The following is a 288358-nucleotide window of genomic DNA, read 5'->3' on the forward strand; positions in this document are numbered from 1 at the left end:
CTGACCACTCTAACAGTACTGTACACCATAGACCACTGTCCTGACCACTCTAACAGTACTATACACCATGGACCACTGTTCTGACCACTCTAACAGTACTGTATACCATGGACCACTGTTCTGACCACTCTAACAGTACTGTACACCATGGACCACTGTTCTGACCACTCTAACAGTACTGTATACCATGGACCACTGTTCTGACCACTCTAACAGTACTGTATACCATGGACCACTGTCCTGACCACTCTAACAGTACTGTATACCATGGACCACTGTTCTGACCACTCTAACAGTACTGTATACCATGGACCACTGTTCTGACCACTCTAACAGTACTGTATACCATGGACCACTGTTCTGACCACTCTAACAGTACTATACACCATGGACCACTGTTCTGACCACTCTAACAGTACTATACACCATGGACCACTGTTCTGACCACTCTAACAGTACTGTACACCATGGACCACTGTCCTGACCACACTAACAGTACTGTACACTATAGACCACTGTCCTGACCACTCTAACAGTACTGTACACTATAGACCACTGTCCTGACCACTCTAACAGTACTATACACTATAGACCACTGTCCTGACCACTCTAACAGTACTGTAAACCATGGACCACTGTCCTGACCACTCTAACAGTACTGTACACCATGGACCACTGTCCTGACCACTCTAACAGTACTGTACACTATAGACCACTGTTCTGACCACTCTAACAGTACTGTAAACCATGGACCACTGTCCTGACCACACTAACTGTACTGTACACCATGGACCACTGTCCTGACCACTCTAACAGTACTGTACACCATGGACCACTGTCCTGACCACACTAACAGTACTGTACACTATAGACCACTGTCCTGACCACTCTAACAGTACTGTACACTATAGACCACTGTTCTGACCACTCTAACAGTACTGTACACTATAGACCACTGTTCTGACCACTCTAACAGTACTGTAAACCATGGACCACTGTCCTGACCACACTAACTGTACTGTACACCATGGACCACTGTCCTGACCACTCTAACAGTACTGTACACCATGGACCACTGTTCTGACCACTCTAACAGTACTGTATACCATGGACCACTGTCCTGACCACTCTAACAGTACTGTACACCATAGACCACTGTCCTGACCACTCTAACAGTACTATACACCATGGACCACTGTTCTGACCACTCTAACAGTACTGTACACCATGGACCACTGTTCTGACCACTCTAACAGTACTGTATACCATGGACCACTGTCCTGACCACTCTAACAGTACTGTACACTATAGACCACTGTCCTGACCACTCTAACAGTACTGTAAACCATGGACCACTGTCCTGACCACTCTAACAGTACTGTACACCATGGACCACTGTTCTGACCACTCTAACAGTACTGTACACCATGGACCACTGTCCTGACCACACTAACAGTACTGTACACTATAGACCACTGTCCTGACCACTCTAACAGTACTGTACACTATAGACCACTGTCCTGACCACTCTAACAGTACTATACACTATAGACCACTGTCCTGACCACTCTAACAGTACTGTACACCATGGACCACTGTCCTGACCACTCTAACAGTACTGTACACCATGGACCACTGTCCTGACCACTCTAACAGTACTGTACACCATGGACCACTGTCCTGACCACTCTAACAGTACTGTACACTATAGACCACTGTCCTGACCACTCTAACAGTACTATACACTATAGACCACTGTCCTGACCACTCTAACAGTACTGTACACCATGGACCACTGTCCTGACCACACTAACAGTACTGTACACCATGGACCACTGTCCTGACCACTCTAACAGTACTGTACACCATGGACCACTGTCCTGACCACACTAACAGTACTGTACACTATAGACCACTGTCCTGACCACTCTAACAGTACTGTACACTATAGACCACTGTCCTGACCACTCTAACAGTACTATACACTATAGACCACTGTCCTGACCACTCTAACAGTACTGTACACCATGTACCACTGTCCTGACCACTCTAACAGTACTGTACACCATGGACCACTGTCCTGACCACTCTAACAGTACTGTACACCATGGACCACTGTTCTGACCACTCTAACAGTACTGTACACCATGGACCACTGTCCTGACCAGGTCTTGTAATGTCTGAGGAAACGATGGATTAATTATGGACAGAAAGTATCCACTTCATTCCCATGTTTTATGACCTGAAATAAAAGATCCCAGAAATGTTCCATACTCACAAAATGCTTATTTCTCTCAAATGTTGTGCACAAATTTGCTTACATTGCTGTTAGTGAGCATTTCACCTTTGCCAAGATAATCCATCCACATGACAGCTGTGGCATATCAAGAAGCTGATTAAACAGCATGATCATTACACAGGTGCACCTTGTGCTGGAGACAACAAAAAGCCATTCTAAAATGTGCAGTTCTTTCACACAACACAATGCCACAGATGTCTCAAGTTTTGAGGTAGCGTGCAATTGGCATGCTGCCTGCAGGAATGTCCACCAGAGCTGTTGTCAGAGAATTGAATGGCCATTTCTCTACCATAAGCTGCCTCCAACGTTGTTTTAGACAATTTGGCAATACAGTTAACCGGCCTAAAAACAACACAGACCACGTGTAACCACGCCAGTCCAAGACCTCCACTTCCGGCTTCTTTACCTGCTGGATCGTCTGAGACTAACCACCCGAACAGCTGATTAAACTCTGGGTTCACACAACTGAATAATTTCTGCACGAACTGTCAGAAACGTCTCAGGGAAGCTCATCTGTGTGCTCGTTGTCCTCACCAGGGTCTTAACCTGACTGCAGTTTGGCGTTGTAACCAACTTCAGTGGTCAAATGCTCACCTTTGATGACACTGGCACGCTGGAGAAGTGTGCTCTTCACAAATGAATTAACTTAATCAACTTTTTCAACTGTACCGGGCAGATGGCAGACGGTATGGCGTCGTGTGGGCAAGTGGTTTGCAGATATCAACGTTGTGAATGGAGTGACGTGTATGACAGCGTGTTCCAGTTCCTGCCAATATCCAGCAACTTCACACAACCATTGAAGAGGAGTGGCACAACATTCCACAGGCCACAATCAACAGCCGGATGAACTCTATGCAAGGGGATGTGTCTTTCTGCATGAGGCAAATGGTGGTCACACCAGATACTGACTGGTTTTCTGATCCACACCTCTACTTTTATTAAAAAGCTAAAAAGCTGTGACCAACAGATACATATCTGTACTCCCAGTCATGTTAAATCCATTTCCTTATTTGAACTGTAACTCATATAACGCGAACTCCTAGCAACCCAAAGGTTGCGAGTTCGAATCTCATCATGGACAACTTTAGCATTTTAGCTAATTAGAAAAAAAAATTGTAGCTATTTTTGAACTACTTTTAACCTAACTCCTAAATGTAACCTTAACCCCTAAACCCAGCTAACGTTAGCCAGTTAGTGAATATTAGCCACCTAGATGGAATTCAAATCATACAGGATGTTACGAATCATAATTCGTACAATATGTTACGAATTTGGTAAATGTACACTTGCTGACAGGTGTATAAAATTGAGCACACAGGCATGCAATCTCCATAGACACTCATTGGTAGTAGAATGGCCCGTACTGAAGTGTTCAGTGACTTTTAGCAACAGGTGTGGCTGAAATAGCTGAATCCACTAATTTGAAGGCGTGTCCACATACTTTTGGTCAGATAGTGTAAATGTAGCAAATTTGTAACATAAAATACAAAGAAACGTGCGCTCTCTTAACAACAGTCTATTCCTAGGATGCGTGAATTTCAAGTTTGGGGAAGCTACAATTTATCCTACCATTTCTACCGATCTGTTTGCCAGTTATGATTTTCATATGCACATATTCGTGAAACAATTTAATTTCAATTATAACGTATTAATTTCTCATGTGGTTAATAATACAAATCAGGATTAAAATGATAAAAATCTAAAAATGGAAATTCCACCCATGCGAGACCAACAGCCTCTGTCATAATAAATATTATGGACACATTGATTCACCGTGAGCCATTGGCGGCTAAAGAAATGAGAGGTGGCCAATGTACTAGTAAGCCTATAACTTCCATTGTCAACTAAGTAAAAATACATAAATCCAACAAAATATCCTGATGAAAATGCAGGTTCTTTCAATTGCATTCATCTCTCTACACCGCCTGTCTGCCTCCCTCCCTTTCTATCTGTCTTGACTTGAGCTATCACTAGTGAAGTGTAACATGGTAGCCTATCAAATCAATCAACTGGGTCTTGCCCAACGACTGTATATATGAAGCTCTGGCCAAAGATGTTGCTTGCAAACTTGCAACAATGTATCAACTAGCCTTTTCAGAGCCCTCAGAGTTTCCCACCAGTGAGCTCTGGACAGACAGCTGTTTTTGTGCAAAAGGAAATGTTGAGGTATTTTATGACGTTCCACTCAATATATTGGATACTGTGGATTGTTTCAAATCACAAGCCTGTAGGTCTATATACCAAGCCTGTAGGTCTATATACCAAGCCTGTAGGTCTATATACCAAGCCTGTAGGTCTATATACCAAGCCTGTAGGTCTATATACCAAGCCTGTAGGTCTATATACCAAGCCTATAGGGTCTATATACCAAGCCTGTAGGTCTATATACCAAGCCTGTAGGTCTATATACCAAGCCTGTAGGGTCTATATACCAAGCCTATAGGGTCTATATACCAAGCGTGTAGGTCTATATACCAAGCCTGTAGGGTCTATATACCAAGCCTGTAGGTCTATATACCAAGCCTGTAGGTCTATATACCAAGCCTGTAGGTCTATATACCAAGCCTGTAGGTCTATATACCAAGCCTGTAGGTCTATATACCAAGCCTGTACGTCTATATACCAAGCCTGTAGGTCTATATACCAAGCCTGTAGGGTCTATATACCAAGCCTGTAGGTCCATATACCAAGCCTGTAGGTCTATATACCAAGCCTGTAGGTCTATATACCTAGCCTGTAGGGTCTATATACCAAGCCTGTAGGTCTATATACCAAGCCTGTAGGTCTATATACCAAGCCTGTAGGGTCTATATACCAAGCCTGTAGGTCTATATACCAAGCCTGTAGGTCTATATACCAAGCCTGTAGGTCTATATACCAAGCCTGTAGGTCTATATACCAAGCCTGTTGGTCTATATACCAAGCCTGTAGGGTCTATATACCAAGCCTGTAGGTCTATATACCAAGCCTGTAGGGTCTATATACCAAGCCTGTAGGTCCATATACCAAGCCTGTAGGTCTATATACCAAGCCTGTAGGTCTATATACCAAGCCTGTAGGTCTATATACCAAGCCTGTAGGTCTATATACCAAGCCTGTAGGTCTATATACCAAGCCTGTAGGTCTATATACCAAGCCTGTAGGTCTATATACCAAGCCTGTAGGTCTATATACCAAGCCTGTAGGTCTATATACCAAGCCTGTAGGGTCTATATACCAAGCCTCTAGGTCTATATACCAAGCCTGTAGGTCTATATACCAAGCCTGTAGGGTCTATATACCAAGCCTGTAGGTCCATATACCAAGCCTGTAGGTCTATATACCAAGCCTGTAGGTCTATATACCAAGCCTGTAGGGTCTATATACCAAGCCTGTAGGTCTATATACCAAGCCTGTAGGTCTATATACCAAGCCTGTAGGGTCTATATACCAAGCCTGTGACATGGGCAGTGTGCATGGCAATAGGCCTCGCTGATTATTGAGATGCAGCTGTCTGTGAAAAGCAATGCATCTAAAATATGAATGAAGATGATATGCCTTCAGTATCATTTGAAATGTTGAGATGAGAAGAAGAGGAGGGTTGTAAGCGAAGATATTGGTGCTTCTCTCTCCAGAATGTGTTCATATCTCCAGAATGTGTTCATATCTCCAGAATGTGTTCATATCTCCAGAATGTGTTCATATCTCCAGAATGTGTTCATATCTCCAGAATGCGTTGAGCTGTCTCCCCCTAATTCTTGCGCATTCATTGTTTTATTGTGTTAATTGTTTGCCCTTTGATTGTTTATTTTGATCAATTCCCCATTACATATGTCACCAGTAGTAAATTTACCCTTAATCCCCGTAATTTGGTTACATACATTTCTGTTAATGCATGAATTAATTAGGCCTACAGTCATTTACTGTGATGTTGACTGTGAAGTCGGAGTGGAAATGATGTTTGCAGAGTTCATAACCTGCTACACTTGTGAGAAACAAGTTTTGGTTTATTTCATACCATAGTTTAAGAGTGTGGTCAATTTTTTCCTTGTTTTTTTGCTAGGAGCACTCCATGTGAACAATGAGCATGTGTCTGGTTTCTCTGCTCTGTTGAGAGAGCACGCGCATTAGCATGCATAGGCTAACTGGATGTCTGCTTTTTGATTGTCTTTACTCACCACCACGAACATGCTGAGGTTCTCAGCCATTTTTTATTTACCTCACAAAGTCAATGAAGTCTGTTTATTTTTATCCATTATGAATGATAATAGTTCCTCGCAGTATTTGAAAAATTGTTCCACCACTCTCCCCTCAAATAATCACCAGGCCTCGGTGTGAAAGAGACAAATGTCATGCTCTGAGCATGTCATGTCATGTCATGTCATGTCATGCTCTGTCATGTCATGTCATGTCATGCTCTGAGCTTTAAAAGAAGCTGATGATCCTCTGTGGCTACATCATGCTCTCTGGTGAAGTACACTATATATACAAAAGTATGTGGACACCTCTTCAAATTAGTGGAATCGGCTATTTCAGCCACATCTGTTGCTGACAGGTTTATAAAATCGAGTACACAGTCATGCAATCTCCATAGACAAACATTGGCTGTAGAATGGCCTTACTGAAGAGCTCAGTGACTTTCAACATAGTACCATCATAGGATGCAACCTTTCCAACAAGTCAGTTTGTCAAATTTCTGCCCTGTTAGAGCTGCCCCGGTCAACTGTAAGGGCTGTTATTGTGAAGTGGAAACATCTGGGAGCAACAACACCTCAGCCGTTAAGTGGTAGGCCACGCAAGCTCACAGAATGGGATCGCCGAGTGCTGAAGCGCATAAAAATTGTCTGTCCTCTGGTGCAACACTCACTACCGAGTTCCAAACTGCCTCTGGAAGCAACGTCAAGCACATTAACTGTTAATCGGGAGCTTCATGAGCAGCTGCACACAAGCCTAAGATCACCATGCGCAATGCCAAGCGTCGGCTGGAGTGGTGTAAAGCGCGCTGCCATTGGATTCTTTAGCAGTGGAAATGCTTTTTCTGGAGTGATGAATCACGCTTCACCATCTGGTAGTCCGACGGACGAATCTGGATTTGGCGGATGTCAGGAGAACGCTGCCTGCCCGAATGCAACGTGTCAACTGTAAAGTTTGGTGGAGGAGGAATAATGGTCTGGGGCTGTTTTTCATGGTTCGGGCTATGCCACTTAGTTCCAGGGAAGATACATTTTTATTTTTACCCCCCTTTTCAATCTTGTGTCAGAGGTGAAGGTGGAGTCATGCGTTCCATTCAACTGGTGACTGAGGTGAGCCTGCAGGCTCCTAGCCCGCCACAAGGAGTCATTATAGCGTGATTAGCCAAGTAAAGCCCCCTGTCCAAACCCTCCCCTAACCTGTATGATGCTAGGCTAATTGTGTGCCGTCCTATGGGACTCCCATCCACGGCCGGTTGTGGCACAGCCCGGGAATGAACCCAGGTCTGAACCCAGGCCTCAGATCTGTAGCTGCGCCACTCGGGAGGCCCCTTGACTGGCCTGCACAGAGCCCTGACCTCAACCCAATCGAAAACCTTTAGGATGAATTGGAACGCCAACTGCGAGCCAGAACTAACTGCCCGACATCAGTGCCCGACCTCACTAATGCTCTTGTGGCTGAATGGAAGCAAGTCCTTGCAGCATTGTTCCAACATCTAGTGGAAAGCCTTCCCAGAAGAGTGGAGGCTGTTATAGCTGCAAAGGGGGGACCAACTCCATATTAAAGCCTTCCCATAAGAGTGGAGGCTGTTATAGCTGCAAAGGGGGGACCAACTCCATATTACTTTTGGTCATGTAGTGTTATTTTTAGTGATTTTATTTATTTCTGTATAGACCGGAGTAATTATATAATTTTGGCAACTATATTTCAATTTACTTTGCAGGCACCCCAACCAAACACATATACCCACTCCTCTCCTCTCCTCCATCCTCATTAAATGTGTTATATTGTTCCAGCTGGTCTTGTCAAACGTGGACGTGGAGCTGAAGTATTATGACCTTGGTCTGCCGTGCCGCGACCAGACAGACGACCAGGTCACCATTGACTCAGCCATCGCCACCATGAAGTACAACGTGGCTGTCAAGTGTGCCACCATCACCCCGGATGAAGCCAGAGTCGATGGTATCTACTTTAATCACAGACATACATTCTCTGGTTAGAAATACATCATACATCCACAAGATGGATATTTGAATCCCAGGGGATAACACTTATTAAAGTGTTTCTATAAATATTTGTTTGACCATGGTTTCAGTGTCAGGAGGTAGATCAGCACTGCAGTTTGACAGTTAACAGCATAACTCCTGTCAGGCCTTCATCCATGACCCTTACTCCTCAGAGTTGAAGATGTGGAAGAGTCAGGGTTAGATAGATAGTTAGTTAGTTACCTGGGCTAGATGTAGTAAGGTCAGGGTTAGGTAGATAGTTAGCTGGGCTAGATGTAGTAAGGTCAGGGTTAGATAGATAGTTAGTTACCTGGGCTAGATGTAGTAAGGTCAGGGTTAGATAGATAGTTAGTTACCTGGGCTAGATGTAGTAAGGTCAGGGTTAGATAGATAGTTAGTTAGTTAGTTAGTAACCTGGGCTAGGTGTAGTTGGGTTAGATAGATAGTTAGTTACCTGGGCTAGGTGTAGTTGGGTTAGATATATAGTTACCTGGGCTAGATGTAGTAAGGTCAGGGTTAGAGTTATGGTTAGGTCTAATAGGTTAACTCAGGCCTCCATCTCTAACCCTAACAGAGTTCAAGCTGAAGAAGATGTGGAAGAGTCCCAACGGAAGCATCAGGAACATTCTGGGCGGAACCGTCTTCCGAGAGCCGATCATCTGCAAGAACATTCCCCGTCTGGTCCCTGGTTGGACGCAGCCAATAACGATCGGCAGACACGCCTTTGGTGACCAGGTAGATAAGTAACATACAATACGTGTTTTAGATTAGATTTGTATTCAATCACAGAGCATGTGAGGAATGTTCTGTTGTTGATGTTTGTTGTTGTGTTGTTCCACAGTACAGAGCCACTGACTTTGTGATCACCAAGCCAGGGAAGTTTAAGATGGTGTTCACCCCAGCTGATGGCAGCAAGGGGAGTGAGTGGGAGGTCTTTGACTTCGTCTCAGGAGGCTGTGGGTTGGGCATGTACAATACTGATGAGGTGAGCAGGCTGGGGCAGGTTCTTTTTTTTTTTTTAAGTTACACACTTTATTTTCCATCCAAGGAGTGAAATTTGCCTTTGACATTAAAGAACATAAACTGAGCAAAAATATAAACGCAACATGTAAAGTGTTGGTCCCATGTTTTATGAGCTGAAATAAAAGATCTCAGAAATGTTCTCTATGCACAAAAAGCTTATTTCTCTCAAATTTGGTGGACAAATGTGTTTACATCCCTGTTAGTGAGCACTTCTCCTTTGCCAAGATAATCCATCTACCTGACAGGTGTGGAAAGTAAAGAAGCTGATTAAACGGCATAATCATTACACAGGTGCACCTTGTGCTGGAGACAATAAAAGGCCACTTTAAAATGTGCACTTTTGTCACACAACACAATGCCACAGAGTGTGCAATTGGCATGCTGACTTCAGGAATGTTGCCAGGGAATGTAATGTTAATTTCTCTACCATAAGCCTCCTCCAACATCGGTTTAGAGAATTTGGTAGTACATCCAAATGGCCTCATAACCGCAGACCACGTGTAATCACGGCAGCCCAGGACCTTCACATCCGGCTTCATCACCAGCTGGATCATCTGAGACCAGCCAGACGGACAGCTGATGAAACTGTGGGTTTGCACCACTGAAGAATTTCTGCACAAACTGTAAGAAACGTCTCAGGGAAGCTTATCTTGTGCTCGTCGTCCTCACCAGGGTTTTGACCTAACTGCAGTTCGGCATCGTAACCGACTTCAGTGGGCAAATGCTCATCTTCGATGGCCACTGGCACGCTGGAGAAGTTTGCTCTTCAGGGATGATTCCCGGTTTGAACTGTACCAGGCAACTGGTAGTGTTTTGTGGGCCAGCGGTTTGCTGATGTCAATGTTGTGAACAGAATGCCCCATGGTGGCGGTGGGGTTATGGTATTGGCATGCATAAGCTATGGACAATGAACACAATTGCATTTTATCGATGGAAATTTGAATGCACAGAGATACCGATACGAGATCCTGAGGTCCATTGTCTTGTTATTCATCCGCCACGATCACCTTATGTTTCAGTATGATAATGTACAGCCTGTTTGTCCTGTCCAGTCCATCACCTCATGTTTCAGTATGATAATGTAGAGCCTGTTTGTCCTGTCCTGTCCATCACCTCATGTTTCAGTATGACAATGTACAGCCTGTTTGTCCTGTCCTGTCCATCACCTCATGTTTCAGCATGATAATGTACAGCCTGTTTGTCATGTCCAGTCCATCACCTCATGTTTCAGCATGATAATGTACAGCCTGTTTGTCCTGTCCTGTCCATCACCTCATGTTTCAGCATGGTAATGTACAGCCTGTTTGTCCTGTCCTGTCCATCACCTCATGTTTCAGCATGGTAATGTACAGCCTGTTTGTCCTGTCCTGTCCATCACCTCATGTTTCAGCATGATAATGTACAGCCTGTTTGTCCTGTCCTGTCCATCACCTCATGTTTCAGCATGGTAATGTACAGCCTGTTTGTCCTGTCCTGTCCATCACCTCATGTTTCAGCATGATAATGTACAGCCTGTTTGTCCTGTCCTGTCCATCACCTCATGTTTCAGTATGATAATGTACAGCCTGTTTGTCCTATCCAGTCCATCACAGGGTTCTAATAGTGTTCTGTCTGTCCTGTCCAGTCCATCACATGGTTCTAATAGTGTTCTATCTGTCCTGTCCAGTCCATCACATGGTTCTAATAGTGTTCTGTCTGTCCTGTCCAGTCTATCACAGGGTTCTAATAGTGTTCTGTCTGTCATGTCCAGTCCATCACATTGATCTAATACTGTTTTCTGTCATGTCCAGTCCATCACAGGGTTTGCCCACAGCTGTTTCCAGTATGCCATCAATAAGAGGTGGCCTCTATACATGAGCACTAAGAACACCATCCTTAAGTACTACGACGGACGCTTCAAGGATATCTTCCAGGAGATCTTTGAGGAGTAAGACATGCAACTGGCAGCCTACTGTATAGAGTTGCACTGCATTCCACATTTATACTATTCTAGATATAGACTATACCTAACTACTGTAGATATAGTCTATTCACCATATCTATAACTAACTAGATATAGTCTATTCACCATATTTATACTAGATATAGTCTATTCACCATATTTATACTAGATATAGTCTATTCACCATATCTATAACTAACTAGATATAGTCTATTCACCATATTTATACTAGATCTAGTCTATTCACCATATTTATACTAGATATAGTCTATTCACCATATTTATAACTAGATATAGTCTATTCACCATATTTATACTAGATATAGTCTATTCACCATATTTATAAACATATATATAGTCTATTCACCATATTTATAACTAGATATAGTCTATTCACCATATTTATAACTATATATATAGTCTATTCACCATATTTATAATTAACTAGATAGTCTATTCACCATATTTATACTAGATATAGTCTATTCACCATATTTATAAACATATATATAGTCTATTCACCATATTTATAACTAGATATAGTCTATTCACCATATTTATAACTATATATATAGTCTATTCACCATATTTATACTAGATCTAGTCTATTCACCATATTTATACTAGATATAGTCTATTCACCATATTTATACTAGATCTAGTCTATTCACCATATTTATACTAGATATAGTCTATTCACCATATTTATAACTAGATATAGTCTATTCACCATATTTATACTAGATATAGTCTATTCACCATATTTATAACTAGATATAGTCTATTCACCATATTTATAACTAGATATAGTCTATTCACCATATTTATACTAGATATAGTCTATTCACCATATTTATAACTATATATATAGTCTATTCACCATATTTATAACTAGATATATAGTCTATTCACCATATTTATAACTATATATAGTCTATTCACCATATTTATAACTAGATATAGTCTATTCACCATATTTATAACTATATATATAGTCTATTCACCATATTTATAACTAGATCTAGTCTATTCACCATATTTATAACTAGATATAGTCTATTCACCATATTTATAACTAGATATAGTCTATTCACCATATTTATAACTAGATATAGTCTATTCACCATATTTATAACTAGATATAGTCTATTCACCATATTTATAACTATATATAGTCTATTCACCATATTTATAACTAGATATAGTCTATTCACCATATTTATAACTAGATATAGTCTATTCACCATATTTATAACTAGATATAGTCTATTCACCATATTTATAACTAGATATAGTCTATTCACCATATTTATAACTATATATATAGTCTATTCACCATATTTATAACTAGATCTAGTCTATTCACCATATTTATACTAGATATAGTCTATTCACCATATTTATAACTAGATATAGTCTATTCACCATATTTATACTAGATATATAGTCTATTCACCATATTTATAACTAGATATATAGTCTATTCACCATATTTATACTAGATATAGTCTATTCACCATATTTATAACTAGATATAGTCTATTCACCATATGTATAACTAGATATAGTCTATTCACCATATTTATAACTATATATATAGTCTATTCACCATATTTATAAACATATATATATAGTCTATTCACCATATTTATAACTAGATATAGTCTATTCACCATATTTATAAACATATATATATAGTCTATTCACCATATTTATAACTAGATATAGTCTATTCACCATATTTATAACTATATATATAGTCTATTCACCATATTTATAACTAACTAGATATAGTCTATTCACCATATTTATACTAGATATAGTCTATTCACCATATTTATAACTATATATATAGTCTATTCACCATATTTATAAACATATATATATAGTCTATTCACCATATTTATACTAGATATAGTCTATTCACCATATTTATACTATATATAGTCTATTCACCATATTTATAACTAGATATAGTCTATTCACCATATTTATAACTAGATATAGTCTATTCACCATATTTATAAACATATATATATAGTCTATTCACCATATTTATAACTAGATATAGTCTATTCACCATATTTATAACTATATATATAGTCTATTCACCATATTTATAACTAACTAGATATAGTCTATTCACCATATTTATACTAGATATAGTCTATTCACCATATTTATAACTATATATATAGTCTATTCACCATATTTATAAACATATATATATAGTCTATTCACCATATTTATAACTAGATATAGTCTATTCACCATATTTATAAACATATATATATAGTCTATTCACCATATTTATAACTAGATCTAGTCTATTCACCATATTTATACTAGATATAGTCTATTCACCATATTTATAAACATATATATATAGTCTATTCACCATATTTATAACTAGATATAGTCTATTCACCATATTTATAAACATATATATATAGTCTATTCACCATATTTATAACTAGATATAGTCTATTCACCATATTTATAACTAGATCTAGTCTATTCACCATATTTATACTAGATATAGTCTATTCACCATATTTATAACTATATATATAGTCTATTCACCATATTTATAACTAGATATAGTCTATTCACCATATTTATACTAGATCTAGTCTATTCACCATATTTATACTAGATATAGTCTATTCACCATATTTATAACTAGATCTAGTCTATTCACCATATTTATACTAGATATAGTCTATTCACCATATTTATAAACATATATATATAGTCTATTCACCATATTTATAACTAGATATAGTCTATTCACCATATTTATAACTATATATATAGTCTATTCACCATATTTATAAACATATATATAGTCTATTCACCATATTTATAACTAGATATAGTCTATTCACCATATTTATACTAGATATAGTCTATTCACCATATTTATAACTAGATATAGTCTATTCACCATATTTATAACTAGATATAGTCTATTCACCATATTTATAAACATATATATAGTCTATTCACCATATTTATAACTAGATATAGTCTATTCACCATATTTATACTAGATATAGTCTATTCACCATATTTATAATTAACTAGATATAGTCTATTCACCATATTTATAATTAACTAGATATAGTCTATTCACCATATTTATACTAGATATAGTCTATTCACCATATTTATACTAGATATAGTCTATTCACCATATTTATAATTAATTAGATATAGTCTATTCACCATATTTATAAACATATATATAGTCTATTCACCATATTTATAATTAACTAGATATAGTCTATTCACCATATTTATAATTAACTAGATATAGTCTATTCACCATATTTATAACTAGATATAGTCTATTCACCATATTTATACTAGATATAGTCTATTCACCATATTTATAACTAGATATAGTCTATTCACCATATCTATAATTAACTAGATATAGTCTATTCACCATATTTATAATTAACTAGATATAGTCTATTCACCATATCTATAATTAACTAGATATAGTCTATTCACCATATTTATAATTAACTAGATATAGTCTATTCACCATATTTATAATTAACTAGATCTAGTCTATTCACCATATCTATAATTAACTAGATATAGTCTATTCACCATATTTATAACCATATATAAAGTCTATTCACCATATTATACCTAACTAGAAGAACAACTATTCAATCTTTATCGCCTGATAGAGCACTGGAAATGTAAAGGTCATTTCCTATTGAGACGACATCTGCAGTGTTTACCGTGAATGCAGTCTCTGCTAACGCGGGAACATTGCCTTTAAATTTCAAACAAAATCATCAAAGAAATTGTAGTTGTCACATGCGTTGAATCCGACAGGTGTAGTTGAAAGAGATGTCTAATCATGAGATCAGCGGTCTTCTTCGCTTGTCTAAGGCAATGAAATGGGCTGCCTTGGAGAACCGATCAACGACCACCAGGGTAGTGGTAAGCCCTTGGGATGGAGGTAACCCTCTGATAAAGTCTACAGACAGGTGGGACCAGGGCTCGCTGGGAATGGGCAGAGGTTGTAGCAACCCAGCCGGTTGCTGGCGTAAGGACTTGCTTTGGGCACAGGTGGAACAGGGCACAACAAAGGATCTCACCTCAATCATGTTGAGCCACCAGAATTTCTGCCTCAGGAACTCCAGAGTCCGATTAACCCCTGGATGCCCAGGTAATTTAGAGGAGTGTCCCCATTGTATAGTACTCGAGAACGGGCTGATTGCAGAACGTAGAGTCTGTTAATGGGTTCCCCACCAGGGTCAGGTTCTCGGGTCTGGGCTTGTCGGATCGTGGTCTCAATACTCCATATCACAGCGGCCACAATGTGCGAGCTGGGGATGATGGGCTCGGAGTCCCTCTCCTCGTTAGGGACATCTTGTTGGCGGGACAGGGTGTCTGCTTTCTGATTCTTGGATCCCGGGCGATAGGCTGAAATCGAAATCGAGACCTCCGCAGTAGAGGCAGAAGCCTTCGCACATGCACCTGTGGGCTCAGACATGTGCGTCCCAGCTGAATTGGCTGCTCAATAATGGGTTCGGGGAGCTTGGGGTACTCAGGAAACCAGGATAATGGGGTGGTGTCAAAAAGGCGCTGTTGAGGCAGTTGTCGATTCTGATTGCCAGAATTATCAGGGACTCAAGGTCCTCTTCCAGTTCCCGAGAGGCCAGTTCATCCTTGATGGAGTTAGACAAACCCTGGTGGAAAGCGATGACCAGGGCCTCCGTATTCCACCCACTCTCGGCAGCGAGGGTGTGGAACTCAATGGCGAATTCAGCCACTAGTCTGGCCCTTTTGCAGATGTTGAACAGTAAGCTGGCTGCTTCTTGTCCGCTGAATGGGTGGTTGAAGACTCGTCGCAGCTCGGCAATGAAGGCTAATATTTATTTTTTAAGGTACAAGGTACAAAACTGTCGTTCTGCCTCTAAACAGGAACAGTCAACCCACTGTTCCTAGGCCGTCATTGAAAATAAGAATTTGTTCTTAACTGACTTGCCTAGGTAAAATAAAGGTAAAATAAAAAATAAATATTAGCCCTCATTGTCAGCTTGGGGATTTGAACTTGCAACCTTCCGGTTACCGCTCTAACCACTAGGCTACAAATATGGAGCTGCAGGATGGTGGCTGTGTAACGTGTATGCTAATAATCAGGAAGCAAGTACAGAGAGTGAATTTAATAGAACATGGAACAAAACAAGAAACACGAGTAGCGTACAGACATACAGTGCCTTGCGAAAGTATTCGGCCCCCTTGAACTTTGCGACCTTTTGCCACATTTCAGGCTTCAAACATAAAGATATAAAACTGTATTTTTTTGTGAAGAATCAACAACAAGTGGGACACAATCATGAAGTGGAACGACATTTATTGGATATTTCAAACTTTTTTTAAAAATCAAAAACTGAAAAATTGGGCGTGCAAAATTATTCAGCCCCCTTAAGTTAATACTTTGTAGCGCCACCTTTTGCTGCGATTACAGCTGTAACAAGGTTGGAGACAGGTGCAGAGAAGAGTCCAGACGAGGAATCAGTGGTTCAGGATAAACATAATACTTTACTGAGAAACGGTGGCCACAGTATCACAGTATACTTGAAAAAACAACAAACACTAAGTCTCAAAAACTCACCCAGGAAACGAACGCACATGGTAAATAATTCAAGCTTTTGCAAAGGACAATAGAAATCACTTCGTTTAACAGGGAAATCATAATGGGTAAATTGGACACACCTGAGTGTCGTCAATGTCTCTAGGATGGTCTCTAACGCCCTCTGGTGACAGGTGGACCATGACAGTGCGGTAGCAGAGAGAACAGTCTATGACTGGGTTACTGTAGTCTTTGACACATTTTTGGGCCTTCGCCTGACAAGGCCTAATATGGAGGTCCTGGATAGCACGAAGCTTGGCCCCAGTGATGTACTGGGCCGGACGCACTACCCTCGTAGCACCTTATGGTCGGATGTCGAGCAGTTGCCATACCAGGTAGTGATGCCATACCAGGTAATGATGCCATACCAGGTAGTGATGCAACTGGTCAGGATGCTCTCGATGGTGCAGCTGAACTTTTTGAAGATCTGGAGACCCATGCCAAATCTTTTCAAGCCCCTGAGGGGGAAAAGGCATTGTCGTGCCCTCTTCACGACTGTCTTTGAGTGTTTGGACCATGATAGTTTGTTGGTGATGTGGACGCCAAGGAACTTGAAGCTCTCAACCTGTTCCACTACAGCCCCGTCGATGTGAATGGGGGTGTGCTGGGTCCTCCTTTTCCTGTAGTCCACGATCATCTCCTTTGTCTTGATCACGTTGAGGGAGAGGTTTTTGTCTTGGCACCACACAGCCAGGTCTCTGACGGCCTCTGACCGACTGTCTCATTGTTGTCGGTGATCAGGCCTACCACCTTGGTGTCATCAGCAAACTTAATGATGGTGATGGAGTCGTGCTTGCCACACAGTCGTTTGTGAACGGGACTAAGGAGGGGACTAAGCAGGCACCCCTGAGGGGCCACTGTGTTGAGGATCGACGTGGCAGATGTGTTGTTGCCTACCCTTACCACCTGGGGGTGGCCCATCGGGAAGTCCAGGATCCAGTTGCAGAGGGAGGTGTTTAGTCCCAGGGTCCTTAGCTTATTGGTGAGCTTTGTGGGCACTATGGTGTTGATCGTTGAGCTTTAGTCAATGAACAGCATTCTCACATAGGTGTTCCTTGTGTCCAGGTGGTAAAGGGCAGTGTTGAGTGCGATTGAGATTGCATCATCTGTTGGGGCGATATGCGAATTGGAGTGGGTCTAGCGTTTCCGGGATGATGGAGGTGATGTTAGCCATGACCAGCCTTTCAAAGTACTTCATGGCTACCGACATGAATGCTACAGAGCAGCAGTAGTCATTTAAGCAGGTTACCTTTGCTTTCTTGGTCACAGGGACTATGGTGGTCTGATTGAAACATGTAGGTACTACAGACTTGGTCAGGGAGAGGTTGGAAATGTCAGTGAAGACACTTGCCAGTTAGTCCACACATACTCTGAGTACACGTCCTGGTAATCCCTCTGACCCCGCTACCTTGTGAATGTTGACCTGTTTTAAAGGTTTTGCTCACGTCGGCTAATCACACAGTCATCTGAAACAGCTTATGCTCTCATGCATGCTTCAGTGTTGCTTGCCTCGAAGCGAGCATGAAAAGCATTTAGCCCATCTGGAAGGCGTCACTTGGCAGCTCGCGGCTGGGTTTCTCTTTGTAGTCTGTAATAGCTTGCAAGCCCTGCCACAACCGACGAGCATCAGAGCTGGTGGAGTAGGATTCAATCTTAGTCCTGTATTGACACTTTGCCTGTTTGATGGTTCGTCTGAGGGCATAGTGGGATTTCTTATAAGCATTCAGATTAGTGTCCCGCTCCTTGAATGCGGCAGCTCTAGCCTTTAGCTCGGTGCGGATGTTGCCTCTAATCCATGGCTTCTGGTTGGGATATGGACGTATGACGTCGTCGATGCACTTGTTGATGAAGCTGGTGACTGATTTGGTATACTGCTAAATGCCATTGGATGAATCATGGAACATATTCCAGTCTGTGCTTGCAAAACAGTCCTGTAACGTAGCATCCCCTTCATCTGAGCACTTCCGTATTGAGCAAGTCACTGGTACTTCCTGCTTTAGCTTTTGCTTGTAAGCAGGAATTAGGGGGATAGAATTATGGTCAGATTTGCCAAATGGAGCGTTAGGGAGAGCTTTGTACATGTCTCTGTGTGTGGAGTAAAGGTGGTGTAGAGTTTTTTTCCCTCTGGTTAAACATGTGACATGCTGGTAGAAATTAGGTAAACGGATTTAAGTTTGCCTGCATTAAAGTCACCGGCCACTAGGAGCGCGGCTTCTGGATGAGCATTTTCTTGTTTGCTTATGGCCTTACAGCTCGTTGAGTGCAGTCTTAGTGCCATCATCGGTTTGTGGTGGTAAATAGACAACTGCGAAAAATATAGATGAAAACTCTCTTGGTAGATAGTGTGGTCTACAGCTTATCATTAGGTACTCTACCTTAGGTGAGAAATACCTCGAGGCTACCTTAATGTTAGACATCGCGCACCAGCTGTTATTGACAAATAGACACACAACCACCCCTTGTCTTACCTGACATAGCTGTTCTGTCCTGCCGATGTACGGAAAACCCAGCCAACTTTATATTATCGTTGTCGTCGTTCAGCCATGATTCAGTGAAACATAAGATATAACAATGTTAGTGTCCCATTAGTCTCGAACAGAGCTCATCCAATTTATTCTCCAGTGATTGCACGATGGCCAATAGAACGGATGGTAGAGGCGGGTTACCCAGTAGCCGACGAATTCTCACAAGGCACCCTGATCTGCACCCATGTTATTTCCTTCCTTTCTTCGTGTGAATAAAAGGGATTTTGGCCTTGTCTGGGAGCAACATTATGTCATTCACGTCATACTCATTAAATAAAAAAAATCTTCATCCAGTTTGAGGTGAGTAAAGCTCTTTTCGGCCATAAGAGACGGTAGCATCAGCATTATGTACAAAATAAGTTACAAACAATGCGAAAAAACACACAAAATAGCACAATTGGTTAGGAGCCTGTAAAACGGTAGCCATCCCCTCTGGCGCCATTTTCTTATCATTCTTTACCATGCTGAAATTCCATGATACGGATTGAATAGAGGCCACAGTCTATTCACCATAAAAAAAGATCACATAAAAACCATATAAAGTTATTGACATGCCAAAGTGGCTTGCCAAGGTAGACAGTATCATTCCTTGCTGATTCTTCCCCAGTGTTAACAGTTAATCTAGGCCTGCTTTAAAAGCTCCCCTGTGTTCTCTACAGGAACTACAAGCCAGAGTTTGACAGGCTGAAGATCTGGTACGAGCACCGCCTCATTGATGACATGGTGGCACAAGTCCTCAAGTCCTCCGGAGCCTTCGTCTGGGCCTGCAAGAACTACGATGGAGACGTTCAGTCTGACATATTGGCTCAAGGTGAGACCAACACTAATATATAATATACTGTATATACAGTACCAGTCAAAAGTTTGGACGCCTACTCATTCAATGGTTTTTCTTGATTTTTACGATTTTCTACATTGTAAAATAATAGTGAAGACATAAAAACTATAAAATAACACATATGAAATCATGTAGTAACCAAAAAAGTGTTAAATAAATCTAAATATATTTTATATTTAAAATTCTTTAAAGTAGCCAACTTTTGACTTGACGACAGCTTTGCAAACTCTTGGCATTCTCAAAACCATCAAGCGCTATGATGAAACTGGCTCTCATGAGGACCGCCACAGGTATGGAAGACCCAAAGTTACCTCTGCTGCAGAGGACAGGTTCATAAATGCTTCACAGAGTTCAAGTAACAGACACATCTCAACATCAACTGTTCAGAGGAGACTGCTTGAATCAGGCCTTCATGGTCATTGCTGCAATTGCTGCAATTAAATCACTACTAAAGGACACCAATAAGAGACTTGCTTGGGCCAAGAAACATGAGCAATGGACATTGGACAGATTTGGACATTAGACCGGTGGAAATCTGTCCTTTGGTCTCATGAGTCTAAATTTGAGATTTTTGGTTCCAACCGCCGTGTGTTTGTGAGACGCAGAGTAGGTGAACGTAGGATCTCCACATGTGTGGTTCACACGTGAAGCATGGAGAAGGAGGTGTGATGGTGCTTTGCTTGTGACACTGTCAGTGATTTATTTAAAATTCAAGGCACACTTAACCAGCATGACTACCACAGCATTCTGCAGCAATACGCCATCCCATCTTGTTTGTGCTTAGTGGGACTATCATTTGTTTTTTAACAGGACAGTGACCCAACACAGCTCCACACTGTGTAAGGGTTATTTGACCAAGGAGAGTATTGGAGTGCTGCATCAGATGATCTGGCCTCCACAATCATCTGACCTCAACCCAGTTGAGATGGTTTGGGATAAGTTGGACCGCAGAGTGATGGAAAAGCAGCCAACAAGTGCTCAGCATATGTGGGAACTCCTTGGAAAAGCATTCCTCATGATGCCGTTTCAGACAATGCCAAGAGTGCAAGAGCTGTCATCGAGGCAAAGGGTGGATACTTTGAAGAATCTAAAATCTATTTTGATTTGTTTAACACTTTTTTGGTTACTACATGATTCCATATGTTTTATTTCACAGTTTTAATGTCTTCACTAATATTTTACAAATAAAGAAAAACCCTTGAATGAGTAGGTGTGTGCAAACTTTTGACAGGTACTGTACATACAGTAATAATATATAATGATAATAAAACCATAATGGAATTGTTCAGTCTGACATACTGTCCCAATGTGAGACCAACACTAATATATAATATACTGTTTATACATACAGTAATATAGTTATTATTATTATGAAAACGTTCAGTCTGACATACTGGCTCAAGGTGAAACCACAGTCTAACTGTACATACATATGTTCCAATCATCGTCCAATATAATCTCATATTTTCTCTTAACTTCTAAGGGTTTCATGTTTTTATTGCTGAGAAAGGTCCACCTTGTAGCTAGCAGGAGTCCTCTTAAAGTATAATCACATCAGAAAGTCTGGATGTACAGTTCCTTCAGAAAGTGTTCACACCCCTTGACTTTTTACACATTTTGTAGAGTTACAGCCTGAATTTAAAATTAATACAATTTCGATTTTGTATCACTGGCCTACACACAATACCCCATATTGTCAAAGTGGAATTATGTTTTTTTGAGATATAAAAAAAGAAATTAAAAATTAAAAGTTTAAATGTGACTGACCAGCTCAAATCGGTCTTATGTAGCAAAATTTGATTTTTAATTTATTTTTTATTTTTACATTGGATAAAAGTAGATACTCAGAGCTACAAAATGGTATTTCATACACTTCATCTGCTTTGAATGTTGATTAACTTGTAAACTCACTTTTGAGAAAAGGGCCTTTGAATGTTTTGGTACCTACTGGAGAGCTCTCCTTTGTCTTCACCCATTCAACATTCTTCACAGTAGTGTAGTAAAGATGAAGACTAAAAGTGGTAGTAGCCTACATCAAGGAACAATTCCAGTTAAACAGAAAGTGTCCAGATAAAAACATGTTATAAATATTAATGACACTTAAAAGTATAAATCATTTCAAATTCCTTATATTAAACCAGACGACACAATTGTAGTTTATTTTTTTATTGACGGATAGCCAGGGGAACAATGTACTTAAGTGTCAAAAGTAAAAGTAAAAATATAAACTATTTCAAATTCCTTATATTAAGCAAACCAGACGGCACAATTGTATTTTTTGTACTTTTATTGACGGATAGCCAGGGGCACACTCCATCACTCAGACATGATTTACAAACAAGGCATTTGTGTTTAGTGAGTCTGCCACACCAGTGGCAGTAGGGATGACCAGGGGATGTTCTTTTGGGTGTCAAGGAAAATGTATGGAGTAAAAAGTACATTATTTTCTTTACGAATGTAGTGAAGTAAAAGTTGCCAAAATATAAATAGTAAAGTAATGTACAGATACCACAAAAAACTACATAAGTCGTACTTTAACGTATTTTTACACCGATGCCCAAAGGGCCTTTTAAAGAATTTCATGGCTACAGACGTGAGTGCTACGGGTCAGTAGTCATTTAGGCAGGTTACCTTGGTGTTCTTGGGCACAGGGACTATGGTAGTCTGCTTGAAACTTGTTGGTATTACAGACTCAGACAGGGAGAGGTTGAAAATGTCAGTGAAGACACTTGCCAGTTGGTCAGTGCATGCTCGGAGTATGTACAGTCACTGTGGGGACGACGTCCTCGATGCACTTATTGATAAAGCCAGTGACTGATGTGGTGTATTCCTCAATGTCACCGGAAGAATCCCGTAACATATTCCTGTCTGTACTAGCAAAACAGTCCTGTAGCTTAGCATCTGCTTCATCTGACCACTTTTTTATACACCAAGTTACTGGTGCTTCCTGCTTTAATTTTTGCTTGTAAGCAGGATTCAGGAGGATAGAGTTATGGTCATATTTTCCAAATGGAGGGCGAGGGAGAGCTTTGTACGTGGCTCTGTGTGTGGAGTAAAGGTGGTCTAGAATTTTTTTCCCTCTGGTTGCACATTTAACATGCTGATAGAAATTAGGGAAACGGAATTAATTTTCCCTGCATTAAAGTCCCCGGCCACTAGGAGCGCCGCCTCTGGATGAGCGCTTTTCTGTTTGCTTTTGGTGGAATACAGCTCATTTAGTGTGGTTTTAGTGCCAGCCTCGGGCTGTGGTGGTATGTAAACAGCTACGAAAAATACAGATGAAAACTCTAGAGGTAGATAGTGCGGTCTACAGTTTATCATGCATGAGATACTCTACCTCAGGCGAGCAAAACCTTGAGACTTCCTTAGATATTGTGCACCAGCTATTGTTTACAAATTACAAATGTCTTACCAGAGGCTGCTGTTCTGTCCTGACGATAGTGTATAACCCGCCAGTTGTATGTTCTTAATATCGTCGTTCAGCCACGACTCGATGAAACATAAGATATTACAGTTATAAATGTCCTGTAGGTAAGATGTACGTGTTTTCAGTTTGTTAGTGTATATCCCAGCGATTGAACGTTAGCTAGCAGGATGGAAGGCAAGGGCAGATTAGATACTCGTCGCCTGATCCTCACAAGGCACCCTGATCTCTTTCCGCAAAACCTCCATTTCCTTTTCCAGCTAATCACCGGGATCTGGGCCTGGTCGGGTGCCTGTAATAGTATATCAAATCAAATCAAATGTATTTATAAAGCCCTTCTTACATCAGCTGATGTTACAAACCCAGCCTAAAACCCCAAGCAATGCAGGTGGCAAGGAAAAACTTCCTAGAAAGGCCAGAACCTAGAGAGGAACCAGGCTATGAAGGGTGGCCAGTCCTCATAGACACCCTCTTGTTGTTGTTGCATAGGTTTTGGCTCCCTGGGTCTAATGACGTCAGTGTTGGTGTGTCCTGATGGGAAGACCATTGAGGCAGAGGCAGCCCACGGCACTGTGACACGGCACTACCGCCAACACCAGAGGGTAAGGAACCTCTAACCCTAATTCTATCCCTGACTCACGCCATGGTAACCAGCAACTGAGCATTAGGACCTTTCCACGCTGGTGGGAAATTCAGTCTAATTGCTAATGCTGCTGCTGTTGCATAGACAGTAACTGTTACAAATATCCTCTCCTCTTGTAGGGTAGACCACCATGTCACTGTTAAAACTATCCTCCTGTAGGGTAGACCACCATGTCACTGTTAAAACTATCCTCCTGTATGGTAGACCACCATGTCACTGTTAAAACTATCCTCCTGTATGGTAGACCACCATGTCACTGTTAAAACTATCCTCCTGTATGGTAGACTACCATGTCACTGTTAAAACTATCCTCCTGTATGGTAGACCACCATGTCACTGTTAAAACTATCCTCCTGTATGGTAGACCACCATGTCACTGTTAAAACTATCCTCCTGTAGGGTAGACCACCATGTCACTGTTAAAACTATCCTCCTGTAGGGTAGACCACCATGTCACTGTTAAAACTATCCTCCTGTATGGTAGACCACCATGTCACTGTTAAAACTATCCTCCTGTATGGTAGACCACCATGTCACTGTTAAAACTATCCTCCTGTATGGTAGACCACCATGTCACTGTTAAAACTATCCTCCTGTATGGTAGACCACCATGTCACTGTTAAAACTATCCTCCTGTAGGGTAGACCACCATGTCACTGTTAAAACTATCCTCCTGTATGGTAGACCACCATGTCACTGTTAAAACTATCCTCCTGTATGGTAGACCACCATGTCACTGTTAAAACTATCCTCCTGTAGGGTAGACCACCATGTCACTGTTAAAACTATCCTCCTGTATGGTAGACCACCATGTCACTGTTAAAACTATCCTCCTGTAAGGTAGACCACCATGTCACTGTTAAAACTATCCTCCTGTATGGTAGACCACCATGTCACTGTTAAAAGTATCCTCCTGTAGGGTAGACCACCATGTCACTGTTAAAACTATCCTCCTGTATGGTAGACCACCATGTCACTGTTAAAGCTATCCTCCTGTATGGTAGACCACCATGTCACTGTTAAAACTATCCTCCTGTATGGTAGACCACCATGTCACTGTTAAAAGTATCCTCCTGTAGGGTAGACCACCATGTCACTGTTAACACTATCATCCTGTATGGTAGACCACCATGTCACTGTTAAAACTATCCTCCTGTAGGGTAGACCACCATGTCACTGTTAAAACTATCCTCCTGTATGGTAGACCACCATGTCACTGTTAAAACTATCCTCCTGTAGGGTAGACCACCATGTCACTGTTAAAACTATCCTCCTGTATGGTAGACCACCATGTCACTGTTAAAACTATCCTCCTGTATGGTAGACCACCATGTCACTGTTAAAACTATCCTCCTGTATGGTAGACCACCATGTCACTGTTAAAACTATCCTTCTGTAGGGTAGACCACCATGTCACTGTTAAAACTATCCTCCTGTATGGTAGACCACCATGTCACTGTTAAAACTATCCTCCTGTATGGTAGACCACCATGTCACTGTTAAAACTATCCTTCTGTAGGGTAGACCACCATGTCACTGTTAAAACTATCCTCCTGTATGGTAGACCACCATGTCACTGTTAAAACTATCCTCCTGTAAGGTAGACCACCATGTCACTGTTAAAACTATCCTCCTGTATGGTAGACCACCATGTCACTGTTAAAAGTATCCTCCTGTAGGGTAGACCACCATGTCACTGTTAAAACTATCCTCCTGTAGGGTAGACCACCATGTCACTGTTAAAACTATCCTCCTGTATGGTAGACCACCATGTCACTGTTAAAAGTATCCTCCTGTAGGGTAGACCACCATGTCACTGTTAAAACTATCCTCCTGTATGGTAGACCACCATGTCACTGTTAAAGCTATCCTCCTGTATGGTAGACCACCATGTCACTGTTAAAACTATCCTCCTGTATGGTAGACCACCATGTCACTGTTAAAAGTATCCTCCTGTAGGGTAGACCACCATGTCACTGTTAACACTATCATCCTGTATGGTAGACCACCATGTCACTGTTAAAACTATCCTCCTGTAGGGTAGACCACCATGTCACTGTTAAAACTATCCTCCTGTATGGTAGACCACCATGTCACTGTTAAAACTATCCTCCTGTAGGGTAGACCACCATGTCACTGTTAAAACTATCCTCCTGTATGGTAGACCACCATGTCACTGTTAAAACTATCCTCCTGTATGGTAGACCACCATGTCACTGTTAAAACTATCCTCCTGTATGGTAGACCACCATGTCACTGTTAAAACTATCCTTCTGTAGGGTAGACCACCATGTCACTGTTAAAACTATCCTCCTGTATGGTAGACCACCATGTCACTGTTAAAACTATCCTCCTGTATGGTAGACCACCATGTCACTGTTAAAACTATCCTCCTGTATGGTAGACCACCATGTCACTGTTAAAACTATCCTCCTGTAGGGTAGACCACCATGTCACTGTTAAAACTATTCTCCTGTATGGTAGACCACCATGTCACTGTTAAAACTATCCTCCTGTATGGTAGAGCCACCAGAACCATTTCACTAGGCATGTTAATACCTGGTTCTAACATGAATTGTTTGTCCTGATCTTGTCCTCATTCTGATTGTACCCACATTTTTAGATGATAAAAGAATATATACAATACCAGTCAAAAGTTTGGACACACCTCCTCATTCCAGGGTTCTAGAACACCTCCTCATTCCAGGGTTCTAGAACACCTACTCATTCCAGGGTTCTAGAACACCTACTCATTCAAGGGTTTTTCTTTATTTGTACTATTTTCTACATTGTAGAATAATAGTGAAGACATCAACACTATGAAATAACACATAAGGCACAGGTTGACTACTTTGAAGAATCTGAAATACAAAATATATTTTGATTTCTTTATCACTTTTCTGGTCACTACATGATTCCATGTGTTATTTCATAGTTTTGATGTCTTCACTATTATTCTACAATGTAGAACAGTCAGCATAAAGAAAAGGCCTTGAATGGGTCGATGTCCAAACTTTTGACTGGTACAAACTTGACTTGACTGGTGCTGTATATATTCTGATATATATTATTATATTATATTATTCTATTGTAAAATGGGCAGGATCAGGATTGTCGTGACTTTACTTTCATTATTCTATTGACAGTTATTTATCTAATCAACTATGTTTAATTGTTACCTGAATAAATTAAACATGTAACAATGAACTCATTAGGAATTTGAGGCACCATGAAAGCGGTTGTTTAAAGAGTTCATTTAAAGACCATCTCCCGAATTAAAATCTAAAGGGTTTACCTATCATAAACCAACGTATTAATCATAACCTCGTGTCATATCATCATTCTGAACAGTCGTAACCTGCATCTGCAAAAAACCCAGCCTTACTTATGATTCAGTACTACACAAATGGGTTTAATAATTGATTTACTAGCTAACTAAATGATAACACAGGATAAACACACACACTTAATACATTAGGAACAGGTCCCTAGCGTACTGACACAACTTGTTACAAAGGAGATGGAGAGAGAGAGAGAGAGAGAGACACTTATCGTTGATACATTGGAGGAACTACTCTCACAGTAATCATATACTTTGGGTTGAGGTTAGGGTAACCCTAACCCTAAGATACACTGGAGGAACTACTCTCACAGTAATCATATACTTTGGGTTGAGGTTAGGGTAACCCTAACCCTAAGATACACTGGAGGAACTACTCTCACAGTAATCATATACTTTAGGTTGAGGTTAGGGTAACCCTAACCCTAAGATACACTGGAGGAACTACTCTCACAGTAATCATATACTTTGGGTTGAGGTTAGGGTAACCCTAACCCTTTGATACACTGGAGGAACTACTCTCACAGTAATCATATACTTTGGGTTGAGGTTAGGGTAACCCTAACCCTAAGATACACTGGAGGAACTACTCTCACAGTAATCATATACTTTGGGTTGAGGTTAGGGTAACCCTAACCCTAACCCTTTGATACACTGGAGGAACTACTCTCACAGTAATCATATACTTTGGGTTGAGGTTAGGGTAACCCTAACCCTAACCCGTTGATACATTGGAGGAACTACTCTCACAGTAATCATATACTTTGGGTTGAGGTTAGGGTAACCCTAACCCTAACCCGTTGATACACTGGAGGAACTACTCTCACAGTAATCATATACTTTGGGTTGAGGTTAGGGTAACCCTAACCCTAACCCTTTGATACACTGGAGGAACTACTCTCACAGTAATCATATACTTTGGGTTGAGGTTAGTGTAACCCTAACCCTAACCCGTTGATACATTGGAGGAACTACTCTCACAGTAATCATATACTTTGGGTTGAGGTTAGGGTAACCCTAACCCTAACCCTTTGATACACTGGAGGAACTACTCTCACAGTAATCATATACTTTGGGTTGAGGTTAGGGTAACCCTAACCCTAAGATACACTGGAGGAACTACTCTCACAGTAATCATATACTTTGGGTTAGGGTAACCCTAACCCTTTGATACATTGGAGGAACTACTCTCACAGTAATCATATACTTTGGGTTGAGGTTAGGGTAACCCTAACCCTAACCCGTTGATACATTGGAGGAACTACTCTCACAGTAATCATATATTTTGGGTTGAGGTTAGGGTAACCCTAACCCTAACCCGTTGATACATTGGAGGAACTACTCTCACAGTAATCATATACTTTGGGTTGAGGTTAGGGTAACCCTAACCCTAACCCGTTGATACATTGGAGGAACTACTCTCACAGTAATCATATACTTTGGGTTGAGGTTAGGGTAACCCTAACCCTTTGATACACTGGAGGAACTACTCTCACAGTAATCATATACTTTGGGTTGAGGTTAGGGTAACCCTAACCCTAAGATACACTGGAGGAACTACTCTCACAGTAATCATATACTTTGGGTTGAGGTTAGGGTAACCCTAACCCTAACCCTTTGATACACTGGAGGAACTACTCTCACAGTAATCATATACTTTGGGTTGAGGTTAGGGTAACCCTAACCCTAACCCTTTGATACACTGGAGGAACTACTCTCACAGTAATCATATACTTTGGGTTAGGGTAACCCTAACCCTTTGATACACTGGAGGAACTACTCTCACAGTAATCATATACTTTGGGTTAGGGTAACCCTAACCCTTTGATACACTGGAGGAACTACTCTCACAGTAATCACATACTTTGGGTTGAGGTTAGTGTAACCCTAACCCTAACCCGTTGATACATTGGAGGAACTACTCTCACAGTAATCATATACTTTGGGTTGAGGTTAGGGTAACCCTAACCCTAACCCGTTGATACATTGGAGGAACTACTCTCACAGTAATCATATACTTTGGGTTGAGGTTAGGGTAACCCTAACCCGTTGATACATTGGAGGAACTACTCTCACAGTAATCATATACTTTGGGTTGAGGTTAGGGTAACCCTAACCCTAACCCGTTGATACATTGGAGGAACTACTCTCACAGTAATCATATACTTTGGGTTGGGGTTAGGGTAACCCTAACCCTAACCCGTTGATACATTGGAGGAACTACTCTCACAGTAATCATATACTTTGGGTTGAGGTTAGGGTAACCCTAACCCTAACCCGTTGATACATTGGAGGAACTACTCTCACAGTAATCATATACTTTGGGTTGAGGTTAGGGTAACCCTAACCCGTTGATACATTGGAGGAACTACTCTCACAGTAATCATATACTTTGGGTTGGGGTTAGGGTAACCCTAACCCTAACCCGTTGATACATTGGAGGAACTACTCTCACAGTAATCATATACTTTGCACATGACCCGCCACCCATTTGGAGTAAGAAAGCATTCATGTTTTTATGTGTAAATTCCTTAGTTTGCCATGGATCTCTGTCGGAACCAGGTCCTTCATAGGAAGGTTGTTGAGCCTTTCCGCGGCACGCTTGTAAGGCTCTGATTGTCCAAGAGGGTTCACCCGTCTCTTCCACTGTTGCTCTTCTCTGCCCAGTGACTTGTCGTGTCGTCCTGAACAAATACAGAGTTTATTCTCCTTCCATTCGCTCTGGAAGCTGCTTCTTTGAAGATAGGCTAGCCAGCCTTGTTGATGGTTCACAAGGGTGATGAGAGTAGTAGAATACGACAGTTTGAAGAGTAGTAGAATGGTCCCACTTAAATGTGCTTCTCTAGATACTTTACTTAGGACAGCTAATCAGCTGTACCAGTCATTATCCGTGAGCTTCTCGCCTCCACCTCGTTGATATTCAGAGTTCGAACCACTTTGGACGTGAGCTGCAAATACACGCCTCTCTGGTCTAAATGTTCATTTTATTACCAATAATTTGATGTACTTTCTGGTCAAAAGGGACAGTTCCGTCAGACTGACACACTCGCTGACCTCACTCGGCGTGGCTACTTACTGTGCAAAGTTTATAGGAGACAAATGATCTCTTATGGCTCCTAAAATCACATTAATATCTTAACATAAATACTTTCATCATTGTTCACAATGTAAAGGATGGAGATTTCGTAAATGAAGTGTATATACTTTTGAAGTTACAGTATTTTTTATGACTTCACAAAATAACAACCCATATCACATTAGTTTTCTATAGCTCGCCTCTGACCATTCTCCACATTCTTTGTTAAAGTTTCAGTGGGAAAAGTCTCTGTGTTGAACATTCCTGTGTGAATTTGGAGAGGGATGTTCTCTCCTTTAATTTACAATTGGGCGTGAGGTGTCAACCCCCCAGCAGCCCCCCCCATTGCCGATCTGATCCAGTCGGATCCTCACAGGACAGTCATGACAGGACGAAGGATGCATGTTAGCGGCAGATAAAAACAGGGCACTGTCCTCTCTCGTCCTGTAGGGCCGACCCACCAGCACCAACCCCATCGCCAGTATCTTTGCCTGGACCAGAGGGCTGGAACACCGAGGGAAACTGGATGGAAACCCAGACCTCATCAGGTAATAACTACTGAAACACTTGCCTGTAATATCTCAAAAACTACTAAAACCCTGTAATATCACAATAACTACTAAAACCCTGTAATATCTCAATAACTACTAAAACCCTGTAATATCTCAATAACTACTAAAACCCTTACCTGTAATATCTCAATAACTACTAAAACCCTGTAATATCTCAATAACTACTAAAACCCTGTAATATCTCAATAACTACTAAACCCTGTAATATCTCAATAACTACTAAAACCCTGTAATATCTCAATAACTACTAAACCCTGTAATATCTCAATAACTACTAAAACCCTGTAATATCTCAATAACTACTAAAACCCTGTAATATCTCAATAACTACTAAAACCCTGTAATATCTCAATAACTACTAAAACCCTGTAATATCTCAATAACTACTAAAACCCTGTAATATCTCAATAACTACTAAACCCCGTAATATCTCAATAACTACTAAAACCCGTTACCAAGAGAGTTTATCTATATTTTTCTTAGCTGTCTATTTACCACCACAAACCGATGCTGGCACTAAGTCCGCACTCAATGAGCTGTATACGGCCATAAGCAAACAGGAAAACGCTCATCCAGAAAGTGGCGCTAGCTAGTGGCCGGGGACTTGAATGCAAAAACTAAAGCAGGAAGCACCAGTGACTCGGTCAATAAGGATGTGGTAAGATGATGTAGGACTGTTTTGCTAGCACAGACAAGTATATGTTCCGAGATTCTTCCAATGGCATTGAGGAGTACACCACATCAGTCACTGGCTTCATCAATAAGTGCATTGATGATGTTGTGACCGTACGTACATACATGCCCCAACCAGAAGCCATGGATTACAGGCAACATCCGGACTAAGCTAAAGAGTAGAGCTGCCGCTTTGAAGGAGCGGGAGTCTAACCCGGGCACTTATAAGAAATCCCGTTATGCCCTCCGACGAACCATTAAACAGGCAAAGCATCAATACAGGACTAAGATCGAATTGTACTACACTGGCCCCGACTTTCATAGAATGTGGCAGGGCTTGCAAACTATTACAGACTACAAAGGGAAGCACAGCCACGAGCTGCCCAGTGACACGAGCCTACCTGACAAGCTAAATTACTTCTATGCTTGCTTCGAGAATAGCAACACTGAAGCATGCATGAAAGCATCAGCTGTTCCGGATGACTGTACATCACATCAGCTACGCTCTCATCATTCACAAGGCCAGGACGTGTACATTCACATTACCAGGACATGTATTCCGAGCATGCACTGACCAACTGGCAAGTGCCTTCACTGACATTTTCCACCTGTCCCTGACTGAGTCTGTAATACCAACATGTTTCAAGCAGACAACCATAGTCCCTTTGCCAAAGAACACTCAGGTAACCTGCCTAAATGACTACCGACCCGTAGCACTCACGTCTGTAGCTTGGAAAGGCTGGTCATGGTCACATCAACACCATTATCCCAGAAACCCTAGACCCACTCCAATTTTCATACCGCCACAACAGATCCACAGATGACGCGATCTCTATTTAATCTCCACACTGCCCTTTCCCACCTGGACAAAAGGAACACCTACGTGAGAATGCTATTAATTGACTACAACTCAGCGTTCAATACCATAGTGCCCTCACAGATCATCATCATCACTAAGCTAAGGACCCTGGGACTCAACACATCCCTCTGCAACTGGATCCTGGACTTCCTGACAGGTTGTCCCCAGGTGGTAAGGGTAGGTAACAACACATCTGCCACGCTGATCCTCAACACGGGGGCCCCTCAGGGGTGTATTCTTAGTCCCCTCCTGTACTCCCTGTTCACTCATGACCGCACGGCTAGGCATGACTCCAACACCATCATTACATTTGCTGATGACACAGCAATGGTAGGCCTGATCACCGACAATGATGACACAGCCTATTGGGAGGTCAGAGACCTGACCTTGTGGTGCCAGGATAACAACCTCTCCCTCAACGTGATCAAGGCAAAGGAGATGATTGTGGACTACAGAAAAAGGAGGACCGAGCACGCCCCCATTCTCATCGACGGGGCTGTAGTGGAGCAGGTTGAGAGCTTCAAGTTCCTTGGTGTCCACATCACCAACGAACTATCATGGTCCAAACACACCAAGACAGTTGTGAAGAGGGCATGACAAAAAACCTAATTCTCCCTCAGGAGACTAAAAATATTTGGCATGGGTCCCCAGATCCTCAAAAAGTTCTACAGCTGCACCATCGAGATTATCCTGACTGGTTGCATCACTGCCTGGTATGGCAACTGCTCGGCCTCCGGCCGCAAAGCACTACAGTGGTTAGTGTGTACATCACTGGGGCCAAGCTTCCTGCCATCCAGGACCTCTATACCAGGCGGTGTCAGAGGAAGGCCCTAACAACTGCCAAAGACTCCAGCCACCCTAGTCATGGACTGTTCTCTCTGCTACTGCACGACAAGTGGTACCGGAGCACCAAGTCTAGGTCCAAAATACTTCTTAGCAGCTTCTACCCCCAAGCCATAACACTCCAGAACATCTAATCAAATGGCTACCCAGACTATTTGCATTGTCTCCCCCACCCCCTCTTTCACGCTGCTCGACTAATCGGTGCCACTGCACATCTGTACCGGTACCCCCAGTATATAACCTCGCTACTGTTATTTTACTGCTGCTCTTTAAGAATTTGTTCTTTTTTTAATTAATTTTTTACTTAACACTTATTTTTCTTAAAACTGCATTGTTGGTTAAGGGCTTGTAAAGTAAGCATTTCACCTGTTGTATTTGGCGCATGTGACAAATAACATTTGATTTTATCAATAACTACTAAAACCTGTAATATACTTAACATGCTGTTGTCTCATTGACCCCTGTAGGTAACTAACCCTAACCCCTGTTGACCTGTAGGTTCTCCCAGACTCTGGAGAGGGTGTGTGTGGAGATCGTGGAGAGTGGTGTGATGACCAAGGACCTGGCCGGCTGCATCCACGGCCTGGCCAAGTGACTACATGCAAATATACCACACTATACAGTACAGTCATGTCCTTAGTATAACCCTGGCCAAGTGACTACACTAGACAGTACAGTACATTCATGTCCACAGTATAACCCCGGCCAACTGAAACCTATGATTCAATCAGATTGCGGGTTATAAGCCAGTTTCAAAGCTGGAATCCGTAATGGTGAAACTTGTTTTCTGTTTGCGATATTACAACAGCAAAGAAGTTACTTCAAACAACCAATACTGTTTAGTCTCGGAGCTCCGTTAGGGTTAGGTCTCTCCTCCGTTAAGGGTTAGGTCACTCCTCCGTTAAGGGTTAGGTCACTCCTCCGTTAAGGGTTAGGTCTCTCCTCCGTTAAGGGTTAGGTCACTCCTCCGTTAAGGGTTAGGTATCTCCTCCGTTAAGGGTTAGGTATCTCCTCCGTTAAGGGTTAGGTATCTCCTCCGTTAAGGGTTAGGTATCTCCTCCGTTAAGGGTTAGGTCTCTCCTCCGTTAAGGGTTAGGTCACTCCTCCGTTAAGGGTTAGGTCACTCCTCCGTTAAGGGTTAGGTCTCTCCTCCTTTAAGGGTTAGGTCTCTCCTCCGTTAAGGGTTAGGTATCTCCTCCGTTAAGGGTTAGGTATCTCCTCCGTTAAGGGTTAGGTCTCTCCTCCGTTAAGGGTTAGGTCACTCCTCCGTTAAGGGTTAGGTCACTCCTCCGTTAAGGGTTAGGTCACTCCTCCGTTAAGGGTTAGGTATCTCCTCCGTTAAGGGTTAGGTATCTCCTCCGTTAAGGGTTAGGTCACTCCTCCGATAAGGGTTAGGTCACTCCTCCGTTAAGGGTTAGGTTAGGTCGCTTCTCCGTTAGGGTTAGGTTGCTCCTCTCCTCCGTTAGGGTTAGGTCGCTCCTCTCCTCCGTTAGGGTTAGGTCTCTCCTCTCCTCCGTTAGGGTTAGGTCGCTCCTCTCCTCCGTTAGGGTTAGGTCGCTCCTCCGTTAGGGTTAGGTCGCTCCTCCGTTAGGGTTAGGTCGCTCCTCTCCTCTGTTAGGGTTAGGTCGCTCCTCCGTCAGGGTTAGGTCTCTCCTCTCCTCCGTTAGGGTTCTCCTCCATTAGGGTTGTCTCTCCTCTCCTCTGTTCGGGTTATGCTGGTCTCTCCTCTCCTCTCCTTAGTTTCATCATCATTACCACAATGCAATCGGATTGAATAGAGCCGTTAGTGTTGTCGTACACACCTGTCTAGTTCATTAAAGTGTTTAATCTAATCCAACCTGTCATGTGATTTTGCAGCTGCAAGCTGAATGAACATTACGTCAACACATCCGACTTTCTGGACGCCATCAGGACCAACCTGGACAAGGCTCTGGGCAAGTGAAGAGGAGGAGGACAACACCAACACCACAAAACAAACTAACACTACCTTAGATTAGATCTGTGTTGCTGCCATGTTGTGGTGTCTCTCTGTAGTGTTGTGGTGTTTCTCTGTAGTGTTGTGGTGTCTCTCTTTATGTAGTGTTGTGGTGTCTCTCTTTATGTAGTGTTGTGGTGTCTCTCTCTATGTAGTGTTGTGGTGTCTCTCTCTATGTAGTGTTGTGGTGTCTCTCTCTATGTACAGTGCCTTGCGAAAGTATTCGGCCCCCTTGAACTTTGCGACCTTTTGCCACATTTCAGGCTTCAAACATAAAGATATAAAACTGTATTTTTTTGTGAAGAATCAACAACAAGTGGGACACAATCATGAAGTGGAACGACATTTATTGGATATTTCAAAAAATTTTAACAAATCAAAAACTGAAAAATTGGGCGTGCAAAATTATTCAGCCCCCTTAAGTTAATACTTTGTAGCGCCACCTTTTGCTGAGATTACAGCTGTAAGTCGCTTGGGGTATGTCTCTATCAGTTTTGCACATCGAGAGACTGACATTTTTTCCCATTCCTCCTTGCAAAACAGCTCGAGCTCAGTGAGGTTGGATGGAGAGCATTTGTGAACAGCAGTTTTCAGTTCTTTCCACAGATTCTCGATTGGATTCAGGTCTGGACTTTGACTTGGCCATTCTAACACCTGGATATGTTTATTTTTGAACCATTCCATTGTAGATTTTGCTTTATGTTTTGGATCATTGTCTTGTTGGAAGACAAATCTCCGTCCCAGTCTCAGGTCTTTTGCAGACTCCATCAGGTTTTCTTCCAGAATGGTCCTGTATTTGGCTCCATCCATCTTCCCATCAATTTTAACCATCTTCCCTGTCCCTGCTGAAGAAAAGCAGGCCCAAACCATGATGCTGCCACCACCATGTTTGACAGTGGGGATGGTGTGTTCAGCTGTGTTGCTTTTACGCCAAACATAACGTTTTGCATTGTTGCCAAAAAGTTCCATTTTGGTTTCATCTGACCAGAGCACCTTCTTCCACATGTTTGGTGTGTCTCCCAGGTGGCTTGTGGCAAACTTTAAACAACACTTTTTATGGATATCTTTAAGAAATGGCTTTCTTCTTGCCACTCTTCCATAAAGGCCAGATTTGTGCAATATACAACTGATTGTTGTCCTATGGACAGAGTCTCCCACCTCAGCTGTAGATCTCTGCAGTTCATCCAGAGTGATCATGGGCCTCTTGGCTGCATCTCTGATCAGTCTTCTCCTTGTATGAGCTGAAAGTTTAGAGGGACGGTCAGGTCTTGGTAGATTTGCAGTGGTCTGATACTCCTTCCATTTCAATATTATCGCTTGCACAGTGCTCCTTGGGATGTTTAAAGCTTGGGAATTTTTTTTGTATCCAAATCCGGCTTTAAACTTCTTCACAACAGTATCTCGGACCTGCCTGGTGTGTTCCTTGTTCTTCATGATGCTCTCTGCGCTTTTAACGGACCTCTGAGACTATCACAGTGCAGGTGCATTTATACGGAGACTTGATTACACACAGGTGGATTGTATTTATCATCTTTAGTCATTTAGGTCAGCATTGGATCATTCAGAGATCCTCACTGAACTTCTGGAGAGAGTTTGCTGCACTGAAAGTAAAGGGGCTGAATAATTTTGCACGCCCAATTTTTCAGTTTTTGATCTGTTAAAAAAGTTTGAAATATCCAATAAATGTTGTTCCCCTTCATGATTGTGTCCCACTTGTTGTTGATTCTTCACAAAAAATATAGTTTTATATCTTTATGTTTGAAGCCTGAAATGTGGCAAAAGGTCGCAAAGTTCAAGGGGGCCGAATACTTTCGCAAGGCACTGTAGTGTTGTGGTGTCTCTCTGTAGTGTTGTGGTGTCTCTCTCTATGTAGTGTTGTGGTGTCTCTCTCTATGTAGTGTTGTGGTGTCTCTCTATGTAGTGTTGTGGTGTCTCTATGTAGTGTTGTCGCTGTCTCTATGTAGTGTTGTGGTGTCTCTATGTAGTGTTGTGGTGTCTCTATGTAGTGTTGTCGCTGTCTCTATGTAGTGTTGTGGTGTCTCTATGTAGTGTTGTGGTGTCTCTCTATGTAGTGTTGTGGTGTCTCTATGTAGTGTTGTGGTGTCTCTCTCTATGTAGTGTTGTGGTGTCTCTCTCTATGTAGTGTTGTGGTGTCTCTCTATGTAGTGTTGTGGTGTCTCTATGTAGTGTTGTCTCTGTCTCTCTCTATGTTTGTTCTTAATTGACTTGCCTTGAAAATATATATTTTTTTAATTACCCTAACCCTAGTTCAAACAGACAACTTTGAAATAATCAAAAAATTGCGTCCGTACAAGTTTTTGACCTTGTTTATGTAGCGTTAACCTAACTCGTTTTGACCCCAATATTTCAATTAGCTGTGTATCCTGTTTGAAGGGAACACGTTTGATATTTTCCTGACAGTTTGTGCTATGGACTATTTGTGCCAATCAGATGTGTTACTAGTAGTGTGTTTCTCTGCTTTCCCATTGACAGGGGAGACTTCATTTTATTTTCTTGTCTGTGGTCCAATACATTCTGGATTCATATGATTAATAACCTATTATTCATATAATGAGATCAATACCAGGGATCAATTTAAAAGAACCATTTCAATTAAGCGTAGATTACTCTTGAATGTTGTATAATTGAAAAAAAAAAAAATCTCAATAAATGCAGTATGTACAGTCATCAGTTTCCATGTAAAGACTTCTACACTGTAGACTACCGACGTCTCCACGCTGTGCCCACGTCTCCACGCTGTGCCCACGTCTCCACGCTGTGCCCACGTCTCCACGCTCTGTGCCCACGTCTCCACGCTCTGTGCCCACGTCTCCACGCTCTGTGCCCACGTCTCCACGCTGTGCCCACGTCTCCACGCTGTGCCCACGTCTCCACGCTGTGCCGACTACTCAAATCAAAGACTTCTACACTGTAGGCTGCTGACGTCGCTACACTGTACTAACGTCTCAAATCAAATTGTATGCGCCGTGAAATGCTTACTTACAAGCCCCTAACCAACAATGCAGTTTAAAAAATATGAATAACAATAAGAAATAACAGGAACCAGTAATTAAAGAGCATCAGTAAAATAACAATAGCGAGACTATATACAGGTGGTACTGGTAAAGAGTCAATGTGCGGGGGCACCGGTAATATGTTCATGTAGGTAGAGTTATTAAAGTGACTATGGATAGATAATATCAGAGTACCAGCAACGTGAAAGGGGGGTGGGGGTGGGGGGTGGGGGGGGGGGGGGGGGGCAGTGCAAATAGTTTCGGTAGCCATTTGATTAGCTGTTCAGGAGTCTTATGGCTTGGGGGTAGAAGCTTTTAAGAAGCCTCTTGAACCTAGACTTGGCGCTCCGGTACGGCTTGCCGTGCGGTTGCAGAGAGAACAGTCTATGACTGGGGTGGCTGGAGTCTTTGACAATTGTTAGGGCCTTCCTCTGACACTGCCTGATATAGAGGTCCTGGATGGCAGGAAGCTTGGCCCCAGTGATGTACTGGGCCGTACGCACAACCCTCTGAAGTGCCTTGCGGTCGGAGGCCGAGCAGTTGCCCTACCAGGCAGTGATGCAACCAGTCAGGATGAACTCGATTTTGCAGCTGTAGAACCTTTTGAGGATCTGAGGACCCATGACAAATCTTTTCAGTCTACTGAGGGGGAATAGATTTTGTCGTGCCCTCTTCACAACTGTCTTGGTGTGCTGTCATGTTAGTTTGTTGGTGATGTGGACACCAAGGAATTTGTAGCTCTCAACCTGCTCCACTACAGCCCCGTCGATGAGAATGGGGGCGTGCTCGGTCCTCCTTCTGCCTTGTCTTGATCACGTTGAGGGAGAGGTTGTTGTCCTACCACCACACGGCCAGGTCTCGGACCTCCTCCCTATTGGCTGTCTCGTTGTTGTCGGTGATCAGGCCTACCACTGTTGTGTCATCGTCAAACTTAATGATGGTGTTGGAGTCATGCCTGGCCGTGCAGTCATGAGTGAACAGGGAGTACAGGAGGGGACTGAGTACGCACCCATGAGGGGCCCCTGTGTTGAGGATTAGCATGGCAGATGTGTTGTTACCTACCCTTACCACCTGGGGGCTGGCCCGTCAGGAAGTCCAGGATCCAGTTGCAGAGGGAGGTGTTTAGTCCCAGGGTCCTTAGTTTAGTGATGAGCTTTGAGGGCACTATGGTGTTGATCGCTGAGCTGTAGTCAATGAATAGCATTCTCACATAGGTGTTCCTTTTGTCCAGGTGGGAAAGGGCAGTGTGGAGTGCAATAGAGATTGCATCATCTGTGGATCTGTTGGCGGTATTCAAATTGGAGTGGCTCGAGGGTTTCTGGGATAATGGTGTTGAAGTGATAATGGTGTTGACCAGCCTTTAAAAGCACTTCATGGCTACAGACGTGAGTGCTACGGGCCGGTAGTCATTTAAGCAGATTACCTTAGTGTTCTTGGGCACAGGGACTATGGTGGTCTGCTTAAAACATGTTGGTATTACAGACTTGGACAGGGAGAGGTTGAAAATGTCAGTGAAGACACTTGCCGGTCAGCGCATGCTCGCAGTACACGTCCTGACAATCCATCTGGCCCTGCGGCCTTGTGAAAGTTGACCTGTTTAAAGGTTTTACTCACATCAGCTACGGAGAGCGTGATCGCACAGTCGTCTGGAACACCTGGTGCTCTCATGCATGTTATTTTTTTTCCACCTTTGTTTAACCAGGTAGGCCAGTTGAGAACATGTTCTCATTTACAACTGCGACCTGGCCAAGATAAAGCAAAGCCGTGCGACAAAAACAACAACACAGAGTTGCACATAAACAAACGTACAGTCAATAACACAATATAAAAATCTATGTACAGTGTGTGCAAATGTAGAAGAGTAGGGAGGTAAGGCAATAAATAGGCCATAGAGGCTAAATAAAAACAATTTAGCATTAATACTGGAATGATAGATGTGCAGATGATGATGTGCAAGTAGATACTGGGGTGCAAAAGAGCAAGAGGATAAATAACAATATGGGGGTAGTTGGGTGTGCTATTTACAGATTGGCTGTGTACAGGTACAGTGATCGGCAAGCTGCTCTGACAGCTGATGCTTAAAGTTAGAGAGGGAGATGTAAGACTCCAGCTTCAGTGATTTTTGAAATTTGCTCCAGTCATTGGCAGCAAAGAACTGGAAGGAAAGGCGGCAAAAGGAGGAATAGGCTTTGGGGATGACCAGTGCAATATACCTGCTGGAGCGCGTGCTACGGGTGGGTGTTGCTATGGTGACCAGTGAGCTGAGATAAGGTGGAGCTTTACCTAGCATAGACTTATAGATGACCTGGAGCCAGTGGGTTTGGCGACGAATATGTAGTGAGGGCCAGCCAACGAGAGCATACAGGTCGCAGTGGTGGGTGGTGAATGGGGCTTTGGTGACCAAACAGATGGCACTGTGATAGACTGCATCCAGTTTGCTGAGTAGAGTGTTGGAGGCTATTTTATAAAGGACATCACCGGAGTCAAAGATCGGCAGGATAGTCAGTTTTACGAGGGTATGTTCAGCAGCATGAGTTAAGGAGGCTTTGTTGCGAAATAGGAAGCCGATTCTAGATTTAATTTTGGATTGGAGATTCTTAATGTGAGTCTGGAAGGAGAGTTTACAGTCTAACCTGACACCTAGGTATGTGTAGTTGTCCACATATTCTAAGTCAGAACCGTCCGGAGTAGTGATGCTAGTCGGGCGGGAGGGTGCGAGCAGCAATCGGTTGAAGAGCATGCACTTAGTTTTACTTGCATTTAAAAGCAGTTGTAGGCCTTGGAAAGAGTGTTGTATGGCATTGAAGCTCGTTTGGAGGTTTGTTAGCACAGTGTCCAAAGAAGGGCCAGATGTATACAGAATGGTGTCGTCTCACCAGCAGCAAGAGGGACATCATTGATATATACAGAGAAAAGAGTCGGCCCAAGAACTGAACCCTGTGGCACCCCCATAGGGACTGCCAGAGGTCCGGACAACAGGCCCTCCGATTTGACACACTGAACTCTATCTGAGAAGTAGTTGGTGAACCAGGCGACGCAGTCATTTGAGAAACCAAGGCTATTGAGTCTGCCAATAAGAATCCGGTGATTGACAGAATCGAAAGCCTTGGCAGGTCGATGAAGACGGCTGCACTGTACTGTCTTTTATTGTTGGTGATAATGATAGCGTTTAAGACCTTGAGCGTGGCTGAGGTGCACCCTTGACCAGCTCGGAAACCAGATTGCATAGTGGAGAAGGTACGGTGATCTGTTTGTTAACCTGGCTTTCAAATATTTTAGAATGATTTTATTTGTCTCGAAGCGAGCGTAGAAGTAGTTTAGCTCATCTGGTAGGCTCGTGTCACTGGGCAGCTCTTGGCTGTGCTTCCCTTTGTAGTCTGTAATGGTTTCCAAGCCCTGCCACATCCGACAAGCGTCAGAGCCGGTGTAGTACGTTTCGATCTTAGTCCTGTATTTACACTTTGCCTGTTTGATGGTTCGTCAGGGATTTTGGAATTTCTTATAAGCTTCAGGATTAGAGTCCTGCTACTTGAAAGCGGCAGCCTTTAGCTTAGTGTGGATGTTGCCTGTAATCCATGGCTTCTGGTTGGGGTATGTATGTATGGTCACTGTCTCTACGCTGTGCTCACGTCTTTACGCTGTAGGATGCTGACGTCTCCACGCTGTAGGACACTGACAGCAATGAGCATCTCAGGGAGGGATGGCAGCGCTCCTTAACACCTTTGGACTCCACACTGTGGTGTTCACACTACACCAAGTTTCATTTGAATATTTCTTGGTGGCTATTCAAGTTTTTTATTGAACTATTTATCAAATGGACAGAGGCGGCTGATCTTCCAGCCCAGGGAAGGAAAAATTCCTCTGACGTCCGGGAGTCACTGTACCACTAATGGAGGGCCACAGATTATTTCACAGGCAAGATTCAGAAAGCTGTTCCTACTGTGTTGTCTGTACAGCAGGTGGCGACATGGAGGCACAAGTAGATTCCAACTGAAACATGACATCACAGGCTGGGCTAAACAATTCCAGGGTTAAAAAGACATGATTAGACTACAGAAGCAGTTGGACTCTTTGACTGTATGATACGGGAGCACAATAGGGTTATATACTGTACTAACTTACAAGGTTGAAACATACTGTCTAGTCATTACAACAAAAGTTCAGTTTGAGGAATTACAGAATGCAGACAGATTAAAACAAGACTGAAAAACAGAAACCAAAGAACCTTTATTAAATAGTAATGTGAGGTTTCAGTTGGATTTTCTTCATTCCAAAAAACAACTATACCACGGTTTTAGTTTTAGTGTGAATCAAGGCTCCCTGCATAGTAGGATGGGGGGGCAGGTGTTCCCCAAAACAGAACCAGAGAGAGGGTGAATTAGTTTTAACTCGCCCATTGCTCCGGGACACTTTAGGACCAATGGAATGGTCTAAAAAATGTGCCCGGGCCAGTTATTGACCACTGTGTGATGTTACAGAGTCCTGCTTGTATTGACCACTGTGTGTAGTTAAAAGTCTTGCTTGTACCATCTTAGGTAGCCTGGTCCAGATCTGGTCGTACCATCTCAGGTAGCCCGGTCCAGATCTGGTCGTACCGTCTCAGGTAGCCCGGTCCAGATCTGGTCGTACCGTCTCAGGTAGCCCGGTCCAGATCTGGTCGTACCGTCTCAGGTAGCCCGGTCCAGATCTGGTCGTACCGTCTCAGGTAGCCCGGTCCAGATCTGGTCGTACCATCTCAGGTAGCCCGGTCCAGATCTGGTCGTACCGTCTCAGGTAGCCCGATCCAGATCTGGTCGTACCGTCTCAGGTAGCCCGGTCCAGATCTGGTCTGAATGTCAAGCTAAACCAAGTGAAACAAGGTGGGGGAAAAAGGTTTGTTTGTAGAGTAAGGAGACAGTACTGTAAGTGGTTACACATCAGCAACATGTTGTAGTATTAGCCAGCAGAAACAGCAGACAGCAGTCAATTTGGGAAGTATAGACCTGACTCCAGATCAGCTCATAGAAGACTGTTCCTGTGCTCCTCCATGCTGCAGAACAGACATGTTGTGAAGATCATTCAAACCTGTTATATGTATCAATGTCTAATAGAAAGTACCTCTCGACTCTTTCCAGATTTGGTTGTTTTACAAAGTGGGATTAAAATGGATTTAATTGTCATTTTTTTGTCAACGATCTACACAAAATACTCCGTCACAGTGGAAGAAAGATTCTAACATCTGTAAAAAAGAAAGAAAAATAAAACACTAATATATTGTGATTAGATAAGTATTCAACCCCCTCAGTCAATACATGTCAATACACGATTACACCTGTGTCTTTCTGGGTAAGTCTCTAAGAGCTCTTTAATTCTTCAAGCTCTGTCAAGTTGGTTGTTGATCATTGCTAGACTGCCATTTTGCCATAGATTTTCAAGTAGTTTTAAGTAAAAACTGTAACTAGGCCACACAGAAACATTCAATGTCATCTTGGTAAGCAACTCAAATGTATACTGAACAAAAATAGATAAGTGTTGATCCCATGTTTAATGAGCTGAAATAAAAGATCCCAGAAATGTTTCATACACACAAAAAGCTTATTTCACTCAAATGTTGTGCACTAATTTGTTGACATCCATTAGTGAGCATTTATCCTTTGCCAAGATAATCCATCCACCTCACAGGTGTGTTTTATCAAAAAGCTGATTAAACAGCATGACCATGACACAGGTGCACCTTGTGCTGGGGACAATAAAAGGCCACAAAAATGTGCAGTTTTGTCACACAGCACAATGCCAAGAAGTCTCAACTGTGGGTTTGCACAACCGAAGAATTTCTGCACAAACTGTCAAAAACTGTCTCAGGGAAGCTCATCTGCGTGTTCGGCGTCGTAACCATCTTCAGTGGGAAAATGCTCACCTTCAATTGTCACTGGCACGCTGGAGAAGGGTGCTCTTCACGGATTAATCCCAGTTTCAACTGTCCCGGGCAGATGGCAGACAGTGTGTATGGCGTTGAGTGTACGAGAGGTTTGCTGATGTCAACGTTTTGAACAGAGTACCCCATGGTGGTGGTGGGGTTATGGTATGGGCAGGCATAAACTATGGATAATGAACACAACTGCATTTTGTCGATGGCAATTTGAATGCACAGAGATACCGTGATGAGATCCTGAGGCCCATTGTCGTGCCATTCATCCACCGCCATCACCTCATGTTTCAGTATGATAATGCACAGACCCATGTCACAAGGATCTGAACACAATTCATGGAAGCTGAAAATGTCCCAGTTCTTCCATGGCCTGCATACTCACCAGACATGTCACTAATTGAGCATGTTTGGGATGCTCTGTATCAACGTGTATGACAGTGTGTTCCAGTTCCTGCCAATATCCAGCAACTGCACACAGCCATTGAAGAGGAGTGGCATAACATTCCACAGGTCACAATTAACAGCCTTATCAACTCTATGCGATGGAGATGTGTTGCGGTTCTTGAGGCAAATGCGGGTCACACCAAATGGGCAGCAGGGTAGCCTAGTGGTTAGAGTGTTAGACTAGTAACCGAAAGGTTGCAAGTTCAAATCGCCGAGCTGACAAGGTACAAATCTGTCGTTCTGACCCTGAACAGGCAGTTAACCCACTGTTCCTAGGCCGTCATTGAAAATAAGAATTTGTTCTTAACTGACTTGCCTAGTTAAATAAAGGTAAAACATTTTTTTTAAAGATACCTGACTGGTTTTCTGATCCATGCACATACCTTTTTGTTAAGGTATCTGTATTTCACATAGATTATGGGCTAATGAATTTATTTCAATTGACTCATTTCCTTATGACCTGTAACTCAGTAGAATCTTTGAAATTGTAGCATGTTGCGTTTATATTTTTGTTCAGTGTATATTTGGCCTTGTATTTTAAGTTTTTGTCCTGCTGAAAGGTGAATTCATCTCCCAGTGTCTGTTGGAAAGCAGACTGAACCAGGTCTTCCTCTAGGATTTTGTCTGTGCTTAGCTCCATTCGGTTCTTTTTTATCCTGAAAACCTCCCCAGTCCTTAATGATGAAAAGCAAACCCATAACATGATGCAGTCACCACCATGCTTGAAAATATGGAGAGTGGTACTCAGTGATGTGTTGTATTGGATGTGCCCCAAACATAACTTTATGTCCTGAATACAAAGTGTTAATTTCTTTGACATTTTTTGTAGTATTACTTTAGTGCCTTACAAAAGGATGCATGTTTTAGAATATTTGTATTCTGTAGAGGCGTCCTTCTTTTCACTCTGTCATTCAAGTTAGTATTGTGGAGTAACTACAATGTTGTTGATCCATCCTCAGTTTTCTATCACAGCCATTAAACTCTAACTGTTTTAAAGTCACTGGCCTTATGGTGAAATCCCTGAGCGATTTCCTTCCTCTCCTGCAACTGAGTTAGGAAGGACACCTGCATCTTTGTAGTGACTTGGTATATTGATATGCTATCCAAAGTGTAATTAAAAACTTCACCCTGCTCAAAGAGATAATCAATGTCTGCTTTTTTATTTTACCCATCTACCAATAGGTGCCCTTCTTTGCAAAGCATTGGAAAACCTCTCTGGTCTTTGTGGTTGTATCTGTGTTTGAAATTCACTGCTCGACTGAGGGACCTTACAATTATCTGTATGTGTGGGGTACAGAGATAAGGTGGTCATTCAAGAAACATGCTAAACAGCATTATTGCACACAGACTGAGTCCATGCAACTTGGTAAGCACATTTTTATTCCTGAACTTATTTAGGCTGGCCATAATAAAGGGGTTGAATACTTACGGACTAAAAAAGTATACAAACATAAATTCACCTTGACATTATGGGGTATTATTGTGTGTAGGCCAGTGACATTGAATCCATTTTAAATTCAGGCTGTAACACAACATGTGTAAAAAGTCCAGGGGTGTGAAGACTTTCTGAAGGCGCTGTATACAGTGTGTCTAGTTGGATCTAAGATCAGAGTTATACTGCATCTGGCACGGCCTTCTGTCAAAACATACTGATTGGTGAATGATTCCATGGTAGGTAAGATGTTTCTGTGTAAAACTGATTTCTGAGTGCTGATACAGTTCCATACCACAACTTATCAGAGTTTAGATCTGTCACTATAGTCTTTAGTCATGTCTGATAGAATATCCCAAGGACTTCTAGAACAATCATGTCTGGTAGAATATCCAAAGACTTCTAGACCAATCATGTCTGGTAGATTATCCCAAAGGACTTTAGACCAATCATGTCTGGTAGAATATCCCAAAGGACTTCTAGACCCAATCGTCAGTCTCAGAGTCACTTCTATCAGATACGGGTGGAGCGGATTGGCTGTTGAAGTGCATGTCCTGCCCCTCCATCAGGACAGGTCAGTTCTGGTTCTTAAAGAGTCCATGAACCCCCTCCCTGTGTCTCACTGCCATAGCACGCCCTAACCTAGACTCACTGCCACAGCACGCCCTAACCTAGTCTCACTGCCACAGCACGCCCTAACCTAGTCTCACTGCCACAGCACGCCCTAACCTAGTCTCACTGCCACAGCACGCCCTAACCCAGTCTCTCTCACTGCCACAGCACGCCCTAACCCAGTCTCTCTCACTGCCACAGCACGCCCTAACCCAGTCTCTCTCACTGCCACAGCACGCCCTAACCCAGTCTCTCTCACTGCCACAGTACGGCAGCCATGTTGTCTGTTCCCCACCCATGGTGTCCTCTCCATTAACAAAAGCTGAAGAACATACACACATCCAGGTACTTTCCACAGGTGCCGGAGTTCTAGGTAAACTCATGGAAAACAGAAAGGAAAACGCCACACTGCTGCTCATGCTCCCAGATATTTATTTATAACAATGTTTCCACCATTAGGTCCTGGATACCTGATGAAGACCTAAGGGTGGAAACGTTATAAATAAATATCTGGGAGCATGAGCAGCAGTGTGGCATTTTCCTTTCTGTTTTCCCATGGTCTGTAGTTAGTCCACCAATAACCCATGGTCTCCTCTACATTAACACATGGTCGGTAGTTAGTCCACCAATAACCCATGGACTCTTCCTCATTAACCCATGGTCTGTAGTTAGTCCACCAATAACCCATGGACTGTAGTTAGTCCACCAATAACCCATGGTCTGTAGTTAGTCCACCAATAACCCATGGTCTGTAGAATGTCCACCAATAACCCATGGTCTGTAGTTAGTCCATCAATAACCCATGGTCTGTAGTTAGTCCACCAATAACCCATGGTCTGTAGTTAGTCCACCAATAACCCATGGACTCTTCCTCATTAACCCATGGTCTGCAGTTAGTCCACCATTAACCCATGGTCTCTTCTCCATTAATCCATGGTGTCTAATGGTCTGTAGTCCATTAACACTATTCTCCTACTGCTCAAGACGTGTTGTAGTTAGCTGTATCCTTCCCAAAGTTGTAATAGTTGTCCATGTCGTCCATGTTGGCCGTGGTGAGCTTGGTGAGGTTCTGGGAGCCTCCATTATCCATGTTGTTGTTTGCCCCTGAGGTCCCAAAGTCAAAGTTGTCCTCCTCATAGTGGCCCTGGCCCTCCATCTCAGGAAGAGCATCTGGGAACATATAGAGAAACAGGGCTGTTAGGGAGAGTACAGTGGTTGAACCAACCCAGAACACAGTGGTTGTACCAACCCAAACCCAGAACACAGTGGTTGTACCAACCCCAACCCAGAACACAGTGGTTGAACCAACCCCAACCCAGAACACAGTGGTAGAACCAACCCCAACCCAGTGGTAGAACCAACCGCAACCCAGTGGTAGAACCAACCCCAACCCAGAACAGTTGTAGAACAAACCCTAACCCCAACCCAGAACACAGTGGTCAAACCAACCCCAACCCCAACCCAGAACAGTGGTAGAACAAACCCCAACCCATAACAGTGGTAGAACAAACCCTAACCCCAACCCAGAACACAGTGGTCAAACCAACCCCAACCCAGAACAGTGGTAGAACAAACCCCAACCCAGAACACAGTGGTAGAACCAACCCTAACCCCAACCCAGAACAGTGGTAGAACAAACCCCAACCCAGAACAGTGGTAGAACCAACCCTAACCCCAACCCAGAACAGTGGTACAACCAACCCTAACCCCAACCCAGAACACAGTGGTTGAACCAACTCCAACCCAGAACACAGTGGTAGGACCAACCCTAACCCCAACCCAGAGGTTGAACAAACCCAGAACCCAGTGGTTGAACCAACCCAGAACCCAGTGGTTGAACCAACCCTAACCCCAACCCAGAACACAGTGGTAAAGCAAACCCTAACCCCAACCCAGAACACAGTGTAAGAACAAACCCTAACCCAGAACACAGTGGTAGAACCAACAGGATCACAAACAAAGTTTTAACAAACAGGATATACAACCACCAAGTCAGGCTGCTCATTGACTGTTACGAACACTAAGCCTACAATAAGAAGGCTACAGGAATGGTAGTTAGGTGGCTGAATAAATAAGTGATGGATCGTGAGATGAGAGGAAGGAGAGTAAAGCCCTACCTTGTCCATCAGGGGAGATGTTCATGCTGGGTTAGGGTTATGGTAAACGGGTAAAGCCCCACCTTGTCCGTCAGGGGAGATGTTCATGCTGGGTTAGGGTTATGGTAAACGGGTAAAGCCCCACCTTGTCCGTCAGGGGAGATGTCCATGCTGGGTTAGGGTTAGGGTAAAGGGTTAGGGATAAAGCCCCACCTTGTCCGTCAGGGGGGATGTTCATGCTGGGTTAGGGTAAAGGGTTAGGGATAAAGCCCCACCTTGTCCGTCAGGGGGGATGTTCATGCTGGGTTAGGGTAAAGGGTTAGGGATAAAGCCCCACCTTGTCCGTCAGGGTAGATGTTCATGCTGGGTTAGGGTAAAGCATTAGGGTAAAGGGTTTGTTCTTAGGGTAAAGGGTAAAAGCATTAGGGTAAAGGGTTTGGTCTTAGGGTAAAGGGTTAGGGTAAAGGGTTTGGTCTTTGGGTAAAGGGTTTGGTCTTAGGGTAAAGGGTTAGGGTAAAGGGTTTGGTCTTAGGGTAAAGCGTTAGGGTAAAGCGTTAGGGTAAAGCGTTAGGGGTTTGGTCTCAGAGTAAAGGGTTTGGATTAAGGTAAATGGTTAGGGTAAAGGGTTAGGGGTCAAGCCCTACCTTGTCCGTCAGGTGAGATGTCCATGCCGTGTTTGACCTTCATGTGTCGGCTGAGGTTCCCCTTCAGGTTAAACTTGGAGGAGCAGTAAGGACACTTGAAGGGTTTGGAGCCGGCGTGGAGGTGCATGTGACCCAGCAGGTTGTACATTCTGTTGAACGACTTCCCGCACACCTGGAAAAGTCAAAGCACGAGTAACAGTATATGTTCATAATCGTGATCGTTTGGCTTGACAACATCAGGACATGGCTATTAACTGTAGTCCCTGCTACAAGTCCCTATTTGAGGGAGTAACCAACCCCCAAGACCTAACTGTAGTCCCTGCTACCAGTCCCTATTAACCAACCCCCAAGACCTAACTGTAGTCCCTGCTACCAGTCCCTATTAACCAACCCCCAAGACCTAACTGTAGTCCCTGCTACCAGTCCCTATTAACCAACCCCCAAGACCTAACTGTAGTCACTGCTACCAGTCCCTATTAACCAACTCCCAAGACCTAACCGTAGTCCCTGGCTGCTACCAGTCCCTATTAACCAACCCCCAAGACCTAACTGTAGTCCCTGCTACCAGTCCCTATTAACCAACCCCCAATACCTAACTGTAGTCCCTGCTACCAGTCCCTATTAACCAACCCCCAAGACCTAACTGTAGTCCCTGCTTTGTTCTTAACTGACTTGCCTGGTTAAATAAAGGTAAAATAAAAAATAAATAAATAAAAATAATACAGTATATAAACTCACCAGGTCATATATAATATATAAACTCACCAGGTCATATACCAGGCGCAACAACGACTCAGCCGCGAAGTGGTAGGCCACACAAGCCCACAGTACGGGAACGCCGAGTGCTGAAGCGCGTAACAATTGTCTGTCCTCGGATGCAACACTCACTACCAAGTTCCAAACTGCCTCTGGAAGCAACGTCAGCACAAGAACTGTTTGTCGGGAGCTTCATAAAATGGGTTTCCATGGCCGAGCAGCTTAAGATCACACACAAGCCTAAGATCACCATGTGCAATGCCAAGCGTCGGCTGGAGTCGTGTAAAGCTCGCTGCCATTGGACTCTGGAGCAGTGGAAATGGCAGTCAGACGGACAAATTTGTGTTTGGCAGATGCCAGTAGAATGCTACGTGACTGAATAAATAGTGCCAACTGTTAAGTTTAGTGGAGGAGGAATGTTTGGGGCTGTTCATGGTTCGGGCTAGGCCCCTTAGTTCCAGTGAAGGGAGATCTTAACGCTACAGCATTCAACAACATTCTAGACGATACTGTTCTTCCAACTGTGTTACAACAGTTTGGGGAAGGCCCTTTCCTGCTTCAGCATGACAATGCCCCTGTGCACAAAGTGAGGTCTATACAGAAATGGTTTGTTGAGGTCGGTATGCCTGGCCTGCACACAGCCCTGACCTCAACCCCACCGAACACCCATGGAATGAATTGGAACGCCAACTGCGAGCCAGACCTAATTGCCCAACATGAGTGCCCGACCTCACTAATGCTCTTGTGGCTGAATGGGAGCAAGTACCTGCAGCAAGGTTCCATCTAGTGGAAAGCCTTCCCAGAAGAGTGGAGGCTGTTATAGCAGCAATGTTCCATCTAGTGGAAAGCCTTCCTAGAAGAGTGGAGGCTGTTATAGCAGCAATGTTCCATCTAGTGGAAAGCCTTCCCAGAAGAGTGGAGGCTGTTATAGCAGCAAAGGGGGGACCAACTCCATATTAATGTCCATAATTTTGGAATGAGATATTTGACGAGAAGATGTCCACATACTGTTGGTGATGTAGTGTAAAGCCAACATGAAATGTGATACCAGGCCTATAGTGTCTGAAAAAGTGAATCCATTCTTCTCTAGCTAATAAAAACCTGTCTCCCTATCTTCTGAATCAAGCTTGTACTCAGTACAGTAGCCTATGCTTCGGAGGGGGGAGGGGCAGGTAGCCTAAACACAGACAGGTAAAGATTTTCACCTGGCAGGCAGACAGAATACGTTTGAGTGACAGCGTGGGGGCTTTGTATAGGCGTTTTGTTGTAGGACTAGAAACAAATGCCTGGAACATAACATAACGTTATTAACCGGTTCCCATGCTTTTAAAATAACAGTTATGTTCCGGAACAGTATGGATCACGTTCCTTCCAGGTTCCCTTGCTGTTATTTTCCGGTTGTGTTCCCTGAACTTGTTCCAACCCTGGATATAAACTCACCTTGCATTTGAAGGGTTTGACGGGCAGGTGGACGATCATGTGCGTTTTGAGCGTCTGTTTCTGGATGAAGCTCTTGAAGCAGATGTGACACTGGAAGGGTCTGATGCTGTTGTGGATCAACATGTGTCTCTTCAGGTTGGCTGACAAGGTGAACTCACGGGAACACACCTCACACTTATGACCCTTCATTCCCTGACCAATAAGAACACAGGAGGACAGTTAGATGAGGACAATTGCAGAAGAATGAATGAACATGAAGTTAGTTCAAATTCTGTAAAGAAGCTGAAGGAAAAGCATGACTATACTGGGATCAGACCTAGCTTGGTCAAATACTTCTAAAGGCTTGATGGTACTTAACTTGGTTGGCCTGTTTGGGATTATTGCATTCCATTGCACACTAAATCAAGCACAGCTCTAGTACTGATATGATTCATATGCATCTGAGCCAGGTCTGATTGGGATACATGAAAGATCAAGTATTCTTTGTTCTAGATAGCAGACAGACAGACACAAGTAGCCCAGCGGTTAAGAGCTTTGGCCCAGTAACCGAAAGGTCGCTAGTTCGAATCCCCGTGTCGGCCAAGTTGAAAAGTCTGCCGTTCTGCCCTTGGGCAAGGCAGTTACCCCCAACAACTTCTCCTCTGGCGCCAATGACGTAGATGTCAATTAAGGCAGCCCCCCGCACCTCTCTGATTCAGAGAGATGGGTTAAATGTGGAAGACACATTTCAGTTGAATGCATTCAGTTGTGGAACTGACAGACTGACTACACTGACTGACTACACTTCTCAGGTTGGTCATCTAATCTATACCAACACCACTGACTACATCTCTCAGGTTGGTCATCTAATCTACATCTCTCAGGTTGGTCATCTAATCTATACCAACACCACTGACTACATCTCTCAGGTTGGTCATCTAATCTATACCAACACCACTGACTACATCTCTCAGGTTGGTCATCTAATCTATACCAACACCACTGACTACATCTCTCAGGTTGGTCATCTAATCTATACCAACACCACTGACTGACTACACCTCTCAGGTTGGTCATCTAATCTATACCAACACCACTGACTACATCTCTCAGGTTGGTCATCTAATCTACATCTCTCAGGTTGGTCATCTAATCTATACCAACACCACTGACTACATCTCTCAGGTTGGTCATCTAATCTATACCAACACCACTGACTACATCTCTCAGGTTGGTCATCTAATCTATACCAATACCACTGACTACATCTCTCAGGTTGGTCATCTAATCTATACCAACACCACTGACTACTCCTCTCAGGTTGGTCATCTAATCTATACCAACACCACTGACTACACCTCTCAGGTTGGTCATCTAATCTATACCAACACCACTGACTACATCTCTCAGGTTGGTCATCTAATCTATACCAACACCACTGACTACATCTCTCAGGTTGGTCATCTAATCTATACCAACACCACTGACTACTCCTCTCAGGTTGGTCATCTAATCTATACCAACACCACTGACTACATCTCTCAGGTTGGTCATCTAATCTATACCAACACCACTGACTACATCTCTCAGGTTGGTCATCTAATCTACACCTCTCAGGTTGGTCATCTAATCTATACCAACACCACTGACTACATCTCTCAGGTTGGTCATCTAATCTATACCAACACCACTGACTACATCTCTCAGGTTGGTCATCTAATCTATACCAACACCACTGACTACATCTCTCAGGTTGGTCATCTAATCTATACCAACACCACTGACTACATCTCTCAGGTTGGTCATCTAATCTATACCAACACCACTGACTACATCTCTCAGGTTGGTCATCTAATCTATACCAACACCACTGACTACATCTCTCAGGTTGGTCATCTAATCTATACCAACACCACTGACTACATCTCTCAGGTTGGTCATCTAATCTACATCTCTCAGGTTGGTCATCTAATCTATACCAACACCACTGACTACATCTCTCAGGTTGGTCATCTAATCTATACCAACACCACTGACTACATCTCTCAGGTTGGTCATCTAATCTATACCAACACCACTGACTACATCTCTCAGGTTGGTCATCTAATCTACATCTCTCAGGTTGGTCATCTAATCTACATCTCTCAGGTTGGTCATCTAATCTATACCAACACCACTGACTACATCTCTCAGGTTGGTCATCTAATCTACATCTCTCAGGTTGGTCATCTAATCTATACCAACACCACTGACTACATCTCTCAGGTTGGTCATCTAATCTATACGAACACCACTGACTACACTTCTCAGGTTGGTCATCTAATCTACATCTCTCAGGTTGGTCATCTAATCTATACCAACACCACTGACTACATCTCTCAGGTTGGTCATCTAATCTATACCAACACCACTGACTACATCTCTCAGGTTGGTCATCTAATCTATACCAACACCACTGACTACATCTCTCAGGTTGGTCATCTAATCTATACCAACACCACTGACTACACCTCTCAGGTTGGTCATCTAATCTATACCAACACCACTGACTACATCTCTCAGGTTGGTCATCTAATCTATACCAACACCACTGACTGACTACACCTCTCAGGTTGGTCATCTAATCTATACCAACACCACTGACTACACCTCTCAGGTTGGTCATCTAATCTATACCAACACCACTGACTGACTACACCTCTCAGGTTGGTCATCTAACCTATACCAACACCACTGACTACATCTCTCAGGTTGGTCATCTAATCTATACCAACACCACTGACTGACTACACCTCTCAGGTTGGTCATCTAATCTATACCAACACCACTGACTACATCTCTCAGGTTGGTCATCTAATCTACATCTCTCAGGTTGGTCATCTAATCTATACCAACACCACTGACTACATCTCTCAGGTTGGTCATCTAATCTATACGAACACCACTGACTACATCTCTCAGGTTGGTCATCTAATCTATACGAACACCACTGACTACACTTCTCAGGTTGGTCATCTAATCTACATCTCTCAGGTTGGTCATCTAATCTATACCAACACCACTGACTACATCTCTCAGGTTGGTCATCTAATCTATACCAACACCACTGACTACATCTCTCAGGTTGGTCATCTAATCTATACCAACACCACTGACTACATCTCTCAGGTTGGTCATCTAATCTATACCAACACCACTGACTACACCTCTCAGGTTGGTCATCTAATCTATACCAACACCACTGACTACATCTCTCAGGTTGGTCATCTAATCTATACCAACACCACTGACTGACTACACCTCTCAGGTTGGTCATCTAATCTATACCAACACCACTGACTACACCTCTCAGGTTGGTCATCTAATCTATACCAACACCACTGACTGACTACACCTCTCAGGTTGGTCATCTAATCTATACCAACACCACTGACTACATCTCTCAGGTTGGTCATCTAATCTATACCAACACCACTGACTGACTACACCTCTCAGGTTGGTCATCTAATCTACATCTCTCAGGTTGGTCATCTAATCTATACCAACACCACTGACTACATCTCTCAGGTTGGTCATCTAATCTACATCTCTCAGGTTGGTCATCTAATCTATACCAACACCACTGACTACATCTCTCAGGTTGGTCATCTAATCTATACGAACACCACTGACTACATCTCTCAGGTTGGTCATCTAATCTATACGAACACCACTGACTAAACTTCTCAGTTTGGTCATCTAATCTACATCTCTCAGGTTGGTCATCTAATCTATACCAACACCACTGACTACATCTCTCAGGTTGGTCATCTAATCTATACCAACACCACTGACTACATCTCTCAGGTTGGTCATCTAATCTATACCAACACCACTGACTACATCTCTCAGGTTGGTCATCTAATCTATACCAACACCACTGACTACACCTCTCAGGTTGGTCATCTAATCTATACCAACACCACTGACTACATCTCTCAGGTTGGTCATCTAATCTATACCAACACCACTGACTGACTACACCTCTCAGGTTGGTCATCTAATCTATACCAACACCACTGACTACACCTCTCAGGTTGGTCATCTAATCTATACCAACACCACTGACTGACTACACCTCTCAGGTTGGTCATCTAATCTATACCAACACCACTGACTACATCTCTCAGGTTGGTCATCTAATCTATACCAACACCACTGACTGACTACACCTCTCAGGTTGGTCATCTAATCTATACCAACACCACTGACTACATCTCTCAGGTTGGTCATCTAATCTACATCTCTCAGGTTGGTCATCTAATCTATACCAACACCACTGACTACATCTCTCAGGTTGGTCATCTAATCTACATCTCTCAGGTTGGTCATCTAATCTATACCAACACCACTGACTACACCTCTCAGGTTGGTCATCTAATCTATACCAACACCACTGACTACATCTCTCAGGTTGGTCATCTAATCTATACCAACACCACTGACTGACTACACCTCTCAGGTTGGTCATCTAATCTATACCAACACCACTGACTACACCTCTCAGGTTGGTCATCTAATCTATACCAACACCACTGACTGACTACACCTCTCAGGTTGGTCATCTAATCTATACCAACACCACTGACTACATCTCTCAGGTTGGTCATCTAATCTATACCAACACCACTGACTGACTACACCTCTCAGGTTGGTCATCTAATCTATACCAACACCACTGACTACATCTCTCAGGTTGGTCATCTAATCTACATCTCTCAGGTTGGTCATCTAATCTATACCAACACCACTGACTACATCTCTCAGGTTGGTCATCTAATCTATACCAACACCACTGACTACATCTCTCAGGTTGGTCATCTAATCTACATCTCTCAGGTTGGTCATCTAATCTATACCAACATCACTGACTACATCTCTCAGGTTGGTCATCTAATCTATACCAACACCACTGACTACATCTCTCAGGTTGGTCATCTAATCTATACCAACACCACTGACTACATCTCTCAGGTTGGTCATCTAATCTATACCAACACCACTGACTACATCTCTCAGGTTAGTCATCTAATCTATACCAACACCACTGACTACATCTCTCAGGTTGGTCATCTAATCTATACCAACACCACTGACTACACCTCTCAGGTTGGTCATCTAATCTATACCAACACCACTGACTACATCTCTCAGGTTGGTCATCTAATCTATACCAACACCACTGACTACATCTCTCAGGTTGGTCATCTAATCTATACCAACACCACTGACTACATCTCTCAGGTTGGTCATCTAATCTACACCAACACCACTGACTACACCTCTCAGGTTGGTCATCTAATCAGAACCAAGGACTATATACAGTTCCTGGAAATAACTACTTTTAATAAAGACTAACTAAACTGAACCACTGAGAGCAGTCAGTCTACCATGGCCTTTGAAACCTTCTGGGTTATGGTTAGAACTAGGGGTTCCAGTGGTCTCAGACGGTCAGTACCTTGTGGGTGAGGGATGCTGGCGGAGGGCTAGGGTTGAAGGTCAGCGGTTAGAGTTATGGTTTAGGTATATTGTGGGTGAGGGATGCTGGCAGAAGGCTAGGGTTGAAGGTCAGCAGTTAGAGTTATGGTTTAGGTATATTGTGGGTGAGGGATGCTGGCAGAAGGCTAGGGTTAAAGGTCAGGGGTTAGAGTTAGGGTTTAGGTATGTTGTGGTTGAGGGATGCTGGTGGAGGGCTAGGGTTGAAGGTCAGCGGTTAGAGTTATGGTTTAGGTATATTGTGGGTGAGGGATGCTGGCAGAAGGCTAGGGTTAAAGGTCAGGGGTTAGGATTAGCTACATGGCCAAAGGTATGTGGACACCTGCTCGTCCAACATCTCATTCCAAAATCATGGGCATTAATATGGACTTGGCCCCCCCTTTGCTGCTTTAACAGCCTCCACTCTTCTGGGAAGGCTTTCCACTAGATGTTGGAACATTGCTGCAGGGACTTTCTTCCATTCAGGCACAAGAGCATTAGTGAGGTCGGCACACAGTCGGCGTTCTAATTCATCCCAAATGTGTTCGATGGGATTGAGGTCAGGGCTGTGTGCAGGCCAGTCAAGTTCTTCCATACCGATCTCGACAAACCATTTCTGTATGGACCTCACTTTGTGCATGGGGACATTATCATGCTGAAACAGGAAAGGGCCTTCCCCCAAACTGTTGCTGCAAAGTTGGAAGCACAGAATCACCTAGAATGCATGCTGTAGCGTTAAGATCTCCCTTCACTGGAACAAAGGGGCTTAGCCCAGACCATGAAAAACAGCCCCAGACCATTATTCCTCCTCCACCAAACATTACAGTTGGCACTATTCATTTGGGCAGGTAGAGTTACCTGGCACCCACCAAACCCAGATTTGTCCATCAGACTGCCAGATCGTGAAGGGTGATTCATCACTCCAGAGAACGCGTTTCTACTGTTCCAGGATGCAATGGTGGCGAGCTTTACACCACTCCAGCCGGCACTTGGCATTGCGCATGGTGATCTTAGGCTTGTGTGTGGCTGCTCGGCCATGGAAACCCATTTCATGAGGCTTCCGACGAACAGTTGTTGTGCCAACATGTTTTGGTTGGTGAATATATTTATAAAAGGCACCTTAGAGAGATTATTACAGCCATCAAAACGCCACGCATGGGTAAGCCCACACAAATCACAGCTCATATTTGAAATGTCTCTAAAAATCCACCATGGGGAAAAATGAAAGGCAGTTTGGAACTCTGTATCGAGTGTTGCAACCGAGAACAGACCATTTTTACGCGCTTCAGCACTCGGCGGTCCCGTTCTGTGAGATTGTGTGCCCTACCACTTTGCGGCTGAGCCGTTGTTGCTCCTAGACATTTCCACTTCACAATAACAGCACTTACAGTTGACCGGGGCAGCTCTACAAGGGCAGAAATTTCATGAACTGACATGTTGGAAAGGTGGGATCCTATGACAGTGCCACGTTGAAAGTCACTGAGCTCTTAGGTAAGGAAATTCCATTTCAAATGTGTGTCTATGGAGATTGCATGGCTGTGCGCTCAATTTTATACACCTGTCAGCAACTGGTGTGGCTGAAATAGCTGATTCCAATCATTTGAAAGGGTGTCCACATACGTTTGGCCATGTAGTGTACCTTTCGGCCTTGTAGTGTGTGAGGGTATGCTGGCGGAGGGTTATGGGTAGGGGTCAGAGTTAGGTACCTTGTGTGTGAGGGCGTGCTGGCGGAGGGTTATGGTCAGGGGTCAGAGTTAGGTACCTTGTGTGTGAGGGCGTGCTGGCGGAGGGTTATGGGTAGGGGTCAGGGGTCAGAGTTAGGTACCTTGTGTGTGAGGGCGTGCTGGCGGAGGGTTATGGGTAGGGGTCAGGGTTCAGAGTTAGGTACCTTGTGTGTGAGGGCTGCTAGCGGAGGGTTAAGGGTAGGGGTCAGGGGTCAGAGTTAGGTACCTTGTGTGCGAGGCTGTGCTGGCGGAGGGTTATGGGTAGGGGTCAGAGTTTGGTACCTTGTGTGTGAGGGCGTGTTGGCGAAGGGTTATGGGTAGGGGTCAGAGTTAGGTACCTTGTGTGTGAGGCCTTGCTGACGGAGGGTTATGGGTAGGGGTCAGAGTTAGGTACCTTGTGTGTGAGGCCTTGCTGGCGGAGGGTTATGGGTAGGGGTCAGGGGTCAGAGTTAGGTACCTTGTGTGTGAGGGCGTGCTGGCGGAGGGTTATGGGTAGGGGTCAGAGTTAGGTACCTTGTGTGAGGGCGTGCTGGCTGAGGGTTATGGGTAGGGGTCAGGGGTCAGAGTTAGGTACCTTGTGTGTGAGGGCGTGCTGGCGGAGGGTTATGGTTAGGGGTCAGGGGTCAGAGTTAGGTACCTTGTGTGTGAGGGCGTGCTGGCGGAGGGTTATGGGTAGGGGTCAGAGTTAGGTACCTTGTGCGTGAGGGCGTACTGGCGGAGGGTTATGGGTAGGGGTCTGAGTTAGGTACCTTGTGTGTGAGGGCTGCTAGCGGAGGGTTAAGGTTAGGGGTCAGAGTGAGGTACCTTGTGTGTGAGGGCGTGTTGGCGGAGGGTTATGGGTAGGGGTCAGAGTTTGGTACCTTGTGTGTGAGGGCGTGTTGGCGGAGGGTTATGGGTAGGGGTCAGAGTTAGGTACCTTGTGTGTGAGGGCGTGCTAGCGGAGGGTTAAGGTTAGGGGTCAGGGGTCAGAGTGAGGTACCTTGTGTGTGAGGGCGTGCTGGCGGAGGGTTATGGGTAGGGGTCAGAGTTAGGTACCTTGTGTGTGAGGCTGTGCTGGCGGAGGGTTATGGGTAAGGGTCAGGTGTCAGAGTTAGGTACCTTGTGTGTGAGGGCGTGCTGGCGGAGGGTTATGGGTAGGGGTCAGAGTTAGGTACCTTGTGTGTGAGGGCGTGCTGGCGGAGATGGTGCAGCTGGACAAACTCCAGCCCACAGTGGGAACAGGAGTATGGCCGAGGACTCTGGTGTTTCAGTAGATGGTTCTGCAGCTGGCTGCGATAGGTGAAGGACTTGTTGCACTCTGTACACTGGTAACTAGTTGGTCCCTGGTGGCTGGTCTGGTGGCGCTTCAGATGGGCGTAGGTGGGGAACTCCATGCCACACTGGGAACACACGTGGCAGCGCCCGCGCTCGTGTTTGGTCTCGTGGGCGCGGAGCTCGCTGGGGTAGGCGAAGCCACGGCGACAGAAGCGGCAGCTGTAAGGTTTGACGTCGGTGTGCTGCAGCATGTGTCTCTTCAGGTGGGAGGTCTGGGTGAAACCCTTCTTACACACGGTGCATTTATGAGGCCTAGTTCCCTGGTGGGTGAGCAGGTGGGTCTGCAGGTGGCTGGGCTGTTTAAACAGCTTCCCACAGTGGGGGCAGGCGTGGGGCTTGATGCCCTGGTGACCCAGGATGTGAGTTACCAGGTTGTACTTGGAGGTGTAAGACTTTTCACACATACGACACTTCCATCTCTTCAGCCCCTCCCCCATGTCCACGCAGTACGACTCATCTATCTGGATGTTGATGTCTAGACGGTCAACCCTCCGGCCGTGGTGACGATGGGTCCCTCCTCTTCCTGCTCCTGCTACTCCTCTTCCCCCTACTCCCTGCTCCAGCTGGTTGCCCCACATCATACCCTGGCTGTTCTCATGGTAGATCTCCCCCCCCTCATACCCCCCCACCTCACTGGACTGGAAGTAGCTGCTGATAGTCTCCTCCTGTCCTCCTTTCATCAGGCTGTTTCCCTGCTCTCCCTCCTCCTCCTCCTCCCTTGCTCTCTCCTGATGCCCCCTCTGCCCCTGCAGGCCTCGATGCCCCGGCTCCCCTTTATGGCTGTGCCCTGCCTGGGAGTGTGTGTGAGGGTGTGTGTTAGCCTGCTGGCTGGACATGTCTCTGTCACACTCGGCACAGCCTTTTTGGGCGGCGGCACGGAGAGAGGCGGGGTCAACCTGGACCAATCCCCCTCTAGTAGTAGCCAGGTTGTTCAGCATGTGAACACAGGACGTCAGGCCAGTGATAACCCCTTCTCCTTTCACTTGGGATGACCCGTCCACAGGCACTCCAGCATGGCGCTCGGGCCCTACCATCTTCCCCTCGGGGGGTGGTCCGTGCCACCTCCTCTGGCTACAGCTGGGCTGCATGTGTCCGTCTTCAGGCAGGTTGTCTCCCAGGTAATCTCCGTTAGCTCCTATCAGCTGATCAGCGTATTCGTAATCCACCCCCTCTACAGGCAGGGCAGGGGACTCTTTAGGTTCTCCTGTGTAGAAACCATTAGGAGCGATGGTAGCACCAAACACCTCATTCTGAGAGATGAGCCCCAGAACAGCAGCCTGGGCTAGAGACAGAACCACCACAGGATCAGTCTGAGTGCCAGAATCAACCTGTCTGGCCATCTCCCTGGGCTCACATCTAACCAGGCGCCTGCTGGCTTCCTCCTGAGACACAAAGAGGGAGACAAGGTTATTAATGCAGTCAACACATCTTTACTATCTATGATGTTGATCAGAGATAGCAGCAGAGTCAGTGAGGAGAGAATTCATCACTAACATCACCTCTCAACACTGGTCAATCATCATCAATAATATCACCCATCAGCCCCTGGTCAACCATCATCAATAATATCACCCATCAGCCCCTGGTCAACCATCATCAATAATATCACCCATCAGCCCCTGGTCAACCATCATCAATAATATCACCCATCAGCCCCTGGTCAACCATCATCAATAATATCACCCATCATCAATAATATCACCCATCAGCCCCTGGTCAACCATCATCAATAATATCACCCATCATCAATAATATCACCCATCAACCCCTGGTCAACCATAATCAATAATATCACCCATCATCAATAATATCACCCATCAGCCCCTGGTCAACCATCATCAATAATATCACCCATCAGCCCCTGGTCAACCATCATCAATAATATCACCCATCATCAATAATATCACCCATCAGCCCCTGGTCAACCATCATCAATAATATCACCCATCATCAATAATATCACCCATCAACCCCTGGTCAACCATAATCAATAATATCACCCATCATCAATAATATCACCCATCAACCCCTGGTCAACAATCATCAATAATATCACCCATCAGCCCCTGGTCAACCATCATCAATAATATCACCCATCAGCCCCTGGTCAACCATCATCAATAATATCACCCATCAGCCCCTGGTCAACCATCATCAATAATATCACCCATCAGCCCCTGGTCAACCATCATCAATAATATCACCCATCAGCCCCTGGTCAACCATCATCAATAATATCACCCATCAGACCCTGGTCAACCATCATCAATAATATCACCCATCATCAATAATATCACCCATCAACCCCTGGTCAACCATCATCAATAATATCACCCATCAGCCCCTGGTCAACCATCATCAATAATATCACCCATCATCAATAATATCACCCATCAGCCCCTGGTCAACCATCATCAATAATATCACCCATCAGCCCCTGGTCAACCATCATCAATAATATCACCCATCAACCCCTGGTCAACCATCATCAATAATATCACCCATCAGCCCCTGGTCAACCATCATCAATAATATCACCCACCAGCCCCTGGTCAACCATCATCAATAATATCACCCATCAACCCCTGGTCAACCATCATCAATAATATCACCCATCAGACCCTGGTCAACCATAATCAATAATATCACCCATCAGCCCCTGGTCAACCATCATCAATAATATCACCCATCAGCCCCTGGTCAACCATAATCAATAATATCACCCATCATCAATAATATCACCCATCAACCCCTGGTCAACCATCATCAATAATATCACCCATCAGCCCCTGGTCAACCATCATCAATAATATCACCCATCAGCCCCTGGTCAACCATAATCAATAATATCACCCATCATCAATAATATCACCCATCAACCCCTGGTCAACCATCATCAATAATATCACCCATCAGCCCCTGGTCAACCATCATCAATAATATCACCCATCAGCCCCTGGTCAACCATAATCAATAATATCACCCATCATCAATAATATCACCCATTAGCCCCTGGTCAACCATCATCAATAATATCACCCATCAACCATCATCAATAATATCACCCATCAGCCCCTGGTCAACCATCATCAATAATATCACCCATCAGCCCCTGGTCAACCATCATCAATAATATCACCCATCATCAATAATATCACCCATCAACCCCTGGTCAACCATCATCAATAATATCACCCATCATCAATAATATCACCCATTCAATAATATCACCCATCAGCCCCTGGTCAACCATCATCAATTAATCACCCATCATCAATAATATCACCCATTATCAATAATATCACCCATCATCAATAATATCAACCATCATCAATAATATCAATAATATCACCCATCATCAATAATATCACCCCTCAGCCCCTGGTCAACCATAATCAATAATATCAACCGTCATCAATAATATCACCCATCAGCCGCTGGTCAACCATCATCAATAATATCACCCATCAGCCCCTGGTCAACCAGAATCAATAATATCAACCGTCATCAATAATATCACCCATCAGCCGCTGGTCAACCATCATCAATAACATCACCCATCAGCCCCTGGTCAACCATCATCAATAATATCACCCATCAGCCCCTGGTCAACCATCATCAATAATATCACCCATCAGCCCCTGGTCAACCATCATCAATAATATCACCCATCAGCCCCTGGTCAACCATCATCAATAATATCACCTCTCAACCCGGGTCCACCATCATCAATAATATCACCCATCAGCCCCTGGTCAACCATCATCAATAATATCACCTCTCAACCCGGGTCAACCATCATCAATAATATCACCCATCATCAATAATATCACCCATCAGCCCCTGGTCAACCATCATCAATAATATCAACCATCATCAATAATATCACCCATCAGCCCCTGGTCACCCATCATCACCCATCAACCATCATCAATAATATCACCCATCAGCCCCTGGTCAACCATCATCAATAATATCACCCATCAGCCCCTGGTCAACCATCATCAATAATATCACCCATCATCAATAATATCACCCATCAACCCCTGGTCAACCATCATCAATAATATCACCCATCATCAATAATATCACCCATTCAATAATATCACCCATCAGCCCCTGGTCAACCATCATCAATTAATCACCCATCATCAATAATAATCACCCATTATCAATAATATCACCCATCATCAATAATATCAACCATCATCAATAATATCAATAATATCACCCATCATCAATAATATCACCCCTCAGCCCCTGGTCAACCATAATCAATAATATCAACCGTCATCAATAATATCACCCATCAGCCGCTGGTCAACCATCATCAATAATATCACCCATCAGCCCCTGGTCAACCAGAATCAATAATATCAACCGTCATCAATAATATCACCCATCAGCCGCTGGTCAACCATCATCAATAACATCACCCATCAGCCCCTGGTCAACCATCATCAATAATATCACCCATCAGCCCCTGGTCAACCATCATCAATAATATCACCCATCAGCCCCTGGTCAACCATCATCAATAATATCACCCATCAGCCCCTGGTCAACCATCATCAATAATATCACCTCTCAACCCGGGTCCACCATCATCAATAATATCACCCATCAGCCCCTGGTCAACCATCATCAATAATATCACCTCTCAACCCGGGTCAACCATCATCAATAATATCACCCATCATCAATAATATCACCCATCAGCCCCTGGTCAACCATCATCAATAATATCAACCATCATCAATAATATCACCCATCAGCCCCTGGTCACCCATCATCAATAATATCCCCCATCATCAATAATATCACCCATCAGCCCCTGGTCAACCATCATCAATAATATCACCCATCAGCCCCTGGTCAACCATAATCAATAATATCACCCATCATCAATAATATCACCCATCAGCCCCTGGTCAACCATCATCAATAATATCACCCATCATCAATAATATCAACAGTAATCAATAATATCACCCATCATCAATAATATCACCCATCAGCCCCTGGTCAACCATCATCAATAATATCAACCATCATCAATAATATCACCCATCAGCCCCTGGTCACCCATCATCAATAATATCACCCATCATCAATAATATCACCCATCGGCCCCTGGTCAACCATCATCAATAATATCACCCATCAGCCCCTGGTCACCCATCATCAATAATATCACCCATCAGCCCCTGGTCACCCATCATCAATAATATCACCCATCAGCCCCTGGTCACCCATCATCAATAATATCACCCATCAGCCCCTGGTCAACCATCATCAATAATATCACCCATCAGCCCCTGGTCAACCATCATCAATAATATCACCCATCAGCCCCTGGTCAACCATCATCAATAATATCACCCATCAGCCCCTGGTCAACCATCATCAATAATATCACCCATCAGCCCCTGGTCAACCATAATCAATACCAATAACAGCAACTCAACTGAGGTAGCCTATCGGTTAAGAGCCAGCAACTGAAAGGTCGGTTCGAATCCCAGAGGCAACTAGGTGAAGAATCTGTCGACGTGCCCTTGAGCAATGCACTTCACTCTAATTGCTCCTGTAATTCATTGTGGATAAGAGCGTCTGCTAAATGACTAAACTGTAAAATGACAGAGGCGGATTAGGAATCTTGATAGAGGAGTTAACTATCTAACGTTGGTCAACTGAGTTGAACTCGGGATAACAGGTGACATGAGAGGCTCACCTTTTAGTCAGCCAATTTCTATGGCAAAGAAACCTTCAGAACTACCCTGCTCCGGGGCACACTGTCTCAGGGCTGTCATTTATGCTGAATGAAGTGTTGGAGCTGTGTGTTGAGGACCAACCAAATCAAATCCCCATTCACAATCCTTTACTTTAGATTCATCTAGATTCTATACCGATCCATAATATAATCTGAACATGTAGCTAACTGAATGTATCCACACAGCTGCAAAACACACACAGTAAGAAGACTACAGCTACACTTTCATGGTAACAAACTGTTGTTCTTACATGATAATATGATATGGTGACAGATCTGGTCTGAGAACAGTTAGAGAGAGAGAGAGAGAGAGAGCGAGAGGACAGAGAGAACAGACACAGAGAGAGAGAGAGCGAGAGAGAGGACAGAGAGAACAGACACAAAGAGAGAGCGAGAGAGAGAGGACAGAGAGAACAGACACAGAGAGAGAGAGAGGACAGAGAGAACAGACACAGAGAGAGAGAGCGAGAGAGAGAGAGGACAGAGAGAACAGACACAAAGAGAGAGCGAGAGAGAGAGGACAGAGAGAACAGACACAGAGAGAGAGAGAGAGAGAGAGAGAGAGGAAAATGAAAGCAGGTGATGGAGGAGAGGGGGAGGGGAGAAAGAGGATGAACGAAAAGGGGGGAGAAAGAGAGGGGGAGGGAGAAAAAGAGAGAGTGGGAAAAAGAGGGAGAAAGAGAGAGAGGGAGAAAGAGAGAGAGAAAGAGAGAGAGAAAGAGAAAGAGAGAGAAAGAGAGAGAGAGAGAGAGAAAAAGAGGGAGAAAGAGAGAGAGAGAAAGAGAGAGAGAGAGAAAGAGAGAGAGAAGGAGAAAGAGAGAGAGAAGGAGAAAGAGAAAGAGAGAAAGAGAGAGAGAAGGAGAAAGAGAAAGAGAGAAAGAGAGAGAGAAGGAGAAAGAGAGAGAGAAGGAGAAAGAGAGAGAGAAGGAGAAAGAGAGAGAAGGAGAAAGAGAGAAGGAGAAAGAGAGGGAGGGATAAAGAGAGAGAAGGAAAGAGGGAGAGAAAAAGAAGGAAAGAGGGAGGGGGAAAGGAGGAAAGAGGGAGGGGGAAAGAAGGAAAGAGGGAGGGAGAAAGAAGGAAAGAGGGAGGGAGAAAGAAGGGGAGGGAGAAAGAGAAGGAAAGAAAGGAGAAAGAATGAAAGGGAGGGGAGGGAGGGAGAAAGAGAGAAGGAAAGGGGGGACGGAGAAAGAGAGAGAAGGAAAGGGAGGGGGAGGGAGAGAGAGAATGAAAAGAGAGACACTGGAGAGAAAAGAGGAAGGGAGGGCAGAGAATGAGAGTGAGAGGGTGAAAGAGGCGGGAGGGGGAGAGGGAGGCAGTGAGCAAACAAAAAAGAGAGGAAAGGGAGGGGAGAGAAAAGGGAGGGGGAGAGGGAGTGAGCAAGCAAGAGGGAGAGAAAGAAATGACTAAATGAAAGGCAGACAAAATGAAAGATTAAATCGTGTAGAGAGGGAGAGAGAGACAGAGAGAGCACGAGAGATGACAAAATGAAAGATTAGATCATGAAGAGAGAGAGAGAGAGATGACAAAATGAAAGATTAGATCATGAAGAAAGAGACAGAGAGAGAGAGAGCGAGAGACAGAGCGACAGAGAGAGCGACAGAGAGAGAGAGAGACAGAGACAGAGAGAGAGAGCGACAGAGAGAGAGAGAGCGACAGAGCGACAGAGAGACAGAGAGAGAGAGAGAGACAGAGAGACAGAGAGAGAGAGAGAGACAGAGAGAGAGAGAGAGAGACAGAGAGACAGAGAGAGAGAGAGACAGAGAGAGAGACAGAGAGAGACAGAGAGAGAGAGCGAGAGACAGAGAGAGAGAGCGAGACAGAGAGAGAAAGCGAGAGACAGAGAGAGAGAGCGAGAGACAGAGAGAGAGAGCGAGAGACAGAGAGAGAGAGAGAGAGAGAGAGAGATGACAAAATGAAAGATTAGATCATGAAGAAAGAGAGCGAGTTGAAAGAGCTTTAAACAGACATTTGAGGCTGTTGGGACGAAATATGGAGAAAGGTTTCACCTAAAAGGAGGGAGAACATTTTAAACAACAAATATCACATTTTCTCAAACTGTGAATGTTCCAACTAATCACCACTAAACCAAACTACTGAACACACCAAAGGTAAATGTTAACCTTAATCCTGTGGTTACCAGCCCAGAACTCACCACATTCTTCCTGTTGTGATGTTTCAGGTGCTTCAAGGACCTCATTCTCCAGACAGAGAGACAGAGTGTCTCAGAGACAGAAGAGAGGAAGTGTTCTGCTCCTATTTATACTCAGGAAGGAGGCGGGCCTTCTGGCTCCTCCCCCTACCAGAGTGTGTGTGTGTCTCTCTCTCTCTCTCTCTCTCTCTCTCTCCACACAAGTACAAAACATTATGAGCGCCAGCTCTTTCCATGACAGACTGACCAGGTGAAAACTATGATCCCTTATCGATGTCACTTGTTAAATCAAACTTTGTCACATGCGCCGAATACAACAACTGTAGACCTTACAGTGAAATGCTTACTTACAAGCCCTTAACCAACAGTGTAGACCTTACAGTGAAATGCTTACTTACAAGCCCTTAACCAACAGGTGTAGACCTCACAGTGAAATGCTGACTTCCAAGCCCTCAACCAACAGTGCAGTTCAAGAAAGAGTTAAGAAAATATTTACCAAATAAACTAAAGTAAAAAATGTGAAAAAATAACACAAAATAACAATAACGAGGCCAAGTCAGTGTGCGGGGGTCATTTGTACATGTACCCACTGTAGCGCCTTACGGTCAGATGCCGAGCAGTTGCCATACCAGGCGGGGATGCAACAGGTCAGGATGCTCTCGATCCATCCACTTCAATCAGTTTAGATGAAGGGGAAGAGACAGGCTAAAGAAGGATGTTTAAGCCTTAAGACAATTGAAACATGGATCGTGTATGTGTGCCAAACAGAGGATGAACGGGCAAGACAAAGTGCCTTTGAACGGTTATGGTAGTAGGTTTGAGTCAAGAACTGCAACGCTGCTGGGTCTTTCACACTCAACAGTTTCCCCATGTGGATCAAGAATGGTCCCCCACCGGCCTCACAACCGTGTAACCACGGCAGCCCAGGACGTCCACATTGGGCTTCTTCACCTGTGGGATGGTCTGAGACCAGCCACCGAGGCAGCTGATGAAACTGAGTTTACACAACCAAAGAATTTATTCACAAACTGTTAGAAACCATCTCAGGGAAGCTCATCTGCTCGTCGTCCTCACCAGGGTCTTGACATGACTGCAGTTTGGCGTCGTAACCGATTACAGTGGGAAAATGCTCACCTTCGATGACCACTGGCACGCTGGAGAAGTGTGCCCTTCACAGATCTCAGAATCTCGGTTTCAACTGTACCGGGCAGATGGTATGGGCAGGCATAAGCTACGGACAACGAACACAATTCCATTTTATCGATGGCAAGTTGAATGCACAGAGATACCGTGATGAGATCCTAACGCCCATTGTCGTGCCATAATGCACGGTCCCATGTCGCAAGGGTCTGTACACAATTCCTGGAAGCTGAAAATGTCCCAGTTCTTCCATGGCCTGCATACTCTCCAGACATGTCACCCATTGAGCATGTTTGGGAATGAAGAGGAGTGGCACAACATTCCACAGGCCCCAATCAACAGCCTGATCAACTCTATGTGAAGGAGATGTGTCGCGCTGCACGAGGCAAACGGTGGTCACACCAGATACTGACATGTTTTCTGATCCACACCCCTATCTGTTTTAAACAGTTATCTTTGACCAACAGATGCATATCTGTATTCCCAGTCCTGTGAAATCCATAGATTAGGACCTAATGAATTTATTACACTGATTTCCTTATGAACTGTAACTCAGTAGAATATTTGCAATTCTGGCATGTTGTGTTTATATTTTTGTTCAGTATAGTTTCCTCAGATGCTCTTCTGTTATGAAACCAACCAGGTTGATAGTTACACTAGAAGAATACTGACTGAATCAAATAATCATGAATTTTGGGCTCCCGAGTGGTGCAGCTGTCTAAGACACTACAGTCCCTGGTTTGAATCCAGGTGGGATCACATCCGGCTGTGATTGGGAGTCCCATATGGCGGTGCACAATTGGCCAAGCATCTCCGGGGTAGGCCGTCATTGTAAATAATAATTTATTCTTAACTGACTTGCCTGGTTAACACTACACCACTACTGGGGGAAACTGGGCTCAACACTGTCCCCTGGTCAACACTACACTAGTACTGGGGGAAACTGGGCTCAACACTGTCCCCTGGTCAACACTACACTAGTACTGGGGGAACTGGGATCAACACTGTCCCCTGGTCCCCTGGTCAACACTAGACTAGTACTGGGGGAAAATGGGATCAACACTGTCCCCTGGTCAACACTACACTAGTACTGGGGGAAACTGGGATCAACACTGTCCCCTGGTCTGTCCCCTGGTCAACACTACACTAGTACTGGGGGAAACTGGGCTCAACACTGTCCCCTGGTCAACACTACACTAGTACTGGGGGAAACTGGGTTCAACACTGTCCCCTGGTCAACACTACACTAGTACTGGGGGAACTGGGATCAACACTGTCCCCTGGTCTGTCCCCTGGTCAACACTACACTAGTACTGGGGGAAACTGGGCTCAACACTGTCCCCTGGTCAACACTACACTAGTACTGGGGGAAACTGGGTTCAACACTGTCCCCTGGTCAACACTACACTAGTACTGGGGGAAACTGGGCTCAACACTGTCCCCTGGTCAACACTACACTTGTACTGGGGGAAACTGGGCTCAACACTGTCCCCTGGTCAACACTACACTAGTACTGGGGGAAACTGGGCTCAACACTGTCCCCTGGTCAACACTACACTAGTACTGGGGGAAACTGGGTTCAACACTGTCCCCTGGTCAACACTACACTAGTACTGGGGGAAACTGGGCTCAACACTGTCCCCTGGTCAACACTACACTAGTACTGGGAGAAACTGGGTTCAACACTGTCCCCTGGTCAACACTACACTAGTACTGGGGGAAACTGGGCTCAACACTGTCCCCTGGTCAACACTACACTAGTACTGGGGGAAACTGGGCTCAACACTGTCCCCTGGTCAACACTACACTTGTACTGGGGGAACTGGGATCAACACTGTCCCCTGGTCAACACTACACTAGTACTGGGGGAAACTGGGTTCAACACTGTCCCCTGGTCAACACTACACTAGTACTGGGGGAAACTGGGCTCAACACTGTCCCCTGGTCTGGTGTTGTAATAGACAGTATGTGAGACACCATGATTCTAATGAGTAATGGTTAGACAACAACACACTGGGACACTTCTAGAGATAACTAACACTAGCTTTAAGTAGATCAGATTCACAGAGGTTTGTTTAAAGCATATTTCTGAATCAAATATCAGTCAGTAAAGTTGGTATAATACATGGTCTGGAAGAGGGGGAACAACATGATGGAGAGAATATGAAGGAGAGAGGGAGAAAACAGATGGAGAGAACATGGTGGAAAGAGGGAAGAGGGAGGATACGCTTTCAGAGGAGAGGACAAAATGGGGGCGTAATGGAGGAAGCACAGGGAGAGAGGGAGAGAGAGTGAGCAGAGAGAAAGAGAGCAGAGAGAGAGCTAGAACAGATGATTGCATGGAATGAAAGAGGGATTGAGGGGGGAGGGAAGGGAGGAGATAAAGAGAACAGGGGAGGGAGGGAGTGAAATGGTGGAGTGAGGGAGAAGGAAAATAAGAGGCAGCAGCAGTGGGGGAAGGGAGAATAGTAGAGAGAGAAAGAGAGAAAGAGAGAGGAGATGGGGGCAGGGAGCAATGTGAGAGAGAAAGAGAACGGGAGGGGCAGGGTGCAACGTGAGAGGGAGGGAGAGAGAGAGAGAGAGAGAGAGAGAGAGAGAGAGAGAGAGAGAGAGAGAGAGAGAGAGAGAGAGAGAGAAAGAGAACGGGAGGGGCAGGGTGCAACGTGAGAGGGAGGGAGGGAATGCAGAGAGAGGGAGGGAGGGAGGGAGGGGGAGAGAGAGAGAGAGAGAGAAAGAGAGAGAGGGAGAGCGCAATGGAGCGAAGGAGGGAGGGAGTAGGAAGGGAGTGAGTGAGTGAGATGGAAACCGAGAGCAAAAGAGAGAGAAACCAAGAGCGAGAGAGGCAGAGACAGAGAGAGTGGGGGAGAATGAGAGACGGACAGAGCAAAGAGGAACAGAAAGAGAGAGAGGGGGAAGGGAAAGAGAGAAACAAGACCGAGAGAGAGAGGCAGAGACAGAGAGTGGGGGAGAATGAGAGAAGGACAGAGGAACAGAAAGAGAGAGAGGGGGAAGGGAAAGAGAGAGAGAAACATATAGAGAGAGGAGAGATAAAGTCTTGCTCCATGATGTGTTGTTACACAAACATGGCGACCACAAAACCGTTTAATACACAGACAGCTTGAGAATATTAGTTCGATCAGTGAATTCAAGAACACAGGTTCATGGAGCTATACTCCCTGTATCTTCATACCCATGGGAGCCGAAACGTCCGAACCACGTTAGCCTATGGTCATCTAGCAAGGCAAAGACCCTGTAGCCTAGCCAGGCATAGACCCTGTACCCTAGCCAGGCACAGACCCTGTACCCTAGCCAGGCACAGACCCTGTACCCTAGCCAGGCACAGACCCTAGCCAGGCACAGACCCTAGCCAGGCACAGACCCTGTACCCTAGCCAGGCATAGACCCTGTACCCTAGCCAGGCATAGACCTGTACCCTAGCCAGGCATAGACCCTGTACCCTAGCCAGGCACAGACCCTGTACCCTAGCCAGGCACAGACCCTAGCCAGGCACAGACCCTGTACCCTAGCCAGGCATAGACCCTGTACCCTAGCCAGGCACAGACCCTAGCCAGGCACAGACCCTAGCCAGGCACAGACCCTGTACCCTAGCCAGGCATAGACCCTGTACCCTAGCCAGGCACAGACCCTAGCCAGGCACAGACCGTAGCCAGGCAAAGACCCTGTACCCTAGCCAGGCACAGACCCTAGCCAGGCACAGACCCTAGCCAGGCACAGACCCTAGCCAGGCACAGACCCTGTACCCTAGCCAGGCACAGACCCTAGCCAGGCACAGACCCTAGCCAGGCACAGACCCTAGCCAGGCACAGACCCTGTACCCTAGCCAGGCACAGACCCTGTACCCTAGCCAGGCACAGACCCTGTACCCTAGCCAGGAATAAATAAATAAATAATAATAAAATAATAAACATTCACCTGCTGTAAGGTAGGAGGTAGTCTACCAGGTTAAACATTCACCTGATGTAAGGTAGGAGGTAGTCTACCAGGTTAAACATTCACCTGCTGTAAGGTAGGAGGTAGTCTACCAGGTTAAACATTCACCTGCTGTAAGGTAGGAGGTAGTCTCCCAGGTTAAACATTCAACACACCTGCTGTAAGGTAGGAGGTAGTCTACCAGGTTAAACATTCACCTGCTGTAAGGTAGGAGGTAGTCTACCAGGTTAAACATTCACCTGCTGTAAGGTAGGAGGTAGTCTACCAGGTTAAACATTCACCTGCTGTAAGGTAGGAGGTAGACTACCAGGTTAAACATTCACCTGCTGTAAGGTAGGAGGTAGTCTACCAGGTTAAACATTCACCTGCTGTAAGGTAGGAGGTAGTCTACCAGGTTAAACATTCACCTGCTGTAAGGTAGGAGGTAGTCTACCAGGTTAAACATTCACCTGCTGTAAGGTAGGAGGTAGTCTACCAGGTTAAACATTCACCTGCTGTAAGGTAGGAGGTAGTCTACCAGGTTAAACATTCACCTGCTGTAAGGTAGGAGGTAGACTACCAGGTTAAACATTCACCTGCTGTAAGGTAGGAGGTAGTCTACCAGGTTAAACATTCACCTGCTGTAAGGTAGGAGGTAGTCTACCAGGTTAAACATTCACCTGCTGTAAGGTAGGAGGTAGTCTACCAGGTTAAACATTCACCTGCTGTAAGGTAGGAGGTAGACTACCAGGTTAAACATTCACCTGCTGTAAGGTAGGAGGTAGTCTACCAGGTTAAACATTCACCTGCTGTAAGGTAGGAGGTAGTCTACCAGGTTAAACATTCACCTGCTGTAAGGTAGGAGGTAGTCTACCAGGTTAAACATTCACCTGCTGTAAGGTAGGAGGTAGTCTACCAGGTTAAACATTCACCTGCTGTAAGGTAGGAGGTAGTCTACCAGGTTAAACATTCACCTGCTGTAAGGTAGGAGGTAGACTACCAGGTTAAACATTCACCTGCTGTAAGGTAGGAGGTAGTCTACCAGGTTAAACATTCAACACACCTGCTGTAAGGTAGGAGGTAGTCTACCAGGTTAAACATTCACCTGCTGTAAGGTAGGAGGTAGTCTACCAGGTTAAACATTCACCTGCTGTAAGGTAGGAGGTAGTCTAAAAGGTTAAACATTCACCTGCTGTAAGGTAGGAGGTAGACTACCAGGTTAAACATTCAACACACCTGCTGTAAGGTAGGAGGTAGTCTACCAGGTTAAACATTCACCTGCTGTAAGGTAGGAGATAGTCTACCAGGTTAAACATTCACCTGCTGTAAGGTAGGAGGTAGACTACCAGGTTAAACATTCAACACACCTGCTGTAAGGTAGGAGGTAGTCTACCAGGTTAAACATTCACCTGCTGTAAGGTAGGAGGTAGACTACCAGGTTAAACATTCAACACACCTGCTGTAAGGTAGGAGGTAGTCTACCAGGTTAAACATTCACCTGCTGTAAGGTAGGAGGTAGTCTACCAGGTTAAACATTCACCTGCTGTAAGGCAGGAGGTAGTCTACCAGGTTAAACATTCACCTGCTGTAAGGTAGGAGGTAGTCTACCAGGTTAAACATTCACCTGCTGTAAGGTAGGAGATAGTCTACCAGGTTAAACATTCACCTGCTGTAAGGTAGGAGGTAGACTACCAGGTTAAACATTCAACACACCTGCTGTAAGGTAGGAGGGAGTCTACCAGGTTAAACATTCACCTGCTGTAAGGTAGGAGGTAGTCTCCCAGGTTAAACATTCAACACACTTGCTGTAAGGTAGGAGGTAGTCTACCAGGTTAAACATTCACCTGCTGTAAGGTAGGAGGTAGTCTACCAGGTTAAACATTCAACACACCTGCTGTAAGGTAGGAGGTAGTCTACCAGGTTAAACATTCACCTGCTGTAAGGTAGGAGGTAGTCTACCAGGTTAAACATTCACCTGCTGTAAAGTAGAAGGTAGTCTACCAGGTTAAACATTCACCTGCTGTAAGGTAGGAGGTAGTCTACCAGGTTAAACATTCACCTGCTGTAAGGTAGGAGGTAGTCTACCAGGTTAAACATTCACCTGCTGTAAGGTAGGAGGTAGACTACCAGGTTAAACATTCAACACACCTGCTGTAAGGTAGGAGGTAGTCTACCAGGTTAAACATTCACCTGCTGTAAGGTAGGAGGTAGTCTACCAGGTTAAACATTCACCTGCTGTAAGGTAGGAGATAGTCTACCAGGTTAAACATTCACCTGCTGTAAGGTAGGAGGTAGTCTACCAGGTTAAACATTCACCTGCTGTAAGGTAGGATGTAGTCTACCAGGTTAAACATTCACCTGCTGTAAGGTAGGAGGCAGTCTACCAGGTTAAACATTCAACACACTTGCTGTAAGGTAGGAGGTAGTCTACCAGGTTAAACATTCACCTGCTGTAAGGTAGGAGGTAGTCTCCCATGTTAAACATTCAACACACCTGCTGTAAGGTAGGAGGTAGTCTACCAGGTTAAACATTCACCTGCTGTAAGGTAGGAGGTAGACTACCAGGTTAAACATTCACCTGCTGTAAGGTAGGATGTAGTCTACCAGGTTAAACATTCACCTGCTGTAAGGTAGGAGGTAGTCTCCCAGGTTAAACATTCAACACACCTGCTGTAAGGTAGGAGGTAGTCTACCAGGTTAAACATTCACCTGCTGTAAGGTAGGAGGTAGTCTACCAGGTTAAACATTCACCTGCTGTAAGGTAGGATGTAGTCTACCAGGTTAAACATTCACCTGCTGTAAGGTAGGAGGTAGTCTACCAGGTTAAACATTCACCTGCTGTAAGGTAGGATGTAGTCTACCAGGTTAAACATTCACCTGCTGTAAGGTAGGAGGTAGTCTACCAGGTTAAACATTCACCTGCTGTAAGGTAGGATGTAGTCTACCAGGTTAAACATTCACCTGCTGTAAGGTAGGAGGTAGTCTACCAGGTTAAACATTCAACACACCTGCTGTAAGGTAGGAGGTAGACTACCAGGTTAAACATTCACCTGCTGTAAGGTAGGATGTAGTCTACCAGGTTAAACATTCACCTGCTGTAAGGTAGGAGGTAGTCTCCCAGGTTAAACATTCAACACACCTGCTGTAAGGTAGGAGGTAGTCTACCAGGTTAAACATTCACCTGCTGTAAGGTAGGAGGTAGTCTACCAGGTTAAACATTCACCTGCTGTAAGGTAGGATGTAGTCTACCAGGTTAAACATTCACCTGCTGTAAGGTAGGAGGTAGTCTACCAGGTTAAACATTCACCTGCTGTAAGGTAGGATGTAGTCTACCAGGTTAAACATTCACCTGCTGTAAGGTAGGAGGTAGTCTACCAGGTTAAACATTCACCTGCTGTAAGGTAGGATGTAGTCTACCAGGTTAAACATTCACCTGCTGTAAGGTAGGAGGTAGACTACCAGGTTAAACATTCACCTGCTGTAAGGTAGCAGGTAGTCTACCAGGTTAAACATTCAACACACCTGCTGTAAGGTAGGAGGTAGTCTACCAGGTTAAACAATCAACACACCTGCTGTAAAGTAGGAGGTAGTCTCCCAGGTTAAACATTCACCTGCTTGCTGTAAGGTAGGAGGTAGTCTACCAGGTTAAACATTCAACATAGTTTTACTGGACCATTAAAATGTGTCCTATGGTTCCATAGACTACAGTTCTACTGCACCTTCCTCCTCTCACCAATGGGCCCAGCAAGTTCTAATGATGACAGTGAAACATAATAGGTTATAGACAGTAGAGATCGAATAGGTTATAGACAGTAGAGATCTAATAGATTATAGACAGTGGAGATCTAATAAGTTATTGACAGAAATATAATACAGTAGATTACATACAGTAGAGATCTAATAGATTGTAGACAGTAGAAATCTAATAGGTTATAGACAGTAGAGATCTAATAGGTTTTAGACAGAGATCTAATAGGTTATAGACAGAGATCTAATAGGTTATAGACAGAGATCTAATAGGTTATAGACAGAGATCTAATAGGTTATAGACAGTAGATATCTAATAGGTTAGACAGTAGAGATCTAATAGGTTATAGATAGTGGAGATCAAATAGGTTATAGACAGTAGAGATCTAATAAATTATGGACAGTAGAGATCTAATAGAGTTTAGAGAGTAGAGATCTAATATATTGTAGACAGTAGAGATCTAATAGGTTATGGACAGTAGAGATCTAATATATTGTAGACAGTAGAGATCTAATAGGTTATAGACAGTAGAGATCTATAGACAGTAGAGATCTAATAGATTATGGACAGTAGAGATCTAATAGGTTATAGACAGTAGAGATCTAATAGGTTATAGAGAGTAGAGATCTAATAGGTTATAGACAGTAGAGATCTAATAGGTTATAGACAGTAGAGATCTAATAGGTTATAGACAGTAGAGATCTAATAGGTTATAGACAGTAGAGATCTAATAGGTTATAGAGAGTAGAGATCTAATAGGTTATAGACAGTAGAGATCTAATAGGTTATAGACAGTATAGATCTAATAGATTATGGACAGTAGAGATCTAATCCCTTATACTACCCACCACTGCGACCTGTATGCTCTAGTCGGCTGGCCCTCGCTACATATTCGGCGCCAGACCCACTGGCTCCAGGTCATCTATAAATCTATGCTAGGTAAAGCTCCGCCTTATCTCAGCTCACTGGTCACGATAACAACACCCACCCGTAGCATGTGCTCCAGCAGGTATATCTCACTGGTCATCCCCAAAGCCAACACCTCAATTTTCATTTTTATGATTAGAGTGATGATAACAACTGTTGAGTTCATTAATTAAGAGAGAGGCAGTGGGCTGAACACAAGACTACAACAAGACGACAGTACACTAGGCCCTCGCAAGAATCCCAAAATAATTTTGTTCTTGCACTTTCCACTTTACTATCAAAACTGGTTGATGGTGGACTACAGGAAACGGAGTACCAAGCACGCCCCCATTCACATCGACAGGGCTGTAGTGGAGCGGGTTGAGAGCTTTAGGCTCCTCGGTGTCCACATCACTAAGGACCTATAGTGCCTTCAGAAAGTATTCACACCTCTTGACTTTTTCCACATTTTGACCAGGGACGTTTTCCAATGCCTCGTAAAGAAGGGCACCTATTGGTAGATGGATATTGAACATTGAATATCCCTTTGCACATGGTGAAGTTATTAATTACAATTTGGATGGCGTATCATTATACCCAGTCACTACAAAGATACAGATGTCCTTCCTAACTCAGTTGTCAGAGAGAAAGGAAACTGTTCAGGGATTTCACAAAGCCAACTGTAACTTTAGAACAGTTACAGAGTTGAGTGAAAATGGTGTAACAGCATCTCTTCAATATCAGGAGGTTGGCCCCCTAAGACCGCCTACAGATGCACCATTGAGAGCATCCTGTCAGTCTATCACAGCCTGGTAGGTTTGGGTGATAATCTTTATATCACACCTTCATACCGACCGTGTGCCATCCAGGGACATTCGGTAATACCAGCACTGAACACCAGGGCTGCTATTTTGGAACCCCACTGAGCCTCTGTAATCCGTAGGTTAGCAATACTAACAAGTACATGTGAAATCCCATTCAGAATGCTACAGTAACTCCATTCTAACCAGCGCATTGCCAACATTTTATAGAGTCTCTGACCTAAACCATGCTGACCCTAACCCTAACCCTAACCCTAAACCATGCTGACCCTAACCCTGACCCTAACCCTAAACCATGCTGACCCTAACCCTAACCCTAAACCATGCTGACCCTAACCCTAAACCATGCTGACCCTAACCCTAACCCTAAACCATACTGACCCTAACCCTAACCCTAACCCTAAACCATACTGACCCTAACCCTAACCCTAAACCATACTGACCCTAACCCTAACCCTAACCCTAAACCATACTGACCCTAACCCTAACCCTAAACCATACTGACCCTAACCCTAACCCTAACCCTAAACCACACTGACCCTAACCCTAACCCTAACCCTAAACCATACTGACCCTAACCCTAACCCTAAACCATACTGACCCTAACCCTAACCCTAACCCTAAACCATACTGACCCTAACCCTAACCCTAAACCATACTGACCCTAACCCTAACCCTAAACCATACTGACCCTAACCCTAACCCTAAACCATACTGACCCTAACCCTAACCCTAAACCATACTGACCCTAACCCTAACCCTAACCCTAAACCATACTGACCCTAACCCTAACCCTAACCCTAAACCATACTGACCCTAACCCTAACCCTAACCCTAAACCACACTGACCCTAACCCTAACCCTAAACCATACTGACCCTAACCCTAAACCATACTGACCCTAACCCTAACCCTAAACCATACTGACCCTAACCCTAACCCTAAACCATACTGACCCTAACCCTAACCCTAAACCATACTGACCCTAACCCTAACCCTAAACCATACTGACCCTAACCCTAACCCTAAACCATACTGACCCTAACCCTAACCCTAAACCATACTGACCCTAACCCTAACCCTAAACCATACTGACCCTAACCCTAACCCTAAACCATACTGACCCTAACCCTAACCCTAAACCATACTGACCCTAACCCTAACCCTAAACCATACTGACCCTAACCCTAACCCTAAACCATACTGACCCTAACCCTAACCCTAAACCATACTGACCCTAACCCTAACCCTAAACCATACTGACCCTAACCCTAACCCTAAACCATACTGACCCTAACCCTAACCCTAAACCATACTGACCCTAACCCTAACCCTAAACCATACTGACCCTAACCCTAACCCTAACCCTAAACCATACTGACCCTAACCCTAACCCTAACCCTAAACCATACTGACCCTAACCCTAACCCTAACCCTAAACCACACTGACCCTAACCCTAACCCTAAACCATACTGACCCTAACCCTAAACCATACTGACCCTAACCCTAACCCTAAACCATACTGACCCTAACCCTAACCCTAAACCATACTGACCCTAACCCTAACCCTAACCCTAAACCACACTGACCCTAACCCTAACCCTAAACCATACTGACCCTAACCCTAACCCTAACCCTAAACCACACTGACCCTAACCCTAACCCTAACCCTAAACCATACTGACCCTAACCCTAACCCTAAACCATACTGACCCTAACCCTAACCCTAACCCTAAACCACACTGACCCTAACCCTAACCCTAAACCATACTGACCCTAACCCTAACCCTAAACCATACTGACCCTAACCCTAACCCTAAACCATACTGACCCTAACCCTAACCCTAACCCTAAACCATACTGACCCTAACCCTAACCCTAACCCTAAACCATACTGACCCTAACCCTAACCCTAACCCTAAACCACACTGACCCTAACCCTAACCCTAAACCATACTGACCCTAACCCTAACCCTAAACCATGCTGAACAACAATATAAATGCAACATGATGCAACATGGTCCCATGTTTCATGAGCTGAAAAAAAATATCACAGAAATGTTCCATACGCACAAAAAGCTGATTTCTCAAAAATATTGTGGACGAATTTGTTTACATCTCTGTTAGTGAGCATTTCTCCTTTGCCAAGATATTCTATCCACCTCACAGGTGTGTTTAATCAAAAAGCTGATTAAACAGCATGACCATTACACAGGTGCACCTTGTGCTGGGGACAATAAAAATGCCACTGTAAAATGTGCAGTTTTGTCACACAACACAATGCCACAGATGTCTCAAGTTTTGAGGAAGCATGCAATTGGCATGCTGACTGCAGAAATTTCCACCAGAGCTGTTGCCAGAGAATTTCATGTTCATTTCTTTACATTGTTTTAGATCACTCATTTTGCAGTACATCCAACTGGCCTCACAACCGCAGACCACGTGTATAGCTTTTGTGGGCAAGCGCCCCATGGTGGGGTTATGGTATGGGCAGGCATAAACTACGGACAACGAACACAATTGCATTTTATCGATGGCAATTTGAATGCACAGAGATACCGTGACGAGATCCTGAGGCCCATTGTCTTGTTATTCATCCGCCACGATCACCTTATGTTTCAGCATGATAATGTACATACTGTTTGTCCTGTCCAGTCCATCACCTCATGTTTCAGTATGATAATGCACAGCTTGTTTGTCCTGTCCAGTCTAGAGGTCGACTGATTATGATTTTTCAACGCCAATACCGATACCGATTATTGGAGGACCAAAAAATCCAATACCGATTAATCGGCCGATTTAAAAAAAAATCTATTTGTAATAATGACAATTACAACATTACTGAATTAACACTTATTTTAACTTAATATAATGCATCAATAAAATCAATTTAGCCTCAAGTAAATAATGAAACATGTTAAATTTGGTTTAAATAATGCAAAAACAAAAGTGTTGGAGAAGAAAGTAAAAGTGCAATATGTGCCATGTAAGAAAGCTAACGTTTCAGTTCCTTGCTCAGAACATGAGAACATATGAAAGCTGGTGGTTCCTTTTAACATGAGTCTTCAATATTCCCAGGTAAGAAGTTTTAGTTTGTAGTTACTATAGGAATTATAGGACTATTTCTCTCTTTACCATTTGTATTTCATTAACCTTTGACTATTGGATGTTCTTATAGTCACTTTAGTATTGCCAGTGTAACAGTATAGCTTCCGTCCCTCTCCTCGCTCCTCCCTGGGCTCGGATCAGCAACACAACGAAGCAGTGTTACCCATACAGAGCAAATGAAACAACCACTCCATGCAGAGCAAAGGAAACAACCACTCCAAGGCTCAGAGCGAGTGAAGTTTGAAAGGCTATTAGCGCGCGCTAACTAGCTAGCCATTTCACTTCGGTCACACCAGCCTCATCTCGGGAGTTGATAGGCTTGAAGTCATAAACAGCGCAATGCTTGACGCACAATGAAGAGCTGCTGGCAAAATGCACGAAAGTGCTGTTTGAATGAATGTTTACGCACCTGCTTCTGCCTGCCACCACTCAGTCAGATACTTGTATGCTCAGTCAGATTATATGCAACGAAGGACACGCTAGATAATATCTAATAATATCATCAACCATGTGTAGTTAACTAGTGATTATGATGGATTGTTTTTTATAAGATAAGTTTAATGCTAGCTAGCAACTTACCTTGGCTTACTGCATTCGTGTAACAGTCAGTCTCCTTGTGGAGTGCAATGAGAGAGAGGCAGGTCGTTATTGCGTTGGACTAGTTAACTGTAAGGTTGCAAGATTGGATCCCCCGAGCTGACAATGTGAAAATCTGTTGTTCTGCCCCTGAACGAGGCAGTTAACCCACCGTTTCTAGGCCGTCATTGAAAATAAGAATGTGTTCTTAACTGACTTGCCAAGTTAAATAAAGATTAAATAAAAGGTCTAAAAAAATTACATTAAAAAAAAAAAATCGGCACCCAAAAATACCGATTTCCGATTGTTATGAAAACTTGAAATCGGCCCTAATTAATGGGCCATTCCGATTAATCAGTCGACCTCTAGTCCAGTCCATCACCTCATGTTTCAGCATGATAATGCACAGCTTATTTGTCCTGTCCAGTCCATCACCTCATGTTTCTGTATGATAATGCACAGCTTATTTGTCCTGTCCAGTCCATCACCTCATGTTTCTGTATGATAATGTACAGCTTGTTTGTCCTGTCCAGTCCATCACCTCATGTTTCTGTATGATAATGTACAGCTTGTTTGTCCTGTCCAGTCCATCACCTCATGTTTCTGTATGATAATGTACAGCTTGTTTGTCCTGTCCAGTCCATCACCTCATGTTTCTGTATGATAATGCACAGCTTGTTTGTCCTGTCCAGTCCATCACCTCATGTTTCTGTATGATAATGCACAGCTTGTTTGTCCTGTCCAGTCCATCACCTCATGTTTCTGTATGATAATGCACAGCTTGTTTGTCCTGTCCAGTCCATCACAGGGTTCTAATAGTGTTCTGTCTGTCCTGTCCAGTCCATCACAGGGTTCTAATAGTGTTCTGTCTGTTTGTCCTGTCCAGTCCATCACAGGGTTCTAATAGTGTTCTGTCTGTTTGTCCTGTCCAGTCCATCACAGGGTTCTAATAGTGTTCTGTCTGTCCTGTCCAGTCCATCACAGGGTTCTAATAGTGTTCTGTCTGTTTGTCCTGTCCAGTCCATCACAGGGTTCTAATAGTGTTCTGTCTGTCCTGTCCAGTCCATCACAGGGTTCTAATAGTGTTCTGTCTGTTTGTCCTGTCCAGTCCATCACAGGGTTCTAATAGTGTTCTGTCTGTCCTGTCCAGTCCATCACAGGGTTCTAATAGTGTTCTGTCTGTTTGTCCTGTCCAGTCCATCACAGGGTTCTAATAGTGTTCTGTCTGTTTGTCCTGTCCAGTCCATCACAGGGTTCTAATAGTGTTCTGTCTGTCCTGTCCAGTCCATCACAGGGTTCTAATAGTGTTCTGTCTGTCCTGTCCAGTCATTCACAGGGTTCTAATAGTGTTCTGTCTGTCCTGTCCAGTCCATCACAGGGTTCTAATAGTGTTCTGTCTGTCCTGTCCAGTCCATGACAGCGTTCTAATAGTGTTCTGTCTGTCCTGTCCAGTCCATCACAGGGTTCTAATAGTGTTCTGTCTGTCAACTTCACACAGCCATTGAAGAGGAGTGGCATAACATTCCACAGGTCACAATTAACAGCCTTATCAACTCTATGTGAAAGAGATGTGTTGCGCTGCATGAGGCAAATGGTGGTCACACTAGATACTGACTGGTTTTCTGATCCATGACCCTACCTTTAAAAAATAAAAAGGTATCTATGCCCAACAGATGCATATCTGTATTCCCAGTCATGTGAAATCCATAGATTCAGGCCTAATACAGTTCATGTAACATTTAACAAAATGTAACTCAGTAAAATCTTTGAAATTATAGCATGTTGTGTTTATATTTTTGTTCAGTATATATAGTTAGAGGAATTTGATGTGAGCTAGCAACAGACAGACTGGTTTCGTGCGGACAAACCAAATACAGTCACTCAGCAACCGGACACGAACACAATCTGTGGAGAAAAACACATGTTCAAATATTTGCATAACCTTTGATTGGAGGATAGCTGTGGGGGTTATCCAATCAAGATCAAATCTTCTGTTCTCCTCAAGTTCATTAATGGTAATTTTGAAGAAAGACCAGTCTCTTTGACACGTAACATTAATTTTAGCTAAACAGACTGGCAACGAGGCTAGATTGGTACCAGTTTAGAGTTGTGGTTTGTTGGTTAGTACTAGTACACCGTATACCAAGGTATTTGGAAAAAGCCATGGGATGGTTTTTAAATACCGTTGAAACTATTTCTTTGAAGTTTTTTTAAACAAATGGTAATATTTGTAGCCATTTTAAGTAAATAGCTGAAGTCAACTTGTGCAATACGACAGGAGATAAAGAAGACCAGGTTCTTAATTTCTTTTTGCTCGTCCTCAGTCACGTGATATTTGTTTACAAGCACACAACAATGAGAGACCGGAGCCTTGTGAGTCACTCACTGTTGTGCAGCTCATGCCAGGTGATCTGGAATTCACAACTAAATGTTTGCCAGCTAGATATCTTATAACCAACTAACTGTCTAAAATGTGATAAATGCAATGCATTTAATGCTTTGCTCTAATTTAGTAGCTAGTTCGCTATCTAGCTAAGTGGTTAACCTCTTCATCCTACCCCCTCTTTTTTCGAACATTCTGTTAAAAATCGCGCAACATTTCAGCGTCCTGCTACTCATGCCAGGAATATAGTATATGCATATGATTAGTATGTGTGGATAGAAAACACTCTGAAGTTTCTAAAACTGGTTAAATCACGGCTGTGACTATAACAGAGCGTGTGTTTCATCGAAAAGCGCAAGAAAAACTTGTCACTGAAAGCTGAAAAAAGTATCCATGCGCCCCTTTCACCAAATTTAATATGGACACGGATGCATTTCCTACAGCTTCCACACGATGTCGCCAAAAACGTCATTTTCATTGACAAAAATCCTTTGAGACATTACCAATAGATCCGTCATTCCATCCAGCCTACCTCAATCGATTTTGGAAGATTGAAAAATGGACATTGTTTTCTTGAGTAGCTGCTATTGAATACAGATCGCCCAGTGATCAATTTGATCGCTTATTAACGTTTACAAATACCTAAAGTTGGGTTACAAAAGTAGGTTGAAGTGTTTTGTCAAAGAATATAGGCAACTTATATCATTTTTAAAAATGACGTTGCGTGTTGGAAGAGAGCTTTTTTCGTGAAGCAGACAGGCTATACAAATGGATATTTTGGGCATTCATGGACGGATTTAATCGGGAAAAAGACCAATTTGTGATGTTTATGGGACATATAGGAGTGCCAACAAAGAATATCATCAAAGGTAATGAATGTTTTATATTTTATTTCTGCGTTTTTGTGTAGCGCCGGCTACGCTAATTATTTTGTTTACGTTGCCTTCAGGCATTTTGGGGTGTTGCATGCTATCAGATAATAGCTTCTCATGCTTTCGCCGAAAAGCATTTTAAAAATCTGACTTGTTGGCTAGATTCACAACGAGTGTAACTTTAATTCAATACCCTGCATGTGTATTTTAATGAACGTTTGAGTTTTAACGAGTACATTTAGCATTTAGCGTAGCGCATTTGCATTTCCAGGTGCCTACTTGAGACGTCTGCGTCTCAAGTAGGATCAAGAAGTTAAGAGTTGTGGTTTGATGGTTGGCACTAAACTGAGTCAAAAAAAAGAATCGTCCCTTTTTCAGGACTCTGTCTTTCAATGATAATTCGTAAAAATCCAAATAACTTCACAGATCTTCATTGTAAAAGGTTTAAACACTGTTAACCATGCTTGTTCAATGAACCATAAGCAATGAATGAACATGCACCTGTGGAACGGTCGTTAAGACACTAACAGCTTACAGGCAATTAAGGTCACAGTTATGAAAACTTAGGACACTAAAGAGTGACTGACTCTGAAAAACACCAAAAGAAAGATGCCCAGGGTCCCTGCTCATCTGCGTGAACGAGCCTTGGGCATGCTGCAAGAAGGCATGAGGACTGCAGATGTGGCCAGGGCAATACATTTCAATGTCCGTAATATGAGACACCTAAGACAGCGCAACAGGGAGACAGGACGGACAGCTGATCATCCTCGCAGTGGCAGACCACGTGCAACAACACCTGCACAGGATCAGTACATTCGAACAGCACACCTGCGGGACAGGTACAGGATGGCAACAACTGCCCGATTTACACCAGGAACACACAATCCCTCCATCAATGCTCAGACTGTCCGCAATAGGCTGAGAGAGGCTGGACTGAGGGTTTGTTAGGCCTGTTGTAAGGCAGGTCCTCACCAGACATCACCGGCATCACAAAGCAGTGTCGCACTGCTTTGCTTTATCTTGGCCAGGTCGCATTTGTAAATGAGAACATGTTCTCAACTGGCCTACCTGGTTAAATGAAGGTGGGGAAAAAACACCAATCGGGACAAGTTCTTCCAGTTGAAAAATATGATGTAAAGGTGTTACAAGCCGATGACAGAGAACATAAAAGCCCTTTTCTGAACAATAAAAATGGCCAAATAAAAAGGTAGTAAACCCAAAATGGCTTTATAAAAAAAGTATACCAGTGACTGAGCCTACGAGTGACTAGAGAAGGCCAGTCAACCCTGGTATATAAAGTGCAGTGGTGCGTAAGGGTTTTGCAGTTTAAAATAAATCTCAATGTGCCATGGTAAAGGGTGTCAATTGATTCCAAACACTGAGCAGAAGCATTCATATATAAAATATCCCCATAGTCTAGTATAGGCATAAATGTAGCTGATACTAGCCTCCTTCTGGCTTCAAAAGAAAAACAGGCCTTGTTCCTAAAATAAAATCCCAACTTCAGTTTACATTTTTTTGTAAGTTCTTGAATGTGCAATTTAAAAAAGAGGCCATCATCAATTCAAATTCCAAGATATTTATATGAGGTTAGTCTCAATCTCCTTGCCCTGACAGGTAGTAATAGGTGAAAGGTTCAGAGGTCTATTTCTTGCTTTAGAAAACACCTGTAGTTTAGTTTTGTCAGTATTGAGGATAAGCTTTAATTGAAAGGTATGTTGAACAGTATAAAAAGCAGTTTGCAAGTTCTGGAAAGCTTTTGTGAGAGACGAGGCACAACAATAAATAACAGTATCATCAGCATAAGTGAAGTTGTGCATTTTGCACATTTTTGTCTAAATGATTAATATAAATAGTGAATAAGATGGGACCAAGTACACAGCCCTGGGGCACACCACTACAGACAGAAATGAGCCCATCAAACAGAGTGCACTGAGTTCTATCAGACAGATAGTTAGCAAACCATGCAACTGCATGCTCCGAAAGACCTACTCTCGACAATCTCTGTCTCAGTATAGCATGATCAACTGTATCAAAAGCCACAGTGCTGTTTTTTGTCAAGGGCTTCAGTGATATCATTTAAAACATTCATGCCTGCTGTAATTGTGCTATGTTTTTTACTGAAGCCCGAATGGTAATCTCCTGTACCACCTCAATGACATTACTATTACTATAATCTACTGAACCACCTTCATGACATTACTATAATTTACAGTACCACCTCCATGACATTACTATAATCTACTGTACCACCTCCATGACATTACTATAATCAACATGACCACCTCCATGACATTACTATTGCTATAATCTACTGCACCACCTCCGATATTACTATAATTTACAGTACCACCTCCATGACATTACTATAATCTACTGTACCACTATTACATTACTATTAATATAATCTACTGTACCACCTCCGTGACATTACTATAATCTACTGTACCACCTCCATGACATTACTATAATATACTGTACCACCTCCATGACATTACTATAATCAACCTGACCACCTCCATGACATTACTATAATCTACTGTACCACTATTACATTACTATTAATATAATCGACAGTACCACCTCCATGACATTACTATAATCTACTGTACCACCTCCATGACATTACTATAATCTACTGTACCACCTCAATGACATTACTATAATCTACTGTACCACCTCCATGACATTACTATAATCAACATGACCACCTCCATGACATTACTATAATCAACCTGACCACCTCCATGACATTACTATAATCTACTGTACCACCTCAATGACATTACTATAATCTACTGTACCACCTCCATGACATTACTATAATCGACAGTACCACCTCCATGACATTACTATAATCTACTGTACCACCTCCATGACATTACTATAATCTGCTGTACCACCTCAATGACATTACTATAATCTACTATACCACCTCCATGACATTACTGTAATCTCCAGTACCAGACTATCAACTCATAAACCAGATGTTCAGTAGCACCTGGTATGCAGTGTTTATTCACCAAGATCTGACTACTATTAATTATCTATTACATTGGGCGTACCTGTAATGCAGTACAATAATCCATATCATTGTGTTGCCTAAACATCTGTCCCTGACTGTATTGTGGGTGCAATTCATTATCAGGTAGAACAGAAAAGCAGCAGTACACCAGACCTGGTAGGGCCAGAACTGTGTTCCCCTGGACTAGATTTTAATTGTTGTTGAGGCTAATGCTGATGCTTCACAAAAGACTAGAGATTGGGTCAGAAATCCATTCATTTGGAACAAGAAGCATCAGCCTCGAGTCTATTGCATGTTGATGCAATGGAGTGTCTGCAACAACGTATCTTCACCAACTCAGACCTGGCAGACCTACATTATCAGTTTCAAAGTAGCCTAACCATTCCTCCATGGTCGTACCAATTGTATCCAACAGCACACAAAAACATCGGGACTTGTTTCAATTGGTTGGTCATTATTAGCCTCTGAACACGCGCTGTATCTTTAAATGGGCCGATAACTTGACAGGAAAACTAAGTTGAAGAAAGACAGGTTCTGGACGGGCCTACTAAAGATAGGTTCGGCCAGACCCGCTAGTGGCATGGAGGGCTCAGCTCTGAGATGGGGATACCTAGTGTGGCCTCGCTACTCGTTTATGGGTCTCTTTCACACTCCCTCCATCCCACCCTCACGACGCCATCGGTTTGTGGCATGGGACATAGAGTGTGGAAGTCAAATAAAAGACGACATTTTGGCTACATAGTGGCTGACGTAGACGGGCTTTTTGTTTACAAGCCGATGTTAACCGCCATAAAGATAACGAAACAACCGCGTAAACAAGCACATTACACACTCGCGATACACAGAGAGCCATTTCCAAACCGAGTGAAAAGGAATGAGATAAATGACGCTAGACTAGAAACACTGTCGCCTCTCCGGCCGGTCTACTCTATTCGCTCTGTTGTTTCCTTCCTTTATTTCACCAATTAACAGATATTCAACTCACCTGGTTCCAAAAGAGGTTTATGGTGGCGAAGTGATTGTGGTGGGTGTTAATATGAGAAACCAGTTTGAACGTGGTGTCCCCCGTTGACGTTGTATGTAGAGCAGGACGGAAGGAGGAAGGGATTGAAAGAGGGGTGACGTAAATGAAGAACCACCAGAGACCTCCTCCTCCTCGCTGGCAGACAGGAGAGAAGTGCTGATAAACTGACATGGAGAATAGACACCTCGTTCGTATTGCCATTTTTACTAAGATATAATACATTTACCACCTTTACTTTCTTTTTAGTCATAGACCACATTTCGGTAGGCCAATAGGCTCCAACTCAAGGTCTGCCCCTAGCGGACTAAACCTCATTCCATGGTGAAGGAAGTTTATAGTGAACTTCACCAACAGAGAGAGTGGAGCAGAGACCAGGCTTTGCGGAATCTCGCTCCGACTTCATCGATTCGCTCAAGGTCAAAAATCATGAAACGCCTACCTTGTACCTATGTTTGTCCTCTGTAGTTGCGTGCCTTTCTTTGTTTGCTGAAATCTATACTTTTTTAATAAACATTCATCAAATACAACCACCGACGTTTATTCTCGTTTCTGAAGTAAAGGGATGACATGACGTATGCCTTTGTGTCCAATCAAATCACACGATCTACAGCTAGTGACAACCATTCAAATTTAGATCATTACAGGCCCCAGTAAACAATACATTTGTTCCATAACTTTATTGACTTGGCACATTTCTGTCCAGACTCTAGAGATACTGAGAAATAGTTGCCACCTTCGAGAAACGGAAACAAGCAAAAAGTCGGTGGTTGTATTCACGTTTATTGAAAATGTATGGATTTCAGCAAGCAAAGAAAGGAAAGCAACTATTGTTACAAAGGTCTCTAACCATGGAGTGGACTTTGGTCCGCAAGGTCTGCCACATGCAACCAATAGAGGCAATAATTATAAAAATGTTCTTCTCATTACTCTCTATTTATAACTGATAATAATAATAATCGATATAGTCGGGGCTAGATTCCGCAAAGCCTGGTCTCTTCTCCACTCTGTTGGTGAAGTTCGGAAACTTCCTTCACCATGGAGTGGAGTTTGGTCCGCAAGGTCTGCAACCAATATTGGCATTAATTATTAAAATGTTCTTCTCATTACTCTCTATTTAGAACTGATACTAATAATGAATAATATCTCATTAAGTCCTTATTGGGCGTTAAGCCACCAGAGGGCGCTCTAGCACAATATACCCTGCAGACAGGCTTGGTGCAGACCATAGAGAATAATAGAGGCCCCTAGTCGCCAAAAGATTCTCTTAATATAGGTTGTATTTAATATAGTTAACTGGGTGGGACTTCCAACTTTATTGGCTGATCCATCCCGATAACCCTGTTGGAGTCATGTCCTATCTGGATCAGCCAATCACGCTCTCGTTGGCTGGCCCTCGCTTCATACTCGTCGCCAAACCCACTGGCTCCATGTCATCTACAAGACCCTGCTAGGTAAAGTCCCCCCTTATCTCAGCTCGCTGGTCACCATAGCATCTCCCACCTGTAGCACACGCTCCAGCAGGTATATCTCTCTAGTCACCCCCAAAACCAATTCTTTCTTTGGCCGCCTCTCTTTCCAGTTCTCTGCTGCCAATGACTGGAACGAACTACAAAAATCTCTGAAACTGGAAACACTTATCTCCCTCACTAGCTTTAAGCACCAACTGTCAGAGCAGCTCACAGATTACTGCACCTGTACATAGCCCACCTATAATTTAGCCCAAACAACTACCTCTTTCCCAACTGTATTTAATTAATTTATTTATTTTGCTCCTTTGCACCCTATTATTTTTATTTCTACTTTGCACATTCTTCCATTGCAAAACTACCATTCCAGTGTTTTACTTGCTATATTGTATTTACCTTGCCACCATGGCCTTTTTTGCCTTTACCTCCCTTCTCACCTCATTTGCTCACATTGTATATAGACTTGTTTATACTGTATTATTGACTGTATGTTTGTTTTACTCCATGTGTAACTCTGTGTCGTTGTATCTGTCGAACTGCTTTGCTTTATCTTGGCCAGGTCGCAATTATAAATGAGAACTTGTTCTCAACTTGCCTACCTGGTTAAATAAAGGTAAAATAAAATAAATAAATAAATGAAGAAAAATTACTACTTCAATATGGAGATTGCCTCAATGGCGCTGCCCATGCTGTTATGCTATAATGGGAGAGATTTGATTTGATTTTGATTTGATTTTATGCTATAATGGCAACAGATATAAAGATGAGTCCTCTATCTATCTCTATGGCGCAGGCCCAGACCTGCCTTGTATTTTTGAAAGAGAGTAATTCCTTTAATTCCTCAGTTTGGAACTCGGTAGTGAGTGTTGCAACCGAGGACAGATGATTTTTATGCTGTACACACTTCAGCACTTGGCGGTCCCGTTCTGTGAGCTTGTATGGCCTTCCACTTCTCGGCTGAGCCGTTGTTGCTCATAGACGTTTCCACTTCACAATAACAGCACATACACAGAACCCAAACCGGCTGCGCGCGTGCGCCATCATGCAATATCATGCATACATTCATTTTGTCCCCCTACACCAAATGCGATCATGACACCCCGGTTAAAATATCAAAACAAACTCTGAACCAATTACATTAATTATGTTATTATGTTATTCTATAGACCATGCTGTATTAATAATACCAGGGTAGGTTACTTTATGTTATTCTATAGACCATACTGTATTAATAATACCAGGGTAGGTTACTTTATGTTATTCTATAGACCATGCTGTATTAATAATACCAGGGTAGGTTACTTTATGTTATTCTATAGACCATGCTGTATTAATAATACCAGGGTAGGTTACTTTATGTTATTCTATAGACCATACTGTATTAATGATACCAGGGTAGGTTACTTTATGTTATTCTATAGACCATACTGTATTAATGATACCAGGGTAGGTTACTTTATGTTATTCTATAGACCATACTGTATTAATGATACCAGGGTAGGTTACTTTATGTTATTCTATAGACCATACTGTATTAATGATACCAGGGTAGGTTACTTTATGTTATTCTATAGACCATACTGTATTAATGATACCAGAGTAGGTTACTTTCTGTTATTCTATAGACCATACTGTATTAATGATACCAGAGTAGGTTACTTTATGTTATTCTATAGACCATGCTGTATTAATAATACAAGGGTAGGTTACTTTATGTTATTCTATAGACCATACTGTATTAATAATACCAGAGTAGGTTACTTTATGTTATTCTATAGACCATACTGTATTAATGATACCAGGGTAGGTTACTTTCTGTTATTCTATAGACCATACTGTATTAATGATACCAGGGTAGGTTACTTTATGTTATTCTATAGACCATACTGTATTAATGATACCAGGGTAGGTTACTTTATGTTATTCTATAGACCATACTGTATTAATGATACCAGGGTAGGTTACTTTATGTTATTCTATAGACCATACTGTATTAATGATACCAGGGTAGGTTACTTTATGTTATTCTATAGACCATACTGTATTAATGATACCAGGGTAGGTTACTTTATGTTATTCTATAGACCATACTGTATTAATGATACCAGGGTAGGTTACTTTATGTTATTCTATAGACCATACTGTATTAATGATATCAGGGTAGGTTACTTTATGTTATACATATACAGTTAATGGCCAACCCAGGAATGGCAGACAGCTGTGACCATTTGCTGGACTGTAAATTACGTGTATGTGTAGAATATAAACTGTGTGGCTAAGAAGAGTTGATCATCGAGTTTCGAGACCAGATTGCAACTCTTGCCGCGTTCAAATCAACTCGGAACTCGAAAAAAATCTAATTGAACATTGGTCATCCAACTCCTACTTTTTCCAAGAGTTCCCAGTTGTTTTGAACAAGGCATCTATATATGGGCAATTCTAGTTTCCTCTGGATCTCTGTTGTATCTTCTTGTCTAAGAAATATTAAAGAAAACTGTTCTTTAAAACACAAGTCCTTCTTTATCCAAGGTAACCGGAGCCGTACAAGTATAGTGCTTTGAGCTGGAATCTCCCTCTGTCCAACTGCTGTACGCGGGCTGCGTGTCCCCTAGGCCGATTCAAGGCGGTCGGTCACATTTAGGACACAATATAATGTATTATTTTACAGAAACATGGTTGTCAGAGAAAGATGATGTTCCATAGCTAAGTGAATGTGAGAAGAGTAGAGGGATAAACTGAAAATCTGTTTTTTCCTTGGACACAAAATGTCATGCTCAGCAGAGCGGACTGTGACATTACCTTCGATAAGGGGCGAAGACAGGGTTAGGTTTTCTCATAAATAAATAGTCATATTGGAGACTTCTGAGGCATGATACCTCAGAAGGATGTAGATGTTGGGCTAAGACAGAACACCCTGTCAATATAAGGAACGTTTGTTTGGTGTGAGACACTTGGTTGTGACACTGTATTTACATTTTAGTCTTAATCTCCCAATTTATTCAAAGCCCTATCAAAGCATGGTCCATTCTTCAGTGGATCTAAGAAAGCAGATGTAAGAACCCATACATTATTGCCTGTAACATATGCTAACATCAAACCTAATAATGTAAAACCCTCCATTACCGCTTTTCCTAAAAGTCAAGATGCCAACCTGGAAGAACAAAGGTTACGCTGAGGTAGTATTCAATCAATATATCCTGTAGGTTTTCATGTGTCAGTCTATGTAGTGACGGAAGACATGTGGCCGTGGTAATGTCCTGCTTCTGGTGGTTCTGTAAGAGGGGAACAGGGTGTTGGTTCTGTAAGAGGGGAACAGGCTGTTGGTTCTGTAAGAGGGGAACAGGGTGTTGGTTCTGTAAGAGGGGAACAGGCTGTTGGTTCTGTAAAATAGTAACAGGGTGTTGGTTCAGTAAGAGGGTAACAGGGTGTTGGTTCTGTAAAATGGTAACAGGGTGTTGGTTCAGTAAGAGGGTAACAGGGTGTTGGTTCTGTAAGAGGGGAACAGGGTGTTGGTTCTGTAAAATGGTAACAGGGTGTTGGTTCAGTAAGAGGGTAACAGGGTGTTGGTTCTGTAAGAGGGGAACAGGGTGTTGGTTCTGTAAGAGGGGAACAGGGTGTTGGTTCTGTAAAATGGTAACAGGGTGTTGGTTCAGTAAGAGGGTAACAGGGTGTTGGTTCTGTAAGAGGGGAACAGGGTGTTGGTTCTGTAAAATGGTAACAGGGTGTTGGTTCAGTAAGAGGGTAACAGGGTGTTGGTTCTGTAAGAGGGGAACAGGGTGTTGGTTCTGTAAGATGGTAACAGGGTGTTGGTTCTGTAAAATGGTAACAGGGTGTTGGTTCAGTAAGAGGGGAACAGGGTGTTGGTTCTGTAAGAGGGGAACAGGGTGTTGGTTCAGTAAGAGGGTAACAGGGTGTTGGTTCTGTAAGAGGGGAACAGGGTGTTGGTTCTGTAAGAGGGTAACATGGTGTTGGTTCTGTAAGAGGGTAACAAGTTGTTGTTGTCAGTTCTGTTAGATGGTAACAGGGTGTTGTCAGTTCTGTTAGATGGTAACAGCTTGTTGTCAGTTCTGTTAGATGGTAACAGGGTGTTGTCAGTTCTGTTAGATGGTAACAGCTTGTTGTCAGTTCTGTTAGATGGTAACAGCTTGTTGTCAGTTCTGTTAGATGGTAACAGCTTGTTGTCAGTTCTGTTAGATGGTAACCGCTTGTTGTCAGTTCTGTTAGATGGTAACAGCTTGTTGTCAGTTCTGTTAGATGGTAACCGCTTGTTGTCAGTTCTGTTAGATGGTAACAGCTTGTTGTCAGTTCTGTTAGATGGTAACCGCTTGTTGTCAGTTCTGTTAGATGGTAACCGCTTGTTGTCAGTTCTGTTAGATGGTAACAGCTTGTTGTCAGTTCTGTTAGATGGTAACAGCTTGTTGTCAGTTCTGTTAGATGGTAACAAGGTGTTGTCAGTTCTGTTAGATGGTAACAGCTTGTTGTCAGTTCTGTTAGATGGTAACAGCTTGTTGTCAGTTCTGTTAGATGGTAACAGCTTGTTGTCAGTTCTGTTAGATGGTAACAGCTTGTTGTCAGTTCTGTTAGATGGTAACAGCTTGTTGTCAGTTCTGTTAGATGGTAACAAGGTGTTGTCAGTTCTGTTAGATGGTAACAGCTTGTTGTCAGTTCTGTTAGATGGTAACAGCTTGTTGTCAGTTCTGTTAGATGGTAACAGGGTGTTGTCAGTTCTGTTAGATGGTAACAGCTTGTTGTCAGTTCTGTTAGATGGTAACAGCTTGTTGTCAGTTCTGTTAGATGGTAACTGCTTGTTGTCAGTTCTGTTAGATGGTAACCGCTTGTTGTCAGTTCTGTTAGATGGTAACCGCTTGTTGTCAGTTCTGTTAGATGGTAACAACTTGTTGTCAGTTCTGTTAGATGGTAACCGCTTGTTGTCAGTTCTGTTAGATGGTAACCGCTTGTTGTCAGTTCTGTTAGATGGTAACCGCTTGTTGTCAGTTCTGTTAGATGGTAACCGCTTGTTGTCAGTTCTGTTAGATGGTAACAACTTGTTGTCAGTTCTGTTAGATGGTAACCGCTTGTTGTCAGTTCTGTTAGATGGTAACAACTTGTTGTCAGTTCTGTTAGATGGTAACCGCTTGTTGTCAGTTCTGTTAGATGGTAACAACTTGTTGTCAGTTCTGTTAGATGGTAACCGCTTGTTGTCAGTTCTGTTAGATGGTAACCGCTTGTTGTCAGTTCTGTTAGATGGTAACCGCTTGTTGTCAGTTCTGTTAGATGGTAACCGCTTGTTGTCAGTTCTGTTAGATGGTAACAACTTGTTGTCAGTTCTGTTAGATGGTAACCGCTTGTTGTCAGTTCTGTTAGATGGTAACAACTTGTTGTCAGTTCTGTTAGATGGTAACCGCTTGTTGTCAGTTCTGTTAGATGGTAACAACTTGTTGTCAGTTCTGTTAGATGGTAACCGCTTGTTGTCAGTTCTGTTAGATGGTAACCGCTTGTTGTCAGTTCTGTTAGATGGTAACCGCTTGTTGTCAGTTCTGTTAGATGGTAACCGCTTGTTGTCAGTTCTGTTAGATGGTAACTGCTTGTTGTCAGTTCTGTTAGATGGTAACAACTTGTTGTCAGTTCTGTTAGATGGTAACAACTTGCTGTCAGTTCTGTAAGAGCACCATGGCGGCATGCTCTTGGAGCTGGTTCCATGTCTCAGTCATGACTTTGTTTCTCTCCTCCACAGATTGAACCCTGAAACACAATACAGACAAACACACAAAGCCAGAACAATTACAGTATATACAATAGAGTACTGTGGAAATCACCAATTACACAATACACAGACACACAACCAGGGCAGTTGTACGCAACAGACTACTGTAGAAAACCCCCAGGACTATTACACACAATACAATAGACTACTGTAGAAAACCCCCAGGACTATTACACACAATACAACAGACTACTGTAGAAAACCCCCAGGACTATTACACACAATACAACAGACTACTGTAGAAAACCCCCAGGACTATTACACACAATACAACAGACTACTGTAGAAAACCCCGTGTTAAAACCACGTATTAAACCTCTCCTTGGGACCCAATACAACAGGCCAACACGTTTTAAACCTCTCCTTGGGACCCAATACAACAGGCCAACACGTTTTAAACCTCTCCTTGGGACCCAATACAACAGGCCAACACGTTTTAAACCTCTCCTTGGGACCCAATACAACAGGCCAACACGTTTTAAACCTCGCCTTGGGACCCAATACAACAGGCCAAGGCCAACACGTTTTAAACCTCTCCTTGGGACCCAATACAACAGGCCAAGGCCAACACGTATTAAACCTCTCCTTGGGACCCAATACAACAGGCCAAGGCCAACACGTTTTAAACCTCTCCTTGGGACCCAATACAACAGTCCAACACGTTTTAAACCTCGCCTTGGGACCCAATACAACAGGCCAAGGCCAACACGTTTTAAACCTCTCCTTGGGACCCAATACAACAGGCCAAGGCCAACACGTTTTAAACCTCTCCTTGGGACCCAATACAACAGGCCAACACGTTTTAAACCTCTCCTTGGGACCCAATACAACAGGCCAAGGCCAACACGTTTTAAACCTCTCCTTGGGACCCAATACAACAGGCCAACACGTTTTAAACCTCTCCTTGGGACCCAATACAACAGGCCAAGGCCAACACGTTTTAAACCTCTCCTTGGGACCCAATACAACAGGCCAAGGCCAACACGTTTTAAACCTCTCCTTGGGACCCAATACAACAGGCCAACTCGTTTTAAACCTCTCCTTGGGACCCAATACAACAGGCCAAGGCCAACACGTTTTAAACCTCTCCTTGGGACCCAATACAACAGGCCAACTCGTTTTAAACCTCTCCTTGGGACCCAATACAACAGGCCAAGGCCAACACGTTTTAAACCTCTCCTTGGGACCCAATACAACAGGCCAACTCGTTTTAAACCTCTCCTTGGGACCCAATACAACAGGCCAAGGCCAACACGTATTAAACCTCTCCTTGGGACCCAATACAACAGGCCAAGGCCAACACGTATTAAACCTCTCCTTGGGACCCAATACAACAGGCCAAGGCCAACACGTATTAAACCTCTCCTTGGGACCCAATACAACAGGCCAAGGTCAACACGTATTAAACCTCTCCTTGGGACCCAATACAACAGGCCAAGGCCAACACGTTTTAAACCTCTCCTTGGGACCCAATACAACAGGCCAAGGCCAACACGTATTAAACCTCTCCTTGGGACCCAATACAACAGGCCAAGGCCAACACGTTTTAAACCTCTCCTTGGGACCCAATACAACAGGCCAACACGTTTTAAACCTCTCCTTGGGACCCAATACAACAGGCCAACACGTATTAAACCTCTCCTTGGGACCCAATACAACAGGCCAAGGCCAACACGTTTTAAACCTCTCCTTCGGACCCAATACAACAGGCCAAGGCCAACACGTATTAAACCTCTCCTTGGGACCCAATACAACAGGCCAAGGCCAACACTTTTTAAACCTCTCCTTCGGACCCAATACAACAGGCCAAGGCCAACACGTATTAAACCTCTCCTTGGGACCCAATACAACAGGCCAAGGCCAACACGTTTTAAACCTCTCCTTGGGACCCAATACAACAGGCCAAGGCCAACACGTATTAAACCTCTCCTTGGGACCCAATACAACAGGCCAACACGTATTAAACCTCTCCTTGGGACCCTATACAACAGGCCAAGGCCAACACGTATTAAACCTCTCCTTGGGACCCAATACAACAGGCCAAGGCCAACACGTTTTAAACCTCTCCTTGGGACCCAATACAACAGGCCAAGGCCAACACGTATTAAACCTCTCCTTGGGACCCAATACAACAGGCCAACACGTATTAAACCTCTCCTTGGGACCCAATACAACAGGCCAAGGCCAACACGTATTAAACCTCTCCTTGGGACCCAATACAACAGGCCAAGGCCAACACGTATTAAACCTCTCCTTGGGACCCTATACAACAGGCCAAGGCCAACACGTATTAAACCTCTCCTTCGGACCCTATACAACAGGCCAAGGCCAACACGTATTAAACCTCTCCTTGGGACCCAATACAACAGGCCAAGGCCAACACATTTTAAACCTCTCCTTGGGACCCAATACAACAGGCCAACACGTATTAAACCTCTCAGCCATTCAAGGTATTTGAACTATTCCAGAGCTAATACAGCTGATTTAACTTGTCAACTAATCATGAAGCCCTTGACTAGGTCAATCATTGAGTTAACTTGTCAACTAATCATCAAGCCCTTGACTAGGTCAATCATTGAGTTAACTTGTCAACTAATCATCAAGCCCTTGACTAGGTCAATCATTGAGTTAACTTGTCAATTAATCATCAAGCCCTTGACTAGGTCAATCATTGAGTTAACTTGTCAACTAATCATCAATCCCTTGACTAGGTCAATCATTGAGCTAGTTCAGGGCTACAACAACATTGGGGAAATGTCTGGGGGTCCCCGAGGAGCTTTGAAAAACACTGACCCAAGTCATACTGGTAAAAGCAGTGTGTGTGGCTCTCTTTTCATTAGAGTTTCTGATTATTCCCCCAGGCACCTGCAACAAGACCATTCAGATGTGCCACAGCTTTTCCTAGTTTCATGTTATATCAGACCAATTCCATGCCATATGACGTCACCACCTGATGTTATAACTAGACCACTGACATACTGTTGATGGGTTCTGACTTCAAAACTTGAAATATGCTTACACATGTTACTGGGGGAGAGAGAGGGGGAATGCAGAACATTTACATTCTGTCATAACATGTTATTGTTAGACACCAGGTATCCTATGGAAAGGAGAAGGGCCTCAGTCTGGGACGAGTCAACAGGACGGCCGTGAGTTGGGGAGGAGTGAGGGATTTGGGCCGAGGTCAGATGAAGTGAGAAAGAACAGGCATCACTAAAGTCCTGTCCAGCAACAGAGATGTTTTGGCTGTCCAGATGTGCAAGGAGGAGACTCAGCATAGGAGGAAGGGTAAATTCCAGTGCTTGTTTAAATAAGTTTTTGTCTGTTCAGCTGTCTGACCCATTGGGTGAATACATTTGGTTTGAGCTTTTCCTACCGTTAGTTTGTACTCTGTTTATTTAGAACCTAACACAGTATTAAATGCCGGTTGTTTCACACTCTGATGTCATCAACTCTGTTTCAGCAACTAGTGTTTAACAGGAACAAACAATCAGAGATTAATTTTGAAGCGTGTCTGGATGAGACCAAACTGATCTGGAAAGACAACATATTATTGTGATAATGGCGTTTAGCTGTAGGTACAGTAATAGCAGTTGGACTGACAGTTGTTCCTGCACCTAGAAAGGCTGAATAAATCCGTTCTTAAACAGAGCTGAGCCTGTAAACAAACCTTTGTTGGAAATACAGGTTGCATGTTTCCTCCAAGTTAGAGGTGCCTGTCCCTGATTGGCCCTGGGGTGATGATGCTCTGCCGACATATTCGTGTCTGTACGGCTTGACGACAGCAGCATCTCGGAGACGGAACACAAAGAGTCGACTCCCTCTGTCCTCCCCCTCCTCCCCACTGTCAGGACGCTGATCACCTGGGGGAGAAGGAATTGCTTAATATCCCACCATTAAAACTGAATTGAGTTATTTTATATAACAGTTAAAGGCTATGTTGATATCCTGTAGGTCAGTAAATGTAAACTAACAATATTTTCCATTTAAAATATATTAGACCATAAAGAGGGGATCAGTTGCTGGTCACCGGAGGTAGAAAAGCCTGGAACCGCGTTCAGAGGGCCAGTCCTCTCCTGGCTGTACCTGGTAGAGAGGAACCGGGCTCAGAGGGCCAGTCCTCTCCTGGCTGTACCTGGTCGAGAGGAACCAGGTTCAGAGGGCCAGTCCTCTCATGGCTGTACCTGGTAGAGAGGAACCGGGCTCAGAGGGCCAGTCCTCTCCTGACTGTACCTGGTAGAGAGGAACCAGGCTCAGAGGGCCAGTCCTCTCCTGGCTGTACCTGGTAGAGAGGAACCGGGCTCAGAGTGGTGGCCAGTCCTCTCCTGGCTGTACCTGGTAGAGAGGAACCGGGCTCAGAGTGGTGACCAGTCCTCTCCTGGCTGTACCTGGTAGAGAGGAACCGGGCTCAGAGGGCCAGTCCTCTCCTGGCTGTACCTGGTAGAGAGGAACCGGGCTCAGAGTGGTGGCCAGTCCTCTCCTGGCTGTACCTGGTAGAGAGGAACCTGGCTCAGAGTGGTGGCCAGTCCTCTCCTGGCTGTACCTGGTAGAGAGGAACCGGGCTCAGAGTGGTGGCCAGTCCTCTCTTGGCTGTACCTCGTAGAGAGGAACCGGGCTCAGAGGGCCAGTCCTCTCCTGGCTGTACCTGGTAGAGAGGAACCGGGCTCAGAGGGCCAGTCCTCTCCTGGCTGTACCTGGTAGAGAGGAACCGGGCTCAGAGGGCCAGTCCTCTCCTGGCTGTACCTGGTAGAGAGGAACCGGGCTCAGAGTGGTGGCCAGTCCTCTCCTGGCTGTACCTGGTAAAGGGGCGGCCAGTTCTCTCCTGGCTGTACCTGGTAAAGGGGTGGCCAGTCCTCTCCTGGCTGTACCTGGTAAAGGGGTGGCCAGTCCTCTCCTGGCTGTACCTGGTAAAGGGGTGGCCAGTCCTCTCCTGGCTGTACCTGGTAAAGGGGTGGCCAGTCCTCTCCTGGCTGTACCTGGTAAAGGGGCGGCCAGTCCTCTCCTGGCTGTACCTGGTAAAGAGGTGGCCAGTCCTCTCCTGGCTTTACCTGGTAAAGGGGTGGCCAGTCCTCTCCTGGCTTTACCTGGTAAAGGGGCGGCCAGTCCTCTCCTGGCTGTACCTGGTAAAGGGGCGGCCAGTCCTCTCCTGGCTGTACCTGGTAAAGGGGTGGCCAGTCCTCTCCTGGCTGTACCTGGTAAAGGGGTGGCCAGTCCTCTCCTGGCTGTACCTGGTAAAGGGGTGGCCAGTCCTCTCCTGGCTTTACCTGGTAAAGGGGCGGCCAGTCCTCTTCTGTACCGGTGGAGATTTAAGAGCATATATCACCATTAAGGCCAGATGGTTTTTCATGACATGACATCAGGTGTGTTGCTTTAGAACCATGAGGTAAAGAAGACGTGAGGTAAAGTAAGAACAAAACCCAAGCACTCCTAGTAGCTGGGCCAGCGCCGTTACTATCTACCAGAGCCGTTACTATCTACCAGCCCCGTTACTATCTACCAGAGCCGTTACTATCTACCAGCCCCGTTACTATCTACCAGAGCCGTTACTATCTACCAGCCCCGTTACTATCTACCAGAGCCGTTACTATCTACCAGCCCCGTTACTATCTACCAGAGCCGTTACTATCTACCAGCCCCGTTACTATCTACCAGAGCCGTTACTATCTACCAGCCCCGTTACTATCTACCAGCCCCGTTACTATCTACCAGAGCCGTTACTATCTACCAGCCCCGTTACTATCTACCAGAGCCGTTACTATCTACCAGCCCCGTTACTATCTACCAGAGCCGTTACTATCTACCAGCCCCGTTACTATCTACCAGAGCCGTTACTATCTACCAGCCCCGTTACTATCTACCAGCCCCGTTACTATCTACCAGAGCCGTTACTATCTACCAGAGCCGTTACTATCTACCAGCCCCGTTACTATCTACCAGAGCCGTTACTATCTACCAGCAACATTACTATGTACCAGCCCCGTTACTATCTATCAGACCCGTTACTATCTACCAGAGCCGTTACTATCTACCAGAGCCGTTACTATCTACCAGCCCCGTTACTATCTACCAGAGCCGTTACTATCTACCAGCCCCGTTACTATCTACCAGAGCCGTTACTATCTACCAGCAACATTACTATGTACTAGCCCCGTTACTATCTACCAGAGCCGTTACTATCTACCAGAGCCGTTACTATCTACCAGCCCCGTTACTATCTACCAGAGCCGTTACTATCTACCAGAGCCGTTACTATCTACCAGAGCCGTTACTATCTACCAGAGCCGTTACTATCTACCAGAGCCGTTACTATCTACCAGCCCCGTTACTATCTACCAGCCCCGTTACTATCTACCAGCCCCGTTACTATCTACCAGAGCCGTTACTAACTACCAGCAACATTACTAACTACCAGCAACATTAGTAACTACCAGCAACATTACTAACTACCAGCAACATTACTAACTACCAGCAACATTACTAACTACCAGCCACATTACTATCTACCAGCCCCGTTACTATCTACCAAAGCCGTTACTATCTACCAGCAACATTACTATGTACCAGCAACTTTACTAACTACCAGCAACATTACTAACTACCAGCAACATTACTAACTACCAGCAACATTACTAACTACCAGCAACATTACTATCTACCAGCCCCGTTACTATCTACCAAAGCCGTTACTATCTACCAGAGCCGTTACTATCTACCAGCCCCGTTACTATCTACAAGAGCCGTTACTATCTACCAGAGCCGTTACTATCTACCAGAGCCGTTACTATCTACCAGCCCCGTTACTATCTACCAGCCCCGTTACTATCTACCAGCCCCGTTACTATCTACCAGAGCCGTTACTAACTACCAGCAACATTACTAACAACCAGCAACATTAGTAACTACCAGCAACATTACTAACTACCAGCAACATTACTAACTACCAGCCACATTACTATCTACCAGCCCCGTTACTATCTACCAAAGCCGTTACTATCTACCAGCAACATTACTATGTACCAGCAACTTTACTAACTACCAGCAACATTACTAACTACCAGCAACATTACTAACTACCAGCAACATTACTATCTACCAGCCCCGTTACTATCTACCAGCCCCGTTACTATCTACCAGAGCCGTTACTATCTACCAGAGCCGTTACTATCTACCAAAGCCGTTACTATCTACCAGCAACTTTACTAACTACCAGCAACTTTACTAACTACCAGCAACATTACTAACTACCAGCAACATTACTAACTACCAGCAACATTACTAACTACCTGCAACATTACTAACTACTAGCAACATTACTATCTACCAGAGCCGTTACTATCTACCAGAGCCGTAACTATCTACCAGAAGTGTTACCTATGTACCAGCAACATTACTATCTACCAGCAACATTACTATCTACCAGCAACATTACTAACTACCAGAGCAGTTACTATCTACCAGAGCCGTTACTATCTACCAGCAACAATACTAACTACCAGCAACATTACTCTCTACCAGCAACATTACTAACTACCAGAGTAGTTACTATCTACCAGAGCCGTTACTATCTACCAGCAACATTACTAACTACCAGCAACATTACTATCTACCAGCAACAATACTAACTACCACCAACATTGCTAACTACCAGCAACATTACTATCTACAGAGCCACTACTAACTACCAGCAACATTACTAACTAGCAGCAACATTACTAACTACAGAGCCACTACTAACTACCAGCAACATTACTAACTACAGAGCCACTACTAACTACCAGCAACATTACTATCTACCAGCAACATTACTATCTACCAGCAACATTACTATCTACCAGCAACATTACTAACAACCAGCAACATTACTAACAACCAGCCACATTACTATCTACCAGCAACATTACTAACTACCAGCAACATTACTAACTACCAGCAACATTACTAACTGCCAGCAACATTACTATCTACTAGCAACATTACTATCTACTAGCAACATTACTATCTACCAGCAACATTACTAACATAACTGATCATATTGTTGCAAAGAGTTCTGGGATATTAGAATCCTGTTGTCTTAAACGTTGTCATCCTCAACTCAGCACTAAACTAAATCCAGAAATAATCTAGATTAAAATATGTATAAAATATGCCTTTCAAGATACACTATTGCCCAATGTTCCAGTACCTCTTATGAACAGAGGCTTCAGAACCAAGCAAACACAAACGTTGGTTTAGTATAATTGGTCCATGTCATATAAATCTAAGCAGAGTATGAAATAAAATGTTTATCTTTTTTGTCTTGCAAGACGTTCCAGTACCTGGTATGAGCAGAGACTGCTGCGTGGGGTCCAGTAGAAACACAGGATTCCAGGGATTGGCCAGGAGATGAGTGTCTGGGAGGGAGAAGCAGCACACTACTCTCCTGTCTACCATGTCTTGGAGGAGGATCTTCCCATTCCTCTGCATGATCAGAGCCTGTTAACCAGGGACCATCAGGAAACATGATCAGAGCCTGTTAACCAGGGACCATCAGGAAACATGATCAGAGCCTGTTAACCAGGGACCATCAGGAAACATGATCAGAGCCTGTTAACCAGGGACCATCAGAAACATGATCAGAGCCTGTTAACCAGGGACCATCAGGAAACATGATCAGAGCCTGTTAACCCGGGACCATCAGGAAACATGATCAGAGCCTGTTAACCAGGGACCATCAGAAACATGATCAGAGCCTGTTAACCAGGGACCATCAGAAACATGATCAGAGCCTGTTAACCAGGGACCATCAGAAACATGATCAGAGCCTGTTAACCAGGGACCATCAGGAAACATGATCAGAGCCTGTTAACCAGGGACCATCAGAAACATGATCAGAGCCTGTTAACCAGGGACCATCAGAAACATGATCAGAGCCTGTTAACCCGGGACCATCAGGAAACATGATCAGAGCCTGTTAACCAGGGACCATCAGGAAACATGATCAGAGCCTGTTAACCAGGGACCATCAGGAAACATGATCAGAGCCTGTTAACCAGGGACCATCAGAAACATGATCAGAGCCTGTTAACCAGGGACCATCAGAAACATGATCAGAGCCTGTTTCCCAGGGACCATCAGAAACAACAGCAGAGTCAGATCATGTCAGATAAAATAGGAGAGTTAGAGAATGTATTTAAGTGTCACTCCACAATGATCCAAACCCCAGATGTTTTGTATCCACATTGTGGACCACTAACAGGGAGTTCCAGTTCCATATCAGGAGATGCAGAATAAGTTGACCTATTAGGACACGTACCCATTAAGCCCACTTCAAACTCTGGATAACAAAATTATCATAAATCATTCTGCTGTTGAAATGCAAATGAATTACTTAAAAATCATACAATGTGATTTTCTGGATTTTTGTTTTAGATTACGTCTCTGACAGATGAAATGTACCTATGATAAAAATTACAGACCTCTACATGCTTTGTAAGTAGGAAAACCTGCAAAATCGGCAGTGTATCAAATACTTGTTCTCCCCACTGTAGTCTCCACATTGACTCTGTACTGGTACCCCCTGTATATAGCCTCCACATTGACTCCGTACCGGTACGCCCAGTATATAGCCTCCACATTGACTCTGTACCGTAACACCCTGTATATAGCCTCCACATTGACTCTGTACCGGTACCCCCTGTATATAGCATCCACATTGACTCTGTACCAGTACCCCCTGTATATAGCCTCCACATTGACTCTGTACCAGTACCCCCTGTATATAGCCTCCACATTGACTCTGTACCGGTACACCCTGTAGATAGCCTCCACATTGACTCTGTACCAGTACCCCCTGTATATAGCCTCCACATTGACTCTGTACCGGTACCCCCTGTATATAGCCTCCACATTGACTCTGTACCGGTACCCCCTGTATATAGCCTCCACATTGACTCTGTACCGGTACCCACCTGTATATAGCCTCCACATTGACTCTGTACTGCCCCCCCCCCCCCACCCTGTATATAGCCTCCACATTGACTCTGTACTGCCCCCCTCACCCTGTATATAGCCTCCACATTGACTCTGTACTGGTACCCCCAGTATATAGCCTCCACATTGACTCTGTACTGGTACCCCCTGTATATAGCCTCCACATTGACTCTGTACTGGTACCCCCAGTATATAGCCTCCACATTGACTCTGTACCGGTACCCCCTGTATATAGCCTCCACATTGACTCTGTACCGGTACCCCCTGTATATAGCCTCCACATTGACTCTGTACTGGTACCCCCAGTATATAGCCTCCACATTGACTCTGTACCGGTACCCCCTGTATATAGCCTCCACATTGACTCTGTACTGGTACCTCCTGTATATAGCCTCCACATTGACTCTGTACCGGTACCCCTGTATATAGCCTCCACATTGACTCTGTACCGGTACCCCCTGTATATAGCCTCCACATTGACTCTGTACTGGTACCTCCTGTATATAGCCTCCACATTGACTCTGTACCGGTACCCCCTGTATATAGCCTCCACATTGACTCTGTACCGGTACCCCCTGTATATAGCCTCCACATTGACTCTGTACTGGTACCCCCAGTATATAGCCTCCACATTGACTCTGTACCGGTACCCCCTGTATATAGCCTCCACATTGACTCTGTACTGGTACCCCCAGTATATAGCCTCCACATTGACTCTGTACCGGTACCCCCTGTATATAGCCTCCACATTGACTCTGTACTGGTACCTCCTGTATATAGCCTCCACATTGACTCTGTACTGGTACCCCCAGTATATAGCCTCCACATTGACTCTGTACCGGTACCCCCTGTATATAGCCTCCACATTGACTCTGTACTGGTACCCCCAGTATATAGCCTCCACATTGACTCTGTACCGGTACCCCCTGTATATAGCCTCCACATTGACTCTGTACTGGTACCTCCTGTATATAGCCTCCACATTGACTCTGTACTGGTACCTCCTGTATATAACCTCCACATTGACTCTGTACTGGTACCCCCTGTATATAGCCTCCACATTGACTCTGTACTGGTACCCCCTGTATATAGCCTCCACATTGACTCTGTACCGGTACCCCCTGTATATAGCCTCCACATTGACTCTGTACTGCCCCCCTCACCCTGTATATAGCCTCCACATTGACTCTGTACTGGTACCCCCAGTATATAGCCTCCACATTGACTCTGTACTGGTACCCCCTGTATATAGCCTCCACATTGACTCTGTACTGGTACCCCCAGTATATAGCCTCCACATTGACTCTGTACCGGTACCCCCTGTATATAGCCTCCACATTGACTCTGTACCGGTACCCCCTGTATATAGCCTCCACATTGACTCTGTACCGGTACCCCCTGTATATAGCCTCCACATTGACTCTGTACTGGTACCTCCTGTATATAGCCTCCACATTGACTCTGTACCGGTACCCCCTGTATATAGCCTCCACATTGACTCTGTACCGGTACCCCCTGTATATAGCCTCCACATTGACTCTGTACTGGTACCTCCTGTATATAGCCTCCACATTGACTCTGTACCGGTACCCCCTGTATATAGCCTCCACATTGACTCTGTACCGGTACCCCCTGTATATAGCCTCCACATTGACTCTGTACTGGTACCCCCAGTATATAGCCTCCACATTGACTCTGTACCGGTACCCCCTGTATATAGCCTCCACATTGACTCTGTACTGGTACCCCCAGTATATAGCCTCCACATTGACTCTGTACCGGTACCCCCTGTATATAGCCTCCACATTGACTCTGTACTGGTACCTCCTGTATATAGCCTCCACATTGACTCTGTACTGGTACCTCCTGTATATAACCTCCACATTGACTCTGTACTGGTACCTCCTGTATATAGCCTCCACATTGACTCTGTACTGGTACCCCCTGTATATAGCCTCCACATTGACTCTGTACTGGTACCCCCTGTATATAATTATTAGTTAGATAGTTATTTTGCTGCTCTTTAATTATTTCTTACTTTTATTTCATACTTTTTTCTTGTATTTTTCTTAAAACTGCATTGTTGGTTAAGGGCTTGTAAGTAAGCATGTCACTGTAAGGTTGAATTCTCCTAAGATAGGAGTCGTACGATAAGATAAGAGAAGATAGGAGTAGTGATGGTCTGTCATGGACAGACGACAGTGAAACAGAGACACACACTAGTCCAGCATCACAACATCTAATGAGACTGAGAGATGGACCTGGTGGCCAGAGAGAGTCAACATAATAAAGATGGTTTACCAGGCGCTGGAGGAACGGAACAGCAGTAGTCACCATGGGGAAACAGCCTGGATCTGATGGTCTGAAACATATTAGACAGGAAGTTATAGAGGGAGGGGAAACAACCTGGATCTGATGGTCTGACAGATAGGAGACAGGAAGTTATAGAGGGAGGGGAAACAGCCTGGATCTGATGGTCTGACAGATAGGAGACAGGAAGTTATAGAGGGAGGGGAAACAGCCTGGATCTGATGGTCTGACAGATAGGAGACAGGAAGTTATAGAGGGAGGGGAAACAGCCTGGATCTGATGGTCTGACAGATAGGAGACAGGAAGTTATAGAGGGAGGGGAAACAGCCTGGATCTGATGGTCTGACAGATAGGAGACAGGAAGTTATAGAGGGAGGGGAAACAGCCTGGATCTGATGGTCTGACAGATAGGAGACAGGAAGTTATAGAGGGAGGGGAAACAGCCTGGATCTGATGGTCTGACAGGAGAGACAGGACGTTATAGAGGGAGGGGAAACAGCCTGGATCTGATGGTCTGACAGGAGACACAGGAAGTTATAGAGGGAGGGGAAACAGCCTGGATCTGATGGTCTGAAAGATAGTAGACAGGAAGTTATAGAGCAGTGCATCATGTTTCTATCAATGCTTATGTAATGTAACTTGGTATGGGTTATTCAAGTTAACCTTGTGTAGAACAGAATACTGTAAACCTTTCTGATAGTTGTGTGACATTATGAGAGTCCAGTCCTCTTCCTGCGTCGACTAGATGACATGCTCCACTCTTACAGGTAACCAGTAGATGGACCAGTGTGCTGCTGTGGTTCGGACCCTGGCTGAGTAGGGCATCCTCAGTAGCCGTACTAGGCCAGTAATCCACAAATATTATGCTGCTGAACACACTGTCTGCTTCCACTGAGACAACAGACAGAGGAAGACCTACATAATGGAGGAGAGAGATGAGAGACTTACTGCACATAGTCATTTTCACTAAATCCAATTAGGAAATAAATCCATACAGCGCAGCTAGGTCCTTACACAGATAAGAAACAGGCTCCAGGGTCTGTACATATGAAATGGAAACTTATAACTGAGGTAAACAAAACAAAGAAATAAGAAAACATTTACTTTGAAATATTATGGTTGTGTGCTTTTTACCAGGGGCCTCATTTATAAACGTTGCGTATGCATCAAAATATATCCCAAAACATGCACTGGTTCAGGCAGAAGTTGGCATTCATAAAAACTGAACTTGATATTAAATAACGGTTAAATAAAAAATAAAATATGAGAATGTGCTTATCCTCACGCAAACTTTAGACCAATGGTCACCAACCGGTCAATCGACTGGCCGATCTTCAAGGCATTCCTAGTCGACCACCAAACATTTCGGTACAAAAGCCAACGATAAAGACTTGCACTCCTTTTTGTTTTTATTCGTATAGGTGCACTTGATTCAGAAGCCATGTTGGCGGTAGGTGCACTTGATTCAGAAGCCCTGTTGACGGTAGGTGCACTTGATTCAGAAGCCATGTTGGCGGTAGGTGCACTTGATTCAGAAGCCCTGTTGACGGTAGGTGCACTTGATTCAGAAGCCCTGTTGACGGTAGGTGCACTTGATTCAGAAGCCATGTTGGCGGTAGGTACACCTGATTCAGAAGCCCTGTTGACGGTAGGTGCACTTGATTCAGAAGCCCTGTTGCCGGTAGGTGCACTTGATTCAGAAGCCCTGTTGCCGGTAGGTGCACTTGATTCAGAAGCCCTGTTGACGGTAGGTGCACTTGATTCAAAAGCCCTGTTGACGGTAGGTGCACTTGATTCAGAAGCCATGTTGGCGGTAGGTGCACTTGATTCAGAAGCCCTGTTGACGGTAGGTGCACTTGATTCAGAAGCCATGTTGGCGGTAGGTCCTGCGCTCTGGGTAGACAGTGTTCCCATTTTAACCCTTTAATTTGTCTGAAAAGACAAACTCCGCCTACCCGGAAGGTCTGTAGATAAATTGAGTGCCGCTGGCCAATCGGATAGCTCAAATCACCGTGCCTACAGCTTCCACAATTCCGGCCACAGCAAGGTTTGATACTAGCCTACAGCTTCCACGATCCCGGCCACAGCAAGGTTTGATACCAACCTACAGCTTCCACGATTCCGGCCACAGCAAAGTCTGATACCAGCCTACAGCCTCCACGATCCCGGCCACAGCCAGGTTTGATACTAGCCTAAAGCTTTCACGATTCCGGCCACAGCAAAGTCTGATACCAGCCTACAGCTTCCACGATTCCGGCCACAGCAAGGTTTGATACTATCCTAAAGCTTCCACGATCCCGGCCACAGCAAAGTCTGATACCAGCCTACAGCTTCCACGATCCCTGCCACAGCAAGGTTTGATACTAGCCTACATAAGATCTCATAACTTTTAAACCATGATCAGAGAAAGACTACAGCAAAGAGCTGCTGTTTTTATGAGTGAATTCATGTTTAAGTTTTTATTCACCACTGTCAACACTGTTTTTATTCACCACTGTCAACACTGTTTTTATTCAACTTTATTACAAAACATAAAATGTGCTTCTCTACTTCCACTCTTGCTGCAGCTGCAACGAATGAATAGCAAAGTGTATCGATAACTCTGCATTTGTACTATTATTAACAACCAGTGGTGTGTATTCATGGAAGCCAAGGGAAGCCAAGCTTCCCCAAAAATTTACCAAGAAAAAAAAACAATTATCTTTTTTCTCTCTCTGTTTCATAATTCTCCTTCAATTCGCATGAGGCTGAATGTATCTCACCGGAGAAAGCATCCAAGCGAGCGAAACAGCGCCCTTCTGTCTCTTTATGTGTAGGCCAACTATCTGTTGCGGTCTGGTCAAAAAGTATGACATTGTTGCCGCCGATAGCATTGCAAAGGAAGCCAGCAAGCACTTGGCCTCCATTGATTAAAAAAAAAGTATATAATTGTCACGTCTACTCCCACTCTGGCGCTCAACGTCGCCGGTCTACTAACCATCGTCCCAGGCAACCCATCATTACACACAACGGCCTCCGGTAGCTCTAACGCCACGACCCCACCATCTCCTGGTCAAGAAAGGAGATCACTGCCTGGGCACCCAGATGACAGAAGACCTTGTGGTTCCACGTCAGTTGAGATGTGAGGTTTACCAGTTGAGGTTTACCAGGATCTCATGGAGGTTTTGTCCAAGACCCGCACCACCTGTCTCCCTCCTCATCGCATCTGGGACTGTTCCATCAACCTGCTTACAGACTCTGCGCAGCCGCATCTACCCCCTGTCAGGGGCTCAAACCAAGGCTATGGAGGCCCTCCAACAGGGTTTCATCAGCCCATCCACCTGCCCTGTGTCGGCAGGTTTCTTCTTCGTGGCCAAGAAGGAGGGGGGTCTTTCTCTGTGTACTGTCTACAGAGGTCTCAATGCCATCACCACCAAGTACCGTTAGCCCCTCCTTTTTTTGCCGGCCGACCAAACTGCTCCGTGGGGCACATTTTTTTATTAAGTTGGACCTACAATTTCATCCTCATCCGGGAGGGGGATGAATGGAAGACGGCCTTCAGCATGATGTCTGGGCACTCCGTCGGTGTTCCAGGCATTTGTTAACGAGGTGTTCTGGAACATGCCTGGGCATCAGGTGGTCGTGTATATCGATGACATCCTGATCTACTCAGCCAACTTGGATGATCACGTCGCCCACATCCAGGACGTCCTGGAACACCTCCTGGAGAACCATCTGTATATCAAAGCGGAGAAGTGCCAGTTCCTTCTTGGGATATCGGATCAGCCCGCAGGGAGTGGTTCTGGAGGAGAGGAAGGTCGATGCAGTCAGGTCATGGCCAGTCCCAACCACCATAAAGGGACTACATCAATGTTGGGGGTTTGCCAACTTCCACCACCGCTTCATCAGAAAGCTCCATCACCTCTGCTCTCAACTCTCTCCTTAAAGGTGGTCCCCCAGAAGTTGGTGTGGAGTTCTGCAGCTGATGAGGCCTTACGCCTACTGAAGGGGCGTTTCACCTCTGCCCCGTTGCTGAAACACCCAGATCCTACGTTGCCCTTCGTGGTGGAGGTGGACACCTCAGAAGTGGGCGTGGGGGCTGTCCTGTCACACCATCAAGGTAATCCACAAAAATTGTATCCATGTGCATACTACTCTAAAAAACTGTCTCCTGCAGAAAGGAACTGTGACGTCGGTGACAGGGAGCTCCTGGTGGGGAAGTTGCATTAGAGGAGTGGAGACACTTGCTGGAGGGAACCACGGACCCGTTTCTCATCCTCATTGACCATTGCAACCTGGAGTACATAAGGAGTACGTATGGAGAGCCTTCATGGAGAAGTTGGGGGTCACAGTCAACGTACCAGTCTCAGTCCAAAGAGCAGGTGGAGAGGACCAATCAGGAGCTGGTGAGGTTCCTGAGGAGTCACTGACAGGACCGACAGGGGTAGTGGCCCGGTTCCCTGGGCGGAGTACAGTTGGTCGGAAGTTTACATACTTCCGCTCGGTGCTCGGCGTTGCCTGTCTCCTAACCCCCGGCCCTGGCAACAATCATTACGCACAACTGCGACCCATCATGAGGCATACCTGGACTTCATCACACAATGATTACTTCCTCTTTATCTAGTACTCTGCTGTATCACCCATTAGGGAGTATTGTTTCCTTTTTTCATGTTTAGACGCGTTCCTTTTAAACACACCAACTGCACCTGCTTCCTGACTCCCTGCGTCTCCATTACAATAATAATAGCCAATCAGCATTGAGCTGAACTGTGAATGGTCCTGGCACACCAAAAACATATATATAGAAAAGTGTCAAGGGAAGCCAGTTTGGTTTTGGCTTCACTCCAATTACATCACATCGAGAGCAATACGTCATTGACAGAAACAACTTGAATTGTTGTATCTCGTTGCCTTGTTGTCCTCGGGTGGCTAGTGTTTGGTTCTTATTTTTCAGAGTAAATAACTCACGGATACTAGAGAAGCTTAACCAAGTTTAATTCTTCCCAGAGTGTCTTTACAGCTGTAATTCAGACAACCCAACATTTCTCCCATCACAAGTATATATACATTCCCCTTAAGACACTCCTCCTTCTCTCCAATCCTTACATCTTATGGTTCCACAGGAAGAGGGTAACAGGATACTAAACCCTTATTACTCCCTTCAGGGGATCTGACCCCACCTCCTGACCTCAACCCCTCCTTCTGTCTCCTCTATAGCAATCCTTTGATCTCCTCCCGTCCACCCAGTACATTCCACAGCCACTCTGTTTTTCTACAGATCTCCCTTCTTAATATACTATGCGTCTGATCTATCATGTCTTTAATAGCTCAATGTTCAAAATTTCGAATTCAACACTAGCTAGCAAAAATTGTCCCTTTCCTAAATTAGCTATGGATGGCGATAGGGATTTGGACTTGTGGTTTTACTTAATTTTCCGTACTGGCCAATGATTATAAGGACGATTCAGATCCAACTATTAATTCATACATTGTTTTTGCCCCTGGACTGAGAGGATGGAAGTTGAATATGCAGAAGGCTAATGTTAACTAGCTAACGTTGGCTATCAAAACAAAGAGTTGCACACTCTATTTAACCTCCCAGTAATTTATTGGGGAAAAAAACACCAATGTTGTTTCAGCATCACTGTGACTTCTTCTGACCCTGAAGAAAGCAGTGATGCCGAAACATTTTTATTTTTAAATAAACCTTCGGAGAGACGAAGGTCGAAAGCCATGCGTCCTCCGAAACACAACCCAACCAATCCGCACTGCTTCTTAACACAGCGCGCATCCAACCCAGAAGCCAGCCACACCAATGTGTCGGAGGAAACACAGTGCACCTGGCGACCTTAGTTAGCATGCACTGCGCCTGGCCCGACACAGGAGTCGCTGGTGCACCATGAGACAAGGATATCCCTACCGGCCAAGCCCTCCCTAACCCGGACGACACTAGGCCAATTGTGCGTCGCCCCACGGACCTCCCGGTCGCGGCCGGCTGCGACAGAGCCTGGGCGCGAACCCAGAGTCTATGGTGACACAGCTAGCGCTGTGATGCAGTCCCCTAGACCTCCCGGTCGCGGCCGGCTGCGACAGAGCCTGGGCGCGAACCCAGAGTCTCTGGTGGAACAGCTAGCGCTGCAATGCAGTCCCCACGGACCTCCCGGTCGCGGCCAGCTGCGACAGAGCCTGGGCTGAACCCAGAGTCTCTGGTGGCACAGCTAGCGCTGCGATGCAGTCCCATAGACCTCCCGGTCTCGGCCGGCTGCGACAGAGCCTGGGCTGAACCCAGAGTCTCTGGTGGCACAGCTAGCGCTGCGATGCAGTCCCCACGGACTTCCCGGTCGCGGCCGGCTGCGACAGAGCCTGGGCTGAACCCAGAGTCTCTGGTGGCACAGCGATGCAGTCCCCACGGACCTCCCGGTCGCGGCCGGCTGCGACAGAGCCTGGGCGCGAACCCAGAGTCTCTGGTGGCACAGCTAGCGCTGCGATGCAGTCCCCACGGACCTCCCGGTCGCGGCCGGCTGCGACAGAGCCTGGGCGAACCCAGAGTCTCTGGTGGCACAGCTAGCGCTGCGATGCAGTCCCCTAGACCTCCCAGTCACAGCTGGCTGTGACAGAGCCTGGGCGCGAACCCAGAGTCTCTGGTGGCACAGCTAGTGCTGCGATGCAGTCCCCACGGACCTCCCGGTCGCGGCCGGATGCGACAGAGCCTGGGCGAACCAAGAGTCTCTGGTGGCACAGCTAGCGCTGCGATGCAGTCCCCACGGACCTCCCGGTCGCGGCCGGCTGCGACAGAGCCTGGGCTGAACCCAGAGTCTCTGGTGGCACAGCTAGCGCTGTGATGCAGTCCCCTAGACCACCCGGGAGGCCCCATCTATTTTATTTTAACCCCTTTTTCATGGTACCACAGGTCTGATTTAGAACTGGACACTTCATCAATCTCAACATTATCGTGCATGCGCAGTCTTTTCAGAAAGGGACACACAGATATTTAGTGTAACATTTAGGTAACTGTGTGCACAGTGAACTCACCTAAGTGTCTGTCCCAGACAGTGACCAGTCCAGTAACCAGTCCCAGAGTTATGTGTCTAGTACAGCTGCTAACAGCAGAACACAGGATCTCCTGGGCATTAGGCCATAACGCATCAGGCTTGGGCTCCGGGTCTGGAACAAAGAGACAACATGATGAGAAGCTACTTTTGGGGCGGCAGGTAGCTTAGCGGTTAGATCGTTGGGCCAGTAACCAGCAGGTAGCTTAGTGGTTAGAGTGGAGGGGCGGCAGGTAGCTTAGTGGTTAGAGTGGAGGGGCGGCAGGTAGCTTAGCGGTTAGAGTGGAGGGGCGGCAGGTAGCTTAGCGGTTAGAGTGGAGGGGCGGCAGGTAGCTTAGTGGTTAGAGTGGAGGGGCGGCAGGTAGCTTAGCGGTTAGAGTGGAGGGACGGCAGGTAGCTTAGTGGTTAGATCGTAGGGCCAGTAACCAGCAGGTAGCTTAGTGGTTAGATCGTTGGGCCAGTAACCAGCAGGTAGCTTAGTGGTTAGAGTGGAGGGGCGGCAGGTAGCTTAGTGGTTAGAGTGGAGGGGCGGCAGGTAGCTTAGCGGTTAGAGTGGAGGGGCGGCAGGTAGCTTAGCGGTTAGAGTGGAGGGGCGGCAGGTAGCTTAGCGGTTAGAGTGGAGGGACGGCAGGTAGCTTAGTGGTTAGAGTGGAGGGGCGGCAGGTAGCTTAGCGGTTAGAGTGGAGGGACGGCAGGTAGCTTAGTGGTTAGATCGTTGGGCCAGTAACTGAAAGGTTGCTGGATTGAATCCCCGAGCTGACAAGGTAAAAATCTGTCGTTCTGCCCCTGAACAAGGCAATAAACCCACTGTTCCCTGGTAGGCCGTCATTGTAAATAAGAATGTGTTCTTATTAACTGACTTGTCTAGTTAAATAAAGGTAAAAACATTTTTTTTTAATAAACATTTTTAAAGCTGCAACACTGCTGGCCTCCTGCTGGTCATGAACATATACTACACCCAGAACATTCTGGTAATATACTGACATACAGTAGAAGGGCCTGTATTCATAAAGCCTTTCAGAGTCTAGGATCAGTTCCCCCTGTCCATGTAATTATATTTGTAATAATCTCAATGATAAAACTGATCCTAGATCAGACACTTGAATACAAACTCAGGATCTTTTTTAACATCACAGATCCTACTGTTATCGCATAGTACATGTGACTAAATGACCCCCAACCTACCTGGTTTGTCTTTGGGAGCTTTACACAGTAAGTACTGCAGCAGATTGTGTCTGCCGCTCCACCACAGACACACAGCTACAGCCACTCCTCCTGGAGAGAGAGACAGACAGGCGACATGGAATCAGTTGTCCTGAGTCTGCTCTGAACTTCCAGGACCTAGGACCAATAGTATAATAGTATCACTGAACTGGGGTGGCAGGTAGTCTAGTGGTTAGAGCATTGGGCCAGTAACCGAAAGGTTGCTAGATTGAATCCCCAAGCTTACAATGTAAAACTCTGTCGTTCTGTCCCTGAACAAGGCAGTTAACCCACTGTTCCTAGGCTGTCATTGTAAATAAGAATTTGTTCTTAACTGACTTGCCTAGTGAAATAAAAATAAACTGCCAGGACCTAGGAACAATAGTATCTCTTGACCAATTCATGAAAATAGTCATGGCCTTTAAACCTTCTAGCTTCTAGCTGCATTGTGTGAAAAAGTCAAACCTTTACCTGGAGAATGTTAAAAAAACTATCGGCAGTCAAAAGTTGACACACCTACTCATTCAAGGTTCACCTTTATTTGTACTACTTTCTACATTGAAAAATAATAGTGAAGACACATTTTACATGTTCCTATCCAATTGTGTTTTTTTGTTTGTTTCTTTGCGTTGTTTGTAATGTATTTTTTAAACTTATTTTGTACATAATGTTGCTGCTACCATCTCTTATGACCAAAAATAACTTCTGGACATCAGAACTGCGATTACTGACCACGAACTGGCAGAATACTTTTCCTTTAACGAGCCTGACATGAATGACATACTGTTTTCCCGGGAACAGGCCCAGATCCATCATTTGCATGACGAGAAGGTAAGAGAAAAATAAAATCGATGACCTACGCATAATAATATAAGAATTAAAGCAGGAAGCACCAGTGACTCGGCCTATAAAAAAGTGGTCAGATGAAGCAGATGCAAAGCTAGAGGACTGTTTTGCTATCACAGACTGGAACATGTTCCGGGATTCCTCCGATGGCATTGAGGAGTACACCATATCAGTCATTGGCTTCATCAATAAGTGCATTGATGACGTCGTCCTCACAGTGACAGTACGTACATACCCCAACCAGAAGCCATAGATTACAGGCAACATCCGCACTGAGCTAAAGGCTAGAGCTGCCGCTTTCAAGGAGTGGGACTAACCCTGAAGCTGATAACAATCCCAATATGCCCTCCGACAACCATCAAACAGGCAAAGCATCAATACAGGACTAAGATCGAATCGTACGACACCGGCTCTGACGCTCGTCGGATGTGGCAGGGCTTGCAAACCATTACAGACTACAAAGGGAAAACTACTTCTATGCTCGCTTCGAGGTAAATAACACTGAAACATGCATGAAAGCACCAGCTGTTCCCGAATACTTTTTTCTCCGCAGCCGATGTGAGAAAGACCTTTAAACAGGGCAAAAGTCACAAGGACGCAGGGCCAGACTAATTACCAGGATGTGTTCTGCAAGCATGCGCTGACCAACTGGCAAGTGTTTTCACTGACATTTTCAACCTCTCCCTGTCCGAGTCTGTTTTAAGCAGACCACCATAGTCCCTGTGCCCAAGAACACTAAGGTAATCTGCCAAAATGACTACTGACCCGTAGCACTCACGTCTGTAGCCATGAAGTGCTTTGAAAGGCTGGTTATGGCTCATATCAACAACATTATCCCAGAAACCCACTCCAATTTGCATACCGCCCTAACGGATCCACACACGATGCAATCTCTATTGCACTCCACTGCCCTTTCCCACCTGGACAAAAGGAACACCTACAGTTGAAGTCGGAAGTTTACATACACTTAGGTTGGAATCATTAAAACTTGTTTTTCATCCACCACAAATATCTTGTTAACAAACTATAGTTTTGGCAAGTCGGTTAGGACATCTACTTGTGCATGACACAAGTAATTTTTCCAACATGTCACGTTCTGACCTTAGTTATTTTATTATGTCTTTGTTTTAGTATGGTCAGGGCGTGAGTTGGGTGGGTTGTCTATGTTCGTTTTTCTATGTTGTGTTTTGCGTTTGGCCTGGTATGGTTCTAAATCAGAGGCACGTGTCGTTAGTTGTCTCTGATTGAGAATCATACTTAGGTAGCCTTTTTCCACCTGTGTTTCGTGGGTGATTATTTTCTGCTCTGTGTTTTGTATTTCACCGTTCAGGACTGTTTTGTTTCGTTGTCGTTGTTTTTGTTTTGTGTTCATATAATAAATACAATATGGACACTTACCACGCTGCGCATTGGTCCTCCGATCCTTCTTACTACTCCTCCTCAGAAGAGGAGGACGAGAATCGTTACACAACAATTGTTTATAGACAGATTATTTCACTGTATCACAATTCCAGTGGGTCAGAAGTTACATACACTAAGTTGACTATGCCTTTAAAAAGCTTGGAAAATTCCATGGCTGTAGAAGCTTCTGATAGGCTAATTGACATAATTTGAGTCAATTGGAGGTGTACCTGTGGATATATTTCAAGGCCTACCTTCAAACTCAGTGCCTCTTTGCTTGACATCATGGGAAAATCAAAAGAAATCATAAATCAGCCAAGACCTCAAAAAAACTATTGTAGACCTCCACAAGTCTGGTTCATCCTTGGGAGCAATTTCCAAACGCCTGAAGGTACCACGTTCATAAGTACAAACAATAGTACGCAAATATAAACACCATGGGACCACGCAGCCGTCATACCACTCAGGAAGGAGAGGCGTTCTGTCTCCTAGAGATGAACATACTTTTGTGCAAAAAGTGCAAATCAATCCCAGAACAACAGCAAAGGCCCTTGTGAAGATGCTGGAGGAAACAGGTACAAAAGTACCTATATCCACAGTAAAACAAGTCCTATATCGACATAACCTGAAAGGCTGCTCAGCAAGGAAGAAGCCACTGCTCCAAAACCGCCATTAAAAAAAGCCAGACTACGGTTTGCAACTGCACATGAGGACAAAGATTGTATTTTTTTTACCCCCTTTTTCTCCCCAATTTCATGGTGTCCAATTGTTTTTAGTAGCTACTATCTTGTCTCATCGCTACAACTGGCTTCCGGGTTGGATGCGTGCTGTGTTAAGAAGCAGTGCGGCTTGGTTGGGTTGTGTATCGGAGGACGCATGACTTTCAACCTTCGTCTCTCCCGAGCCCGTACGGGAGTTGTAGCGATGAGACAAGATAGTAGCTACTACAACAATTGGATACCACGAAATTGGGGAGAAAAAGGGGTAAAATTCAAAAAAAAAAAACTCTTAGCGCACACCTCCCCTGCATTTTTTCAACATTTTGTTAAAAATCGCGCAAATCCTGCTACTCATGCCAGGAATATAGTATATAGTATCATAGTATATGATTAGTATGTGTGGATAGAAAACACTCTGAAGTTTCTAAAACTGGTTAAATCATGTCTGTGACTATAACAGAACGCGAACAGCAAGCGAAATCCCAAGAAAAACCTGGTCACAAAAAAAAAAAAAGTATTCATCCGCCAGTCTCTGAATTGTCTATGGCAAGAGAAAATAGATGGCGATCAGTTCCTACAGCTTCCACACGATGTCGCCAGTACTGTCAATTTCATGGGATTTAATCCTTGGTGGAATAAGAAATAGACCCTTCCTGTCATCCAGTATACAGGAAGAGGCTTATGGGAGAGAGACAATGGACGATGATTTCAAGAGTAGCTGCTATTGAATACAGATCGCCCCGTGATCAATTTGATCGATTATTAACGTTTACAAATACCTAAAGTTGGGTTAAAAAAGTAGTTTGAAGTGTTTTGTCAAAGTTTATAGGCAACTTTTTTCATTTTAAAAAATGACGTTGCGTTTTGGAACGGTGCTTTTCCATGGATCAGACGGGCTATATAAATGGACATTTTGGGTATACATGGACGGATTTAATCGGAAAAAATACCCAATTGTGATGTTTATGGGACATATAGGAGTGCCAACAAAGAGGCTCGTCAAAGGTAATGAATGTTTTATATTTTATTTCTGCGTTTTGTGTAGCGCCGGCTACGCTAATTCTTTTGTTTACGTCCCCTTCAGGTATTTCGGGGGGTTGCATGCTATCAGATAATAGCTTCTCATGCTTTCGCCGAAAAGCATTTTAAAAATCTGACACGTTGGCTAGATTCACAACGAGTGTAGCTTTAATTCAGTACCCTGCATGTGTGTTTTAATGAAAGTTTGAGTTTTATCGAATACTATTAGCATTTGGCATTGCGCACTTCCATTTCCTGTTGACTAGGTGGGACGCTAGCGTCTCACATGGCTCTAAGAGGTTTTAAATAGCCTTTGTTAAACATAGAGAGTCTGGGAACATCAAACAAGTGGAAGGAAAGGAACCATATTTTGGTAATAGAACCAGTTGAAAATATGTGTTGGTACTTAATGAATATGATGTCAGTTCGGTTGTCATCTGAGACATTATGACTGATGACAGGACCACATAAACTGTATCTGGGAAAGTCTACACATTATAGTTATCAGATTCACATGGAATTGTTGTGCAATTTAAATGCAATTTAAATGAAACTATTTGTGAAAAGATTCAAATGTAATTTTAGCTTCAAATGAGAGAATTGGGTTTTCATAAGATTAGAGCTCTGCTCCGCCCCTGTGAAGAGACAAACTATGAAACACACCTTTCTCTCCCTCCACTATATAAGCCCTTGATGAAAATGTCCTGTTCCGAGGACTAACATGAGGACTAACATGAAAAGGACATGTCAACTACAGAACTAAACCAACCTTAGCGTGAGCTTTGGTTGCGAATGGTATGAAATTTGAACTCACTACAGAAGTGATACCTCCTAGCCGTTGTGTTAGCAGCGGCCGCTGTAAACGTGGGTTAGGAGAGGACAGACAGAGTATCCCGTCTACCACCCAATGACGACAATACAACGTAGTGGACTCTGTTGGCCAACACTGCCTTCCTTCTACCACCAACCTATTGAAGCTCAGAGTAAATATTTATTGCATTTTCCTTTTCCAAATGGGCGGTAATTTAGAATGCATAGATAGGATACTGTATTTACAATAGCACAGCTTCTCCCTTTGTTCCTCAGTCTTCTCGCTCTTTCACTCAAACCCAACCCCCTTTCCTTTGTGTAACCAGCTGTCATGTCTGCTCCGTCCGCTAGGGACATTTTCCTTTATGACGTAATTTGTAATCAATGTATGGTTGATTCTGTATGATTAGTTATTTAGTAAATAGGTATTTTATTTATTGTACCTCATTTTACCTTTATTTTATTTAACTAGGCAAGTCAGTTAAGAACAAATTCTTATTTTCAATGATGGCCTAGGAACAGTCGGTTCAGGGGCAGAACGACAGATTTGTACCTTGTCAGCTTGGGGATTTGAACTTGCAACCTTTCGGTTACTAGTCCAACGCTCTAACCACTAGGCTACCCTGCCACCCCTATTTAGTAAATAGCAATTTTGTATTGCTGATTCAACTTGTTAGCCAGGGTTCATGAAGATAACCAAGAATTTACAACTTTCAGATGAGACTGAAATAAGGTGACGATTAATATTGACTGCTATTGATGTAAATTATTACTAGGTCTTTAAGAGTTTATTCGGAAGATAACAGCTCTATAAATATTATTTCGTGGTGCCCCGACGTTCTAGTTAATTACATTTACATGATTACCTCAATCAGGTAATATTACAGAGAAAATATTTTATAGAATAGCATTTCCTATCACTTAATCCGGCATAGCCAAAGACACGACAGTAGTATATGGGGCTTTGGTGACAAAACGGGTGGCACTGTGATAGACTGCATCCAATTTGCTGAGTAGAGTGTTGGAGGCTATTTTGTAAATGACATCGCCGAAGTCTAGGATCGGTAGGATAGTCCGTTTTACGAGGGTGTGTGGCAGCATGAGTGAAGGATGCTTTGTTGCGAAATAGGATGCCGATCCTAGATTTAATTTTGGATTGGAGATGCTTAATGTGAGTCTGGAAGGAGAGTTTACAGTCTAACCAGACACCTAGGTATTTGTAGATGTCCACATATTCTAAGTCAGAACCGATCGGTTGAAGAGCATGCATTTTGTTTTACTTGCATTTAAAAGCAGTTGGAGGCCACGGAAGGAGAGTTGTGTGGCATTGAAGCTCATTTGGAGGTTAGTTAACATAGTGTCCAAAGAAGGGACAGAAGTATACAGAATGGTATCGTCTGCGCAGAGGTGGATCAAAGAATCACCAGCAGCAAGAGCGACATCATTGATGTATACAGAGAAAAGAGTGGGCCCGAGAATTGAACCCTGTGGCACCCCCATAGAGACTGCCAGAGGTCCGGACAACAGGCCCTCCGATTTGACACACTGAACTCTATACTGAGTAAATTGACTTTTAAATGCCGTCAAACCAAGGCTCTGCATCTGTCCTCATGCTCCTAGACCTCAGTGCTGCTTTTGACACCATCGATCACCACATTCTTTTGGAAAGCCTAATTGATCTGCAGGGACAAGTTCTTGCCTGGTTTAGATGTTATCAGTTCGTCACTGTGGATGGTTTGTCCTCTAACAAATCATTGGTCAATTTCGGTGTTCCTCAAGGTTACGTTTTAGGACTACTATTGGTAGACTACTATTGGTAGCTACCTCTTGGTGATGTCATTCAGAAACACAATGTCAACTTTTACTGCTATACGGATGACACACAGCTGGACATTTCGATGAAACATGGTTAAGCACCAAAATTGCCTACCCTGGAAGCCTGTGTTTCAGACATAAGGAAGTGGATGGCAGCAAATGTTTTACTTTTAAACTTGGACAAAATAGTTGGCGACCTGGTCAGCGTGCACTGCGCCCGGCCCGCCACAGGAGTCGCTAGTGTGCGATGAGACAAGGATATCCCTGCCGGGCAAACCCTCCCTAACCCGGACAACGCTGGGCCAATTGTGCACCGCCCAATGGGTTTGAACCCAGAATCTCTGGTGGCACAGCTAGTACTGCGCCACCCAGGAGGCCAAAATTCAGAATCTTTTTTTCCAAAAATGATGCAGCTAATTCATGCTTTTGTTATTTCTAGATTAGACTACTGCAATGCTCTACTCTCCTGCTACCCAGATAAATCACTAAATAAACTTCAGTTATTGCTAAACACGGCTGCTAGAATCTTCACTAGAAGAAGAAAATGTGATCATATTACTCTAGTGCTAGCCTCTCTACACTGGCTCCCTGTTAAGGCTAGGGCTGATTTCAAGGTTGGACTACCTGGCCTGATGACTCCTGGCTGTCCCCTGTCCATCTGGCCATGCTGCTGCTCCAGTTTCAACTGTTCTGCCTGCGGCTATGGAACCCTGACCTGTTCACCAGACGTGTTACCTTGTTCCAGACCTGCTGTCTCAACCTCTGAATGTTCGGCTATGAAAAGCCAACTCACATTTACTCCTGAGGTACTCACATGTTGAATACTCTACAACCACTGTGATTATTATTTGACCCTGCTGGTCATCTATGAATGTTTGAAAATCTTGAAGAACAATCTGGCCTTAATGGCCATGTACTCTTAAAATCTCCACCCGGCAGAGCCAGAAGAGGACTGGCCACACCTCAGAGCCTGGTTCCTCTTTAGGTTTCTTCCTAGGTTCCTGCCTTTCTAGGACATCTGTGACATCTGCTGATGTAAAAAGTGCTTTATAAATACATTTGAATTTAATTTGATAAAGGGGATGTATTTTACTACAAATAGAAGGGATGCTTCTAAGAAGAGAGTAAGATAAAAACATTTGATTTAAGAGCGGATAAAATTGATATTTTATGTGTTGTCGATCTCAATCTGCAACAGGACCCATGGCATCAATTAAATATTTAAATACAGAACCCATGGCATCAATTAAAGATTTAAATACAGAACTGATGGCATCAATAAAATATTTTAAAACAAATTCATGATATTCACATGTAATGAAAAAACATTTGTTAAATTGTCTTAACCCACCTGTCTGAGGCTTAACTCCTCCCAGGACAGGAAACAGACCTCCAGGAAGCAGGAAGTGACTGGTCACACAGCTTCAAACACAGCATCTCCATGGTTACAACACTAACACGTCATCTCCACGGTTAAAACACTAGTGCACCTTTCATTTCCAAGTCTAAAGTCGATGTCAACATGAGCTCATGATGGAGTGATTGAAGTCCAAAGGCAAGCAATGGGCGGATTCCATTATGCTGAGCCGAGGCGCACCGGTCGGTGGCCCTTCTCAAATGGAACAGTAATCTGCATCACTCGGTCATGTTGTCAACAAGGCAGCATGGTGCATCATCCAGAAACATACATCTCTTTTGCATAAAATACATGTTTTCAGTGGGAAGGCAGATAAAGTGTTTTTATCAAAATAAATAACTTTTGTAATGTGAAAACACAGAATCATACTAATAACTGCAGTGGTTAATTACATCACTTGTGTTTTGATCTGAGTCCGCTGTGGGACAGAGCTGGGCACCTGGCTCACACCCGGGAGGCAGCCTGGTTCCAAAACTAATCAACTTCACCAGGTGCAAAACACGCTTACACGGCCGCCCAGGCCAGATTAATCCTCTCATTATCAATCAACAACTTCCTTACACGGCCGCCCAGGCCAGATTAATCCTCTCATTATCAATCAACAACTTCCTTACACGGCCGCCCAGGCCAGATTAATCCTCTCATTATCAATCAACAACTGCCTGACACGGCCGCCCAGGCCAGATTAATCCTCTCATTATCAATAAACAACTTCCTTACACGGCCGCCCAGGCCAGATTAATCCTCTCATTAGCAATCAACAACTTCCTTACACGGCCGCCCAGGCCAGATTAATCCTCTCATTATCAATCAACAACTTCCTTACACGGTCGCCCAGGCCAGATTAATCTTCTCATTAGCAATCAACAATTTCCTGACATGGCCGCCCAGGCCAGATTAATCCTCTCATTATCAATCAACAACTTCCTTACACGGCCGCCCAGGCCAGATTAATCCTCTCATTATCAATCAACAACTTCCTGACACGGTCGCCCAGGCCAGAGTAATCCTCTCATTAGCAATCAACAACTTCCTGACATGGCCGCCCTGGCCAGATTAATCCTCTCATTAGCAATCAACAACTTCCTTTCACGGCCGCCAAGGACCGATTAATCCTCTCATTAGCAATCAACAACTGCCTGACACGGCCGCCCAGGCCAGATTAATCCTCTCATTAGCAATCAACAACTTCCTTACACGGCCGCCAAGGCCAGATTAATCCTCTCATTAGCAATCAACAACTGCCTGACACGGCCGCCCAGGCCAAATTAATCCTCTCATTAGCAATCAACAACTTCCTTACACGGCCGCCAAGGCCCGATTAATCCTCTCATTAGCAATCAACAACTTCCTTACACGGTCGCCCAGGCCAGATTAATCCTCTCATTAGCAATCAACAACTGCCTGACACGGCCGCCCAGGCCAGATTAATCCTCTCATTAGCAATCAACAACTTCCTGACACGGCCGCCCAGGCCAGATTAATCCTCTCATTAGCAATCAACAACTTCCTTACACGGCCGCCCAGGCCAGATAAATCCTCTCATTAGCAATCAACAACTGCCTGACACGGCCGCCCAGGCCAGATTAATCCTCTCATTAGCAATCAACAACTTCCTTACACGGCCGCCCAGGCCAGATTAATCCTCTCATTAGCAATCAACAACTTCCTGACACGGCCGCTCAGGCCAGATTAAACCTCTCATTAGCAATTAACAACTTCCTTACCCGGCCGCCCAGGCCAGATTAATCGAATCCTCTCATTAGCAATCAACAACTTCCTTACACGGCCGCCCAGGCCAGATTAATCCTCTCATTAGCAATCAACAACTTCCTTACCCGGCCGCCCAGGCCAGATTAATCGAATCCTCTCATTAGCAATCAACAACTTCCTTACACGGCCGCCCAGGCCAGATTAATCCTCTCATTAGCAATCAACAACTTCCTTACCCGGCCGCCCAGGCCAGATTAATCCTCTCATTAGCAATCAACAACTTCCTTACCCGGCCGCCCAGGCCAGATTAATCGAATCCTCTCATTAGCAATCAACAACTTCCTTACACGGCCGCCCAGGCCAGATTAATCATCTCATTAGCAATCAACAACTTCCTTACCCGGCCGCCCAGGCCAGATTAATCCTCTCATTAGCAATCAACAACTTCCTTACCCGGCCGCCCAGGCCAGATTAATCGAATCCTCTCATTAGCAATCAACAACTTCCTTACACGGCCGCCCAGGCCAGATTAATCATCTCATTAGCAATCAACAACTTCCTTACCCGGCCGCCCAGGCCAGATTAATCATCTCATTAGCAATCAACAACTTCCTTACCCGGCCGCCCAGGCCAGATTAATCATCTCATTAGCAATCAACAACTTCCTTACCTGGCCGCCCAGGCCAGATTAATACTCTCATTAGCAATCAACAACTTCCTTACACGGCCGCCCAGGCCAGATTAATCATCTCATTAGCAATCAACAACTTCCTTACCCGGCCGCCCAGGCCAGATTAATCATCTCATTAGCAATCAACAACTTCCTTACCCGGCCGCCCAGGCTTACCTGGCCGCCCAGGCCGCCCATTCAAACTGAGGACCCAGGGCCCTAACAGATCATCAGTAGCTGTCTGGGTATAGTCTGATTCAGACTGAGGACACAGGGCCCTAACAAATCATCAGTAGCTGTCTGGGTATAGTCTGATTCAGACTGAGGACCCAGGGCCCTAACAGATCATCAGTAGCTGTCTGGGTATAGTCTGATTCAGACTGAGGACCCAGGGCCCTAACAGATCATCAGTAGCTGTCTGGGTATAGTCTGATTCAGACTGAGGACCCAGGGCCCTAACAGATCATCAGTAGCTGTCTGGATATAGTCTGATTCAGACTGAGGACCCAGGGCCCTAACAGATCATCAGTAGCTGTCTGGGTATAGTCTGATTCAGACTGAGGACACAGGGCCCTAACAGATCATCAGTAGCTGTCTGGGTATAGTCTGATTCAGACTGGGGACCCAGGGCCCTAACAGATCATCAGTAGCTGTCTGGGTATAGTCTGATTCAGACTGAGGACCCAGGGCCCTAACAGATCATCAGTAGCTGTCTGGGTATAGTCTGATTCAGACTGAGGACCCAGGGCCCTAACAGATCATCAGTAGCTGTCTGGGTATAGTCTGATTCAGACTGAGGACCCAGGGCCCTAACAGATCATCAGTAGCTGTCTGGGTATAGTCTGATTCAGACTGAGGACCCAGGGCCCTAACAGATCATCAGTAGCTGTCTGGGTATAGTCTGATTCAGACTGAGGACCCAGGGCCCTAACAGATCATCAGTAGCTGTCTGGGTATAGTCTGATTCAGACTGAGGACACAGGGCCCTAACAGATCATCAGTAGCTGTCTGGGTATAGTCTGATTCAGACTGAGGACACAGGGCCCTGTCAGGTCTTATTTTCTGTTATCATTACAATTTGAGGATTTTAAGACTAACCACTCTCATTCAACTGTAGTGTTTACCTGGGTCTGTCCTCTGGGTCTGTAGTGTTGCTGGGGTTAGTAACCATGTACTTCCTGTATACAGACTTAAACACAGCGTCCTGGTCCTCCCATTGGCGACTGCTGATCAGGTGGTTCTGTCCTGAGCCAATCACATTGCCGTCCTCGGTCTTCTGCAACACCTCAAATGGACTCTTCATGGTAGAGCCTATCAAATATGACAGACATATTGCCTTCCTGTTATTCTCATGTTGATACAATGTATATCTGTTATTCTCACGTTGAAACAATGTATATCTGTATATATGTATATCGGGGTGGCAGGGTAGCCTAGTGGTTAGAGCGTTGGACTAGTAACCGGAAGGTTGCAAGTTCAAATCCCTGAGCTGACAAGGTACAAATATGTCATTCTGCCCCTGAACAGGCACTTAACCCACTGTTCCTAGGCTAGGCTAACTGACTTGCCTAATTAAATAAATAAATCTGTTATTCTCATGTTGATACACTGTCTTTACAATATATTCTTTAAACTACTGTTTGGTTACCGGGTCGACACCCACAGTCTCAGATCGTTCTGAAATCATTTCTGTTGTTAGAAACAGAGAAGATTAGCATTCCTGCAAATTATTTTGTTGAAATATAATTTGACATCTGATAAATTAAGCTAATTGATTGCAGCCAAATTGGCCTTTTTAATTTATAGGATTCATATAATATTCAATAAATATAGTACCTAACATCCAATTTGGACCAAACTGTTTCTACTAATGAGTCTGACATGAGGAATCCAAAGGAATGGTCAATAGCCACTCAGACCCCACACCCACAACACCCCAACAACGACAATACAGGTTCTGACCCCTAGATGGTGCTGTTCATGCTATTAGGTGGGAAAAGTTTGAAGACCCCTCCAATGTTAAAGGGATTGTTCACCCAAATTGCAAAATGACATTGGTTGTCTAGTGACAAGGTGTGACAGCAACCCATGCTTGGGTTTTTCAGCCACTGTTTTAAGTGCTAACTTCTTAGCATTTGTCGCACAAATTCAATGCAAGTCAATGGTACTTATAATAGCATTTTCATGCTTCATGTTCATTAGAACACTATATAGGTAATAGGGTGCCATTTGGAAGGCTGCCATGTTATACAAACCGTGAGACACAATCCAAAAGAGGTCTCTTCACAGTCCCCAAGTCCAGATCAGACTATGGGAGATGCACAGTCTGCTCTCCCTGGACCTCCTCCTCCCCCTACTCTCCCTGGACCTCCTCCTCCTCCTTCTCTCCCTGGACCTCCTCCTCTCCCTGGACCTCCTCCTCCTCCTCCCCCTGGACCTCCTCCTCCTCCTCCTCCTCGTCCTCCTCTCCCTGGACCTCCTCCTCTCCCTGGACCTCCTCCTCTCCCTGGACCACCTCCTCCTCCTCCTCTCCCTGGACCACCTCCTCCTCCTCTCCCTGGACCACCTCCTCCTCCTCTCCCTGGACCTCCTCCTCTCCCTGGACCTCCTCCTCTCCCTGGACCTCCTCCTCTCCCTGGACCACCTCCTCCTCCTCCTCTCCCTGGACCACCTCCTCCTCCTCTCCCTGGACCACCTCCTCCCCCTGGACCACCTCCTCCTCTCTCTGGACCACCTCCTCCTCCTCTTCCTGGACCACCTCCTCCTCTCCCTGGACCTCCTCCTCTCCCTGGACCACCTCCTCCTCCTCTTCCTGGACCACCTCCTCCTCTCCCTGGACCTCCTCCTCTCCCTGGACCACTTCCTCCTCCTCCTTTCCCTGGACCTCCTCCTCCTCTCCCTGGACCACCTCCTCCTCCTCCTGGACCACCTCTTCCTCCTCTCCCTGGACCACCTCCTCCTCCTCTCCCTGGACCACCACATCCTCCTCTCCCTGGACCACCACCTCCCTGGACCACCAACAACTGATACTATATACTCGTTGTTGGGGTGGGATTGGTGTGGGGGGCGGTCATGGGGGGCGGTCCGTGGATGGATTTTGACCATTTATTTCGATTTCTCATGTCGGACTCATTGTCAGAAATAAAGCAATCAACAACTTCCTTTCACGGCCGCCCAGGCCAGATTAATCCTCTCATTATCAATCAACAACTTCCTGACACGGTCGCCCAGGCCAGAGTAATCCTCTCATTAGCAATCAACAACTTCCTGACATGGCCGCCCTGGCCAGATTAATCCTCTCATTAGCAATCAACAACTTCCTTTCACGGCCGCCAAGGACCGATTAATCCTCTCATTAGCAATCAACAACTGCCTGACACGGCCGCCCAGGCCAGATTAATCCTCTCATTAGCAATCAACAACTTCCTTACACGGCCGCCAAGGCCAGATTAATCCTCTCATTAGCAATCAACAACTGCCTGACACGGCCGCCCAGGCCAAATTAATCCTCTCATTAGCAATCAACAACTTCCTTACACGGCCGCCAAGGCCCGATTAATCCTCTCATTAGCAATCAACAACTTCCTTACACGGTCGCCCAGGCCAGATTAATCCTCTCATTAGCAATCAACAACTGCCTGACACGGCCGCCCAGGCCAGATTAATCCTCTCATTAGCAATCAACAACTTCCTGACACGGCCGCCCAGGCCAGATTAATCCTCTCATTAGCAATCAACAACTTCCTTACACGGCCGCCCAGGCCAGATAAATCCTCTCATTAGCAATCAACAACTGCCTGACACGGCCGCCCAGGCCAGATTAATCCTCTCATTAGCAATCAACAACTTCCTTACACGGCCGCCCAGGCCAGATTAATCCTCTCATTAGCAATCAACAACTTCCTGACACGGCCGCTCAGGCCAGATTAAACCTCTCATTAGCAATTAACAACTTCCTTACCCGGCCGCCCAGGCCAGATTAATCGAATCCTCTCATTAGCAATCAACAACTTCCTTACACGGCCGCCCAGGCCAGATTAATCCTCTCATTAGCAATCAACAACTTCCTTACCCGGCCGCCCAGGCCAGATTAATCGAATCCTCTCATTAGCAATCAACAACTTCCTTACACGGCCGCCCAGGCCAGATTAATCCTCTCATTAGCAATCAACAACTTCCTTACCCGGCCGCCCAGGCCAGATTAATCCTCTCATTAGCAATCAACAACTTCCTTACCCGGCCGCCCAGGCCAGATTAATCGAATCCTCTCATTAGCAATCAACAACTTCCTTACACGGCCGCCCAGGCCAGATTAATCATCTCATTAGCAATCAACAACTTCCTTACCCGGCCGCCCAGGCCAGATTAATCCTCTCATTAGCAATCAACAACTTCCTTACCCGGCCGCCCAGGCCAGATTAATCGAATCCTCTCATTAGCAATCAACAACTTCCTTACACGGCCGCCCAGGCCAGATTAATCATCTCATTAGCAATCAACAACTTCCTTACCCGGCCGCCCAGGCCAGATTAATCATCTCATTAGCAATCAACAACTTCCTTACCCGGCCGCCCAGGCCAGATTAATCATCTCATTAGCAATCAACAACTTCCTTACCTGGCCGCCCAGGCCAGATTAATACTCTCATTAGCAATCAACAACTTCCTTACACGGCCGCCCAGGCCAGATTAATCATCTCATTAGCAATCAACAACTTCCTTACCCGGCCGCCCAGGCCAGATTAATCATCTCATTAGCAATCAACAACTTCCTTACCCGGCCGCCCAGGCTTACCTGGCCGCCCAGGCCGCCCATTCAAACTGAGGACCCAGGGCCCTAACAGATCATCAGTAGCTGTCTGGGTATAGTCTGATTCAGACTGAGGACACAGGGCCCTAACAAATCATCAGTAGCTGTCTGGGTATAGTCTGATTCAGACTGAGGACCCAGGGCCCTAACAGATCATCAGTAGCTGTCTGGGTATAGTCTGATTCAGACTGAGGACCCAGGGCCCTAACAGATCATCAGTAGCTGTCTGGGTATAGTCTGATTCAGACTGAGGACCCAGGGCCCTAACAGATCATCAGTAGCTGTCTGGATATAGTCTGATTCAGACTGAGGACCCAGGGCCCTAACAGATCATCAGTAGCTGTCTGGGTATAGTCTGATTCAGACTGAGGACACAGGGCCCTAACAGATCATCAGTAGCTGTCTGGGTATAGTCTGATTCAGACTGGGGACCCAGGGCCCTAACAGATCATCAGTAGCTGTCTGGGTATAGTCTGATTCAGACTGAGGACCCAGGGCCCTAACAGATCATCAGTAGCTGTCTGGGTATAGTCTGATTCAGACTGAGGACCCAGGGCCCTAACAGATCATCAGTAGCTGTCTGGGTATAGTCTGATTCAGACTGAGGACCCAGGGCCCTAACAGATCATCAGTAGCTGTCTGGGTATAGTCTGATTCAGACTGAGGACCCAGGGCCCTAACAGATCATCAGTAGCTGTCTGGGTATAGTCTGATTCAGACTGAGGACCCAGGGCCCTAACAGATCATCAGTAGCTGTCTGGGTATAGTCTGATTCAGACTGAGGACACAGGGCCCTAACAGATCATCAGTAGCTGTCTGGGTATAGTCTGATTCAGACTGAGGACACAGGGCCCTGTCAGGTCTTATTTTCTGTTATCATTACAATTTGAGGATTTTAAGACTAACCACTCTCATTCAACTGTAGTGTTTACCTGGGTCTGTCCTCTGGGTCTGTAGTGTTGCTGGGGTTAGTAACCATGTACTTCCTGTATACAGACTTAAACACAGCGTCCTGGTCCTCCCATTGGCGACTGCTGATCAGGTGGTTCTGTCCTGAGCCAATCACATTGCCGTCCTCGGTCTTCTGCAACACCTCAAATGGACTCTTCATGGTAGAGCCTATCAAATATGACAGACATATTGCCTTCCTGTTATTCTCATGTTGATACAATGTATATCTGTTATTCTCACGTTGAAACAATGTATATCTGTATATATGTATATCGGGGTGGCAGGGTAGCCTAGTGGTTAGAGCGTTGGACTAGTAACCGGAAGGTTGCAAGTTCAAATCCCTGAGCTGACAAGGTACAAATATGTCATTCTGCCCCTGAACAGGCACTTAACCCACTGTTCCTAGGCTAGGCTAACTGACTTGCCTAATTAAATAAATAAATCTGTTATTCTCATGTTGATACACTGTCTTTACAATATATTCTTTAAACTACTGTTTGGTTACCGGGTCGACACCCACAGTCTCAGATCGTTCTGAAATCATTTCTGTTGTTAGAAACAGAGAAGATTAGCATTCCTGCAAATTATTTTGTTGAAATATAATTTGACATCTGATAAATTAAGCTAATTGATTGCAGCCAAATTGGCCTTTTTAATTTATAGGATTCATATAATATTCAATAAATATAGTACCTAACATCCAATTTGGACCAAACTGTTTCTACTAATGAGTCTGACATGAGGAATCCAAAGGAATGGTCAATAGCCACTCAGACCCCACACCCACAACACCCCAACAACGACAATACAGGTTCTGACCCCTAGATGGTGCTGTTCATGCTATTAGGTGGGAAAAGTTTGAAGACCCCTCCAATGTTAAAGGGATTGTTCACCCAAATTGCAAAATGACATTGGTTGTCTAGTGACAAGGTGTGACAGCAACCCATGCTTGGGTTTTTCAGCCACTGTTTTAAGTGCTAACTTCTTAGCATTTGTCGCACAAATTCAATGCAAGTCAATGGTACTTATAATAGCATTTTCATGCTTCATGTTCATTAGAACACTATATAGGTAATAGGGTGCCATTTGGAAGGCTGCCATGTTATACAAACCGTGAGACACAATCCAAAAGAGGTCTCTTCACAGTCCCCAAGTCCAGATCAGACTATGGGAGATGCACAGTACTATATAGAGCCATGACTACATGGAACTCTATTCCACAATACTATATAGAGCCATGACTACATGGAACTCTATTCCACATCAGGTAACTGATGCAGCAGTATAATCAGATTTTAAAAGCAGGTAAAAATACATGTTATGGAACAGCGAGGACTGTGAAGTAACACAAACATAGGCACAGACACATGCATACAAACACGATAACATACGCACTATACACACACACACAAACACGTGGATTTTGCATTGTAGATATGTGGTAGTGGAGTATGGGCCTGAGGGCACACACAGTATGTTGTGAATTCTGTAGTGAATGTATTGAAATGTTTGTATAACTACCTTCATTTTGCCAGACCCCAGGAAGAGTAATGGGGATCCATAATAAATACAAATCATCCTAAAGAATCAAAGAAATTGATTGTGTAACTGTATAATCTGACTTAGATATGAAGCACAAAAATGCTAATATATGTACTGTTGACTTGCATGGGATTTGTGCCGCAAATGCTAAAAAGTTAGCATTTGAAACAGTGGCCAGGTTAACAAAACCAAAGCAAGGGCTGCCATCATACCGCTCCTCCTCTCGCTGGACTACCTCCTCCTGCTCTCCCTGGACTACATCCTCCTCCTCTCACTGGACCTCCTCCTCCTCTCCCTGGACTACCTCCTCCTCCTCTCCCTGGACTGCCTCCTCCTCCTCCTCTCCTTGGACCTCCTCCTCCTCTCCCTGGACCACCTCCTCCTCTCCCTCTCCCTGGACCTCCTCCTCCTCTCCCTGGACCACCACCTCCTCCTCTTCCTGGACCTCCTCCTCCTCTCCCTGGACCTCCTCCTCCTCCCCCTGGACCTCCTCCTCTCCCTGGACCTCCTCCTCCTCCCCCTGGACCTCCTCCTCCTCCTCTCCCTGATCACCTCCTCATCCTCTTCTCCCTGGATCACCTCCTCCTCTCCCTGGACCACCACCCCCTCCTCTCCCTGGACCTCCTCCTCCTCTCCTTGGACCACCTCCTCCTCTCCCTGGACCACCTCCTCCTCTCCCTGGACCTCTTCCTCTCCCTGGACCACCTCCGCCTGCTCTCCCTGGACCTCCTCCTCCCCCTACTCTCCCTGGACCTCCTCCTCCTCCTTCTCTCCCTGGACCTCCTCCTCTCCCTGGACCTCCTCCTCCTCCTCCCCCTGGACCTCCTCCTCCTCCTCCTCCTCGTCCTCCTCTCCCTGGACCTCCTCCTCTCCCTGGACCTCCTCCTCTCCCTGGACCACCTCCTCCTCCTCCTCTCCCTGGACCACCTCCTCCTCCTCTCCCTGGACCACCTCCTCCTCCTCTCCCTGGACCTCCTCCTCTCCCTGGACCTCCTCCTCTCCCTGGACCTCCTCCTCTCCCTGGACCACCTCCTCCTCCTCCTCTCCCTGGACCACCTCCTCCTCCTCTCCCTGGACCACCTCCTCCCCCTGGACCACCTCCTCCTCTCTCTGGACCACCTCCTCCTCCTCTTCCTGGACCACCTCCTCCTCTCCCTGGACCTCCTCCTCTCCCTGGACCACCTCCTCCTCCTCTTCCTGGACCACCTCCTCCTCTCCCTGGACCTCCTCCTCTCCCTGGACCACTTCCTCCTCCTCCTTTCCCTGGACCTCCTCCTCCTCTCCCTGGACCACCTCCTCCTCCTCCTGGACCACCTCTTCCTCCTCTCCCTGGACCACCTCCTCCTCCTCTCCCTGGACCACCACATCCTCCTCTCCCTGGACCACCACCTCCCTGGACCACCAACAACTGATACTATATACTCGTTGTTGGGGTGGGATTGGTGTGGGGGGCGGTCATGGGGGGCGGTCCGTGGATGGATTTTGACCATTTATTTCGATTTCTCATGTCGGACTCATTGTCAGAAATAAAGATGGGTCCAAATTGGATGTTAGGTACTATTTTTATTGAATATTATATGAATCCTATAAATTAAAATAAAATCAATAAGCTTAATTTCTTAGAGATCAAATTATATTTTTATCAAAATAATAATTCAGGAATGCTGAACTTATCTGTTTCTACAACAGAAACTATTTCAGATCGATCTGAGATGGTGGGGGTCATGTCTTGCTGAAATGACATGGAACAACCCTACCGTGATCTGTTAAAGTTTGGTACGACAGTATGTCATGGGAAGTACCTGTGTGAGGTTTAGGTGGTTTGATCTTCATCAGCATGGCGACAGGAGACAGTTTGCCTGTATCTCCTACTCCAGGTGCATGCTGGGACAGCTCTTTCAGCCAGGAGTCTTTAGGGAACCTGTACACCTCTAAACACTGACAACCATTACCTGTTGGGAGACATGAAAATAATATGAGGATTGAATGAAATATTCTAGATGCATACTTAGGACTGGACTAAACAGATGGAAAGGTCTGCATACTTAGGACTGGACTAAACAGATGGAAAGGTCTGCATACTTAGGACTGGACTAAACAGATGGAAAGGCCTGCATACTTAGGACTAAACAGATGAAAAGGCCTGCATACTTAGGACTGGACTAAACAGATGGAAAGGTCTGCATACTGTACTTAGGACTGGACTAAACAGATGAAAAGGCCTGCATACTTAGGACTGGACTAAACAGATGGAAAGGCCTGCATACTTAGGACTGGACTAAACAGATGGAAAGGCCTGCATACTGTACTTAGGACTGGACTAAACAGATGAAAAGGCCTGCATACTTAGGACTAAACAGATGAAAAGGCCTGCATACTGTACTTAGGACTGGACTAAACAGATGAAAAGGCCTGCATACTTAGGACTAAACAGATGAAAAGGTCTGCATACTTAGGACTGGACTAAACAGATGAAAAGGCCTGCATACTTAGGACTAAACAGATGAAAAGGCCTGCATACTTAGGACTGGACTAAACAGATGGAAAGGCCTGCATACTGTACTTAGGACTGGACTAAACAGATGAAAAGGCCTGCATACTGTACTTAGGACTGGACTAAACAGATGAAAAGGCCTGCATACTTAGGACTGGACTAAACAGATCAAAAGGCCTGCATACTGTACTTAGGACTGGACTAAACAGATGGAAAGGCCTGCATACTGTACTTAGGACTGGACTAAACAGATGGAAAGGTCTGCATACTGTACTTAGGACTGGACTAAACAGATGAAAAGGCCTGCATACTGTACTTAGGACTGGACTAAACAGATGAAAAGGCCTGCATACTTAGGACTGGACTAAACAGATCAAAAGGCCTGCATACTTAGGACTGGACTAAACAGATGAAAAGGCCTGCATACTGTACTTAGGACTGGACTAAACAGATGGAAAGGCCTGCATACTGTACTTTGGACTGGACTAAATAGATGGAAAGGCCTGCATACAGACTTAGGACTGGACTAAACCGATGAAAAGGCCTGCATACTTAGGACTGGACTAAACAGATCAAAAGGCCTGCATACTTAGGACTGGACTAAACAGATGAAAAGGCCTGCATACTGTACTTAGGACTGGACTAAACAGATGGAAAGGCCTGCATACTGTACTTTGGACTGGACTAAACAGATGAAAAGGCCTGCATACAGACTTAGGACTGGACTAAACCGATGAAAAGGCCTGCATACTTAGGACTGGACTAAACAGATCAAAAGGCCTGCATACTTAGGACTGGACTAAACAGATGGAAAGGCCTGCATACTGTACTTAGGACTGGACTAAACAGATGGAAAGGCCTGCATACTGTACTTAAGACTGGACTAAACAGATGGAAAGGCCTGCATACTGTACTTAGGACTGGACTAAACAGATGGAAAGGCCTGCATACTGTACTTAAGACTGGACTAAACAGATGGAAAGGCCTGCATACTGTACTTAGGACTGGACTAAACAGATGGAAAGGCCTGCAAACTGTACTTAGGACTGGACTAAACACATGAAAAGGCCTGCATACTGTACTTAGGACTGGACTAAATAGATGGAAAGGCCTGCATACTGTACTTAGGACTGGACTAAATAGATGGAAAGGCCTGCATACTGTACTTAGGACTGGACTAAACAGATGAAAAGGCCTGCATACTGTACTTAGGACTGGACTAAACAGATGGAAAGGCCTGCATACTGTACTTAGGACTGGACTAAACAGATGAAAAGGCCTGCATACTGTACTTAGGACTGGACTAAACAGATGAAAAGGCCTGCATACTTAGGACTGGACTAAACAGATCAAAAGGCCTGCATACTGTACTTAGGACTGGACTAAACAGATGAAAAGGCCTGCATACTTAGGACTGGACTAAACAGATGAAAAGGCCTGCATACTGTACTTAGGACTGGACTAAACAGATGGAAAGGCCTGCATACTGTACTTAAGACTGGACTAAACAGATGGAAAGGCCTGCATACTGTACTTAGGACTGGACTAAACAGATGGAAAGGCCTGCATACTGTACTTAAGACTGGACTAAACAGATGGAAAGGCCTGCATACTGTACTTAAGACTGGACTAAACAGATGGAAAGGCCTGCATACTGTACTTAGGACTGGACTAAACAGATGAAAAGGCCTGCATACTTAGGACTAAACAGATGAAAAGGCCTGCATACTTAGGACTGGACTAAACAGATGGAAAGGCCTGCATACTGTACTTAGGACTGGACTAAACAGATGAAAAGGCCTGCATACTTAGGACTGGACTAAACAGATCAAAAGGCCTGCATACTTAGGACTGGACTAAACAGATGAAAAGGCCTGCATACTGTACTTAGGACTGGACTAAACAGATGAAAAGGCCTGCATACTTAGGACTGGACTAAACAGATCAAAAGGCCTGCATACTTAGGACTGGACTAAACAGATGAAAAGGCCTGCATACTGTACTTAGGACTGGACTAAACAGATGGAAAGGCCTGCATACTGTACTTAAGACTGGACTAAACAGATGGAAAGGCCTGCATACTGTACTTAGGACTGGACTAAACAGATGGAAAGGCCTGCATACTGTACTTAAGACTGGACTAAACAGATGGAAAGGCCTGCATACTGTACTTAGGACTGGACTAAACAGATGGAAAGGCCTGCAAACTGTACTTAGGACTGGACTAAACACATGAAAAGGCCTGCATACTGTACTTAGGACTGGACTAAACAGATGGAAAGGCCTGCATACTGTACTTAAGACTGGACTAAACAGATGGAAAGGCCTGCATACTGTACTTAGGACTGGACTAAACAGATGGAAAGGCCTGCATACTGTACTTAAGACTGGACTAAACAGATGGAAAGGCCTGCATACTGTACTTAGGACTGGACTAAACAGATGGAAAGGCCTGCAAACTGTACTTAGGACTGGACTAAACACATGAAAAGGCCTGCATACTGTACTTAGGACCGGACTAAACAGATGGAAAGGCCTGCATACTGTACTTAGGACTGGACTAAACAGATGGAAAGGCCTGCATACTTAGGACTAAACAGATGAAAAGGCCTGCATACTTAGGACTGGACTAAACAGATGGAAAGGCCTGCATACTGTACTTAGGACTGGACTAAACAGATGAAAAGGCCTGCATACTTAGGACTGGACTAAACAGATCAAAAGGCCTGCATACTGTACTTAGGACTGGACTAAACAGATGAAAAGGCCTGCATACTGTACTTAGGACTGGACTAAACAGATGAAAAGGCCTGCATACTTAGGACTGGACTAAACAGATCAAAAGGCCTGCATACTGTACTTAGGACTGGACTAAACAGATGAAAAGGCCTGCATACTTAGGACTGGACTAAACAGATGAAAAGGCCTGCATACTGTACTTAGGACTGGACTAAACAGATGGAAAGGCCTGCATACTGTACTTAAGACTGGACTAAACAGATGGAAAGGCCTGCATACTGTACTTAGGACTGGACTAAACAGATGGAAAGGCCTGCATACTGTACTTAAGACTGGACTAAACAGATGGAAAGGCCTGCATACTGTACTTAGGACTGGACTAAACAGATGGAAAGGCCTGCAAACTGTACTTAGGACTGGACTAAACACATGAAAAGGCCTGCATACTGTACTTAGGACTGGACTAAACAGATGGAAAGGCCTGCATACTTAGGACTGGACTAAACAGATGGAAAGGCCTGCATACTGTACTTAGGACTGGACTAAACATATGGAAAGGCCTGCATACTGTACTTAGGACTGGACTAAACAGATGGAAAGGACTGCATACCTAGGACTAACTATCACTTCCGTCACTCGTCAATCTTTTGAACTGTTGGGAAGCCAGGTGCCAGGACACTTGACTTGTAACTCCACTAGAAACAATATTGTTTATACTCATACCACAGATAATCAATAAATTACTGTGTTGTGTAATTTAATATTCAGGATGGTGTATTCATCATTATGCAGATGAGATGTGACCATGATCTGTGTAATTTAATATTCAGGATGGTGTATTCATCATTATGCAGATGAGGTGTGACCATGATCTGTGTTGTGTAATAAACCTTACAGCTGATGGTAGCAGCTCCGTAGTCTCCTCCTCTGGACAGTTCAAACTTCACACAGACACTTCTCTGGTTGAGGTCATCCTGGTCACATTAAAAGGTTCATGATAAGATATAATCTAATGATAACTGGGATGAAACCAACTAGACAAACTATGTCCATTGCCTTCCACCTCAGACTCTGCAATCACCCGCCAATCACTGACAGGGACCTTGCTATCTGGGATTCTTGGGACGTCCCCATTGAAGTTTACATTTACCCCATTTAGCAGACGCTCTTATCCTGAGCTGCTTCCAAGAGTAGTTTGGGTCAATTACATATTTTCTTTCTTCAACTAGTCACCTTGACCGCTGAGTCATCGTAATCTCCTCCTACTCTGTACATGAATGGCGCTGATGCATTGGTAGTACCCACCTTGCTAATGACAGGGCCTATTGTCTATTGTCCCTCCATCAGGACCTAATGGCCTGGTACTCAGGGCTATATTGTCCCTCCATCAGGTCCCTAATGGTCTGGTATTCAGGGGTCTATTGTCCCTCCATCAGGTCCTAATGGCCTGGTACTCAGGGCTATATTGTCCCTCCATCAGGTCCCTAATGGTCTGGTACTCAGGGCTCTATTGTCCCAGTAATCACTCTGACATCAATGCAAATGAAATCGAAAAATCGCATCAAACCCTTGTCATCAAAACAGTATCATACTTTTAAAATTAAATTAGGCTACATTGTTTGAACTCACTGTGATTGATCAATTTGAAGAAATAACTTCAACAGGTTGAAACTGAGTGGAAAACATGGTCATTGGATGTTGTTTCAAAGGCAAACAACTACATGGACAGCCTTTCTAAGGTGATGATTCATTCAAAGCATTTAAGATGCTGCATGTAGAACACCAATCTGCATATTAGACCTGATGCATACTCCTCAGGCCTTTACATGAGCCCAAGCTGATGAGTACTCCTCAGGTCTATACATGAGCCCAAGCTGATGAGTACTCCTCGGCCTATACATGAGCCCAAGCTGATGAGTACTCCTTGGCCTATACATGAGCCCAAGCTGATGAGTACTCCTCAGGCCTATACATGAGCCCAAGCTGATGAGTACTCCTCGGCCTATACATGAGCCCAAGCTGATGAGTACTCCTCGGCCTATACATGAGCCCAAGCTGATGAGTACTCCTCGGCCTATACATGAGCCCAAGCTGATGAGTACTCCTCAGGCCTATACATGAGCCCAAGCTGATGAGTACTCCTCAGGCCTATACATGAGCCCAAGCTGATGAGTACTCCTCAGGCCTATACATGAGACCAAGCTGATGAGTACTCCTCGGCCTATACATGAGCCCAAGCTGATGAGTACTCCTCAGGCCTATACATGAGCGCAAGCTGATGAGTACTCCTCGGCCTATACATGAGCCCAACCTGATGAGTACTCCTCGGCCTATACATGAGCCCAAGCTGATGAGTACTCCTCGGCCTATACATGAGCCCAAGCTGATGAGTACTCCTCGGCCTATACATGAGCCCAAGCTGATGAGTACTCCTCGGCCTATACATGAGTCCAAGCTCAAATCAAATCTATTTGTCACATACACATGGTTAGCGGATGTTAATGCGAGTGTAGCGAAATGCTTGTTCTTCTAGTTCCGACAATGCAGTAATAACCAACGAGTAATCTAACTAACAATTCCAAAACTACTACCTTACCAGAGGTATGTGGCAGGGTCTACTGGACATTGGCGACATGAGCCCAAGCTGTACTCCTCGGCCTATACATGAGCGCAAGCTGATGTGTACTCCTCGGGCCTATACATGAGCCCAAGCTGATGAGTACTCCTCAGGTCTATACATGAGCCCAAGCTGATGAGTACTCCTCAGGCCTATACATGAGCTCAAGCTGATGAGTACTCCTCAGGCCTATACATGAGCCCAAGCTGATGAGTACTCCTCGGCCTATACATGAGCCCAAGCTGATGAGTACTCCTCTGGCCTATACATGAGCCCAAGCTGATGAGTACTCCTCTGGCCTATACATGAGCCCAAGCTGATGAGTACTCCTCGGCCTATACATGAGCCCAAGCTGATGAGTACTCCTCGACCTATACATGAGCCCAAGCCCCCCAAAAATTACAGGATTTAATAAAATGATTGTGCTGTTATATAATAGCCTACCGCATATTACACTTTGCAGAAAAACATCAAAAATGCTATTCTGTTCTCCTGAAATACCTTTACTCTTCATATCATAATGTTTCTTTAGACCTGTCTAAAATAAATTATAGATATTAAATGGACTTTTCTTAAAAAAGGTGCACATCAGCGGCTTGTATGCGTGGAGGCCTGGAGATGCTACATGTGTTTATGTTAATTAAAGGTGAATTACCGTAAGCCCGGCAGTCATTTGCATGACAGTTACCGGCTGACAAAATGTAATGACTGCCACAGCCCTAGTCCCAAGGATTCCGGATAGCACTAACCTCACTCACACCTGTGAGCTACATACTCCTTTATCTAGCCTTGCTGGTGCTCAAAGTACCTTCTGAATGCTGCCCCCTAATGGTGGGATGTTATAATGGAAAACTGACTAACTGAATTCCTAACAATAACATATTGCGATAAAAACAAAACTGAATCAAAATGGTCATTAAATAATGATTTATTTTTTACTTAACCCTTATTTTACCAGATCAGTTGACTGAGAACACTCATTTCCAGCAACGACCTGGGGAACATTTACAGGGGAGAGGATAGAGGAGGGATGGAGGGGGGATGAATGAGCCAATGGAAAAAATAAAGACCAAACTTACTGTTTCATTCATGACTTTTATCAGGTGGCTGGTTTCTGAGTAATAAGCAAACAGTCTGGCAACACCTACAGTCAGATGAGGAGGTGTAAGAGGAAGAAGTAGAGGAAGAGGGGAAGGAGGTGAGGAGTTGGAGGAAGAGGAGATGGATAAGGGAGAGGAGGTGGGTGAGGAATTGGTAGAAGAGGAAGGAGAGGAGATGGATGAGGGAGAGGAGGAGGTGGGTGAGGAGTTCATAGAAGAGGAGGGAGAGGAGATGGATGAGGGAGAGGAGGAGGTGGGTGAGGAGATAGAAAGAACAACTAGAATAGTTTTGGTGTTACCCATAGACATACAATATAATAGTGTATTTCTGTGGTGTTACCCATAGACATATGATATAATAGTGTAATTCTGTGGTGTTACCATAGACATATGATATAATAGTGTAATTCTGTGGTGTTACCATAGACATATGATATAATAGTGTAATTCTGTGGTGTTACCATAGACATATGGTATAATACTGTAATTATGTGGTGTTACCATAGACATATGATATAATAGTGTAATTCTGTGGTGTTACCATAGACATATGGTATAATACTGTAATTATGTGGTGTTACCATAGACATATGATATAATAGTGTAATTATGTGGTGTTACCATAGACATATGATATAATAGTGTTCTGTTTAAATGTGTGGTGTTACCCATAGTCATATGATATAATAGTGTAATTCTGTGGTGTTACCATAGACATATGATATAATAATGTTCTGTTTAAATGTGTGGTGTTACCCATAGTCATATGATATAATAGTGTAATTCTGTGGTGTTACCATAGACATATGATATAATAATGTTCTGTTTAAATGTGTGGTGTTACCCATAGACATATGATATAATAGTGTTCTGTTTAAATGTGTGGTGTTACCCATATCATCCAGGGATGCCAGCAGGTAGACCATCTCCCCCAGACAGGTGATGTGAAGAGAGGTGATCTCTACCTGGTCCTCCTGCCATACTGGCACACAGTAGGGAGAGGAAGAGGAGGAGGTGGTGATACCCTGAGGCTGAGCCATAACAGACAGCCCGTGGGGGTGACCCAGGAAGATGTACCTGCCATCCTCAGAGCAGGCCACGCAGTTGGTCCTCACAGGGAGCTGAGAACAAACACAGGATATGTGTTGGACTATCATGTGGTGAACACAATTAGACTGGGTTTTATGCATCAAGTTTCATCATGTCAATAACATAACAGAAGTTTATAAGGCTAAAAGAAGATAAATGAGAAAATATATGGGTTAGTACCTTTACGTCCCCTGAGACCTGCATAACGGGTATAGTTTTAATAGCTTGCTCTGTGACCCTGACAGTTTCTCTCTGTGAGATGAAGTCCCATGCCCTGTCTACAAGTCTGTCCAGGACCTTGTCTATCATTCTGAACGGCTGGGGAAGCTGGTCCTGGAGTTGATCCGGGTCACTCAGGAACAACTCCTCGTCATCACCGTGGCTGCTGTCGGGGGGCTCGGGGATATCTGCAGGCCCTTTTCTGATGTATACTGGCATCCTGCTGAGAAAGCGGATATGTCGTAATGTCATCAATACCTGGGAAGGTTAAATACTGATGTCATCATACCCCTTTTGATCGATCAACCAATCAAGAGTGTTCTGACTTAACATTGATTGGAAAGTTTTCTTACCCGAGTTGCTAGCTAGTGTCGTTTGTCTCCTTATTAGCTAACGTTACGTTAGCATCAGTGGCATTGGAAACAAACATTGTGAAGCTTTACACACAGACTTTTCTCAAGACTCTTCTGACAAGAGACACAGAAGTACTTGCTAGTTAATATACTGTCGACACAAAATAAAATTACATTTGGCTTCATTGTTCACTTTGAAGTTACTATTACCTTTCACGTCAGAAATTGGATAACCAAAGCCCGTCCTTAACATATGATCCTTGCTAATTTGGATCTTCGGGACATCCCCAGTTGAAGTTGAAAATGATCCCGTAAAGCACTGACCTTGCAACACATTTCTTTCCGGTGAGTTGTGTAGAGTCGTCATGACAACAACGCCTCCCTTTACTCTGCTGCGTGGAACCAACCGTCATGCGCTCAAGCGAACTGGCTACCGAGAGAGATAACTAGAGATATAACTGGCTACCGAGAGAGATAACTGGCTACAGAGAGAGATAACTGGCTAACGAGAGAGATAACTGGCTACCGTGAGACAACCGTTCACTGACCATTTTACTCGCCCTAGCAGAGCTGGTTAGGCTGGTTTCATGTTATCCAGAGCGTAGGTGACTGCAACTGTGATGCTGGCAACAATGTATGTTTTGCCAACGTTTACTGACACCGGGCGTATTCAACAGGTGTTGAGAGACCGAGGTAAAGACAGTTTCAGGTTGGATATTCGAAGGATATTCGCCTGTAGTTTTCCTTACGTCCAGCAACAGCAGTTAGGGACCGTCAACATAGTGACAAATCACATTTTTCAAATTTCAATAGCTCTTTAACCATTACTCCAAACACTTTCAAAACTGGTTGTAGCTAACCCGATGGCATAGACACACACTGCACACGCTTCAGTTTGTCCATTTTCATCTCACAGGGGTTTACATGCATTTTTCAAAATGTAAAATTTCAATAGCTCCTTGGTCATGTGACCTAATGTCCGCTGACTACCCTTCTATTTTGCACACTCTTGTTTGTGTACTGTAAAATCACGAGGTGTAACATACATTTTTCATAGTTTCAAATTTGCAAAAGCCCCTTGGTCATGTCAATTGCACACCTAAGAAGCATGCAGTGGATATGCACCCATATTACATAACCTCTAGTCATGTATCTTCTATATTGTTGTAACGTAAACTCGTACATCGCCTTGGTCCGTACAATTGCCCTTATTTTAGCGCCCCAAAAACGTAATACTTCCAGATCACTGTAATGTCAATACCATTGTAAAGCACAATTTCTCCCCTTTCCAACAAAATCAATTACATGACCTAAACTCTGCCCGTTTCTGCATAATTCAAGCAGGCAATGAGCCCTGTCTGGTCTTTTTAAAAATGGCGGGTGGGGAAGCGAAACTAATGCGTGATAGTGAGAAGGACAGATGTCGTGTGGGAAAATAGCTTTTTTCACTAGATCTGTCCAACTTATCACCTTATCGCCTCTAAAATGTAAATAAAACACTATAAATAGTTTATATAATGTGTCATTACATACCTATTTGAACGTTTGTGTCGAATTTGAATCGGGTTTTAGGGCAGTGCCAAAGTGATCTTAGAAGTAAACAGCGGCTTTGAGAATGATGATCGCATGCAATTATGAAGCAAAACATGACTAGGTATCCCCCCCTTACTTACTGTCCATTTCTTGTTTTTAAAGGATGATAGAAGTGCTACACCTGGTGGAGAGAGATTGTAAGACAGAAATAGTTGCTTTATGCGTGCTGTACGTTACGACATGACACGTCAAGATGTAACGGAAGGTCAGTTTTTTCAACTTTTCTCCAGTACTATGGAACCATTACCATGTCGATCAACACTTGAATAGAAACGTAGTTCACGCCCCCGATTTTGAAGTCAACACAGTCGCTACAGTCCCATTAGTTTTCTTTGTAGCCTCGTTTGAATGTCGCGGTTAAGCACGTTTGTATGGAATGGGGTGAGTTTACGTTACATTAATATTAGTTTGAAAATTAGGGGGTTCAGTCCAGTGTTGTGTTTACCCTTTTCTTTAGTATTTATCCATAATAATTGGTAGTTCTAAGTACTTGTCACGTTCTGACCTCTATTTCCTTTGTTTTTGTATTTATTTAGTATGGTCAGGGCGTGAGTTGGGTGGGCAGTCTATGTTTGTTTTTCTATGTTTTGGTCTAGTTCTATGTTCGGCCTGATATGGTTCTCAATCAGAGGCTGGTGTTCGTCATTGTCTCTGATTGGGAACCATATTTAGGTAGCCTGGGTTTCACTGTGTGTTTGTGGGTGATTGTTCCTGTCTTTGTGTTTACACCAGATTGGGCTGTTTTGAGTTCTCACGTTTCTTGTTTTCGTTAGTTTGTTCATGTATAGTGTCTTCATTAAACTACAATGAACAACCACCACGCTGCGTTTTGGTCCGCCTCTACTCCACAACAAGAGAATCACCCACCACAACAGGACCAAGCGGTGTGGTAATGGGCAAAGGAGAAAGCAGCAGCAGGAGCAGCGCGAGGAGGTATGGACATGGGAGGACGAATTAGACGGTAAAGGACCTTGGGCTCAGCCAGGAGAGTATCGCCGCCCCAAGGAAGAACGGGAGGCGGCGAAAGCGGAGAGGCGCTGGTATGAGGAGGCAGCGCGGCGTCGTGGATGGAAGCCCGGGAGTCAGCCCCAAAAATTTATTGGGGGGGGGCTAACAGGGAGTATGGCTACGCCAGGTAGGAGACCTGAGCCAACTTCCTGTGGTTACCGGTGGGCTAGAGAGACCGGGCAGGCACCGTGTTATGCTGTGGAGCGCACGGTGTCCCCAGTGCGGGTGCACAGCCCGGTGCGGTACATTCCAGCTCCGCGTATCGGCCGGGCTAGAGTGGGCATCGAGCCAAGTGCCATGAAGCCGGCTCTGCGCATCTGGTCTCCAGTGCGTCTCCTTGGGCCGGCTTACATGGCACCAGCCTTGCGCACGGTGTCCCCGGTTCGCCTGCATAGCCCAGTGCGGGCTATTCCACCTCGCCGCACTGGCAGGGCGACCGGGACCATTCAACCGGGTAAGGTTGGGCAGGCTCGGTGCTCAAGAGCTCCAGTGCGCCTGCACGGCCCGGTCTATCCGTCACCACCTCCACACCCCAGCCCTCCGGTGGCAGCTCCCCGTACCAGGCTGTCTCTCCGGCCCATCCGTCCAGAGCCTTCCTCCTCTCCAGCGCTGCCGGAGCCTCCCGCCTGTCCGGCGCCTCTGCCGGAGCCTCCCGTCTGTCCGGCGCCTCTGCCGGAGCCTCCCGTCTGTCCGGCGCCTCTGCCGGAGCCTCCCGCCTGTCCGGCGCCTCTGCCGGAGCCTCCCGCCTGTCCGGCGCCGCTGCCGGAGCCTCCCGCCTGTCCGGCGCCGCTGCCGGAGCCTCCCGCCTGTCCGGCGCCTCTGCCGGAGCCTCCCGCCTGTCCGGCGCCTCTGCCGGAGCCTCCCGCCTGTCCGGCGCCTCTGCCGGAGCCTCCCGCCTGTCCGGCGCCTCTGCCGGAGCCTCCCGCCTGTCCGGCGCCTCTGCCGGAGCTTCCCGTCTGCCCGGCGCCTCTGCCAGAGCTTCGCGTCTGCCCGGCGCCATCGGAGCTTCCCGTCTGCCCAGCGCCGCCAGCGCCGCCAGCGCCGCCCGTCTGCCCAGCGCCGCCCGTCTGCCCAGCGCCGCCAGTGCCGCCCGTCTGCCCAGCGCCGCCAGTGCCGCCCGTCTGCCCAGCGCCGCCAGTGCCGCCCGTCTGCCCAGCGCCGCCAGTGCCGCCCGTCTGCCAGGAGCCGCCAATGCCGCCCGTCAGCCAGGGGCCGCCAGTGCCGCCAGTCAGCCAGGGGCCGCCAGTGCCGCCAGTCAGCCAGGGGCCGCCAGTGCCGCCAGTCAGCCAGGGGCCGCCAGTGCCGCCAGTCAACCAGGGGCCACCAGTGCCGCCAGTCAGCCCAGCGCCAGCGCCGCCAGTCAACCAGGGGCCGCCAGTGCCGCCAGTCAGCCAGGGGCCGCCAGTCAGCCAGGGGCCGCTAGAGCCCCTCCGCCCGGAGCAGCTGTCCCTCTGTCCCGAGCAGCTGTCCCTCTGTCCCGAGCAGCTGTCCCTCTGTCCCGAGCAGCTGTCCCTCTGTCCCGAGCAGCTGTCCCTCTGTCCCGAGCAGCTGTCCCTCTGTCCCGAGAAGCTGCCCCTCTGTCCCAAGCAGCCCCTCTGTCCAGTGGGGTCATTGAAAGGGGTGGGCATGGTGAGTAAGCCACGGAGGCGGACAATAAGGCGGACTGAGACAATGGCGAAGTGGGGTCCGCGTCCCGCGCCAGAGCCGCCACCGCGGACAGACGCCCACCCAGACCCTCCCCTATAGGTCAAGGTTTTGCGGCCGGAGTCCGCACCTTTGGGGGGGGGTCCTGTCACGTTCTGACCTCTATTTCCTTTGTTTTTGTATTTATTTAGTATGGTCAGGGCGTGAGTTGGGTGGGCAGTCTATGTTTGTTTTTCTATGTTTTGGTCTAGTTCTATGTTCGGCCTGATATGGTTCTCAATCAGAGGCAGGTGTTCGTCATTGTCTCTGATTGGGAACCATATTTAGGTAGCCTGGGTTTCACTGTGTGTTTGTGGGTGATTGTTCCTGTCTTTGTGTTTACACCAGATTGGGCTGTTTTGAGTTCTCACGTTTCTTGTTTTCGTTAGTTTGTTCATGTATAGTGTCTTCATTAAACTACAATGAACAACCACCACGCTGCGTTTTGGTCCGCCTCTACTCCACAACAAGAGAACCGTTACAGTACTTATTTTCCCAGTTTTTTATTTTTCCACAGTATTTAACAGTGGTACACAATAGGACAGAGACAGATAATATCTCCTTTCGTCGTTAATATCAACCATAAAGGAAAAGGGCAAAGTACGAGAGTCATGCTAATAATTGTCCAAAGCAGGGATGGAGAGTGAGCTGGTGAGGTAGTCTGGACAATACATATACTGAACAGGGATGGAGAGTGAGCTGGTGAGGTAGTCTGGTCAATACATGTAACCACAGTAATGGGGGCCAGTAAATCAATGAATAAAAATGGAATATTGACAAATTAAACAGAAATTGTAGACCTTTAATCTTTTCCAACATGTCAACAGACACTTAACTTCAATTAAGCATGAAACATTTCACAATGTTAACTTTCTCTTTATCCCTGGTTGATGTACATTTCAGAGCCTCTTCAGTGTGGATGGGGCATAGCATACGTTTTCAACAACAAAGACTGCACTTCCAGTTTGTGTTATTTCCTATGTTGAACCCTTTTGTCTTCATTCCTAGTTACAGCACATGGAACCACCGTTGGCATGCAAAACATCCAATCAAAACAAAGCGGAACACGTTATAAATAATATCAAATATTAATGCAGTATGACGAATTACAAATTATCCATCCATTGTGTTATATCGTGAATTGTCTGACATGCCGTTACTGTTGTCAAAAGATTATAAACATGTTAAATAAAGTTACTAACCCAGTCAGTCTTTGGGCCACATCCAGGTTCTTTATCAGTGGCACACATGAAGCAGTTGTTGGCTTTGTTGAACTCCGAAATCATAGGTATGAACTGAACATATGGCTGTCCCAACTACATAAAAATAAAGAATTCACATTTACTTTGTCATTACATACCAGACATTTTTAGTATATCCTCAGCCATTTATTTTTGCAGTTGCTCCATGTGTTTTTGAAGGTTCCATATCAATTTGGGAGGGGATGTTGGGGAAGTTCTGTGCAACTTCCTTGGCCATCTACACCAACAAATAAAATAGAGTTTTTGACCTATACAATAGCGATACTATATACAGGGGAGTACCGGTACAGGGGCACCGGTTAGTTGAGGTAATTGAGGTAATATGTACATGTAGGTAGAGTTATTAAAGTGACTGTATACATGATAACAACAGAGAGTAGCAGCGGTGTAAAAGAGGAGGGGGGTGGCATTGCAAATAGTCTGGGTAGCCATTTGATTAGATGTTCAGGAGTCTTATGGCTTGGATGTAGAAGCTGTTTAGAAGCCTCTTGGACCTAGACTTGGCGCTCCAGTACCGCTTGCCGTGCGGTAGCAGAGAGAACAGTCTATGACTAGGATGGCTGGAGTCTTTGACAATTTTTAGGGCCTTCCTCTGACACCGCCTGGTATAGATGTCCTGGATGGCAGGGAGCTTTGCCCCAGTGATGTACTGGGCCGTATGCACTACGCTCTGTAGTGCCTTGCGGTCGGAGGCCGAGCAGTTGCCATACCAGACGGTGATGCAACCAGGATGCTCTCGATTGTGCAGCTGTAGAACCTTTTGAGGATCTGAGGACCCATGCCAAATCTTTTCAGTTTCCTGAGGGGAAATAGGTTTTGTTGTGCCCTCTTCACAACTGTCTTGGTGTGCTTGGACCATGTTAGTTTGTTGGTGATATGGACACCAAGGAACTTGAAGCTCTCAACCTGCTTCACTACAGCTCCGTCGATGAGAATGGGGGTGTGCTCTGTCCTCTTTTTCCTGTAGTCCACAATCATCTCCTTTGTCTTGATCACGTTGAGGGAGAGGTTGTTGTCCTGGCCCCCACGGCCAGGTCTCTGACCTCCTCCCTATAGTCTCATCGTTGTCGGTGATCAGGCCTACCACTGTTGTCATCTGCAAACTTAATGGTGTTGGAGTCATACCTGGCCGTGCAGTCATGAGTGAACAAGGAGTACAGGAGGGGACTGAGCACGCACCGCTGAGAGACCCCTGTGTTGAGGATCAGCTTGCCGGATGTGTTGTTACCTACCCTTACCAACTGGGGGCGGCCCGTCAGGAAGTCCAGGATCCAGTTGCAGAGGGAGGTGTTTAGTCCCAGGGTCCTTAGCTTAGTGATGAGCTTTGACGGCACTATGGTGTTGAACGCTGAGCTGTAGTCAATGAATAGCATTCTCACGCAGATGTTCCTTTTGTCCATGTGGGAAAGGGCAGTGTGGAGTGCAAAGAGATTGCATCATCTGTGGATCTGTTATGGTGGTATGCAAATTGGAGTGGGTCTAGGGTTTCTGGGATGATGGTGTTGATGTGAGCCATGACCAGCCTTTCAATGCACTTCATCGCTACAGACGTGAGTGCTACAGGTCGGTAGTCATTTAGGCAGGTTACCTTAGTCCCTGTGCCCAAGAACACTAGGGTGGTCTGCTTAAAACGTGTTGGTTTTACAGTCTCGGACAGGGACAGGTTGAAAATGTCAGTGAAGACACTTGCCAGTTGGTCATGCTTCTCAGTGCTAGAGGCGTCACTACAGACCAACACTCTGCGTTGTGTCATTTTAATTAGGACGCTGCCACAACTGAAGGTCTGCTAGTTGAATTATTTTTATTTGCCCTGCACACAAAGAGACAACACACATTATGTTAACCCTTGGCGTGGTCCTAGCTCTCAGGCACCTTGCTAGCTGGAGGTCAGGCAAAAGATAACCAAAAGGAAATAACAGGTGCTGCGTGCACAACAGCACACCATACAATACCAGTAAAATGATACAGAACATCATTCAGACAACATAAAGACATACCTGCACACGAAGAGACAACACACATTCAATGTACAACAGCACACCATACAATACCAGTAAAATGATACAGAACATCATTCAGACAACATAAAGACATACCTGCACACGAAGAGACAGAACATAATTCAGACAACATAAAGACATACCTGCACACGAAGAGACAACACACATTATGTTAACCCTTGGCGCAGTCATAGCTCTCAGGCACCTGAGCAAGCACATGGACACTCACTCAAACACTGTCCCAAGTACTCACAAGTTACAATAGATACCCTAGTTAGGGAGCTTTGTGAAACTTGTTAACATAAATCTTTATGTTGTCCACATTGTAACAAACTTATGGTAGCATAACAGTACATTGTGTAACATTATGACGGTTTTATATTGAACAATTTCGGAGCCAAGAACAACATACCTTGCTAGCTGAAGGTCAGGCAAAAGAGAACAATAAGGGGGTATGGAAATACAGATACCCGCAATGGGCCAAACCAAAATATACAAAACTTTTACAATCACATGTATGTACAATATTGATATGAAAAGTGTTTGTACACACATTATTATTATCAAATTATTAACATCCCCTCTTGACCTGGCCTATTTGAACTGGTCCTTGTGTGCAACTTGGTGCATAATCTAGGGGAACAACATCACACTGCTACATATGTATACAGGGCAGCAGCCTCTAAGGTGCAGGGTTGAGTAACCGGGTGGTAGCCGGCTAGTGATGGCTATTTAACAGTGTGATGGCCTTGACATAGAAGATGTTTTTCAGTCTCTTGGTGCCAGCTTTGATGCACCTGTACTGACCTAGCCTTCTGGATAGTAGCGGGGTGAACAGGCCATGGCTTGGGTGGTTGGTGTCCTTGATTATGTTTTTAGCCTTCCTGTGGGGCGGCCCGTCAGGAAGTCCAGGACCCAGTAGCACAGGGTGGGGCTCAGACCAAGGGCCCCGAGCTTAATGATGAGTTTGGAGGTTACTATGGTGTTGAAGGCTAAGTTTTAGTCAATGAACAGCATTCTTACAGAGGTATTCTCTTTTCCAGGTGGAATTGGGCAGTTTGCAGTGCGATGTCGATTGCATTGTCTGTGGATCTATTTAGGAGGTAACAGATGCAAGCAGTAGAATCCGATTTAAAAAAACATAAAAATACACCATATGGAACAGCGGGGACTGTGAAGAGACACACACACACAGGTACAGAGTAGCTGTTGCCTTGGCAATGGGGATCCCTAATAAATACAAATACAAATGTAGAAAATCAATACTTGGACACAATCAAATTGTATTTGTCACATGGGCCGAATACAACAGGTGTTGTACCGTGAAATGCTTACTCTACAAGCTCTTAACCAACAATTCAGTTCAATAAATATATTTACTAAATAATATTTACAAAATAAAATAAATTAAAATATAAAATAAAAGGTAACACAATAAAATAACAATACCAAGGATATATACAGGGGGTACCGATACCCAGTTGGGGGTACAGGTTAGTCGAGGTAATTTGTACATGTAGGTAGGGGTAAAGTGACTGCATAGATAAGAAACAGTGAGTAGCAGCAGTGTAAAAACAGGGGGGCAGGCAATGTAAATAGTCTGGGTAATCTCGTAAAGTTTAATATAGTCAGGAATGGATGGACTACTTAAATTTAAGATGTGATAGAGATGGAAGGGAGAGCAGTGAGCTAGAGAAATGGGCAGAGAAAGGGAGAGAAATAGGCAGAGAGCGAAATAGGCAGAGAGAAAGAGGGGCAGAGAGAGAGAGCTTGGGGCTGGTATTTTGATGCAGGTTATCCAGCTGCACTGAGAGAGGAGGCTACGTAGTAACGCAACACGCACGGTACGGTGTGTGATCATTGCATTTCTCTGTGAAAAACAACCTGCACGATATGGAGACCTGGATTCTGACGTTCCGCTGTTATGGAATTTGATAATTGCCGCGGTTAGAGATATCAATATACCGTCGGTGGAAAAAACAATGTCCTTCAACGTTACGTCTGATGGGGGGCGCATTCATTCCTGCTGGAGCTGAGTCGACGCACCAGGGATGTTTAGAAGCCGCCCGGACCCACCAGACCAATAAGGTCTTCAGAATAATGCATTGCCGTTTTCCGACCATGTTTATGGTGTGTGGACATACTGTAGCAGGGTTAATAATTCGAACCGGCTAGTGACAGCTGGTTCTCCTGCAATAGACTAAGTTATATCGCTGGAAATGGTCATCATTAGACTGGATCTGTGTAGCTTCCAGCCGTACCTTTTCTGAAAGGATGCAGGTGAAAAATCAGATCTGTACAGAGAGGAGTACCGAAGACCCCGAACACGATGATAACCAGAAACATACTTCATGTTTTTCTAATATCAAAATATTTCTAGTATCGGAATGTGCGCTGATGCTGGCGCAGGGGACGGTTGGCGCGTATCTGGTAAGTTATCCTCTCAGAACGCTGTCGAACGTCCCAACCTTCCAGTGATGGGAAATCATGTTTGTTCCCCTTCACATGCGATGTAGGCGATTTTCTTTTGGTGAGAAACCGTGACGTTAGGTCAAGTGGCCCTTACACACGGAGCTCGCCAGAATCAACATTCATGCACAACAATGTCGCCGGCGGTGTTGTTTTGTGTTCACATGAAATCAGGCTCATATCACGGAGCCTTCCAATTTCCACTGTCCATTGATTTATAACGCAGACGCATCAGGCTAAGAGACTGCACCAGTAGAATGGTTGCCACGACACGTAACAACGCACAAACACGTTTTTGACCGGTTCACCAGGTGACATCTGGTCTCAGTATAAAATGTGTATTTTGATGGCAGTTAGGCTACATCTTCTTAACAGATGATGGGCCTCTGTCGTGAGGCAGGCAGGTGGTATTCACCAGTGGAGCACCAGCATCACATGGCCGATACCGTATTTATGACAGGCCTCATCAGTATGAACCTGCAGATAAACCAACACTGCTTTTGATTATAACTGTTGGAACTAGCTGGGGCCATGATACGCATGGTGCATAATAGACTTGTTGAATAACTGTTGGAACTAGCTGGGGCCATGATACGCATGGTGCATAATAGACTTGTTGAATAACTGTTGGAACTAGCTGGGGCCATGATACGCATGGTGCATAATAGACTTGTTGAATAACTGTTGGAACTAGCTGGGGCTATGATACGCATGGTGCATAATAGACTTGTTGAATAACTGTTGGAACTAGCTGGGGCTATGATACGCATGGTGCATAATAGACTTGTTGAATAACTGTTGGAACTAGCTGGGGCCATGATACGCATGGTGCATAATAGACTTGTTGAATAACTGTTGGAACTAGTTGGGGCTATGATACGCATGGTGCATAATAGACTTGTTGAATAACTGTTGGAACTAGCTGGGGCTATGATACGCATGGTGCATAATAGACTTGTTGAATAACTGTTGGAACTAGCTGGGGCCATGATACGCATGGTGCATAATAGACTTGTTGAATAACTGTTGGAACTAGCTGGGGCTATGATACGCATGGTGCATAATAGACTTGTTGAATAACTGTTGGAACTAGCTGGGGCTATGATACGCATGGTGCATAATAGACTTGTTGAATAACTGTTGGAACTAGCTGGGGCTATGATACGCATGGTGCATAATAGACTTGTTGAATAACTGTTGGAACTAGCTGGGGCTATGATACGCATGGTGCATAATAGACTTGTTGAATAACTGTTGGAACTAGTTGGGGCTATGATACGCATGGTGCATAATAGACTTGTTGAATAACTGTTGGAACTAGCTGGGGCTATGATACGCATGGTGCATAATAGACTTGTTGAATAACTGTTGGAACTAGCTGGGGCCATGATACGCATGGTGCATAATAGACTTGTTGAATAACTGTTGGAACTAGCTGGGGCTATGATACGCATGGTGCATAATAGACTTGTTGAATAACTGTTGGAACTAGCTGGGGCTATGATACGCATGGTGCATAATAGACTTGTTGAATAACTGTTGGAACTAGCTGGGGCCATGATACGCATGGTGCATAATAGACTTGTTGAATAACTGTTGGAACTAGCTGGGGCTATGATACGCATGGTGCATAATAGACTTGTTGAATAACTGTTGGAACTAGCTGGGGCTATGATACGCATGGTGCATAATAGACTTGTTGAATAACTGTTGGAACTAGCTGGGGCTATGATACGCATGGTGCATAATAGACTTGTTGAATAACTGTTGTTGTACCACCAGACCCCCCCCTCCTAATTTCAGTTGACATATTTTCAATAATGCAGATGTGGGCAATTTGATTTGAGGTGTTGGGCTGGTCTGTAGTGCAGTGCTTAGTGTACAATTAATAGTGTCCCCTTATGTCCAAGCCCCCTAACCACAAGTGGTGGAAAAAGTACCCAATTGTCATACTTGAGTAAAAGTAAAGATACCTTAATAGAAAAAGTCACCAAGTAAAATCCAACTTGAGTTAAAGTCTAAAAGTATTCAGTTTAGTCTCCTCTACTTACTAAATCGCCACATTATTCAATAATAGATGTAGATCATGATATTAGAACCCAAATGTTGACCAGTAGGCCCTAGATCAAATCAAATTGTATTGTCACATGCACCGAATACAACAGGTGTAGGTAGACCTTACAGTGAAATGCTGAATACAACAGGTGTAGGTAGACCTTACAGTGAAATGCTGAATACAACAGGTGTAGGTAGACCTTACAGTGAAATGCTGAATACAACAGGTGTAGGTAGACCTTACAGTGAAATGCTGAATACAACAGGTGTAGGTAGACCTTACAGTGAAACGCTGAATACAACAAGTGTAGGTAGACCTTACAGTGAAATGCTGAATACAACAGGTGTAGGTAGACCTTACAGTGAAATGCTGAATACAACAGGTGTAGTAGACCTTACAGTGAAATGCTGAATACAACAAGTGTAGGTAGACCTTACAGTGAAATGCTGAATACAACAGGTGTAGTAGACCTTACAGTGAAATGCTGAATACAACAAGTGTAGGTAGACCTTACAGTGAAATGCTGAATACAACAAGTGTAGGTAGACCTTACAGTGAAATGCTGAATACAACAGGTGTAGGTAGACCTTACAGTGAAATGCTTACTTAACAAGCAGGTTCTTAATAAGAGGTTGTGTTCAGCGCATGTGACAAATAAAGTGTGATTTGATATGTCAACCTTATAGGCTCCTCGTCTCCCCCACACTACATAGTACAGATATCCCTCTCCCCCACACTACAAATTACAGATATCCCTCTCCCCCACACTACATAGTACAGATATCTCTCTCCCCCACACTACATAGTACAGATATCTCTCTCCCCCACACTACATAGTACAGATATCCCTCTCCCCCACACTACATAGACAGATAGCCCTCTCCCCCACACTACATACTACAGATATCCCTCTCCCCCACACTACATACTACAGATATCCCTCTCCCCCACACTACATAGACAGATAGCCCTCTCCCCCACACTACATAGTACAGATATCCCTCTCCCCCGCACTACATAGTACAGATATCCCTCTCCCCCACACTACATAGTACAGATATCCCTCTCCCCCACACTACATAGTACCGATATCCCTCTCCCCCACACTACATAGTACAGATATCCCTCTCCCCCACACTACATAGTACAGATATCCCACTCCCCCACACTACATAGTACAGATATCCCTCTCCCCCACACTACATAGTACAGATAACCCTCTCCCCCACACTACATAGTACAGATAGCCCTCTCCCCCACACCACATAGACAGATAGCCCTCTCCTCCACACTACGTAGACAGATAGCCCTCTCCCCCACACTACGTAGACAGATAGCCCTCTCCACCACACTACATAGTACAGATAGCCCTCTCCCCCACACCACATAGACAGATAGCCCTCTCCTCCACACTACGTAGACAGATAGCCCTCTCCCCACACTACATAGACAGATAGCCCTCTCCTCCACACTACGTAGACAGATAACCCTCTCCCCCACACTACGTAGACAGATAGCCCTCTCGTCCACACTACATAGACAGATAGCCCTCTCGTCCACACTACACAGACAGATAGCCCTCTCCCCCACACTACATAGTACAGATAGCCCTCTCCCCCACACTACATAGTACTAATAGCCCTCTCCTCCACACTACGTAGACAGATAGCCCTCTCGTTCACACTACATAGACAGATAGCCCTCTCCCCCACACTACATAGACAGATAGCCCTCTCCCCCACACTACATAGTACAGATAGCCCTCTCCTCCACACTACATAGTACAGATAGCCCTCTCCTCCACACTACGTAGACAGATAGCCCTCTCGTCCACACTACGTAGACAGATAGCCCTCTCGTCCACACTACATAGACAGATAGCCCTCTCCCCCACACTACATAGACAGATAGCCCTCTCCTCCACACTACGTAGACAGATAGCCCTCTCCTCCACACTACATAGACAGATAGCCCTCTCCTCCACACTACATAGACAGATATAACATTGTGTTTCTAGGTGAGTGTTCTGACCACCCTGGAGCGCCGCTTCAACCTCCAGTCCGCCGACGTGGGCGTGATCGCCAGCAGCTTCGAGATCGGCAACCTGGCCCTCATCCTATTTGTCAGCTACTTCGGCGCAAAGGCCCACCGGCCGCGTCTGATTGGCTGTGGGGGCCTCGTCATGGCGCTGGGCGCGCTGCTCTCCGCCCTGCCAGAGTTCCTGACCCACCAGTATGAGTATGAGGCCGGGGATGGGTGGCACGCGGAGGACGGGAGGGATGTGTGTTCCAACATGACCAGGACTGAGGGCAGAGACTCCGCCTTCCTGTGTGGGAACAAGTCCAACACCAACATGATGTACCTGCTGCTGATAGGGGCCCAGGTACTGCTGGGGATCGGGGCAACACCAGTACAGCCTCTAGGGGTGTCCTACATAGACGACCACGTTAAGAGGAAAGACTCCTCTCTGTATATAGGTGAGTATATCAACCTTATATAATATACATATTAATAATGGAACAACTGTTACTCGTCTCTGTATATGGAGTAGGACCACACGCATTAGGAAGAAAGTAGTGACTCGTCTCTATACTGTATATAGAGGTCAGTTAACTACCACTCCCTAACCACAATAACCCTAACCACAATTCCAGCAGGTTCTCTCTGTATATACTGTAGGTGAGTAGGACCACACACTTTAGAACAAAATAACTTGGAGCACCTCGCTGAAACGTTCAACCAGCCCGTCAGTTTGAGGGTGGTAACGGGTTGTGCCATGCTGTCTGTGATGCTGCTTTATGAGCTTGGAGTTGAATTTGGTTCCCTGATCAGTGACAATATAACCTATTGGAACATGACTAACTACTTGTTAGTATTCCTGTGATGTGTTTGGAAACGCACACCATAGAGCAGAGGTAGGTAACTACATTCAGCCTAGGGCTGATTCATGTCAGAGCAGATGGTTGGGAGAATGGAACATAATTATAATAATTTGTACACTCTAAATTGACCACAATTAAATTGACCCAAAAAGAGATTGTATTTGTAAAAGTTGTTCCATAGTAATTTCATAGCTTGATTACATTGAGACACGATCAAATTTCTTTTTTTCGCTGGATTCCTGGCGGTTTTTAGTCTTTTTGGACCAATTATTATTGTAATGTTTTTTTGCAAAAAGCTTTGGGGGAGCCCAAAACAAATGACTGGCAGGCCGATTTTGGCACGCGGGCTGCCAGTTGCCGACCCCTGCCATAGAGGTTAAGTGCTGAGAGAGAATGATGAGGACAGTAACAGATGGTAATGAGGTAATTTAGCATCAGCACAACAGGCAGAATACAGTGGCTAGTAAATGAGAAGAAAAACTCAATTCAACACTATATCATAATGACTCCATTCTTTACAACATTATCTGGCTCTAACTAACAAGTACTAGCCCTGGATTAACTCTGTGGCTCTAACTAATAAGTACTAACCCTGGATTAACTCTGTGGCTCTAACTAACAAGTACTAGCCCTGGATTAACTCTCTGTCTCTAACTAATAAACACTAGCCCTGGATTAACTCTGTCTCTAACTAACAAGTACTATCCCTGGATTAACTCTCGGGCTCTAACTAACAAGTACTATCCCTGGGTTAACTCTGTCTCTTAACTAACAAGTACTAGCCCTGGATTACCTCTGTGGCTCTAACTAACAAGTACTAGCCCTGGATTACCTCTGTGGCTCTAACTAACAAGTACTAGCCCTGGATTACCTCTGTGGCTCTAACTAACAAGTACTAGCCCTGGATTACCTCTGTGGCTCTAACTAACAAGTACTAGCCCTGGATTAACTCTGTGGCTCTAACTAACAAGTACTAGCCCTGGATTAACTCTGTCTCTAACTAACAAGTACTATCCCTGGATTACCTCTGTGGCTCTAACTAACAAGTACTAGCCCTGGATTACCTCTGTGGCTCTAACTAACAAGTACTAGCCCTGGATTACCTCTGTGGCTCTAACTAACAAGTACTAGCCCTGGATTACCTCTGTGGCTCTAACTAACAAGTACTAGCCCTGGATTACCTCTGTGGCTCTAACTAACAAGTACTAGTCCTGGATTAACTCTGTGGCTCTAACTAACAAGTACTAGCCCTGGATTAACTCTGTCTCTAACTAACAAGTACTATCCCTGAATTAACTCTCTGGATCTAACTAATAAATACTAGCCCTGGATTAACTCTCTGGCTCTAACTAACAAGTACTAGCCCTGGATTAACTCTCTGGCTCTAACTAATAAATACTAGCCCTGGATTAACTCTCTGGCTCTAACTAATAAATACTAGCCCTGGATTAACTCTCTGGCTCTAACTAACATGTACTATCCCTGGATTTACTCTGTGGTTCTAACTAACAAGTACTAGCCCTGGATTAACTCTGGCTCTAACTAACAAGTACTAGCCCAGGATTAACTCTGTGGTTCTAACTAACAAGTACTAGCCCTGGATTAACTCTCTGGCTCTAACTAACAAGTACTAGCCCTGGATTAACTCTGTGGGTCTAACTAATAAATACTAGCCCTGGATTAACTCTGTCTCTAACTAACAAGTACTAGCCCTGGATTAACTCTGGCTCTAACTAACAAGTACTAGCCCAGGATTAACTCTGTGGTTCTAACTAACAAGTACTAACCATGGATTAACTCTGTGGTTCTAACTAACAAGTACTAGCCCTGGATTAACTCTCTGGCTCTAACTAATAAATACTAGCCCTGGATTAACTCTGTGGCTCTAACTAATAAATACTAGCCCTGGATTAACTCTCAAATTAATCTCTCCCCTACATTTAAATCACCATCAAGACTAATGGCGTGACTAAGGGGCTGACTGAGGGACTGATTCTGACCAGTCACTAGGTTACGTAAACCTAATGACAGTGACTACAGAGGTTTAATGACACAGTGACTACATGACACAGTGACTACAGAGGTCTAATGACACAGTGACTACAGAGGTCTAATGACACAGTGACTACAGAGGTCTAATGACACAGTGACTACAGAGGCCTAATGACACAGTGACTACAGAGGCCTAATAACACTGTCATTAGACCTCTGTAGTCACTGTGTCATTAGACCTCTGTAGTTAATGTGTCATTAGACAGAACAAGGCTACCAGCAGACTAGAACCAAGCTACTGCCAGGCTAGAACCAGGCTACTACCAGGCTAGAACCAAGCTACCAGCAGGCTAGAACCATGCTACCAGCAGGCTAAAACCATGCTACCAGCAGGCTAGAACCAGTCTACCGCCAGGCTGGAACCAGGCTACCAGCAGGCTAGAACCAGGCTACCAGCAGGTTAGAACCAGGCTACAGCAGGTTAGAACCAGCCTACCGCCAGGCTAGAACCAGGTTACCACCAGACTAGAACCAGGCTACCTGCAGGCTAGAACCAGGCTACCAGCAGACTAGAACCAAGCTACCAGCAGGCTAGAACCAGGCTACCACCAGGCTAGAACCAAGCTACCAGCAGGCTAGAACCATGCTACCAGCAGGCTAGAACCAAGCTACCCCTAGGCTAGAACCAGGTTACCAGCAGGCTAGAACCAGGTTACCAGCAGGCTAGAACCAGGCTACCGGCAGGCTAGAACCAGGCTACCAGCAGGCTAGAACCAGGCTACCAGCAGGCTAGAACCAGGCTATCGCCAGACTAGAACCAGGCTACCAGCAGGCTAGAACCAGGCTACCGGCAGGCTAGAACCAGGCTACCAGCAGGCTAGAACCAGTCTATCGCCAGGCTGGAACCAGGCTACCAGCAGGCTAGAACCAGGTTACCACCAGACTAGAACCAGACTATCTGCAGACTAGAACCAGGCTACCAGCAGACTAGAACCAAGCTACCAGCAGACTAGAACCAAGCTACCACCAGGCTAGAACCAAGCTACCAGCAGGCTAGAACCATGCTACCAGCAGGCTAGAACCAAGCTACCTGCATGCTAGAACTAGGCTACCTGCAGACTGGAACCAGGCTACCAGCAGACTAGAACCAAGCTACTGCCAGGCTAGAACCAGGCTACTACCAGGCTAGAACCAGGTTACCACCAGACTAGAACCAGACTATCTGCAGACTAGAACCAGGCTACCAGCAGACTAGAACCAAGCTACCAGCAGACTAGAACCAAGCTACCACCAGGCTAGAACCAAGCTACCAGCAGGCTAGAACCATGCTACCAGCAGGCTAGAACCAAGCTACCTGCATGCTAGAACTAGGCTACCTGCAGACTGGAACCAGGCTACCAGCAGACTAGAACCAAGCTACTGCCAGGCTAGAACCAGGCTACTACTAGGCTAGAACCAAGCTACCAGCAGGCTAGAACCATGCTACCAGCAGGCTAGAACCATGCTACCAGCAGGCTAGAACCAGTCTACCGCCAGGCTGGAACCAGGCTAACAGCAGGCTAGAACCAGGCTACCAGCAGGTTAGAACCAGGCTACAGCAGGTTAGAACCAGCCTACCGCCAGGCTAGAACCAGGTTACCACCAGACTAGAACCAGGCTACCTGCAGGCTAGAACCAGGCTACCAGCAGACTAGAACCAAGCTACCAGCAGGCTAGAACCAGGCTACCACCAGGCTAGAACCAAGCTACCAGCAGGCTAGAACCATGCTACCAGCAGGCTTGAAACAAGCTACCCCTAGGCTAGAACCAGGTTACCAGCAGGCTAGAACCAGGCTACCGGCAGGCTAGAACCAGGCTACCAGCAGGCTAGAACCAGGCTACCAGCAGGCTAGAACCATGCTATCGCCAGACTAGAACCAGGCTACCAGCAGGCTAGAACCAGGCTACCGGCAGGCTAGAACCAGGCTACCAGCAGGCTAGAACCAAGCTACCAGCAGGCTAGAACCATGCTATCGCCAGACTAGAACCAGGCTACCAGCAGGCTAGAACCAGGCTACCGGCAGGCTAGAACCAGGCTACCAGCAGACTAGAACCAAGCTACCAGCAGACTAGAACCAAGCTACCACCAGGCTAGAACCAAGCTACCAGCAGGCTAGAACCATGCTACCAGCAGGCTAGAACCAAGCTACCTGCATGCTAGAACTAGGCTACCTGCAGACTGGAACCAGGCTACCAGCAGACTAGAACCAAGCTACTGCCAGGCTAGAACCAGGCTACTACCAGGCTAGAACCAGGTTACCACCAGACTAGAACCAGACTATCTGCAGACTAGAACCAGGCTACCAGCAGACTAGAACCAAGCTACCAGCAGACTAGAACCAAGCTACCACCAGGCTAGAACCAAGCTACCAGCAGGCTAGAACCATGCTACCAGCAGGCTAGAACCAAGCTACCTGCATGCTAGAACTAGGCTACCTGCAGACTGGAACCAGGCTACCAGCAGACTAGAACCAAGCTACTGCCAGGCTAGAACCAGGCTACTACCAGGCTAGAACCAAGCTACCAGCAGGCTAGAACCATGCTACCAGCAGGCTAGAACCATGCTACCAGCAGGCTAGAACCAGTCTACCGCCAGGCTTGAACCAGGCTACCAGCAGGCTAGAACCAGGCTACCAGCAGGTTAGAACCAGGCTACAGCAGGTTAGAACCAGCCTACCGCCAGGCTAGAACCAGGTTACCACCAGACTAGAACCAGGCTACCTGCAGGCTAGAACCAGGCTACCAGCAGACTAGAACCAAGCTACCAGCAGGCTAGAACCAGGCTACCACCAGGCTAGAACCAAGCTACCAGCAGGCTAGAACCATGCTACCAGCAGGCTAGAACCAAGCTACCCCTAGGCTAGAACCAGGTTACCAGCAGGCTAGAACCAGGCTACCGGCAGGCTAGAACCAGGCTACCAGCAGGCTAGAACCAGGCTACCAGCAGGCTAGAACCATGCTATCGCCAGACTAGAACCAGGCTACCAGCAGGCTAGAACCAGGCTACCGGCAGGCTAAAACCAGGCTACCAGCAGGCTAGAACCAGTCTATCGCCAGGCTGGAACCAGGCTACCAGCAGGCTATAACCAGGTTACCACCAGACTAGAACCAGACTATCTGCAGACTAGAACCAGGCTACCAGCAGACTAGAACCAAGCTACCAGCAGACTAGAACCAAGCTACCACCAGGCTAGAACCAAGCTACCAGCAGGCTGGAACCAGGCTACCAGCAGGCTATAACCAGGTTACCACCAGACTAGAACCAGACTATCTGCAGACTAGAACCAGGCTACCAGCAGACTAGAACCAAGCTACCAGCAGACTAGAACCAAGCTACCACCAGGCTAGAACCAAGCTACCAGCAGGCTAGAACCATGCTACCAGCAGGCTAGAACCAAGCTACCTGCATGCTAGAACTAGGCTACCTGCAGACTGGAACCAGGCTACCAGCAGACTAGAACCAAGCTACTGCCAGGCTAGAACCAGGCTACTACCAGGCTAGAACCAAGCTACCAGCAGGCTAGAACCATGCTACCAGCAGGCTAGAACCATGCTACCAGCAGGCTAGAACCAGTCTACCGCCAGGCTGGAACCAGGCTACCAGCAGGCTAGAACCAGGCTACCAGCAGGTTAGAACCAGGCTACAGCAGGTTAGAACCAGCCTACCGCCAGGCTAGAACCAGGTTACCACCAGACTAGAACCAGGCTACCTGCAGGCTAGAACCAGGCTACCAGCAGACTAGAACCAAGCTACCAGCAGGCTAGAACCAGGCTACCACCAGGCTAGAACCAAGCTACCAGCAGGCTAGAACCATGCTACCAGCAGGCTAGAACCAAGCTACCCCTAGGCTAGAACCAGGTTACCAGCAGGCTAGAACCAGGTTACCAGCAGGCTAGAACCAGGCTACCGGCAGACTAGAACCAGGCTACCGGCAGACTAGAACCAGGTTACCGGCAGGCTAGAACTAGCCTACCGCCCGGCTAGAACCAGGCTACCGGCAGACTAGAACCAGGTTACCAGCAGGCTAGAACTAGCCTACCGCCAGGCTAGAACCAGGCTACCTGCAGGCTAGAACCAGGCTACCAGCAGACTAGAACCAAGCTACCAGCAGGCTAGAACCAGGCTACCACCAGGCTAGAACCAAGCTACCAGCAGGCTAGAACCATGCTACCAGCAGGCTAGAACCAAGCTACCCCTAGGCTAGAACCAGGTTACCAGCAGGCTAGAACCAGGTTACCAGCAGGCTAGAACCAGGCTACCGGCAGGCTAGAACCAGGCTACCAGCAGGCTAGAACCAGGCTACCAGCAGGCTAGAACCAGGCTATCGCCAGACTAGAACCAGGCTACCAGCAGGCTAGAACCAGGCTACCGGCAGGCTAGAACCAGGCTACCAGCAGGCTAGAACCAGTCTATCGCCAGGCTGGAACCAGGCTACCAGCAGGCTAGAACCAGGTTACCACCAGACTAGAACCAGACTATCTGCAGACTAGAACCAGGCTACCAGCAGACTAGAACCAAGCTACCAGCAGACTAGAACCAAGCTACCACCAGGCTAGAACCAAGCTACCAGCAGGCTAGAACCATGCTACCAGCAGGCTAGAACCAAGCTACCTGCATGCTAGAACTAGGCTACCTGCAGACTGGAACCAGGCTACCAGCAGACTAGAACCAAGCTACTGCCAGGCTAGAACCAGGCTACTACCAGGCTAGAACCAGGTTACCACCAGACTAGAACCAGACTATCTGCAGACTAGAACCAGGCTACCAGCAGACTAGAACCAAGCTACCAGCAGACTAGAACCAAGCTACCACCAGGCTAGAACCAAGCTACCAGCAGGCTAGAACCATGCTACCAGCAGGCTAGAACCAAGCTACTTGCATGCTAGAACTAGGCTACCTGCAGACTGGAACCAGGCTACCAGCAAACTAGAACCAAGCTACTGCCAGGCTAGAACCAGGCTACTACCAGGCTAGAACCAAGCTACCAGCAGGCTAGAACCATGCTACCAGCAGGCTAGAACCATGCTACCAGCAGGCTAGAACCAGTCTACCGCCAGGCTGGAACCAGGCTACCAGCAGGCTAGAACCAGGCTACCAGCAGGTTAGAACCAGGCTACAGCAGGTTAGAACCAGCCTACCGCCAGGCTAGAACCAGGTTACCACCAGACTAGAACCAGGCTACCTGCAGGCTAGAACCAGGCTACCAGCAGACTAGAACCAAGCTACCAGCAGGCTAGAACCGGGCTACCACCAGGCTAGAACCAAGCTACCAGCAGGCTAGAACCATGCTACCAGCAGGCTAGAACCAGGCTACCGGCAGGCTAGAACCAGGCTACCAGCAGGCTAGAACCAGGCTACCAGCAGGCTAGAACCATGCTATCGCCAGACTAGAACCAGGCTACCAGCAGGCTAGAACCAGGCTACCGGCAGGCTAGAACCAGGCTACCAGCAGGCTAGAACCAGTCTATCGCCAGGCTGGAACCAGGCTACCAGCAGGCTATAACCAGGTTACCACCAGACTAGAACCAGACTATCTGCAGACTAGAACCAGGCTACCAGCAGACTAGAACCAAGCTACCAGCAGACTAGAACCAAGCTACCACCAGGCTAGAACCAAGCTACCAGCAGGCTGGAACCAGGCTACCAGCAGGCTATAACCAGGTTACCACCAGACTAGAACTAGACTATCTGCAGACTAGAACCAGGCTACCAGCAGACTAGAACCAAGCTACCAGCAGACTAGAACCAAGCTACCACCAGGCTAGAACCAAGCTACCAGCAGGCTAGAACCATGCTACCAGCAGGCTAGAACCAAGCTACCTGCATGCTAGAACTAGGCTACCTGCAGACTGGAACCAGGCTACCAGCAGACTAGAACCAAGCTACTGCCAGGCTAGAACCAGGCTACTACCAGGCTAGAACCAAGCTACCAGCAGGCTAGAACCATGCTACCAGCAGGCTAGAACCATGCTACCAGCAGGCTAGAACCAGTCTACCGCCAGGCTTGAACCAGGCTACCAGCAGGCTAGAACCAGGCTACCAGCAGGTTAGAACCAGGCTACAGCAGGTTAGAACCAGCCTACCGCCAGGCTAGAACCAGGTTACCACCAGACTAGAACCAGGCTACCTGCAGGCTAGAACCAGGCTACCAGCAGACTAGAACCAAGCTACCAGCAGGCTAGAACCAGGCTACCACCAGGCTAGAACCAAGCTACCAGCAGGCTAGAACCATGCTACCAGCAGGCTAGAACCAAGCTACCCCTAGGCTAGAACCAGGTTACCAGCAGGCTAGAACCAGGTTACCAGCAGGCTAGAACCAGGCTACCGGCAGACTAGAACCAGGCTACCGGCAGACTTTAACCAGGTTACCGGCAGGCTAGAACTAACCTACCGCCCGGCTAGAACCAGGCTACCGGCAGACTAGAACCAGGTTACCAGCAGGCTAGAACTAGCCTACCGCCAGGCTAGAACCAGGCTACCAGCAGGCTAGAACCAGGCTACCAGCAGGCTAGAACCAGGCTACAGCAGGTTAGAACCAGCCTACCGCCAGGCTAGAACCAGGCTACCAGCAGGCTAGAACCAGGCTACCAGCAGGCTAGAACCAGGCTACCAGCAGGCTAGAACCAGGCTACAGCAACTTCCGGAAACATTGGAGGATACATTGTCAACATATATACAGCACCATAGTGTCATCAGAGAAACACATGAAGATTCAATAATGTTGTTTCAAATGCTTTTATTTCTATGTTTCAATCCAAAGTGATACAGAAAACCACATTGTTCTGTACTACAAAATATTTATTTGATCTAAATCCGATAAGGCAATAAGACATGAGAAGCCGTGAATTATTGTGAATAACACACGGCTGATGATTTGAATGAACAGGACACTGGATAATGTGTCAGATGTATTGTAGACATCTTCACCTTTACTCTCCTCCTCCTGTGACTTGATGTCTTCCTCTCAGCAGCCGTAGAGTCGGTTGATCCTCAGGATGTCAGTGGTGGACAACCCCTGTCTCTGGCCGATGGACACGTCGGGGTTGGGGATGGGGGTGATGGTGTCCATCCCGTTGATAGAGAAGGCTGTTTTTCCATAGTGCATGACAGAGCTGTAGTCATAGGGAGTGTTCAGGTTGTTGGTGTTTTGTTTATCGAAGTTATAGGCCATGTTAGAGTCGATGTTACTCCAGTTGATCCTGATGTACTGGTCACGGTCGCTCCTGGTTTGCTCGTGCTGGAATCCCAGAGCATGGAGGGTCTCGTGCTGAATGATGCCGAGAAAGATGCAGCCAACGCTGTTAACAGAGACCGTCTGTTTCCCTCCAATTCTCCCGAGAGAAGAGTAGCAGCCGTTCAAACTCTCAAAGCTGATGTAGTCTTTCTGGTTGCCACGTGGCACAAAGTGAATGCAGGTCTTGCTGTGGAACGACTGGACGGCATGCTCAATCTCCTTCCTGTTGGAGGGAGTGAATCTGCTGTCTTCTATTGTGTAGGGCACTTCAACGTATCCGCTAGAGGCTTTGTTCCACAGGCAGCTGTTTCCTCCTTGCATGCACTGCATGGCGTTTCTGGTTCTTGGTACCACCAGGTCTCCCTCCATCAGCATCTCATCAGAGCCGTTATTAGCGGTCAGAATTCTCTCAGTGATGTCTACAGCCTCAAGGTGGTCTATCCACATGGCTGGTCCACTGTGGTCCATTTGGGCCTGAGAGAGGCCCAGTACCAGCAGCAGGATGGTGAGAGAGGGGCTTTGCTCCATCTTCAGTGTGTGGACAGATTCTGATGGCTCCTTGGATCTGGCAGTGGAGATACTCTAGATGTCTTGGTCTTTGAGATGCTTTGGAGAGGCTCCTTGGCACTGAGTCTTGATGTGTGATTCTGTCTGGTCAGTCCTGGGCTTTTATACAGACCTCTACAGGTGTGTCTGCAGGAGGATTAAGGGTTGGGGTCCATGTTGTTAGTTCTAAATAAACTTCTGAAGGGAGGACTCCATCTACAGTTTACACAAGGATTCATTTACTAGGCTGGAGTTCTTGTTTAAAACCACCATTAGGACTACTGGGCCGGCTCCAGGCATAAGCGACATGAGCGGTCGCCGACCCCAAAAATGTAATCATATCATTTTTTGGGGGAAACTCAGTCAGGGTCTCAACTTACTGTTGAGAGTAAAATTAGTAGAATACACAAGGTGCAAGTTTGAAATGTGGTTGTGCATCAGCTGTTTTTCACTTGTTATGTCAGTCACTGACCCTCAATCAGCCAGATAACAATGTTTAGAATTATTAGTCAGTATCACTCAGATATCATTAACATGGCAAAATGTGTACAACTGCAGAAAACTGGCTTTAAAAATGCAACATTTTCTCAACTCTCCATGGCAAAATGTGTAGAACTGCAGGGCATGTACTTTAACGTTCAAGAGAGGGGCCACAATATTTCTTTGATCTCTTGGCGGGGGGCCCCAAAAATGTTAGAACCGGGCCTGCAACACACACACACACACACACACACACACACACACACACACACACACGTCGGTTTCCAGCTGGTCCAGTCTCCAGCTCATCCATTAGGGCTATTCTGGGTGGGACTAGCTCACTGACGGACCTCTCTTAGCCATGTTGTCTTAAACAGTCCTCACTAAGGGTTTAAGCTGCTTTGTTTGCAGGAAACACCCCAACCCTGTTCTCATAGTTTATAAAATAGCTAACCTATTACCCAAATATACTGTTGTATCTTTATTAAAGTTACATGTGATGAATGAAAAGCACATCCATTTGTCCATCCAGTTGATAATAAAGTTGATGAGATCAGCCATATGTCCCCTAGTCAGTAGTATGATGAGATCAGCCATATGTCCCTCAGTCAATAGTATGATATGGAAATCAGCCATATGTCCCTCAGTCAGTAGTATGATGAGATCAGCCATATGTCCCTCAGTCAGTAGTATGATGAGATCACCCATATGTCCCTCAGTCAGTAGTATGATGAGATCAGCCATATGTCCCTCAGTCAGTAGTATGATATGGAGATCAGCCATATATCCCCCAGTCAGTTGTATGATATGGAGATCAGCCATATGTCCCTCAGTCAGTAGTATGATATGGAGATCAGCCATATGTCCCTCAGTCAGTAGTATGATATGGAGATCAGCCATATGTCCCTCAGTCAGTAGTATGATGAGATCAGCTGTATGTCCCTCAGTCAGTAGTATGATATGGAGATCAGCCATATGTCCCTCAGTCAGTAGTATGATATGGAGATCAGCCATATGTCCCTCAGTCAGTAGTATGATATGGAGATCAGCCATATGTCCCTCAGTCAGTAGTATGATGAGATCAGCCATATATTCCTCAGTCAGTAGTATGATATGGAGATCAGCCATATGTCCCCCAGTCAGTAGAATGATATGGAGATCAGCCATATGTCCCCCAGTCAGTAGTATGATGAGATCAGCTGTATGTCCCTCAGTCAGTAGTATGATATGGAGATCAGCCATATGTCCCTCAGTCAGTAGTATGATATGGAGATCAGCCATATGTCCCTCAGTCAGTAGTATGATGAGATCAGCCATATGTCCCTCAGTCAGTAGTATGATATGGAGATCAGCCATATGTCCCTCAGTCAGTAGTATGATATGGAGATCAGCCATATGTCCCCCAGTCAGTAGTATGATATGGAGATCAGCCATATGTCCCTCAGTCAGTAGTATGATGAGATCAGCTGTATGTCCCTCAGTCAGTAGTATGATATGGAGATCAGCCATATGTCCCTCAGTCAGTAGTATGATATGGAGATCAGCCATATGTCCCTCAGTCAGTAGTATGATATGGAGATCAGCCATATGTCCCTCAGTCAGTAGTATGATGAGATCAGCCATATATCCCTCAGTCAGTAGTATGATATGGAGATCAGCCATATGTCCCCCAGTCAGTAGTATGATATGGAGATCAGCCATATGTCCCCCAGTCAGTAGTATGATGAGATCAGCTGTATGTCCCTCAGTCAGTAGTATGATATGGAGATCAGCCATATGTCCCTCAGTCAGTAGTATGATGAGATCAGCCATATGTCCCTCAGTCAGTAGTATGATATGGAGATCAGCCATATGTCCCCCAGTCAGTAGTATGATATGGAGATCAGCCATATGTCCCCCAGTCAGTAGTATGATATGGAGATCAGCCATATGTCCTTCAGTCAGTAGTATAATGAGATCAGCCATATGTCCCTCAGTCAGTAGTATGATATGGAGATCAGCCGTATGTCCCTCAGTCAGTAGTATGATGAGATCAGCTGTATGTCCCTCAGTCAGTAGTATGATGAGATCAGCCATATGTCCCTCAGTCAGTAGTATGATATGGAGATCAGCCATATATCCCCCAGTCAGTATGATATGGAGATCAGCCATATGTCCCTCAGTCAGTAGTATGATATGGAGATCAGCCATATGTCCCCCAGTCAGTAGTATGATATGGTGATCAGCCATATGTCCCTTAGTCAGTAGTATGATGAGATCAGCCATATGTCCCTTAGTCAGTAGTATGATGAGATCAGCCATATGTCCCTCAGTCAGTAGTATGATATGGAGATCAGCCATATGTCCCCCAGTCAGTAGTATGATATGGAGATCAGCCATATGTCCCTCAGTCAGTAGTATGATATGGAGATCAGCCATATGTCCCTTAGTCAGTAGTATGATGAGATCAGCCATATGTCCCTCAGTCAGTAGTATGATGAGATCAGCTGTATGTCCCTCAGTCAGTAGTATGATATGGAGTTCAGCCATATGTCCCTCAGTCAGTAGTATGATGAGATCAGCCATATGTCCCTCAGTCAGTAGTATGATGAGAAGATCAGCCATATGTCCCCCAGTCAGTAGTATGATATGGAGATCAGCCATATGTCCCCCAGTCAGTAGTATGATATGGAGATCAGCCATATGTCCCTCAGTCAGTAGTATGATGAGATCAGCTGTATGTCCCTCAGTCAGTAGTATGATATGGAGATCAGCCATATGTCCCTCAGTCAGTAGTATGATATGGAGATCAGCCATATGTCCCTCAGTCAGTAGTATGATGAGATCAGCTGTATGTCCCTCAGTAAGTAGTATGATATGGAGATCAGCCATATGTCCCTCAGTCAGTAGTATGATATGGAGATCAGCCATATGTCCCTCAGTCAGTAGTATGATGAGATCAGCCATATGTCATCCTCTCTCTGTCCTGTACCCAGCCTGTACCCACTGCTACCCAGCCTCTGTCTGTCCTGTACCCAGCCTGTAACCACTGCTAACAGCCTCTCTCTGTCCTGTACCCAGCCTGTACCCACTGCTACCCAGCCTCTCTCTGTCCTGTACCCAGCCTGTACCCACTGCTACCCAGCCTCTCTCTGTCCTGTACCCAGCCTGTACCCACTGCTACCCAGCCTCTCTCTGTCCTGTACCCAGCCTGTACCCATGGCTACCCAGCCTCTCTCTGTCCTGTACCCAGCCTGTACCCACTGCTACCCAGCCTCTCTCTGTCCTGTACTCAGCCTGTACCCACTGCTACCCAGCCTCTCTCTGTCCTGTACCCGTACCCAGCCTGTACCCACTGCTACCCAGCCTCTCTCTGTCCTGTACCCAGCCTGTACCCTCTGCTACCCAGCCTCTCTCTGTCCTGTACCCGTACCCAGCCTGTACCCCTGTACCCACTGCTACCCAGTCTCTCTCTGTCCTGTACCCAGCCTGTACCCACTGCTACCCAGCCTCTCTCTGTCCTGTACCCAGCCTGTACCCACTGCTACCCAGTCTCTCTCTGTCCTGTACCCCGCCTGTACCCACTGCTACCCAGCCTCTCTCTGTCCTGTACCCAGCCTGTACCCACTGCTACCCAGCCTCTCTCTGTCCTGTACCCATACCCAGCCTGTACCCACTGCTACCCAGTCTCTCTCTGTCCTGTACCCAGCCTGTACCCACTGCTACCCAGCCTCTCTCTGTCCTGTACCCAGCCTGTACCCACTGCTACCCAGCCTCTCTTTGTCCTGTACCCAGCCTGTACCCACTGCTACCCAGCCTCTCTTTGTCCTGTACCCAGCCTGTACCCACTGCTACCCAGCCTCTCTCTGTCCTGTACCCAGCCTGTACCCACTGCTACCCAGTCTCTCTCTGTCCTGTACCCAGCCTGTTCCCACTCCTACCCTGTCTCTCTCTGTCCTGTACCCAGCCTGTACACACTGCTACCCAGTCTCTCTCTGTCCTTTACCCAGCCTGTACCCACTGCTACCCAGCCTCTCTCTCTCCTGTACCCAGCCTGTACCAACTGCTACCCAGCCTCTCTCTGTCCTGTACCCAGCCTGTACTCACTGCTACCCAGCCTCTCTCTGTCCTGTACACAGCCTGTACCCACTGCTACCCAGCCTCTCTCTGTCCTGTACCCGTACCCAGCCTGTACCCACTGCTACCCAGCCTCTCTCTGTCCTGTACCCAGCCTGTACCCACTGCTACCCAGCCTCTCTCTGTCCTGTACCCAGCCTGTACCCACTGCTACCCAGCCTCTCTTTGTCCTGTACCCAGCCTGTACCCACTGCTACCCAGCCTCTCTCTGTCCTGTACCCAGCCTGTACCCACTGCTACCCAGTCTCTCTCTGTCCTGTACCTAGCCTGTTCCCACTCCTACCCTGTCTCTCTCTGTCCTGTACCCAGCCTGTACACACTGCTACCCAGTCTCTCTCTGTCCTTTACCCAGCCTGTACCCACTGCTACCCAGCCTCTCTCTCTCCTGTACCCAGCCTGTATCAACTGCTACCCAGCCTCTTTCTGTCCTGTACCCAGCCTGTACTCACTGCTACCCAGCCTCTCTCTGTCCTGTACACAGCCTGTACCCACTGCTACCCAGTCTCTCTCTGTCCTGTACCCAGCCTGTACCCACTGCTACCCAGCCTCTCTCTGTCCTGTACCCGTACCCAGCCTGTACCCACTGCTACCCAGCCTCTCTCTGTCCTGTACCCAGCCTGTACCCACTGCTACCCAGCCTCTCTTTGTCCTGTACCCAGCCTGTACCCACTGCTACCCAGCCTCTCTCTGTCCTGTACACACTGCTACCCAGCCGTATCCCTGACTGTATCCCTGACATAAACCGAGCCTTCCTCAATGACCCTGTTCAAAGGCTCATGTGTTTGTGAGGAGAGAATGAAGAAGTGAGGGTCAGGGGACAGCTGTAAATGGAAGGTTCTGTCAGCTGGAACTGGAAGGTATAAAATACAGTATATACATCTGGGATGAGTAGTGCAAGATGTCTAAACATCATTATTAAAGTGGGGTTAATAAAGTGACTAGTGATCCATCGGTTAGAGTGGCCAATGATTTCATCAGGAGATGTTCTCGAAGGTTCTCCCTGGCCCTCTCATCTTGATGCTGAGCTGTCAGGGATCTGATGACAACAGGACCTGAAGGGTAACTAACTGTAAGTTGTGATGCTTAGCTGTCAGGGATCTGATGACAACAGGGTCCTGGTCAGAGAGATATGCAGGGTAGTGGCAACGTGTTAAGGGTCCTGGTCAGAGAGATATGCAGGGTAGTGGCAACGTGTTAAGGGTCCTGGTCAGAGAGGTATGCAGGGTAGTGGCAACGTGTTAAGGGTCCTGGTCAGAGAGATATGCAGGGTAGTGGCAACGTGTTAAGGGTCCTGGTCAGAGAGATATGCAGGGTAGTGGCAACGTGTTAAGGGTCCTCTTCAGAGAGATATGCAGGGTAGTGGCAACGTGTTAAGGGTCCTGGTCAGAGAGATATGCAGGGTAGTGGCAACGTGTTAAGGGTCCTGGTCATAGAGATATGCAGGGTAGTGGCAACGTGTTAAGGGTCCTGGTCAGAGCGATATGTGCAGAGTAGTGGCAACGTGTTAAGGGTCCTGGTCAGAGAGATATGCAGGGTAGTGGCAACGTGTTAAGGGTCCTGGTCAGAGAGATATGTGCAGAGTAGTGGCAACGTGTTAAGGGTCCTGGTCAGAGAGATATGTGCAGAGTAGTGGCAACGTGTTAAGGGTCCTGGTCAGAGAGATATGCAGGGTAGTGGCAACGTGTTAAGGGTCCTGGTCAGAGAGATATGTGCAGAGTAGTGGCAACGTGTTAAGGGTCCTGGTCAGAGAGATATGCAGGGTAGTGGCAACGTGTTAAGGGTCCTGGTCAGAGAGATATGTGCAGAGTAGTGGCAACGTGTTAAGGGTCCTGGTCAGAGAGATATGCAGGGTAGTGGCAACGTGTTAAGGGTCCTGGTCAGAGAGATATATGCAGGGTAGTGGCAACGTGTTAAGGGTCCTGGTCAGAGAGATATGTGCAGAGTAGTGGCAACGTGTTAAGGGTCCTGGTCAGAGAGATATGTGCAGAGTAGTGGCAACGTGTTAAGGGTCCTGGTCAGAGAGATATGCAGGGTAGTGGCAACGTGTTAAGGGTCCTGGTCAGAGAGATATATGCAGGGTAGTGGCAACGTGTTAAGGGTCCTGGTCAGAGAGATATGTGCAGAGTAGTGGCAACGTGTTAAGGGTCCTGGTCAGAGAGATATGTGCAGAGTAGTGGCAACGTGTTAAGGGTCCTGGTCAGAGAGATATGCAGGGTAGTGGCAACGTGTTAAGGGTCCTGGTCAGAGAGATATATGCAGGGTAGTGGCAACGTGTTAAGGGTCCTGGTCAGAGAGATATGTGCAGAGTAGTGGCAACGTGTTAAGGGTCCTGGTCAGAGAGATATGTGCAGAGTAGTGGCAACGTGTTAAGGGTCCTGGTCAGAGAGATATGTGCAGAGTAGTGCCAACGTGTTAAGGGTCCTGGTCAGAGAGATATGCAGGGTAGTGGCAACGTGTTAAGGGTCCTGGTCAGAGAGATATGTGCAGAGTAGTGGCAACGTGTTAAGGGTCCTGGTCAGAGAGATATGTGCAGAGTAGTGGCAACGTGTTAAGGGTCCTGGTCAGAGAGATATGTGCAGAGTAGTGGCAACGTGTTAAGGGTCCTGGTCAGAGAGATATGCAGGGTAGTGGCAACGTGTTAAGGGTCCTGGTCAGAGAGATATGCAGGGTAGTGGCAACGTGTTAAGGGTCCTGGTCAGAGAGATATTTAGGGTAGTGGCAACGTGTTAAGGGTCCTGGTCAGAGAGATATGCAGGGTAGTGGCAACGTGTTAAGGGTCCTGGTCAGAGAGATATGTGCAGAGTAGTGCCAACGTGTTAAGGGTCCTGGTCAGAGAGATATGTGCAGAGTAGTGCCAACGTGTTAAGGGTCCTGGTCAGAGAGATATGCAGGGTAGTGTCAACGTGTTAAGGGTCCTGGTCAGAGAGATATGTGCAGAGTAGTGCCAACATGTTAAGGGTCCTGGTCAGAGAGATATGTGCAGAGTAGTGGCAACGTGTTAAGGGTCCTGGTCAGAGAGATATGCAGGGTAGTGGCAACGTGTTAAGGGTCCTGGTCAGAGAGATATATGCAGGGTAGTGGCAACGTGTTAAGGGTCCTGGTCAGAGAGATATGTGCAGAGTAGTGGCAACGTGTTAAGGGTCCTGGTCAGAGAGATATGTGCAGAGTAGTGGCAACGTGTTAAGGGTCCTGGTCAGAGAGATATGTGCAGAGTAGTGGCAACGTGTTAAGGGTCCTGGTCAGAGAGATATGTGCAGAGTAGTGCCAACGTGTTAAGGGTCCTGGTCAGAGAGATATGTGCAGAGTAGTGCCAACGTGTTAAGGGTCCTGGTCAGAGAGATATGCAGGGTAGTGGCAACGTGTTAAGGGTCCTGGTCAGAGAGATATGTGCAGAGTAGTGGCAACGTGTTAAGGGTCCTGGTCAGAGAGATATGCAGGGTAGTGGCAACGTGTTAAGGGTCCTGGTCAGAGAGATATGCAGGGTAGTGGCAACGTGTTAAGGGTCCTGGTCAGAGAGATATGCAGGGTAGTGGCAACGTGTTAAGGGTCCTGGTCAGAGAGATATTTAGGGTAGTGGCAACGTGTTAAGGGTCCTGGTCAGAGAGATATGCAGGGTAGTGGCAACGTGTTAAGGGTCCTGGTCAGAGAGATATGTGCAGAGTAGTGCCAACGTGTTAAGGGTCCTGGTCAGAGAGATATGTGCAGAGTAGTGCCAACGTGTTAAGGGTCCTGGTCAGAGAGATATGCAGGGTAGTGTCAACGTGTTAAGGGTCCTGGTCAGAGAGATATGTGCAGAGTAGTGCCAACATGTTAAGGGTCCTGGTCAGAGAGATATGTGCAGAGTAGTGGCAACGTGTTAAGGGTCCTGGTCAGAGAGATATGCAGGGTAGTGGCAACGTGTTAAGGGTCCTGGTCAGAGAGATATATGCAGGGTAGTGGCAACGTGTTAAGGGTCCTGGTCAGAGAGATATGTGCAGAGTAGTGGCAACGTGTTAAGGGTCCTGGTCAGAGAGATATGTGCAGAGTAGTGGCAACGTGTTAAGGGTCCTGGTCAGAGAGATATGTGCAGAGTAGTGGCAACGTGTTAAGGGTCCTGGTCAGAGAGATATGTGCAGAGTAGTGCCAACGTGTTAAGGGTCCTGGTCAGAGAGATATGTGCAGAGTAGTGCCAACGTGTTAAGGGTCCTGGTCAGAGAGATATGCAGGGTAGTGGCAACGTGTTAAGGGTCCTGGTCAGAGAGATATGCAGGGTAGTGGCAACGTGTTAAGGGTCCTGGTCAGAGAGATATGTGCAGAGTAGTGCCAACGTGTTAAGGGTCCTGGTCAGAGAGATATGTGCAGAGTAGTGCCAACGTGTTAAGGGTCCTGGTCAGAGAGATATGCAGGGTAGTGTCAACGTGTTAAGGGTCCTGGTCAGAGAGATATGTGCAGAGTAGTGCCAACATGTTAAGGGTCCTGGTCAGAGAGATATGTGCAGAGTAGTGGCAACGTGTTAAGGGTCCTGGTCAGAGAGATATGCAGGGTAGTGGCAACGTGTTAAGGGTCCTGGTCAGAGAGATATATGCAGGGTAGTGGCAACGTGTTAAGGGTCCTGGTCAGAGAGATATGTGCAGAGTAGTGGCAACGTGTTAAGGGTCCTGGTCAGAGAGATATGTGCAGAGTAGTGGCAACGTGTTAAGGGTCCTGGTCAGAGAGATATGTGCAGAGTAGTGGCAACGTGTTAAGGGTCCTGGTCAGAGAGATATGTGCAGAGTAGTGCCAACGTGTTAAGGGTCCTGGTCAGAGAGATATGTGCAGAGTAGTGCCAACGTGTTAAGGGTCCTGGTCAGAGAGATATGCAGGGTAGTGGCAACGTGTTAAGGGTCCTGGTCAGAGAGATATGTGCAGAGTAGTGGCAACGTGTTAAGGGTCCTGGTCAGAGAGATATGCAGGGTAGTGGCAACGTGTTAAGGGTCCTGGTCAGAGAGATATGCAGGGTAGTGGCAACGTGTTAAGGGTCCTGGTCAGAGAGATATGCAGGGTAGTGGCAACGTGTTAAGGGTCCTGGTCAGAGAGATATTTAGGGTAGTGGCAACGTGTTAAGGGTCCTGGTCAGAGAGATATGCAGGGTAGTGGCAACGTGTTAAGGGTCCTGGTCAGAGAGATATGTGCAGAGTAGTGCCAACGTGTTAAGGGTCCTGGTCAGAGAGATATGTGCAGAGTAGTGCCAACGTGTTAAGGGTCCTGGTCAGAGAGATATGCAGGGTAGTGTCAACGTGTTAAGGGTCCTGGTCAGAGAGATATGTGCAGAGTAGTGCCAACATGTTAAGGGTCCTGGTCAGAGAGATATGTGCAGAGTAGTGGCAACGTGTTAAGGGTCCTGGTCAGAGAGATATGCAGGGTAGTGGCAACGTGTTAAGGGTCCTGGTCAGAGAGATATATGCAGGGTAGTGGCAACGTGTTAAGGGTCCTGGTCAGAGAGATATGTGCAGAGTAGTGGCAACGTGTTAAGGGTCCTGGTCAGAGAGATATGTGCAGAGTAGTGGCAACGTGTTAAGGGTCCTGGTCAGAGAGATATGTGCAGAGTAGTGGCAACGTGTTAAGGGTCCTGGTCAGAGAGATATGTGCAGAGTAGTGCCAACGTGTTAAGGGTCCTGGTCAGAGAGATATGTGCAGAGTAGTGCCAACGTGTTAAGGGTCCTGGTCAGAGAGATATGCAGGGTAGTGGCAACGTGTTAAGGGTCCTGGTCAGAGAGATATGTGCAGAGTAGTGGCAACGTGTTAAGGGTCCTGGTCAGAGAGATATGCAGGGTAGTGGCAACGTGTTAAGGGTCCTGGTCAGAGAGATATGCAGGGTAGTGGCAACGTGTTAAGGGTCCTGGTCAGAGAGATATTTAGGGTAGTGGCAACATGTTAAGGGTCCTGGTCAGAGAGATATGCAGGGTAGTGGCAACGTGTTAAGGGTCCTGGTCAGAGAGATATGTGCAGAGTAGTGCCAACGTGTTAAGGGTCCTGGTCAGAGAGATATGTGCAGAGTAGTGCCAACGTGTTAAGGGTCCTGGTCAGAGAGATATGCAGGGTAGTGGCAACGTGTTAAGGGTCCTGGTCAGAGAGATATGTGCAGAGTAGTGCCAACATGTTAAGGGTCCTGGTCAGAGAGATATGCAGGGTAGTGGCAACGTGTTAAGGGTCCTGGTCAGAGAGATATGTGCAGAGTAGGTAGTGCCAACGTGTTAAGGGTCCTGGTCAGAGAGATATGTGCAGAGTAGTGGCAACGTGTTAAGGGTCCTGGTCAGAGAGATATGTGCAGGGTAGTGGCAACGTGTTAAGGGTCCTGGTCAGAGAGATATGCAGGGTAGTGGCAACGTGTTAAGGGTCCTGGTCAGAGAGATATGCAGGGTAGTGGCAACGTGTTAAGGGTCCTGGTCAGAGAGATATGTGCAGAGTAGTGGCAACGTGTTAAGGGTCCTGGTCAGAGAGATATGCAGGGTAGTGGCAACGTGTTAAGGGTCCTGGTCAGAGAGATATGTGCAGAGTAGTGCCAACATGTTAAGGGTCCTGGTCAGAGAGATATGCAGGGTAGTGGCAACGTGTTAAGGGTCCTGGTCAGAGAGATATGTGCAGAGTAGTGCCAACGTGTTAAGGGTCCTGGTCAGAGAGATATGTGCAGAGTAGTGGCAACGTGTTAAGGGTCCTGGTCAGAGAGATATGTGCAGGGTAGTGGCAACGTGTTAAGGGTCCTGGTCAGAGAGATATGCAGGGTAGTGGCAACGTGTTAAGGGTCCTGGTCAGAGAGATATGCAGGGTAGTGGCAACGTGTTAAGGGTCCTGGTCAGAGAGATATGTGCAGAGTAGTGGCAACGTGTTAAGGGTCCTGGTCAGAGTAGTGGCGCCCTCTTGTGGCTCAGAACTGAAAATATTTATATTTCTTAAAATAACTAACTTTTAAAGGTGCTATGTAGAAATCACTCTGCCATTTCCTGGTTGCTAAAATTCTAATAGTTCATCTATTTTCAGTTAATGTGACAAAACAAGCAGGCCTAGTGTATAGAACCACTGTACCATCTAAACCGCTGTGATATTCTCCAGAACCAACAATGTTGTATTTTCATCTGTTTGAAGCTGGTGTCCAAAACCACAAGTAAAAGATACAATAACTACACTTCAGAACAGGAAGCATAGAAATAGCGCACATAGAACAGATCTACCGCTTCTTAGACTTGCTTTCAATGCGAATGACGGATCTATAACTCCCAGTTCTGTGCATTTGGCCGTGTCGCTCCTAAAAGTGACATTGCAGCATACAGTCGTCCAGTTGTATAAAAGAAGGTATATTTTTCTGCCTTCACTGGAAAGTTATGAAAGGTTACATTTGCCTTCGTATAAATCTGTCTAAACGTGTCCTTACCAATGAGAAGTGTCTTTTTGACGTTGTGGATGTTACTATTAAAGTGTCTTGTCTGTGTTTCTCTTTAGGTATAGTATTTTCCACGCTGGTGTTTGGCCCAGCCTGTGGCTTCATATTAGGATCCCTCTGCACCAAAGTCTATGTGGACGCTGTCTTCATCGACACAAGTCAGTACCTGTTAATAATATATATATATAATATGTCCAGAGTTGGTGTCAATTCTACATAAATTCCAGTCAATTCCAAAAGGAGACCAAATTCCAAATGTTCCCAATTGAAAAAGTGTTGAATAGAATTGGAATAGGAATTTCAGTGTACTTCCTAATATTGACTGGAATTGAAATGGAATTAATCCCAACCCTGACCATGTCTTTAATACAGTAATGTGGCATTGTACTGCAATGTCTTGATCATTTGAAGTATATGGAAGTGATCCCTGTGTCAAAACATGTTTAACACACATGCAAGCATAGCCTACTGGGTATCTCTCCCATTCAGACAACAATATGGTACAATATACACTACAACTTCTGGCTGAATTCTCCACCATACGTAGCACTGTGTCTCTCTTTTCCTTGGTTTCTGCTGCTGTGTGACAAAAACAGTGTTATATTTCTTCCCCCTGGAGTCTCTGCTGTGTATATATATAATCTTTGTTCCCCCTGGAGTCTCCTGTGTATATATATAATCTTTGTTCCCCCTGGAGTCTCTACTGTGTATATATATAATCTTTGTTCCCCCTGGAGTCTCTACTGTGTATATATATAATCTTTGTTCCCCCTGGAGTCTCTGCTGTGTATATATAATCTTTGTTCCCCCTGGAGTCTCTACTGTGTATATATATAATCTTTGTTCCCCCTGGAGTCTCTACTGTGTATATATATAATCTTTGTTCCCCCTGGAGTCTCCTGTGTATATATATAATATTTGTTCCCCCTGGAGTCTCTACTGTGTATATATATAATCTTTGTTCCCCCTGGAGTCTCCTGTGTATATATATAATCTTTGTTCCCTCTGGAGTCTCTAATATGTATATATGTAATCTTTGTTCCCCCTGGAGTCTCCTGTGTATATATATAATATTTGTTCCCCCTGGAGTCTCTACTGTGTATATATATAATCTTTGTTCCCCCTGGAGTCTCCTGTGTATATATATAATCTTTGTTCCCTCTGGAGTCTCTAATATGTATATATGTAATCTTTGTTCCCCCTGGAGTCTCCTGTGTATATATATAATCTTTGTTCCCCCTGGAGTCTCTGCTGTGTATATATAATCTTTGTTCCCCCTGGAGTCTCTACTGTGTATATATATAATCTTTGTTCCCCCTGGAGTCTCTACTGTGTATATATATAATCTTTGTTCCCCCTGGAGTCTCCTGTGTATATATATAATCTTTGTTCCCCCTGGAGTCTCTACTGTGTATATATATAATCTTTGTTCCCCCTGGAGTCTCCTGTGTATATATATAATCTTTGTTCCCCCTGGAGTCTCCTGTGTATATATATAATATTTGTTCCCCCTGGAGTCTCTACTGTGTATATATATAATCTTTGTTCCCCCTGGAGTCTACTGTGTATATATAATCTTTGTTCCCTCTGGAGTCTCTGCTGTATATATATATATAATATTTGTTCCCCCTGGAGTCTGCTGTGTAATATATAATCATATGTGTATATATATATAATCATAATCATATAGTCATTTAGCAGACGCTCTTATCTAGAGTGACTTACAGTTAGTGCATTCATTTTAAGATAGCTGGGTGGGACAACCACATATCAGAGGCATAGTAAGTACACTTTTCCTTAATAAAGTAGGGGTGGGAGGGCCAAGAGAACTGAGGTGGCAGAACGGAGTGCTCGGGTTGGGGTGTAGGGTTTGACCATAGCCTGAAGGTAGGGAGGGACAGTTCCTCTTGCTGTTCTGTAGGTAAGCACCAAGGTCTTGTAGTGGATGGGTTGGGGTGTAGGGTTTGACCATAGCCTGAAGGTAGGGAGGGACAGTTCCTCTTGCTGTTCTGTAGGTAAGCACCATGGCCTTGTAGTGGATGGGTTGGGGTGTAGGGTTTGACCATAGCCTGAAGGTAGGGAGGGGCAGTTCCTCTTGCTGTTCTGTAGGTAAGCACCATGGTCTTGTAGTGGATGGGTTGGGGTGTAGGGTTTGACCATAGCCTGAAGGTAGGGAGGGGCAGTTCCTCTTGCTGTTCTGTAGGTAAGCACCATGGTCTTGTAGTGGATGGGTTGGTGTAGGGTTTGACCATAGCCTGAAGGTAGGGAGGGGCAGTTCCTCTTGCTGTTCTGTAGGTAAGCACCATGGTCTTGTAGTGGATGGGTTGGTGTAGGGTTTGACCATAGCCTGAAGGTAGGGAGGGACAGTTCCTCTTGCTGTTCTGTAGGTAAGCACCATGGTCTTGTAGTGGATGGGTTGGTGTAGGGTTTGACCATAGCCTGAAGGTAGGGAGGGACAGTTCCTCTTGCTGTTCTGTAGGTAAGCACCATGGTCTTGTAGTGGATGGGTTGGTGTAGGGTTTGACCATAGCCTGAAGGTAGGGAGGGGCAGTTCCTCTTGCTGTTCTGTAGGTAAGCACCATGGTCTTGTAGTGGATGGGTTGGGGTGTAGGGTTTGACCATAGCCTGAAGGTAGGGAGGGGCAGTTCCTCTTGCTGTTCTGTAGGTAAGCACCATGGTCTTGTAGTGGATGCGAGCGTCAACTGGAATTCTGGATAAGTTGCAGGGGTTTGATGGCAAAAGCGAGCAGCCCAGCCAACAGCGAGTTGCAGTAGTCCAGAAGGGAGATGACAAGTTCCTGGATTAGGACCTGCGCCACTTCCTGTGTGAGGGGGGGTCGTACTCTATGGATGTTGTAGAGCATGAATCTGCAGGAGTCACTGCTTTGATGTTTGCAGAGAATGACAGGGTGATGTCCAGGGTCCAGGGTTATATGTGTTTATCCTGGTATCCTGCCTGTTATATTAACCTGGTATCCTGACTGTGTTATATGTGTTTATCCTGGTATCCTGACTGTGTTATATGTGTTTATCCTGGTATCCTGACTGTTATATGTGTTTATCCTGGTATCCTGACTGTGTTATATGTGGTTAACCTGGTATCCTGACTGTGTTATATTAACCTGGTACCCTGACTGTGTTATATTAACCTGGTATCCTGACTGTGTTATATGTGTTTATCCTGGTATCCTGACTGTGTTATATGTGTTTATCCTGGTATCCTGACTGTTATATGTGTTTATCCTGGTATCCTGCCTGTTATATTAACCTGGTATCCTGACTGTGTTATATGTGTTTATCCTGGTATCCTGGCTGTGTTATATGTGTTTATCCTGGTATCCTGACTGTGTTATATGTGTTTAACCTGGTATCCTGCCTGTTATATTAACCTGGTATCCTGACTGTGTTATATGTGTTTATCCTGGTATCCTGACTGTGTTATATGTGTTTATCCTTATATCCTGACTGTTATATGTGTTTAACCTGGTGTCCTGACTGTGTTATATTAACCTGGTACCCTGACTGTGTTATATGTGTTTAACCTGGTATCCTGACTGTGTTATATTAACCTGGTATCCTAACTGTGTTATATTAACCTGGTACCCTGACTGTGTTATATGTGTTTATCCTGGTATCCTGACTGTGTTATATGTGTTTAACCTGGTATCCTGACTGTGTTATATGTGTTTAACCTGGTATCCTGACTGTGTTATATGTGTTTAACCTGGTATCCTGACTGTTATATGTGTTTATCCTGGTATCCTGACTGTTATATGTGTTTATCCTGGTATACTGACTGTTATATGTGTGTAACCTGGTATCCTGACTGTTATATGTGTTTATCCTGGTATCCTGACTGTGTTATATGTGTTTAACCTGGTATCTTGCCTGTATTATATTAACCTGGTGTCCTGACTGTGTTATATGTGTTTAACCTGGTATCCTGACTGTGTTATACATGTTTAACCTGGTATCCTGACTGTTATATTAACCTGGTATTCCGACTGTGTTATATGTGTTCCCCCTGGTATCCCTACTGTGTTATATGTGTTCCCCCTGGTATCCCTACTGTGTTATATGTTCCCCCCTGGTATCCCTACTGTGTTATATGTTCCCCCCTGGTATCCCTACTGTGTTATATGTGTTCCCCCTGGTATCCCTACTGTGTTATATGTGTTCCCCCCGCCTGGTATCCCTACTGTGTTATATGTCCCCCCCCTGGTATCCCTACTGTGTTATATGTGTCCCCCCTGGTATCCCTACTGTGTTATATGTTTCCCCCCTGGTATCCCTACTGTGTTATATGTGTTCCCCCCCTGGTATCCCTACTGTGTTATATGTGTTCCCCCCCCTGGTATCCCTACTGTGTTATATGTGTTCCCCCTGCTATCCCTACTGTGTTATATGTGTCCCCCCTGGTATCCCTACTGTGTTATATGTCCCCCCCCCCCCCCCCCCGGTATCCCTACTGTGTTATATGTGTTCCTCCTGGTATCCCTACTGTGTTATATGTGTTCCCCCTGCTTTCCCTACTGTGTTATATGTGTTCCCCACCTGGTATCCCTACTGTGTTATATGTGTTCCCCCCCTGGTATCCCTACTGTGTTATATGTGTGTGTCCCCCATGGTATTCCTACTGTGTTATATGTGTTTAACCTGGTATACTGACTGTGTTATATTAACCTGGTATCCTGACTGTGTTATATTAACCTGGTATCCTGACCGTGTTATATGTGTTTAACCTGGTATCCTGACTGTGTTATATGTGTTTAACCTGGTATCCTGACTGTGTTATATTAACCTGGTATCCTGACTGTGTTATATTAACCTGGTATCCTGACTGTGTTATATTAACCTGGTATCCTGACTGTGTTATATTAACCTGGTATCCTGACTGTGTTATATGTGTTCAACCTGGTATTCTGACCGTGTTATATTTGTTTAACCTGGTATCCTGACCGTGTTATATGTGTTTAACCTGGTATCCTGACTGTGTTATATGTGTTTAACCTGGTATCCTGACTGTGTTATATGTGTTTAACCTGGTATCCTGACTGTGTTATATTAACCTGGTATCCTGACTGTTATATGTGTTTATCCTGGTATCCTGACTGTTATATGTGTTTATCCTGGTATACTGACTGTTATATGTGTGTAACCTGGTATCCTGACTGTTATATGTGTTTATCCTGGTATCCTGACTGTGTTATATGTGTTTAACCTGGTATCTTGCCTGTATTATATTAACCTGGTGTCCTGACTGTGTTATATGTGTTTAACCTGGTATCCTGACTGTGTTATACATGTTTAACCTGGTATCCTGACTGTTATATTAACCTGGTATTCCGACTGTGTTATATGTGTTCCCCCTGGTATCCCTACTGTGTTATATGTGTTCCCCCTGGTATCCCTACTGTGTTATATGTTCCCCCCTGGTATCCCTACTGTGTTATATGTTCCCCCCTGGTATCCCTACTGTGTTATATGTGTTCCCCCTGGTATCCCTACTGTGTTATATGTGTTCCCCCCGCCTGGTATCCCTACTTTGTTATATGTCCCCCCCCTGGTATCCCTACTGTGTTATATGTGTCCCCCCTGGTATCCCTACTGTGTTATATGTTTCCCCCCCTGGTATCCCTACTGTGTTAAATGTGTTCCCCCCCTGGTATCCCTACTGTGTTATATGTGTTCCCCCCCCTGGTATCCCTACTGTGTTATATGTGTTCCCCCTGCTATCCCTACTGTGTTATATGTGTCCCCCTGGTATCCCTACTGTGTTATATGTCCCCCCCCCCCCCCCCGGTATCCCTACTGTGTTATATGTGTTCCTCCTGGTATCCCTACTGTGTTATATGTGTTCCCCCCCTGGTATCCCTACTGTGTTATATGTGTGTGTCCCCCATGGTATTCCTACTGTGTTATATGTGTTTAACCTGGTATACTGACTGTGTTATATTAACCTGGTATCCTGACTGTGTTATATTAACCTGGTATCCTGACCGTGTTATATGTGTTTAACCTGGTATCCTGACTGTGTTATATGTGTTTAACCTGGTATCCTGACTGTGTTATATTAACCTGGTATCCTGACTGTGTTATATTAACCTGGTATCCTGACTGTGTTATATTAACCTGGTATCCTGACTGTGTTATATTAACCTGGCATCCTGACTGTGTTATATTAACCTGATATCCTGACTGTGTTATATTAACCTGGTATCCTGACTGTGTTATATGTGTTCAACCTGGTATTCTGACCGTGTTATATGTGTTTAACCTGGTATCCTGACCGTGTTATATGTGTTTAACCTGGTATCCTGACTGTGTTATATGTGTTTAACCTGGTATCCTGACTGTGTTATATGTGTTTAACCTGGTATCCTGACTGTGTTATATTAACCTGGTATCCTGACTGTGTTATATGTGTTTAACCTGGTATCCTGACTGTGTTATATGTGTTTAACCTGGTATTCTGACTGTGTTATATGTGTTTAACCTGGTATCCTGACTGTGTTATATGTGTTTAACCTGGTATCCTGACTGTGTTATATTAACCTGGTATCCTGACTGTGTTATATTAACCTGGTATCCTGACTGTGTTATATTAACCTGGTATCCTGACTGTGTTATATGTGTTTAACCCGGTATCCTGACTGTGTTATATGTGTTTATCCTGGTATCCTGACTGTGTTATATTAACCTGGTATCCTGACTGTGTTATAGGTGTTTAACCTGGTATCCTGACCGTGTTATATGTGTTTATCCTGGTATCCTGACTGTTATATGTGTTTATCCTGGTATCCTGACTGTGTTATATGTGTTTATCCTGGTATCCTGACTGTGTTATATTAACCTGGTATCCTGACTGTGTTATAGGTGTTTAACCTGGTATCCTGACCGTGTTATATGTGTTTATCCTGGTATCCTGACTGTTATATGTGTTTATCCTGGTATCCTGACTGTGTTATATGTGTTTATCCTGGTATCCTGACTGTTATATGTGTTTAACCTGGTATCCTGACTGTGTTATATGTGTTTAACCTGGTATCCTGACTGTGTTATATTAACCTGGTATCCTGACTGTGTTATATTAACCTGGTATCCTGACTGTGTTATATTAACCTGGTATCCTGACTGTGTTATATGTGTTTAACCCGGTATCCTGACTGTGTTATATGTGTTTATCCTGGTATCCTGACTGTGTTATATTAACCTGGTATCCTGACTGTGTTATAGGTGTTTAACCTGGTATCCTGACCGTGTTATATGTGTTTATCCTGGTATCCTGACTGTTATATGTGTTTATCCTGGTATCCTGACTGTGTTATATGTGTTTATCCTGGTATCCTGACTGTGTTATATTAACCTGGTATCCTGACTGTGTTATAGGTGTTTAACCTGGTATCCTGACCGTGTTATATGTGTTTATCCTGGTATCCTGACTGTTATATGTGTTTATCCTGGTATCCTGACTGTGTTATATGTGTTTATCCTGGTATCCTGACTGTTATATGTGTTTATCCTGGTATCCTGACTGTGTTATATGTGTTTATCCTGGTATCCTGACCGTGTTATATGTGTTTAACCTGGTATCCTGACTGTGTTATATTAACCTGGTATCCTGACTGTGTTATATTAACCTGGTATCCTGACTGTGTTATATTAACCTGGTATCCTGACTGTGTTATATGTGTTTAACCTGGTATCCTGACTGTGTTATATGTGTTTAACCTGGTATCCTGACTGTGTTATATGTGTTTAACCTGGTATCCTGACTGTGTTATATTAACCTGGTATCCTGACTGTGTTATATTAACCTGGTATCCTGACTGTGTTATATTAACCTGGTATCCTGACTGTGTTATATGTGTTTAACCTGGTGTTTTCTACCTGTGTTGCCAGGTAAGCTGGACATCGGCCCTGACGACCCCAGGTGGATTGGTGCGTGGTGGGGTGGCTTCTTGCTCTGCGGTGCCTTACTCTTCATCTCCTCCCTCTTCATGTTCGGCTTCCCCCAGTCCCTGAATGAGCAGGATGTGGACAGTGGGGGGGAGAGTGAACAGGCCATGTTGCCCCCCTCCCTGTCCAGGGATTACGAGGGGAACAAGCCCACTAACGGGGCGATCCATGGCTTCCAGGCCAATAGTGGACTGACCTGCTGCGAGCACATGAGAGGTGATATCTACTGTCATAGAATAATATGGTAATGTCAGCGATGTTGGTCAGGGGAGAGGTCTGCTTCTCCGTTTATTAACAGACTGGTGTTAATGGATACGGTACACATGTAAAATACATACAAGATATTATGTTGTGATGTACACAGTTTCAATCACCCCCCACCCCTTTACAGTCATCCCCAAGGTGACCAAGCACCTCCTGTCCAACCCTGTGTTTACCTGCATCTCGCTGGCAGCCTGTATGGAGATCGCTGTGGTTGCAGGCTTCGCCACCTTCCTAGGGAAGTACATGGAGCAGCAGTTCAACCTCACCACTTCCTCAGCCAATCAGCTGCTAGGTGATAATGCTAATCACTACATCCAAACCAGAGCATAATAAAACATGGGACTTCTATAGTGGTTTTCAATGACCCTGTGGCCTTTCCCTTCTTCATTCACAGTGTTTGTTATTGGCCCCTTCTCACACACACTCCTCTCTGTCCTCTGTCTCTCCCTAACCCTGGTCCTAACACTGTCCTCTGGTCTCTCCCTAACCCTGGTCCTAACACTGTCCTTCCAACCATAACCCCTGTCCTCTGTCTCTCCCTAACCCTGGTCCTAACACTGTCCTCTGTCTCTCCCTAACCCTGGTCCTAACACTGTCCTCTGGTCTCTCCCTAACCCTGGTCCTAACACTGTCCTTCCAACCATAACCCCTGTCATCTGTCTCTCCCTAACCCTGGTCCTAACACTGTCCTCTGTCTCTCCCTAACCCTGGTCCTAACACTGTCCTCTGTCTCTCCCTAACCCTGGTCCTAACACTGTCCTCTGTCTCTCCCTAAGCCTGGTCCTAACACTGTCCTCTGTCTCTCCCTAACCCTGGTCCTAACACTTTCCTCTATCCTTCCAACCATAACCCCTGTCCTCTGTCTCTCCCTAACCCTGGTCCTAACACTGTCCTCTGTCTCTCCCTGACCCTGGTCCTAACACTGTCCTCTGTCTCTCCCTAACCCTGGTCCTAACACTGTCCTCTGTCTCTCCCTAAGCCTGGTCCTAACACTGTCCTCTGTCTCTCCCTAACCCTGGTCCTAACACTGTCCTCTATCCTTCCAACCATAACCCCTGTCCTCTGTCTCTCCCTAACCCTGGTCCTAACACTGTCCTCTGTCTCTCCCTAACCCTGGTCCTAACACTGTCCTCTATCCTTCCAACCATAACCCCTGTCCTCTGTCTCTCCCTAACCCTGGTCCTAACACTGTCCTCTATCCTTCCAACCAATAACCCCTGTCCTCTGTCTCTCCCTAACCCTGGTCCTAACACTATCCTTCCAACCATAACCCCTGTTCTCTGTCTCTCCCTAACCCTGGTCCTAACACTGTCCTCTGGTCTCTCCCTAACCCTGGTCCTAACACTGTCCTTCCAACCATAACCCCTGTCCTCTGTCTCTCCCTAACCCTGGTCCTAACACTGTCCTCTGTCTCTCCCTAACCCTGGTCCTAACACTGTCCTCTGGTCTCTCCCTAACCCTGGTCCTAACACTGTCCTTCCAACCATAACCCCTGTCATCTGTCTCTCCCTAACCCTGGTCCTAACACTGTCCTCTGTCTCTCCCTAACCCTGGTCCTAACACTGTCCTCTGTCTCTCCCTAACCCTGGTCCTAACACTGTCCTCTGTCTCTCCCTGACCCTGGTCCTAACACTGTCCTCTGTCTCTCCCTAACCCTGGTCCTAACACTGTCCTCTGTCTCTCCCTAAGCCTGGTCCTAACACTGTCCTCTGTCTCTCCCTAACCCTGGTCCTAACACTGTCCTCTATCCTTCCAACCATAACCCCTGTCCTCTGTCTCTCCCTAACCCTGGTCCTAACACTGTCCTCTGTCTCTCCCTAACCCTGGTCCTAACACTGTCCTCTATCCTTCCAACCATAACCCCTGTCCTCTGTCTCTCCCTAACCCTGGTCCTAACACTGTCCTCTATCCTTCCAACCAATAACCCCTGTCCTCTGTCTCTCCCTAACCCTGGTCCTAACACTATCCTTCCAACCATAACCCCTGTTCTCTGTCTCTCCCTAACCCTGGTCCTAACACTGTCCTCTGTCTCTCGCTAACCCTGGTCCTAACACTGTCCTCTATCCTTCCAACCATAACCCCTGTCCTCTGTCTCTCCCTAACCCTGGTCCTAACACTGTCCTCTGTCTCTCCCTAACCCTGGTCCTAACACTGTCCTCTATCCTTCCAACCATAACCCCTGTCCTCTGTCTCTCCCTAACCCTGGTCCTAACACTGTCCTCTGTCTCTCCCTAACCCTGGTCCTAACACTGTCCTCTATCCTTCCAACCATAACCCCTGTCCTCTGTCTATCCCTAACCCTGGTCCTAACACTGTCCTCTGTCTCTCCCTAACCCTGGTCCTAACACTGTCCTCTATCCTTCCAACCATAACCCCTGTCCTCTGTCTCTCCCTAACCCTGGTCCTAACACTGTCCTCTGTCTCTCCCTAACCCTGGTCCTAACACTGTCCTATATCCTTCCAACCATAACCCCTGTCCTCTGTCTCTCCCTAACCCTGGTCCTAACACTGTCCTCTATCCTTCCAACCATAACCCCTGTCCTCTGTCTCTCCCTAACCCTGGTCCTAACACTATCCTTCCAACCATAACCCCTGTTCTCTGTCTCTCCCTAACCCTGGTCCTAACACTGTCCTCTGTCTCTCCCTAACCCTGGTCCTAACACTGTCCTCTATCCTTCCAACCATAACCCCTGTCCTCTGTCTCTCCCTAACCCTGGTCCTAACACTGTCCTCTGTCTCTCCCTAACCCTGGTCCTAACACTGTCCTCTGTCTCTCCCTAACCCTGGTCCTAACACTGTCCTCTGTCTCTCCCTAACCCTGGTCCTAACACTGTCCTCTATCCTTCCAACCATAACCCCTGTCCTCTGTCTCTCCCTAACCCTGGTCCTAACACTGTCCTCTGTCTCTCCCTAACCCTGGTCCTAACACTGTCCTCTATCCTTCTAACCATAACCCCTGTCCTCTGTCTCTCCCTAACCCTGGTCCTAACACTATCCTTCCAACCATAACCCCTGTTCTCTGTCTCTCCCTAACCCTGGTCCTAACACTGTCCTCTGTCTCTCCCTAACCCTGGTCCTAACACTGTCCTCTATCCTTCCAACCATAACCCCTCTCCTCTGTCTCTCCCTAACCCTGGTCCTAACACTGTCCTCTGTCTCTCCCTAACCCTGGTACTAACACTATCCTTCCAACCATAACCCCTGTTCTCTGTCTCTCCCTAACCCTGGTCCTAACACTGTCCTCTGTCTCTCCCTAACCCTGGTCCTAACACTGTCCTCTATCCTTCCAACCATAACCCCTGTCCTCTCCCTCCCTCCCTTCCTCCATAGGTATGACAGCCATTCCGTGTGCGTGTCTGGGTATCTTCCTGGGTGGTCTCTTGGTGAAGAAGTTAGACCTGTCAGCGTTAGGGGCCATCCGTATGGCCATGGGGGTCAACCTCGTCTCCACCGCCTGTTACGTCTCCTTCCTCTTCCTCGGCTGTGACACCGGCCCTGTCGCCGGGGTGACTGTCGCCTACGGCAACGCGTGAGTAGCCTACCGTATCACTGTTAGCACGTTCAACAATGTTACCAAGTTGTTCCTCACCTTCAACTACAGGACATCTAATAACATTTTATTGGCCACATGTGCAAAATACAAAAGGTGTAGATTTACAGTAAAATGCTTACTTACGAGCCCATTCCCAACAGTACAGTTAAAAATTAAGACAAATATTTTCTAAATATAAAAGGAAATAGTAAAACCATTTTTAAAAATAACGAGGCGATGTAAAGGAAGTACCAGGTAATAACATGGTTATATACAGGGAGTACCAGGTAATAACATGGTTATATACAGGGAGTACCAGGTAATAACATGGTTATATACAGGGAGTACCAGGTAATAACATGGTTATATACAGGGAGTACCAGGTAATAACATGGTTATATACAGGAAGTACCAGGTAATAACATGGTTATATACAGGAAGTACCAGGTAATAACATGGTTATATACAGGAAGGACCAGGTAATAACATGGTTATATACAGGAAGGACCAGGTAATAACCTGACTATATACAGGGAGTACCAGGTAATAACATGGTTATATACAGTGAGTACCAGGTAATAACATGGTTATATACAGGAAGTACCAGGTAATAACATGGTTATATACAGGAAGTACCAGGTAATAACATGGTTATATACAGGAAGGACCAGGTAATAACCTGACTATATACAGGGAGTACCAGGTAATAACATGGTTATATACAGTGAGTACCAGGTAATAACATGGTTATATACAGGAAGTACCAGGTAATAACATGGTTATATACAGGAAGTACCAGGTAATAACATGGTTATATACAGGGAGTACCAGGTAATAACATGGTTATATACAGTGAGTACCAGGTAATAACATGGTTATATACAGGAAGTACCAGGTAATAACATGGTTATATACAGGAAGTACCAGGTAATAACATGGTTATATACAGGAAGGACCAGGTAATAACCTGACTATATACAGGGAGTACCAGGTAATAACATGGTTATATACAGTGAGTACCAGGTAATAACATGGTTATATACAGGAAGTACCAGGTAATAACATGGTTATATACAGGAAGTACCAGGTAATAACATGGTTATATACAGGAAGGACCAGGTAATAACATGACTATATACAGGGAGTACCAGGTAATAACATGGTTATATACAGGGAGTACCAGGTAATAACATGACTATATACAGGAAGTACCAGGTAATAACATGACTATATACAGGGAGGTAATAACATGACTATATACAGGGAGTACCAGGTAATAACATGGTTATATACAGGGAGGTAATAACATGACTATATACAGGGAGTACCAGGTAATAACATGACTATATGCAGGGAGTACCAGGTAATAACATGGTTATATACAGGGAGACCAGGTAATAACATGGTTATATACAGGGAGGTAATTACATGACTATATACAGGGAGTACCAGGTAATAACATGGTTATATACAGGGAGGTAATAACATGGTTATATACAGGGAGTACCAGGTAATAACATGGTTATATACAGGGAGGTAATAACATGGCTATATACAGGGGTACCAGGTAAGGGTTTAGGGTTAACCCTAACCCTAACCCTAAACCCAGGTCGTAGAAACAAGTCAAATGATGTATGCAATCCATATTTAGGATGTTTTAAACATTAATCAGCAATAAGGTTCCAACCGGATAATTTAATTGTCTGAAGAAACGCATTGGAACGCAAGAACACTCTCTCGTGACCGCGCGTAATGAGACAGAGGCTTTCTGCCAGACCACCCATTCAAAGAGCTATTATGAGCCCCACCTTTATAGTAGAATCATACAACCAGAATCTAAAGACGGTGACATCTTGTGGAAGCCCTAGGAAGTGCATTCTCATCCATATCTAAGGTGGACATCCAATGGCACTGTTTTCTAAATTGAGTTCTCACTTCCTGTTTGGATTTCTTCTCAGGTTTTTGTCTGCCATATGAGTTCTGTTATACTCACAGACTTCAGAGTGTTTTCTATCCACCAGTAATAATAATATGCATATATTCCCATCTGGGAAAGAGTAGGAGGAAGTTTACTCTGGGCACGGATAGGATATACAGGAAGTACCGGGTAATAACATGGCTATATACAGGAAGTACCAGGTAATAACATGGCTATATACAAGTGTTTGTGTGTGTGTGTGTGTGTGTGTGTGTGTAATAAATAATCAAGGGGGTCAATGTAAATAGTCAGGGTAGACATTTGATCAAATGTTCAGCAGTATAATGGGGGTAGAAGTTGTTCAGGTGCCTTTTGGTCCCAGACATGGCTGGCTGCAGTACCGCTTGCCGTGCGGTAGCAGAGAGAACAGTCTATATGGCTTGGGTGGCTGGCTCCGGTACCGCTTGCCGTGCGGTAGCATTGATGACAGTCTAAATGGCTTGGGTGGCTGGAGTCCTTGACCATTTTTAGGGCCTTTCTCTGACACCGTCTTGTCTAGAGGTCCTGAATGGCAGGGAGTTCGGCCCCAGTGATGTATTGGACACTACCCTGAGTTGCACCTAGTGGTAAGATGCCGAGCAGTTGCTATACCAGGCGGTAATGCAGCCAGTCAAAATGCTCTCAATGGTGCAGCTGTATAACTTTTTGAGGGTCTGAGGGCCCATGCCACATCTTTTCAGCCTCCTGTGGGGGAAGAGGGGACATGAATGGGGACATGTTCGGCCCTCCGTTTCCTGTAGTCCACAATGAGCACCTTTGTCTTGCCCACGTTGAGTGAGAGGTTGTCTTGGCACCACACTGCCAGGTCTCTGACCTCCTCCTCCTCCGGTCATAAAACCACTCCCTTATTATCTCTACCATAGTTAGAAGTTCAAAATGGTTATTGAATAGTGTAGCCTCTATAAATGACAGAAAGTGTAGCCTCTATAGATGAAAGTGTAGCCTCTATAGATGATAGAAAGTGTAGCCTCTATAAGTGAAAGTGTAGCCTCTATAGATGAAAGTGTAGCCTCTATAGATGAAAGTGTAGCCTCTATAGATGATAGAAAGTGTAGCCTCTATAAGTGAAAGTGTAGCCTCTAGATGAAAGTGTAGCCTCTATAGATGAAAGTGTAGCCTCTATAGATGATAGAAAGTGTATCCTCTATAGATGAAAGTGTAGCCTCTATAGATGATAGTGTAGCCTCTATAGATGAAAGTGTAGCCTCTATAGATGAAAGTGTAGCCTCTATAGATGATAGTGTAGCCTCTATAGATGAAAGTGTAGCTTCTATAGATGATAGTGTAGCCTCTATAGATGACAGAAAGTGTAGTCTCTATAGATGAAAGTGTAGCCTCTATAGATGACAGAAAGTGTAGCCTCTATAGATGAAAGTGTAGCCTCTATAGATGATAGTGTAGCCTCTATAGATGACAGAAAGTGTAGTCTCTATAGATGAAAGTGTAGCCTCTATAGATGATAGAAAGTGTAGCCTCTATAAGTGAAAGTGTAGCCTCTATAGATGATAGTGTAGCCTCTATAGATGAAAGTGTAGCCTCTATAGATGATAGTGTAGCCTCTATAGATGAAAGTGTAGCCTCTATATATGAAAGTGTAGCCTCTATAGATGATAGTGTAGCCTCTATAGATGCCAGAAAGTGTAGTCTCTATAGATGATAGAAAGTGTGGCCTCTATAGATGACAGAAAGTGTAGCCTCTATAGATGATAGAAAGTGTAGCCTCTATAGATGATAGTGTAGCATCTATAGATGAATGTGTGGCCTCTATAGATGATAGAAAGTGTGGTCTCTATAGATGACAGAAAGTGTAGCCTTTATAGATGATAGTGTAGCCTCTATAGATGAAAGTGTAGCCTCTATAGATGATAGTGTAGCCTCTATAGATGATAGTGTAGCCTCTATAGATGACAGAAAGTGTAGCCTCTATAGATGAAAGTGTAGCCTCTATAGATGATAGTGTAGACTCTATAGATGATAGTGTAGCCTCTATAGATGCTAGTGTAGACTCTATAGATGACAGAACGTGTAGCCTCTATAGATGACAGAAAGTGTAGCCTCTATAGATGAAAGTGTAGCCTCTATAGATGAAAGTGTAGACTCTATAGATGACAGAAAGTGTAGCCTCTATAGATGATAGTGTAGCCTCTATAGATGATAGTATAACCTCTATAGATGATAGTGTAGCCTCTATAGATGATAGTGCAGCCTCTATAGATGATAGTGTAGCCTCTATAGATGAAAGTGTAGCCTCTATAGATGATAGTGTAGCCTCTATAGATGCTAGTTTAGAACTGCCATGCTCCGACACCACTAAAACAACTGCCATGCTCCGACACCACTAAAACAACTGCCATGCTCCGACACCACTAAAACAACTGCCATGCTCCGACACCACTAAAACAACTGCCATGCTCCGACACCACTAAAACAACTGCCATGCTCCGACACCACTAAAACAACTGCCATGCTCCGACACCACTAAAACAACTGCCATGCTCCGACACCACTAAAACAACTGCCATGCTCCGACACCACTAAAACAACTGCCATGCTCCGACACCACTAAAACAACTGCCATGCTCCGACACCACTAAAACAACTGCCATGCTCCGACACCACTAAAACAACTGCCATGCTCCGACACCACCAAAACAACTGCCATGCTCCGACACCACTAAAACAACTGCCATGCTCCGACACCACCAAAACAACTGCCATGCTCCGACACCACTAAAACAACTGCCATGCAGACAAACAGGCTACAGACAGACAAGACTGTCTGGTATTGTTGCAACTCAGCATTCTTCGTCCTCCAAACACGACGAGTTGTGTTTTTACCAAAAAGTGATATTTTTGGTTTCATCTGACCATATGACATTCTCCCAATCTTCTTCTGGATCATCCAAATGCTCTCTAGCAAACTTCAGACGGGCCTGGACATGTATTGGCTTAAGCAGGGGGACACGTCTGGCACTGCAGGATTTGAGTCCCTGGCGGCGTAGTGTGTTACTGATGGTAGGCTTTGTTACTTTGGTTCCAGCTCTCTGCAGGTCATTCACTAGGTCCCCCCGTGTGGTTCTGGGATTTTTTCTCACCGTTCTTGTGATCATTTTGACCCCACGGGGTGAGATCTTGCGTGGAGCCCCAGATCGAGAGAGATTATCAGTGGTTTTGTATGTCTTCCATTTCCTAATAATTGCTCCCACAGTTGATTTCTTCAAACCAAGCTGCTTTCCTATTGCAGATTCAGTCTTCCCAGCCTGGTGCAGGTCTACAATTTTGTTTCTGGTGTCCTTTGGTCTTGGCCATAGTGGAGTTTGGAGTGTGGACAGGTGTCTTTTATACTGAAACAAGTTCAAACAGGTGCCATTAATGCAGGTAACGAGTGGAGGACAGAGGGGCCTCTTAAAGAAGAAGTTACAGGTCTGTGAGAGCCAGAAATATTGCTTGTTTGTAGGTGACTAAATACTTATTTTTCACCATAATTTGCAAAAAAATTCATTAAAAATCCTACAATGTGATTTTCTGGATATTTTTTCTCATTTTGTCTGTCATAGTTGACGTGTACCTACGATGAAAATTACAGGCCTCTCTCATCTTTTTAAGTGGGAGAACTTGCACAATTGGTGGCTGACTAAATACTTTTTTGCCCCACTGTAGCTATCATTGTACATAGCATGTTTCCAGTGTTTTGATAATGCCATGGTTTCTATATAACAGAACCTGTTTGCCTGTTCCCAGGACCCTGCGGTCATGGCAGAGACCGGAGCATGCCTGCATCAACAACTGTAACTGCTACACAGCCTCAGTGAGCCCTGTGTGTGGCTCCAACGGGATCACCTACCTCTCTGCCTGCTTCGCCGGCTGCCTCACACCTGTAAGTCCCTGGTCTTCTGGCAGGACCTTTACAGCCAGCTGCATTGTCATTGACATCCATAGTAGACCATGTTCTAAAAGTCCTATACAGCTGTCCCATGAATTGCTGCATCACCATTCACATGATAGTAGATCACATAAACCCATCGGGTACATCATATCAGGGTCACCAAAACTGTAGGAGCAAGCTATATTAGTCATGTAGGTGTTATATAGAAGTATGTGGGTGAGTCCCAAATGGCACCCTATTCCCTATATAGTGCACTACTTAAGACCAGGGCCCAATGATTCCTATAGTTTATATATTGTATCCACTCCTCTCCAGAACCTGACCAGCTGTATGTCTATCTATAGGGGATATCCTCTCCTGTCCTCCTCCAGAACCAGCTGTCTATCTATAGGTGATATCCTCTCCTGTCCTCCTCCAGAACCAGCTGTCTATCTATAGGTGATATCCTCTCCTGTCCTCCTCCAGAACCAGCTGTCTATCTATAGGTGATATCCTCTCCTGTCCTCCAGAACCAGCTGTCTATCTATAGGTAATATTCTCTCCTGTCCTCCAGAACCAGCTGTCTATCTATAGGTGATATCCTCTCCTGTCCTCCAGAACCAGCTGTCTATCTATAGGTGATATCCTCTCCTGTCCTCCTCCAGAACCAGCTGTCTATCTATAGGTGATATCCTCTCCTGTCCTCCTCCAGAACCAGCTGTCTATCTATAGGTGATATCCCCTCCTGTCCTCCAGAACCAGCTGTCTATCTATAGGTGATATCCTCTCCTGTCCTCCAGAACCAGCTGTCTATCTATAGGTGATATCCTCTCCTGTCCTCCTCCATAACCAGCTGTCTATCTATAGGTGATATCCCCTCCTGTCCTCCAGAACCAGCTGTCTATCTATAGGTGATATCCTCTCCTGTCCTCCTCCAGAACCAGCTGTCTATCTATAGGTGATATCCTCTCCTGTCCTCCTCCAGAACCAGCTGTCTATCTATAGGTGATATCCTCTCCTGTCCTCCAGAACCAACTGTCTTTCTATAGGTGATATCCTCTCCTGTCCTCCTCCAGAACCAGCTGTCTATCTATAGGTGATATCCTCTCCTGTCCTCCAGAACCAGCTGTCTATCTATAGGTGATATCCTCTTCTGTCCTCCAGAACCAGCTGTCTATCTATAGGTGATATCCTCTCCTGTCCTCCAGAACCAGCTGTCTATCTATAGGTGATATCCTCTCCTGTCCTCCAGAACCAGCTGTCTATCTATAGGTGATATCCTCTCCTGTCCTCCTCCAGAACCAGCTGTCTATCTATAGGTGATATCCTCTTCTGTCCTCCAGAACCAGCTGTCTATCTATAGGTGATATCCTCTCCTGTCCTCCAGAACCAGCTGTCTATCTATAGGTGATATCCTCTCCTGTCCTCCAGAACCAGCTGTCTATCTATAGGTGATATCCTCTCCTGTCCTCCTCCAGAACCAGCTGTCTATCTATAGGTGATATCCTCTTCTGTCCTCCAGAACCAGCTGTCTATCTATAGGTGATATCCTCTTCTGTCCTCCAGAACCAGCTGTCTATCTATAGGTGATATCCTCTCCTGTCCTCCAGAACCAGCTGTCTATCTATAGGTGATATCCTCTCCTGTCCTCCTCCAGAACCAGCTGTCTATCTATAGGTGATATCCTCTTCTGTCCTCCAGAACCAGCTGTCTATCTATAGGTGATATCCTCTCCTGTCCTCCAGAACCAGCTGTCTATCTATAGGTAATATCCTCTCCTGTCCTCCTCCAGAACCTGACCAGCTGTATGTGTATCAGCAGTAAGGAGGAGGAGTCGGTGGCGTTGCCGGGGAAATGTCCCAGTCCAGGCTGCCAACAGGCCTTTATCACCTTCCTTTGTGTCATCTGTGTGTGCAGCATGATCGGAGCCATGGCCCAGACACCCTCCGTCGTCATACTTATCAGGTAACCTCTAACCCTGACCTCTGGCCCAGACCACCTCTGTTATCATACTCATCAAGTCATCTCTATCCCTGACCTCTAACCCAGACTCCCTCTGTTATCATACTCATCAGGTCATCTCTATCCCTGACCTGTAACCCAGACCCCCTCTGTTATCATACTCATCAGGTCATCTCTATCCCCGACCTCTAACCCAGACCCCCTCTGTTATCATATTCATCAGGTCATCTCTAACCCTGATCTCTAACCCAGACCCCCTCTGTTATCATACTCATCAGGTAACCTCTTACCCTGACCTCTAACCCAGACCCCCTCTGTTATCAGGTCATCTCTATCCCTGACCTCTAACCCACACCCCCTCTGTTATCATACTCATCAGGTAACCTCTAACCCCGACCTCTATCCCTGACCTCTATCCCAGACCCCCTATGTTATCATACTCATCATGTGACCTCTAACCCTGACCTCTAACCCTGACCTCTAACCCAGACACACTCTGTTATCATACTCATCAGGTAACCTCTAACCCTGACCTCTAACCCTGACCCCCTCTGTTATCATACTCATCAGGTAACCGCTAACCCAGACCCCCTCTGTTATCATACTCATCAGGTAACCTCTAACCCTGACCCCCTCTGTTATCATACTCATCAGGTAACCTCTAACCCTGACCCCCTCTGTTATCATACTCATCAGGTAACCGCTAACCCAGACCCCCTCTGTTATCAATGTTATCAGGTAACCTCTAACTCTGACCCCCTCTGTTATCATACTCATCAGGTAACCTCTAACCCAGACCCCCTCTGTTATCATACTCATCAGGTTAGACCACTCAGACGTACCTGTGTTATGTGGACCACAGGAAGAGTAGCTGCTGGATTTGCAATAGTCAAAGGGTCCTAATCAATGAAATCCTCTAACCCCCGATGTCATCATTCTGGTCCCCAGCAAGAATTAATGTTCCTGAAACAGAAGGGGAACGAACAAAGAGTCACTGACACCAACCAAAACCAAACAGGTTTAGGAGGGGTTCTGAAAGACACTCATGGGGGTGTCCACTGACAGTTGACTAGCAACAACAACTGGAACCTTAAAGACACCCACCATGAGAGCCCACTAAATTTCCCCAAGACGAGGCAACGAAAAACCCACACCAAACTTATAGACAGGAAGCAAACCAAAAAGGTGGTGCAATACTAAACCAAGGAAATCAGATAAAGGATGTTTTTCTAGAAATCAGATTGGGAGCCAACTACAGGTGTTAACCCCACACATCTCTCAAGGCAACTGGAGCACTGGGCCAGACACTCTTAAATAACACCTGGGCCAGACACTCTTAAATAACACCTGGGTCAGACACTCTTAAATAACACCTGGGTCAGACACTCTTAAATAACACCTGGGCCAGACACTCTTAAATAACACCTGGGTCAGACACTCTTAAATAACACCTGGGCCAGACACTCTTAAATGACACCTGGGCCAGACACTCTTAAATAACACCTGGGTCAGACACTCTTAAATAACACCTGGGCCAGACACTCTTAAATAACACCTGGGCCAGCACAGTAGAAACACCTTCCCACTAATGAGATTACACCAGCAAAGGTGTACCACCTACAGACTAACGAGATGGCAACCAGAACAGGTGTAACACATACTGACTAACGAGGTGACAACCAGAACAGGTGTAACACATATTGACTAAGGATGTGAAACCAATCTGTGCTAAAGTCCAACTCCAAAGCAGAAATGGTCAAACCAAAGCCTGTAACAGTTCAGCCTGTAACACTTTATTCCATCATGAATATCCCTTTATTTCCACATGCTTACTGCTGTTACTATGCTGCTGTTACTATGCTGCTGTTACTATGCTGCTGTAATGGCTTGCTGCTGTTACTATGCTGCTGTTACTATGCTGCTGTTACTATGCTGCTGTAATGGCTTGCTGCTGTTACTATGCTGCTGTAATGGCTTACTGCTGTTACTATGCTGCTGTTACTATGCTGCTGTTACTATGCTGCTGTAATGGCTTACTGCTGTTACTATGCTGTTGTTACTATGCTGCTGTTACTATGCTGCTGTAATGGCTTGCTGCTGTTACTATGCTGCTGTTACTATGCTGCTGTTACTATGCTGCTGTAATGGCTTACTGCTGTTACTATGCTGCTGTTACTATGCTGCTGTTACTATGCTGCTGTAATGGCTTACTGCTGTTACTATGCTGCTGTTACTATGCTGCTGTTACTATGCTGCTGTAATGGCTTGCTGCTGTTACTATGCTGCTGTTACTATGATGCTGTTACTATGCTGCTGTAATGGCTTACTGCTGTTACTATGCTGCTGTTACTATGCTGCTGTTACTATGCTGCTGTTACTATGCTGCTGTAATGGCTTACTGCTGTTACTATGTTGCTGTTACTATGCTGCTGTTACTATGCTGCTGTAATGGCTTGCTGCTGTTACTATGCTGCTGTTACTATGCTGCTGTTACTATGCTGCTGTAATGGCTTACTGCTGTTACTATGCTGCTGTTACTATGCTGCTGTAATGGCTTACTGCTGTTACTATGCTGCTGTTACTATGCTGCTGTTACTATGCTGCTGTAATGGCTTACTGCTGTTACTATGTTGCTGTTACTATGCTGCTGTTACTATGCTGCTGTAATGGCTTGCTGCTGTTACTATGCTGCTGTAATGGCCTGCTGCTGTTACTATGCTGCTGTTACTATGCTGCTGTAATGGCTTGCTGCTGTTACTATGCTGCTGTTACTATGCTGCTGTAATGGCTTACTGCTGTTACTATGCTGCTGTTACTATGCTGCTGTTACTATGCTGCTGTTACTAGGCTGCTGTTACTATGCTGCTGTTACTATGCTGCTGTTACTATGCTGCTGTAATGGCTTGCTGCTGTTACTATGCTGCTGTAATGGCTTGCTGCTGTTACTATGCTGCTGTTACTATGCTGCTGTTACTATGCTGCTGTTACTAGGCTGCTGTTACTATGCTGCTGTTACTATGCTGCTGTAATGGCTTGCTGCTGTTACTATGCTGCTGTTACTATGCTGCTGTAATGGCTTGCTGCTGTTACTATGCTGCTGTTACTATGCTGCTGTAATGGCTTGCTGCTGTTACTATGCTGCTGTTACTATGCTGCTGTTACTATGCTGCTGTTACTATGCTGCTGTAATGGCCTGCTGCTGTTACTATGCTGCTGTTACTATGCTGCTGTAATGGCATGCTGCTGTTACTATGCTGCTGTTACTATGCTGCTGTTACTATGCTGCTGTAATGGCTTGCTGCTGTTAATATGCTGCTGTAATGGCTTACTGCTGTTACTATGCTGTTGTTACTAAGCTGCTGTTACTATGCTGCTGTTACTATGCTGCTGTAATGGCCTCCTGCTGCTGTAATGGCCTGCTGCTGTTACTATGCTGCTGTTACTATGCTGCTGCTGTAATGGCTTGCTGCTGCTGTAATGGCTTGCTGCTGTTACTATACTGATGTTACTATGCTGCTGCTGTAACGGCTTTCTGCTGCTGTAACGGCTTGCTGCTGTTACTATACTGCTGTTACTTTTTTTTTAAACCTTTATTTACTAGGCAGAACAAATTCTTATTTTCAATGACGGCCTAGGAACAGTGGGTTTTCTGCCTGTTCAGGGGCAGAACGACAGATTTGTACCTTGTCAGCTCTGGGATTTGAACTTGCAACCTTTCGGTTACTAGTCCAACTCTCTAACCATTAGGCTACCATGCCGCCCTATACTATGCTGCTGTTACTATGCTGGTGTTACTATGCTGATGTTACTATGCTGGTGTTACTATGCTGCTGTTACTAGGCTGCTGTTACTATGTTGCTGTTACTATGCTGCTGTTACTATGCTGGTGTTACAATGCTGGTGTTACTATGCTGGTGTTACTATGCTGCTGTTACTATGCTGCTGTTACTATGCTGCTGCTGTAATGGCTTGCTGCTGATGTAACGGCTTGCTGCTGTACATTTTGACTGCTTTCTATAGTGTGTTTCTTTGTGTTTCAGAACAGTGAGCCCTGAGCTAAAATCCTACGCTCTTGGAGTTCTGTTTCTGGGCCTGAGACTACTAGGTAGGAGATCACTGTCATCAATAACATGTTTCTGGGCCTGAGACTACTAGGTAGGAGATCACTGTCATCAATAACATGTTTCTGGGCCTGAGACTACTAGGTATGAGATCACTCTCATCAATAACATGTTTCTGGGCCTGAGACTACTAGGTAGGAGATCACTGTCATCAATAACATGTTTCTGGGCCTGAGACTACTAGGTAGGAGATCACTGTCATCAATAACATGTTTCTGGGCCTGAGACTACTAGGTAGGAGATCACTGTCATCAATAACATGTTTCTGGGCCTGAGACTACTAGGTATGAGATCACTGTCATCAATAACATGTTTCTGGGCCTTAGAATACTAGGTAGGAGATCACTGTCATCAATAACATGTTTCTGGGCCTGAGACTACTAGGTAGGAGATCACTGTCATCAATAACATGTTTCTGGGCCTGAGACTACTAGGTATGAGATCACTGTCATCAATAACATGTTTCTGGGCCTTAGAATACTAGGTAGGAGATCACTGTCATCAATAACATGTTTCTGGGCCTGAGACTACTAGGTAGGAGATCACTGTCATCAATAACATGTTTCTGGGCCTGAGACTACTAGGTAGGAGATCACTGTCATCAATAACATGTTTCTGGGCCTGAGACTACTAGGTAGGAGATCACTGTCATCAATAACATGTTTCTGGGCCTGAGACTACTAGGTATGAGATCACTCTCATCAATAACATGTTTCTGGGCCTGAGACTACTAGGTAGGAGATCACTGTCATCAATAACATGTTTCTGGGCCTGAGACTACTAGGTAGGAGATCACTGTCATCAATAACATGTTTCTGGGCCTGAGACTACTAGGTAGGAGATCACTGTCATCAATAACATGTTTCTGGGCCTGAGACTACTAGGTAGGAGATCACTGTCATCAATAACATGGCTTTATTTCCATTGTTTATGTACAATACAAACCAAGCTGAATTCATTCAATGTAATGTTAGCTGTACTGTATGTGTTTAAGTATGATGGCTGATCTAGTGTTTGCATTTTCAAGCCACAATGAACCAAGCAAACCAGACAATCACAGCATCTAAGTTTTGGGTCTAATGTCTGATCTATGTTCTCTCTCCTCCCAGGTTTCATCCCTCCCCCTCTGATCTTCGGCATGGGCATCGACTCCACCTGCCTGTTCTGGTCCACAGTCTGTGGAGATAAGGGAGCCTGCATGCTGTACGACAACGTGGCCTATCGACACCTCTACGTGAGTATCGCCATCGCTCTCAAGTCCACCGCCTTCATCCTTTACACCACCACTTGGCAGTGTCTCCGGACCAACTATAAGAAATACATTAAGAACAGTGAAGGCTACCTGACTCCCACCCAGCTGTTTGCCTCCAACGTGACTCTGGACAAACTCGGCAAGGAGATCACCCAGAACCCAGGCAACCGGACAACATTTATATATAACCTGGAGGAACCAGAGATGAGTTATAACATGGAGTCTGTTTTATAGTTTCTCCAAGACCCGGGAGACGACTAACTGGATGACTGCCTGACTGGCAAGCTAACCTACTGGCTGGCTGCCTGACTGGCAAGCTGGCTGACTGCCTGACTGGCAAGCTAACTAACTGGCTGGCTGCCTGACTGGCAAGCTGGATGACTGCCTAACTGGCAAGCTAACCTACTGGCTGGCTGCCTGACTGGCAAGCTGGCTGACTGCCTGACTGGCAAGCTAACCTACTGGCTGGCTGGCTGGCAAGCTAACTGGCTGGCTGTCTGACTGGCAAGCTAACTGGCTGGCTTGCTGGCTGACTGCTGTTGCCGTCACAACACACTACTATTCACTCTTTATTCTGGTCTTTAATAGACATTTCTGATCAGTTTAATCCACATTAACAGGTCTCCTCATGGGATGACTGTTCTGAGCCAACACAGTGGTAGACAACACAGTGGTAATACTGGCTGGGTAGAATTCAATGGGTTTTGTCAGGGCCACAGGGGGTGGACTTGTTGTCCTCTCTGGGTGCAGATCCACAGGGTCAGTCCTGACCTGATCCACCTCAGAGTGTCTGTTCTCCTCAGCTCTACATATCATAGGAAATCTCTTTCAGTTCCAACGGACATATGAAAGCATCCCCACTAGATCATCTGAATGATTTCGGCTTATGATTGTCTTTTTATTCTGACTGGTTGTTTGGTCCTAGTCCATCCTCTTAAAGGAGGGGCTAGTTGAACCTGCCATTAAACCAATGTTTCATTTGACTGACAGGTTTGCTAGTGGGTTACCAGGTTAGAGTTCCACCACAGATGATAGACAGGTTTACCAGCAGGCTAGTGGGTTAGCAGGTTAGAGTTCCACCACAGATGATAGACAGGTTTACCAGCAGGCTAGTGGGTTAGCAGGTTAGAATTCCACCACAGATGATAGACAGGTTTACCAGCAGGCTAGTGGGTTAGCAGGTTAGAGTTCCACCACAGATGGTAGACAGGTTCACCAGCAGGCTAGTGGGTTAGCAGGTTAGAGTTCCACCACAGATGATAGACAGGTTTACCAGCAGGCTAGTGGATTAGCAGGTTAGAATTCCACCACAGATGATAGACAGGTTTACCAGCAGGCTAGTGGGTTAGCAGGTTAGAGTTCCACCACAGATGATAGACAGGTTTACCAGCAGGCTAGTGGGTTAGCAGGTTAGAGTTCCACCACAGATGATAGACAGGTTTACCAGCAGGCTAGTGGATTAGCAGGTTAGAGTTCCACCACAGATGATAGACAGGTTTACCAGCAGGCTAGTGGGTTAGCAGGTTAGAGTTCCACCACAGATGATAGACAGGTTTACCAGCAGGCTAGTGGGTTAGCAGGTTAGAGTTCCACCACAGATGATAGACAGGTTTACCAGCAGGCTAGTGGATTAGCAGGTTAGAGTTCCACCACAGATGATAGACAGGTTTACCAGCAGGCTAGTGGGTTAGCAGGTTAGAGTTCCACCACAGATGGTAGACAGGTTCACCAGCAGGCTAGTGGGTTAGCAGGTTAGAGTTCCACCACAGATGATAGACAGGTTTACCAGCAGGCTAGTGGGTTAGCAGGTTAGAGTTCCACCACAGATGATAGACAGGTTTACCAGCAGGCTAGTGGGTTAGCAGGTTAGAGTTCCACCACAGATGATAGACAGGTTTACCAGCAGGCTAGTGGGTTAACAGGTTAGAGTTCCACCACAGGTGAGTTGGAGATAGGTTTGCAGAATTCCAGTAATTTTCCCAAACTTCCATGGTTTTCCAGAGATCCTAGTTGAAGGATTCCAGATGTCCTGCTTATTCCACCCTGATTCTGGGAACCTTCCAAGTAGGATTTCTGGAAAACGTAGTCATTTCACTAGAGTTTTGCAAACCTAGTTAGAGTTAAAGATATATTGAAGATAGTGATATTTATAGAAGAAGTCTAGAATGTTCTGGCACTACATATCGCTGATCCCTTTACTTCATTCACTGTGGTGTTAGTAAATCTGTGGACATCACTGCACACGATTCAGACAGAGATCAGTAGTTCAACTGTTTGGACACTCAACACCTTACCTTCTGATTTTTCTTTTAAAACGCCGTATTCATGAGTTTTCCAGGAGCTTTTCTAACCAGGAATAACTCTGGGCTCTAGTCATGATCAAGGAAAATGGTTGTCAGTTCAACCATATCTCTGGCTGTTTGGCAGCGATATTGTTCTGCTTATTATATTAATGTATTTTAGTTGTTAATTTAAAATGTTTTTCCTTGATAGACATAAATTGCCATCAAGAAAAAACTATAACTTCCAAAAGCATATTTTAAAAAACAATAACAGTGGCAGCAGGTGATAATATTATTTTGATGAAAAAGCTAGCTGATTTATGCATGTAAACATATATTCAGTATGTCACTTGCACGGACATGGGAGTGGCTGATGGCTTACCAAGGGTTAAATCTATATTGAGGAGTTATTAGCCTTCAGATCCAGAATGTTCCAGAAGACTTTATCACGCAAAATGCATTGTGGCCAAGACTAAACAGTTCTCTCATGGATAACGGTCAAATACTGACCCGGTCACACAGTTAGGTCTCACTTTTAGTTTTTAGTAAAACTTACATTCAATTTTAATATGCTATGCTTCAAAAACATCTGTCGAGCTATCTACCACTGAATCATTTTATATATTTATCCTTTATCAAGGTTATAGTATGACCAGGTTAAAGTATGACCAGGTTAAAGTAGGACCAGGTTATAGTAGGACCAGGTTATAGTAGGACCAGGTTATAGTAGGACCAGGTTATAGTAGGACCAGGTTATAGTAGGACAGAGTACCAAGGGATGTAGGACCAGGTTATAGTAGGACCAGGTTATAGTAGGAACAGGTTAAAGTTGGACCAGGTTATAGTAGGACCAGGTTATATTAGGACCATGTTATAGTAGGACCAGGTTATAGTAGGACCAGGTTATAGTAGGACAGAGTACCAAGGGATGTAGGACCAGGTTATAGTAGGACCAGGTTATAGTAGGAACAGGTTAAAGTTGGACCAGGTTATAGTAGGACCAGGTTATATTAGGACCATGTTATAGTAGGACCAGGTTATAGTAGGACCAGGTTATAGTAGGACCAGGTTATAGTAGGACCAGGTTATAGTAGGACAGAGTACCAAGGGATGTAGGACCAGGTTATAGTAGGACCAGGTTATAGTAGGACCAGGTTATAGTAGGACCATGTTATAGTAGGACCAGGTCATAGTAGGACCAGGTTATAGTAGGAACAGGTTATAGTAGGACAGAGTACCAAGGGATGTAGGACCAGGTTATAGTAGGACCAGGTTATAGTAGGACCAGGTTATAGTAGGACCAGGTTATAGTATGACCAGGTTAAAGTAGGAACAGGTTATAGTAGGACCAGGTTATAGTAGGACAGAGTACCAAGGGATGTAGGACCAGGTTATAGTAGGACTAGGTTATAGTATGACCAGGTTAAAGTAGGACCAGGTTATAGTAGGACCAGGTTATAGTATGACCAGGTTATAGTAGGACCAGGTTATAGTATAACCAGGTTAAAGTAGGACCAGGTTATAGTAGGACCAGGTTATAGTATGACCAGGTTAAAGTATGACCAGGTAATAGTAGGACCAGGTTATAGTAGGACCAGGTTAAAGTAGGACCAGGTTATAGTAGGAACAGGTTATAGTATGACCAGGTTATAGTATGACCAGGTTAAAGTAGGACCAGGTTATAGTAGGACCAGGTTATAGTATAACCAGGTTAAAGTAGGACCAGGTTATAGTAGGACCAGGTTATAGTAGGACAGAGTAACAAGATATGTAGGGCCAGGTTATAGTAGGACCAGGTTATAGTAGGACCAGGTTATAGTAGGACCAGTTTATAGTAGTACCAGGTTATAGTAGTACCAGGTTATAGTAGGACCGGGTTATAGTAGTACCAGGTTATAGTAGGACCAGGTTATAGTAGGACAGAGTACCAAGGGATGTAGGACCAGGTTATAGTAGGACCAGGTTATAGTAGGACCAGGTTATAGTAGGACAGAGTACCAAGGGATGTAGGACCAGGTTATAGTAGGACCAGGTTATAGTAGTACCAGGTTATAGTAGTACCAGGTTATAGTAGGACCAGGTTATAATAGGACCAGGTTATAGTAGGACAGAGTACCAAGGGATGTAGGACCAGGGTATAGTAGGACCAGGTTATAGTAGGACCAGGTTATAGTAGTACCAGGTTATAGTAGGACCAGGTTATAGTAGGACAGAGTACCAAGGGATGTAGGACCAGGTTATAGTAGGACCAGGTTATAATAGGACCAGGTTATAGTAGGACCAGGTCATAGTAGGACCAGGTTATAGTAGGACCAGGTTATAGTAGGACAGAGTACCAAGGGCTGTAGGACCAGGTTATAGTATGACCAGGTTAAAGTAGGACCAGGTATAGTACGACCATGTTATAGTAGGACCATGTTATAGTAGGGCCAGGTTATAGCAGGACCAGGTTATAGTAGGACCAGGTTATAGTAGGACCAGGTTATAGTAGGACCAGTTTATAGTAGGACCAGGTTATAGTATGACCAGTTTATAGTAGGACCAGGTTATAGTAGTACCAGGTTATAGTAGGACAGAGTACCAAGGGATGTAGGACCAGGTTATAGTAGGACCAGGTTATAGTAGGACCAGGTTATAGTAGGACAGAGTACCAAGGGATGTAGGACCAGGTTATAGTAGGACCAGGTTATAGTAGGACCAGGTTATAGTAGGACAGAGTACCAAGGGATGTAGGACCAGGTTATAGTAGGACCAGGTTATAGTAGGACAGAGTACCAAGGGATGTAGGACCAGGTTATAGTAGGACCAGGTTATAGTATGACCAGGTTAAAGTAGGACCAGGTTATAGTAGGACCAGGTTATAGTATGACCAGGTTATAGTAGGACCACGTTATAGTATGACCAGGTTAAAGTAGGACCAGGTTATAGTATGACCAGGTTATAGTAGGACCAGGTTATAGTATGACCAGGTTAAAGTAGGACCAGGTTATAGTAGGACCAGGTTATAGTATGACCAGGTTATAGTATGACCAGGTAAAAGTAGGACCAGGTTATAGTAGGACCAGATTATAGTATAACCAGGTTAAAGTAGGACCAGGTTATAGTAGGACCAGGTTATGGTATGACCAGGTTAAAGTAGGACCAGGTTATAGTTGGACCAGGTTATAGTAGGACAGAGTACCAAGGGGTGTAGGACCAGGTTATAGTAGGACCAGGTTATAGTAGGACCAGTTTATAGTAGTACCAGGTTATAGTAGTACCAGGTTATAGTAGTACCAGGTTATAGTAGGACCAGGTTATAGTAGGACAGAGTACCAAGGGATGTAGGACCAGGTTATAGTAGGACCAGGTTATAGTAGGACCAGGTTATAGTAGGACCAGTTTATAGTAGTACCAGGTTATAGTAGTACCAGGTTATAGTAGGACCAGGTTATAGTAGGACCAGGTTATAGTAGGACAGAGTACCAAGGGATGTAGGACCAGGTTATAGTAGGACCAGGTTATAGTAGGACCAGGTTATAGTAGGACAGAGTACCAAGGGATGTAGGACCAGGTTATAGTAGGACCAGGTTATAGTAGGACCAGGTTATAGTAGGACAGAGTACCAAGGGATGTAGGACCAGGTTATAGTAGGACCAGGTTATAGTATGACCAGGTTAAAGTAGGACCAGGTTATAGTAGGACCAGGTTATAGTATGACCAGGTTATAGTAGGACCACGTTATAGTATGACCAGGTTAAAGTAGGACCAGGTTATAGTATGACCAGGTTATAGTAGGACCAGGTTATAGTATGACCAGGTTAAAGTAGGACCAGGTTATAGTAGGACCAGGTTATAGTATGACCAGGTTATAGTATGACCAGGTAAAAGTAGGACCAGGTTATAGTAGGACCAGATTATAGTATAACCAGGTTAAAGTAGGACCAGGTTATAGTAGGACCAGGTTATGGTATGACCAGGTTAAAGTAGGACCAGGTTATAGTTGGACCAGGTTATAGTAGGACAGAGTACCAAGGGGTGTAGGACCAGGTTATAGTAGGACCAGGTTATAGTAGGACCAGTTTATAGTAGTACCAGGTTATAGTAGTACCAGGTTATAGTAGTACCAGGTTATAGTAGGACCAGGTTATAGTAGGACAGAGTACCAAGGGATGTAGGACCAGGTTATAGTAGGACCAGGTTATAGTAGGACCAGGTTATAGTAGGACCAGATTATAGTAGGACAGAGTACCAAGGGATGTAGGACCAGGTTATAGTAGGACCAGGTTATGGTAGGACCAGGTTATAGTAGGACCAGGTTATAGTAGGACCAGGTTATAGTAGGACCAGGTTATAGTAGGACAGAGTACCAAGGGATGTAGGACCAGGTTATAGTAGGACCAGGTTATAGTATGACCAGGTTAAAATAGGACCAGGTTATAGTAGGACCAGGTTATAGTAGGACCAGGTTATAGTATGACCAGGTTATAGTAGGACCAGGTTATAGTAGGACCAGGTTATAGTAGGGCCAGGTTATAGTACGACCAGGTTATAGTAGTACCAGGTTATAGTAGGACAGAGTACCAAGGGATGTAGGACCAGGTTATAGTAGAACCAGGTTATAGTAGGACCAGGTTATAGTAGGACAGAGTACCAAGGGATGTAGGACCAGGTTATAGTAGGACCAGGTTATAGTAGGACCAGGTTATAGTAGGACCAGGTTATAGTAGGACCAGGTTATAGTAGTACCAGGTCATAGTAGTACCAGGTTATAGTAGGACCAGGTTATAGTAGGACCAGGTTGTAGTAGGGCCAGGTTATAGTAGGACCAGGTTATAGTAGGACCAGGTTATAGTAGGACCAATTTATAGTAGGACCAGGTTATAGTAGGACAGAGTACCAAGGGATGTAGGACCAGGTTATAGTAGTACCAAGGCCCAACTCAGGCCTACATTCAATCAGATCAGCGTTAAAGCCATACTGCCAATTTCTGGCATTTTTTCTGCTTCCCCAGAGTCAGATTAACTTGTGGATACCATTTCTATATCTCGGCAGTATGGAGGAAGTTGGAGGTCATTTTGCGAGCCAATGCTAACTAGCGTTAGTAAAATGACTGGAACTCTACTGTACTTGTAAACTTCCATTCATTGGAAGTCATTGAAAGAATTGGTGCATCCAATGGCAATGTCTGTGATAGGTATAACGCTGGGAGCCGCTTGTGGATGTGACTGTTCCAATGCACACCTCCAACATCGCCTAAACAAAAACAATGATGTGGGTTAACACTGATCTGATAGAATCTAGGGCTCATTTAGATGATGAACTCTGTGTTACTGTGGGTTAACACTGATCTGATAGAATCTAGGGCTCATTTAGATGATGAACTCTGTGTTACTGTGGGTTAACACTGATCTGATAGAATCTAGGGCTCAGTGTAGTGACCTGGGGCCTCATTTAGATGGTGAACTCTGATCAAATCAAATCAAATTGTATTTGTCACATGCGCCGAATACAAGTGTAGACCTTACTGTGAAATGCTGACTTACAAGCCCTTAACCAACAGTGTAGACCTCACAGTGAAATGCTGACTTACAAGCCCTTAACCAACAGGTGTAGACCTCACAGTGAAATGCTGACTTACAAGCCCTTAACAAAGTTCAAGAAGAGTTAAGGAAATATTTACCAAAAAAACGAAAGTAAAAAATACACAATAACATAACTATAACAAGGCTATATACAGGGGGTACTGGTACAGAGTCAATGTGGAGGCTATATACAGGAGGTACCGGTACCGAGTCAATGTGGAGGCTATATACAGGGGGTACCGGTACAGAGTCAATGTGGAGGCTATATACAGGGGGTACCAGTACAGAGTCAATGTGGAGGCTATATACAGGGGGTACCAGTACAGAGTCAATGTGGAGGCTATATACAGGGGGTACCGGTACAGAGTCAATGTGGAGGCTATATACAGGGGGTACTGGTACAGAGTCAATGTGGAGGCTATATACAGGGTGTTACGGTACAGAGTCAATGTGGAGGCTATATACAGGGGGTACCGGTACAGAGTCAATGTGGAGGCTATATACAGGGGGTACCGGTACAGAGTCAATGTGGAGGCTATATACAGGGGGTACCGGTACAGAGTCAATGTGGAGGCTATATACAGGGGGTACTGGTACAGAGTCAATGTGGAGGCTATATACAGGGGGTACTGGTACAGAGTCAGTGTGGAGGCTATATACAGGGGGTACTGGTACAGAGTCAATGTGGAGGCTATATACAGGGGGTACTGGTACAGAGTCAATGTGGAGGCTATATACAGGGGGTACCGGTACCGAGTCAGTGTGGAGGCTATATACAGGGGGTACTGGTACAGAGTCAATGTGGAGGCTATATACAGGGGGTACCGGTACAGAGTCAATGTGGAGGCTATATACAGGGGGTACCAGTACAGAGTCAATGTGGAGGCTATATACAGGGGGTACCGGTACCGAGTCAGTGTGGAGGCTATATACAGGGGTTACCGGTACAGAGTCAATGTGGAGGCTATATACAGGGGGTACCGGTACAGAGTCAATGTGGAGGCTATATACAGGGGGTACCGGTACAGAGTCAATATGGAGGCTATATACAGGGGGTACCGGTACAGAGTCAATGTGGAGGCTATATACAGGGGGTACTGGTACAGAGTCAGTGTGGAGGCTATATACAGGGGGTACCGGTACAGAGTCAATGTGGAGGCTATATACAGGGGGTACTGGTACAGAGTCAATGTGGAGGCTATATACAGGGGGTACTGGTACAGAGTCAATGTGGAGGCTATATACAGGGGGTACCGGTACAGAGTCAATGTGGAGGCTATATACAGGGGGTACTGGTACAGAGTCAATGTGGAGGCTATATACAGGGGGTACTGGTACAGAGTCAATGTGGAGGCTATATACAGGGGATACCGGTACAGAGTCAATGTGGAGGCTATATACAGGGGGTACTGGTACAGAGTCAATGTGGAGGCTATATACAGGGGGTACTGGTACAGAGTCAATGTGGAGGCTATATACAGGGGGTACTGGTACAGAGTCAATGTGGAGGCTATATACAGGGGGTACTGGTACAGAGTCAATGTGGAGGCTATATGCAGGGGGTACTGGTACAGAGTCAATGTGGAGGCTATATACAGGGGGTACTGGTACAGAGTCAATGTGGAGGCTATATACAGGGGATACCGGTACAGAGTCAATGTGGAGGCTATATACAGGGGGTACTGGTACAGAGTCAATGTGGAGACTATATACAGGGGGTACCAGTACAGAGTCAATGTGGAGGCTATATACAGGGGGTACTGGTACAGAGTCAGTGTGGAGGCTATATACAGGGGGTACTGGTACCGAGTCAGTGTGGAGGCTATATACAGGGGGTACTGGTACAGAGTCAATGTGGAGGCTATATACAGGGGGTACTGGTACAGAGTCAATGTGGAGGCTATATACAGGGGGTACTGGTACAGAGTCAATGTGGAGGCTATATACAGGGGGTACCGGTACCGAGTCAGTGTGGAGGCTATATACAGGGGTTACCGGTACAGAGTCAATGTGGAGGCTATATACAGGGGGTACCGGTACAGAGTCAATGTGGAGGCTATATACAGGGGGTACTGGTACAGAGTCAATGTGGAGGCTATATACAGGGGGTACCGGTACCGAGTCAGTGTGGAGGCTATATACAGGGGTTACCGGTACAGAGTCAATGTGGAGGCTATATACAGGGGGTACCGGTACAGAGTCAATGTGGAGGCTATATACAGGGGGTACTGGTACAGAGTCAATGTGGAGGCTATATACAGGGGGTACTGGTACAGAGTCAATGTGGAGGCTATATACAGGGGGTACTGGTACAGAGTCAATGTGGAGGCTATATGCAGGGGGTACTGGTACAGAGTCAATGTGGAGGCTATATACAGGGGGTACTGGTACAGAGTCAATGTGGAGGCTATATACAGGGTGTACTGGTACAGAGTCAATGTGGAGGCTATATACAGGGGTACTGGTACAGAGTCAATGTGGAGGCTATATACAGGGGGTACTGGTACAGAGTCAATGTGGAGGCTATATACAGGGGGTACTGGTACAGAGTCAATGTGGAGGCTATATACAGGGGGTACTGGTACAGAGTCAATGTGGAGGCTATATACAGGGGGTACTGGTACAGAGTCAGTGTGGAGGCTATATACAGGGGGTACTGGTACAGAGTCAATGTGGAGGCTATATACAGGGGGTACTGGTACAGAGTCAATGTGGAGGCTATATACAGGGGGTACTGGTACAGAGTCAGTGTGGAGGCTATATACAGGGGGTACTGGTACAGAGTCAATGTGGAGGCTATATACAGGGGGTACTGGTACCGAGTCAGTGTGGAGGCTATATACAGGGGGTACTGGTACAGAGTCAATGTGGAGGCTATATACAGGGGGTACTGGTACAGAGTCAATGTGGAGGCTATATACAGGGGGTACTGGTACAGAGTCAATGTGGAGGCTATATACAGGGGGTACCGGTACCGAGTCAGTGTGGAGGCTATATACAGGGGTTACCGGTACAGAGTCAATGTGGAGGCTATATACAGGGGGTACCGGTACAGAGTCAATGTGGAGGCTATATACAGGGGGTACTGGTACAGAGTCAATGTGGAGGCTATATACAGGGGGTACCGGTACCGAGTCAGTGTGGAGGCTATATACAGGGGTTACCGGTACAGAGTCAATGTGGAGGCTATATACAGGGGGTACCGGTACAGAGTCAATGTGGAGGCTATATACAGGGGGTACTGGTACAGAGTCAATGTGGAGGCTATATACAGGGGGTACTGGTACAGAGTCAATGTGGAGGCTATATACAGGGGGTACTGGTACAGAGTCAATGTGGAGGCTATGTACAGGGGGTACTGGTACAGAGTCAATGTGGAGGCTATATACAGGGGGTACTGGTACAGAGTCAATGTGGAGGCTATGTACAGGGGGTACTGGTACAGAGTCAATGTGGAGGCTATATACAGGGGGTACTGGTACAGAGTCAATGTGGAGGCTATATACAGGGGGTACTGGTACAGAGTCAGTGTGGAGGCTATATACAGGGGTACTGGTACAGAGTCAGTGTGGAGGCTATATGCAGGGGGTACTGGTACAGAGTCAATGTGGAGGCTATATACAGGGGTACTGGTACAGAGTCAGTGTGGAGGCTATATGCAGGGGGTACTGGTACAGAGTCAATGTGGAGGCTATATACAGGGGGTACTGGTACAGAGTCAATGTGGAGGCTATATACAGGGGGTACTGGTACAGAGTCAATGTGGAGACTATATGCAGGGGGTACCGGTATAGAGTTAATGTGGAGGCTATATACAGGGGGTACTGGTACAGAGTCAGTGTGGAGGCTATATGCAGGGGGTACTGGTACAGAGTCAGTGTGGAGGCTATATGCAGGGGGTACTGGTACAGAGTCAATGTGGAGACTATATACAGGGGGTACTGGTACAGAGTCAATGTGGAGGCTATATACAGGGGGTACTGGTACAGAGTCAATGTGGAGACTATATGCAGGGGGTACCGGTATAGAGTTAATGTGGAGGCTATATACAGGGGGTACTGGTACAGAGTCAGTGTGGAGGCTATATGCAGGGGGTACTGGTACAGAGTCAATGTGGAGACTATATGCAGGGGGTACCGGTATAGAGTTAATGTGGAGGCTATATACAGGGGGTACTGGTACAGAGTCAGTGTGGAGGCTATATGCAGGGGTACTGGTACAGAGTCAGTGTGGAGGCTATATACAGGGGGTACTGGTACAGAGTCAATGTGGAGGCTATATACAGGGGGTACTGGTACAGAGTCAGTGTGGAGGCTATATACAGGGGGTACTGGTACAGAGTCAATGTGGAGGCTATATACAGGGGGTACTGGTACAGAGTCAATGTGGAGGCTATATACAGGGGGTACTGGTACAGAGTCAGTGTGGAGGCTATATACAGGGGGTACTGGTACAGAGTCAATGTGGAGGCTATATACAGGGGGTACTGGTACCGAGTCAGTGTGGAGGCTATATACAGGGGGTACTGGTACAGAGTCAATGTGGAGGCTATATACAGGGGGTACTGGTACAGAGTCAATGTGGAGGCTATATACAGGGGGTACTGGTACAGAGTCAATGTGGAGGCTATATACAGGGGGTACCGGTACCGAGTCAGTGTGGAGGCTATATACAGGGGTTACCGGTACAGAGTCAATGTGGAGGCTATATACAGGGGGTACCGGTACAGAGTCAATGTGGAGGCTATATACAGGGGGTACTGGTACAGAGTCAATGTGGAGGCTATATACAGGGGGTACCGGTACCGAGTCAGTGTGGAGGCTATATACAGGGGTTACCGGTACAGAGTCAATGTGGAGGCTATATACAGGGGGTACCGGTACAGAGTCAATGTGGAGGCTATATACAGGGGGTACTGGTACAGAGTCAATGTGGAGGCTATATACAGGGGGTACTGGTACAGAGTCAATGTGGAGGCTATATACAGGGGGTACTGGTACAGAGTCAATGTGGAGGCTATGTACAGGGGGTACTGGTACAGAGTCAATGTGGAGGCTATATACAGGGGGTACTGGTACAGAGTCAATGTGGAGGCTATGTACAGGGGGTACTGGTACAGAGTCAATGTGGAGGCTATATACAGGGGGTACTGGTACAGAGTCAATGTGGAGGCTATATACAGGGGGTACTGGTACAGAGTCAGTGTGGAGGCTATATACAGGGGTACTGGTACAGAGTCAGTGTGGAGGCTATATGCAGGGGGTACTGGTACAGAGTCAATGTGGAGGCTATATACAGGGGTACTGGTACAGAGTCAGTGTGGAGGCTATATGCAGGGGGTACTGGTACAGAGTCAATGTGGAGGCTATATACAGGGGGTACTGGTACAGAGTCAATGTGGAGGCTATATACAGGGGGTACTGGTACAGAGTCAATGTGGAGACTATATGCAGGGGGTACCGGTATAGAGTTAATGTGGAGGCTATATACAGGGGGTACTGGTACAGAGTCAGTGTGGAGGCTATATGCAGGGGGTACTGGTACAGAGTCAGTGTGGAGGCTATATGCAGGGGGTACTGGTACAGAGTCAATGTGGAGACTATATACAGGGGGTACTGGTACAGAGTCAATGTGGAGGCTATATACAGGGGGTACTGGTACAGAGTCAATGTGGAGACTATATGCAGGGGGTACCGGTATAGAGTTAATGTGGAGGCTATATACAGGGGGTACTGGTACAGAGTCAGTGTGGAGGCTATATGCAGGGGGTACTGGTACAGAGTCAATGTGGAGACTATATGCAGGGGGTACCGGTATAGAGTTAATGTGGAGGCTATATACAGGGGGTACTGGTACAGAGTCAGTGTGGAGGCTATATGCAGGGGGTACTGGTACAGAGTCAGTGTGGAGGCTATATGCAGGGGGTACTGGTACAGAGTCAATGTGGAGACTATATGCAGGGGGTACTGGTACAGAGTCAGTGTGGAGGCTATATGCAGGGGGTACTGGTACAGAGTCAGTGTGGAGGCTATATGCAGGGGGTACTGGTACAGAGTCAATGTGGAGGCTATATACAGGGGGTACTGGTACAGAGTCAGTGTGGAGGCTATATGCAGGGGGTACTGGTACAGAGTCAATGTGGAGGCTATATGCAGGGGGTACTGGTACAGAGTCAATGTGGAGGCTATATACAGGGGGTACTGGTACAGAGTCAATGTGGAGGCTATATACAGGGGGTACTGGTACAGAGTCAATGTGGAGGCTATATGCAGGGGGTACTGGTACAGAGTCAGTGTGGAGGCTATATGCAGGGGGTACTGGTACAGAGTCAATGTGGAGGCTATATACAGGGGGTACTGGTACAGAGTCAATGTGGAGGCTATATACAGGGGGTACTGGTACAGAGTCAATGTGGAGGCTATATACAGGGGGTACTGGTACAGAGTCAATGTGGAGGCTATATACAGGGGGTACTGGTACAGAGTCAATGTGGAGGCTATATACAGGGGGTACCGGTACCGAGTCAGTGTGGAGGCTATATACAGGGGGTACTGGTACAGAGTCAATGTGGAGGCTATATGCAGGGGGTACCGGTACCGAGTCAGTGTGGAGGCTATATACAGGGGTACCGGTACAGAGTCAATGTGGAGACTATATACAGGGGGTACCGGTACAGAGTCAATGTGGAGACTATATACAGGGGGTACTGGTACAGAGTCAATGTGGAGGCTATATACAGGGGGTACTGGTACAGAGTCAGTGTGGAGGCTATATACAGGGGTACCGGTACAGAGTCAGTGTGGAGGCTATATACAGGGGGTACTGGTACAGAGTCAATGTGGAGGCTATATACAGGGGGTACCGGTACAGAGTCAATGTGGAGGCTATATACAGGGGGTACTGGTACAGAGTCAATGTGGAGGCTATATACAGGGGGTACCGGTACAGAGTCAGTGTGGAGGCTATATACAGGGGGTACTGGTACAGAGTCAATGTGGAGGCTATATACAGGGGGTACTGGTACAGAGTCAATGTGGAGGCTATATACAGGGGGTACTGGTACAGAGTCAATGTGGAGGCTATATACAGGGGGTACCGGTACCGAGTCAGTGTGGAGGCTATATACAGGGGGTACTGGTACAGAGTCAATGTGGAGGCTATATACAGGGGGTACTGGTACAGAGTCAATGTGGAGGCTATATACAGGGGGTACCGGAACCGAGTCAGTGTGGAGGCTATATACAGGGGGTACTGGTACAGAGTCAATGTGGAGGCTATATACAGGGGGTACCGGTACCGAGTCAGTGTGGAGGCTATATACAGGGGGTACTGGTACAGAGTCAGTGTGGAGGCTATATACAGGGGGTACTGGTACAGAGTCAATGTGGAGGCTATATACAGGGGGTACCGGTACCGAGTCAGTGTGGAGGCTATATACAGGGGGTACTGGTACAGAGTCAGTGTGGAGGCTATATACAGGGGGTACTGGTACAGAGTCAGTGTGGAGGTTATATACAGGGGGTACTGGTACAGAGTCAGTGTGGAGGCTATATACAGGGGGTACTGGTACAGAGTCAGTGTGGAGGTTATATACAGGGGGTACTGGTACAGAGTCAGTGTGGAGGCTATATACAGGGGGTACTGGTACAGAGTCAGTGTGGAGGTTATATACAGGGGGTACTGGTACAGAGTCAGTGTGGAGGCTATATACAGGGGGTACTGGTACAGAGTCAGTGTGGAGGCTATATACAGGGGGTACCGGTACCGAGTCAGTTTGGAGGCTATAGACAGGGGGTACCGGTACCGAGTCAGTGTGGAGGCTATAGACAGGGGGTACCGGTACAGAGTCAATGTGGAGGCTATATACAGGGGGTACCGGTACAGAGTCAATGTGGAGGCTATATACAGGGGGTACCGGTACCGAGTCAGTGTGGAGGCTATATACAGGGGGTACCGGTACCGAGTCAGTGTGGAGGCTATATACAGGGGGTACCGGTACCGAGTCAGTGTGGAGGCTATATACAGGGGGTACCGGTACCGAGTCAATGTGGAGGCTATATACAGGGGGTACTGGTACAGAGTCAGTGTGGAGGTTATATACAGGGGGTACTGGTACAGAGTCAGTGTGGAGGCTATATACAGGGGGTACTGGTACAGAGTCAGTGTGGAGGTTATATACAGGGGGTACTGGTACAGAGTCAGTGTGGAGGCTATATACAGGGGGTACTGGTACAGAGTCAGTGTGGAGGTTATATACAGGGGGTACTGGTACAGAGTCAGTGTGGAGGCTATATACAGGGGGTACTGGTACAGAGTCAGTGTGGAGGCTATATACAGGGGGTACCGGTACCGAGTCAGTTTGGAGGCTATAGACAGGGGGTACCGGTACCGAGTCAGTGTGGAGGCTATAGACAGGGGGTACCGGTACAGAGTCAATGTGGAGGCTATATACAGGGGGTACCGGTACAGAGTCAATGTGGAGGCTATATACAGGGGGTACCGGTACCGAGTCAGTGTGGAGGCTATATACAGGGGGTACCGGTACCGAGTCAGTGTGGAGGCTATATACAGGGGGTACCGGTACCGAGTCAGTGTGGAGGCTATATACAGGGGGTACCGGTACCGAGTCAATGTGGAGGCTATATACAGGGGGTACCGGTACCGAGTCAGTGTGGAGGCTATATACAGGGTATTACGGTACAGAGTCAATGTGGAGGCTATATACAGGGGGTACCGGTACCGAGTCAGTGTGGAGGTTATATACAGGGGGTACTGGTACAGAGTCAATGTGGAGGCTATATACAGGGGGTACCGGTACCGAGTCAGTGTGGAGGCTATATACAGGGGGTACCGGTACCGAGTCAGTGTGGAGGCTATATACAGGGGGTACCGGTACCGAGTCAATGTGGAGGCTATATACAGGGGGTACCGGTACCGAGTCAGTGTGGAGGCTATATACAGGGGGTACTGGTACAGAGTCAGTGTGGAGGTTATATACAGGGGGTACCGGTACCGAGTCAGTGTGGAGGCTATATACAGGGGGTACTGGTACAGAGTCAGTGTGGAGGCTATATACAGGGGGTACTGGTACAGAGTCAATGTGGAGGCTATATACAGGGGGTACCGGTACCGAGTCAGTGTGGAGGCTATATACAGGGGGTACTGGTACAGAGTCAGTGTGGAGGCTATATACAGGGGGTACTGGTACAGAGTCAGTGTGGAGGTTATATACAGGGGGTACTGGTACAGAGTCAGTGTGGAGGCTATATACAGGGGGTACTGGTACAGAGTCAGTGTGGAGGTTATATACAGGGGGTACTGGTACAGAGTCAGTGTGGAGGCTATATACAGGGGGTACTGGTACAGAGTCAGTGTGGAGGTTATATACAGGGGGTACTGGTACAGAGTCAGTGTGGAGGCTATATACAGGGGGTACTGGTACAGAGTCAGTGTGGAGGCTATATACAGGGGGTACCGGTACCGAGTCAGTTTGGAGGCTATAGACAGGGGGTACCGGTACCAAGTCAGTGTGGAGGCTATAGACAGGGGGTACCGGTACAGAGTCAATGTGGAGGCTATATACAGGGGGTACTGGTACAGAGTCAATGTGGAGGCTATATACAGGGGATACCGGTACCGAGTCAGTGTGGAGGCTATATACAGGGGGTACCGGTACCGAGTCAGTGTGGAGGCTATATACAGGGGGTACCGGTACCGAGTCAATGTGGAGGCTATATACAGGGGGTACCGGTACCGAGTCAGTGTGGAGGCTATATACAGGGGGTACTGGTACAGAGTCAGTGTGGAGGTTATATACAGGGGGTACTGGTACAGAGTCAGTGTGGAGGCTATATACAGGGGGTACTGGTACAGAGTCAGTGTGGAGGTTATATACAGGGGGTACTGGTACAGAGTCAGTGTGGAGGCTATATACAGGGGGTACTGGTACAGAGTCAGTGTGGAGGTTATATACAGGGGGTACTGGTACAGAGTCAGTGTGGAGGCTATATACAGGGGGTACTGGTACAGAGTCAGTGTGGAGGCTATATACAGGGGGTACCGGTACCGAGTCAGTGTGGAGGCTATATACAGGGGGTACCGGTACCGAGTCAGTGTGGAGGCTATATACAGGGGGTACCGGTACCGAGTCAATGTGGAGGCTATATACAGGGGGTACCGGTACCGAGTCAGTGTGGAGGCTATATACAGGGTATTACGGTACAGAGTCAATGTGGAGGCTATATACAGGGGGTACCGGTACCGAGTCAGTGTGGAGGTTATATACAGGGGGTACCGGTACCGAGTCAGTGTGGAGGCTATATACAGGGGGTACTGGTACAGAGTCAATGTGGAGGCTATATACAGGGGATACCGGTACCGAGTCAGTGTGGAGGCTATATACAGGGGGTACCGGTACCGAGTCAGTGTGGAGGCTATATACAGGGGGTACCGGTACCGAGTCAATGTGGAGGCTATATACAGGGGGTACCGGTACCGAGTCAGTGTGGAGGCTATATACAGGGGGTACTGGTACAGAGTCAGTGTGGATGTTATATACAGGGGGTACTGGTACAGAGTCAGTGTGGAGGCTATATACAGGGGGTACTGGTACAGAGTCAGTGTGGAGGTTATATACAGGGGGTACTGGTACAGAGTCAGTGTGGAGGCTATATACAGGGGGTACTGGTACAGAGTCAGTGTGGAGGTTATATACAGGGGGTACTGGTACAGAGTCAGTGTGGAGGCTATATACAGGGGGTACTGGTACAGAGTCAGTGTGGAGGCTATATACAGGGGGTACCGGTACCGAGTCAGTGTGGAGGCTATATACAGGGGGTACCGGTACCGAGTCAGTGTGGAGGCTATATACAGGGGGTACCGGTACCGAGTCAATGTGGAGGCTATATACAGGGGGTACCGGTACCGAGTCAGTGTGGAGGCTATATACAGGGTATTACGGTACAGAGTCAATGTGGAGGCTATATACAGGGGGTACCGGTACCGAGTCAGTGTGGAGGTTATATACAGGGGGTACCGGTACCGAGTCAGTGTGGAGGCTATATACAGGGGGTACTGGTACAGAGTCAATGTGGAGGCTATATACAGGGGGTACCGGTACCGAGTCAGTGTGGAGGCTATATACAGGGGGTACCGGTACCGAGTCAGTGTGGAGGCTATATACAGGGGGTACCGGTACCGAGTCAATGTGGAGGCTATATACAGGGGGTACCGGTACCGAGTCAGTGTGGAGGCTATATACAGGGTATTACGGTACAGAGTCAATGTGGAGGCTATATACAGGGGGTACCGGTACCGAGTCAGTGTGGAGGCTATATACAGGGGGTACCGGTACCGAGTCAGTGTGGAGGCTATATACAGGGGGTACCGGTACCGAGTCAGTGTGGAGGCTATATACAGGGGGTACCGGTACCGAGTCAGTGTGCGGGGATACAGTTTAGAGATAATTTGTACATGTAGGTAGGGGTGAAGTGACTATGCATAGATAATAAACAGCGAGTAGCAGCATTGTACAAAACAACTGGATGGGGGAGTCAATGTAATAGTCTGGTGGCCATCTGATTAATTGTTCAGCAGTCTTATGGCTTGGGGGTTGAAGCTGTTAAGGAGCCTTTTGGCCCTAGACTTGCCGTGCGGTAGCAAAGAGAACAGTCTATGACTTGGGTGACTGGAGTCTCTGACAATTTTATGGGCTTTCCTCTGACACTACCTATTATATTGTTCCTAGATTGCAGGAAGCTTGGCCCCAGTGATGTACAGGGCTGTACTCACTACCCTCTGTTGCGCCATACCAGGCAGTGATGCAACCGGTGCTCTCATTGGTGCAGCTGTATAACTTTTTGAGGATCTGGGGACCCATGCCAAATCTTTTCATTCTCCTGAGAGGGAAAAGGTTTTGTCGTGCCCTCTTCACGACTGTCTTGGTGTGTTTGGACCATGATAGATCATTGGTGATGTGGACACCAAGGAAATTGAAACTCTCAGCCCGCTCCACTACAGCCCCGTTGATGTTAATGGGGACCTGTTCAGCCCGCCTTTTCCTATAGTTCACAATCAGCTCCTTTGTCTTGCTCACATTGAGGGAGAGGTTGTTGTCCTGGCACCACACTGCCAGTTCTCTGACCTCCTCCCTATAGGCTGTTTCATCGCTGTCTGTGATCAGGCCTACCACTGTTGTGTCGTCAGCAAACTTAATGATGGTGTTGGAGTCGTGTTTGGCCACTCAGTCGTGGGTTAACATGGAGTACAGAAGGGGACTTAAGTACACACCCCTGAGGGGCCCCAGTGTTGAGGATCAGCGTGGCAGACGTGTTGTTGCCTACCCTTACCACCTGGGGGCGGCCCGTCAGGAAGTCCAGGATCCAGTTGCGGAGGGAGCTGTTTAGTCCCAGGGTCCTTAGCTTAGTGACGAGCTTCATGGGCAATAGGGTGTTGAACGCTGAGCTGTAGTCAATGAATAGCATTCTCACATAGGTGTTCCTTTTGTCCAGGTGGGAAAGGGCAGTGTGGAGTGCAATAGAGATTGCATCATCTGTGGATCTGTTAGGGCGGTATGTGAATTGGAGTGGGTCGAGGGTATCCAGGATGATGCTGTTGATGTGAGCCATGACCAGCCTTTCAAAGCACTTCATGGCTACCAATGTGAGTGCTACGGGCGGTAATCATTTAGGCAGGTTGCCTTTGCTTCCTTGGGCACAGGGACTATGGTAATCTGCTTGAAACATGTAGGGACTACAGACTCGGTCAGGGAGAGGTTGAAAATGTCAGTGAAGACACTTGCCAGTTGTTCCGCGCATGCTCTGAGTGCACGTCCTGGTAATCCATCTGGCCCTGAGTCTTTGTGAATGTTGACCTGTTTAAAGGTCTTGCTCACATCGGCTACCGAGAGCATTATCACAGTCATCCAGAACAGCTGGTGCTCTCGTGCGTGCTTCAGTGTTGCTTGCCTGGAAGCAAGCATAAAAGGCATTTAGCTCGTCCGCTAGGCTAGCTTCACTGGGGAGCTCGGGTCTGGGTTTTGCTTTGTAGCCCATAATAGTTTTTAAGCCCTGCCACATCCGACGAGCGTCAGAGCCGGTGTAGTAGGATTCAATCTTAATCCTGTATTGACGCTTTGCTTGTTTGAGGGTTCGTCTGATGTCCCGCTCCTATCCTGCCTTGGTATAGGCTCTGAGATTTAAATAGGCAGTGATGTCTATATACAGTGGGTACCGGTACAGAGTCAATGTGGAGGCTATAAACAGGGGGTACTGGTACAGAGTCAATGTGGAGGCTATAAACAGGGGATACTGGTACAGAGTCAATGTGGAGGCTATAAACAGGGGGTACCAGTACAGAGTCAATGTGAAGGCTATATACAGGGGGTACTGGTACAGAGTCAATGTGGAGGCTATATACAGGGGGTACCGGTACAGAGTCAACGTGGAGGCTATAAACAGGGGGTACCGGTACAAATCAAATCAAATCAAATCAAATGTTATTTGTCACATACACATGGTTAGCAGATGTTAATGCGAGTGTAGCGAAATGCTTGTGCTTCTAGTTCCGACAATGCAGTAATAACCAACAAGTAATCTAACTAACAATTCCAAAACTACTGTCTTGTACACAGTGTAAGGGGATAAAGAATATGTACATAAGGATATATGAATGAGTGATGGTACAGAGCAGCATAGGCAAGATACAGTAGATGGTATCGAGTACAGTATGTACAAATGAGATGAGTATGTAAACAAAGTGGCATAGTTTAAAGTGGCTAGTGATACATGTATTACATAAGGATACAGTCGATGATATAGAGTACAGTATATACGTATGCATATGAGATGAATAATGTAGGGTAAGTAACATTATATAAGGTAGCATTGTTTAAAGTGGCTAGTGATATATTTACATCATTTCCCATCAATTCCCATTATTAAAGTGGCTGGAGTTGAGTCAGTGTCAGTGTGTTGGCAGCAGCCACTCAGTGTTAGTGGTGGCTGTTTAACAGTCTGATGGCCTTGAGATAGAAGCTGTTTTTCAGTCTCTCGGTCCCAGCTTTGATGCACCTGTACTGACCTCGCCTTCTGGATGATAGCGGGGTGAACAGGCAGTGGCTCGGGTGGTTGATGTCCTTGATGATCTTTATGGCCTTCCTGTGACATCGGGTGGTGTAGGTGTCCTGGAGGGCAGGTAGTTTGCCCCCGGTGATGCGTTGTGCAGACCTCACCACCCTCTGGAGAGCCTTACGGTTGAGGGCGGAGCAGTTGCCGTACCAGGCGGTGATACAGCCCGCCAGGATGCTCTCGATTGTGCATCTGTAGAAGTTTGTGAGTGCTTTTGGTGACAAGCCAAATTTCTTCAGCCTCCTGAGGTTGAAGAGGCGCTGCTGCGCCTTCTTCACAATGCTGTCTGTGTGAGTGGACCAATTCAGTTTGTCTGTGATGTGTATGCCGAGGAACTTAAAACTTGCTACCCTCTCCACTACTGTTCCATCGATGTGGATAGGGGGGTGTTCCCTCTGCTGTTTCCTGAAGTCCACAATCATCTCCTTAGTTTTGTTGACGTTGAGTGTGAGGTTATTTTCCTGACACCACACTCCGAGGGCCCTCACCTCCTCCCTGTAGGCCGTCTCGTCGTTGTTGGTAATCAAGCCTACCACTGTTGTGTCGTCCGCAAACTTGATGATTGAGTTGGAGGCGTGCGTGGCCACGCAGTCGTGGGTGAACAGGGAGTACAGGAGAGGGCTCAGAACGCACCCTTGTGGGGCCCCAGTGTTGAGGATCAGCGGGGAGGAGATGTTGTTGCCTACCCTCACCACCTGGGGGCGGCCCGTCAGGAAGTCCAGTACCCAGTTGCACAGGGCGGGGTCGAGACCCAGGGTCTCGAGCTTGATGACGAGCTTGGAGGGTACTATGGTGTTGAATGCCGAGCTGTAGTCAATGAACAGCATTCTCACATAGGTATTCCTCTTGTCCAGATGGGTTAGGGCGGTGTGCAGTGTGGTTGAGATTGCATCGTCTGTGGACCTATTTGGGCGGTAAGCAAATTGGAGTGGGTCTAGGGTGTCAGGTAGGGTGGAGGTGATATGGTCCTTGACTAGTCTCTCAAAGCACTTCATGATGACGGAAGTGAGTGCTACGGGGCGGTAGTCGTTTAGCTCAGTTACCTTAGCTTTCTTGGGAACAGGAACAATGGTGGCCCTCTTGAAGCATGTGGGAACAGCAGACTGGTATAGGGATTGATTGAATATGTCCGTAAACACACCGGCCAGCTGGTCTGCGCATGCTCTGAGGGCGCGGCTGGGGATGCCGTCTGGGCCTGCAGCCTTGCGAGGGTTAACACGTTTAAATGTCTTACTCACCTCGGCTGCAGTAAAGGAGAGACCGCATGTTTTCGTTGCCGGCCGTGTCAGTGGCACTGTATTGTCCTCAAAGCGGGCAAAAAAGTTGTTTAGTCTGCCTGGGAGCAGGACATCCTGGTCCGTGACTGGGCTGGATTTCTTCCTGTAGTCCGTGATTGACTGTAGACCCTGCCACATGCCTCTTGTGTCTGAGCCGTTGAATTGAGATTCTACTTTGTCTCTGTACTGACGCTTAGCTTGTTTGATAGCCTTGCGGAGGGAATAGCTGCACTGTTTGTATTCGGTCATGTTACCAGACACCTTCCCCTGATTAAAAGCAGTGGTTCGCGCTTTCAGTTTCACGCGAATGCTGCCATCAATCCACGGTTTCTGGTTAGGGAATGTTTTAATCATTGCTATGGGAACGACATCTTCAACGCACGTTCTAATGAACTCACACACCGAATCAGCGTATTCGTCAATGTTGTTGTCTGACGCAATACGAAACATGTCCCAGTCCACGTGGTGGAAGCAGTCTTGGAGTGTGGAGTCAGCTTGGTCGGACCAGCGTTGGACAGACCTCAGCGTGGGAGCCTCTTGTTTTAGTTTCTGTCTGTAGGCAGGGATCAACAAAATGGAGTCGTGGTCAGCTTTTCCGAAAGGGGGGCGGGGCAGGGCCTTATGTGCGTCGCGGAAGTTAGAGTAACAATGATCCAAGGTCTTTCCACCCCTGGTTGCGCAATCGATATGCTGATAAAATTTAGGGAGTCTTGTTTTCAGATTAGCCTTGTTAAAATCCCCAGCTACAATGAATGCAGCCTCCGGATGAATGGTTTCCAGTTTGCAAAGAGTTAAATAAAGTTCGTTCAGAGCCATCGATGTGTCTGCTTGGGGGGGGATGTATACGGCTGTGATTATAATCGAAGAGAATTCTCTTGGTAGATAATGCGGTCTACATTTGATTGTGAGGAATTCTAAATCAGGTGAACAGAAGGATTTGAGTTCCTGTATGTTTCTTTCATCACACCATGTCACGTTAGTCATAAGGCATACGCCGCCGCCCCTCTTCTTACCAGAAAGTTGTTTGTTTCTGTCTGCGCGATGTGTGGAGAAACCCATTGGCTGCACCGCTTCGGATAGAGTCACTCCAGTGAGCCACGTTTCCGTGAAGCAAAGAACGTTACAGTCTCTGATGTCCCTCTGGAATGCTACCCTTGCTCGGATTTCATCAACCTTGTTGTCAAGAGACTGGACATTGGCAAGAAGAATGCTAGGGAGTGGTGCACGATGTGCCCGTCTCCGGAGTCTGACCAGAAGACCGCCTCGTTTCCCTCTTTTTCGGAGTTGTTTTTTTTTTGGGTCGCTGCATGGAATCCACTCAGTTGTCCTGTTTGCAAGGCAGAACACAGGATCCGCGTCGCGAAAAACATATTCTTGGTAGTACTGATGGTGAGTTGATGCTGATCTTATATTCAGTAGTTCTTCTCGACTGTATGTAATGAAACCTAAGATGAGCTGGGGTACTAATGTAAGAAATAACACGTAAAAAAACAAAAAACTGCATAGTTTCCTAGGAACGCGAAGCGAGGCGGCCATCTCTGTCGGCGCCGGAAGTAGAAAAAGAGTCCATGTGGATGCTATAAACAGGGGGTACTGGTACAGAGTCAATGTGGAGGCTATTTACAGGGGGTACCGGTACAGAGTCAATGTGGAGGCTATATACAGGGGGTACTGGTACAGAGTCAATGTGGAGGCTATATACTCCTAGCTGTCAGCTCCTAGCTGTGTCTCCCTGCTTGTCTGCTGGGTCATAAGGTACAAACAACCCTTCTGTGGATCATCTTTAGGAGACAGGCAGAGTGTACCATGCGGTCTAGTTCTGTCAAATGTAGTGTCGTGACGTTGTATTGGTTAAAGTGACGACTGTTGTTCATCGAATGATTACAAGTTTTTAATTACGTGATTAACTGAATCAAGCAATTATTAACTCATTAACCTGTTAACCAATTATTAACTCATTAACCTGTTAACCAATTATTAAGTCATTAACCTGTTAACCAATTATTAACTCATTAACCTGTTAACCAATTATTAACTCATTAACCTGTTAACCAATTATTAACTCATTAACCTGGGGCACCATGGGAAAACTAGTTTGTATTGAGTTTCTATTTCCCAAATTAACTCAAAGGATATCAGAATATCGATTTTACAACAGCCGCTAATTAACCAGTTTCCTCTATCAGTCTCATAATCTGATCGTTGTATAGCCCTTGAATCTGCACGGACCCGGGTCCCACTAATGAATTATTTACTAAAAACTAAAATGATAATAAAAGATACACATAGACAAAACACATTCTAGGCTATTGATTAGAACTTAGTATAACGGGCCAACACACTATGGCGCGTGTTACCCACAATGGGGATTTCAAAAGAGAGAGAAAAAGAGAAAGTACCCGAGAGAAATATACATTTGGGTGAATTTGTCAGCTATGCTATTCTAACCTTAGCTTTGCCTCAAACTGCCGCTCTTATGGGTCAGAATCTAATGATGTAATTACGTGGGGGGGTGATCTCCGGGGATTCTCTGCGTGGACCGTTCCGTTGTTCGATGACGCACTTCTCCTGCGCACCTCGTTGCTCGTCTTCCCGGTGTCCGTGTCCCTTAGGAGTCTGTCCCCCCCCTTTTCTCTGGAAGGGGTCTTCTGAGGACAGACAGCTCTGTAGCTCAGAGCTCACAGCATAGGAATGAAACCCTTTAGATCCCACGATTCGATGGGAGATGGAGGCTAGGTGGTTCGACTTGAATTCACCCGTTTAGACACAGCTACTCACCCATAGCTTGGGTAGAAAAGGATTTCTTTGTCCTCAAACTTGCGTTGCGTTCTGGGTTGGTTGACTTTTTCAGACCCTTTCAGCAACTCTTGCCTAACATTGCATGTTGTAAACACCAGGTTGTTTCAGTTTTAGGGCACACAAAAACACTTATTTCACTCCAGCATCAAGCAGTTTGAGGAGCAGCCAGCCTCTCACTGCCCGACAGGTGATCCTCCGACAAAACTCTGGATGGGCTCTCCAACCTTGTTCCTGCAGCTACCCAGTGCTTCATTTTGGAAACCAAGTGAAATCTTTTCGGAAACATCGACAGTAACATGTTTTCATAACGAAATGTACTTCACTAAACTGTTGACAGCCCCTCTGTGTGCTCCAGAAAGGAATAAAGGAGAGAGAGGAGGAGATGGAAACAAACGCACAGTGGTAAGATACTGTATTATGGATAGCTAAAGGTAATGTGGCACCCAATTCATTATTCAAATATTAAACATTCCCTATTACTAGGCTATTCAAAATGAAATACAAATTCACTAATTGTAGGCTAACTGTAAGCCACCCTGCTCAATCATTGAATCAAACGCATGGCCTAGGGCTTTACATTCTCTGCCAGACTCATGGATATAAATGTTGGAGTGTAGCATAAGGTAACCAGTCCACCAGTATGCCCAGTAGTACAGTCCACACTCTAAGGCCGTTACTAGAATGTGTTTAATGTTGGAGTATAGGCTAGACCAATTATGTACCAAAGACATCTTAAATCTGTTTGATGTTTTTCTGCCATGCATGCGGTAGGATGGGTAATGCCATAAGGATGGCTTGGGCTCATAAGCCTGTGCATAAACTGTAATATACATATGGGTGTTTTGACTGAATCATCACTTTAGAAAGCGCTGTCCATTTTGTTGTATTAGGCTTTGAAACAACATCCACAGCAACCATGTTTTACACTGTTTTAACCTGAGTTTTAAAAGTAAGATAGGCCTACTCTTTTGAGGATAAGTGTTTCATGTGATTTTCCATGACGTTTGCAATAATATCAGTGGTTGGAGGGACGATAGAGCCCTGAGTACCAGGCCATTAGGACCTGATAGAGGGACAATAGAGCCCTGAGTACCAGGCCATTAGGACCTGATGGAGGGACAATAGAGCCCTGAGTACCAGGCCATTAGGACGTGATGGAGGGACAATAGAGCTCTGAGTACCAGGCCATTAGGACCTGATGGAGGGAGAATAGAGCCCTGAGTACCAGGCCATTAGGACGTGATGGAGGGAGAATAGAGCCCTGAGTACCAGGCCATTAGGACCTGATGGAGGGAGAATAGAGCCCTGAGTACCAGGCCATTAGGACGTGATGGAGGGACAATAGAGCTCTGAGTACCAGGCCATTAGGACCTGATGGAGGGAGAATAGAGCCCTGAGTACCAGGCCATTAAGACCTGATGGAGGGACGATAGAGCCCTGAGTACCAGGCCATTAGGACCTGATGGAGGGACGATAGAGCCCTGAGTACCAGGCCATTAAGACCTGATGGAGGGAGAATAGAGCCCTGAGTACCAGGCCATTAGGACCTGATGGAGGGAGAATAGAGCCCTGAGTACCAGGCCATTAGGACGTGATGGAGGGACAATAGAGCTCTGAGTACCAGGCCATTAGGACCTGATGGAGGGAGAATAGAGCCCTGAGTACCAGGCCATTAAGACCTGATGGAGGGACGATAGAGCCCTGAGTACCAGGCCATTAGGACCTGATGGAGGGACGATAGAGCCCTGAGTACCAGGCCATTAAGACCTGATGGAGGGAGAATAGAGCCCTGAGTACCAGGCCATTAGGACCTGTTGGAGGGACAATAGAGCCCTGAGTACCAGGCCATTAAGACCTGATGGAGGGACAATAGAGCCCTGAGTACCAGGCCATTAGGACCTGTTGGAGGGACAATAGAGCCCTGAGTACCAGGCCATTAGGACCTGTTGGAGGGACAATAGAGCCCTGAGTACCAGGCCATTAAGACCTGATGGAGGGACAATAGAGCCCTGAGTACCAGGCCATTAGGACCTGTTGGAGGGACAATAGAGCCCTGAGTACCAGGCCATTAGGACCTGTTGGAGGGACAATAGAGCCCTGAGTACCAGGCCATTAAGACCTGATGGTAGTTAGCCAGTGTTTTGTGTACTACATCATCCATTTAGTATGATATGTTTATTTTTTGTTGTTGTGCAATTCCATCCCGGACTGCATCTTCAAGGAAGTACAGTGAAATTCCAATTCTCTACTATGCTTTTTGATAAGGACAATTTGGAATTGGAATTTGGTTTACTTTTTGAATTGCCTGGAATTTAAATGTAATGGACACCAACCCTGTGGTGAACACAGCTCTGGTTTGAAGGGGAACCCTGGACTGACCAGGTTCATTAAGGTTGAAGGGGAACCCTGGGCTGACCAGGTTCATTAAGGTTGAAGGGGAGCCATGGGCTGACCATGTTCATTAAGGTTGAAGGGGAACCCTGGGCTGACCAGGTTCATTAAGGTTGAAGGGGAACCCTGGACTGACCAGGTTCATTAAGGTTGAAGGGGAACCCTGAGCTGACCAGGTTCATTAAGGTTGAAGGGGAACCCTGGACTGACCAGGTTCATTAAGGTAGAAGGGGAACCCTGGGCTGACCAGGTTCATTAAGGTTGAAGGGGAACCCTGGACTGACCAGGTTAATTAATGTTGAAGGGGAGCCCTGGACTGACTATGTTCATTAAGGTTGAAGGGGAACCCTGGGCTGACCAGGTTCATTAAGGTTGAAGGGGAACCATGGGCTGACCATGTTCATTAAGGTTGAAGGGGAACCCTGGGCCGACCAGGTTCATTAAGGTTGAAGGGGAACCCTGGACTGACCAGGTTCATTAAGGTTGAAGGGGAACCCTGGACTGACTATGTTCATTAAGGTTGAAGGGTATCCCTGGGCCGACCAGGTTCATTAAGGTTGAAGGGGAACCCTGGGCAGACCAGGTTCATTAAGGTTGAAGGGGAACCCTGGGCCGACCAGGTTCATTAAGGTTGAAGGGGAACCCTGGGCTGACCAGGTTCATTAAGGTTGAAGGGGAACCCTGGACTGACCAGGTTCATTAAGGTTGAAGGGGAACCCTGGGCTGACCAGGTTCATTAAGGTTGAAGGGGACACTGGACTGACCAGGTTCAATAAGGTTGAAGGGGAACCTGGGCAGACCAGGTTCATTAAGGTTGAAGGGGAACCCTGGGCTGACCAGGTTCATTAAGGTTGAAGGGGAACCCTGGACTGACCAGGTTCATTAAGGTTGAAGGGGAACCCTGGGCTGACCAGGTTCATTAAGGTTGAAGGGGAACACTGGACTGACCAGGTTCAATAAGGTTGAAGGGGAACCTGGGCTGACCAGGTTCATTAAGGTTGAAGGGGAACCCTGGGCTGACCAGGTTCATTAAGGTTGAAGGGGAACCCTGGGCTGACCAGGTTCATTAAGGTTGAAGGGGAACCCTGGGCTGACCAGGTTCATTAAGGTTGAAGGGGAACCCTGGGCTGACCAGGTTCATTAAGGTTGAATGGGGCAGTGGGGTGTTGGCTCGCGTTAGAAGGTGATAAATACACCAAAAGCTCATGGCACTTTGCAGGAAATCTTTTAAAACAAAAAGCATTGAAATATGAAAATATCCTCTTCCTGTATTTTAAACATGTCGGACTTTTAGATATGTCCCAAATGCTTCAACTTATTTGACCTTTTTTCAAAATGCATACATTTATATTGAACAATGATAAGTTCTGTATATGACTTGTAAAATATGACATGATTGTATGTTCATTGTAAATACATTAAATACTATTTTAGTTTTTACTATGCCCTGTTGGTCCTCCTTACTGCAACACAGTATTTATAGGCTACTGTCTGTTGATGTTCTATTACAGTATTATACTAGAAATAATATATTAAGTTCCTGTTGAAAAATATTTTATATTGAACAATATATTGTTATTGTTGAATAAAAAGATAAGTTTCTGTTTATGACATACAGTATGTTCCCTTCCTGTCCGGCAGATGGAATTGTTGGGCATATGAAAGGAGCTCTTCCATCCATCCCCTCTTACAGTCATACAGCCTCTTACAGTCAACCTCTTACAGTCATACTAAGGTCGGGATTCAATCCCATGGCCCCTTTTCGGCTATGCACCATTTAAAATAAATGTTACCACGGTAACATTACCATGATTAAATTCAAAGCAAACACTATCAGACAAGATAGATAATGACATTATAATAACATAGACAGATAATGACAGTATAATAACATAGATAGATAATGACAGTATAATAACATAGATAGATAATGACAGTATAATAACATAGATTGATAATAACCAGGTAGGCCAGTTGAGAACAAGTTCTCATTTACAACTGCAACCTGGCCAAGATAAAGCAAAGTAGTACAACACAGTGTTACACATGAAATAAACAAGTGTACAGTCCAATTTAAAAAATATATAATATAGATTGATAATGACATTATAATAACAGATAGATAAATATTGACAGTTTAATCACATAGATAGATAATGACATTATAATGGCATAAGTAGATAATGACATGACATAATAATATAGATTGACAATGACATAATTACATAGATAATGACATTTTAATAATGTAAATAGATAATGACATGTTATAATAACAGATTGATAATGGCATTATAATAACAGATCGATAATGACATAATAATATAAATATATAATGACATTATAATAACATAGATATATAATGGCATGTTATAATAACAGATAGATAATGGCATGTTATAATAACAGATAGACAATGACATTATAATAACATATCGATAATGACATAATAACATAGATAGATAATGACATAATAATATAAATAGATAATGACATTATAATAACAGATAGATAATGCCATTATAATAATATAGATAGATAATGACATTATAATAACATAGATTGATAATGCCATTATGATAATATAAAAAGATAATGGCATGTTATTATAGCATAGATAGATAATGACATTATAATAATATAGATAGATAATTACATTATAATAATACAACTAGATAATGTCATTATAATAATATAACTAGATAATGTCATTATAATAATATAGATTGATAATGACATTATAATAATATTAATAGATAATGACATGTTATTATAGCATATATAGATAATGACATTATAATAATATAAATAGATAATGACATTATAATAATATATATATAGATAATGACATGTTATTATAGCGTATATAGATAATGACATAATAATAACATAGATAGATAATGACATAATAATATAAATAGATCATGCCATTATAATAACAGATTGATAATGCCATTATAATAATATAGATAATGACATGAGATTATGGCCTAGGGTGGTCTAGCGGTTTAACCCGCTGCCTCCTCTTGACATACACTGCTGCAGCTTTAACTAGATAATGACATTATAATAATATAGATAATGACATTATAATAATATAGATAATGACATGTTATTATAGCATAGCTAGATAATGACATTATAATAATATAGATAATGACATGAGATTATGGCCTAGGGTGGTCTAGCGGTTTAACCCGCTGCCTCCTCATAGATAGATAATGACATAATAATAACATAGATAGATAATGACATACTAATATAACTAGATAATGACATGTTATTATAGCATAAATAGATAATGACATTATAATAATATAGATAATGACATGAGATTATGGCCTAGGGTGGTCTAGCGGTTTAACCCGCTGCCTCCTCTTGACATACACTGCTGCAGCTATAACTAGATAATGACATTATAATAATATAGATAATGACATTATAATAATATAGATAATGACATGAGATTATGGCCTAGGGTGGTCTAGCGGTGTAACCCGCTGCCTCCTCTAGACATACACTGCTGCAGCTATAACTAGATAATGACATTATAATAATATAGATAATGACATTATAATAATATAGATAATGACATGAGATTATGGCCTAGGGTGGTCTAGCGGTTTAACCCACTGCCTCCTCTAGACATACACTGCTGCAGCTATAACTAGATAATGACATTATAATAATATAGATAATGACATTATAATAATATAGATAATGACATTATAATAATATAGATAACGACAGTATAATAATATAGATAATGACATGTTATTATAGCATAGATAGATAATGACATTATAATAATATAGATAATGACATGAGATTATGGCCTAGGGTGGTCTAGCGGTTTAACCCGCTGCCTCCTCATAGATAGATAATGACATAATAATAACATAGATGATAATGACATAATAATATAACTAGATAATGACATGTTATTATAGCATAGATAGATAATGACATTATAATAATATAGATAATGACATTGTAATAATATAGATAATGACATTATAATAATATAGATAATGACATGAGATTATGGCCTAGGGTGGTCTAGCGGTGTAACCCGCTGCCTCCTCTAGACATACACTGCTGCAGCTATAACTAGATAATGACATTATAATAATATAGATAATGACATTATAATAATATAGATAATGACATCATAATAATATAGATAATGACATTATAATAACATATAGATAATGACATTATAATAATATAGATAATGACATGAGATTATGGCCTAGGGTGGTCTAGCGGTTTAACCCGCTGCCTCTAGACATACACTGCTGCAGCTATAACTAGCAATGCAAATGATTTGAATAGTATTACTACACAGATCATACATGTAACGTTAGCTAGCGAACAGAACGCTTTAACCTGCAATGAAAATGACTTTCTGACAAAATTAGAAACTTGGAATAACTGAAAATGTAGCTAGACTCTTACCCGTAAAATGGGTGAACGCTTCACGATAGACTGGAAATATTTAACTCTGTTCTGTTTGTAGCTACATCTTGTTTGGCAGCGTTGTGTCAAGTCACTCCGGTTCACACTGACTGGAAATATTTAACTCTGTTCTGTTTGTAGCTACATCTTGTTTGGCAGCGTTGTGTCAAGTCACTCTGGTTCACACTGACCGTGGCATGTATTTAGAAAGTAGCCAATCACTTTTTCCAAATGATCTGTTGATAGGGCCTGTTAAATTCAGGGCATCAAAGTAGCAAAACTTTTGTATTTCTCGATGGCTAACGTTATATCTTTCAAAAACAACGTGGTAGAAAGGACTATCAACACATACTGAGCAGCTCACGTTATAGACAGAAGCATGCGACATTGCAGACCAATCCAAACTCTTCTCCCGGCAAATCCAGCTCATCCAATATCTCAGCCAAACATGGCTAGTGGGAAGGTTCCTGCCTTTTTCTGTGGCTAAACCAACTAGGCTCGTAATTTTAACAATTTGATTTGTATTTATGTCTGTCGGAACATTGTTAATTAAATGACATTGAACCAACATGGAATAGATGTTGAATTGGGTCACTCATTCTAATTCTAGAGGGTTGGGGCTAGATTAATTCCGGAACCGTGGAAGGGCCGCATTCTAGCACGATTTAAATTTAAATGTAATTTCAGATTGAGGTAACAGCCTTATTCTAAAATTGATTAAATAAAAACATGTTCTCATCAATCTACACGCAACATCCCATAATGACAAAGCGAAAACAGGTTTTTAGACATTTCTGCAATTAAAGAAATAAAACTGAAATACCTTATTTACATAAGTATTCAGACCCTCTGGAAAATGACTATTCAGAGTTCCTGGTCTGAAAACATCACCACATTGTTAAGACTATATCCAGTTCCTGGTCTGAAAACATCACCACATTGTTAAGACTATATCCAGTTCCTGGTCTGAAAACATCACCACATTGTTAGGACTATATCCAGTTCCTGGTCTGAAAACATCACCACATTGTTAAGCTGAAAACATCACCACATTGTTAGGACTATATCCAGTTCCTGGTCTGAAAACATCACCACATTGTTAAGACTATATCCAGTTCCTGGTCTGAAAACATCACCACATTGTTAAGCTGAAAACATCACCACATTGTTAAGACTATATCCAGTTTCTGGTCTGAAAACATCACCACATTGTTAGGACTATATCCAGTTCCTGGTCTGAAAACATCACCACATTGTTAAGACTATATCCAGTTCCTGGTCTGAAAACATCACCACATTGTTAAGACTATATCCAGTTCCTGGTCTGAAAACATCACCACATTGTTAAGACTATATCCAGTTCCTGGTCTGAAAACATCACCACATTGTTAAGACTATATCCAGTTCCTGGTCTGAAAACATCACCACATTGTTAAGACTATATCCAGTTCCTGGTCTGAAAACATCACCACATTGTTAAGACTATATCCAGTTCCTGGTCTGCCATGTGTTGAAAACAGAGCCACAGACAAAACATCACCACATTTTATTGAACCCTTATTTTACCAGGTAAGTTAACTGAAAACATATTTTACAGCAGCGACCTGGGGAATAGTTACAGAGGAGAGGAGGGGGGATGAATGAGCCAATTGGAAACTGGGGATTGTATTAGGGCCAGATTGGGAATTTTGTCAGGACACCCTTTTAAAGTCCGATCCAAAATACGGCACCCTACACAGGGCAATGTCCCCAATCACTGCCCTGGGGCATTGGGATATATTTTTTAGACCAGAGGAAAGGGTGCCTCCTACTGGCCCCCCAACTCCACTTCCAGCAGCATCTGGTCTCCCATCAAGGGACCAGCCAGGACCGAGTAAAGAACATGAACACTGCGAAAGCTCCCAATTCCCTGCTTTATTGACGTTTCCATCTGAAAAGGATCTTTGTCAGGTCAAACAAACCAACCAGAACCGACCCTGCTTAGCGTCTGAGGCAGGCCAGCAGTGGGACGCAATAAATCACTGTTTACAAATACTTTATTTCCAACTGTATTTTACAGGCAAACCCATCATAGAAAACATCACAGACGCCACCAGAAAGAGCAGAAAGACTATCTGCGTGATCAGCCGTCGATACCGGGGTATTAAAAGTACTGATGAGGTGCTGACCTGTTGCACTCTCTACAACCACTGGGATTATTATTATTTGAAACTGCTGGTCATCTATGAACATTTATAACAGTACATGGCCAAGATGTTCAATCTCAACCCGGCAAAACCAGAAGAGGACTGGCCACCCCTCAGAGTCTGGATCCTCTCTAGGTTTTTTCCTGCCTTTCTAGGCCTTACTAGGACGTTTTACCACCGTGCTTCTACATCTGCATTGCTTTCTGTTTTGTGTTTTAGGCTGGGTTTCTGTACAGTACTTTGTGACATTTATTTATTGATTGATTAAAAAAGATTCCGTCATGTAGAATTGCATGAAATGAGTTCATAAAAGTGCCACATGTTTCCTGGACCCCAGGCTACAAACAAATCCCCATGTGTGCAACTTCTGCAAGCGCCTGTACACAACTACTCTATGACACTACGCTAAAGCAATGATAATAATACTTTATTATAAAAGGAGATTACCTCAGAGTCACACTCACTTTTTGTTCCGGCACCTCCCGATTTACAAATTAAGCACTGAGTAAAAGTATGGATACCTTACAGTTGTTTTGATTGCTTAAGCACGATTTTCAAAACAGGGCCCGTGTTTTCAAAACACTACACACAATTAGCACAACACCCAAGTAACAAAACACTACACACAATTAGCACAACACCCAAGTAACAAAACACTACAGATCCTTTGCAAAATTAAACACTCTTGTAAAAACTATACACTTCTTTATAAAAACAACACTTTGTTACCATATGAAACACACACGTTTCCACATTACTATACTCTGTTGACACGAGTTACACTCTGCTGTGATAAACCTAAAACACTTTTAGCACTTCTACTTCCCTATGACTAGAGTAGGCTACTATCAACAAAGTACAAATATAATGTAAATTCACCAAACACTACACAAGACCAATGTTGCAGACTGAAGAAACTAATTTATTTCTCAACACGCCCAAAATGTTGACAAGGAGATTCATAATACTGTAACCAAACGTCACTTTACGTATTGTAAGTAAAAAAAAACAACATAAAAACTAGACATTGCCTCTTCGCCTAGCTGGATCTGGCCAGAGAATTTCATCAACATCGCAGGCAATGTTGCCATTAGCAAGACACCTTGGAAAGAAACATCTTGAATGACGAATCCATCCTTGCATTGCTGCTACCTCCATCTGGTCACAGGCCTCCTCCATGGCTTGGATGAGGGGTACCTCAGCCTGGAACGGAGATCATATACCTTCCACCGCCATGCCGAGAAAAACTATTCTATAGGGTTGAGGAATGGAGAGTATGGTGGAAGATATAGGACGGTGAAATGTGGATGTTGCTGAAACCAGTTCTGAACCAGAGCAGAGCGGTGGAAAGACACATTGTCCCAGACAACAATGTATTGCATATGATCGATTTGATTTGCTGCTGTTATGTTGTGCAATTGGTCCAAGAATGTAAGTATGAGTGCTGTGTTGTAAGGGCCCATATGGGCATGGCGGTGGAGGACCCCATTCTGTATAATGGCTGCACAGAGTGTTATATTATGCCCACATTGCCCTGGGACATTGACTGTTGCCAATGATGTTTCTTCCCCTCTTTCGTGTTCTCGTCAGGTTGAACCCAGCCTCATCTACGTAAATGAACTCATGCTGGACCTCCTCTCCATCCATTCGTAAAACAGTGTCAGGCAAAATTGTGTAGTTCAGTGTAGATCTAGTATACATATTACAGTACAGTAAAAGATTATGAGACAGTATGCAAGATCACACTGCTAAAGTGAATACATACCTCTGCATAATCATGCCGCAGTCGTTTCACCCTTTCGGAATTGCGCTCGAAAGGCACTCGATAAATTTGCTTCATTTGAATATGTTTTTTGTTTAGGATGCGTGCCAGTGTTGCTGTTGAGACCTGATGGATATCGCTGAAAATGGCGTGGTTATTGACAATGTTAGCTTGGAGCTGCTTGAGTGTTATAGCATTGTTGGCCAAAACCATGTTTACTATCTCCCTCTCTTGCTGTTCTGTGAACATAGGAGGCCTTCCCCCTTGTCGTCCCTGACCCTCAATCCTATGTAGAAAAAAACCCAGTATACAATAGTACAGTAATTTCACAGGAAAAGGTAACAGAAGTGCTGATAGTGCATAGAATACAGTACTGTAAGCAGTTACTGAAACCGTGCAGATGTTTTTGATATGATGATATTTTTACAATACCTATTTTCCAGTCGAAATGTTCTCATCACACTTGCGACTGTATATCGGCTTAGATTTGGCTGTACTCGCAGTCCAGCCTCCCTCAGCGTCAGGCCGTGGTTGACAACGTGGTCAACCAGTGTTGCGCGGATCTCATTTGTCAGATTCGGTCCTCTTTGAGCACCTTCTTGTCTTCCTCTTCCTCCCCTTCCTCCTCCTCCTCATCCTCTTCCTCGTCCTCCTCGTTCTCCTCCTCGTCCTCGTTCTCCTCGTCCTCCTCGTTCTCCTCCTCGTCCTCCTCCTCCTCGTCTTACTCTTTCTCTGACTCTTTCCATTGTGCTTGAAGACCGATGAACTCACCTGCTGCTTTTTATAGTGCTTATACACCTGATTGGTGTGTCTACAGTTAAGCAAACGAGTGTTTGCACACCTGATGACTGTGTTGAACCAATTGGTTGGACGGTGTGGTAATTTGACAGTCAGTGCTTTGGTATTGCAAGGACGTGACTTCATGATAGATGTTTGTGTGTAATGTATGTTAAGTGTGTTTAGTGTTTTGCAAATCACTGTGTGTATAGTTTTGCAACAAGTGTGAGGTTGACAATGTGCTTATAGTTGTGCAAATAGGGGCTGATGTTTTGCTTCTTGAGTGTAAGGTCTAATAGTGTACTACTGTTAATTTGAGTGTGTAAGCAATCCAAAAAAACTGTAATAGAAAATGATTAAAGTAATTGTGAAAGTCACCCAGTAAAATCCTACTTGAGTAAAATACTAAAAGTATTTGGTTGAAATAAACTTAAGTATCAAAAGTAAATGTATGAATAATAAAAAATTCCTTAGTTTAAGCAAACCAGACGGCACCATTTTCTTGGTTTTTAAATTTAAGGATAACCAGGGGCACACTTCAACACTCAGACATACCTTACAGATGAAGCATGTGTGTTCAGTGAGTCCTCCAGATCAGAGGCAGTAGGGATGACCAGGGATGTTCTCTGTTTAGTGAGTCCTCCAGATCAGAGGCAGTAGGGATGACCAGGGATGTTCTCTGTTCAGTGAGTCCTCCAGATCAGAGGCAGTAGGGATGACCAGGGATGTTCTCTGTTCAGTGAGTCCTCCAGATCAGAGGCAGTAGGGAGGACTAGGGATGCTCTCTGTTTAGTGAGTCCTGCAGATCAGAGGCAGTAGGGAGGACTAGGGATGTTCTCTGTTTAGTGAGTCCTCCAGATCAGAGGCAGTAGGGAGGACTAGGGATGTTCTCTGTTTAGTGAGTCCTCCAGATCAGAGGCAGTAGGGAGGACTAGGGATGCTCTCTGTTTAGTGAGTCCTGCAGATCAGAGGCAGTAGGGAGGACTAGGGATGTTCTCTGTTTAGTGAGTCCTCCAGATCAGAGGCAGTAGGGGTGACCAGGGATGTTCTCTGTTTAGTGAGTCCTCCAGATCAAAGGCAGTAGGGATGACCAGGGATGTTCTCTGTTTAGTGAGTCTGCCAGATCAGAGGCAGTGGGGATGACCAGGGATGTTCTCTGTTCAGCGAGTCCTCCAGATCAGAGGCAGTGGGGATGACCAGGGATGTTCTCTGTTCAGCGATTCCGCCAGATCAGAGGCAGTAGGGATGACTAGGGATGTTATCTTAATAAGTGTGTGAATTAGACCATTTTCCTGTCAAAATGTACCGAGTACTTTTGAGTATCAGTGAAAAATTATGGAGAAAATAGTACATTATTTTCTTTAGGAATGTAGTGAAGTAAAAGTAAAAGTTTTAAAAATATATAAATAATAAAGTAAAGTACAGATACCTTAAAAAATTACTAAAGTGCTTTAAAGTATTTTTACTTAAGTACTTTACACCACTGAATTTAGGTTCCGGATGAAGCAAATGTCAGTGCAAAAGAACATTCTGCCAACCCCTCCAAAGACGTGATGCGTTGATATTTCCTTAGATACTGTCTTGGCCTAATTCCAATACTCCAAAGTACACAGCAAATTAGGATGTTATTGTCACCATAAAAGCTGAATGGAGTCGTTTTCCAGATGGAGTTATAATGCTCTTTCACATGCGCACCGGTCTGATTTACTGTTCTGCCTGCTCCTGTTTACCAGACTACCTTGTCCTGGACCTGTTTACCAGACTACCTTGTCCCAGACCTGTTTACCAGACTACCTTGTCCCAGACCTGTTTACTGTTTACCAGACTACCTTGTCCTGGACCTGTTTACCAGACTACCTTGTCCCAGACCTGTTTACCAGCCTACCTTGTCCTGGACCTGTTTACCAGACTAGCTTGTCCCAGACCTGTTTACTGTTTACCAGACTACCTTGTCCCAGACCTGTTTACTGTTTACCAGACTACCTTGTCCCAGACCTGTTTACTGTTTACCAGACTACCTTGTCCTGGACCTGTTTACCAGACTACCTTGTCCCAGACCTGTTTACCAGACTACCTTGTCCCAGACCTGTTTACTGTTTACCAGACTACCTTGTCCCAGACCTGTTTACCAGACTACCTTGTCCCAGACCTGTTTACTGTTTACCAGACTACCTTGTCCCAGACCTGTTTACCAGACTACCTTGTCCCAAACCTGTTTACTGTTTACCAGACTACCTTGTCCCAGACCTGTTTACTGTTTACCAGACTACCTTGTCCCAGACCTGTTTACTGTTTACCAGACTACCTTGTCCCAGACCTGTTTACCAGACTACCTTGTCCCAGACCTGTTTACCAGGCTACCTTGTCCCAGACCTGTTTACCAGACTACCTTGTCCCAGACCTGTTTACCAGACTACCTTGTCCCAAACCTGTTTCCTGTTTACCAGACTACCTTGTCCCAGACCTGTTTACTGTTTACCAGACTACCTTGAACCAGACCTGTTTACTGTTTACCAGACTACCTTGTCCCAGACCTGTTTACCAGGCTACCTTGTCCAGGACCTGTTTACTGTTTACCAGACTACCTTGTCCCAGACCTGTTTACTGTTTACCAGACTACCTTGTCCCAGACCTGTTTACCAGGCTACCTTGTCCAGGACCTGTTTACTGTTTACCAGACTACCTTGTCCCAGACCTGTTTACTGTTTACCAGACTACCTTGTCCCAGACCTGTTTACTGTTTACCAGACTACCTTGTCCTGGACCTGTTTACCAGACTACCTTGTCCCAGACCTGTTTACCAGACTACCTTGTCCCAGACCTGTTTACCAGATGCGATATGCAACATAATGTATTAGAACGATGTGATATACAACATAATGTATTAGAATGATGTGAAAAACAACATAATGTATTAGAATGATGTGATATACAACATAATGTATTAGAATGATGTGATATACAACATGATGTATTAGAATGATGTGATATACAACATGATGTGATATACAACATAATGTATTAGAATGATGTGATATACAACATGATGTGATATACAACATAATGTATTAGAATGATGTGATATACAACATAATGTATTAGAACGATGTGATATCCAACATTTTGTGATATACAACATAATGTATTAGAATGATGTGATATACAACATAATGTGATATACAACATAATGTATTAGAATGATGTGATATACAACATAATGTGATATACAACATTATGTATTAGAATGATGTGATATACAACATAATGTATTAAAATGATGTGAGAAACAACATAATCTATTAGAACGATGTGATATACAACATAATGTATTAGAATGATGTGATATACAACATAATGTATTAGAATGATGTGATATACAACATGATGTATTAGAATGATGTGATATACAACATAATGTATTAGAATGATGTGATATACAACATAATGTATTAGAATGATGTGATATACAACATAATGTATTAGAATGATATGATATACAACATGATGTATTAGAATGATGTGATATACAACATAATGTGATATACAACATAATGTGATATACAACATACTGTATTATAATGATGTGATATACAACATGATGTGATATACAACATAATGTGATATACAACATAATGTGATATACAACATAATGTGATATACAACATAATGTGATATACAACATGATGTGATATACAACATAATGTGATATACAACATAATGTGATATACAACATAATGTGATATACAACATAATGTGATATACAACATGATGTGATATACAACATAATGTGATATACAACATGATGTGATATACAACATAATGTATTAGAATGATGTGATATACAACATGATGTATTAGAATGATGTGATATACAACATAATGTATTAGAATGATGTGATATACAACATAATGTATTAGAATGATGTGATATACAACATAATGTATTAGAATGATGTGATATACAACATAATGTATTAGAATGATGTGATATACAACATAATGTATTAGAATGATGTGATATACAACATAATGTATTAGAATGATGTGATATACAACATGATGTGAGAAACAACATAATGTATTAGAATGATGTGATATACAACATGATGTATTAGAATGATGTGATATACAACATAATGTATTAGAATGATGTGATATACAACATGATGTGAGAAACAACATAATGTATTAGAATGATGTGATATACAACATAATGTATTAGAATGATGTGATATACAACATAATGTATTAGAATGATGTGATATAAAACACGATGTATTAGAATGATGTGATATACAACATAATGTATTAGAATGAGGTGATATACAACATTATGTGATATACAACATAATGTATTACAATGATGTGATATACAACATAATGTATTAGAATGATGTGATATACAACATAATGTATTAGAATGATGTGATATACAACATGATGTATTAGAATGATGTGATATACAACATAATGTATTAGAATGATGTGATATACAACATAATGTATTAGAATGATGTGATATACAACATGATGTATTAGAATGATGTGATATACAACATAATGTATTAGAATGAGGTGATATACAACATGATGTGATATACAACATAATGTATTAGAATGATGTGATATACAGCATAATGTATTAGAATGATGTGATATACAACATAAAAAGAAGTTCTGCAGGCTCTAGTTTAGTCTAATCTTGATTATTGTCCAGTCGTGTGGTCCAGTTCTGCAGGCTCTAGTTTAGTCTAATCTTGATTATTGTCCAGTCGTGTGGTCCAGTTCTGCAGGCTCTAGTTTAGTCTAATCTTGATTATTGTCCAGTCGTGTGGTCCAGTTCTGCAGGCTCTAGTTTAGTCTAATCTTGATTATTGTCCAGTCGTGTGGTCCAGTTCTGCAGGCTCTAGTTTAGTCTAATCTTGATTATTGTCCAGTCGTGTGGTCCAGTTCTGCAGGCTCTAGTTTAGTCTAATCTTGATTATTGTCCAGTCGTGTGGTCCAGTGCTGCAGGCTCTAGTTTAGTCTAATCTTGATTATTGTCCAGTCGTGTGGTCCAGTGCTGCAGGCTCTAGTTTAGTCTAATCTTGATTATTGTCCAGTCGTGTGGTCCAGTGCTGCAGGCTCTAGTTTAGTCTAATCTTGATTATTGTCCAGTCGTGTGGTCCAGTTCTGCAGGCTCTAGTTTAGTCTAATCTTGATTATTGTCCAGTCGTGTGGTCCAGTGCTGCAGGCTCTAGTTTAGTCTAATCTTGATTATTGTCCAGTCGTGTGGTCCAGTGCTGCAGGCTCTAGTTTAGTCTAATCTTGATTATTGTCCAGTCGTGTGGTCCAGTGCTGCAGGCTCTAGTTTAGTCTAATCTTGATTATTGTCCAGTCGTGTGGTCCAGTTCTGCAGGCTCTAGTTTAGTCTAATCTTGATTATTGTCCAGTCGTGTGGTCCAGTGCTGCAGGCTCTAGTTTAGTCTAATCTTGATTATTGTCCAGTCGTGTGGTCCAGTGCTGCAGGCTCTAGTTTAGTCTAATCTTGATTATTGTCCAGTCGTGTGGTCCAGTGCTGCAGGCTCTAGTTTAGTCTAATCTTGATTATTGTCCAGTCGTGTGGTCCAGTTCTGCAGGCTCTAGTTTAGTCTAATCTTGATTATTGTCCAGTCGTGTGGTCCAGTTCTGCAGGCTCTAGTTTAGTCTAATCTTGATTATTGTCCAGTCGTGTGGTCCAGTTCTGCAGGCTCTAGTTTAGTCTAATCTTGATTATTGTCCAGTCGTGTGGTCCAGTTCTGCAGGCTCTAGTTTAGTCTAATCTTGATTATTGTCCAGTCGTGTGGTCCAGTGCTGCAGGCTCTAGTTTAGTCTAATCTTGATTATTGTCCAGTCGTGTGGTCCAGTGCTGCAGGCTCTAGTTTAGTCTAATCTTGATTATTGTCCAGTCGTGTGGTCCAGTGCTGCAGGCTCTAGTTTAGTCTAATCTTGATTATTGTCCAGTCGTGTGGTCCAGTGCTGCAGGCTCTAGTTTAGTCTAATCTTGATTATTGTCCAGTCGTGTGGTCCAGTGCTGCAGGCTCTAGTTTAGTCTAATCTTGATTATTGTCCAGTCGTGTGGTCCAGTTCTGCAGGCTCTAGTTTAGTCTAATCTTGATTATTGTCCAGTCGTGTGGTCCAGTTCTGCAGGCTCTAGTTTAGTCTAATCTTGATTATTGTCCAGTCGTGTGGTCCAGTGCTGCAGGCTCTAGTTTAGTCTAATCTTGATTATTGTCCAGTCGTGTGGTCCAGTGCTGCAGGCTCTAGTTTAGTCTAATCTTGATTATTGTCCAGTCGTGTGGTCCAGTGCTGCAGGCTCTAGTTTAGTCTAATCTTGATTATTGTCCAGTCGTGTGGTCCAGTGCTGCAGGCTCTAGTTTAGTCTAATCTTGATTATTGTCCAGTCGTGTGGTCCAGTTCTGCAGGCTCTAGTTTAGTCTAATCTTGATTATTGTCCAGTCGTGTGGTCCAGTTCTGCAGGCTCTAGTTTAGTCTAATCTTGATTATTGTCCAGTCGTGTGGTCCAGTTCTGCAGGCTCTAGTTTAGTCTAATCTTGATTATTGTCCAGTCGTGTGGTCCAGTGCTGCAGGCTCTAGTTTAGTCTAATCTTGATTATTGTCCAGTCGTGTGGTCCAGTGCTGCAGGCTCTAGTTTAGTCTAATCTTGATTATTGTCCAGTCGTGTGGTCCAGTTCTGCAGGCTCTAGTTTAGTCTAATCTTGATTATTGTCCAGTCGTGTGGTCCAGTGCTGCAGGCTCTAGTTTAGTCTAATCTTGATTATTGTCCAGTCGTGTGGTCCAGTTCTGCAGGCTCTAGTTTAGTCTAATCTTGATTATTGTCCAGTCGTGTGGTCCAGTTCTGCAGGCTCTAGTTTAGTCTAATCTTGATTATTGTCCAGTCGTGTGGTCCAGTGCTGCAGGCTCTAGTTTAGTCTAATCTTGATTATTGTCCAGTCGTGTGGTCCAGTGCTGCAGGCTCTAGTTTAGTCTAATCTTGATTATTGTCCAGTCGTGTGGTCCAGTGCTGCAGGCTCTAGTTTAGTCTAATCTTGATTATTGTCCAGTCGTGTGGTCCAGTGCTGCAGGCTCTAGTTTAGTCTAATCTTGATTATTGTCCAGTCGTGTGGTCCAGTTCTGCAGGCTCTAGTTTAGTCTAATCTTGATTATTGTCCAGTCGTGTGGTCCAGTTCTGCAGGCTCTAGTTTAGTCTAATCTTGATTATTGTCCAGTCGTGTGGTCCAGTTCTGCAGGCTCTAGTTTAGTCTAATCTTGATTATTGCCCAGTCGTGTGGTCCAGTTCTGCAGGCTCTAGTTTAGTCTAATCTTGATTATTGTCCAGTCGTGTGGTCCAGTTCTGCAGGCTCTAGTTTAGTCTAATCTTGATTATTGCCCAGTCGTGTGGTCCAGTGCTGCAGGCTCTAGTTTAGTCTAATCTTGATTATTGTCCAGTCGTGTGGTCCAGTTCTGCAGGCTCTAGTTTAGTCTAATCTTGATTATTGTCCAGTCGTGTGGTCCAGTTCTGCAGGCTCTAGTTTAGTCTAATCTTGATTATTGTCCAGTCGTGTGGTCCAGTGCTGCAGGCTCTAGTTTAGTCTAATCTTGATTATTGTCCAGTCGTGTGGTCCAGTGCTGCAGGCTCTAGTTTAGTCTAATCTTGATTATTGTCCAGTCGTGTGGTCCAGTTCTGCAGGCTCTAGTTTAGTCTAATCTTGATTATTGTCCAGTCGTGTGGTCCAGTGCTGCAGGCTCTAGTTTAGTCTAATCTTGATTATTGTCCAGTCGTGTGGTCCAGTGCTGCAGGCTCTAGTTTAGTCTAATCTTGATTATTGTCCAGTCGTGTGGTCCAGTTCTGCAGGCTCTAGTTTAGTCTAATCTTGATTATTGTCCAGTCGTGTGGTCCAGTTCTGCAGGCTCTAGTTTAGTCTAATCTTGATTATTGTCCAGTCGTGTGGTCCAGTTCTGCAGGCTCTAGTTTAGTCTAATCTTGATTATTGTCCAGTCGTGTGGTCCAGTTCTGCAGGCTCTAGTTTAGTCTAATCTTGATTATTGTCCAGTCGTGTGGTCCAGTGCTGCAGGCTCTAGTTTAGTCTAATCTTGATTATTGTCCAGTCGTGTGGTCCAGTGCTGCAGGCTCTAGTTTAGTCTAATCTTGATTATTGTCCAGTCGTGTGGTCCAGTTCTGCAGGCTCTAGTTTAGTCTAATCTTGATTATTGTCCAGTCGTGTGGTCCAGTTCTGCAGGCTCTAGTTTAGTCTAATCTTGATTATTGTCCAGTCGTGTGGTCCAGTTCTGCAGGCTCTAGTTTAGTCTAATCTTGATTATTGTCCAGTCGTGTGGTCCAGTTCTGCAGGCTCTAGTTTAGTCTAATCTTGATTATTGTCCAGTCGTGTGGTCCAGTGCTGCAGGCTCTAGTTTAGTCTAATCTTGATTATTGTCCAGTCGTGTGGTCCAGTGCTGCAGGCTCTAGTTTAGTCTAATCTTGATTATTGTCCAGTCGTGTGGTCCAGTGCTGCAGGCTCTAGTTTAGTCTAATCTTGATTATTGTCCAGTCGTGTGGTCCAGTGCTGCAGGCTCTAGTTTAGTCTAATCTTGATTATTGTCCAGTCGTGTGGTCCAGTGCTGCAGGCTCTAGTTTAGTCTAATCTTGATTATTGTCCAGTCGTGTGGTCCAGTTCTGCAGGCTCTAGTTTAGTCTAATCTTGATTATTGTCCAGTCGTGTGGTCCAGTTCTGCAGGCTCTAGTTTAGTCTAATCTTGATTATTGTCCAGTCGTGTGGTCCAGTGCTGCAGGCTCTAGTTTAGTCTAATCTTGATTATTGTCCAGTCGTGTGGTCCAGTGCTGCAGGCTCTAGTTTAGTCTAATCTTGATTATTGTCCAGTCGTGTGGTCCAGTGCTGCAGGCTCTAGTTTAGTCTAATCTTGATTATTGTCCAGTCGTGTGGTCCAGTGCTGCAGGCTCTAGTTTAGTCTAATCTTGATTATTGTCCAGTCGTGTGGTCCAGTTCTGCAGGCTCTAGTTTAGTCTAATCTTGATTATTGTCCAGTCGTGTGGTCCAGTTCTGCAGGCTCTAGTTTAGTCTAATCTTGATTATTGTCCAGTCGTGTGGTCCAGTGCTGCAGGCTCTAGTTTAGTCTAATCTTGATTATTGTCCAGTCGTGTGGTCCAGTTCTGCAGGCTCTAGTTTAGTCTAATCTTGATTATTGTCCAGTCGTGTGGTCCAGTTCTGCAGGCTCTAGTTTAGTCTAATCTTGATTATTGTCCAGTCGTGTGGTCCAGTTCTGCAGGCTCTAGTTTAGTCTAATCTTGATTATTGTCCAGTCGTGTGGTCCAGTTCTGCAGGCTCTAGTTTAGTCTAATCTTGATTATTGTCCAGTCGTGTGGTCCAGTGCTGCAGGCTCTAGTTTAGTCTAATCTTGATTATTGTCCAGTCGTGTGGTCCAGTGCTGCAGGCTCTAGTTTAGTCTAATCTTGATTATTGTCCAGTCGTGTGGTCCAGTGCTGCAGGCTCTAGTTTAGTCTAATCTTGATTATTGTCCAGTCGTGTGGTCCAGTTCTGCAGGCTCTAGTTTAGTCTAATCTTGATTATTGTCCAGTCGTGTGGTCCAGTTCTGCAGGCTCTAGTTTAGTCTAATCTTGATTATTGTCCAGTCGTGTGGTCCAGTTCTGCAGGCTCTAGTTTAGTCTAATCTTGATTATTGTCCAGTCGTGTGGTCCAGTGCTGCAGGCTCTAGTTTAGTCTAATCTTGATTATTGTCCAGTCGTGTGGTCCAGTGCTGCAGGCTCTAGTTTAGTCTAATCTTGATTATTGTCCAGTCGTGTGGTCCAGTGCTGCAGGCTCTAGTTTAGTCTAATCTTGATTATTGTCCAGTCGTGTGGTCCAGTGCTGCAGGCTCTAGTTTAGTCTAATCTTGATTATTGTCCAGTCGTGTGGTCCAGTGCTGCAGGCTCTAGTTTAGTCTAATCTTGATTATTGTCCAGTCGTGTGGTCCAGTGCTGCAGGCTCTAGTTTAGTCTAATCTTGATTATTGTCCAGTCGTGTGGTCCAGTGCTGCAGGCTCTAGTTTAGTCTAATCTTGATTATTGTCCAGTCGTGTGGTCCAGTTCTGCAGGCTCTAGTTTAGTCTAATCTTGATTATTGTCCAGTCGTGTGGTCCAGTGCTGCAGGCTCTAGTTTAGTCTAATCTTGATTATTGTCCAGTCGTGTGGTCCAGTGCTGCAGGCTCTAGTTTAGTCTAATCTTGATTATTGTCCAGTCGTGTGGTCCAGTGCTGCAGGCTCTAGTTTAGTCTAATCTTGATTATTGTCCAGTCGTGTGGTCCAGTGCTGCAGGCTCTAGTTTAGTCTAATCTTGATTATTGTCCAGTCGTGTGGTCCAGTTCTGCAGGCTCTAGTTTAGTCTAATCTTGATTATTGTCCAGTCGTGTGGTCCAGTTCTGCAGGCTCTAGTTTAGTCTAATCTTGATTATTGTCCAGTCGTGTGGTCCAGTTCTGCAGGCTCTAGTTTAGTCTAATCTTGATTATTGTCCAGTCGTGTGGTCCAGTGCTGCAGGCTCTAGTTTAGTCTAATCTTGATTATTGTCCAGTCGTGTGGTCCAGTGCTGCAGGCTCTAGTTTAGTCTAATCTTGATTATTGTCCAGTCGTGTGGTCCAGTGCTGCAGGCTCTAGTTTAGTCTAATCTTGATTATTGTCCAGTCGTGTGGTCCAGTTCTGCAGGCTCTAGTTTAGTCTAATCTTGATTATTGTCCAGTCGTGTGGTCCAGTTCTGCAGGCTCTAGTTTAGTCTAATCTTGATTATTGTCCAGTCGTGTGGTCCAGTTCTGCAGGCTCTAGTTTAGTCTAATCTTGATTATTGTCCAGTCGTGTGGTCCAGTTCTGCAGGCTCTAGTTTAGTCTAATCTTGATTATTGTCCAGTCGTGTGGTCCAGTGCTGCAGGCTCTAGTTTAGTCTAATCTTGATTATTGTCCAGTCGTGTGGTCCAGTGCTGCAGGCTCTAGTTTAGTCTAATCTTGATTATTGTCCAGTCGTGTGGTCCAGTGCTGCAGGCTCTAGTTTAGTCTAATCTTGATTATTGTCCAGTCGTGTGGTCCAGTGCTGCAGGCTCTAGTTTAGTCTAATCTTGATTATTGTCCAGTCGTGTGGTCCAGTGCTGCAGGCTCTAGTTTAGTCTAATCTTGATTATTGTCCAGTCGTGTGGTCCAGTGCTGCAGGCTCTAGTTTAGTCTAATCTTGATTATTGTCCAGTCGTGTGGTCCAGTGCTGCAGGCTCTAGTTTAGTCTAATCTTGATTATTGTCCAGTCGTGTGGTCCAGTTCTGCAGGCTCTAGTTTAGTCTAATCTTGATTATTGTCCAGTCGTGTGGTCCAGTGCTGCAGGCTCTAGTTTAGTCTAATCTTGATTATTGTCCAGTCGTGTGGTCCAGTGCTGCAGGCTCTAGTTTAGTCTAATCTTGATTATTGTCCAGTCGTGTGGTCCAGTGCTGCAGGCTCTAGTTTAGTCTAATCTTGATTATTGTCCAGTCGTGTGGTCCAGTGCTGCAGGCTCTAGTTTAGTCTAATCTTGATTATTGTCCAGTCGTGTGGTCCAGTTCTGCAGGCTCTAGTTTAGTCTAATCTTGATTATTGTCCAGTCGTGTGGTCCAGTTCTGCAGGCTCTAGTTTAGTCTAATCTTGATTATTGTCCAGTCGTGTGGTCCAGTTCTGCAGGCTCTAGTTTAGTCTAATCTTGATTATTGTCCAGTCGTGTGGTCCAGTGCTGCAGGCTCTAGTTTAGTCTAATCTTGATTATTGTCCAGTCGTGTGGTCCAGTGCTGCAGGCTCTAGTTTAGTCTAATCTTGATTATTGTCCAGTCGTGTGGTCCAGTTCTGCAGGCTCTAGTTTAGTCTAATCTTGATTATTGTCCAGTCGTGTGGTCCAGTGCTGCAGGCTCTAGTTTAGTCTAATCTTGATTATTGTCCAGTCGTGTGGTCCAGTGCTGCAGGCTCTAGTTTAGTCTAATCTTGATTATTGTCCAGTCGTGTGGTCCAGTTCTGCAGGCTCTAGTTTAGTCTAATCTTGATTATTGTCCAGTCGTGTGGTCCAGTGCTGCAGGCTCTAGTTTAGTCTAATCTTGATTATTGTCCAGTCGTGTGGTCCAGTTCTGCAGGCTCTAGTTTAGTCTAATCTTGATTATTGTCCAGTCGTGTGGTCCAGTGCTGCAGGCTCTAGTTTAGTCTAATCTTGATTATTGTCCAGTCGTGTGGTCCAGTTCTGCAGGCTCTAGTTTAGTCTAATCTTGATTATTGTCCAGTCGTGTGGTCCAGTTCTGCAGGCTCTAGTTTAGTCTAATCTTGATTATTGTCCAGTCGTGTGGTCCAGTTCTGCAGGCTCTAGTTTAGTCTAATCTTGATTATTGTCCAGTCGTGTGGTCCAGTTCTGCAGGCTCTAGTTTAGTCTAATCTTGATTATTGTCCAGTCGTGTGGTCCAGTTCTGCAGGCTCTAGTTTAGTCTAATCTTGATTATTGTCCAGTCGTGTGGTCCAGTTCTGCAGGCTCTAGTTTAGTCTAATCTTGATTATTGTCCAGTCGTGTGGTCCAGTTCTGCAGGCTCTAGTTTAGTCTAATCTTGATTATTGTCCAGTCGTGTGGTCCAGTGCTGCAGGCTCTAGTTTAGTCTAATCTTGATTATTGTCCAGTCGTGTGGTCCAGTTCTGCAGGCTCTAGTTTAGTCTAATCTTGATTATTGTCCAGTCGTGTGGTCCAGTTCTGCAGGCTCTAGTTTAGTCTAATCTTGATTATTGTCCAGTCGTGTGGTCCAGTTCTGCAGGCTCTAGTTTAGTCTAATCTTGATTATTGTCCAGTCGTGTGGTCCAGTTCTGCAGGCTCTAGTTTAGTCTAATCTTGATTATTGTCCAGTCGTGTGGTCCAGTTCTGCAGGCTCTAGTTTAGTCTAATCTTGATTATTGTCCAGTCGTGTGGTCCAGTTCTGCAGGCTCTAGTTTAGTCTAATCTTGATTATTGTCCAGTCGTGTGGTCCAGTTCTGCAGGCTCTAGTTTAGTCTAATCTTGATTATTGTCCAGTCGTGTGGTCCAGTTCTGCAGGCTCTAGTTTAGTCTAATCTTGATTATTGTCCAGTCGTGTGGTCCAGTTCTGCAGGCTCTAGTTTAGTCTAATCTTGATTATTGTCCAGTCGTGTGGTCCAGTTCTGCAGGCTCTAGTTTAGTCTAATCTTGATTATTGTCCAGTCGTGTGGTCCAGTTCTGCAGGCTCTAGTTTAGTCTAATCTTGATTATTGTCCAGTCGTGTGGTCCAGTGCTGCAGGCTCTAGTTTAGTCTAATCTTGATTATTGTCCAGTCGTGTGGTCCAGTGCTGCAGGCTCTAGTTTAGTCTAATCTTGATTATTGTCCAGTCGTGTGGTCCAGTTCTGCAGGCTCTAGTTTAGTCTAATCTTGATTATTGTCCAGTCGTGTGGTCCAGTGCTGCAGGCTCTAGTTTAGTCTAATCTTGATTATTGTCCAGTCGTGTGGTCCAGTGCTGCAGGCTCTAGTTTAGTCTAATCTTGATTATTGTCCAGTCGTGTGGTCCAGTGCTGCAGGCTCTAGTTTAGTCTAATCTTGATTATTGTCCAGTCGTGTGGTCCAGTGCTGCAGGCTCTAGTTTAGTCTAATCTTGATTATTGTCCAGTCGTGTGGTCCAGTTCTGCAGGCTCTAGTTTAGTCTAATCTTGATTATTGTCCAGTCGTGTGGTCCAGTTCTGCAGGCTCTAGTTTAGTCTAATCTTGATTATTGTCCAGTCGTGTGGTCCAGTTCTGCAGGCTCTAGTTTAGTCTAATCTTGATTATTGTCCAGTCGTGTGGTCCAGTTCTGCAGGCTCTAGTTTAGTCTAATCTTGATTATTGTCCTGTCGTGTGGTCCAGTTCTGCAGGCTCTAGTTTAGTCTAATCTTGATTATTGTCCAGTCGTGTGGTCCAGTTCTGCAGGCTCTAGTTTAGTCTAATCTTGATTATTGTCCAGTCGTGTGGTCCAGTGCTGCAGGCTCTAGTTTAGTCTAATCTTGATTATTGTCCAGTCGTGTGGTCCAGTGCTGCAGGCTCTAGTTTAGTCTAATCTTGATTATTGTCCAGTCGTGTGGTCCAGTTCTGCAGGCTCTAGTTTAGTCTAATCTTGATTATTGTCCAGTCGTGTGGTCCAGTGCTGCAGGCTCTAGTTTAGTCTAATCTTGATTATTGTCCAGTCGTGTGGTCCAGTTCTGCAGGCTCTAGTTTAGTCTAATCTTGATTATTGTCCAGTCGTGTGGTCCAGTGCTGCAGGCTCTAGTTTAGTCTAATCTTGATTATTGTCCAGTCGTGTGGTCCAGTTCTGCAGGCTCTAGTTTAGTCTAATCTTGATTATTGTCCAGTCGTGTGGTCCAGTTCTGCAGGCTCTAGTTTAGTCTAATCTTGATTATTGTCCAGTCGTGTGGTCCAGTGCTGCAGGCTCTAGTTTAGTCTAATCTTGATTATTGTCCAGTCGTGTGGTCCAGTTCTGCAGGCTCTAGTTTAGTCTAATCTTGATTATTGTCCAGTCGTGTGGTCCAGTTCTGCAGGCTCTAGTTTAGTCTAATCTTGATTATTGTCCAGTCGTGTGGTCCAGTTCTGCAGGCTCTAGTTTAGTCTAATCTTGATTATTGTCCAGTCGTGTGGTCCAGTTCTGCAGGCTCTAGTTTAGTCTAATCTTGATTATTGTCCAGTCGTGTGGTCCAGTTCTGCAGGCTCTAGTTTAGTCTAATCTTGATTATTGTCCAGTCGTGTGGTCCAGTTCTGCAGGCTCTAGTTTAGTCTAATCTTGATTATTGTCCAGTCGTGTGGTCCAGTTCTGCAGGCTCTAGTTTAGTCTAATCTTGATTATTGTCCAGTCGTGTGGTCCAGTTCTGCAGGCTCTAGTTTAGTCTAATCTTGATTATTGTCCAGTCGTGTGGTCCTGTTCTGCAGGCTCTAGTTTAGTCTAATCTTGATTATTGTCCAGTCGTGTGGTCCAGTGCTGCAGGCTCTAGTTTAGTCTAATCTTGATTATTGTCCAGTCGTGTGGTCCAGTGCTGCAGGCTCTAGTTTAGTCTAATCTTGATTATTGTCCAGTCGTGTGGTCCAGTTCTGCAGGCTCTAGTTTAGTCTAATCTTGATTATTGTCCAGTCGTGTGATCCAGTTGTGCAGGCTCTAGTTTAGTCTAATCTTGATTATTGTCCAGTCGTGTGGTCCAGTTCTGCAGGCTCTAGTTTAGTCTAATCTTGATTATTGTCCAGTCGTGTGGTCCAGTTCTGCAGGCTCTAGTTTAGTCTAATCTTGATTATTGTCCAGTCGTGTGGTCCAGTTCTGCAGGCTCTAGTTTAGTCTAATCTTGATTATTGTCCAGTCGTGTGGTCCAGTTCTGCAGGCTCTAGTTTAGTCTAATCTTGATTATTGTCCAGTCGTGTGGTCCAGTTCTGCAGGCTCTAGTTTAGTCTAATCTTGATTATTGTCCAGTCGTGTGGTCCAGTTCTGCAGGCTCTAGTTTAGTCTAATCTTGATTATTGTCCAGTCGTGTGGTCCAGTGCTGCAGGCTCTAGTTTAGTCTAATCTTGATTATTGTCCAGTCGTGTGGTCCAGTTCTGCAGGCTCTAGTTTAGTCTAATCTTGATTATTGTCCAGTCGTGTGGTCCAGTTTTGCAGGCTCTAGTTTAGTCTAATCTTGATTATTGTCCAGTCGTGTGGTCCAGTGCTGCAGGCTCTAGTTTAGTCTAATCTTGATTATTGTCCAGTCGTGTGGTCCAGTGCTGCAGGCTCTAGTTTAGTCTAATCTTGATTATTGTCCAGTCGTGTGGTCCAGTGCTGCAGGCTCTAGTTTAGTCTAATCTTGATTATTGTCCAGTCGTGTGGTCCAGTTCTGCAGGCTCTAGTTTAGTCTAATCTTGATTATTGTCCAGTCGTGTGGTCCAGTGCTGCAGGCTCTAGTTTAGTCTAATCTTGATTATTGTCCAGTCGTGTGGTCCAGTGCTGCAGGCTCTAGTTTAGTCTAATCTTGATTATTGTCCAGTCGTGTGGTCCAGTTCTGCAGGCTCTAGTTTAGTCTAATCTTGATTATTGTCCAGTCGTGTGGTCCAGTTCTGCAGGCTCTAGTTTAGTCTAATCTTGATTATTGTCCAGTCGTGTGGTCCAGTTCTGCAGGCTCTAGTTTAGTCTAATCTTGATTATTGTCCAGTCGTGTGGTCCAGTTCTGCAGGCTCTAGTTTAGTCTAATCTTGATTATTGTCCAGTCGTGTGGTCCAGTTCTGCAGGCTCTAGTTTAGTCTAATCTTGATTATTGTCCAGTCGTGTGGTCCAGTTCTGCAGGCTCTAGTTTAGTCTAATCTTGATTATTGTCCAGTCGTGTGGTCCAGTTCTGCAGGCTCTAGTTTAGTCTAATCTTGATTATTGTCCAGTCGTGTGGTCCAGTTCTGCAGGCTCTAGTTTAGTCTAATCTTGATTATTGTCCAGTCGTGTGGTCCAGTTCTGCAGGCTCTAGTTTAGTCTAATCTTGATTATTGTCCAGTCGTGTGGTCCAGTGCTGCAGGCTCTAGTTTAGTCTAATCTTGATTATTGTCCAGTCGTGTGGTCCAGTGCTGCAGGCTCTAGTTTAGTCTAATCTTGATTATTGTCCAGTCGTGTGGTCCAGTTCTGCAGGCTCTAGTTTAGTCTAATCTTGATTATTGTCCAGTCGTGTGGTCCAGTTCTGCAGGCTCTAGTTTAGTCTAATCTTGATTATTGTCCAGTCGTGTGGTCCAGTTCTGCAGGCTCTAGTTTAGTCTAATCTTGATTATTGTCCAGTCGTGTGGTCCAGTTCTGCAGGCTCTAGTTTAGTCTAATCTTGATTATTGTCCAGTCGTGTGGTCCAGTTCTGCAGGCTCTAGTTTAGTCTAATCTTGATTATTGTCCAGTCGTGTGGTCCAGTTCTGCAGGCTCTAGTTTAGTCTAATCTTGATTATTGTCCAGTCGTGTGGTCCAGTTCTGCAGGCTCTAGTTTAGTCTAATCTTGATTATTGTCCAGTCGTGTGGTCCAGTTCTGCAGGCTCTAGTTTAGTCTAATCTTGATTATTGTCCAGTCGTGTGGTCCAGTTCTGCAGGCTCTAGTTTAGTCTAATCTTGATTATTGTCCAGTCGTGTGGTCCAGTTCTGCAGGCTCTAGTTTAGTCTAATCTTGATTATTGTCCAGTCGTGTGGTCCAGTTCTGCAGGCTCTAGTTTAGTCTAATCTTGATTATTGTCCAGTCGTGTGGTCCAGTGCTGCAGGCTCTAGTTTAGTCTAATCTTGATTATTGTCCAGTCGTGTGGTCCAGTGCTGCAGGCTCTAGTTTAGTCTAATCTTGATTATTGTCCAGTCGTGTGGTCCAGTTCTGCAGGCTCTAGTTTAGTCTAATCTTGATTATTGTCCAGTCGTGTGGTCCAGTGCTGCAGGCTCTAGTTTAGTCTAATCTTGATTATTGTCCAGTCGTGTGGTCCAGTGCTGCAGGCTCTAGTTTAGTCTAATCTTGATTATTGTCCAGTCGTGTGGTCCAGTGCTGCAGGCTCTAGTTTAGTCTAATCTTGATTATTGTCCAGTCGTGTGGTCCAGTGCTGCAGGCTCTAGTTTAGTCTAATCTTGATTATTGTCCAGTCGTGTGGTCCAGTTCTGCAGGCTCTAGTTTAGTCTAATCTTGATTATTGTCCAGTCGTGTGGTCCAGTTCTGCAGGCTCTAGTTTAGTCTAATCTTGATTATTGTCCAGTCGTGTGGTCCAGTTCTGCAGGCTCTAGTTTAGTCTAATCTTGATTATTGTCCAGTCGTGTGGTCCAGTTCTGCAGGCTCTAGTTTAGTCTAATCTTGATTATTGTCCTGTCGTGTGGTCCAGTTCTGCAGGCTCTAGTTTAGTCTAATCTTGATTATTGTCCAGTCGTGTGGTCCAGTTCTGCAGGCTCTAGTTTAGTCTAATCTTGATTATTGTCCAGTCGTGTGGTCCAGTGCTGCAGGCTCTAGTTTAGTCTAATCTTGATTATTGTCCAGTCGTGTGGTCCAGTGCTGCAGGCTCTAGTTTAGTCTAATCTTGATTATTGTCCAGTCGTGTGGTCCAGTTCTGCAGGCTCTAGTTTAGTCTAATCTTGATTATTGTCCAGTCGTGTGGTCCAGTGCTGCAGGCTCTAGTTTAGTCTAATCTTGATTATTGTCCAGTCGTGTGGTCCAGTTCTGCAGGCTCTAGTTTAGTCTAATCTTGATTATTGTCCAGTCGTGTGGTCCAGTGCTGCAGGCTCTAGTTTAGTCTAATCTTGATTATTGTCCAGTCGTGTGGTCCAGTTCTGCAGGCTCTAGTTTAGTCTAATCTTGATTATTGTCCAGTCGTGTGGTCCAGTTCTGCAGGCTCTAGTTTAGTCTAATCTTGATTATTGTCCAGTCGTGTGGTCCAGTGCTGCAGGCTCTAGTTTAGTCTAATCTTGATTATTGTCCAGTCGTGTGGTCCAGTTCTGCAGGCTCTAGTTTAGTCTAATCTTGATTATTGTCCAGTCGTGTGGTCCAGTTCTGCAGGCTCTAGTTTAGTCTAATCTTGATTATTGTCCAGTCGTGTGGTCCAGTTCTGCAGGCTCTAGTTTAGTCTAATCTTGATTATTGTCCAGTCGTGTGGTCCAGTTCTGCAGGCTCTAGTTTAGTCTAATCTTGATTATTGTCCAGTCGTGTGGTCCAGTTCTGCAGGCTCTAGTTTAGTCTAATCTTGATTATTGTCCAGTCGTGTGGTCCAGTTCTGCAGGCTCTAGTTTAGTCTAATCTTGATTATTGTCCAGTCGTGTGGTCCAGTTCTGCAGGCTCTAGTTTAGTCTAATCTTGATTATTGTCCAGTCGTGTGGTCCAGTTCTGCAGGCTCTAGTTTAGTCTAATCTTGATTATTGTCCAGTCGTGTGGTCCAGTTCTGCAGGCTCTAGTTTAGTCTAATCTTGATTATTGTCCAGTCGTGTGGTCCAGTGCTGCAGGCTCTAGTTTAGTCTAATCTTGATTATTGTCCAGTCGTGTGGTCCAGTTCTGCAGGCTCTAGTTTAGTCTAATCTTGATTATTGTCCAGTCGTGTGGTCCAGTTCTGCAGGCTCTAGTTTAGTCTAATCTTGATTATTGTCCAGTCGTGTGGTCCAGTTCTGCAGGCTCTAGTTTAGTCTAATCTTGATTATTGTCCAGTCGTGTGGTCCAGTTCTGCAGGCTCTAGTTTAGTCTAATCTTGATTATTGTCCAGTCGTGTGGTCCAGTTCTGCAGGCTCTAGTTTAGTCTAATCTTGATTATTGTCCAGTCGTGTGGTCCAGTTCTGCAGGCTCTAGTTTAGTCTAATCTTGATTATTGTCCAGTCGTGTGGTCCAGTTCTGCAGGCTCTAGTTTAGTCTAATCTTGATTATTGTCCAGTCGTGTGGTCCAGTTCTGCAGGCTCTAGTTTAGTCTAATCTTGATTATTGTCCAGTCGTGTGGTCCAGTTCTGCAGGCTCTAGTTTAGTCTAATCTTGATTATTGTCCAGTCGTGTGGTCCAGTTCTGCAGGCTCTAGTTTAGTCTAATCTTGATTATTGTCCAGTCGTGTGGTCCAGTTCTGCAGGCTCTAGTTTAGTCTAATCTTGATTATTGTCCAGTCGTGTGGTCCAGTTCTGCAGGCTCTAGTTTAGTCTAATCTTGATTATTGTCCAGTCGTGTGGTCCAGTTCTGCAGGCTCTAGTTTAGTCTAATCTTGATTATTGTCCAGTCGTGTGGTCCAGTTCTGCAGGCTCTAGTTTAGTCTAATCTTGATTATTGTCCAGTCGTGTGGTCCAGTTCTGCAGGCTCTAGTTTAGTCTAATCTTGATTATTGTCCAGTCGTGTGGTCCAGTTCTGCAGGCTCTAGTTTAGTCTAATCTTGATTATTGTCCAGTCGTGTGGTCCAGTTCTGCAGGCTCTAGTTTAGTCTAATCTTGATTATTGTCCAGTCGTGTGGTCCAGTTCTGCAGGCTCTAGTTTAGTCTAATCTTGATTATTGTCCAGTCGTGTGGTCCAGTTCTGCAGGCTCTAGTTTAGTCTAATCTTGATTATTGTCCAGTCGTGTGGTCCAGTTCTGCAGGCTCTAGTTTAGTCTAATCTTGATTATTGTCCAGTCGTGTGGTCCAGTTCTGCAGGCTCTAGTTTAGTCTAATCTTGATTATTGTCCAGTCGTGTGGTCCAGTTCTGCAGGCTCTAGTTTAGTCTAATCTTGATTATTGTCCAGTCGTGTGGTCCAGTTCTGCAGGCTCTAGTTTAGTCTAATCTTGATTATTGTCCAGTCGTGTGGTCCAGTTCTGCAGGCTCTAGTTTAGTCTAATCTTGATTATTGTCCAGTCGTGTGGTCCAGTTCTGCAGGCTCTAGTTTAGTCTAATCTTGATTATTGTCCAGTCGTGTGGTCCAGTTCTGCAGGCTCTAGTTTAGTCTAATCTTGATTATTGTCCAGTCGTGTGGTCCAGTTCTGCAGGCTCTAGTTTAGTCTAATCTTGATTATTGTCCAGTCGTGTGGTCCAGTTCTGCAGGCTCTAGTTTAGTCTAATCTTGATTATTGTCCAGTCGTGTGGTCCAGTTCTGCAGGCTCTAGTTTAGTCTAATCTTGATTATTGTCCAGTCGTGTGGTCCAGTTCTGCAGGCTCTAGTTTAGTCTAATCTTGATTATTGTCCAGTCGTGTGGTCCAGTTCTGCAGGCTCTAGTTTAGTCTAATCTTGATTATTGTCCAGTCGTGTGGTCCAGTTCTGCAGGCTCTAGTTTAGTCTAATCTTGATTATTGTCCAGTCGTGTGGTCCAGTGCTGCAGGCTCTAGTTTAGTCTAATCTTGATTATTGTCCAGTCGTGTGGTCCAGTGCTGCAGGCTCTAGTTTAGTCTAATCTTGATTATTGTCCAGTCGTGTGGTCCAGTGCTGCAGGCTCTAGTTTAGTCTAATCTTGATTATTGTCCAGTCGTGTGGTCCAGTGCTGCAGGCTCTAGTTTAGTCTAATCTTGATTATTGTCCAGTCGTGTGGTCCAGTTCTGCAGGCTCTAGTTTAGTCTAATCTTGATTATTGTCCAGTCGTGTGGTCCAGTTCTGCAGGCTCTAGTTTAGTCTAATCTTGATTATTGTCCAGTCGTGTGGTCCAGTTCTGCAGGCTCTAGTTTAGTCTAATCTTGATTATTGTCCAGTCGTGTGGTCCAGTTCTGCAGGCTCTAGTTTAGTCTAATCTTGATTATTGTCCAGTCGTGTGGTCCAGTTCTGCAGGCTCTAGTTTAGTCTAATCTTGATTATTGTCCAGTCGTGTGGTCCAGTTCTGCAGGCTCTAGTTTAGTCTAATCTTGATTATTGTCCAGTCGTGTGGTCCAGTTCTGCAGGCTCTAGTTTAGTCTAATCTTGATTATTGTCCAGTCGTGTGGTCCAGTTCTGCAGGCTCTAGTTTAGTCTAATCTTGATTATTGTCCAGTCGTGTGGTCCAGTTCTGCAGGCTCTAGTTTAGTCTAATCTTGATTATTGTCCAGTCGTGTGGTCCAGTTCTGCAGGCTCTAGTTTAGTCTAATCTTGATTATTGTCCAGTCGTGTGGTCCAGTTCTGCAGGCTCTAGTTTAGTCTAATCTTGATTATTGTCCAGTCGTGTGGTCCAGTTCTGCAGGCTCTAGTTTAGTCTAATCTTGATTATTGTCCAGTCGTGTGGTCCAGTGCTGCAGGCTCTAGTTTAGTCTAATCTTGATTATTGTCCAGTCGTGTGGTCCAGTGCTGCAGGCTCTAGTTTAGTCTAATCTTGATTATTGTCCAGTCGTGTGGTCCAGTGCTGCAGGCTCTAGTTTAGTCTAATCTTGATTATTGTCCAGTCGTGTGGTCCAGTGCTGCAGGCTCTAGTTTAGTCTAATCTTGATTATTGTCCAGTCGTGTGGTCCAGTGCTGCAGGCTCTAGTTTAGTCTAATCTTGATTATTGTCCAGTCGTGTGGTCCAGTGCTGCAGGCTCTAGTTTAGTCTAATCTTGATTATTGTCCAGTCGTGTGGTCCAGTGCTGCAGGCTCTAGTTTAGTCTAATCTTGATTATTGTCCAGTCGTGTGGTCCAGTGCTGCAGGCTCTAGTTTAGTCTAATCTTGATTATTGTCCAGTCGTGTGGTCCAGTGCTGCAGGCTCTAGTTTAGTCTAATCTTGATTATTGTCCAGTCGTGTGGTCCAGTGCTGCAGGCTCTAGTTTAGTCTAATCTTGATTATTGTCCAGTCGTGTGGTCCAGTGCTGCAGGCTCTAGTTTAGTCTAATCTTGATTATTGTCCAGTCGTTGGTCCAGTGCTGCAGGCTCTAGTTTAGTCTAATCTTGATTATTGTCCAGTCGTGTGGTCCAGTGCTGCAGGCTCTAGTTTAGTCTAATCTTGATTATTGTCCAGTCGTGTGGTCCAGTTCTGCAGGCTCTAGTTTAGTCTAATCTTGATTATTGTCCAGTCGTGTGGTCCAGTTCTGCAGGCTCTAGTTTAGTCTAATCTTGATTATTGTCCAGTCGTGTGGTCCAGTTCTGCAGGCTCTAGTTTAGTCTAATCTTGATTATTGTCCAGTCGTGTGGTCCAGTTCTGCAGGCTCTAGTTTAGTCTAATCTTGATTATTGTCCAGTCGTGTGGTCCAGTTCTGCAGGCTCTAGTTTAGTCTAATCTTGATTATTGTCCAGTCGTGTGGTCCAGTTCTGCAGGCTCTAGTTTAGTCTAATCTTGATTATTGTCCAGTCGTGTGGTCCAGTTCTGCAGGCTCTAGTTTAGTCTAATCTTGATTATTGTCCAGTCGTGTGGTCCAGTTCTGCAGGCTCTAGTTTAGTCTAATCTTGATTATTGTCCAGTCGTGTGGTCCAGTTCTGCAGGCTCTAGTTTAGTCTAATCTTGATTATTGTCCAGTCGTGTGGTCCAGTTCTGCAGGCTCTAGTTTAGTCTAATCTTGATTATTGTCCAGTCGTGTGGTCCAGTTCTGCAGGCTCTAGTTTAGTCTAATCTTGATTATTGTCCAGTCGTGTGGTCCAGTGCTGCAGGCTCTAGTTTAGTCTAATCTTGATTATTGTCCAGTCGTGTGGTCCAGTGCTGCAGGCTCTAGTTTAGTCTAATCTTGATTATTGTCCAGTCGTGTGGTCCAGTGCTGCAGGCTCTAGTTTAGTCTAATCTTGATTATTGTCCAGTCGTGTGGTCCAGTGCTGCAGGCTCTAGTTTAGTCTAATCTTGATTATTGTCCAGTCGTGTGGTCCAGTGCTGCAGGCTCTAGTTTAGTCTAATCTTGATTATTGTCCAGTCGTGTGGTCCAGTGCTGCAGGCTCTAGTTTAGTCTAATCTTGATTATTGTCCAGTCGTGTGGTCCAGTGCTGCAGGCTCTAGTTTAGTCTAATCTTGATTATTGTCCAGTCGTGTGGTCCAGTGCTGCAGGCTCTAGTTTAGTCTAATCTTGATTATTGTCCAGTCGTGTGGTCCAGTGCTGCAGGCTCTAGTTTAGTCTAATCTTGATTATTGTCCAGTCGTGTGGTCCAGTGCTGCAGGCTCTAGTTTAGTCTAATCTTGATTATTGTCCAGTCGTGTGGTCCAGTGCTGCAGGCTCTAGTTTAGTCTAATCTTGATTATTGTCCAGTCGTGTGGTCCAGTGCTGCAGGCTCTAGTTTAGTCTAATCTTGATTATTGTCCAGTCGTGTGGTCCAGTGCTGCAGGCTCTAGTTTAGTCTAATCTTGATTATTGTCCAGTCGTGTGGTCCAGTGCTGCAGGCTCTAGTTTAGTCTAATCTTGATTATTGTCCAGTCGTGTGGTCCAGTGCTGCAGGCTCTAGTTTAGTCTAATCTTGATTATTGTCCAGTCGTGTGGTCCAGTGCTGCAGGCTCTAGTTTAGTCTAATCTTGATTATTGTCCAGTCGTGTGGTCCAGTTCTGCAGGCTCTAGTTTAGTCTAATCTTGATTATTGTCCAGTCGTGTGGTCCAGTTCTGCAGGCTCTAGTTTAGTCTAATCTTGATTATTGTCCAGTCGTGTGGTCCAGTTCTGCAGGCTCTAGTTTAGTCTAATCTTGATTATTGTCCAGTCGTGTGGTCCAGTTCTGCAGGCTCTAGTTTAGTCTAATCTTGATTATTGTCCAGTCGTGTGGTCCAGTTCTGCAGGCTCTAGTTTAGTCTAATCTTGATTATTGTCCAGTCGTGTGGTCCAGTTCTGCAGGCTCTAGTTTAGTCTAATCTTGATTATTGTCCAGTCGTGTGGTCCAGTTCTGCAGGCTCTAGTTTAGTCTAATCTTGATTATTGTCCAGTCGTGTGGTCCAGTTCTGCAGGCTCTAGTTTAGTCTAATCTTGATTATTGTCCAGTCGTGTGGTCCAGTTCTGCAGGCTCTAGTTTAGTCTAATCTTGATTATTGTCCAGTCGTGTGGTCCAGTTCTGCAGGCTCTAGTTTAGTCTAATCTTGATTATTGTCCAGTCGTGTGGTCCAGTTCTGCAGGCTCTAGTTTAGTCTAATCTTGATTATTGTCCAGTCGTGTGGTCCAGTTCTGCAGGCTCTAGTTTAGTCTAATCTTGATTATTGTCCAGTCGTGTGGTCTAGTTCTGCAGGCTCTAGTTTAGTCTAATCTTGATTATTGTCCAGTCGTGTGGTCCAGTTCTGCAGGCTCTAGTTTAGTCTAATCTTGATTATTGTCCAGTCGTGTGGTCCAGTTCTGCAGGCTCTAGTTTAGTCTAATCTTGATTATTGTCCAGTCGTGTGGTCCAGTTCTGCAGGCTCTAGTTTAGTCTAATCTTGATTATTGTCCAGTCGTGTGGTCCAGTGCTGCAGGCTCTAGTTTAGTCTAATCTTGATTATTGTCCAGTCGTGTGGTCCAGTGCTGCAGGCTCTAGTTTAGTCTAATCTTGATTATTGTCCAGTCGTGTGGTCCAGTGCTGCAGGCTCTAGTTTAGTCTAATCTTGATTATTGTCCAGTCGTGTGGTCCAGTGCTGCAGGCTCTAGTTTAGTCTAATCTTGATTATTGTCCAGTCGTGTGGTCCAGTGCTGCAGGCTCTAGTTTAGTCTAATCTTGATTATTGTCCAGTCGTGTGGTCCAGTGCTGCAGGCTCTAGTTTAGTCTAATCTTGATTATTGTCCAGTCGTGTGGTCCAGTGCTGCAGGCTCTAGTTTAGTCTAATCTTGATTATTGTCCAGTCGTGTGGTCCAGTGCTGCAGGCTCTAGTTTAGTCTAATCTTGATTATTGTCCAGTCGTGTGGTCCAGTGCTGCAGGCTCTAGTTTAGTCTAATCTTGATTATTGTCCAGTCGTGTGGTCCAGTGCTGCAGGCTCTAGTTTAGTCTAATCTTGATTATTGTCCAGTCGTGTGGTCCAGTGCTGCAGGCTCTAGTTTAGTCTAATCTTGATTATTGTCCAGTCGTGTGGTCCAGTGCTGCAGGCTCTAGTTTAGTCTAATCTTGATTATTGTCCAGTCGTGTGGTCCAGTGCTGCAGGCTCTAGTTTAGTCTAATCTTGATTATTGTCCAGTCGTGTGGTCCAGTGCTGCAGGCTCTAGTTTAGTCTAATCTTGATTATTGTCCAGTCGTGTGGTCCAGTGCTGCAGGCTCTAGTTTAGTCTAATCTTGATTATTGTCCAGTCGTGTGGTCCAGTGCTGCAGGCTCTAGTTTAGTCTAATCTTGATTATTGTCCAGTCGTGTGGTCCAGTGCTGCAGGCTCTAGTTTAGTCTAATCTTGATTATTGTCCAGTCGTGTGGTCCAGTGCTGCAGGCTCTAGTTTAGTCTAATCTTGATTATTGTCCAGTCGTGTGGTCCAGTGCTGCAGGCTCTAGTTTAGTCTAATCTTGATTATTGTCCAGTCGTGTGGTCCAGTGCTGCAGGCTCTAGTTTAGTCTAATCTTGATTATTGTCCAGTCGTGTGGTCCAGTGCTGCAGGCTCTAGTTTAGTCTAATCTTGATTATTGTCCAGTCGTGTGGTCCAGTGCTGCAGGCTCTAGTTTAGTCTAATCTTGATTATTGTCCAGTCGTGTGGTCCAGTTCTGCAGGCTCTAGTTTAGTCTAATCTTGATTATTGTCCAGTCGTGTGGTCCAGTTCTGCAGGCTCTAGTTTAGTCTAATCTTGATTATTGTCCAGTCGTGTGGTCCAGTTCTGCAGGCTCTAGTTTAGTCTAATCTTGATTATTGTCCAGTCGTGTGGTCCAGTTCTGCAGGCTCTAGTTTAGTCTAATCTTGATTATTGTCCAGTCGTGTGGTCCAGTTCTGCAGGCTCTAGTTTAGTCTAATCTTGATTATTGTCCAGTCGTGTGGTCCAGTTCTGCAGGCTCTAGTTTAGTCTAATCTTGATTATTTTCCAGTCGTGTGGTCCAGTTCTGCAGGCTCTAGTTTAGTCTAATCTTGATTATTGTCCAGTCGTGTGGTCCAGTTCTGCAGGCTCTAGTTTAGTCTAATCTTGATTATTGTCCAGTCGTGTGGTCCAGTTCTGCAGGCTCTAGTTTAGTCTAATCTTGATTATTGTCCAGTCGTGTGGTCCAGTTCTGCAGGCTCTAGTTTAGTCTAATCTTGATTATTGTCCAGTCGTGTGGTCCAGTTCTGCAGGCTCTAGTTTAGTCTAATCTTGATTATTGTCCAGTCGTGTGGTCCAGTTCTGCAGGCTCTAGTTTAGTCTAATCTTGATTATTGTCCAGTCGTGTGGTCCAGTGCTGCAGGCTCTAGTTTAGTCTAATCTTGATTATTGTCCAGTCGTGTGGTCCAGTGCTGCAGGCTCTAGTTTAGTCTAATCTTGATTATTGTCCAGTCGTGTGGTCCAGTTCTGCAGGCTCTAGTTTAGTCTAATCTTGATTATTGTCCAGTCGTGTGGTCCAGTGCTGCAGGCTCTAGTTTAGTCTAATCTTGATTATTGTCCAGTCGTGTGGTCCAGTGCTGCAGGCTCTAGTTTAGTCTAATCTTGATTATTGTCCAGTCGTGTGGTCCAGTGCTGCAGGCTCTAGTTTAGTCTAATCTTGATTATTGTCCAGTCGTGTGGTCTAGTGCTGCAGGCTCTAGTTTAGTCTAATCTTGATTATTGTCCAGTCGTGTGGTCCAGTTCTGCAGGCTCTAGTTTAGTCTAATCTTGATTATTGTCCAGTCGTGTGGTCCAGTGCTGCAGGCTCTAGTTTAGTCTAATCTTGATTATTGTCCAGTCGTGTGGTCCAGTGCTGCAGGCTCTAGTTTAGTCTAATCTTGATTATTGTCCAGTCGTGTGGTCCAGTTCTGCAGGCTCTAGTTTAGTCTAATCTTGATTATTGTCCAGTCGTGTGGTCCAGTTCTGCAGGCTCTAGTTTAGTCTAATCTTGATTATTGTCCAGTCGTGTGGTCCAGTTCTGCAGGCTCTAGTTTAGTCTAATCTTGATTATTGTCCAGTCGTGTGGTCCAGTTCTGCAGGCTCTAGTTTAGTCTAATCTTGATTATTGTCCAGTCGTGTGGTCCAGTTCTGCAGGCTCTAGTTTAGTCTAATCTTGATTATTGTCCAGTCGTGTGGTCCAGTTCTGCAGGCTCTAGTTTAGTCTAATCTTGATTATTGTCCAGTCGTGTGGTCCAGTTCTGCAGGCTCTAGTTTAGTCTAATCTTGATTATTGTCCAGTCGTGTGGTCCAGTTCTGCAGGCTCTAGTTTAGTCTAATCTTGATTATTGTCCAGTCGTGTGGTCCAGTTCTGCAGGCTCTAGTTTAGTCTAATCTTGATTATTGTCCAGTCGTGTTGTCCAGTTCTGCAGGCTCTAGTTTAGTCTAATCTTGATTATTGTCCAGTCGTGTGGTCCAGTTCTGCAGGCTCTAGTTTAGTCTAATCTTGATTATTGTCCAGTCGTGTGGTCCAGTTCTGCAGGCTCTAGTTTAGTCTAATCTTGATTATTGTCCAGTCGTGTGGTCCAGTTCTGCAGGCTCTAGTTTAGTCTAATCTTGATTATTGTCCAGTCGTGTGGTCCAGTTCTGCAGGCTCTAGTTTAGTCTAATCTTGATTATTGTCCAGTCGTGTGGTCCAGTTCTGCAGGCTCTAGTTTAGTCTAATCTTGATTATTGTCCAGTCGTGTGGTCCAGTTCTGCAGGCTCTAGTTTAGTCTAATCTTGATTATTGTCCAGTCGTGTGGTCCAGTTCTGCAGGCTCTAGTTTAGTCTAATCTTGATTATTGTCCAGTCGTGTGGTCCAGTGCTGCAGGCTCTAGTTTAGTCTAATCTTGATTATTGTCCAGTCGTGTGGTCCAGTTCTGCAGGCTCTAGTTTAGTCTAATCTTGATTATTGTCCAGTCGTGTGGTCCAGTGCTTCAAGGACAGACCTAGTTAAGCTGCAGCTGGCCCACAACAGAGGGGCACGTATTGCTCTTAATTTTAATCAATTAATGACCAATTTCAACTGACCTGAGCCCTAGGACCATGCCCCAGGACTACCTGACATGATGACTCCTTGCTGTCCCCAGTCCACCTGGCCGTGCTGCTGCTCCAGTTTCAACTGTTCTGCCTTATTATTATTCAACCATGCTGGTCATTTATGAACATTTGAACATCTTGGCCATGTTCTGTTATGATCTCCACCCGGCACAGCCAGAAGAGGACTGGCCACCCCACATAGCCTGGTTCCTCTCTAGGTTTCTTCCTAGGTTTTGGCCTTTCTAGGGAGTTTTTCCTAGCCACTGTGCTTCTACACCTGCATTGCTTGCTGTTTGGGGTTTTAGGCTGGGTTTCTGTACAGTACTTTGAGATATCAGCTGATGTACGAAGGGCTATATAAAGAAAAAAGAAAAAATAAATAATCAGAGGGCTGATATTAACACTATGCTGCCAGTCTCTCTTGGCTAAGAGTTGAGGAGAGACTGACTACATCACTTCTTCTTTTATAAGAAACATTCATTTGTTGAAAATCCCAAATTGTTTGCAGTCAATTTACACACAGCTCTGACACACACACTTATCCCACCAGACATGCCACCAGGGGTCTTTTCATAGTCCCCAAATCCAGAACAAATTCAAGATAAACATACAGTATTACATAGAGCCCTTATTGCATGGAACTTCCTTCCATTTCATATTGCGCAAATAAACAGCAAACCTGGTTTCAAAAAACAGATAAAGCAACACCTCACGGCACAACAACTCTCCCCTAAGACAGATAAAGCAACACCTCACGGCACAACAACTCTCCACTAAAGCAGATAAAGCAACACCTCACGGCCCAACAACTCTCCCCTATTGGACCCAGATAGTGTGTGTGTATGTATTGATATGGAGGCTGTGTGTGTATGTAGTGATATGGAGGCTGTGTGTGTATGTATTGATATGGAGGCTGTGTGTGTATGTATTGATTTGGAGGCTGTGTGTGTATGTGTTGATATGGAGGCTGTGTGTGTATGTATTGATATGGAGGCTGTGTGTGTATGTATTGATATGGAGACTGTGTGTGTATGTAGTGATATGGAGGCTGTGTGTGTATGTAGTGATATGGAGGCTGTGTGTGCATGTAGTGATATGGAGGCTGTGTGTGTATGTATTGATATGGAGGCTGTGTGTGCCTTTTTCTAATGTATGTAGTACTGTTTTTGAGCTGTTCTTGTCTAATGATGTTCTGTATTATGTAATTCTGTATTATGTTTCATGTTCTGTGTGGGACCCAGGAAGAGAAGCTGCTGCTTTTGCAACAGCTAATGGGGATCCTAATAAAATACCAAATACCAAACAAAACTGTCCACAGATCAAGGCCCAACTCCAGCATCACTACAGTAACTACAACAACACTGTCCACATACTGCCCACAGATTAAGGCCCAACTCCAGCATCACTACAGTAACTACAACAACACTGTCCACATACTGCCCACAGATCAAGGCCCAACTCCAGCATCACTACAGTAACTACAACAACACTGTCCACATACTGCCCACAGATCAAGGCCCAACTCCAGCATCACTACAGTAACTACAACAACACTGTCCACAGATCAAGGCCCAACTCCAGCATCACTACAGTAACTACAACAACACTGTCCACATACTGCCCACAGATCAAGGCCCAACTCCAGCATCACTACAGTAACTACAACAACACTGTCCACATACTGCCCACAGATCAAGGCACAACTCCAGCATCACTACAGTAACTACAACAACACTGTCCACAGATCAAGGCCCAAATCCAGCATCACTACAGTAACTACAACAACACTGTCCACATACTGCCCACAGATTAAGGCCCAACTCCAGCATCACTACAGTAACTACAACAACACTGTCCACATACTGCCCACAGATCAAGGCCCAACTCCAGCATCACTACAGTAACTACAACAACACTGTCCACATACTGCCCACAGATCAAGGCACAACTCCAGCATCACTACAGTAACTACAACAACACTGTCCACAGATCAAGGCCCAAATCCAGCATCACTACAGTAACTACAACAACACTGTCCACATACTGCCCACAGATCAAGGCCCAACTCCAGCATCACTACAGTAACTACAACAACACTGTCCACATACTGCCCACAGATCAAGGCCCAACTCCAGCATCACTACAGTAACTACAACAACACTGTCCACATACTGCCCACAGATCAAGGCCCAACTCCAGCATCACTACAGTAACTACAACAACACTGTCCACATACTGCCCACAGATCAAGGCCCAACTCCAGCATCACTACAGTAACTACAACAACACTGTCCACATACTGCCCGCAGATCAAGGCCCAACTCCAGCATCACTACAGTAACTACAACAACACTGTCCACATACTGCCCACAGATCAAGGCCCAACTCCAGCATCACTACAGTAACTACAACAACGCTGTCCACATACTGCCCGCAGATCAAGGCCCAACTCCAGCATCACTACAGTAACTACAACAACACTGTCCACATACTGCCCGCAGATCAAGGCCCAACTCCGGCATCACTACAGTAACTACAACAACACTGTCCACATACTGCCCACAGATCAAGGCTCAACTCCAGCATCACTACAGTAACTACAACAACACTGTCCACGTACTGCCCGCAGATCAAGGCCCAACTCCAGCATCACTACAGTAACTACAACAACACTGTCCACATACTGCCCACAGATCAAGGCCCAACTTACAGTACCTTCAGAAAGTATTCACACCCCATTTTGTTGTGTTACAGCCTGAATTTAAAATTGATAACATTTAGATTTTTTGGGGTCACTGGCCTACACACAGTACCCCATAATGTCACTGGCCTACACACAGTACCCCATAATGTCACTGGCCTACACACAGTACCCCATAATGTCACTGGCCTACACACAGTACCCCATAATGCCACTGGCCTACACACAGTACCCCATTGTTACGGATACAGGTATCCTGTGTCTGTGTGTATCCTGTGTGTTTCTTTTCTCTCCTTCTCCCCTCACAGGTGAAAATCATCACTCCCCAATCAGTCAACAATCAACCCATCAATCAGAAGACACACCTCCTCCTCCTTCCTACCCTATCACAGTTCCTTCCCCATGGTTTAAAAACCCCATCATTTGTTTGCTCAGGAGCTCAATCTCTTTGTTAATGCCATGTTGGTAGAGCTCTGTGTTTGACTCGCTCTCTGTGTATTAATTAACCTCTTCTTTTGTTGGAGCACCTCCAAATCACTTTCATCTCCTGTGAGTATTGTTTTGGTTATGGTGTTTGTTTGTTGCTGGTGGGAAAAGGGGGAAACCAAGACAAGTCGCCCATGGGCATACACTACCCGTAGGTGAACTTTGTTAAATACACTAGTTAGAACTGGGCGGACCACCCACTGTATTTTTGGTTAGTTAGCTGTTGTTAAAGTAGGCTAGGCTAGCTTAGGATGTTTTTGTATATTTATTGTTTCTTTCCTTGGGTCCAGCTCAGCCCCTTTTCCTGCTCCCCCCATTACCGTGTGTTTATAAATAAACCCTGAGTTTGACGGTATTATTTCGGTTGTCGTGGTTATTTCGTTCACACTTACTTTGTCACAATTATAATCTACATGAGTTATGTTACGGGTCTCACTACCATCCCCCCTAGACTGTCGGGCCAAAAGGGATTCGTAACACCCATAATGTCACTGGCCTACACACAGTACCCCATAAAGTCACTGGCCTACACACAATACCCCATAATGTCACTGGCCTACACACAATACCCCATAATGTCACTGGCCTACACACAGTACCCCATAATGTCACTGGCCTACACACAATACCCCATAATGTCACTGGCCTACACACAATACCCCATAATGTCACTGGCCTACACACAGTACCCCATAATGTCACTGGCCTACACACAGTACCCCATAATGTCACTGGCCTACACACAATACCCCATCATGTCACTGGCCTACACACAATACCCCATAATGTCACTGGCCTACACACAGTACCCCATAATGTCACTGGCCTACACACAATACCCCATAATGTCACTGGTCTACACACAGTACCCCATAATGTCACTGGCCTACACACAATACCCCATAAAGTCACTGGCCTACACACAATACCCCATAAAGTCACTGGCCTACACACAATACCCCATAATGTCACTGGCCTACACACAATACCCCATAATGTCACTGGCCTACACACAATACCCCATAATGTCACTGGCCTACACACAGTACCCCATAATGTCACTGGCCTACACACAGTACCCCATAATGTCACTGGTCTACACACAATACCCCATAATGTCACTGGCCTACACACAGTACCCCATAATGTCACTGGCCTACACACAATACCACATAATGTCACTGGCCTACACACAATACCCAATAATGTCACTGGCCTACACACAGTACCCCATAATGTCACTGGCCTACACACAATACCCCATAATGTCACTGGCCTACACACAATACCCCATAATGTCACTGGCCTACACACAGTACCCCATAATGTCACTGGCCTACACACAGTACCCCATAATGTCACTGGCCTACACACAATACCCCATAATGTCACTGGCCTACACACAGTACCCCATAATGTCACTGGCCTACACACAGTACCCCATAATGTCACTGGCCTACATACAGTACCCCATAATGTCACTGGCCTACACACAGTACCCCATAATGTCACTGGTCTACACACAATACCCCATAATGTCACTGGCCTACACACAGTACCCCATAATGTCACTGGCCTACACACAATACCACATAATGTCACTGGCCTACACACAATACCCAATAATGTCACTGGCCTACACACAGTACCCCATAATGTCACTGGCCTACACACAATACCCCATAATGTCACTGGCCTACACACAATACCCCATAATGTCACTGGCCTACACACAGTACCCCATAATGTCACTGGCCTACACACAGTACCCCATAATGTCACTGGCCTACACACAATACCCCATAATGTCACTGGCCTACACACAGTACCCCATAATGTCACTGGCCTACACACAATACCCCATAAAGTCACTGGCCTACACACAATACCCCATTATGTCACTGGCCTACACACAGTACCCCATAATGTCACTGGCCTACACACAGTACCCCATAATGTCACTGGCCTACACACAATACCCCATAATGTCACAATGCTACATAATGTCACTGGCCTACACACAATACCCCATAATGTCACTGGCCTACACACAATACCCCATAATGTCACTGGCCTACACACAGTACCCCATAATGTCACTGGCCTACACACAATACCCCATAATGTCACTGGCCTACACACAATACCCCATAATGTCACTGGCCTACACACAATACCCCATAATGTCACTGGCCTACACACAGTACCCCATAATGTCACTGGCCTACACACAGTACCCCATAATGTCACTGGCCTACACACAATACCCCGTAATGTCACTGGCCTACTCACAATACCCCATAATGTCACTGGCCTACACACAATACCCCATAATGTCACTGGCCTACACACAATACCCCATAATGTCACTGGCCTACACACAATACCCCATAATGTCACTGGCCTACACACAATACCCCATAATGTCACTGGCCTACACACAATACCCCATCATGTCACTGGCCTACACACAATACCCCATAATGTCACTGGCCTACACACAGTACCCCATAATGTCACTGGCCTACACACAGTACCCCATAATGTCACTGGCCTACACACAGTACCCCATAATGTCACTGGCCTACACACAATACCCCATAATGTCACTGGCCTACACACAGTACCCCATAATGTCACTGGCCTACACACAATACCCCATAATGTCACAATGCTACATAATGTCACTGGCCTACACACAATACCCCATAATGTCACTGGCCTACACACAATACCCCATAATGTCACTGGCCTACACACAGTACCCCATAATGTCACTGGCCTACACACAATACCCCATAATGTCACTGGCCTACACACAGTACCCCATAATGTCACTGGCCTACACACAATACCCCATAATGTCACTGGCCTACACACAATACCCCATAATGTCACTGGCCTACACACAATACCCCATAATGTCACTGGCCTACACACAATACCCCATAATGTCACTGGCCTACACACAGTACCCCATAATGTCACTGGCCTACACACAGTACCCCATAATGTCACTGGCCTACACACAATACCCCGTAATGTCACTGGCCTACTCACAATACCCCATAATGTCACTGGCCTACACACAATACCCCATAATGTCACTGGCCTACACACAATACCCCATAATGTCACTGGCCTACACACAATACCCCATAATGTCACTGGCCTACACACAATACCACATAATGTCACTGGCCTACACACAATACCCAATAATGTCACTGGCCTACACACAGTACCCCATAATGTCACTGGCCTACACACAATACCCCATAATGTCACTGGCCTACACACAATACCCCATAATGTCACTGGCCTACACACAGTACCCCATAATGTCACTGGCCTACACACAGTACCCCATAATGTCACTGGCCTACACACAATACCCCATAATGTCACTGGCCTACACACAGTACCCCATAATGTCACTGGCCTACACACAATACCCCATAAAGTCACTGGCCTACACACAATACCCCATTATGTCACTGGCCTACACACAGTACCCCATAATGTCACTGGCCTACACACAGTACCCCATAATGTCACTGGCCTACACACAATACCCCATAATGTCACAATGCTACATAATGTCACTGGCCTACACACAATACCCCATAATGTCACTGGCCTACACACAATACCCCATAATGTCACTGGCCTACACACAGTACCCCATAATGTCACTGGCCTACACACAATACCCCATAATGTCACTGGCCTACACACAATACCCCATAATGTCACTGGCCTACACACAATACCCCATAATGTCACTGGCCTACACACAGTACCCCATAATGTCACTGGCCTACACACAGTACCCCATAATGTCACTGGCCTACACACAATACCCCGTAATGTCACTGGCCTACTCACAATACCCCATAATGTCACTGGCCTACACACAATACCCCATAATGTCACTGGCCTACACACAATACCCCATAATGTCACTGGCCTACACACAATACCCCATAATGTCACTGGCCTACACACAATACCCCATAATGTCACTGGCCTACACACAATACCCCATCATGTCACTGGCCTACACACAATACCCCATAATGTCACTGGCCTACACACAGTACCCCATAATGTCACTGGCCTACACACAGTACCCCATAATGTCACTGGCCTACACACAGTACCCCATAATGTCACTGGCCTACACACAATACCCCATAATGTCACTGGCCTACACACAGTACCCCATAATGTCACTGGCCTACACACAATACCCCATAATGTCACAATGCTACATAATGTCACTGGCCTACACACAATACCCCATAATGTCACTGGCCTACACACAATACCCCATAATGTCACTGGCCTACACACAGTACCCCATAATGTCACTGGCCTACACACAATACCCCATAATGTCACTGGCCTACACACAGTACCCCATAATGTCACTGGCCTACACACAATACCCCATAATGTCACTGGCCTACACACAATACCCCATAATGTCACTGGCCTACACACAATACCCCATAATGTCACTGGCCTACACACAATACCCCATAATGTCACTGGCCTACACACAGTACCCCATAATGTCACTGGCCTACACACAGTACCCCATAATGTCACTGGCCTACACACAATACCCCGTAATGTCACTGGCCTACTCACAATACCCCATAATGTCACTGGCCTACACACAATACCCCATAATGTCACTGGCCTACACACAATACCCCATAATGTCACTGGCCTACACACAATACCCCATAATGTCACTGGCCTACACACAATACCCCATAATGTCACTGGCCTACACACAATACCCCATCATGTCACTGGCCTACACACAATACCCCATAATGTCACTGGCCTACACACAGTACCCCATAATGTCACTGGCCTACACACAGTACCCCATAATGTCACTGGCCTACACACAGTACCCCATAATGTCACTGGCCTACACACAATACCCCATAATGTCACTGGCCTACACACAGTACCCCATAATGTCACTGGCCTACACACAATACCCCATAAAGTCACTGGCCTACACACAATACCCCATTATGTCACTGGCCTACACACAATACCCCATAATGTCACTGGCCTACACACAGTACCCCATAATGTCACTGGCCTACACACAGTACCCCATAATGTCACTGGCCTACACACAATACCCCATAATGTCACAATGCTACATAATGTCACTGGCCTACACACAATACCCCATAATGTCACTGGCCTACACACAATACCCCATAATGTCACTGGCCTACACACAGTACCCCATAATGTCACTGGCCTACACACAATACCCCATAATGTCACTGGCCTACACACAATACCCCATAATGTCACTGGCCTACACACAATACCCCATAATGTCACTGGCCTACACACAGTACCCCATAATGTCACTGGCCTACACACAGTACCCCATAATGTCACTGGCCTACACACAATACCCCGTAATGTCACTGGCCTACTCACAATACCCCATAATGTAAATACTTTTAAACTCGGACAAAACAGAGATGCTTGTTCTAGGTCCCAAGAAACAAAGAGATCTTCTGTTGAATCTGACAATTAATCTTAATGGTTGTACAGTCGTCTCAAATAAAACTGTGAAGGACCTCGGCGTTACTCTGGACCCTGATCTCTCTTTTGAAGAACATATCAAGACCATTTCAAGGACAGCTTTTTTCCATCTACGTAACATTGCAAAAATCAGGAACTTTCTGTCCAAAAATGATGCAGAAAAATTAATCCATGCTTTTGTCACTTCCAGGTTAGACTACTGCAATGCTCTACTTTCCGGCTACCCGGATAAAGCACTAAATAAACTTCAGTTAGTGCTAAATACGGCTGCTAGAATCCTGACTAGAACCAAAAAATTTGATCATATTACTCCAGTGCTAGCCTCTCTACACTGGCTTCCTGTCAAAGCAAGGGCTGATTTCAAGGTTTTACTGCTAACCTACAAAGCATTACATGGGCTTGCTCCTATCTATCTCTCTGATTTGGTCCTGCCGTACATACCTACACGTACGCTACGGTCACAAGACGCAGGCCTCCTAATTGTCCCTAGAATTTTTAAGCAAACAGCTGGAGGCAGGGCTTTCTCCTATGGAGCTCCATTTTTATGGAACGGTCTGCCTACCCATGTCAGAGACGCAAACTCGGTCTCAACCTTTAAGTCTCTACTGAAGACTCATCTCTTCAGTGGGTCATATGATTGAGTGTAGTCTGGCCCAGGAGTGGGAGGGTGAACGGAAAGGCTCTGGAGCAACGAACCACCCTTGCTGTCTCTGCCAGGCCGGTTCCCCTCTTTCCACTGGGATTCTCTGCCTCTAACCCTATTACAGGGGCTGAGTCACTGGCTTTACTGGGGCTCTCTCATGCCGTCCCTGGAGGAGGTGCGTCACCTGAGTGGGTTGAGTCACTGATGTGGTCATCCTGTCTGGGTTGGCGCCCCCCCCCCCCCCCCCCCTTAAGTTGTGCCGTGGCGGAGGTCTTTGTGGGCTATACTCAGCCTTGTCTCTGGATGGTAAGTTGGTGGTTGAAGATATCCCTCTAGTGGTGTGGGGGCTGTGCTTTGGCAAAGTGGGTGGGGTTATATCCTTCCTGTTTGGCCCTGTCCGGGGGTGTCCTCGGAGTGGGCCACAGTGTCTCCTGACCCCTCCTGTCTCAGCCTCCAGTATTTATGCTGCAGTAGTTTATGTGTCGGGGGGCTAGGGTCAGTTTGTTATATCTGGAGTACTTCTCCTGTCCTATTTGGTGTCCTGTGTGAATCTAAGTGTGCGTTCTCTAATTCTCTCCTTCTCTTTTTCTCTCTCTCGGAGGACCTGAGCCCTAGGACCATGCCCCAGGACTACCTGACATGATGACTCCTTGCTGTCCCCAGTCCACCTGGCTGTGCTGCTGCTCCAGTTTCAACTGACCATGCCCCAGGAATACCTGACATGATGACTCCTTGCTGTCCCCAGTCCACCTGACTGTGCTGCTGCTCCAGTTTCAACTATTCTGCCTTATTATTATTCGACCATGCTGGTCATTTATTAACATTTGAACATCTTGACCATGTTTTGTTATAATCTCCACCCGGCACAGCCAGAAGAGGACTGGCCACCCCACATAGCCTGGTTCCTCTCTAGGTTTCTTCCTAGGTTTTGGCCTTTCTAGGGAGTTTTTCCTAGCCACCGTGCTTCTTCACCTGCATTGCTTGCTGTTTGGGGTTTTAGGCTGGGTTTCTGTACAGCACTTTGAGATATCAGCTGATGTACGAAGGGCTATATAAAATAAATTTGATTGAAAAAATACATTTGATTGATAATGTCACTGGCCTACACACAATACCCCATAATGTCACTGGCCTACACACAATACCCCATAATGTCACTGGCCTACACACAATACCCCATAATGTCACTGGCCTACACACAATACTCCATAAAGTCACTGGCCTACACACAATACCCCATAATGTCACTGGCCTACACACAATACCCCATAATGTCACTGGCCTACACACAATACCCCATAATGTCACTGGCCTACACACAATACCCCATAATGTCACTGGCCTACACACAATACTCCATAAAGTCACTGGCCTACACACAATACCCCATAATGTCACTGGCCTACACACAATACCCCATAATGTCACTGGCCTACACACAATACCCCATAATGTCACTGGCCTACACACAATACCCCATAATGTCACTCGCCTACACACAGTACCCCATAATGTCACTGGCCTACACACAGTACCCCATAATGTCACTCGCCTACACACAATACCCCATAATGTCACTGGCCTACACACAATACCCCATAATGTCACTCGCCTACACACAGTACCCCATAATGTCACTGGCCTACACACAGTACCCCATAATGTCACTCGCCTACACACAATACCCCATAATGTCACTGGCCTACACACAGTACCCCATAATGTCACTCGCCTACACACAATACCCCATAATGTCACTGGCCTACACACAGTACCCCATAAAGTCACTGGCCTACACACAGTACCCCATAAAGTCAAAGTGGAATTATGTTTTTCAAAATGTTTACAAATGAATGAAAAATGAAAAGCTGAAATGTTTTGAATCAGTAAGTATTCAAGCCCGTTGTTATGGCAAGCCTAAATAAGCTTAACAAGTCACATAATAAGTTGTGTGGACTTGATTTCTGAATGACTACCTCATCTCTGTACCCTACACATACAATTATCTGAAAGCCCAAGTCAAGCAGAGCATTTCAAACACAGATTCCACCCCAAAGACCTGGAAGGTTTTCCACAAAAAAATGCATCCTGTTTGCAACAAGGCACTAAAGACAATCTGAAAAAAATGTGGCAAAGAAATGAACTAATACATAATACTAATACATAATATGTTTGTGGCAAATCCACCGGAAGTAGCCACTAGACGTCACGCCCTGACCTTAGTTATCTTTGTTTTCTTTATTATTTGGTTAGGTCAGGGTGTGACAAGGGTGGTTTGTTTCGTTTTTTCATTGTCTAGGGGTTATTGTATGTGTAGAGGTTTTCTAGTCTAGGTGTTTATATGTCTATGGTTGCCTAGATTGGTTCTCAATCAGAGGCAGCTGTTTATCGTTGTCTCTGATTGGGAACCATATTTAGGCAGCCATATTCCTTGGTTATTTTGTGGGTTGTTATTCTATATTTAGTTGCCTGTTCTGCATTAGCCATCTTGCTTCACGGTTGTTTGTTTTGTTAGTTTTGTTCAGTGTTTGTTCTTCTATTAAATAAGTATGTTCGCTTACCACGCTGCGCCTTGGTCTCCTCTTTATGACGACCGTGACAGAACAACCCACCATAAAGGGACCAAGCAGCGTGTTAAGGAGGAATGGACCTGGGAGGACATTTTGGACGGAGCAGAACCCTGGACACAGGCTGAGTCGTTGCCTAGGAGCAAGAGAGGACAGCAATGACGTCGGGGACCCAAAAATAATTTTTTGGGGGGCACATGGAGCAGTCGGCGAAGTTGAGGGGTGAGTCAGAGATTGTCGAGGAGTTATTGGACAGATTGGAGGAGAGTGAACGGAGGGGAGATTATGAGACCTTCGAGGAGTTGTTGATTAAATTGGAGGAGAGTGAAGAGAGAGAGCTGTTGGTTTGGCGTAGTATGCACGGCATTCACCCTGAGGAGCGTGTTAGCTGTCCGATGCCACCTGTGTCAGTTCCTCTTACTCATCCTGAAACATGTGTTAAAGTTTCGGAACAATTGATGCCGGCTATACACACCAGGTCTCCAGTGTACCTTCACAACCCGGTGTGTCCTGTTCCTACTCCTCGCACTCTTCCTCCAGTGCGCCTCCAGTGTCCAGTACGCCCTGTTCCTCCTCCCCGCACTCGCCCTGAGGTGCGTGTCACCAGCCCGATACCACCAGTACCGGCACTACGCATCAGGCCTCCAGTGCGCCTCCAGGGTCCAGTACGCCCTGTTCCTCCTCCCCGCACTCGCCCTTAGGTGCGTGTCACCACCCCGGTACCACCAGTACCGGCACTACGCATCAGGCCTCCAGTGCGCCTCCAGGGTCCAGTACGCCCTCTTCCTGCTCATCGCACTCACCCTGATGTGCGTGTCCCCAGCCCGGTACCACTAGTGCCGGCACCATGCACCAAGCCTACAGTGCGCCTCGGCAGTCCAGAGCGTCCTGCAACAGTACCCAGCCCAGCGCGTCCGGCGACAGTACCCAGTCCAGAGCGTCCGGCCACAGTACCCAGTCCAGAGCGTCCGGCGACAGTACCCAGTCCAGAGCGTCCGGCCACAGTACCCAGTCCAGAGCGTCCGACCACAGTACCCAGTCCAGAGCGTCCGACCACAGTACCCAGTCCAGAGCGTCCGACCACAGTACCCAGTCCAGAGCGTCCGGTGACATTACCCAGTCCAGAGCGTCCGGCGACAGTACCCAGTCCGGAACCTCCAACGATGGGCCACAGTCCGAAACCTCCAACGACGGGCCACAGTCCGAAACCTCCAACGACGGGCCACAGTCCGGAACCTCCAACGACGGGCCACAGTCCGGAACCTCCAACGACGGTGCCCAGCCCGGGGTCTCCAGCGACGGCCCCTAGTCCGGGGTCTCCAGCGACGGTCCCCAGTCCGGGATCTCCAGCGACGGTACCCAGTCCAGAACATCCGGCGAGGGTCCCCAGCCCGGGGCCTATGGTGAGGATCCGCAGTCCTGACGCCCTGACCATAGTTACCTTTGTTTTCTTTATTATTTGGTTAGGTCAGGGTTTGACAAGGGTGGTTTGTTTAGTTTTTTCATTGTCTAGGGGTTTTATCTAGTCTAGGTGTTTATATGTCTATGGTTGCCTAGATTGGTTCTCAATCAGAGGCAGCTGTTTATCGTTGTCTCTGATTGGGAACCATATTTAGGTAGCCATATTCCTTGGTTATTTTGTGGGTTGTTATTCTATATTTAGTTGCCTGTTCTGCATTAGCCATCTTGCTTCACGGTTGTTTGTTTTGTTAGTTTTGTTCAGTGTTTGTTCTTCTATTAAATAAGTATGTTCGCTTACCACGCTGCGCCTTGGTCTCCTCTTTATGACGACCGTGACACTAGAAGTTAACCGGTGTGCTCAGAAACAGAGGTAATACGTTTATCAATTCATATCCCCAGCTTGATAGGGAGGAAATGACACGTCGTCCCTCTGTGTCCCAAAGTCACAGGAGCCATGAAGCTGGCAACACTTGGTGGACCCCATGGGCTGGTTCTGCATCAGTGTGGTGTTCGCCATCTGACTCTACAACTCCTTCTTCGTCCCCAAGTTGGTGCTACCGCCCCATTTCTATGAGGGGTATATCCCCTGGGCCTTGGTTGTCACTGAGTATTAATCCCACAGACCAGGTGTCTGCTTCATCAATGACTTTGACTGCTATAGTCACCCTGTACCTCTCCTCCTAGGTTACTACCAAACTTGTTTTTGTGTGGATTCCCTGATGTGGTTAGCTTTTAACAGCTGGGACCCTGCTATTTCTTGTCCCGGAATCCAGCTTGACAGACAGGTTGAAGCCTGCTTCACAAACAGGTTGAAACCTGCTTGACAGACCGGTTGAAGCCTGCTTGACAGACAGGTTGAAGCCTGCTTGACAGACCGGTTGAAGCCTGCTTGACAGACAGGTTGAAGCCTGCTTCACAGACAGGTTGAAGCCTACTTGACAGACAGGTTGAAGCCTGCTTGATAGACCGGTTGAATCCTGCTTCACAGACAGGTTGAAGCCTACTTGACAGACA

The 288358-nt window shown here is 45.2% G+C and overlaps 6 protein-coding genes and 1 long non-coding RNA gene across 12 annotated transcripts; 3 read left to right on the top strand and 4 right to left on the bottom strand.

The window, feature by feature from the left end:
• Nucleotides 1–8246: 8246 nt before the first annotated feature.
• Nucleotides 8247–36013, top strand: LOC110516389 (isocitrate dehydrogenase [NADP], mitochondrial). Its single transcript, XM_036963868.1, has 9 exons — nucleotides 8247–8431; nucleotides 9050–9210; nucleotides 9317–9460; nucleotides 11289–11425; nucleotides 20287–20438; nucleotides 24379–24491; nucleotides 31399–31496; nucleotides 34393–34485; nucleotides 35752–36013. Exons 1-9 carry the CDS (start codon nucleotides 8371–8373, stop codon nucleotides 35834–35836), a joined length of 1044 nt encoding a protein of 347 aa, XP_036819763.1. The 5' UTR covers nucleotides 8247–8370; the 3' UTR covers nucleotides 35837–36013.
• A 10366-nt stretch (nucleotides 36014–46379) lies between these two features.
• LOC110519120 (zinc finger protein 710) lies at nucleotides 46380–90726 on the bottom strand. 4 transcript variants are annotated; one of them, XM_036963406.1, is made up of 5 exons: nucleotides 90638–90726; nucleotides 60587–62128; nucleotides 52216–52407; nucleotides 50020–50191; nucleotides 46380–48449 (listed from the first exon to the last, which is right to left on the bottom strand). In XM_036963406.1, the coding sequence occupies exons 2-5, from the start codon at nucleotides 62084–62086 to the stop codon at nucleotides 48259–48261; spliced, it is 2055 nt and encodes a 684-aa protein (XP_036819301.1). In that variant the 5' UTR covers nucleotides 62087–62128; nucleotides 90638–90726; the 3' UTR covers nucleotides 46380–48258. The 4 variants fall into 4 exon arrangements, with proteins under 4 accessions (XP_036819301.1, XP_036819298.1, XP_036819300.1 ...); XM_036963403.1 differs by lacking the exon at nucleotides 90638–90726 and adding an exon at nucleotides 90160–90513; XM_036963405.1 differs by lacking the exon at nucleotides 90638–90726 and adding an exon at nucleotides 68669–68779.
• Nucleotides 90727–94632: 3906 nt separating this feature from the next.
• On the bottom strand, nucleotides 94633–129656 carry LOC110513506 (WD repeat-containing protein 93-like). Of its 2 annotated transcripts, XM_036964125.1 has the most exons (9): nucleotides 129474–129656; nucleotides 125901–125971; nucleotides 117921–118010; nucleotides 116719–116850; nucleotides 110397–110622; nucleotides 109699–109759; nucleotides 105744–105900; nucleotides 101099–101291; nucleotides 97195–97406 (listed from the first exon to the last, which is right to left on the bottom strand). In XM_036964125.1, the coding sequence occupies exons 1-9, from the start codon at nucleotides 129650–129652 to the stop codon at nucleotides 97316–97318; spliced, it is 1200 nt and encodes a 399-aa protein (XP_036820020.1). In that variant the 5' UTR covers nucleotides 129653–129656; the 3' UTR covers nucleotides 97195–97315. The 2 variants fall into 2 exon arrangements, with proteins under 2 accessions (XP_036820019.1, XP_036820020.1); XM_036964124.1 differs by lacking the exons at nucleotides 105744–105900; nucleotides 109699–109759; nucleotides 110397–110622; ... (2 more) ...; nucleotides 125901–125971; nucleotides 129474–129656 and having other exon boundaries at nucleotides 94633–97406.
• Nucleotides 129657–134035: 4379 nt separating this feature from the next.
• Nucleotides 134036–146915, bottom strand: LOC110527040 (WD repeat-containing protein 93). Of its 2 annotated transcripts, none has more exons than XM_036963927.1 (7): nucleotides 146473–146915; nucleotides 145871–146129; nucleotides 145494–145722; nucleotides 144581–144645; nucleotides 141780–141858; nucleotides 137454–137603; nucleotides 134036–134277 (listed from the first exon to the last, which is right to left on the bottom strand). In XM_036963927.1, exons 2-7 carry the CDS (start codon nucleotides 146126–146128, stop codon nucleotides 134087–134089), a joined length of 972 nt encoding a protein of 323 aa, XP_036819822.1. In that variant the 5' UTR covers nucleotide 146129; nucleotides 146473–146915; the 3' UTR covers nucleotides 134036–134086. The 2 variants fall into 2 exon arrangements, with proteins under 2 accessions (XP_036819822.1, XP_036819821.1); XM_036963926.1 differs by having other exon boundaries at nucleotides 134037–134277; nucleotides 145871–146132; nucleotides 146473–146914.
• Nucleotides 146916–155746: 8831 nt separating this feature from the next.
• LOC110515483 (solute carrier organic anion transporter family member 3A1-like) lies at nucleotides 155747–214540 on the top strand. Its single transcript, XM_036964547.1, has 11 exons — nucleotides 155747–156238; nucleotides 160351–160810; nucleotides 183079–183177; nucleotides 190921–191193; nucleotides 191369–191533; nucleotides 194572–194770; nucleotides 200472–200628; nucleotides 202409–202581; nucleotides 206619–206683; nucleotides 207809–210937; nucleotides 214397–214540. The coding sequence occupies exons 1-10, from the start codon at nucleotides 156083–156085 to the stop codon at nucleotides 208183–208185; spliced, it is 2124 nt and encodes a 707-aa protein (XP_036820442.1). The 5' UTR covers nucleotides 155747–156082; the 3' UTR covers nucleotides 208186–210937; nucleotides 214397–214540.
• On the bottom strand, nucleotides 169972–171124 carry rbhce2 (hatching enzyme 2). Its single transcript, NM_001172408.1, is given in 1 exon segment — nucleotides 169972–171124. A coding segment is annotated over 1 exon segment (798 nt). The 5' UTR covers nucleotides 171010–171124; the 3' UTR covers nucleotides 169972–170211.
• Nucleotides 214541–235990: 21450 nt separating the features above from the next.
• On the top strand, nucleotides 235991–237835 carry LOC118944536. Its single transcript, XR_005039890.1, has 2 exons — nucleotides 235991–237488; nucleotides 237526–237835. It is a non-coding gene; the product is annotated as an uncharacterized LOC118944536 (long non-coding RNA).
• The last annotated feature ends 50523 nt before the right edge of the window (nucleotides 237836–288358 follow it).

Source organism: Oncorhynchus mykiss, chromosome 26 (genome assembly GCF_013265735.2).
Source record: "Oncorhynchus mykiss isolate Arlee chromosome 26, USDA_OmykA_1.1, whole genome shotgun sequence".
Classification (NCBI taxonomy): domain Eukaryota; kingdom Metazoa; phylum Chordata; class Actinopteri; order Salmoniformes; family Salmonidae; genus Oncorhynchus; species Oncorhynchus mykiss.

What these genes read in the sequence shown, in the direction of transcription:
- LOC110513506 (XM_036964124.1), bottom strand. Translation starts at nt 97,364, where the DNA reads ATGGAACCAGCTCCAAGAGCATGCCGCCATGGTGCTCTTACAGAACTG.
- LOC110516389 (XM_036963868.1), top strand. Translation starts at nt 8,371, where the DNA reads ATGAAGTACAACGTGGCTGTCAAGTGTGCCACCATCACCCCGGATGAA. An exon ending in GGATGAAGCCAGAGTCGATG is followed by an intron (nt 8,432 to 9,049) that starts GTATCTACTTTA and finishes TAACCCTAACAG; the next exon opens with AGTTCAAGCTGAAGAAGATG. An exon ending in ACTACCGCCAACACCAGAGG is followed by an intron (nt 24,492 to 31,398) that starts GTAAGGAACCTC and finishes CTCGTCCTGTAG; the next exon opens with GGCCGACCCACCAGCACCAA.
- LOC110515483 (XM_036964547.1), top strand. Translation starts at nt 156,083, where the DNA reads ATGCAGGTGAAAAATCAGATCTGTACAGAGAGGAGTACCGAAGACCCC. An exon ending in CTCAGCCAATCAGCTGCTAG is followed by an intron (nt 191,534 to 194,571) that starts GTGATAATGCTA and finishes CTTCCTCCATAG; the next exon opens with GTATGACAGCCATTCCGTGT. An exon ending in TCTGGGCCTGAGACTACTAG is followed by an intron (nt 206,684 to 207,808) that starts GTAGGAGATCAC and finishes CTCTCCTCCCAG; the next exon opens with GTTTCATCCCTCCCCCTCTG.
- LOC110519120 (XM_036963403.1), bottom strand. Translation starts at nt 90,420, where the DNA reads ATGTATTATATCTTAGTAAAAATGGCAATACGAACGAGGTGTCTATTC. An exon ending in AGCACGCCCTCACACACAAG is followed by an intron (nt 52,408 to 60,586) that starts GTACCTAACTCT and finishes CTTATTGGTCAG; the next exon opens with GGAATGAAGGGTCATAAGTG. An exon ending in TCAAACCCTTCAAATGCAAG is followed by an intron (nt 50,192 to 52,215) that starts GTGAGTTTATAT and finishes TGACTTTTCCAG; the next exon opens with GTGTGCGGGAAGTCGTTCAA.
- LOC110527040 (XM_036963927.1), bottom strand. Translation starts at nt 146,128, where the DNA reads ATGCCAGTATACATCAGAAAAGGGCCTGCAGATATCCCCGAGCCCCCC. An exon ending in AGGTCTCAGGGGACGTAAAG is followed by an intron (nt 145,723 to 145,870) that starts GTACTAACCCAT and finishes GTTTGTTCTCAG; the next exon opens with CTCCCTGTGAGGACCAACTG. An exon ending in ACCACCTAAACCTCACACAG is followed by an intron (nt 134,278 to 137,453) that starts GTACTTCCCATG and finishes CATATTTGATAG; the next exon opens with GCTCTACCATGAAGAGTCCA.